The following is a 243585-nucleotide window of genomic DNA, read 5'->3' on the forward strand; positions in this document are numbered from 1 at the left end:
AATTACTATATAAAATACTATGAGTGGGAATGCTCAAGATTTTGGTAAAGAGTAGCGGTGAACATATGCAAGTTGTGAGTTGCCGCAACCCGCTTCCTCTCACGTGAAGTGCCGCAACTCGCTTACTCCAACCTTGAGCGAAGCGAAGCTCAAGGTTGGTCACGACGATTAACTTATGGGTAAAAGAATAAATTACCCTGTATAACAGGGGTAAAAGAAGTTTTTACCATGTCTAATTTACGTAATCGTGACTCCGCCCTCACCGCCCTACAAAGTAACGTCAGCCTTGACCTTGCTGTCACGACCTCGCCGTCGCCGAAAGCCCTCCCCTTCCGAGGCTCAAAGCCCTCCTTTGACGAGGCCACGAAAGCCCTCTTCGCTGAGGCCAGCCAAGAGAATGGCTGCCATCGACTTGTTGGCCGTGCCAACTGCCGGCACTGAGTACTCGTCGTTTGAGGACCTCGAGTTCGCCCTCCACGACTGGGCCGTGAAGGAGAAGTTCTCCTTTCGCATCGTGCGGAAAGAGGCCCGCTCTAGCACATACGTATGCGCAGCGAAGGGGACAACTGGCTGCACTTGGAGGTGCAACGGCACCTCTCCTGCTGAAGGTATGTGCCGTCTCTCAATTCAAGAGACGGAGCACATATGCATGGGTGCTCCATTGAGCACCCATCGCTCATCCTCGCGACGGGAATGGCTCGATGGAGCTATTGCCCGTCATATGAGGGTTGCTCAGGCCACGAAGCCTGAGCAGATCATAGATATGCTCCGCGTGCAATTCGCAGAGCATATCTCATATAAGGTCGCCCAGGAAGCATGAAGCCGTGCTTTAGGCGACGACATTCAACGTCATAGGGAGAGCTTTGAGCTTCTCCCTGCCTATGAGAGGAGGCTCCTAGACGCATGTCCAGGAGCGTACATAGATCTTGTTATAGATCTACGTACAGAGCAGTTCACAAGGATCTTCGTGGCCCCTCCGACTGCCTCTGAGACGTTCCGGCTTTGCCGCCGCTTTGTCGGTGTTGACGGAACTTTCCTAAAAGGAAAGTTCGTCCAGACATTACTACTTGCTGTTGGCATTGATGCCAACGGCCACAACGTCCTCCTAGCATGGGCGGTGGTGGAATCTGAGAACCGCTCCTCATGGGAGTGGTTCTTTCGCCATCTCCGTCGTGTTCTTGTTGAGATCACAATGGAGCCATCAACCTTTGTCTCTGATAGAGACAAGGGCCTTCTTGAGGCTGAGAGGGTTCTTGGTCCTCATGTGGCGGTTGCATGGTGCTGCCACCACTTAAAAGAGAGCTTTTGCAAGGCCCATGGAAAGGGCCTTGCACCACACTTTTGGAGCGTCGCCCGTGCGAAAACGGGCCACGCATATGAGCGAGCATTAAGTAAAATGGCAGAGGTGAAGCCCTCTGCCGCCCAATGGTGCCGTGACCACCACCCAGAGTGCTGGGTTGAAGCTTTGTTCGTAGGCCGCAGATATGGCCACGATACAAGCAACATTGTTGAGTCCTTAAATGGAGGACTAAAGCTGGAGCGAGAGCTCCCAACAATAGAGCTTCTAGACTCCCTCTGGCATCGAGCTATGGAGCAGCGCTCAGAGCGGCTCGCTGCCGCTCTAAGTGATATCGAACACAACCGGCTTTGGACCAGTTGGGCAACAGGCCTCTTGTTAACTGGAAAGCGATGGGCAATGGGCCATACGACCCAGTTGTCCACGCCTCTTGCTGGGAGGGTGATGGAGGCCGATGGGCGGATTATCCTTGTTGACTTAGTGGCGCGCTCTTGCGAATGCCACCGTTTTCAAAGCAATAGCGTGCCTTGTGGGCACGCCCTCTCTGTCATATATCGGCAACAGTTATCTGTTGCCGACTATATGCCCGAGGTGCTCTCCACAGCGACGTGGAGAGCAACCTATCATACACCGCTGCCGCCAGTGAGCATACTAGGCTTAGCAGCTGCACACGACGATGTCTGCAGCCCACCAATGACAAGGGTCCCCCGCGGGAGGCCTAAGAAAGAGAGGATTCGGCTGGAGAAATCCCGTGCCCGCCGTGGAGCGACGCAAGAGGGCATTGAGGCACCGCTGCCTCTGCACCTCCCTGGCGAAAATGAGCGCCGTAGGTGTGGAACCTGTGGCGAGGACGGCCATAACAGCCGGACGTGCATTCGTCCTCATGTTTGAGGACAAATGCGCATCATAGAGGGGCTATGGGGGCTACGGGGGCTACGGAGAAGGGCGTGGGCAGAGAGATGGGGTGGTTTTGGGGAGTGGTGGCGATGGTGGCTATGGCCACCGAGGTAGCGACAGCGAGGTTGGCGGTTGCGGCACTTTCCGGGCGGTGTGGGGCGGTAGTTTATTCTTTTTTACTAGCTACAGGGTAATTTATTCTTTTACGCTGTTATACAGGGTAATTTATTCTTTTACCCTTAACTTATAAAACGTCAAAAATAACAAAAATCATACAACAGTGGGTATTCGCTAGTGGTCGCCCAACCAACTACTAATCCGCCGTAGGTGAATTACTTACGCGTTTTGCAGCGAAGATTGAGTGGGACCACTGTGATCACTGGTATCATCAGGTGGTAACTGCTCTTTCCAAAATTGTAGTCCATTTATCTCTATCAGCTTATTGCCACTGTCACTCACGGGCATAGATGCAATGCGCGATTTGAGCCACAGTTGAATTCGCAACTTGGGAAGAATGTAATCTTAGTTTCTGAGTTACGACGATTTACACCACACCAACATCGTCAATGGCTTTCCTCACAACATCGTCTGCCACAATTGGCAACCGCAACCTCGAGCGCAATTTGAGCCACAGTTTAAATCGCAGTTTGAAAACGACAATACGGAGTATTGTTTATCTTATGACTGTGGTAGGTCCCGCATTTCCCCCCTCTGCCTTCTCATCCTCATTCTTTGCCTTTTTGCTCACATATTTTAAAGCCTCGCCCTTCGTGTCTTGCAAACTTTCCTCATCATCTTCGCTCTTCCGTTTCCTGCTCACACAGTTTGAACGTGGTTCTTCAATATAATGAGCATCCTGAAAATGGGCCCGGGAGTCTCTGAAGCGTTCATGAGTGGTACGTGACATAAGGGATGTAGACATTCCTTGTTTTCGGAAGTCTTAAGATGCTTGTCAGTGTGATTGAGTAGCGGACTTCGTCATCCATTGCTGCATCCTTTGTGATGGAGAAAGGGTCTCATCGCCTACGCAGAATGGATAGTAACCTGCGATAGCAAGCGTGTAGCTAAAAGTAAGGAGCCCGCATCTCATTTTTAGATTTCAAGATGCCATTTGAAATGGTTGCTTCACTACAACTCCATTTGCAATATGCATAGCAGTACTCAGCAAATGGGAGCTTTCGGTTCCGAAGCCGGCGGGAGTACGAGCTAGGTTGTTGGCCCAGCCTTAGGTGTGCCATTGAGAATATAGTAGCGGAGTTTTTATATAAAGATATATTCAGGTCATTACTTGCACTCAAGACTTGTAGGCTTAACGTGGCGAAGTTGATATTTTAAAAAAGCTGTATTGATTCTCGAATATCCCTCTCATTAACTTTGTGTGCACATAAGAAGATATTCTGCCATGAAGGCTCAATCATAATTCTTCACTCCGCTCTTTGTGTAGGTCATCAACTGCCTAGCCAGGCCCCATCAATCTCTTGAGTGGTGAACCGTCAGGACTTATTACCTCGCTATATGGAATAATGGCAAGTCGTGATTGTTCTTAACATTCCTCCCCTGGACTAACCATTGTATCCTTTTCGTATTTCAACTGCTGCTCCTTACCCATCTTGTAAAAAATCAACGCCCCCCAGAGTTGCGCCGCAGAGAAAAGCACATGCAGAATCGGTGTCGCGACTTTGAGTGATAGCGTCCATTTGTCCCAAAGGCTTCCAAACAACCACATGACAATCACTGTTTCAATTATGGTTCCGAGGAGCTCGAGGGCCATGGTCGTGTATAGGATTCGGGAGAGCAGCAGGTGGTTAGAGTTGTGGATGCGGTAGATGATCATAGCGATATGAGGCCAGAGTTCGGCGAATACGTCAAAGGCTCCTGTAATAACGATGAGACATCTACGTATTAGGATGTTTGAAGGATGACAGGGCAGGGATGTGACGTACCCCAGACGAAACAAAGAAGAAACTCGAACACAGCATCGCTTTCATGATCGAAATTGATACTCATCGCCACAGCTGCCTGCGCAATAATAATCGCGCCAACATGATGGGCACAGCTAATCGGAGAGACCTTGTCGCGGTAGAAGAGCTCGAAGATATACATGACGGTGAAGATCTGAGAAGAGACGATCATGACATCTCCGAGGGTCGTTGACGAGCCCTTAACGAAATGTGTGTGTGGTGTTGCATGGCCGGTGAAAATCGCGAGTAAGGGGTAGGCCGTTACAATGAGGAGGAGGATTTTGGTGCCTGCGGCGACGTGGTGGTTAACGAAGCTGCGACGTTGGCCGTTACTGAGAGACTGAAGGATTTGGGGTGAGTAGGCTTTAGGGACGATGACAAGGTCGAGGAGGTAGAGGCGGATGATGGCGAGGACGCAAGCGGTTATTGTTAGGATGAGGCCGGAGAACGGTGCAATGTCGGAGATGAGTTGATTGATGATCTCGCTGAAATGAAAGCTGCCGTGGTGGTGCATATTTAGAGAGCGGTACGGCCAGGAGGCCTGAGTTATAAGAAATAAAGAGAGGAGCGATCGGGATCATGAAATATGGCTGGTTTTGTGGTTTTATTGACGCCTAGAGTCCTCGTATTACCTATAATTAGGTACCAATGGCATGTGCAACGAAAAAGACAAAAAGAAAGAAACAAAAAAAGTCGAAAGGAATGTGTCCCTTAAGAAAGGTTGGAAGAGCTGAAAGCGAAAAGTCGGGGTAGAAGCACATTGTGGGGAAAACGACAGCCCCATTGCCACTAGCGTGCGCTCCGCCCCGCCAGGCGAAGTCGGGCGACAAACCAATCTAGACCGGGTACGAACATCGGACATCCCTGTAGTCGAGAATGGTCAGGCCATGTTTGGGGATATACTCTTGTCGCACACTTTTCTACTCGCTAGACTGTGATGGTGGAATAAGAAACCCAAGCGCGCGGAAGCCGCCTTCCTTTGCAACCGACCGACTGTGGCTGTAGTGCAAAGATTGGCGATGTTCAAGCTTTTGGTCAAGCTTTTGGTCATACTAGTACGTACTAGTTCGTACCCTGCCTGCAGTTTCATCAGAACTAGCTGTGCGGCCCTCAGGAACCACCAGGATCCAGCAGCCTCACCCTCCTCTGTCCAACAGTTTATTCCCTCACTACCCTCACTACCTAATCGGGAGGTCTTTTCGTCCATCCGAGATGCTACGTATCAAGGGTGATCTACCGATACGAGGATTCCTAGCAATACGAGGATTCCCGTCGCACCGCTTCTACACATACCCTCCATTTTTGAGAAGAAAGACATTGTTGCTGAGATTTTGGATAAATCAAAGACAAGGCAAATAGAATGAGGTTCAGAGAAGAGAATGGAGTTGATTCGGATTGTGAAGAGAAAATGATAGAATCATGAGAGGTAATTTATACTTTAACGTGGGTCAAACCCCGGAAGGCTTGGCGCCGGTTTTGGCTTTTCTCAACGCGTCGCTTGCCAAGAGGTGGTTGCCTATAAATAGTAACGAACCGAGGCGAATATTTTTTTTTAGATTAACTTAGTGGTCGACCCTGAATTTAAGGCTGAAACCAATTCCACATTGTGGTTCATGGTTAGACGCTGGCGGGATTGATGGTGAGGCTGTGTAATTGGGAGATTTATCCCTACAGTAGAGTCTCGATAAGACGATGTAATCCATCCCTTAGTTCAATATCGTCTTATTGAATACGAGTATTGTGCAGCGGCGCCGTAGGCGCCAGTTTGTGACTCTGCCTGCCGTAAGTGGTCATATGATTTGGCGTTACATCACGTGATCTACGACGCGTAACCCCTCCACTTTCTCTTTCCTATAACAACAACGGTGAAGATGTCCGCCCCCGCCCCCACCACTGAGGCTTCTGGCCTCAATGAGGATCCTCGTGGTAAGTAAACCCGTTTCCTTTTGTTATTTGATTACTGTATGCTAACTTGTGAATAGAAGAAGAAGCTCCTGCTCCCGCTCCCGCTACCACGACCACCACCACGATGACCCCGACCCTGACTCCGACAACTCTGAATCTGCCTAGGGCTGGCGCTGCACCAACAGCCAACGGTAAGTAACACCCCTCCCCCCTCCGATTGATAGATTGATACTAACGACTGGATAGATGAGCCTACGGGCGCCTCTCCGCCGGCCCTGACGTCCCCCGCAACCTCCAACACGGCCGCGTCTGCGCCTCCTGGCCCTGTGCGCCTCCTCAGCGACCGAATCTGCGGTGGGCCCGTCCCCCGCGACGCCCGCACGCCTGGCTACGGCCGTAAGTAAGTAACACCATTCCCCCGTCCGTAAACCGTCCGTAAACCGTGTAGATTGATACTAACAATAAGTATAGGTCACCCACAGGGCCTGGTGCTCAACTCCCCGACTCCCAGCCAGCAGATGGCGCTGCAGCTTGCAGCTGTCCTTGCCCTCCCTGACGCCCGCCACCTGGAATTTCACGCCCTCGACTCCTCCGACCCGCCGAACCTCGTTGTTACGGCTAAGTGCTAGTGCTATGGCTAGCACTTACGGCTGCAACCTCACGTGATGGATAACATTGGATATCATGGATATTATGTTCTCCATGTTATCCACGGCGATCCACGAAATGTCATGGAATGGATAACATTGGATATCTTGGGGATCCACAGAATATCAGGTGATGGATAACATTGAATATCATGGATATTATCTTACCCATGTTATCCACGGATATCCCTTTGCAACTCAATATAGTATTCTTTACAATACTGTAACGTGTTACTTGGAAAGCCTTTGTGTCTAATACCCTGCCTCCTCTGTCAAGTCAACCTTACGCAAGAAACCTCTGTGTCTTCTATCGTTTAGAAGTCAGCATTACACTTGTGAAAATGCAGAACCTTAAGGTGGCCATAGGGTTTACGGTTGGCGAGCTTGTCCAGCCGCCATGTACCGACTGTTACGATATCAAGTGCGCCTTGCAGCTCGACTGGGGGTTCAGGGGTGTGGGAGCTTTCCAGGGTTGGAGTGAAGTTTTCAGTTGTGGAGTGAATTCTCAGAACTGGTCTTGCTAAAGAGAATTCACTCCACAACAACATAGCTGTATATAGATCGAGCCACTGCTCGATTGCTCCTCTTCTCTTTCCTTTCTTCTCTAGATTGAATTTAATTCATAATACCCAACTGGCGCCCTATGCCTTGGTGAACCGTGACACTGACTGCATGGCCGGATACGGCCAGTTTGCAGGGTGTGTCCGGGTGGAGGGACTCCTTCATGTACTACGAAGGATACAAAAAAGATGATGAGGAACCCCGTTGGGTCAATCCCCTTAAGTACCCGAAACGGGTCTGACTTGGCTAACCTGCCCTAACTCTCCCCACGTGACCGTAACCTGCCCGACTCCGATCCCTTCCATCACTGAGGGTGGAAGCATCCTTACACTACCCCCCCTCTTAAGAGAGTGTTTTGTCCGTGAAACACGCTGTGAGAATTATTTCCGCAACATCTCCTAGTATCCATGAGAAGAGCATCATATGTTGGCTGGAATTCTGTTTGTAATTGCATATGTAACAACCCTGATTATGTGCCGTGTCGGCAAGGTGCATTGTATGTCCTGCTAGAGCTGTGCCGTATTGACTCCGTTCAGTGTGTGCAAAACCAGAGTTTGCTTTGTTCGCTCTGGGGTACATTCGTGGTGGTCCGAGTGGACTCTGAATCACATCCGCGAAACGTTCGGGTTCAGCTGTGCTTTGTTCACTCTGGGGTACCTTCCTGGTGGTCCGAGTGGACTCCGAATCGCATCCGCGAAGCGTTCGGGTTGGACTGTCCTTCGTATGAAAGGAGAAGTGGCCACGCTAACCCGATTCGGAGTTCATTGTTGTAAGCCAGACTATGAGTACTGTAATGGTGGGTGCACCAGATGTGAGAATCTAGCCACCCAAGGAAGGGATGAATTTACTAAGACAACACACTGTCTTAGGAAAAAGATCCAAAGGGTCGTAGCTTAGACTATTCCACAATGCAGCAATCAGGTGTGTGATGTAGTGAAGTGGTTCAGACAAGTTGCAACAAATGTTGAGTCTGGGAACTCAGGGGTAAGTCAGAGGTTAACACCTCACTGACTTTTCAGAAACAAGGAGTAACAAGATGAATGCTTGGAAGCTTGGAAAAGACGTGGAAGTATGTGATAGTCGATTTACTGTATTGTCTGCTTGCCCTTTCTTAAGGAAAGGGCAATCCTATTTATGCTAAAGGAGTGTAGTTCTCTCATTTTCCAAGACTTTCCATAACTAACCAGGCTTGGTAACTGTAGTCGACGTAAGAGAATCCCATAGAACCATCTCTTAGGTTCGTAGCCTATAGGAAGTAAAAGGAGGTCCAAGGTCAGAGTACCCCTATAGACAAATTATGTCATAGACAAATTATGTCATAACTTAACCAATCTTGTGGGTAACTAAAGAGCGATGACGTGTAATGAATCATAGAGGTTCGTAGGAGCTTTTAGAGCTATCGTTCATGCTCCTAGGCCTCTAGTTGGTAGACATATGTCATGTGGTAGTATGAGTGATGTCATGTAATGAATCATAGAGGGTTGTAGAGATATGCTATGTGGTAATATCGGCCCAGTAACTAAGGAGCGATGACGTGTAATGAATCATAGATGGTTGTAGCAATCGTTGAGTAGTATTGCTCTTGTTGTTGGTGTGATAAGCCAAAATATGTATAGTGACTTGTAGGTTTGAGGAGGAGATTTCCAAATTTGCTCTTGAGTTTGATAGCAAACTGAGTGCAACGAATGTCAGTATGACAAGTACGCAGCCGCATCCACTTCTTCTTGTTGTCTCCAACAACAACGCCAGTGACCACCTCCGTTTACAGTAAGTGACCCCTTCTCGTGGATTGTTTGACGGTGTACTAATGAATTGGATAGTATATTTTCAATCCACACGTACGAGTAGGTGATGTGAACGCATTGGTGCATGGGTGACAATGTGTGCTGGGCTGACGGGATTCGTAGAATTCCAACTTTCACCAATGCCAGTTCCCACGCCCTCCGGGGCCCTTTCGGCTGCCTTCCGGGTGCTCTGTCTGCGCTGCCTTCGGGCAAAAGCTCATGGGATCCAATCTCACAAGTGCGTCTGGTCCGCTGCCAGCTCCAAGTGCGGGTACTGCACCGCACAGCACTCGGCTTGCGTCCTGGTGGGTTTTCTTATGGGATTCGGTGTTGGGGTGGGTTGGCTGGTGCTCATCTTCGTGGAAATAGCTGCCCTAGTTCCTTGGGGAAGAGTTTGCGGCCCTCCGCACCGCTGAAAAGGCCACCCCCCTCGTTCCTGCCGACGTCGCCGCCGCCACCACTGAGGCAAATCGGGTGACCCTCCTGGCTGCCCAGAGTGTCCCCAAGTTTCGCTCTGAGGCGGAGCGTGACCTCTATGAGAAGGCACGCGCCACTCGGGCTGCCCTCGAGTCGGGGCTTGCCGTGAGTAGACCCCCTTCTCATTGTGTTGTTTCGGTGCTGACTCTGGGCAGCAAATTCGGTTGTCGCTGCGCCGTCTGTGGACGGAACAGGAGAGCGTCCCGGCTCTCTTGGGGGAGTTGGTGGCTGCTGTGGGCAAACTGCCCACCGCCGCCAATCCCGCGGTCGCTCCGACTCGGGGTGATGGGAGGAGGAAGGAGGGGCAGGATGGGGAAGTTGGGGCAGCCTACAGGCGGGAAGACCCTGTGTCGGAGGGGACTCAGGCCTGGCCCTTCGTGTGGGGTCACTTCCACCATTCGTCTCTCATGGTGGTAGCCGCTTGTTGCGACGCCGGTGAGACGTTTGGGAAGGGTGACTCCCGCAAGGGTTACGGTGGTGAGTGCGCCCTGGCTCGGAGGGTATTTAGTTTAGAGTCGTAGATAGCAACGACTCTGTTTCTTCCACTTTGTCTTCCCTCCCGTGATCGTAGTTTTGTTTCTCACCTGCCTCCCATGCCGTAACCCATCCAAATAGTTCTCGAGGTGGACCTGGTAAATCTGGGTATTCCGTGTGAAACTCTCTGAGTTTATTGTCATACTGACATTCATTGCACTCAGTTTGCTATCAAACTCAAGAGCAAACTTAGAAATCTCCTCCTCAAACCTACAAGTCACTATACATATTTTGGCTTGTCACACCAACAACAAGAGCAATACTACTCAACGATTGCTACAACCCTCTATGATTCATTACACCTCATCACTCCTTAGTTACTGGGCTGATATTACCACATAGCATATCTCTACAACCCTATATGATTCATTACATGACATCACTGCTTAGTTACTGGGCTAATACTACACATGACATATCTCTATTAACTAGAGGCCTAGGAACATGAACAATAGCTCCAAAAGCTTCTACAACCATCTATGATTCATTACACGTCATCGCTCCTTAGTTACCCACAAGATTGGTTAAGTTATGACATAATTTGTCTATAGGGGTACTCTAACCTTGGACCTCCTTTCACTTCCTATAGGCTAGGAACCTAGGAGATGGTTCTATGGGATTCTCTTACATCGACTACAGTTAGCAAGCCTGGTTAGTCATGGAAAGTCTTGGAAAATGAGAGAACTACACTCTTTTAGCATAAATAGGATTGCCCTTTCCTTAAGAAAGGGCAAGCAGACAATACAGTAAATCGACTATCACATACTTCCACGTCTTTGCCAATCTTCCAAGCATTGATGTTGTTACTCCTTGTTTCTGAAAAGTCAGTGAGGTGCTAACCTCTGACTTATCCCTGAGTTCTCAGACTCAACATTTGTTACAACTTGTCTAAACCACTCCACTACATCATACACCTGATTGCTGCATTGTGGAATAGTCTAAGCTACGACCCTTTGGCTTTTTTTCCTAAGACAGTGTGTTGTCTTAGTAAAATCATCCCTTCCTTGGGTGGCGAGAGTCTCACATCTGGTGCACCCATCATTACAGATGGCCCTTCGACATTGATTCGTGTGCTTAGACATTTCCTCTTGTTCCTTTGACATGTTTTCCATTGTGTGGACCCATGCGGTATGCATTCGGTCTGAAACCGCCTTGGCTTCATTTCGGTTTAGGGTCTCCTGGGGGTTGGTGCTTTTCGGGGTGTTCCAATCCCAACTTGTACGTGGATCGGTTCCGTACTTGAGTCAGTAGGGGGTCATGCCAAGGGATGCGTGGAGGAGTGTCATTTGGACGCGGTCCATTATGTGGATGAGGTCGCTCCAGTTATCTTGGTAATGAGATACGAAAGTCCTCAGTCTCTGATCGATGTATTGGTTCATGATTTCCATCTGTCCGTCGGTCTGCTTATGATAGGCAGTCGAGAGCTGAACCTTAATGCCGATAATTGGACAGAACTCCTGCCAAAAGGATGATACGAATTGGAGTCCGCGGTTGCTTACAATCGACTCCGGAGTGTGTCCGAATCAGTATATCCATTCGATGAACAATTGTGCTATTTGCCGGGCAGTTGTGGTTTTGTAGCAAGGTATGGTCACCGAACTCTTTCCAAGTCGGTCCATAAACACTAAGATGCTGTCGTATCCATGCTTGTCCCTTGGGAACTCCTTGAAGTCCATGGTCAGGTGTTGCATAGGGTATTCGGGTATGGGCAGCGGGTGTAGGAATCCTTGTTGCTTGGTGACATTGGTATGAGAAAGCCGACATGTCACACAATTCCTCACATATGCAAACAATCCGCTTCCATCTCGACCCAGTGGTCTTCGGAGCAATCAATTTCATAGATGCTAGTCTGAAAGAACTCGGAGTAGCTTCGCATCATCTCGTGATGGAAGGCATTGGCACTGATTTCGCATATCTGTATGGGTGTGAAACTAGGTACCAGTTTCACTAGTAGAGGGGGAGAAACCTCTTGGTTTCGGGTAGGACTCGGTGGCATATCAGTGATCTCTTCATAGCCTTATGTTATCACTTTCATGTTCATCGAGTGTCCGCCTGCATGGCATCTGTCTTTGTGGTGGATTGCAGCATCCCTGCGATTCGCATCCGGCTGGTATCCGGGATGTCGAATGGACATTTCTCGCGTGTAGTAGGGCAAGGTGATCTCCTTGCTCCAGCTAGGAGTCGGCAGGTACTCCTTTGGCCATACTAACTTGCTCTTTGCAGAGTCGAGTAGTATTCGGAAGCGGCTAAAAAGCTTCTTCCCAATTATCACATCTTGTGCTCCGAGGTCCAGGAGTACAAATGGGCAGTTATATATCTGACGTCATTCGACTGTTAAGTGTAACCGACTATACTCTGATACGTGGCCTTGGATTTTGCGCTGAAATCCACGTATGGGCAGAGTAGGGTAGATTCTGTATGGGGCTCTGAAGCGCTTTCGACAGTCGTATTGCGAAAGGCTTGTTAATGACAAGGTAGCCATTTGCTCCTGTGTCTGCTAGGGACTTTGTTTGCACCCCGAGTCCATTCATACTCAGGGTCGTGTCAACTAAGAACTGGGTACCTCCCAGGAGTTCTCGTAAGTCTAGTCCTCGCAGGTCACATTTGCGTAGACCTAGGAAGGAGCCTTCTCCTAGGCCTCATCGTTTTCCTCGAGGGACGCATCCGATTGAAGTTCCACGGCTTCCTCTCATTGTTCTTCTGCCTCGGGGGCGTTACGGTCGATTTCCTTGATAGTAGCATTAAGGGGCATTTGTCCTGGAAATGGCTGGGCTTGCCACACTTGAAACAGTTCCCTGGGGATGCTGGGACTGCGGTCTTCACATGCTCCAGCATCGTTGTCTTGGGGAGGAATGTGGTTCGGGTGTACAGAGTGGGTGTGGCTCGAGTCGGCTTCAACGCCGACGCCTTTGCCGTATCCGTGGTATGTGTGGACGTCCTTGTGAGAGCGGGTAGCGGATTCAATTCGTTGTTCTGGCGCCGTTGCTGATCGAAGGCGGTAAGTTCTCGTACCATGGTCTGGTAGTCTCCATTCCATTGGTTTTTGATGATCGCGACACGGCTGCGGAATTGGGGAGTCAACTTGTTCCACATGTACCGTAACCATTCCGACTCAGAGACTTGTCCTGTGATAGCTGCACTTTGGAAACGAGCCTTGAACTCTGGGAAGATTTCGCTAGAATGCCCCTTCTCTCCCATTTGCAGGTAGTCAAAGAGGTTCCTGGCCTGTTCTGTCTCGTTGCCTGTAGTATGAACCTAGTAGATCCATCATCTCCTCAGCACTGCGGAACCCATGCGTAGCGACAGGTATTGGGGCTCTAGGTAGGTCTTAGCCAGGCCAGTCATAGTTCCCCATATCAACGCTCTTCTCGAGACGTCGGTAAGGTAGTGGTCCTCATTGACTCGAGTCGGCCCTGAATCAAAGCGCTCCATTGTAGGAAGGTATGTTCTATCCCATCGCTGAGCGGAGTGATTCTCTCCGAGATGGTAGATTACTTATAGCGAGTCGGTGGGTCCTCGGTGTGCATTCGTGACGTGCTTGGGATCGATGGAGAATGAAAGTCCTGAAGAGGCAGCAATTGATCTGTCTCAGGGGTGTTTCATGTGCGAGGCGTTCGTTGCTCCGTAGCTTTGACTGTGGGTATGGGGGCGTCCACCGGCGGTGTGGACAGGATTCTGGTCTGGGCTGCCGTCAGGGTAACTAGTAGATCCTTGACCTCCCGTATCTGTGCTTCGAGGTGGGCCATTCGACTCGGGTGTCTTTGGATGGCACAGCGGTCGTAGCTGCAGTGGTGATTTGTCTGGTAGTCATTCTGGGCAGTTGACCGTCATTGTCTTGGGGTATGTTTGATGTCGGCTTTTTCGACATATTTGTAACGCTGACTTCTAAACAATAGAAGACACAGATGTTTCTTGCATAAGGTTGACTTGACAGAGGAGGCAGGAGATTAAACACAAAGGCTTTGCAAGTAACACGTTACAGTATTGTAAAGAATAATATATTGAGTTGAGCACGAAGCTCCTATCTAAGGAAATACTATCTACTTATATAGTGGCGTCGTGCCTCATGGGTAATCTGGATAGTTGTGTTACGACGGAACAAGAAGGCTGGCCAACTACAGGACAGGAAGGAGGGAGGTCGCATGAGACCGGCCCTGGTACCTGGAGAGGCAGCGGGGAATAGTAGTTCCGAAAGTATCACGTGACGGACTCGCAGGATGATGAGAAGAGTCTAAGAGTCCAGGACTCCGAGGACTCGAGTGAGTTCCCAGGAGTCCATTAGGCACGTGACGGACTCGCAGGATGATGAAAAGAATCCTAAGAGTCCAGGACTCTGAGGACTCGAGTGAGTTCCCAGGAGTCCACTAGGCACGACGCCACTATATAAGTAGATAGTATTTCCTTAGATAGGAGCTTCGTGCTCAACTCAATACAGTATTTGTTATATACTAGTAACGTGTTACTTGAAGCCTTTGTGTCTGATCCCCTGCCTCCTCTGATAAGTAAACCTTTACGCAAGAGAACCTCTGTGTCTTCTATCGTTTAGAAGTCAGCGTTACACTTTGAGCACCACTTCTACAAGGCACTGGCTCATACACAAAGCAACATGTCTGTCATCAGTTCGAAGGGGAAAACCCCCACCACGCCAACTTCGTCTCAGAGGTCTAAGCCTGAGAATGAAGAGATGCCCGACGCACCCACCGTCAACGAACTCAAGGAAACTCTACGCGTCAAGTTGCCCGACACTTACTCCGGCAACCGAAAGGAACTTGAGGTGTTTTTGCTACAGGTCGAACTGTACCAGCACTTCAATGACGAGAAGTTTCCCACCCAGGAGAGCTATGCCCTGTGGACTATGTCCTACCTTAGGGGGGAAGCCCTGCGATGGATCGAACCATTCCTCAAGGATTATTTCAAATATGAGAGTACCAATGGAAGCATGGCAACTATGCAGACTATGTTTGGCAGCTGGAAAGGATTCTGTAAGGAAATCCGACGCATGTTCGGAGACATCGATGAGATTAAGACCGCGGAAGACCATCTGTTTGCACTTAAGCAGACTGGCAGCGCCCTCACGTACTCCACAGAATTCCAGAGATACGGCAATCAGACAGGATGGGACGCCAGCGCACTCATCAGCCACTACCGACGTGGGCTGAAGAGCCATATACGTATGGAACTTGCCCGTTTGGAACAACAACCAATGGACATGGTAGCGCTAATCGAACATACGGTCCGAATTGACAATCGACTATACGAATTCCAGAAGGAACGTCGGACCTATGACAAGCCCAAGAAAAGTTACCCCTACCGGGGAAACGAGGGCAGACGACGGGATCAACACCCGCGAGACAACTGTTGGTCGGACCCAATGGAACTCGATGCCACGTTCAAACCTGGACGACCCCGTGACCCTAAGAAAGACAGAGAATTCAAGGAACGACTCTGTTTTAACTGCGACAAGCCAGGCCACATGGCCCGAGACTGCAGACAGCCAAAGAAAGGGAACGGCGGACGCAAAGTCGGCAAACAACTCAATGCTACCTGGCAAGGCCGGGGAGGTTACAACGCCTCGGGGATGCAGTTGAACGCCACATTTGTGAACAAACAGGACTGGGGAAGAAACGGCGAAAGCACCCCAGAAGACGAGAGCTCAGACGAAGGGTCGGAGGCGGAATCGTTCACCGTCTCGGAACAGGAAACCTTCGACGAACTGGCACCTATGGAACCAATGAGTCCACGGTGCAAGAGCGTAGTAAGACGCATGGCAAAACACGCCCACGCGAAGATTAGGGCCGAACGAGACAAGCCCAGCGGCCAGAGGAGGATCCCTACGCTTAAAGGAATCTACACAAACCTACTGCAGGGATTACCACAAGAATGTCTAGTGGACGACTGCAAGGACGACCTCTGGAGATACTACGACCAACTAACGAATACCCGCAGGCTGCTTGGCACGTCCCCAGACGTAGCTAAGTTGGAAGCCCAAGAAGCGGAAGAACTGGAGAAGGATGTCGAGCATATGGCTAAACTGAAGAATATGAAAAGCGTCGAACTTTACTACCAGTACCGCAGGAGAGCCCTGGAGAAGTACGACAAGAAAGCCAGAGATATGCTCCGACGGGAAAATGCGAGATCCACTCCACGCATCGAAAGGAGAGCCATGGAGCAACTAGACACGTTCTCCACGCCTCCGAGGGAAGATAGTGCATGGGTGAGAGGACAGCGGGAACTATCAACGACAGACGCAACAGAGACTGATCATCCCTGGCACACGTATGTCTACTGGGAGTATTGCAGCGAAGATGACTGCAAGCTCCACTGGAAAAAGAAACACCAGAATCAGTTGTTTCCCCGATCCTCGCCCAGGATACACTTCAGAGACGCAGAGCAAGTTCACGCCCTCAGGCGAAGCCAGTCTGAAGGGGACTTGCCTATCAAAAGTGAACAGGTATACGAGAAATACCCACATCTGCTAGACGAAGCAGAAGAGCGAGGGAAACGATCTCCCCAAGGACCACCATTGGAAGCGGATGAATGCTATCCTTCCTCGGACGAGTCAAAAAACTAGGAGTCCTCGACGGTAGGCCACCGGCGAGCGACACGAAGAGGCCTAGTACAGACCAGCTATGCACCAGGACGGGCAGCATGCAACTATATGTGGTCGCTAAGATACAACAGCGACACCTCCGAGCAATGATTGACTCAGGAGCGACGGGCAACTTTATGACAAAGAAAGTAGCAGACACGCAAGGTTTCAAGACGCAATTGAAAACCGAACCATACCCGTTAATGGTCGTAGATGGAGAGCCCATCTCGACTAATGAAGGAATGGTGACCCACGAAACGGTCCCATTGGAAATGGTCATGCTACACGGGCACAAGGAAAGGATTCAGTTTGACATCGTGCACATGGACAACCATGCGTGCATCCTTGGTGTGCCATGGCTCAAGAAACACAACCCCCAGATCGACTGGTGGAACGAGAAAGTTGTGATGAGCCAGTGCGCGTGTGAACAACGGACGGACACGCGACAACGGGAGAAACCCTCCCAGGGCCGGAAGGAGTTATGTGCAACCTCCGAGCTCGATGACCTAGCCCAGGCATCCTCACCGACGAGTATACCGGTGGAGTACAAGGAATACGAGCAATTATTCCAGGAAGGCCCTAAGAACGAGGCGCTTCCTAAGCACCAACCATGGGATCACGAGATACCTTTGGAGAAAGACAAGAGTCCACCGTTCGGACCAATATATCAGCTATCAGAAAAGGAGCTGAAGGTACTTAAGGAGTACATCGATGATAACCTAGCGAAAGGATTCATCAGACCATCCACATCACCAGCAGGAAGTCCGGTGCTTTTCGTACCAAAGAAAGACGGCTCCCTACGGTTATGTGTGGACTATTGAGCATTGAACAACATCACAATCAAGGACAGGTATGCCCTGCCGTTAATCAACGAACTACATGATAGATTTCAAGGAGCAAAGATCTTCAGTAAGCTAGATCTGCGAGGAGCATACAACCTGATCTGAATCAAGGCTGGGGAAGAGTGGAAAACAGCATTCCGCACCCGCTATGGCCTATTCGAGTATCAAGTCATGCCCTTTGGGCTAACAAACGCACCCGCATCTATGCAACGACTGATGAATGATGCTTTGCACGAATACTTAGACATCTTTACCATTGTCTACCTAGACGATGTCCTGGTGTATTCAGCAACCAAGGAGGAGCATGTCAAGCATGTCAAACTCGTCCTGAAGAAACTAAAGGAGTACAGCTTACTCCTCAAACCAGAGAAGTGCGAGTTCCATAAAAACCAAGTCGAATTCTTGGGTTACATTATTGGAACGCACGGCATCAAGATGGACCAAGCAAAAGTAACGGCAGTGTTGGAATGGCCAACACCGACCACGGTCAAGGAAGTGCAAGCCTTCCTAGGCTTCGCCAACTTCTATCGAAGATTCATCTCAGGATATTCCAAGGTAGCTCAACCACTCACGGAGCTTACCAGAAAGGATCTCGAATTCAAATGGACGGACAAGGCAGAGGCTGCTTTCCAGGAACTTAAGACGAAGTTCACGGAAGCACCTATCCTTGCTACATTTGACCCTACAAAGAAGATCATCCTCGAAACGGACTCTTCTGACTTCGCAATTGGAGCATGTCTGAATCAACCAGACGAGAACGGTAAGTTCAAACCAATCGCGTACTACTCTAGGAAACTGTCACCCGCGGAACTCAATTACGACATCCACGACAAGGAGCTACTGGCTATTGTCGTTGCCTTTGAGCAGTGGCGAGTATATCTTGAGGGACCCACCTACCCTGTGCAGGTATGGACGGATCACAAGAACCTCATATACTTCACCACGACCAAGGTTTTAAACCGCAGACAAGTCCGCTGGGCAGAAACCCTCGCAGCCTACAACTTCACGATAACCTATCGCAAGGGCTCCGAGAATGCAAGAGCAGACGCTCTCAGCAGACGGACCGACTACGCCGGCCCAAAGGAAGAAAGACCTAGAGCAATTCTGAAGAAAACAGATGCAGGAATACAGTACAACGAGTTACTAGTGACGATCTCAGTCATCGAAGATACAGAACTCGAGGAAAGACTCAAGAAAGCTTACGCAACAGACGAATGCGCCAAGCGAGTCTTGTCCAAAGTCGAAGGCGACTTCGCCATCGACGAACAAGGATTAATTCGATACAAAGGGTTAGTGTATGTCCCAAGTCAAATGAGACGCCCGCTGGTGCAAGAACAACACTCGTTACCAGCACACGGTCATCAGGGAGTAACACGAACCTTCGAACGAATCACCCGACACTACTACTTCCCAGGTATGAGGAAGCAGGTAGAGACAGTGGTAAGAGAGTGCGACATTTGCAGCAAGTCAAAATCCAATAGGCACCTGCCATACGGACAACTCAAGTCGACACCAGTACCAAAAGGAGTGTGGAAATCAATAGCTTTGGACTTCGTCGTCAAGCTTCCACCCTCCAAGGACCCGTTAACAGGAATAGAATACGACTCTATCCTCGTCATCACGGAAAGACTCACGAAATATGGGAAGTTTATACCATATCTAGAAGCTAGCGACGCCGAGGCGCTCGCATATACCTTCATTCGAGTCATATTAGCCGATCATGGGATGCCAGAAGAAATCATCTCATATAGAGACAAGCTCTTTACTTCGAAATTCTGGAAATCATTGATGGCGCTACTGGGAACAAATCATAAGCTGTCAACAGCTTTTCATCCCCAGACAGACGGCCAAACAGAAAGATTAAATCAGACCCTTGAACAGTACCTGCGAAGCTATGTCAATCATCAACAGGATAACTGGGTTCAGATCTTACCCATCGCACAGTTTGCATATAACAGCGCGATGACAGAAGCAACGAAAGTCTCACCGTTCTTTGCCAATTATGGCTACCAGCCAGAAGCATATAGGCAACCAAGACCGGATGAATCACGAGCTGAACAAGCCCTGATCGTGGTGGAACAACTGAAATCGTTCCACGAACAACTTGCGACGGACATCCAATTCTTAAATGAACGATCCGCCGCATACGCAAACAAGAAGCGCAGTATGGAACCTGCCTTCAAGGAGGGGGATAAAGTATACCTACTCCGGAAACATATCAAAACGAAACGACCAAGTACAAAGTTGGACTTCAAGAAATTGGGACCATTCAAAATATTGAACAAAGTCAGCTCAGTTAATTACAGACTGCAGCTACCCAGGAAGTCTAGACTACACCCGGTATTTCATGTCTCACTACTGGAACCAGCAAGAGGAAATACCCCAATTGCGACCGACACCGAACTCCAACCCGAGAATGAGATAATCGAATATGAGGTCGAAGCGATCCTAGACAGAAGGTTAGTAGGACGTCGAGAAGAGTTTTTGATAAAATGGGAAAATTACGAACCTACGGATAATTCGTGGGAACCAACAAGGAACATCAGCAAGGAACTGCTGGAGGAATATCGACGCCGCCATCCGCCAGCCATTGATCCCAAGATGCAGGGGAGTAGGCCAGTGGATCGGAGGAAGCGGGGGTCCCGGTTACAGACGAGGAGGCAGCGCTAACTGCCTGTTCCTCGACCTCAACAGCGTCACGCTTCTCAGCAGCCACACGTTCGGCCTCCTCTGCCGCATCAAGCTCGTCGAGGGTTTTCAAACCTCGCCGGAGCATATCTTTACCACGGGTTCAGATGAGGCGTTTCTGCTTCCGCAGACGAAGTAACTTCGAAAGGGTTTCTTCCTCTTCGCGATCCAGGCGATCCTCCTCCCGTTCGAGCTTCACCCAGTCGGGATGCTCAGGACCCATACAGTCACATTTTTCTTTCAAGTTGCGACGAACGCACTCGGCGCACCGCCGTGAATCATTTGGAGATGACACGCAAGTAACATTTCGCCTCACGCAGTTCGAGCAAGAATCCATTTCGGGTAGTTCGTATCCGTGGTTCTTTATTCGACGGACAAGATCGTTGCATTCCTGGAGTTTGCGGGCAGTGTCAGTAGGCATGTTGCATGTTGAAGGACTCGCTGAGGAGCAGCAGAGTCCCGGGGACATGGACGTACTTATAGGATTCGAGACGAATGCCCAGGGGAAGGGAGCGAGTGTTACGACGGAACAAGAAGGCTGGCCAACTACAGGACAGGAAGGAGGGAGGTCGCATGAGACCGGCCCTGGTACCTGGAGGGGCAGCGGGGAATAGTAGTTCCGAAAGTATCACGTGACGGACTCGCAGGATGATGAGAAGAGTCCTAAGAGTCCAGGACTCCGAGGACTCGAGTGAGTTCCCAGGAGTCCACTAGGCACGTGACGGACTCGCAGGATGATGAAAAGAATCCTAAGAGTCCAGGACTCCGAAGACTCGAGTGAGTTCCCAGGAGTCCACTAGGCACGACGCCACTATATAAGTAGATAGTATTTCCTTAGATAGGAGCTTCGTGCTCAACTCAATACAGTATTTGTTATATACTAGTAACGTGTTACTTGAAGCCTTTGTGTCTGATCCCCTGCCTCCTCTGATAAGTAAACCTTTACGCAAGAGAACCTCTGTGTCTTCTATCGTTTAGAAGTCAGCGTTACAAGTTGGCGGATAGCTAAATATTCAGGATAGTTCGTGGATAGCTCAACTATCCAATATCCACTAGTTTCTGCAACTATCCATTAGCCCCGTCACATGGCAGCCTACCCTGCTTGCCCCCTGTGACTCACACGTCACATTACTAGGCCCTGGTCCTGTAACCATGACGTCACGTTACCGTAGCTGTAACAATATTTCCTCGGGTGTGTATCGGTACCGATACGAAAGAGCTTGACTTCCGGTAGCTCGTAGCTATCAACGCTCTTGTCCACAATTTCCTCTGTGCTAGTAGGGGGTTCTTAAGGATCTCATATCCTATTTGGCGCCAAACGTGTTGGCGACTTTACCAGCTTGTTCTGAAGAATCAAACCCTGATCTACTGGCTGTCTGTGAGATCTCTGGAATCACGGCTATTTGAAGTCATCAGGTCTCTCGTCCAAAACGTCACCGAGTCGCGGTCGATGTCATAATGGTAGTTCTCCTGAGTCGTTCGAGTGTGGGATATTATTGAAGTATGGCCGTCCCCAGCAGGCGTGATCTTTTTTGTATAATGTAAGGACACAGGGCACCCAGCTCACAGTAATAGCATATGAGAGTGCGAGTCGGAGGCTAAACGGATGCTATCCTATAGGTCTACTACGAAGGATACAAAAAAGATGATGGGGGAACCCCGTGAGTCGATTGTCTCAAGTACCTGAAACCCATCCGACTTGGTTCCAACTCAGTTAGCCCACACAAATGATCACACGTGACCCCGCAGCTACCCAGAGTCTACTCCCTAGAATGAGAGACGAGAAGGCATCCTTACACATACATGTCGAAGGAGTAGCTGTGCTGTTGCTTCTGCAGTTGTGCCTTCTTGGCCTGCAAAGCATGGGATAAAATGGCGTTCTTTGTAAGTCAGCATGCTACGACAAGGATAGCATTGTTTCCTTCACACAATGGCAATCCTGTAATAAAGTTGAGTGATATGTCCTGCCACGGCTGGCTGCCAACAGGGATTGGTTGAAGAAGTCCATTATAAGCATCTCTTGTAGGTTTTGATCTTTTGCAGATATGGCAGTTCTTGGTGTATTGTATAATTGTCTTATCCATCCGGGCCAGTAATACTGTCTTTTGATGACCCGAATCATCTTCCCAATGCCAGGGTGTCCCATTGCTGGTTGGTCATGAATTTCTTGTAAGAGTTCGACGTGAGCACTTTCTGGAACCCAGACTCTATTATGATAATATAAGAGCCCTTCCTTCACCTCGCAATATGCTAGAGCTATGTCTGGACTGTTTCGTTCTCCATTCTGAAGCTTCTGAATAGTGTCTTTGCATAAGCTGTCTTGATGTTGCGCAGTTTGGATTTTGTCTAGAATACTTGCTTCCTGTAGGTGGACTGGCGCGAGTTGGATGTCTTGATTCACCTTAGCATCTTCGAATTTCCTTATCTCTTGGAGGTCTGGATGGAGTCTCTTGAGTGGTAGCAGGGTTTGAAGTTGTTGTTTTTGGCGGTCATCTTCTTCGTTCCCTTCTGGTCTATCTCCTGGTCTTTGAGTTAATGCATCTGCTTTTCCGTTCTGTTTCCCAGGTCGATATATAATTTAAAAGTTAAACCTTGACAGAAACTCAGCCCATCGAGCTTGCCTTCGAGTAAGCTTCTTTGTTGTCATGAAGTATTCAAGACTCTTGTGATCTGACAAAACTTGGACTGGCATTGCTGTGCCCTCGACTTCTGGTCTCCATGCTTCGAAGCATCTGATGATGGCGAGTAACTCCTTGTCATAGATTTCATAATTGCATTCTGCAGGTGCCATCTTTTTCGAGAAGAATGCAACTGGATGTAGGATTCCCTTGGCATCTTTCTGTGACAGTACCCCTGAGGAAATAAAATCTGAGGCATCAGCTTCAACATAGGCTGTCTTCTCTCTATTGAAATGTCGTAAGACTGGGGCTTCTGTGACAGTCTTTTTCAGAAGTGTGAATGCTTCCTGACATGCTTCTGTCCATTCGAAGACATGGTCTTTTTTTGTTAAGTTGACAAGTGGTTTCATGATGTTTGAATAGTTCTTGATAAACCTTCGATAGAACACACAGAATCCGATAAAAGCTTGCGTGTCCCGTAATGATTTTGGTTCTTTCCAATCGAGTATAGTGTTCACCTTTCCAGGATCCATGCAAATTCCATTAACTCCAATGATGAGTCCTAAGAATTTTGTCTCTTGAACGAAGAATTTGCATTTTGCTATATCTGCTTGTAGTCCTGCTTCTCGAAGCTTTTGTAGAACCATTTTGACATGCTTAACATGTTCCTCCTTACTTGTGCTATAGACAAGAAGATCGTCCATGTATGCAGTGACGAATTTGATTATGTATTCCATTAATGTTTCATTCATATATTGTTGGAATGTTGCTGGGCCATTTGTAAGTCCAAATGGGAGAACTTTGTATTTGTATGATCCAAATCGAGTTTTGAATGTTGTCAGATCTTTGTCCTTCTCTGTCTGCATGCGAATTCGATTAAAGGCATGTCTAATATCAATCTTTGTAAGATATTTGGCACCCGTGATTTGAGCCAATGTTTCATCAATGAGGGGAAGTGGGTATGAGTCTTTCCTTATGATCGCATTTAGTTTGCGATAGTCTACGCAAAATTGAAGTCCACCTCATGGTTTGCGTACAAATAACACAGGTGAGGCAAATGGTGCTTTGCTAGCTTCGATGAATCCTTTGGTAAGATTGTCCTCCACGTATTTCTTCACAAGATCAAGCTCTTCTCAAGACATGTTATAGAGTGGTGCAAGCCCTAGTTTCGAGTTCCCTTCCAACACAATGTGATGGTCTGCATATCTGTGAGGCAGGAGCTTGTCTGCAGCCTGTTTTGAGAACACATCGAGATATTTATGGAACTCCTTTGGGAGGATCAGTTTTGGGTTGATTTCTTTCGTTTCCTCCTTTGCTTGTTCAGCGAGTATATCTTTAAATGATACTGCAAAAACCTTAGCTCCTTTCTGCTTCCGAAGCATATTGAATGGTGCAGCTCCAATCATTGTAACAGTGCATTTGTTCTTGTTCTTATAATGAGGTTGGAGGGCTGGCTTCAGAGCTTCTTTATCTTGTATTTGCTTCTCAGCTTGGGGACTTGTAGTTTTCACTTTTAAAGTGTCTGTTGGTGTAGTGTGCTGGCAGTGACCCTTTGTAAAGATGACTTGGTCGTTTACCATATTGAGTGTGACTCCATGCTGCTTCATCCAAGCTTTCCCAAGAATGATAGAATGTTTCCCAAGAGTAGTAATGAATAGAGGGCATAAACTTTCAACGTGATCTCCAATTTGTAGTCGAGGGTATATAGCATGCGTAACTGTAGGTGCTGCAACTCCATTAAATCCTTCGATGTTCTTTGGTTTTATAAGTTGGATAGGAGTGTTGTTCTCAATGTCACAATTCGTTTTGCGCCAACAGCATTCACAAAGCTTCCACTGTTACGGCTACAGTAACATGATGTCATGGTTACAGGGCCAGGGCCTAGTAACGTGACGTGTGAGTCACAGGGGGCAAGCGGGGTAGGCTGCCATGTGATGGGGCTAATGGATAGTTGCAGAAACTATAGTTGAGCTATCCACGAACTATCCTGAATATCTAGCTATCCGCCAACTATCCAGATTACCCATGTTCTGTGGTGTTCTGGAATCGACTTTAGGATATGGTTGTAGGGTTTCCAAAGAAGGGAATTCAAATTTCAGTATCAAGGTTCAGGCTCAGAGAGCAAAAGAAAGGTGAGATTCAATCTTATGTTACAATGGTCACGGAGGTCAAGAAGCCAGTCTGGAGAATAATAAGCTAGATTGAATCTAAAGAGAGAAAAAGAAGAAGAAGGAAGGAAGGTGAGGCTATTCCTCGTAATATACAGTTGTCCGCTTAGCGGTTGTAGCCTTGGTGGCTAAGGCTGCACCCATAACAACCGTAACAACCATAACAACTGTAACAACCGTAACAACTGTAACAACCATAACAACTGTAACAACTGTAACAACTGTAACAACCGTAACAACCGTAACAAGCTGTAAGCTATAATCGTAACAGTTACAAGCCTTTTATACACATGTAGGATCAACAAGGGATATACTACTAACGATGGATAACTTTTCAGCACATGCTCTAGCCTTAGAATTGGCTCCTCCTCCTTCAAACATTCTAATATGCTGGCTACCGCTTAATGCTACTAGCAATATCAGCCTCTTGATCAAGGAATTATTGCCTCATTTAAAATTCATTACCGTTGTCAGTGGCTTGCATACATGCTACAGGCATTCGACTCAGACCAAGATCCTCTCGTAACGATGAACATTCATCTTGCAATTCGATGGGCATTACGGAGTTGGTTTTATCACGTTACAGGGACGACTATCTACAACTGTTTTCAGAAGTCGACTCTTCTTGTCAATTCAATCAACCTTCCAGTACAGCTTGAGCCTTCTGGCCTTCAACAATTATATGAACAAGTTATACAATCTGGCCGAATACACGATGTCATGAGCATAAACAGCTTCCTCAATCCGATTGTGGAGCAAGAGGAGGAAGACATAACGGGAGGAGGGACTGAGACACAGGAGGAGCTTAAAGATAGACTTCTTCAAGAGGTGATACAGGATGAGCTCGGCTCTCATGAGGCCCAAGATGATGATGAAGACGAAGTCCAAGCTGAGCAGCCTACATACTCACTGCAGGCTGCCAGCAACGCTCTACAAGTTCTGATTGGGTTCACAGAGAGCAGAGAAGATATCCAGACCTCTTATTTGAGGTTATTTGAGCGGGGGTCAACTGGAGGAATTAAAGCGGAACGGGTATTCACAAGGCACATTAGATAGTTGGATTACATAAGCTTCATATATACGATATCCTCATCATTGCGATATATTTTGGCTGCACGGAATCAATCGTCTTAACGAGGCTGTACTGTATATAGATTATCGCTATACAGAGGATCGTTATAACCAGGGTATGACTGTAGGTATATAACTTAAGTGGCGGCCTCTAAGCGGGTGGTGAGACAAAATTGCTGTCTCAGGTCCACTCGGTAGCGACGTTGAGAGTTTGACAACCATCAAGGTGCAACGGGCGACCACCCAGACCGCCACCTGTTTCTGTTCACCGCTGCTGTACTCCTCAATGCCACGTTCCGGGCTTCCATGCGTTGCGGAAGCCCAGAACGGATGGGATAAATGGGCGCAAATGGGCGCAAATGGGCGCGAAGCCAGGGTCCACGCTTTGGGAAACTTGGACGAAAATTGTCAGAAGCCAAAGGCTAGCTCCCACGCCGAAGCCGCCGGGCAGCTATCCTTCCGGACTCTCCTCATCTTGTTGCCTACTCAACCGCTCCAGTCCAGAGAGGATCGCAGGATACCCATTAAATTTCTGACTGAATGCATCGTCGGCGCGTGACGCCGGCTATTACCCTCTCAATCAGCCAGCAGCGGTTATGAAGCTGATGATATCAGGACTCCGGTGTTGCCAAGGACAAGCTCTGGAGCAAGAATGATGCATCACGAACAGGCGAAGCCGAATGTTTTGAGAGAGGCTACAGGGCGATCTTGAGTCTGGTCGGATTAGTTCGCGATTGGGGTGTAAACAAGCCGATTCAAGCTCGATCTGTACAGGAAGTTCACACCGTCCATTGATCAATCATAATAGCCGGTAAGTACAGAATTGACATCTGTAGGGCTCTTTTAACCTCAGGGGTCTTTTTCTCTTTTCCTTCGACCAGTGGGGCGGTTGGTCAATTCGAGCGCGTGCCCAGATGTTTCTTGTCTGGGGTGGCAGCCACCAATTTAATGCCAACTCGAACAAGCGAGTTTCAACATCACGCCTCGAAATGCTGGGTGGGGTCGAGCTCTAAAGAAAGACACCTCTTGTCATATCCTACGATTCTGATTATAGCATCAATCAAAAAGATCGGATCGTCTGTGGTAGAGTACTTGATCCGTGGAGCCGCAATGAGATCATCTCACATGTTGCGAATCTTCAGACAGGTCCCAAGCAAGGCGTTTATCCGATGCCGTTGTGTGGCTCGTGAAGGCCGGGGTGCGGATTCCGAACACACTTGTAACATCAACGATACTCGCCTTCAAACACCAAACACGCATATGACGAAAGCCGCGCTCGACAGCAAACGCCCGCACGGCCCCGGAAACACTGGAGATCGCCCGTTCTGGCCTGATAAATTCCACATGGACTATGCTTCAAGCCCATGCATGATTAGAAACTGATTTTTGTCTCCAAGTTTTACCATCCTAATCATCGCTATGCGGATGACTAGAGCAGATCCTGCAGCTGCACGCATCTATATAGCTTCGTCTTCTCCCCGATTCATGATCCTTTCTCTTGTTCTTGCCTCCACAACCTGTCGACTACTCTCCTTAGCAGCCTCATTTCGTACTCTCTTTATTGCCCAACTGGCTTGGCTGCTTACGTTCTTTACATTTAATATTTTATCGGTGTGCTTTATTTATTTACAACCCACCATCCTCAGATATAACTTCCTGCGAAGTCCCATCTTCAAAACCACAATTTACATTCTTCAACAGCTCGGCCTGCTCCATTTTATAACTTTCGATTCTTCATCTCCCCGTTTTCTGGGAAACCCCTCTATCTACTTATCTTCATATCACTGTCGTCTACACCACCGAGTATAACTATCAAACAACCCACATGATCAACGGCCATTATGTCTCCAACTCTGATGAACACCTCGGTGCACATGGCATCCAGCCTACGCACGACACCTCCCTCCTACTTTCTCGACCGTCGTGAATATGGCGTAACCAAGAACCGCACGAAACCCGCCTCCACCGGCGGCGGCCGCGCATGGAGCGAAGAAGAAGTTCGCCTTCACCACCCTAATTTTCACAATCACACCCACTAACCGTTCACTTGTAGGAAGTCTACCTCCTCCAAACACGCCTCCAAAAGATGCCTTATAAGCACATCGCCGCGCACCTCAAGAAGACCGAGCTCGCCTGCCGCCTGCACTACCACCAGCTCTCGCACGGCTCTAACCGCCGCAAGCGCACAACCTCCATGTCCTCCGCGGCCTCGACAGCCTGCCTCACCCCACCACCCCCAACAATCCCCTCCCCGATCCGCGAACTCCCCATCTCGCCCCCATCATACTCTACATCCCCGACTCCAACGACGCCCCTCATCACCCTTCCCCGCCTCCCGCCCGTCGTCATCCTCCCCAAACCCTCCCCAGTCACCACCACGTCACTCACCCAGCACGCACCCCCACCTCGGGCCGCACTCCGTCTGAACTGCTCCGTCGCCGCCTCCGCTCTGACTCCGAGTGACATCGACAAAGAACGCCTGCGCCGCATCTACGACATCCACCGCGCGGCCTTCTGGTACGCCATCGCGGCAGAGTACGGCGCCCAGGCGCCGCCCGCACTACTGGAGGAAGTGTGGCGCAGGGGCGGGTGGTGCGCGCCGCCTACACCATGTGGTAGCCCTGAGGGGGACGTCCGCGATACGACAGAGAAGAGGGGGTCTAGCATTAGTGATTTGTTGGGGATTGATGCGAGTCCCAGAAGTCCGAGGGAGAGGGAGCTGATTAAGCGGTTGGAGGAGGAGGGGAGGCTGAAGATGGTCTAGTGGATGGATTCTGGTCTTGTGGGGACGGGGAGGAAGGCGTTGGTGTTTGTGGTGTTTGTGCGGTGTTGTTTTCTTCTTCACGTTTTCTGGGTCTGGAATGGGGTTGGAGTTGGTGGTAGGGATGACGTTCAACGAAGGTAATGACTACGGGGGATTCAAGGATTTATTCTCTTCTATCTGATCACAAGGCTTTTGGTGGGTGGTTTGGTGCGCTGTTACCGGTATCGGCGTCGGAGTTGTTGGCGCTGATGATTGAGGTGGGCTGGGTAAGGGGGCGGGGGAGGGAAAGGAGGAAGGCGTGGAGGAGTAGATTTCTTGGTGGTTTCTTATTCATGCAACCTTTTTTGTCGTGGGGTTCGTTAGGGTTATATTGTGCTGTGTTTATGTCAATGATTGGAGTTATGGCGTATGCTTCCGTGCTATTGTTTCTATTCGATGTACTCTGTGGCTACCACCACCGTCGCCATCACCGTAAAATCTCTTGGTTTATACTCTACCTATTACGTAGACACGAGCTTGCATGTGGGTAAGTATATTAACTTACCTTCATACCTACGTATACCGGTCACCCCCACCCAGCTGCCCTTCTACAATCCACCATTTCCGCGTCTAATGGTACCTATAGTTGACTAGATGAGTAACCTTTACATATGACCCAAAACAAGTGGCTACCTATGGACATTTGTTTTAGAGGGAGGTGTAGCAATGGCAATGTTATATATTGTTTTTCTAGAAGTATCTCTGCCACTCTTCGAAGAAACCTTTCTTGCCTCTAGAGAATGGCGACTCAACCCAGTGGAGATTGAGATCTGCCGACCACGCGATGATGATGGAACGTTTAATCCCATTGGAACTTGCTCAGGTGCCGTTTAGGTTGCTGGTCATCCAAAAACTGCAAATTGGCTTCCCCAAGATACGAATCATACACTCTCTCGTCTCCTTCTCTGGCTGTGATTCGAGCCTCTTCGCCCGTAGGTTGCTGTGCTGATCTATTCGCCCAGGTATTAACTACTGGAGGCCTTTCGGGCGTTTCAAGGGTTGGCGACGTATAGTTACGGCCACCTTGCAAGCTTTCATTGTCGTGTATCACTGGTTGATAGTCGGCTTGAATCAGCTCCTGGTTATATTGTGCATTTTCGCTATGGATAAGGACTGCCTTCGTGGAGCTAACTGCTCTTCATTATGCCGAGCAAACAGAGGAGGAGGTGATCCCGGCCATGGATGATCTGTTTGCTGAGATCCGGGCGACTTAAACGAGTTACATGACCGGTTTCAAGGAGCTAAGATATTCACGAAACTAGACATCAAGTTATGCCCTTTGGACTAACGAACGCACTAGCATCTATGCAAAGGCTTATGAATGAAGCCCTTTATGAATACCTAGACGTATTCGTCATCGTCTACTTAGACGACATATTAGTCTACTCTAAAGACGTAACAGAACATGTAAACCACGTTAAGAAGGTGTTACAAAGGTTGAAGGAATACAACCTACTTCTTAAGCTAGAGAAATGCAAATTCTATAAGAATCAAGTTGAATTCTTAGGTTAAATCATCGGAACGCATGGCATAAAAATGGACCAAGCAAAGGTCATAGCAGTGTTAGAATGGCTAACACTAACCACAGTTAAAGAAGTACAAGCCTTCTTAGGTTTCGCTAACTTCTACTAGAGGGTTATTATAGGATATTCTAAGGTAGCTCAACTACCTACAGAGCTTACAAGGAAAGACCTTACGTTCAAATGGACAAACAAGGCAGAGGCTGCTTTCTAAGAACTCAAGATAAAGTTTATAGAAGCACCTATCTTAGTGTTACGACGGAACAAGAAGGCTGGCCAACTACAGGACAGGAAGGAGGGAGGTCGCATGAGACCAGCCCTGGTACCTGGAGGGGCAGCGGGGAATAGTAGTTCTGAAAGTATCACGTGACGGACTCGCAGGATGATAAGAAGAGTCCTAAGAGTCCAGGACTCCGAGGACTCGAGTGAGTTCCCAGGAGTCCACTAGGCACGTGACGGACTCGCAGGATGATGAGAAGAATCCTAAGAGTCCAGGACTCCGAGGACTCGAGTGAGTTCCCAAGAGTCCACTAGGCACGACGCCACTATATAAGTAGATAGTATTTCCTTAGATAGGAGCTTCGTGCTCAACTCAATACAGTATTTGTTATATACTAGTAACGTGTTACTTGAAGCCTTTGTGTCTGATCCCCTGCCTCCTCTGATAAGTAAACCTTTACGCAAGAGAACCTCTGTGCCTTCTATCGTTTAGAAGTCAGCGTTACACTTAGCCATATTCAACCCTGCAAAGAAGATAGTCCTAGAGACAGGCTCTTCTGATTTCGGGATTAGAGCATGTCTAAGTCAACTAGACAAAGATGGAAAGCTCAAGCTAGTTGCATATTACTCTAGGAAACTCTTACCTACAGAGCTTAACTATGACATCTACAACAAGGAGCTAATAGCTATTGTCGTTGCTTTTGAGCAGTAAGAAACTCCTGTAGTATACCCTCCTCATCTGTTGTAACTTCTGTATTGTTGATTTGCTCGTCGATAGCCATTATATCATGTATATTGCCAGCTTGAATAACTTGTTCGTATAGTTGTGAAAGGTCTGTCAGTGTAATTGAGGTTGGAAGAGTGATTAGAGTTGTAAGAAGTGTTGATTTTGGAAAGCAAATGTATATAGTTGATTGTAAAACTTGTTGATTCCAGCTTCGTAAGATCCAGCGAATTGAAAGTCGTAAGCTTGCTTGCTTAATTGGATCCAGATTCGAATTATAACATTCAAGCATAAAACAGGGCCATTGTCGACGGTAATAAGCTTTAAGAGATTGAATAATGCCTTGATCAAGAGGCTGGAATTGACTAGTACTATTAGCTGGAAGCCAACAGATCCGAATATTAGGAGGTGGGGGACAAAGCTCAACACCAGATATGTGTGCAGAAAAGTTGTCCATTATAAGAAGGACTTGTCGAGTAAAGCCAATATGTTGATAAAATGCTTGAAGCCACTCGATCATAATTGTTGAATTCATCCAAGCCTTTTTATTCCACCTCCACTCAGCTCCCATTGTAGATATATTAATATTGAGTAAAGATCGAGGTGTTTTTGCTTTGCCGATAATCCAGATTGGAAGCCGGTCAGATCCAGAAGCATTTGTACAAAGAGTAAGTGTAATTCGAGCTTTTTCCTTCTTTAATCCAGGTAATGATTGCGATGCTAGTCCTCGAGATGGCATCATCTTCCAGTAGAGCCCAGTTTCGTCCATATTATAGATATTTTCCTCCTCAAACTCGCTAGCAATTGTCCGGAGCCCTTTCATCTCTTCTTCAACTAATTCTGGGATAGATCTTGCTTCGCCGTGACATGTATGTATCTTAATATTACGTCGTGATTTAAATCATGTAAGCCAGCCAGAACTAAAGTCGGGAACTGGCTGATCTGCATACTGTGGAAGTCTTCTCCAGATCTCCCTCGCCTTTTCTTGAAGTATATCACCAGATGTAAAGACACGGCAGCTATCAATTCGTCGCTGAAAGTCGTAGAGAATTTGTTCAAATTGAAGCCATTGGGTTCGATTTTGTTGTCCAGTTGTTGTCGAGTTGTCGAGATGTTTAAAGCGGTCACTGAGGCTATCTGATATAGTCGATTGACTTAGCCTATGATTGAATTCGTGGAGGAACCAGTTGATGCAGGCTTTCTGGGAGGGTTTCGGGTGCTGTTTGTGTGCCCAATTTCGAAGGGCACGGTGCTGTTCGAGTGTAATTGTGTGTTTTCAAGGCATAATAGAGTTGGATAAGTCGATAATTAAAGGTCAGAAGGTCAATATCGCGAATATCGAGAATTGAGTGCGAAAATCAATTGGTGCTGAAAAAAATATTGACTTAGCAGTGTTATCAACTTATCCGACATCATCTTGGCGAGAGTGGACTGTAGTAGTTTTAGTACTAGCGTAGAACTAGTATAGAGTTAGTGTAGGGCTAATGCAGGGTTATGGGGGCATAGACTAATAGAGTAATATCATGCTGATCGATCGAATTCTCAGCTGACCATAACGGCGGTCTATAATCACTGTGGTCAAATGTGATAACTGGCTACCACAAGCACCACTACTGCCACTACCACTGTTCCTTCACCTTCATCTTCACCTTCATCTTCACCTTCGTCTTCACCTTCATCTTCACCTTCATCTTCACCTTCGTCTTCACCTTCGTCTTCACCTTCGTCTTCACCTTCGTCTTCACCTTTGCCTTTGCCTTTGCCTTTGCCTTTGCCTTTGCCTTTGCCTTTGCCTTTGCCTTTGCCTTTGCCTTTGCCTTTGCCTTTGCCTTTGCCTTTGCCTTTGCCTTTGCCTTTGCCTTTGCCTTTGCCTTTGCCTTTTGCCTTTGCCTTTGCCTTTGCCTTTGCCTTTGCCTTTGCCTTTGCCTTTGCCTTTGCCTTTGCCTTTGCCTTTGCCTTTGCCTTTGCCTTTGCCTTTGCCTTTGCCTTTGCCTTTGCCTTTGCCTTTGCCTTTGCCTTTGCCTTTGCCTTTGCCTTTGCCTTTGCCTTTGCCTTTGCCTTTGCCTTTGCCTTTGCCTTTGCCTTTGCCTTTGCCTTTGCCTTTGCCCCTTGATAGTATGGAGGAAGGCGATGATATCGTCGTTCTTGCTGCTATAGCAACAGCGATACATTACCGCCGCTATCGACAACAGCGCAAGAAATGACGCTGTCGAACTTTCTCTGAAGGTCCGCGTTCCTACTATATACTACGGCTTCACGTGTTCTTCGGCCGGACGTTCCTCCGTCCTGGCACCATAGCTCACGTGTTATGACCCCGCACGTGATGCATTCGTGACAGAGTGTGAGTACGAGGATTTATCGTACTGATGAGTATGAGTACGTGCTAATACTCACGAGTATACTCGAGTTTCTAACCCTGACCCCAAGAGCTGGCATTACTATGCCGCAAAAATGCCAATTTTTCAATCTAGCAGCTTTAAATAGAAGTTAATACTATGGGTATTCGTTTCCTCGTAGGCAGCTCAGTCAGTTGGTGATATGGACCATTCGGTGAGTTGTGGTCTGTGTGCTAAGAGAGGCGTCAGGGAAAGAACACCGATAGCTCTGGTCCCTTCCAAATTAAGAGCCGATAAGGATAACAAAACTCGAGGACAACCTCCAACCATCCATCCGCGTCGTTTCCACATCCAAAGGCTTGATTGAATTGACACCCGGTGGCGTACAAAGTCCTGCCTTTGCTCTAAATTGCACCCGAAATGGCAGACATAATGGCTAGTATAGCGCTCCCTCAACGACCAATAATCCCAGTCAAGAAAGCACATCGGAAACGCAAAAGTGACCAGGATAATGCACAGACTGGCCAGCACGACCAGAAGGGACCGATGAGCATTTCTTTTGCTGGATCTTGATGCGGTGGTCGATACAGCTTTTGTGTCTTGTTTTGCATGTTGGAATCCATTGTAAGTTGAGGGACTGAAGTTTGAAGTGCCTGGCCCTGATTTTCAGTTTGGCCCATGTTGTTTGAAAATGACTTTGGCTTCCTTTTGTCTTCTTGTTCCTTGATCCGCTGGATGTTCTGGTCGATGAGCATGCATTTCTTTGCAAACTCGTGAAGTGTAGTAGCTCCAACTTCAGCCACTAAGGCTTACTGCATATGGTTGGTTGACTTTGAAGCGCAAGTCATCTAGCAAAGTTTCTTCAGAGTAATCAAGCTCTGTCGTGAGCCTTTGGAACTCAGCCCAGAACACTGGAAAGGTGTTGTTTCTCTGATACAGCTTCCGATACTCAGTTTGAGCTGTGTGCCTTCGATTGGGATCACTGAAGACTTTTTCCAAAAGTTCAAGAATTTCTTCCGCTGTCTGCAGTTTTTTTGTAGAGTTTGGTCGAAGCCTTGGATTGACATGTCGAACTGCCAGTCCTCCCAGTCGACTCTGAATGTAGCTCATTTGTAAAGTCTGTGTTGGAAAATGATCAATGTTGGCTTTGAGATTGAGGCGAATTTTCACAACCCAGTCTTCAAATGATGGCTCTATCCCATCTGTGAGGATTGGAGGGTCTGGAATCCGAGCTGACAGTCGACTGTGAGAGTGGTGTCCTGGTTCATTCTTCAGAGCTTGTTGGGTTTGCTTTTCAAGATATTTCTGAATTGTTTGTTGCTCTGTGATTTGTTGCTCGTTGCTCTGGATCAGTTCCTGTAACTGGAGAATAGCATCATCCTTTTTAGCCAGTATCGAATTCGAGTCCTCTGCTAGGGCCAAATAGTCCCAAAGAATGTTCTTGTGCAAAGTCCATGCCATTTTCTGGTTGCTGACAGATAGTTTCTGGAATTCGTCAAAGGTTTCAACATTCCATTCAACCTTTTCATGTCGATTTGCAAGTATAGATTCACGTCTCTCTTGAGCTGTTCTGCCCAGAGTGTGAAGGAAGGTTTCAGATTTGAAATTAGGATCATGAAGTTCATCGGTTTGGTTTGCAGAACTTGGAATTGATGCTCCTTCTGCCAGGAATTCCTGGTCTTGTTCTGGATTATTTTGAGCTGCCATTGCAGCTTTTTCTTCAGCTGTATCAGCCATAGCGAGTTACTATTTCAATTTCAGTTCATATCGTCAAGTCAGACACATATTGCCAAAGGCCCTATTGTGCAGTTGTCGGCTGTAGGAGCCACTCGAGATGTAAGGATGCCTCCTTACACGGGGTACCCTCGGACCCGTAAGACAACGCGGAATAGGCGACATAGTAGTATAGCAGCATAGATGTTCTAGGGTCGGGGTCGATTCGGGCGGCAGACGGGAGTGGATCTACCGGTACGCTAAGGCCTAGCCGAGTCGGACCCCATTTAGGTACATAAGGGGTAGGAAGCTATAAGCTCCCCTTTCATCTTTTTTGTATCCTTCGTAGTAGACCTATAGGATAGAATACAGCATCACCTCCGACTCGCACTCCCATATGCACCTACGGAGAGCCGTATTCCCTGTGTCCTTACATTATACAAAAAAGATCACGCTTGCCGGGGACGGCCGTACCTAAATAATATCCCACAACCGGAACGACTCAGGAGAACTGTCGAAACACCACCGACCGCGACTCGGTGACATTTCGAAGTAGAGACCTGATGACTCCAAATAGCCGTGACCCCAGAGAACTCATGGACAGCCAGTGGATCCGGGTTTGATCCTGCAGAGCAAGCTGGTAAAGTCGCCGACGCGTTGGCGCCGAATAGGATACGAGATCCTAAAGAACCCCCTCAAGCACAGAGGCAATTGTGAACAAGAGTGTTGATAGCTACGAGCTACCGGAAGTCAAACTCTTCCGTATCGACTGCGACTCGATACACCCCCGAATCAAGATGTCGCGCAAGACGACACAAAACCCACCACCCGACAATGACGGTCAACCGCTACGAATGACAACTAGGCAAACCGCCACAGCGGGCACGACCGCAGGGCCATCCGAAAGCCCCCCGGATCGCATAGCGAACCTCGAGAACGAGATGCGGGAGCTCAAGGCGATGGTAGCCAGCCTCGTAGCTAGCCAGACCCGAATACCGTCTACGCCACCACCGGCTGCCGACGCCCCAGTGCGCACCATTGAGGCCGACGAAGACGAACAGCCTGCACCGACAATGCGAAACACGCCCGGCACCGTTCGACTGCCACCTGTCGACAATGCGCGCTCTCCTTCAATCCCGGGTCTACCCCGACAGTACACCGTGGACCCTCCGAACCGTTACAAGAAATCCACCATCTCTGAGAAGATTACGCCGCTCAGCGATGGGATAGAACATACCTTTATGCAATGGAGCGCGTCCATTCGGGACCGACTTGTAGTCAATGAGGACCACTACCCTACCGACGTCTCGAGAAGAGCGTTGATATGGGGAACTACGACCGGCCTGGCAAAGAAATATCTGGAACCCCAATACCTATCGGATACGCATGGCTTCCAGAGCGCAGACGAAATGATGGACCTATTAGGATCATATTACCTTACGGGTAATGAGACCGAACAGGCCCGGAACGAATTCGACGATATGCAGATGGGCGAAAAGGGTCACTTACACGAAACCTTCCCCGAGTTCAAAGCCCGCTTCCAAAGTGCGGCGATTACGGGACAAGTATCACAATCGGAGTGGTTTCGGTATATGTGGAACAAGCTCACACCGCAATTCCGCAGCTGCGTGGCGGTCGTGAAGGACCAATGGAAAGGCGATTACCTCACCATGGTCCGAGCCTTAACCGCCTTCGACCAAGAGCGACGCAGGAACGGCGAGTTGAGCTCCCAGTCCAAGAGCGGCGAGTCGAGCTTCCCAGGACGGGCCCGCCTCGGCTCATCCAGGTTCCCGCCTGTGGAGGCCGCCAAGACCCAACCACCGAAGACGACAAGAAGTCCGTTGGGTTCCTTCCAGAGGACTCCTTTCATACCCACCGCCCCCAAGCCGGACATAACAGGTCGCGTGCGGACCGCCGTGCCGGCTGCGTCTGGAAACTGTTTCAAATGCGGGAAGCCCGGTCATTTCCAGGACAGGTGCCCGCTCAACCCCACAGTCAAAGAGATTGACCGCGAAGCCCCTGAACCCGAAGAGCAGTGGGAGGAGGCAGTCGAACTCCAATCGGATGCGTCCCTGTAGAAAACGACGAGGCCTAGGGAAAGGCTCCTTCCTAGGTCTACGCAAATGTGATCTGCGAGATCTCGACCTACAAGAACTCTTGGGCGGAACCCAGTTCTTAGTCGACACGACGCTGAGTCTGAACGGACTCGGTGTGCAAACGAAGGCTCTCGCAGACACAGGAGCAAACGGATACCTCGTCATCAACAAGCCCTTCGCGCTACGACTGTCGAAGGCGCTTCAGAGCCCCATACGGAAACTGCCCTACTCTGTACCCATACGTGGTTTTCAGCGAAAAATCCAAAGTCACGTATCGGAGTATATTCGGTTGCACTTAACAGTCGAAGGACGCCGAATATATAACTGCCCCTTTGTGCTCCTGGACCTCGGAGCGCAAGATGTGATAATTGGGAGGAAGCTTTTCAGCCGCTTCCGAATACTACTCGACTCTGCAAAGAGCCGGCTAGTATGGCCAAAGGAGTACCCGCCTACTCCTAGCTGGAGCAAGGAGATCACCTTGCCCTACCACTCGCGCGAAACGTCCATTCGACATCCTTCTCACCAGTCGGATGCGAATCGTAGGGATGCCGCAATCCACCACGAAGACAGACGCCGCGCAGGCGGACGCTCGATGGAAATGAAAGTGATAATTTCGGACTCCGGAATGACCACCGACACTGCCCCGAGTACACCTCAGATCCCAGGGGTACCTTTCTTGCCACCGGCGAAGCCTGTACCAAGCTTCACGCCGGTGCACATCTGCGAGATCGGTGCAAACGCCTTCCACCACGAGATGATGCGAAGCGATGCCGAGTTCTTCCAGACCAGCCTTTACGAGATCGATCAGATCATTCGGGAAAAAGAATCTGAAGAGGATGACGAGACGATATCACTCATCCAGGAGAAACTCCCGCCTGTGCACCGAAAGTACACCGACGTCTTCTCAAAATCGGAATCTGATAAATTACCACCACACCGGGTATACGATCATAAGATACAGCTAGAGGCGCCATTACCAAACGCTTTCTCCCCGCTCTACCGGCAAGGCACCAAAGAGCTTAAGGCTACCAAGCAATACCTGCTGGAGAACCTGGAGAAAGGCTTCATCGTCAATAGCAATAGCCCCTTTGCGTCCCCTATACTCTTCGTTAAGAAAGCGGACGGCAAACTGAGGTTCTGCATTGATTACCGCAAGCTGAACGGACTCACCCGCAACGATCCGTACCCTATACCGCGCATCGACGAACTACTTGGACGGGTGTCGAAAGCCAAGATTTTCACGAAACTAGATATCCGACAAGCCTTCCATCGCATACGAATGCACCCTGACTCCGAAGAGTATACTACCTTTCGGACTCGATATGGATCTTATAAGTGCAAGGTGCTGCCGTTCGGACTGACCAACGGCCCCGCAACGTACCAGCGCTACATGAACGACGTCCTCATGCAATACTTGGACGACTTCTGTACGGCTTACCTCGACGACATTCTCATATACTCCGAGGACCCTACGGAACATATAGAGCACGTACACAAAGTCCTACAGCGCCTTCGTGAGGCAGGGCTACAAGCCGACCTCAAGAAGTGCGAGTTCAATGTTACCCGAACTAAGTACCTGGGTTACATACTGACCACTTCCGGTGTCGAGGCGGACCCCGACAAGATCGAACCCCTTCGAAACTGGATTCGACCGACCACCGTTACCGGTGTGAAATCCTATCTAGGCTTCTGTGGGTTCTACCGCCAGTTCATACGCAATTTCGGGAAGATCGCGAAGCCCCTGACTACTATCACGAGCCCCTCGGAGCCGTTCCTATGGACTGAGGAATGTGAGAACGCCTTTGAAGAATTACGGCGGCAGCTACTAGCGGTGCAGGCACTACACCACTTCAACCCCGAATTGCCTACGAAGCTAGAGACCGACTCTTCAGACGGAGTCGTCGCCGGCGTGCTATCACAAGAGCACCCGGACCAGCTCTGGTACCCAGTGAGCTTCTACAGCCACGTCCTTACCGGCCATGAGATCAACTGGGAAATCCATGACAAGGAACTCTTCGCCATCGTGAAAGCGTTCGCGAAATGGAGACCTGAGTTGGCCTCTGTTACGCAGCGAGTCGAGGTGTATACGGACCACCGCTCGCTCGAATACTTCATGACGACGAAGGTTCTCACCGCGAAGCAGGTGCGATGGATGGAACTACTATCCGACTTCAACTTCCACATTACGTATACGGCAGGTAAGAATAACCTGAAGGCTGATATTCTGAGCCGAAGAGACCAAGACCTCGTAATGCAACAGAAAGTCAAGTTGGATAGTCGTGCGAGGGTGTTGCTTGGCCCTGCCCGCCTACACCCCCGTATCAGTGCCGAGTTGGCCGACAGTTATGTAGCATCGATCAATGCCATTGACCCCCCAAAGGCGCAGATGCCCTTCGATCTGATCGAGGCACTATGCGTAGACAACCGGAAGTCGTTCGCCGAGACACGCGCGAAACAACCCTTACCGGATGGGTACGCCCTAGCCGACCAACTCCTCCTGTACAAAGACCGCCTATGTGTGAACCGCCACACCGAGCTGTGTACGAAACTCATCCGAGAGGCGCATGACCAGGTGTCGACGGCGCACCCCAGCGGCCGGAAGACCTACCAGTTGCTTGCCCAGAAGTATCGCTGGGTCGGTATGGAAGCGGACTGCATACGGTATGTGCGTAACTGCGCGACATGCCGCCTTTCGCACACCAATGTCACAAAGCAACAGGGCTTTCTACACCCCCTACCGGTACCCGACTACCCTATGCAACACCTTACGATGGACTTCAAGGAGTTCCCAAGGGACAAGCACGGGTACGACAGCATCCTAGTGTTTATGGACCGCCTCGGGAAGAGTTCGGTGACCATACCGTGTTATAAGACTACAGATGCACGACAAATGGCGCAGCTGTTCATCGAATGGATATATCGATTCGGGCACACCCCGGTATCGATCGTCAGTGACCGCGGACCCCAATTCGTGTCATCCTTCTGGCACGAGTTCTGCCGGATCATCGGCGTCAAGATCAAGCTGTCGACAGCCTATCACAAGCAGACCGACGGGCAGACAGAAATCATGAATCGGTATATCGATCAGAGACTGAGGCCCTTCGTATCACATTACCAGGATAACTGGAGCGAGCTCATTCCCATCATGGATCGGGTGCAAATGACCCTTCCCCATGCCTCGATCAGAATGACCCCCTACCGACTCAAGTACGGAACTGATCCGCGCACCAGTTGGGACTGGGAAACCCCGAAAGCCACGACCCCTAGGGAAGTCATGAACCAGAAGGAAGCCAAAGCAGTAGCAAACCGCATGCACTCCGCATGGATTTACGCAAAGGAGAACATGGCCAAAGCACAAGAGGATATGTCTAAATACGCGAATCGACGCCGACGAGCCATTGACTGGGACGTAGGAGACAAGGTTTACCTATCGACCAAGAATCTGAAAAATCACCGCCCTAGCCGTAAGCTGGGGCAACAATGGGTCGGACCCTATACGGTACTGGAACAAATCGGACACGCCTTCCGACTAGACCTACCGAAGGGTTCCCAAATACACGATGTCTTCTCTCCAGACGTACTCATCAAGGCTCCGAATAACCCGCTGCCCGGTCAAGCAGCGCCTGAGCCAAGCAGCGAAGTCGTAGACGGCCTAGAGGAGTGGGAGGTCGAAAAGATCCTCGCCGTAAGGATCCGGCGAAAACAACTTCAATACCAGGTATCCTGGGTCGGATACGATCCGGACCCGGAATGGTACCCCACCTCAAACTTTAAGAACTCCCCCTACAAAATCCGGGAGTTCCACGCGGAGTACCCAAACCTGCCAGGACCACCGCAGGACCTACCCGGCTGGATCACGGAATGGGAGACAGGCAAACCAAGCTACGATCACGAGAGGCACGGCAAAGCAGAGGAAAACAGCGTCGTTGCTACCTACGACACTAAACTAAACACCCTCTAAGCCAGGGCACCCTCAGAGCCGTAGCCCTTGCGGAAGCCACCCTTCCCAAACGTCTCACCGGCGTCGCAACAAGCGGCTACCACCATGAGAGACGAAGGGTCGAAGTGACCCCACGCGAAAGACCACGCCCGAGTTCCCTCCGGCACAGGGCCCGTTCACCCAATCGGGTTCTCCCCATTCCCCTCCTCCTCCTCCCCCCTCTTCCTCTTCCCGCCATTGCGGGGAGCCACCGCAACAGCCCCGGCCAACTTCCCCACCGCCTTCTCCACCTTCGCAACCGCAGTCGCCACGAAGCTCACCTCCTTCCCCACCTTGTCGGTGGTTTTATCCACCGTCCCCAGCAAGGAGACGGCGCGGGCCTGCCCCGCGAGGAGCTTCCCCGTATCCTCCTTCAACCCCTCCACCGCGGCGGCGAGGTCCTACCTAGGAGTCAGACCCAGAACAAGAACAACAGAAAGGGGAAAACTTACCTTGATGGCAGCGAGGGTGGCCAGCCCCTGAATGTACTGCGCCCCCTCAAAGGGGGAGCGCAGGGCCGGCATGGCGGCGCTGGAGAGGTCGGCCACGCGCGCGACCTCCTTGTAGGTCTTGAGGGTGGTGGCCGGGACGGGAGGGGTGGCCGCTTCGGCGGCGACGATGGCGGCATATTCCTCCTCGAGGAACCAGAGAATCTATCCCCCAGAAAGTCAGCACAGGAAACCAACCACCAGACCGAACAGCACCCGAGAACTCACCGGCACACATGGTGCCTTCTGCTTCACGCAGTAGGCGCACTTGGAGCTTTTCTCGCTCCAAACGCACTCGTGCTCCATGGGAGCATCGTCGGGTGTCCCAATACGGCGCACGCATCTCATACAGAGGACGCGGTACGCAGCCGGGAGGGCCCCGGGGGGCAGCAGGACGGGCATCTTCGCGAAAAGGTTTCCTACAAAACCGTCAGCCCCAAGCCCAGAAGTTATCACCTACGCGTCGGCGCGCAATCATCACCTACTCGGTCGTCTGGTTTGTTTTGTTTCCTATGAAACAATCAGATTAGTATACAGTATACGAACAAGAGGGGCTACTTACTGGATTCGGGAGGTGGGTTCGTAGGCGGTGTTGTTGTAAAAAGAAGCCTTCGAATCCTGGTGGAATCGGTTGCTCCATAACAACCGCTTAGAACAATGAATTTCTGAGGAGTAGTAGCGCGCGCACAGTAACTAAGAAACTCGCGACGCGCAACACCACAACTGGATACTATACGGTGCCAACTCGGACCTCAACAATCCGCTTTTATTAGGAACAAAGCACGCTCCGCGATCCATCCCACGGACGCATTCAGCACCACGATCTTCGAACAAAGACTACCTAGACCATACCGACACTCGGCTACCATTCGGTCGGCACACGGAGCCACGCGCTTTGAGGACAAAGCACTCTCTCAAGGGGGGGGTAATGTAAGGATGCCTCCTTACACGGGGTACCCTCGGACCCGTAAGACAACGCGGAATAGGCGACATAGTAGTATAGCAGCATAGATGTTCTAGGGTCGGGGTCGATTCGGGCGGCAGACGGGAGTGGATCTACCGGTACGCTAAGGCCTAGCCGAGTCGGACCCCATTTAGGTACATAAGGGGTAGGAAGCTATAAGCTCCCCTTTCATCTTTTTTGTATCCTTCGTAGTAGACCTATAGGATAGAATACAGCATCACCTCCGACTCGCACTCCCATATGCACCTACGGAGAGCCGTATTCCCTGTGTCCTTACACGAGAGGGAGCGCACTTCCCTCACAGTTATATCCTTGTTGAGGGAGCATTGTAAAAGGTCTGACTTGCGAAGGTGGTGTGTGTGTGTCGAGCTGACTGTCGAGAGCCAACTTTGAGGGGTTGCCTCAAGATCGTCCTGGAATTGACTTCAGGATAAGGTTTCTGTTCTGGGTTTCCAAAGAATGCATTTCGATTTCGATTTCGATTTCAGAAGAGGTTCAGCTCGAAGAGCAGGAAAAGAGTATAAGAGAGGTTGAGTTTTATGTCACTGTTCACCAACGTGTAATGGTGGGTGCACCAGATGTGAGAATCTAGCCACCCAAGGAAGGGAGGATTTTACTAAGACAACACACTGTCTTAGAAAACAGAGCCAAAGGGTTGTAGCTTAGACTATTCCACAACGCAGCAATCAGGTGTATGATATAGTGGAGTGGTTTAGACAAGTTATAACAAATGTTGAGTCTGAGAACTCAGGGATAAGTCAGAGGTTAGCACCTCACTGACTTTTCAGAAACAAGGAGTAACAAGATCAATGCTTGGAAGCTTGGAAAAGACGTGGAAGTATGTGATCGTCCATTTACTGTATTGTCTGCTTTGCCCTTTCTTAAGGAAAGGGCAATCCTATTTATGCTAAAGGAGTGTAGTTCTCTCATTTTTCAATACTTTCCATGACTAACCAGGCTTGGTAACTGTAGTCGACGTAAGAGAATCCCATAGAACCATCTCCTAGGTTCCTAGCCTATAGGAAGTGAAAGGAGGTCCAAGGTCAGAGTACCCCTATAGACAAATTATGTCATAACTTAACCAATCTTGTGGGTAACTAAGGAGCGATGACGTGTAATGAATCATAGAGGGTTGTAGAAGCTTTTGGAGCTATCGTTCATGTTCCTAGGCCTCTAGTTGATAGAGATATGTCATGTGTAGTATTAGCCCAGTAACTAAGGAGTGATGTCATGTAATGAATCATAGAGGGTTGTAGAGATATGCTATGTGGTCATATCGGCCCAGTAACTAAGGAGCAATGACGTGTAATGAATCATAGAGGGTTGTAGCAATCGTTGAGTAGTATTGCTCTTGTTGTTGGTGTGACAAGCCAAAATATGTATAGTGACTTGTAGGTTTGAGGAGGAGATTTCTAAGTTTGCTCTTGAGTTTGATAGCAAACTGAGTGCAACGAATGTCAGTATGACANTGTAAGGATGCCTCCTTACACGGGGTACCCTCGGACCCGTAAGACAACGCGGAATAGGCGACATAGTAGTATAGCAGCATAGATGTTCTAGGGTCGGGGTCGATTCGGGCGGCAGACGGGAGTGGATCTACCGGTACGCTAAGGCCTAGCCGAGTCGGACCCCATTTAGGTACATAAGGGGTAGGAAGCTATAAGCTCCCTTTCATCTTTTTTGTATCCTTCGTAGTAGACCTATAGGATAGAATACAGCATCACCTCCGACTCGCACTCCCATATGCACCTACGGAGAGCCGTATTCCCTGTGTCCTTACACGAGAGGAGCGCACTTCCCTCACAGTTATATCCTTGTTGAGGGAGCATTGTAAAAGGTCTGACTTGCGAAGGTGGTGTGTGTGTGTCGAGCTGACTGTCGAGAGCCAACTTTGAGGGGTTGCCTCAAGATCGTCCTGGAATTGACTTCAGGATAAGGTTTCTGTTCTGGGGTTTCCAAAGAATGCATTTCGATTTCGATTTCGATTTTCAGAAGAGGGTTCAGCTCGAAGAGCAGGAAAAGAGGTATAAGAGAGGTTGAGTTTTATGTCACTGTTCACCAACGTGTAATGGTGGGTGCACCAGATGTGAGAATCTAGCCACCCAAGGAAGGGAGGATTTTACTAAGACAACAACACTGTCTTAGGAAACAGAGCCAAAGGGTTGTAGCTTAGACTATTCCACAACGCAGCAATCAGGTGTATGATATAGTGGAGTGGTTTAGACAAGTTATAACAAATGTTGAGTCTGAGAACTCAGGGATAAGTCAGAGGTTAGCACCTCACTGACTTTTCAGAAACAAGGAGTAACAAGATCAATGCTTGGAAGCTTGGAAAAGACGTGGAAGTATGTGATAGTCCATTTACTGTATTGTCTGCTTGCCCTTTCTTAAGGAAAGGGCAATCCTATTTATGCTAAAGGAGTGTAGTTCTCTCATTTTCCAAGACTTTCCATGACTAACCAGGCTTGGTAACTGTAGTCGACATAAGAGAATCCCATAGAACCATCTCCTAGGTTCCTAGCCTATAGGAAGTGAAAGGAGGTCCAAGGTCAGAGTACCCCTATAGACAAATTATGTCATAACTTAACCAATCTTGTGGGTAACTAAGGAGCGATGACGTGTAATGAATCATAGAGGGTTGTAGAAGCTTTTGGAGCTATATTTCATGTTCCTAGGCCTCTAGTTGATAGAGATATGTCATGTGTAGTATTAGCCCAGTAACTAAGGAGTGATGTCATGTAATGAATCATAGAGGGTTGTAGAGATATGCTATGTGGTCATATTGGCCCAGTAACTAAGGAACAATGACGTGTAATGAATCATAGAGGGTTGTAGCAATCCGTTGAGTAGTATTGCTCTTGTTGTTGGTGTGACAAGCCAAAATATGTATAGTGACTTGTAGGTTTGAGGAGGAGATTTCTAAGTTTGCTCTTGAGTTTGATAGCAAACTGAGTGCAACGAATGTCAGTATGACAAAGAAGTGTATGCTGACCTCCATAACAGTGCGGAGTTGTCTCTCTATTCCAGAGACCTTCCACATCCTCCAGTCGTTTACGGGTCCAATCCATGGACCCATAAGAGACCAGACAATGCCGTCTGGTCCCACAATAGCTTGCCACTTCTGGCATGCTGTCGAGCATGGCCAGAGTATACAGCACGCTGCCGTACGTAGTCTTGCGGATGGCAAAACCATGAAAGGTGCCATCACGAACCCCAGATCCTTTTCCCTCCTCTGTGCCTCAATAGCAGTGGCAAACCCCTGAAGCCGACTATAAGTCAGCAAGGGGTGCCATGCAAGGCAGTCTTCAAACAGGCGGTACAGAGGTCATTGAAGACTGTAGACAGCCAGCTTTCGGAGCGTCCGAAAAGCTCAACGCAGTAATCCACCAGCCACGATATGCAAGCCTTGCAAGTACAATGCAGAGGGCTGTCTCAGGGGAGGGGCGAACTCCATGCCGCCATTCGACTTCCTCGAAGCAGAAGAGAGGAAGGAGTCAGCGAATCTCGTCGCAGATAAACCTTGTAGATAGTTAGTAAGATATTATAAAATGGGGGGGGGCTTAACGTATTATTTGTCGGGTCTTATGTGGACCCCAGGAATCAAGGTTGAAGTCGAACTGCTTATACTCAATGTTCAGTCTCTGTAATCTACAGGATCTATAAACGCTAGGGCTCAGCACGGATGCAAATCCGTGAGGTTGTGGAGTGAATTCTCAGAACTTCTCGCCTAAAGAGAATTCACTCCACAACAACATAGCTGTATATAGATCGAGCCACTGCTCGAGTGCTCCTCTTCTCTTTCCTTTCTTCTCTAGATTGAGTTTAATTCATAATACCCAACTGGCGCCCTATTCCTTGGTAAACCGTGACACCTAATTGCTAGGCTATACCTTCGTTGCTTTTGCCGCCTGTCTAGGCTTGTTACAACTATAGTAGTTAAGATAACACCTATCATAAACCCAGTCTTATCAAAGTTGTAGATATCTCCATCATAGATGCCATATTTTGCAATTGTGTTACGTACAAGCTTAAAGTAACCACAGATGACCACTAGGTACTCACACTTAGCCCTCTAGTAGTCGCATTTGTGCTAGAAGCGTGTCTAGAGCTTTATATGATGCTTAACAAAGTTTGAAGCCTAATGTGACCTAACATGTAGTGTGTCACGTGTTATAAGTAGTCGATTTGCCTTATCTTTAACAACAGACATCTGTATTTAGTAGCTAGGTGTAATGATGTACGGTTACGCTCGCGCTACATCCCACTGAGCCAAAAAGACTACAGTATTCCGGCTCACCCGGAATACGCGTAATACGCTTTATATACCACATGTACTGTACGTGCGGCACCCATTACACTAGGTCGAGTGTGTGTTTAACAATGACTAATTCCTCTAGATTAGTCAATTTCCTTGAATTGGCTATAATATCACGTTGCGGCTGCATACCGCGTAGCTAGCGAGCTAGTTTGTGGTGGTCTACAGAATAGGTCTTAGCTATAGTGTAAAGACGTAATGTAGGGTCTCTTTGGATAGCTTGGATAGCTAAGGTCAACTCTCTCTCGTCATTTTTATGTGTTGTGGTAGTATTGTTGTGTTTAGTTGGGGGGTAGGGCGGTCGCGATATTTTTGCACATTCTCTTGTTTTGCACATTCGCTATACATGTATGTTACCCTATTTATTCACAGTTCAGTAATTATTGAGTAAATGTTCCCTAGACATTGATCCGGAGCTCCATCACAAATCCAGTACCCCAACAACCCATTATCAGGATCAAGCTCCTTCCAAAAGCGAATGTTATACGGGTTATAAATATCCTGCTTGAGGTCCTGGCCGTATAACTCCAGCTTCTTCATAAACAAGGTGTGAAAAACCATCTGCTGGATAGCGATACACACTTCCCGTCCAGGTCCTAGAGCTGGTACCATGTCTTCAATAGGGCCCAGAAAGACAGTTTCTATCCCGCCTAAGGCGATAACTGTGCTGTGGGTATCCGGCCTTAGTCTTAATTCGCCGAGGATGTTTATGTCGAGTTGCCGAACGTGAGGAAATAATTCTGGGACCATCCGGCACAGTGTCATACTGACATTCGTTGCACTCAGTTTGCTATCAAACTCAAGAGCAAACTTAGAAATCTCCTCCTCAAACCTACAAGTCACCATACATATCTTGGCTTATCACACCAACAACAGAAGCAATACTACTCAACGATTGCTGCAAACTCTTCTACTACATCTGTTTATGCTACATACATCACAGCATATCATTTGGACACTCATTGAACAAGTTATTAAGAAAATCTCCTCCTTAAGGGGGTGGGCCAATACTACCACATGGCATATCTCTACCAACTAGAGGCCTAGGAACATGAACGATAGCTCTAGAAGCTTCTACAACCCTCTATGATTCATTACACGTCATCGCTCCTTAGTTACCCACAAGATTGGTTAAGTTATGACATAATTTATCTATAGGTACTCTGACCTTGGACCTCCTTTTCACTTCCTATAGGCTAGGAACCCAAGAGATGGTTCTATGGGATTCTCTTACGTTCACTACATGATTAGCAAGCTAGTTGTGGGTCGCACTTGATTTCTAATACATTTACCAAGCCTGGTTAGTCATGGAAAGTCATGGAAAATGAGAGAACTACACTCCTTTGGCATAAATAGGATTGCCCTTTCCTTAAGAAAGGGCAAGCAGGCAATACAGTAAATCGACTATCACATACTTCCACGTCTTTTCCAAGCTTCCAAGCATTCATCTTGTTACTCCTTGTTTCTGAAAAGTCAGTGAGGTGTTAACCTCTGACTTACCCCTGAGTTCCCAGACTCAACATTTGTTGCAACTTGTCTGAACCACTTCACTACATCACACACCTGATTGCTGCGTTGTGGAATAGTCTAAGCTACAACCCTTTGGCTCTGTTTCATAAGACAGTGTGTTGTCTTAGTAAAATCATCCCTTCCTTGGGTGGCTAGATTCTCACATCTGGTGCACCCACCATTACACACAGCTCATGTAGTACCGAGTCTTTCATCGTAGGGTCATTCCAAAGAATGTCAAATGGTTTGTCCCTTGTTGCTGTAGGTCTAAAGCTCCAGGAAACTTCTAGAGATTCGATTCTTTGTAATCGCTGGGGCAGAATTAAGCGTGGAAGGTATAATAGCAGCTCGAAATTATCCATGTGGAAATTGTTTGTTGAGAACAGGATATCAACGCCATCAGCATATCTACTTAAACCATTATTATATTTCTTTGGCATAGAAAATACGGCAGGGTTTAACAATGAAATGCCTGTTGACATGCCAAAAGCCATCCCATAGCGTTAATGCGGCGCCTCAGAGGTCATTTGTCATCCACCTCAGGCCCACACTCCCTGTGATTTCGCCCATCTTTGCATTCGCCAGCGCATGGAAGTTTCCTCTGGTTCGTGATCCATCGTTCCTCACCAAAGTTTCTCCGAGCGATACCATCCGGCCACAAACTATCAGTCTGATGAGACACGCAAGAGTACCACCCCCAGGTTTTGCTTTTCGCATAGGTATAACTCCCATCTTTCCCAATAATATATTTCCCTTTCTTACGGATAGGCCGATTGAGATATGTCAGGTCCACGTGCAAAGTACGGCCGCCAAGCGCCTCGGTAAGGATCTGACGGCGTATTTCATATGGGAGATGCTGGAAGTAGCCATAGCTATCCATAGATGACACGAGGGTCTCCTTCGAAGGTGACGGTGTTAAAATACTCGGCCTTTCGGTGGGAAGGAAGGGCAGAGGATCTGGGGTTGGCTCTGACTAAGTAGAACCCCATGGAATGTTGTTTCGTAGCCATTTTTTGAGACTTGGTATGTGTGCAAGGGTTCGAGGAACAAATCGTAAATGTTGATATTCCGATATGTCTATCGTATGAACAACAAATCATTTATGACTCCTCGTAGACCTAAAATACAGCCGTTGTTGGTTGGTAAGTGGGAAATAAATGAGGGGTTGGTGGTGATCGCTTGGTCGTGGTGGTGACAGCGGCAAGTGGGGCCCGTTAAGGATGCTACAGGATATCTGCCATCTTCTTCTTCATATCCTCAGTGATTTCTCTTGGTGGTGAGACTTCCCAATCAGGGTCGTATATGTAGACCTATTCTATATTAGTATTATAAAGAAGTTAAGATAAATTTATGTAATCCAACTATCTAACATACTCTGCACCCGTGACTCTTGATCTAATGCCTCAAGAGCGAATTCTAAATGCTCGAGGCCTCGTAAATAGTCTGATTGAAGAGCCTCTTGTTCTTCAGTAAACTCAATCAGAACCTGGAGTGCTTGACAAGCGCTCTTCACAGAATGTAAAGAGCGCTCTAATTGCAACTCTTCTTCATCATCATCTTGAGTTTGCTAAAGACCTAGATGCTCATCAATAACCTCTTGTAGAGCCTCGTCCTCACTTAGTGTCCCATCTTGTATATCCTCTTCTTCGTCGCTTGGGTTTAGAAAGTTAGAAATTGCCATAACGTCATGAATATTGCCAGCTTGTATAACTTGTTCATAGAGTTCATTGATACCTGGAGGAGTAATTGGAATCGGAAGAGCAATCAGAATGCTAACAAGTGTAGATTTCTGAAAACAGTTATAGATTGTTGTATTTGTGACATAATGATTCCAGCTCTGTAGAATCCATTGGACCGCAAAGTGTAGATTCATCAATTCGAGTGGCTTTCGATCTGAAGTAAAAGCATCAAGCATAAAAGAGAGCCACTGCTGTCGATAATGACATTTGAATGATTGAATGATGCCTTGATCAAGGGGCTGGAATCGACTAGTACTGTTAGCAGGAAGCCAACAAATACGTATGTTCGTTGGAGGAGGACAAAGCTCAAGAGCGGTGTTATGAGCTGAGAAGTTATCCATCGTAAGAAGAACTTGCCGAGTCATTCCAATATGTCGATAGAAAGCGTGAAGCCATTCGCTCATAATTGTTGTATTCATCCAAGCCTTCTGGCTCACACGCCATTGCCCTTCCATTGATGGTATATCAATATTTCGAAGTGCGCGCGGCTGTTTATATCGTCCAATCATCCACACAGGTAGGCGATCAGTTCCAGAAGCATTAACACAAAAGACAAGGCTAATTCGAGTTTTCTCCTTCTTTAATCCTGGAAGCGTTTGTGTTGCAAGCCCTCGAGATGGCATCATCTTCCAGTATAGGCCTTCTTGTCCATATTATAAATGTCCTCCTCTTGAAATTCACCAGCGATAGTTCATAGAGCCTTCATTTCCTCCTCTGCTGTTTCTGGACAAGAGCCTCCTTCGCTGTGTTTTGTATGAACCTTGATATGATATCGTGCTTTAAATCGATGGAGCCAGCCAGTTGAGAAGTCTGGGCATTGTAGATTATCATCGTTCAGTAGTTGTTGCCAAATCTCTCGAGCCTTTTCTTGTAGTATATCACCGCTTGTAAAACCTCCACGCAATTGAATTCGTTGCTGCCATATAATAAGGAGTCGCTCCACTTCTGGCCACTGTCCAACTTGTAGTTGTGATCCTGTAGGTTGTATAGCTTTGTCTAGGTCTTCGAAATGTGAGCTTAAAGACTCGGAAACTGTCAACTGACTGAGTTTATGGCCGTAGTTCTGAGAGAACCATTCGATACATTGCTTTTGAGAAGGCTTCGGGTGTTGTTGATGTGCCCACTTGCGTAGAGCCCGGCGTTGCTCAATAGTTATTGCAAATCGTTTCGTCATTTCAAGGTCTGGATGGGAACACCATAGCATGAAGTTATCGCTTAATCGAGAATCGTTATAACGGTGCTTTACTGTATACTCATCAGTTCTGGTGTTTGGACCATGTTTGGACCATCGAATTTGAAAGAAGGACAAAGCATTCAGTACGTACCGAGTCTGTTTGAAGTGGGGTGCAGGGGTGTCATTCATGGATAGCCCACCAGCGTAAGAGCCCCAAGTGAAATATCCCACCTTTCGCATCTTTGGATGTTTGGACCATTATACTTGCAAAGCTGTGTTCAATGTGGACTATTTCATGATCTACAACACTGTTGCTGGCCAGAGAAACACACTAACTCATAATTACTGTAACGAGATGCTACCTGCTAATCAAGGCGCGGATTCACCAAATGTTTCGAGCACCGTACATCCGGACAAGGTCTAGGCTATTTCTTCCACTTGTCTGCTTCTTTTTTAACACTTCTAATGTTCACTTTAGGTGCGCCCTCCGTTTATTCTCAGACTTCCTCTTGTACTTCACTGGCTACATCGGTACTTGGAGAACCATCCAATGATCTTGATATGGTTTTGATAGTGATTAGAAGCCCAAAGCCCCTTCCAACTCCCGCCTCAAACGCCCTCCAGTATTGACTCACCTAGCGAGCTGGCTCGTACCTTAATACCCTCTCAGTCTGTCGACAAAAAATTCGAAAATAAAACTGGTGGAGACGCTGATCTGCACGATCAAAGTTCACGAGCCGTTCACAATCAGGACGGGGGCCTTTTTGTCAATCCTCACGGTCAAGGCTTATCAGCCACACAGCAAGGAATCGGTCATGTAGTCCCACCATACCAAGCATATGTCGAGAGCGCAGATGACTCAAGTGGCGATTCTCAGCCTTCTGGGGACCTCGATGGCTGGCTTTCAACAAGTGAAGGTGATGGTGGTCTAAACGAGCTGTCAAGGCAGACCGCGAAGCCATCCAGGTCACAGCAGTCAAATAAATCCCCCAAACGCAAGCAAAACTATGAAGGGAGCAGAGACCCAAAACGTTTGCACGTCGAGGCTTTGGACGGAACGGAGGTATACCTTGGGAGCAGAAGCCCTCAACTTTCAGGGACTTCCGAACTCCAGTCTGCACCTGACCAGAGTGATCAGACGCATGGCCAGCAATCTGACATAGAAGAAATCGGCCAAGACTTTCATTTTGTAGCGTCTTCCGGCACCTCGCCAACAGCATCTTGCAGCTCGCAGCAAACATCTTCCATGGCATCACCCATCGAAGACAATCCATCAGCCGAGAGTAACGATGGCTTCACGGATTTTCCAGCGGATTTGCAAGCAAAGGCACAGATGATTGGGGGTTTAGCAACACGAGAAATTGAGTGGCATTTCTTCAACTACATGGGGTCTCTGCTAATAACGTGTAAGCATAGGCAGCAGAGCAGAGAGAAGGTCGAACGGCTGTCAAAGAAGGAGGATGGTCCGCGGAAGAAGGCCAAAGAGAAACTCGAGTACTGGTTATCATTAGGGGAACTGCTTGCGATGCCAGTTACTACTACTATCCTCCAGACGATAAAATCATGTCTCAATCTCTAGATCCAGCGCTTACGACTCGTAGCTTGATAAGTTTCCATTCGATTGAGCATTCTACGTAGCAGGTCCAAAGTAGATGTTAGTTGAAATTTGACAAGGCAGAAGTGGACCGCCGACTAACCATTTTTCCCGCTTGTGACCACACTTGGGGCAGTTATCACCCCTCTTTATATTGTTTTGTCGCAGTATACTGGGTTCGAGCACTGGCCATAGAGACTGAGCTCATCCACAGCCGTGTCATATGGGTTGAGAGGATCGGATGATTGCGGTGGACCATAAATACAGTAAAAATACGATAAGTCGATGCCTCGGATCCACAAAAATATATCGACTTAATGCATATATCGAGTAAATGTATTACACGTGATTAAATTAAAAATTGAAGCTATTTACATAAACCATGAGTCTAATGTCCCCTGCCTTTGTGAATTGGCTTCAAGGAGCCTCAACTGTCTCTCAAAACATTTAAAAGAACATAAGAACGTTGGTGCTTCTGAGGTGTCACTATTCCCAGATTCCGTAAACTCAATCAGAACTTGAATGGCGTTAATCGCAGCTTGTGTAGTTGGCACCTGTGAAGAAGGCTCATCCTCTTCCTCATCATCTTGAGTGGTATCTGGGACGTATTGTGACATGATATCCTCAAGAATAGCATCCCCCCCCTGAAACTCCTCCCACCCCTTTAACTCTTGTATATCCTCATCGACTGGATTTAAAAAGCTCGAAAGATCCATAGTGTCATGTACATTCCCAGCTTGTTTTACTTGTTGATAGAGATTGGTAATATCAGGAAGAGGTTGTGAGGGTAGTTGAACTGGCTTTTGAACAATCATACTCTTTCGAAAACAGTTATAGATTGTCGAGTTTATAAGGTCATGATTCCAGGATCGAAGAAGCCATCGAATAGCAAGTCGTATATACATCGTTTGGACAGGATCTTCATTCCTTTCAAAAGCATCAAGGATATAAAGGAGCCATTGTCGACGGTAATGGGCTTTGACAGAGGCAATGATACCTTGATCTAGGGCTTGATATCGACTTGTTGCATTTGGAGGAAGCCAGATAACTCGGATATTCGCAGGGGGTGGTATCAATTCGAGGGCCTTTATATGTGCTGAAAAGTTGTCCATGGTGAGAAGAACCTCCCGTGTTGTACCAATATGAGCATAAAAAGCCCTTAACCATTCTGCCATAATAAACTGATTCATCCAAGCCTTCTTATTCCACCTCCAAACCCCTTGCTATGATGTCGATGTTTCGTAAAGCTCAAGGCGTTTTTGCCTTGTCCATCTTCCTTCCTACTCGAGCCTCCATTGTAGAAAGCCCACGAGATGGCATCATCTTCCAGTATAAACCCATCTCATCCATGTTATAAATGTTGTCCTCTAAATACTCCCCAGCCACTGTCTGAATAGCCCTCATCTCGTCCTCTGCTGTCTCACTGACTGATGCCCCTTCTCCTTGCCTCTTTCTATTCCGGATGTTGTGACGTAGTCGAAATTTCTGTATCCAAGCAATGCTAAACTCTGGCGAAGGCTTCCCTTGATATTGTGGTAGTTGTGACCAAATTCGCTTTGCCTTCTCTTGTAAGATCTCCGCAGTTGTAAAACCTCCTTTTGAATCGATTCGTTCTTGCCACTCCTATCAACGTATATTCATATCGTTCTGTAGATTGACTAATTTAAATGTTGTACTTCTCAAAAAACCAGGCGATACAATCTTTTTGGGAAGGTCGAGGTGTTTTGTTGACGGTCCATTGTCGAAGAGCACGACACTGTTCAATTGTCATCGAATTGAGCTTTCTTGAAGGCATTCTATAAGATTCAAAAGATTAGCATAAGTCGATATTCAAGGAGGATCTCACGATATCGGATGTATTGTGTTTTGTATGTAAAAAGCTTCCGTACAGAAAAAGATATCAAGATAACGTAAATATCGGCTAAAAGCATATCGACTTATCGTATTTTTACTGTAGTCTCGTACGGTTCCTTGAGAGATGTCTGAGGCAGATCCATGGTGATATATATTGCTAGTGTGGAGAGTTGGTCAAGGGTTGTGGAGAAGGTTGAAATGAGGATATTCGTGGCAGCAGTAGGTAGCGCTTGTTGTGAACTTCTGTGGAAAGTGGAGAAGAGCTTCTTCAGCTGGCTCGCTGATCAACGATATTTGTGTGGAAGCGAACATAGATGCCTAAGGCACAACAAGTTTATCCCTTTGGGCGCCTTTCGCATAATCGTTGGTTTCCAAACCACCGCCTGGAGGCGGTTGGCGAAAGCGATCCTTGCTCTCTCGGCAAACATGAACGCGTCCAATGCGACATCAGGACAACGCGACTATCTGGACAACAAACAGCAATGAACGTAGATATAATTGATTAATTAAATAGGTTAGGATCTATATTGTCAGGCAGTGATTCATTATCACTTACACTGTCACTTGCACTGTGGATCATGTCATAGTCAAGGTCTGCAAAGTCAACAAAACCACTTTCTTCAGCGGCCAATTGCTGGTGCAACTGCTCCTCCTTCTTCCCCTCTTCCTTCTGTCTCCTACGCTCAATATCAGGGTCTATGATTACTTCGAGTAACTCCCTTGGTAGCTCGGTGTCTGGGTTACTCCTTTGGAATTCAAGTAATTCCCTTTTCCGTACCCGTTCCGCTCTCCGTGCATCAATGCCAGCATGGAGCTGCAGCTTATACTCAAGGTTAACCATGCGCTTTCTCTCTCTTCTCTCTCTTGCTTCTTCTCTCTCTTGCTCCTTTACTATCTTCATATGAATCTTCTTCCGTGCTTCTTCAACTGTAACAGCTCCACCCTTTTGAATAGATTTTCTGCTTCTAACTTTCCGTTGTCTTTGCTCAGACATAATAGTAGTAATTTGCATAAGCTCTGAGGTAACCAAAGTACTTTCTGTTAATTGTACTTGAATCTCTGTATAAGAAGATGTCCACTTTTGCCGTGATGGTGAACTAATAATCTCTTCAAATCTTTGACTCCAATTTGAAAGATCTTGACTTGCTTGGATTGCTTGCCTTGGTGTTTCTAAAAGTGCTGGTTTTGCGTATATTGCCACTTTATTTTCTATCTTCTCGTAGTTTGGTGGCCAAATACCAGAGTCTCTAAACGCTTTCATACAGTTTCCCTTTGTAAACGTTTGTGTTCGGATTGTAGGTAAGTCTCAGAAGAATGAAATAACATTGTAGTCAACATCAAAATTCCGAATTGCTTGTTGAATAGCACGGCGGTGCCAATGCTTATACAGTGCAAATACTGTAACGTCAAGAGGTTGTAGTATATGTGTAAGGTGAGAAGGGAATACATGTAAATGTATGTTGTTTTGATGTGCAAGTATTATAAATTCTGGAACTTCATGAGAAATGTGAGAGTCCATTATAAGCAACTTCGTCTTTGTAGAGGGTGCAGAATGTTGAATAAAATGCTGTAGATATTCCATTGCGAGCTCAGAGTTTGTATATCCTGAATCTGATACTGCAACTCTCTCATCACCGTGTAGATTATCATGGTACCAACTTTCCATATTAAGCTTTCCTTGAATTATTAGGAACGGTGGAAGTACAATGCCAGCAGCTGAAATTGTCTCTATTACTGTGAGACTTTGACGATTCTCTGGAGCTTGTATATAAAGCTATACAAATTAGAATAATATAATGTAAGATGAGTACATATAACGTACCTCCTTTACTGCTGTTAGCACTAACACATGTTCACCGGTGCTCATTCCCACTTGGAACCCAACTTCATCAAAGTTGTAGATGTTAGCTGCAGTAACATCTAATTGATTACACACATCTCTGAATCCATGAAACCATTCTTTGATAGCTGATACATCATGAGAAGCAACACGTGCTGCTTCAATTGGCCGGGTTTTAATGGTGTGGAAAGTCTCATGTTGAGTCTTAATCCAAGTCTGGAACCACCGTTGAGACGGTGGTGGATGCATCAGGATTTCAGCTGCTAGTAGTTGGCAGATAGCATTAAACACCATTGGCTTCGTTGCACCATACCCATTTTCATATGACTGTTGAATGTATCTTTGTATAGCTATAACTTGTATATCTGAAAGTATTCTGTTGTTACCTCCGTGAGGCTTTGGTGGTTGGCGTTGCGCCATGCGTCGCATACGGAGTGTGGTTGGGAGTACATGGTAGATTCTAGCTGCTGCGGCGATAGTCTCCATTGGGTTCTGATTTAGGAAATCAATTGCTTTTTGAATAGCTTCGTTTCTAGCTATATCAATTGACATGATTGTAACTTTACGTGTCAATTGTTGTCCAGATAGTTGCGTTGTCCTGATGTCGCATTGGACGCGCTCGCGTTTGCTGAGAGAGCAAGCATCGCTTTCGCCAACCGCCTCCAGGCGGTGGTTTGGAAACCAACGATTATACCACAAAGAGCAGAATGTCCAACCACTTTTCGTATGACTCAACCATCAATCTTCCGTTGGCAAGGCCAACATAACGACAAGCGATCCGCGCTGACCTTTCAGCATACAGATTGGACAGCTTTACTCACAGAAGCATGGATTCTTAATGGTGGTCGGTCATGCATCTACGATGGACATTATCATGCTGGAGGACGCCATATTGTTCGTCGTCTCGGATTCATCGATGAAGCCGAATTGTGGCTTGTACGCATTCCTATTATTCCAGCCTCTCCGGCCTTTGACGAGAACGAAATATTGAAATGGTGGATGACCGAACGGCGATTTACCATGGAGAGCGAGATTGCTACGATGAAATACATCGCGAAATTCACCAATATACCAGTACCCACGATATTTGGGCACAGGACATCTATAGATGGAAACCCTGTGAGGCTGCCTTATATGCTGATGCAATGCATAAGAGGCAATATGTTGTTCGACCTTGGGGGTCCTGGAATACTCAATTGTGAGCAAAAGTGTAGGATTCAGAAGTCGATAGCTTCAATACAGGTTTGTGGAACTCCTACCTTTCATTTCCCTCATGCTTAGTTGTTGTGCCTAGTGTCAAATGGCAACAGCCTCGATCAGCAAGCTTGGATCCCTTGTCTTGAGGCCGAATGGGACAATTGATATTGGTCCACTTCCAGCGACATTTGGGTTTGAAGGACCATTTATGTCAGAGGCGGACTACTTTCTCTCATGGGCCGCTCATGCAAAATTTGGGAATTTGGACTTTCTCCGTGGTCGGCGGCGATTTCGTTTCCTTCACGCCTCAAGTCGGCAATGGAGAAGACATCGTTGAGAAACCTTGCGAAAATCGATATCCTATCGTACATAGGGACTTCCTGCTGCACAATATACTTTTCGATGATACGTACAATGTTGTGAGTGTGATCGACTGGGAGTTTGCACATTCCGCTCCACTCGAAGTGTTCGCTGCTCTGACAAATATGTATTCTCGTTTTGATTCCAAGACGCTTCATGCAGTTACCGATAGCGATGAGGAAGGAAGGCAGTATATTGAGGACGTCATGGATGAGGACATTCGACAGGCGTGCAGGTTATCCAAGACCTTTGGAAGCATCTTGGGAGATATCGGTCTGTGCATGACGAATTTTGAGGAAGGAAGAGCTGTTTCATTTGGGGAATTACTGGATTGCTATGAGAAAATAGACCGACAATCATTATGTGGTAAGAATAGCTCATTGCTTTATACACCAGCACTGGGCCATGCCTACTCAAGTATTGTCGTTCGATAGTCGTTCAATATTTAAGAAAGAAATAGTGCGGCGACGAGTCACAGGCACTATTTCAAAGACACCATACAATAAAATCCGTCCCATTCATTAACGTGCATGTATAACGAAAGTGCCAAACAAGCGAAAGTGCCAAAATATCGTGACTACCCCATAAGAATTGCGATAAATTCACCACAACAATATAAATTAATTAAAACTACTCGGAGTCCTCTTCCTCAGACCTGTCTATTACAATCTGACAAGTGCGCGCATTGTGTCCAGTCTCACCACACTTGTCTTAAACCTAAGGTCAAGTGTAGATATTACACTCTCAGGGCTAAATGAAAGAAGCCCAGCACCTCGGAACCCTCCCTGAATATTGCTTTCTGTCATTGCAATGTTAAATGCAGCGTGGAAGGCAGGAAAGAAGTCATCCTTAGTAATGTGAATAATATGAGCCTGCATCATATCTTCAATTTGCCGACCGTAAGCTCTCTTTAATGGGCCAAAACAGCCAACATCAAGTGGTTGGAGTATATGGGAAGAGTGAGCAGGCATACAAAGCGTAATAATGTTGTGTTCTTTGCAGTACTCCTCAAACTTGTCTGAGTGGTGGCTCTCATGACCATCAAGGACTAACAAGCGATAACCACCAACACTCCGGGGCTTTGTGTGCTTCTCAAAATGCTGAATCCAATCCATACCTCTCTCGTTTGTAGTCCAGCCATTTGCAGTAACAGCGATTACCCAATCTGCTGGAAATCCGCTATTCTCATACCAAGATGCAAGGTGGTTTTTACCTGCCACAATGACAAATGGCGGCACTGCCCAACCTTGAGAACTAAGGCCTTGGATTACTGTAACCCATTCCCGATTGCCAGGCTGCACCTTTTTTGCCTTTGCCTGCCCATCTGAGCTCGTTACTACCGTTGCGCTTGAGATGACGCCCATCATAAACCCAGTCTCATCAAAGTTGTAGATATCTGCATTGTTGATGCCATACTTTAGAATTGTGTTCCATACAAGCTCAAACCAGCCACGAATGACTTCTGGATCTTCGCACTTAGCCCTCTGGTAGTCGTATTTTCGCTGGAAGCGTGTCCGGAGCTCTACATGGCGCTTAACAAAGTTTGAAGCCCAACGTGACCCGACGCGTGGTGCGTCACATGTTGCAAGTAGTCGATTTGCCATATCTTCAACAATAGACAACTGAGGAGGGAACCCTTTAGCAGCTAAGTCAAGTATATACTGAACAAGAACTGATTCCTCTAGGTTACTTAATTTCCATAAGTTGGCTTGGATATCGCGTCGTGAAGGTACGCCTTGTAAACGGTGATGTAGCTTGCAGTGGTCTACGGAATAGATCCTAGCTGCAACTCAAAGGTGCAAATTTGGGTCGCTTTGCATAGCTTGGATAGCTAGCACTAATTTGCTTTCATCATTTTTATGGCGCATGTTTTGTTGTGGAGGAATTTAACATTTAGTTGGGGGGGTTGGTCACCACATGATTTTGGCACTTTCGCTTGTTTGGCACTTTCGTTATACATGCAGGTTACTTGGTGTTCCACCGACTCGCTTCGCTCGTAGGTGGCGACAGCAATCTGTGCACGCGACAGCGATATGTGCATGTACACCGCCACTTTGATACATAGATGAAATAATAATATTTGTCGTAACAACAACCCTCTACGATGCCTTTGAATAGCGATCCAAGTCGAGCTGACCGTCTTATTGAGGCCCGGCAGTTCTACTTGAAACAACCAGATACTTATACAATTACTTGGGTTGCCCGCAAGTTTAATGTCAACCGTGAGACACTCCGATGACACATTACTACCCCTCTCCTTCCCCGCGGGGGTCAAAACCGAGTTTTATCTCAAGAACAAGATACTGCAGTTTGTCAATTTATATATGACCAACTTAAGCGTGGGGTCCCTGCAAACCGATCAATGGTTTTACAGGCTGTTGCAGACTTGCGACCCGATCATACGATCCCATCGCAACGGTGGTTACAACGCTTCCTTAAGGCACACCCTGAATTCCACTCGATTCATACGAAGACTTTAAATACGCATAGAAAGCAGGCACAAAAGAAAGAGGTGTTTGAGGAATTTTTCCTTACATATAACGCACTTATTACAAAACACAACATTAAGCCATATAACTTATGGAATGTTGACGAGACTGGCTACATGATTGGATGTTATAAATCTACAGCTGTTATTGTGCCGATTGGCGTAAGCAATGGACTGTTGATAATCCTGAGAATCGGCTCTCTGTTACTGTGATTGAGGGAGTAAATGCAAGTGGCATGTCATACTGACATTCGTTGCACTCAGTTTGCTATCAAACTCAAGAGCAAACTTGGAAATCTCCTCCTCAAACCTACAAGTCACTATACATATTTTGGCTTATCACACCAACAACAAGAGCAATACTACTAAACGATTGCTACAACCATCTATGATTCATTACACGTCATCGCTCCTTAGTTACTGGGCCGATATTACCACATAGCATATCTCTACAACCCTCTATGATTCATTACATGACATCACTCATACTACCACATGACATATCTCTACCAACTAGAGGCCTAGGAGCATGAACGATAGCTCTAAAAGCTCCTACGAACCTCTATGATTCATTACATGTCATCGCTCTTTAGTTACCCACAAGATTGGTTAAGTTATGACATAATTTGTCTGTGACATAATTTGTCTATAGGGGTACTCTGACCTTGGACCTCCTTTTACTTCCTATAGGCTACAAACCTAAGAGATGGTTCTATGGGATTCTCTTACATCGACTACAGTTACCAAGCCTGGTAAGTCATGGAAAGTCTTGGAAAATGAGAGAACTACATTCCTTTAGCATAAATAGGATTGCCCTTTCCTTAAGAAAGGGCAAGCAGACAATACAGTAAATCGACTATCACATACTTCCACGTCTTTTCCAAGCTTCCAAGCATTCATCTTGTTACTCCTTGTTTCTGAAAAGTCAGTGAGGTGTTAACCTCTGACTTACCCCTGAGTTCCCAGACTCAACATTTGTTGCAACTTGTCTGAACCACTTCACTACATCACAAACCTTATTGCTGCGTTGTGGAATAGTCTAAGCTACGACCCTTTGGCTCTGTTTTCTAAGACAGTGTGTTGTCTTAGTAAATTCATCCCTTCCTTGGGTGGCTAGATTCTCACATCTGGTGCACCCACCATTACACCGTGGCTGGGCGTTTCCCAGCCACCTTACACATGTTTTACAGCCATTAGACGTGGGAATATTCCAGCCTTATAAGCACTGGCATAGGTAATCCGTGCTCCGTGCCATATGAGAGGTGGATATTACCTACAATTATGAGGGATCTCCCACATATGCGGGAGCAGACTTTTAAGGAGGCCACCATACAATCAGTGTTCCGGAAAGCTGGAATTTGGCCCATAAGCTGTAATACAGCCCATGAGAAGCTGCGTACGTACTCGCAGCCTACGCCTATGCCTATAGAGCCTACAACACCTACCCTACTACGCCCTATTACCCCTATACCCACTACGTTCCAGGGCGTAGAACAGGGCCTACAACGCTGGAAAGACCGGCTTCCGGAGGCCTTCAGTAGCCCCTCGCGGCAGAGCTACAGTAACTGGGTTACTGGGGCCTCCCAGGTTCTAGCTGCCGGCCAGCTCCAGGAGCTCGACCTACAGGCTATTCGCCAGCAGGTTAAGAGCTCGAAGACGAAGCAGGCTCGGGGCCGACTCCAGTGTGGAGGTGAGCTCCGGGCTTCTGAAGCCCACGAGCTTCAGAAGCAGAAAGCTGAGCTTCAGGCCCAGAAGCTCGCTGCGGCTGAAGCCCGGAAGCTAAGCCAGGCCGCAAACCGAGCCCAGAAGATCGCTACGGCCGAAGCCCGGAAGCTGAGCCAGGCTGCAAAGCGAGCCCAGAAGCAGCTCCGCCGGGCAGGAATTGAAGCCCGGAAACAGGAGCGCCTCCAGAAGAAAAGCGTGGCTCAGCTCACCCAATCGGGCTTCCCAATTCCTCCGGAGTTGCAGGACCCAATTACTGACCCAGAAGCTGATTCTGGGAGCGAATATGAGAGTGCGAGTGAGGGTGGGCGTGGGAGTGGGCGTTGGAGTGGGAGTGAGAGTGGGAATGAAGAAGTGATAATTTCGTAGAATTGAATTTTTAAGTACCTTTACATACAAATTACTATGGCTAGGTACTTGCGGTCGCAATTTTGAGGTGGCGCAAACCGCTTCCTCTCGCTTCGAGGTGGCGCAAACCGCTTCCCCCCCCGATTAATCGTCGTAACGAACCTTGAGCTTCGCTCAAGGGTTGGAGTAAGCGAGTTGCGGCACTTCAGGTACTCACAACTTGCATATGTTCACCGCTACTCTTTACCAAAACCTTGAGCATTCCTACACATAGTATTTTATATAGTAATTAAATGTAATTCATTCAATGGAAGAGACTCCTCTATCAAATGCCTATGAATGGCTAGCAGCAAACCCCTCTGAATCCACAGGTGTTGCTAGTCAGATTTTTAAGGTCCCTAGGTCAACTATACAGTTAAGAATCGCCTAAGCAGCCTAGTAGAAGAAGCGGCCCTATAGGGGTTAGAATAAGGTGCTTTCTACTACTTAGATAGAGGCCCGTAAGAAGTGGATTTTAGAGTAGTATTACCTAGGGCTTAGAGCGAATAGGAGTATGGTGTTTACTGCAGTATGCCAGCTCTAGAGCCTACAGCCTCTACTGTCATAGAGCTGGCTTACTAAATATATAAGGAATGAGCTTTAGGGTTTCCACTTCATTACTACAAAGCCAATTGCTCTCTAGCATACAGGGTTAGAAAATCAATTATAATCATGATTAAGTAATCATAATCCTGATTAACGTATTTCCCAATCGAACCATGCACCCGGTCGAACCATGCAAAATAACCACCAAAACGCGTCTTCCTTCCATACAACTAATATGTCTCCAACACAAGCTTATTCTTCTAATCAAGAAGGTAGTATTCTTTTAGCAATACAAGCAATTAAATTATATCAATTTCGAAGCGTATGAGCTGCTGCAATAGCATACGATATACCTCCTCAAACCCTTCGTGATAGGATAAAAGGAACAGCTCCCTGATGCAACACAGCCTCAAATACTCAAAGGCTTACTTCTCAAGAAGAGGGAAGCTATCGTACGATACATTCTTGACCTTGATTCGCGTGGATTCCCACCTCGGCCAGCTGCTGTACAAGAAATGGCGGACCTACTCCTCGCTGAACGCGACGTGTCACCTGTAGGTAAGAATTGGACCTCGAACTTTATCACGCGTCGTACGGAGATTAAAACGAAGTTTGGACGAAAATACGACTATAAAAGAGCTCTTTGTGAAGATCCAGTGATTATCAGAGACTGGTTTAAGCTCGTACGAAACACGGTCGCAAAGTACGGAATTCAAGAGGAGGATATATACAACTTTGATGAAGCTGGGTTCTTAATGGGAATGATTGCTACTGCTAAAGTAGTCACTAGCTCAGAGTCAAGGAATCGTCCGAAAGCTACATAGCCAGGAAATCGAGAATGGGTGTCAATTATACAAGGAATCAACTCGTACGGGTGGTCAATTCCTCCATTCATTATTTTCAAAGGAGCAACCCACCTCTCGTCATGGTATAACGATGACGAGGTACAACTCCCACGCGATTGGGTGATTACATTAAGTGAAAACGGGTGGACTACAAATACAATTGGTTTTGAGTGGATTCAGCATTTTGAGAAACATACTCAGAGTCGTACTAAAGGAGTATATCATCTCCTAATTCTTGATGGCCACGAGTCACATATTTCAGTCGAATTCCAACAGTATTGTCAAGAGCACCTAATTATTACCCTCTGTATGCCACCACATTCATCACACCTCCTCCAGCCTCTTGATGTTGGGTGTTTTAGCCCACTAAAGTCCTCGTACGGAAAGCAGGTCGAGGGTCTCGTACGACTCCATATTCACCATATCACAAAGCTTGAGTTCCTCTCTGCCTTTAAAGAAGCGTATAAAGCTGCATTTACAGAGCAGAATATTAAGAGTGGCTTTCGAGCAACAGGTAATTATAATAATCTTTATAGTAAATACTACTAACTTAGTTATAGGGTTAGTTCCGTACGATCCAAATACTGTCCTTTCGCACCTTGATCTCCGACTAAAAACACCAACCCCACCACCTGTTGAAAAGGAGACTTGGACCTCAAAGACACCCCAGAATGCGACTGAAGTTGAATTCCAAACAACACACCTTAAGAATAGAATCGTACAACATCAGAATAGCTCTCCAAGTTCAATAAATGAGGCATTTGACCAGCTTGCTAAAGGAGCTCAAATAATGGCCCATTCATTTACACTCCTTAAAGCTGAAGTCAAGGCGCTACAGCAGGCGAATGCGCTCAAAAAGCGAAGGGCAAACAAGCGAAGGAAGCGTATCCAATTAGGTGGAAGCTTGACAATTGAGGAAGGTGATGAGCTTGTACGGAGTACTAAAACTCAGGAGGAGGAGGGTGGTGATGCCACACAGGGTCAGCGCAGGAAAGGGAAAACCACGACGATGTGGCACATGTAATCAAGTTGGACATAATGTGCGTACGTGCAAAGATGTAGATAGCTAGAGTGTTTTAAAGGGTTGTTGTTATAATATACCTACGAAGTTGTATTTTGGTGGTTATTTTGCACGGTTCGACCAGGTGCATGGTTCGATTGGGAAATACGTTATTGATAAAGCGTATAATCATAATCATAATTTATAATCATGACTATAATTTATACCTTATTAGGCTTAGTTATTACCAATTAGGTATAGTTTATATAAGTGATAAGATAAGATAAGATAAGAAAAATGAAATGTGGCAAAACCTATAGGGTTCCCCGACGGTGGAGTGGCCCGAGCTTTGGTGGAATGGCCGTTCTCGAGCTCAAGCCAACCAGCTCCACGGTGGACTGGAAATACATTGTTTTTGCAGACTTGAACTTGAGCGCAAAATTAGGGATGCTGCGGAAAATTTGACGGAAAGACGGTGCTTCAATGGCAGTAAAAGGTTGTTGAGTCTGTACAATCCAATGTGCAAGATTGTATTCAAATTGTTCTTGGCTATTCCATTGCGTAGATGTTGGAGGGGGCATCGTCATTGCTGATGATAGGAATGATGTGATACTTGCTTGCTCACTTGATGATGCTGTAAGGCCTTGTCCGTCCTTGTAGATATGATGCGATTTAAGGTGTGTAATCATATTAGATGTTGTTCCTTGTCGCTTTGAGTCGCTGTAAACCCCAGAGCAATGAAGGGTCTTGCAGGTCCAAACACGCTCAATTGGTATCATCTTCTTACTTGACTTATGTAGCCATGGCTCTGCAAGTTCTACCATATAAAATGAGCGTACACCCAGCTACTTTGCCCTATTGGCTCCTTATTCACTCGTTGAATTAAGGGGGTATACTCAAGAGCACTTGAGTAGGGAGTATTTGTAGTAATGGTATTTTTCTCTTCTGTATGTAGAGGGTGTGAGGCTTGAACTTGCGAAGCTGAATCATGTGGTGAGATATTATCATCTTCTTCTCTTAAAAGTGATAAATCTTGAGAGATTTGGGCTTGTTTTTGGGCGTTTCGTGGTCGTTTAACTCGTGATACGACATCAGAGTCATATTCTTCGTCACTTCCATCATTTAATATATGAAAATCAATTTCTCGATGACTTGTGTGCCATGCTAGGGGAGAATTAGACGGATTCATATTTAGATAATATGAATATATCCTAAATAGAGCGAAGAATAAAAAAGAGAAGTTATGGGAATTTTGTCATGATTATAACACAAAACAAATATAACTTACCCCTCCTTTACATGATTTTACGGCCTCAATTATGGCACGTGCATACCGCTAACGCATTGCCAAGCATTCATGAATATATTCACGAATATTCATGAATACGACGAATATGAATATGAATAGTTTTAATCTTCTATGAATATTATCACGGATTGAATATAAGGGCCTTCAAAACCCATGAATACGGATACTTCGCTTCAACCCCAGAAAGCTCCCCACACCCCTGAACCCCCACTCGAGCTGCAAGGCGCACTTGATATCGTAACACTACCCCGCCCCCTACTCCAGAGTTGATCTCCTGATCAAGAAATCCCATTTTCAAAACAATTGTCTCCAGCTCTCATTTTGGTTTCTGAGGGTATTTTCTGTGATATGCTTGGGTAACTTCTGGAGAATTTTCGAAGCTCTCTGCAGTGTACCATGTCTTGTCCGGTGGATAGTTCTTTCAAGCTGCCTTGTAGAAAAGCTTTTTTCGTACAACTTTTGAGTCGAGGATTTCATCCACTTCCCACTCCTCTTCGCCATTGACAATGACTGGAGGCTCTGGCTCCTGTTGCTGCCCTTCGATTGCATCATTTGAGTTGAGTCTTAATAGATTGGCATGAAAGACTGGATGAATCTTTATGCTGTTTGGAAGTTTGAGCCGATATGCAACTTGCCCAATCTGCTCTAGAATTTCAAAAGGTCCCACTTGCTTGTGGTCTAGCTTTTTTGATGGCCTCTGTGTCTTTATATTTCGAGTTGAAAGCCATACTCTGTCTCCCACTTGATAGCGTGGTGCAGGTTTCCTTTTCTTGTTTGCGAAATGTTCCATTTTTGCTTGTGAGAGCATGATTTCATCCTGCAGAAACTCCCAAACCTATGCCATGGTCTGAGCTATGTTTTTGTGCTCTTGTTTGGCTTTGTGATATGCTTGATGCTCTGTATTGAAGCTCATTCTTGGTTCATAGCCCTTGTTCGCAAAAAACGCACTTGTCTTGGTTGCATCTGATGGCAAACTGTTGGCAGCAAACTACGCCATGCACAAGTATAAAACCCAATTGTCTTGAAGATAGTTCACATGAGCTCGCAAGTAGTGTTCAAGCTCTGAATTGGATCGCTCAGTCTGTCCATCTGTTTTGTAATGGTGGGTGCACCAGATGTGAGAATCTAGCCACCCAAGGAAGGGATGGTTTTACTAAGACAACACACTGTCTTATGAAACAGAGCCAAAGGGTTGTAGCTTAGACTATTCCACAATGCAGCAATCAAGTGTATGATGTAGTGGAGTGGTTTAGACAAGTTGTAACAAATGTTGAGTCTGAGAACTCAGGGATAAGTCAGAGGTTAGCACCTTACTGACTTTTCAGAAACAAGGAGTAACAAGATCAATGCTTGGAAGCTTGGAAAAGACATGGAAGTATGTGATAGTCGATTTACTGTATTGTCTGCTTGCCCTTTCTTAGGGAAAGGGCAATCCTATTTATGCTAAAGGAGTGTAGTTCTCTCATTTTCCAAGACTTTCCATGACTAACCAGGCTTGGTAACTGTAGTCGACATAAGAGATTGCGGAAGATCCGCGGCCAACCTGCTGCGTCTCTGATACAGAGACGTAGCACCAAAATCCTCGTCTCAGTATTGAGATGAGTCCGGAGAGACTCTGGCGCCAGCAAGGTGGTGCCAGCTAGCATGGGTATTACAGGGGGGCTACGGGGGTGGTGCAGATCTTACTGCCAACAGTTTGTAAACATGTTATATTCTCCGGGATGAAACCCTCTAATGACCTTAAAGCGCCGGCGACACCGACGCCTCCCAACACCGCGCACAGACCCCAAACAACCCAATCTATACTTCCTCCTTCACGAGCCTTCTCGGCACCCATCTCCAAACCACAATGCCTAAAACGCCTCAAATCAACAGGTAAATTTTAGCTTGTGATAACAGCAGCGGGGTGGAGCGCCCCCTTTCGCCAAGTTTAGAGTAGGCCGTCACGCGGGTGTGGCTGATGAATCGTCCCCACATGCGAACCAGGGCAGTGGAGCACGCGGAGAAGGCGCAAAGGGGCGTCAATGAGCGCGCTGTGAGGGCGGGTGAGGCGACGCCCCGTATGTGTTGGTGGAGCTTATTGGGAAGGGGAGTTATGGGCGGGCTTATAAGGGGTGGTGTTTGAGGTTGCTAGTGGGCTTCCTCCGAATACTTCGAGTCGGATGCCTTATGGACAGCTAGGCGTTGGGGTTGGGACGCCCGTCCGAGATACTGCCTGGAAGAGGACCCGGGTAAAATGCCGATGATCGAGCAGGTTCAGGTACACCCCTAATCCACTCCACAACCCCCAGTCATTCAACCAGCACACTCATAGACCTCATCACGGGATGAGGAGTGGGATTTAAACCCTCAAAGGACCGGCTATCCAAGATGCGAGTTCCCCCCTTGAGAATCCCCAGTCAACTCCCCGCGCCAAAAAGTCGCGTCGTCGTCCACCCCCCTCAGCACTAGCACCCCTCCGTGCACCGATTGAGAAACTCTTTGATCCCAACACCCTCTCCACCTACGACGTAAACAGCCGTGTGCATTATTTACCCTCGATGATTGGGGTGACGAGTGATTTACCTCTTCGTGGGCGGGACGGGGCGGGGGATGAAACATCGAAACCACCTACGCGAGAGGCAGGCGGTGGGGGAGATGATGGGAAGCGCCAAACAAAGGATTGGACGTTTGCTTCCTCCCTCCCTGCACCTCTTGATGTATCGGGGACGGAGGGGGATACAAACCGCCAGACAAAGGATTGGACGTTTGCTTCGTCCATCCCTTTGACGGTTGGTCCTGAGGAGGTGGGGAAGAAGGCGATGAGTTCTGGAGGAGTTGGAGAGGGGCAGAGGGAGTCGATTGCGGAGGGGTTGATTGATTTGGATATGAGTTTATCAACCTCCCCGCAAGTATCATCCCAGTATCCCCAAAGCCGCGCATCGACAGCAGAGTCGTTGATCGATTTGGATATGAGTCTCTCCCCCTCCCCTCCCTCCCGCCGTTGCAGAAATATCACACCCCAAGTCGTGTTTCCATAGCAGACTCCCTCATCGACCTCGACATGGGCCTCCCCTCCCCACCACCTCCCACTACCCCCCTCCAACTCCCAACCTCCGCGATTCCATCGTCGACCCCCCCGCACAGAAACAGGTATTCTCACTGGGGGCGACAAGGGCGCTGCCGGCGCCGCCGTCGGTGGAGGCTTTGAGTGATGTGGCGGGGGTGGATGTTGTAGCAGGGGAGATGGGGAGGTTGTTGGGGGGTTTGGTTGTCGAGTTGGGTGTTGTTAGGGATGTTTTGTCTGGGCCAGGCGTGATATAACAAAGAGATGGAAATAGGAGGGGATGGAAAGTTGGTAAGGTGGATGGGGAATTGGAGGTTGCATTTGAAAACACGTAGGTAAAAGAAGGGTCATTCTTTATTTTCCTGGCATCCAGCGCGGGAGGGGTACTTCTACGTTCTATATACAACCGCACACACCACCACTATCCTCGCCATCTTTCCATCCATCCATTCCAAAAGTTTCCTCGTCAAACGCTAAACCCATTAAAACACACAGAATCTGTCGGCTCAGTATAAAGGCTCGACAAGAATGACGCAGAACATGCACAGAGAAGTCAGATCGGGGACAGGCAAACAAGAAAAGCAGTCGTCCGTCTACGCCCACTTCCCCAACACAGCCATCAGCCCGGCACCAATGACCATGCATCCAAACGCCGCTAGGACGACTTTGAGGCTACTACCCCGCATCTCCTGGTTAAACATGAATTCATTCGCCATCAACTCCACCAGGCCCGTGTAGATGAGGATACCCGCGGAGATGGAGTCGAAAATCCCGTTGACAAGGAGCATCGCGCGGCCATTTGTGCTCAGACTCTTTCTCACGCCCAACCCCACCGCGATGGAAAGGGGTGTGGAGATACCGTATAAGGCACCTAAGAGCCAGGGAAGCCATTCTTTGTCCGCCGACCACGGCGTCGTTGCTAGACGGGAACCGAGACCAAGACCTTCGAAGGTTTGATGGAACACGAGCACGATATACAACACCACGAACTCCTGTCCTGCCACGGCGAGCGTGAGACCGATGAAGATGGAGTGAAATACGACACCGAACTCAAGGATGAAGATGGACGTTAGCTGCGCGGCGATGTGCTCCTCGGATGAGTGGTGCTGCCCATGCGAGAGGTTGTCGGTGCCGCCGGTGGGGTATGAGAATTCCTGAGAGCGGGTTGGGAAGGGTTGGGAGGCGGCGTTGGGGTCCGCGTCGTGTTTCTGCGTTTGAGAAGACGACGAGGAGTTGAGAGCGGGCATGACAGCGGCGGCGGGGTCGGGGGTGGGGGGTTTCAGATCACTACTGTGGTTGGTAGGCACGGCGGTGATGGGAATGGCAGGAGGGCGCGCACCCTCGGGGTCCTGGGCGCGGGACTTTGCGCCGGGCTTGTTGCTGCCAAAGAAGTCGAAGCGCATGGTCATTAGCTCGACGAAGAACATGACGAAGATAGTCATGAGGACGATGCCTTCGACCCAACTGTACTTGGTAATGGGGCCGGTAAGGCATTCGTTGGTTAGGGCGTCGTGGGCGGGGGCGAGGAGCTGGGGGTGTTAGTAGGAGGGAGCTAGGTGGGTGAGGGGAGAAGGGAAGACTGACGTGAATGAAGGCTGTAGCGATGATGACACCCGAGCCGAAGTATTTGGCGACGAAGAATGCGGATTTAGGGATTTTCAAGCACTTTGAGCGGGCGGCGAGGACGGGGAAGAGCGCACCTAGGGGTGGTGTTAGTTGGATGTTTGTTGTGGTGTGACGAGGGCACGTGAGTGAGTGAAGAAGGGAACATACCCATCATGGATCCAAAAAGGATGACGAAGATGGAGGAGATGCGCAGGCCCATGCGTCCGTCATAGTCGTTTCCGCTAGAGCATTGCGGGACGGGTGCGGCGTCAGACATGATGTGTAGTGGACTGGGGTGATGAAGCAGGTATTGCGTGATGGAAGTGAGTTGTCGAATCGTAGCGACAGATCTGTATGTAGATCTCTTCTCCTGTCTTTTCTCCCCGAATCAAGCTGGATCAAGCTTGCAAGACGATGATAAGACTGATGAGCAGAACCAAGAACGGAGTGCAGCGGGCTGGGCAAGCTTAAGTCTTATACACGGGCGACAGACTGCCGGGTGGCACTGGTAGTGGTGGGTGCACTGGGTCTCCGCTGTGCACTGGGCACGTTGTGGGTGGGTGGTGGGTGGATGGGTGGATGGGTGAATGGGTGAAGGGGATGTTGTCTCGGCGTGGATGGGTGGATGCGTGGATGCGTGGATGCGTGAAGCAGGGGATGTTGTGTCGGCGTGGATGAGTGGATTCGTGGATGCGTGAAGCAGGGGATGTTGTCTCGGCATTGATGGGTGGATGCGTGGATGCGTGAAGCAGGGGATGTGCTCTCGACGTGGGAGGGATTGGAGATGGGAGATGAGGGATTGGAGATGAGGAGGGATTGGAGATGGGATGGGGAGATGGGATAAGGTGAATTTGCTAGGGAGATGATACTGATGTGCGTGTGGCGTGTGCTTAGTGCGAGACTGACCGTCACCTTGCGGGATACCCTGGTGGGTCCTCGGCAGCTTCGTCAGCGCAACAACTCCCTCTCTTCCCCATAAAACCCCCCAATGATACCGCGCGGGGCATCTAAACGCCTTAGCGGTATCCGCCCGGGTTACGCAATACAACCCACTCTTCGCACATCCCCAACCCGCTTTCTCACGGCGCCACGGCGGCCGCTACGTGTGTGATGTTTTGCTTCCGTCATTTCGTGCTGTGTGGTTAAGTCATAAGAGCGTAGGGTCCCTCTGTGCCCGACCTTTTGCTCTTATTAGTACGGGTCTTATTTTCAATCTATAAAACTGCCGACTAGATTTCTTACGTACTCATTACAATAACTTTTTAACGCTACTCTCTTGCCCCGCTTTTTAGTTCTACGTCTGGATGTGTGTTTCGTGTTCTTTTAGAGTTTTAGCAGTGCGTCTAAGCCGTAAGATATATTTGCGTGTTAGAGAGTCTAGCACATTTTCGGACTATAACATCAAATTAAGAGCTGCATTTAAGCTACGCAACTCTATATCACTTAGTGGGGAGCTAACAAGTAAAGAGCGATAGTTTGGTGTTTGTAGCATTTGTTGTAGAGGTGGTGTAGTTGCATTTGTTAAAGTAATAGAAGATCGAGTGTGTAATGATAGTAAATGATTATATGCCTTTTGAGGGTCAAATGCGCTTTAAATGTTGTGTTGCGATATTGCTCGTAGCCTCTGCTTTGTAGTACATCTCAATCCATTTTGAATGCGCCTTACTCCAACTTGTGTAAGTTGATCAATAATAGGGCGTCCTATCGAAGAGAATTGGCAAATCCACTTAACCAAGATACTCTCTTTAACTGTACATAAAAGTTGCTGGTTTTGTCGCGCTTGCACTTAGGAATGGCCCCCTGACACGCGACGCGTCAAAGTCATCCGATTAACTTAAAAGTGATCTGCAATAGCCTTTAAGCTTGTAAATTATCGATTCTAGTAAGCTATTATAGTTTCAGCCATACGAGCTTCATTCTCTTGAACCCGAAGGCTCTTGCGTCTCGCTATTGTGGTTTACGAGTTTGAAGTTGCAAGGTGGGAGTTTTAGTGCTCATTACGCTATAGTGCTCATTACGCCATTGCGAACGTTACTGCCGAGTCGCGGTACCGAGGTGTTTGGAGTGTTAGGGTTAAGGGTGTTAGGGGTGTTAGGGGTGTTAGGATGGTTAGGGTTGGAAGTGCAGTAGTACACCTCCCAAGGTGCACCGAATCCCAGACCCATCCCAGCCCAGTTCACACCCCTTCACACATCCCGTCCCCCATCGCCAGCAACGCTTCGTTGTGCTCGTAGTGCTCGTAGTGCGACAAGACGTAACAGCCGTAGCTGTAGTGCGAAAACACGCAAGCATCGCAGCTCATAGTGCGAAAAGACCCTTCGTAGTCCACAAAAGGATGTCTTCCCACTTTCCACACTACTCACCCTTCCTAACTCGGATACCACGGCGAACACACCGACGAGCGGGGCGGAACCCGGCATGCTGCATCTAGAAACCCGTGGGGCTGGTGTGGGGTCGGACGAGCTGATGAGAGGATCGCGTCGTGCAAGTACACCCCTGCTCTCACTCCAATAGCGCCCGTGCTAGAGCGGATATACCGTCCCCCTATCCTCTACTCCCAAGCCTCTCACTCGCTCCCTCCCACGCACCTACTCGCTCCACTCAGGACGAATACTGCAACTCCACCCCCAAGCTCCTAAACGGCTGATCCCTCCTCCTCAAATCAAGCGTCGACCCAACACAAACAAGCAAATCCTTCACCCTCCCCTCCCACACCACCCCAACACGCAACTTCTCATCCACACGCCCCTTAAACACCCCCGTCACCTCCCCTCTTTCGTCCTTCCCATTTAGTCGTACCCCCATTGGCAGTCCATCCGTCGGTGCAGGGGCAGGGACGGGGGCAGGGACAGGGGGGAACATCTCTTCCTCACTGCGCCATGCGAGTTTAGCTGCCATGCTCCTCCCGCTAAGCCTAACAGGCAACTTCACGCTCCGTCGCCAAAGCTCGCATCCGAGGACGAGTTCGCTTTCGTAGCTGTAGGCGTTGAACTCGAATCTACTACACAGCGCGACGTCCTCGCCGGCTTTAACAGCGTAGGTAGCGCTGAAATTGCCCATCAAAGGATTCAAAGTGAGAGTCGCGGTGAGGGGTATGCCGTGGTAGGTGGGGAGAGTGGCGAAGCGCCCGCCGAGACTGACGCCGCCGGATTTGTTGAGCGTGCCGTAGTAGGCTTCTGCGCCGGCGGAGAAGCGGCCGTGGATGCGGTCTTCGGTTGGGGGTGTTGCTGAGGGTGCTACTGCGCCGTTGGGGGAGGTGGAGGAGGTGGAGGGGGTAGCACGGACGCGGGGATCAGCACCGAAATTGTACAGCCCCTTGAACCCGAGCAGGCCGCCGTCGGTGGAATAGAGGGCTTCGGTGGAGTATTTGCCGACGTCGTGTTGGTGGAGGGCGAGGAGGGTGCCGCCGTTTCGTAAACGCGAGGAGGAGACGGCGCTGATTTTGATCTGGCATGTCGGGGAGAGGCGGCGCACGTAGAGCGCTTCAAGGGTGCTTTGGGGGAGGTAGAGGCGGCCGTAGAGGAGGGTGGGTGGTTTGACGGTATCTGTGGATGATGGGTCTGAGGAGGGCGGTGGCCGTATCGAGGAGGGCGAGGGGAGTTCCTGGATTTGTCGGTAGCCGCGGATTACATCGTGGAGGTTGAGTCGGCCGGCTTGTTGGAAGGCGGAGGTGAGGGGGAGGGAGGTGTAGAGATAGGAGAGCGAGCCGTTGACGAGGCCGACGCTTCTGAGGGCGTAGGAGGTCGCGAAGTTTGGTGATGAGAGGGAGGAGATGTCGACGTGGAAGCCGCGGGGGGTATCGAAGTCCAGGAGAGCTGGAGAGGGTCAGTATGATCCGCTGGGCGCATAGGTCATGTCATGGAGCTCACCTCTCGACGTGGCCGTCAGGTTCGTGTAGTTATTCTCGTAGCTCCAACGCGACGAATTGTAGAAGGACTGCTGCACGAAATCCATAAACTCCAACATCTCCGCAATCAATCAATCCGCACATACAGCTTCTCGCCAGCAACGCGTCGCCAAGAGACAATTGACTCTGGATTCCTCGTCTCGCTCCCCCAGAAACCCAACACCCACAACCCGCACCAAGCCCAACACGGCTAGCGCACCACACCGCCGCGGCAGAAAAGTCTCGATAGTGAAATCGATAGAAATCTCACAATCATATTTACGAAAAAACCACCTCCCAAAACCCCACCACCAAACACACCCATCTCAACCACCGCCAGAATGCCTAAATCCAAGCGCGCCAAGGTGGTCCACCTGACCCAGGTCGACAAGAAGGGCAAGGAGCTCACGCTCAAGCTCTTCGCCAACGTGCAGGAGAGCATCGACAAGTACCAGTATATCTTCGTCTTCAGCGTCGACAACATGCGCAACACCTACCTGAAGAAAGTGCGCGCCGACCTTAGCGATTCTCGGTTAGTCCTCCCAATTCCCCTCGCCCACTCCAACACCACTAACACCCTCTCACAGCCTCTTCTTCGGCAAGACGAAGGTCATGGCCAAAGCCCTGGGCTCCACCCCCGAAACCGCCTACCAGACCAACACGCACCTCCTCGCGCCCTACCTCGCCGGCAACGTCGGGCTCCTCTTCACCGACCGCAGCCCCGAGGACGTCAGCGCGCACTTCGCCGCCAACACGCCTACTGATTTCGCGCGCGCGGGCACCCCCGCGACCCGCCGCTTCGCCATCCCAGAGGGCATCGTGTACTCGCTCGGCGGGGAGGTGGCGGCTGAGGATGATGTGCCGATGGCGCATGGACTGGAGCCGGAGCTGAGGCGGTTGAACGTGCCGACGAGTTTGAGTAAGGGGAATATCACGCTGCAGAATGAGTATGAGGTGTGTCGCGAAGGGCAGGTGCTGGATAGTAGGCAGACGAGGTTGTTGAAGCTGTTTGGGGTTGCGACGGCGGAGTTTAGGGTGCGTGTTGTGGCGTATTGGAGTGCGGAGAGTGGGACGGTGGAGGAGGTGGATGGGGAGGCGCCGGAGGAGATGGAGGAGTAGAGGGGGGGATGCGTTGAGGTGTGAATGGTTGGGCTGGCATGGGGTGGGATTGCTGTAGCTATAGAGACCTACAGACTCGGCGTTACGGGAGTTGTGATAAGGAAAAGTAATGAAATGACTTCAATGCTGGCTTTGAGGTGTATGTTTTAGTGAGTAGATTATGAATTGATGAGTAGCACACACAGAGCAATATTAAATAAATACGGAAGGCACGATTTGACGCTGTTGTTCGCAGAAAAATAGTGCATATGTATCGTACAGCCTCTTGAAAAGGGGAAACTGGCCAAAAATACAATTTCAGACCCTGAAATCTCAAAAAATACGTTGTGGAAAAGTGCGATACATCAATAGAGGGGTCGTAGTTGCCAAGTCAGAAAAAGATGTCCAGTATATTAAGTATAGTGAGTCGTACTTGCCCAATAACAAGGCGTGTTGCCAGAGTGGTTAATGGGTATGACTAGAAATCATATGGTTTCGGCCGCGTAGGTTCAAATCCTGCACACGTCGTTTATTATTTTATTATTTTTTGCCGACAGTGACTTGTTAAAGTAGAAATGAATTGCGAACCTCGGAGTTGAAATGCATAACAGACACAGAAAGAAAACAGAGGCATTGTGCTGCAGTGCGAAAATGCCACTTTAGCACTAAGTTGAGAAGGAGCGGCTTACACTGCCTGTTGTAAATCTTAGTTTTAGGAAGGAGCGATTTATAGCTCCTATTTTTTTAGGAAAGAGCGAATTACAGTGCGTTCCTACCAGCCGAAACTCTGAAGAGGGACTATTCACAGTTCTTATACCTAATCGAAATTCTCCCTATGGCTTAATTTTGAAGTGATTAGTATATTAAAAAGCTCTAATAATTTCCAGGTTGTTTAGAGCCTTTATTATATTTCTAGTTACTATAAGTAATTATAATCAGCTCGAGTAACAGTACCTTACTGGCGCACAACCTATTTTGGTAAGGGTGGTACGACGGTGGTGGGAAAGTGGGCAATGCCCTTAAAGTTCTGATTGAGTATACGGAGTGTCAGGATGCTCTCCAAGCCAATCACCTCAGGGCATTAGAGCGTTTGGAGGGCGAAATTGAGGCAATTCAGCTTAATTCCTTGGTTCAGGAGACATTGGATAGGTGGATTACATAATACTTGGCATTTCAATATAACGATATTTTCACTTTTACGATATTTACACGTGTCACCAATTGTATCGACTTAACGGGAGTTGACTGTACTTGCAATCATGCCATGCAATTACGGCTCAAAACCTCTAATGCGCAAGTGGAAGTGGCATATGCACCAATTACATTCTCAGCGGATTCTTGCTAGTCAGCGAGTTTCGGCCAGATCAGTACAAGGCAATAATGGGAGCGGATTTCAAGGAAGGCGGCACTATAGGCAAGGTCGATTTATTTTCCCGGTTTTTGTGGGCGAAACATAGGAGAGCTACCGCAAAGCATTAAACACTGGCATTCGAGATGATTTAGATTTAGATGCCACAAGATTTGATAATAATACCTACACTCAACCCACACATAACAAGTAATGCAAAACGTGCGTCTCCTCTAGTAATCTAGGTCTAAGTGGGCTAAAACCTTCATTGCCAGACGAGTCAATTCTAATTAAACGAAGGACAAAACTTGCACAGCGAGTATTTGCAAGAGGGTTAAGGAAGGATCCAACTCAGTTATCGGCTTAGCCGTGATGCTTCTCGGAGTGATCGCCGTTGCCCGAGGGCCGGGACATGTTCCCTTGGGTGGGTTCGCAGAGGTCGGGATTTCCAGTTGTCCACAATACGTCGTCTTCTTCTGCTGGGAAACCCACTGCTTCCTGATTTTTGGCAGAACGCTTCTTCCGTTCACTTTGATCAAGGTGTTGGGCACTGGCTGAGGCGCCCACGTCGTTGAGTGGAAGATACCAGGATAGCTGGCGTTGAAGGTGGTGTCTGCGAGTGCTGGCGTGCCTGTCCAGCTACGCAGCTTGTCATTCGTGTGCTTGGCGACATTGCTGAAGATTGGCGCCTACGTCATAGCGGCCGAGAGTGTGGGTATCCCAGTTCGCCTCAATGGTAGCAATCTCAGAGTAATGGTTGTAGAAGTTGGAGTCGGTGGTGCCGACAAGGTTCTTGGGGATGGCGTCGCCGAGAAGGACAGAGAAGGCCCGGTTCTGCTTGGGGTGCGTGCTGTCTTCGTCGAAGGTGATCAGAACCATGGTGTTCTGCATGAAGTTCTTGTCGTTGAGAAGAGGCTCGAGGAAAGTTCGGAGCCAGGTACCAGCTGTGCCGATGGGGGCGTCATGTGCATCGCTGGTCATGTTTGGTGTGATGAACATCCATTGTGGCAACTTGTTAGCTTTCAAGTCCTGCTGGAACATGGTAAGATTCTTGATCTTGGAGAGACGGTCTGCGTCGTTGGCAACGGAGTTAAACAAGACTGCTGGGCTTTTGGAATGTAAACCTTTTGCTCGATATGCATGTGGTCGAGGACTTACTTGTGTTTGCGAACATAGTCTTTCTTGCCAGTTTTTTTATTGACCCATGAGAAGCCTTGGTATCCACTGTATGGCATATCTTCCTGATAAACACCCCAGCTGATCTTCTTGTCCTCGAGAAGATTCACGACGGTGGAAACATTCTCTGGCACGGCGATGAATGGGTCGCCGTTCAATCCGAAGTAGTCACCGCCAACAGCGGCCATGTAGTTGGGCTCACTGGGATGCGTAACAGCGAAGTAGTTCTCCAGAGTGATGCCCTTCTTTGCGAAGAAGTCGAAGTTTGCTTCAATTTGATAGATTAGCTTGGATTATCACCAAGAAGCAAGAATTATATGGAATATGGCTGAAGCTTACCTTCGGCGGCAGCGGATTGAAAGTCTGTATTCTCGAACCAGATTGTTACGAAGCGGTCGAAGACTTTGCCCTTGACATGGCTCGTTGGACTCTCGGTCTTGGCTGTAGCTTGAGCAGCATAGACGGCGGCCGGGTCAGTGGCCGTAGGGTTCACGACCAAGGTTGAGGATGAGGTTGGCGCAGCGGCAGCCGATGCAAGCAGAGCCGCGGTGTAGATTCCGGTAGAGAAACGCATGGTGCTGGATGTCAAAGAAGGAGGAGTCACTGAAGCTTGAGCTGGGATGGAGGACTGCTATGGACATCTTCGCGGCCTTGGCCATGCTTCTATTTGTATTCTTCTTCTCCTGTGTCTTCGAAGTCTGGGCAACGGTGGCTTGGCAATACTTGGTATGGTATCTCTCGAAATGCGATCCTCCCCTCCCTCCCACCAAGCTTCTAATATCCTAACCTAATCATTGGCCAATGAACCAAGTGATATTGCAAGGATGTTACCACGGACAGGGACAGGCAGAGCGATCCCAACTGATTTGATAGTCATTAGAGGCCTGATGCTAGAGGTTAGAGGTTAGAAATTAGAAATTGAAGTTCCGAGATATTTACTTCTTAAAAACTACCTCATCGGATAATCAATCGGCTCTTTTAAGAACGTGCAAAAAACAAGCAATCAGGCACATTCCGAATGCATGACGATCTATTGGTAGACATAGATCGTGGCTTAATGCCACCATACATAGGCATGTATGGTAGCATTAAGCCACGAGTTCTTCTGGGCCCCTGACGTTTACAAGACCTAGGCCTTGCGCTAGCTGATTCTTAGTGACGCTTAACACAAACAAGCATTAATTTAGCTCTTCCTGCTTACATAATACAAACAAGCACGTGTAACGTTTTCACATACGATTGGCCACCCTAAGCGAGTGGCCAAAAAAACAACCAAAATATGACTCCGTATTCCTAATCGGGGGGGAAGCGGTTTGCGCCACCTCAACTTGCATACGTTCACCGCTACTCCTTACCAAAACCTTCGGCATTCCCCCCCATAGTAATTTATATAGCCATTAAATGTAATTCATTTAATGGAAGGGACTTCTCTATCAGATGCCTGTGAATGGCTTGCAGCAAATCCCTCTGAATCTGTAGCTGTTGCAAGTCAGATTTTTAAGATCCCAAGGTCGACTATACGGTCAAAAATCAGCCGCACAAGAACCACTAGAACCACCAGAACTACCCAAAATGGGGGTCAGAATAGGGTGCTTTCTACAGCTCAAACAGAAGCCCTAAAGGCCTGGATTCTAGAGCAGTATCACCTAGGATTAGGGGCTAATAGGCATATGGTTTACGGGGCAGTATGCCACCTACAGAGCCCACTGCCTCCACCGTCACAGAGCTGGCTCACTAAATATATACGGAATGAGCTTATAGAGTTTCACTTTGTTACTACAAAGCCTATTGCACAACAGTGTACGAAAGCTCAACAGGAGCCTACTGTTATTAAATGGTTTCAAGAGTACACAGCATTAGTACTACAGCGTGGTATAAAACCAGAGTCAATCTGGAATATGGACGAAACTGGTTTTAGGATCGGAATTCCAGGAGGTGAGAGAGTTATGGTCCCCCGAGCTGTAAAGCAGCTCTACACTCCAAGCCCTGAGAATCGTATATCTATTACGATTATAGAGGCAGTATCTGCAGTTGGACAGAAGATTGCACCTGTACTTGTTGTACCGGGTAAAATTCATATGGAGGCGTGGTACCCTCAAAACCTTGATGGGAATGAGCTGATACTACTCTCGGAGACTGGCTATTCTAATAGCCAGCTTGCTATACGGTGGCTACAGCACTTCGTAGAGCTTACAGCTCCACACGACCCGGGAAATCCTAAGGTTCTACTACTCGATTCTCATGTGAGCCATACGAGCCCTGATGTTATCATTATGGCTACTAAATATCACATCATCGTATGGGCGTTTCCCAGCCACCTTACACATGTTTTACAGCCATTAGACGTGGGAATATTCCAGCCTTATAAGCACTGGCATAGGCAATCCGTGCTCCGTGCCATACGAGAGGTGGATATTACCTACAACCTACCCCTATTTATGAGGGATCTCCCACATATGCGGGAGCAGACTTTTAAGGAGGCCACCATACAATCAGCGTTCCGGAAAGCTGGAATCTGGCCCATAAGCTGTAATACAGCCCTTGAGAAGCTGCGTACGTACTCGCAGCCTACGCCTACGCCTATAGTGTCATACTGACATTCGTTGCACTCAGTTTGCTATTAAACTCAAGAGCAAACTTGGAAATCTCCTCCTCAAACCTACAAGTCACTATACATATTTTGGCTTATCACACCAACAACAAGAGCAATACTACTAAACGATTGCTACAACCATCTATGATTCATTACACGTCATCGCTCCTTAGTTACTGGGCCGATATTACCACATAGCATATCTCTACAACCCTCTATGATTCATTACATGACATCACTCATACTACCACATGACATATGTCTACCAACTAGAGGCCTAGGAGCATGAACGATAGCTCTAAAAGCTCCTACGAACCTCTATGATTCATTACATGTCATCGCTCTTTAGTTACCCACCATTACATGGTACAGCAATTGCAGAAGCCATTATCATTCCGGGGAAACTTCATATGGACTCATGGTATAATGATAACCTTGAGCCAAATGCTCTTGTTATCGTTAATGAGAGTGGGTATTCAAACGACGACATTGCAATTCAATACCTCATGCATTTTATTCAACTATCTGCAGAGCATATGGCACCAGACGACACCCGCCTCCTATTACTCGACGGCCATGACTCTCATAAAACGGAGCGCTTTCTCACATTAGAAGAAGAGCATAACATTGTTATTTGCTGCCTTCCTGCTCATACTACGCATCTACTACAACCTCTTGATGTAGCAGTTTTTAAGCAGTGCAAACACTTCCATCAAAAGGCACTTGATCAAGCAGTACGTAGCTATGACTATGAGTATAAGCTACGTACGTTCTTTTCCGACCTTTCACAAATCCGACGGCAATCCTTAACTGTCCGGACAATTCAATCAGGTTGGAGAAATGCAGGACTATATCCATATAATCCTCCACTAGTAATTGATAAAATACAAGAGACCCGGAATCAAACACCAGACTATGAGCCATTTGCTTCGTACGACCTTATCTCAACTCCAAAAACTAGTGTGCAAACTATACAGGCAGTTAAACATTGGCAGAAGAGAGTAGAGGCAGCTTTCTCATCACCGTCAAGAGAAGGGTTTCAATCATTTGCACGTGGAACTACAGTTGTTTTACATCGGGCTGAGCTCTATAAGACCGAGCTTGACATTGTTACCTTACGGTTAGCAGAGCAGAAAACAGCAAAGGCAAGGGCACGGAAATCGCTACAGAAGGGGGGGCAGTTATATGCATCAGACGCCCGACTGTTACGTGAGGAGAAGGAAGCAAAATTACAAGCAAAGGCAGAGGCAAGAGTAGCAAAGGAATCAAAGCAAGTAGTAAAGCAGCTACAGGTGCAACAACGGAAAATTGAAATCGAAGAGCGAAGGGTTGAGAGGAAGAGGGTAGCAGAGCGGAAGACGGTTGGGTTAAAATCCAAAGTGATAATTTTACGGTATGGTAAGGATCATAGTGATAGTAACATTGAGATTAGTAGCGACAGTAGTAGTGGAGATAGTGATAGTAGCTCTATTGATTTTATTATTTAATTATATAGTTGCATAGTTGCTATATGAGGCTTATTTCTTTCATTTTGTGTGTTGCACATATCGCTGTCGCGTGCACAGATCGCTGTCGCCACCTACGAGCAAAGCGAGTGGGTGGAACACCGAGTATTGGCGCCAGAGATATATTATCTAGATAACACTGTATCACCCGCACTAGTAACTCCCTCTCCATCTCTTCAATATGCATACAGTGCCCAATCCCAAAAAATAATGCACGTATTCCTCTTACCAGGCCGCAGCATCCTTATCAAACCGCGCCAACTCCTTCCCCGCATCCTCCACATCCTTCTTCGCCTTCATGCGCATGTAAAAGATGGGACAATCCTTACTACTGCAAATAACCTCGCAGTGCATGCTCTCTTGGCACCGCTGGCATTGCGTCCACAGCCTGCCGAACCGCACTTCAAGATCGCTCACCTTCGTCAGCGTCTTCGTGTACAGCTCGCCCATGCGCGGCGCGCAGTTCTTGCACACCGCGTTGCCGCTCTCCTCCTTCCCGACCAGCGGCTTCTTGCACCCCATGCACGTACTCGTCTTCTTTGCGAACTTCATGAGTCCGCCCACACTAGGCGCCGCAATGGCCACGCTGCGCGTATGCGCCCCCGTCAACAAGCTGCGCGCCCGCGTTTCTCCGAGCATGGGCTCGAAGATTCGGCCGAGGGGTTTGGCTAGCTGGTTGTCTAGGTAGTACTTCGTGTCAATGGGGACATTGTGCTCGAGCACGTAAAGCGGGTCCTCGGAGCGCTCAAAGTTCTTGGCGCCTGCTGCGCCCTTGATGATGACATATGCCACTCGATCGCCTAGAGTTGGGGCTGACCCGGCGTCGCGCTTCCTCATGCGCTCGGCCAGCTCGACGTGCGCTTGCTTGTTGGCGTAGTCGGCCTTGGCAAGGGCCTTGGTGATGACAAGCTTGGCCATGTCGACTTTATTCTGAAGCAGGTCTGAAATAGTGTCTTTGACATAGCTGGATGGCTGTTAGTGAGTTCTGATTACATGGGAATGTTGAACATACTCTTGGGCGCCCTGGACATCTTGGTCGATGAGAATCATGCGAAGTACGGTCTCGATAGTGGTTTGCACTAACCGACAGTTGTCTCTCCTGACGGTTTCGATACCTTTCGTGTCCATCTTATCATATTTGTCCGGGTTCGTCCAGTACAGTCCAGCATACCTCTTCTTGTTGATGAGAAGGTACGGAAAGTAGACCTTTTCGAACTCCAACTTGATAGGCTTGATAAACTTCGATGATACGTATTGTGCAGCTTCTTCACCAAGCTTCATCGACTCGGCCAAGTCTTTTGTCCCAAACTTCACCATGACTGAGTCAGTATCACCATAGATGACTTGTGCGTCGTGTGCATAGCCATTCGCGATTGTGTATTTTGCCTCCACCTCGGCCTTTGTCTTCTCAATCATTTGACGTCCGTAACTGGTCGTGCTACCTGCAATCTCTAAGCAGGGCAACTTTCCAACAGTGGCACCAGTCAGCCCATAGACGGAGTTGGCGCTAATCTTCAGCGCCAACTGTCTACCGTTTAGCACAGCCTTTTTAAAAGGGTCCGTCTCAACAGCCAGCTCCCTCTTGGCTTGCTTTCTTGCCGTAAGCAATTCGTCAAGAATTTGAGTCAGAAGACCTTTCCGTTGCTTTGCTGTGCAGAACATATCGCCATTCGGGGTAACAATATAGTCTTCGTCTTTCTTCAAGCCGAGTTTGTCAACGCTGGCCTTGTTCAATAAGGTGGTGTAACACAGGTTATGAGCCTGGATAATACTAGGATACAGAGATGCAAAATCAAGGGTCGCAATTGGTACGTCATAATACCCTCTCGTAGGCTCGATAACTGTCGCTCCTTCGTACTGCTCGCCAGAGGCTTCCGTCCGCTGATTCGGTATAACTAACTTCTGTTCGAGCGCTTTCCTGAAGAGTTGACTGACGAATTTCACCTGTTGTCCGCGAGAAAGTAGGAAATTGAACGGGACACCAGTAACCCTAGCCATCTCGGTATAATTTTCAAGGCAGGAGAGCTTCTCCAAAAGTCGTTGTGGTAGGTACGCATCCTTCAGACAGTACACTGCCAATCTTCTTCGTGATTCAGGGGTTCCATTGAACAGTTCCGTGATCATGGTGTGGTGAACATCTTCCTTTTGTTCACCGAGAAACTGAGCAGATACAGAATTCAACGTATAACTTCGCAGCTGGTGATCTCTTTGGACAAGTTGTAGTAAATCCAGTTGGAGTCGTCCGTTTGTATTTGTTGCCTTCGTATCTCGGTTCCCCATCTGTTTGCTCGAAAAGTTCGACTCCTTCGCCACCGACTTTATACTATGAAGACGAGACCAGTAGTCGAAACCACCAATCTTAAGATGCTTTGCACGGTCTAGTAGGTACGGGAAGTCAAAATTGGATATGTTGTATCCGATGATGATATCAGGATCAACCATTTCGAGGAAGTCTCTCCATGCCATCAGCATCTTCTCTTCCCTCTGAAATTCAAAGATCTGGGTATTAACGATGAGACTGGTGGTATCAAGGCAGAAAACATTCCGGACGAATGGCTTCTTCTCACCATACCTGGTGACAACGTTCGCAATCTGGATGACGGGATCGTGGTTTGCCTCTGGGAAGACACCTTTGCGGCCAGCACACTCGATATCAAAGGACAGGATGCGCAGCGGGGCCATCTTGGACCATTCTCCTTCCGGTTTGTGGGCGATGAGGTCCCGGTACCCAATCTCTGCCTCGATTTGACAATTTGACTGCCGTTCATTGGCACTGATCATCTTGTAACTTGAAGCAGGAGCCTCCACCCATGACATTCCGGCCATTTTCGTGTCGACCATGAACCTCAACACATATTGGATGCTGTCGAACGTCAAAATCCCACCGTCCGCTCCCTTCCACATTCCCTTCCAGTTCGCATTCCCGCCTTCAATGGTTGTCCTGATCCTGTTGATGAACTTCGGATCCGTAACCGTAATCTTCAGGTAGGGGCTCTGCTGATTGCCTTGGAACCCATATAAGTTCTCTCTCATCACAATCTGCACCGAGTGGATTGCGGGTTGGTGTTGTGCTACTTGGCTTTCGAGGAAGACTTTGAAGTTCTCACAGTCGGTCCTCACGAACGATACCGGCGCTGCAACATAGAGGTAATGTAGAAAATCTGTAACGTGCAACATCACTGAATGCCCCGTCTGCAATAAGCCATCATTAGCATACACACTCTACGTGGAGGTACTCGGAACACGAACCTCGGTGACGCCAAACAGCTTCACTGTCGCCTTCCCGCCATGTAGTGTGCCCTCCTCAGCCTCTATTTGCTGAAAGATCAGGTTGTCCGTCTCGGCGTTGAAATCGACCAGGGCCGGCCTGTCCCACTGTTGGTCCTTCTCTGAATTCTTATTCTTCAATCCTGTCATATCCTGAGTCAACTTCTCCAACACCTCCGACTCGAAATGACTCGGTTGGCTGGAGCCGGGCTTGCCCTTCGGTCCATTCTGTGAAGACTTAAGTCGCGAAATGGGGGTCTCTGCGCCTTCGAGCCTGCGTTTCTTCATCGAGGCGGGGGAGGAGTCGATATTTCGGCGGGCGCTCGACGCCTCACCAAATACCCGCTTCTGGGGTAGAAGTGCGCCGACCATGATTAAGTGCAGTAAGGGGTATATTGGTGATAATTATGAGCAGCAGACGGAAGGGTAATTCATAGTTTGGCAGCAACGAAGGTGTTGAGTTGGTGTTGAATTGACACTTCACGTTTGGGCCATGCCAGGGATGTTGAGAGGTAACGCGTCTAACGCGAGAGTGACGCGATTCAATTAAGCAGGAGCGCTACGCTTTTTTGAGAAGGTGTGGCACGTGACCATTAGATGAAGTAAGGACATCACGTGAATGGGTTATAAATATAGAACCGGGGGCATTCCGCAATTCTGTAGTCCTGTTCCTGGATGGACTATCGATTTATTTACTTTTTTCTCTGTGCACCTTTGCAGTGGTATGTTTTATGTTACAGTATGGCCAATAAAAACTTGTCGTACGAGAAATGAGGCAAAAGCGGAAGGCGCAACCGGCTACTAAGCTACTAATTGTAGTAAGTACTCCCCAAAAATAAATACATTGAATTGTACATAATTTACCCACAAAAATTGTTCCCTCCATTTACTGCAATACATCGCTCTAACTTATCCCTAAATGATGCACATAGTTGAGCAGTTTTCCCATTCATTTTCCCCCATTCTTCCTTAAGAAATACTCTTGCATGAGCTTTCTCAAGCTTACCTTCCATTTAAAGGTATATATCAACTTGATCTTTTAGATAATCAAAAGCATTCTCAATAGGATGTAAATCAGGAGAGTTTGGAGGCCAGAATCCTACTCTGTGAATTCCTTCTCTTTTTATATAACCTTCAAGTAAACGGTGTGCTTTTAAATGAGGGTAAAAGAATAAATTACCCTGTATAACAGGGGTAAAAGAAGTTTTTACCATGTCTAATTTACGTAATCGTGACTCCGCCCTCACCGCCCTACAAAGTAAGGTCAGCCTTGACCTTGCTGTCATGACCTCGCCGTCGCCGAAAGCCCTCCCCTTCCGAGGCTCAAAGCCCTCCTTTGACGAGGCCACGAAAGCCCTCTTCGCTGAGGCCAGCCAAGAGAATGGCTGCCATCGACTTGTTGGCCGTGCCAACTGCCGGCACTGAGTACTCGTCGTTTGAGGACCTCGAGTTCGCCCTCCACGACTGGGCCGTGAAGGAGAAGTTCTCCTTTCGCATCGTGCGGAAAGAGGCCCACTCTAGCACATACGTATGCGCAGCGAAGGGGACAACTGGTTGCACTTGGAGGTGCAACGGCACCTCTCCTGCTGAAGGTATGTGCCGTCTCTCAATTCAAGAGACGGAGCACATATGCATGGGTGCTCCATTGAGCACCCATCGCTCATCCTCGCGACGGGAATGGCTCGATGGAGCTATTGCCTGTCATATGAGGGTTGCTCGGGCCACGAAGCCTAAGCAGATCATAGATATGCTCCGCGTGCAATTCGCAGAGCATATCTCATATAAGGTCGCCCAGGAAGCACGGCTTCGTGCTTTAGGCGACGACATTCAACGTCATAGGGAGAGCTTTGAGCTTCTCCCTGCCTATGAGAGGAGGCTCCTAGACGCATGTCCAGGAGCGTACATAGATCTTGTTATAGATCTACGTACAGAGCGGTTCACAAGGATCTTCGTGGCCCCTCCGATTGCCTCTGAGACGTTCCGGCTTTGCCACCGCTTTGTCAGTGTTGACGGAACTTTCCTAAAAGGAAAGTTCGTCCAGACATTACTCCCTTGCTGTTGGCATTGATGCCAATGGCCACAACGTCCTCCTAGCATGGGCGGTGGTGGAATCTGAGAACCGCTCCTCATGGGAGTGGTTCTTTCGCCATCTCCGTCGTGTTCTTGTTGAGATCACAACGGAGCCATCAACCTTTGTCTCTGATAGAGACAAGGGCCTTCTTGAGGCTGAGAGGGTTCTCGGTCCTCATGTGGCGGTTGCATGGTGCTGCCACCACTTAAAAGAGAACTTTTGCACGGCCCATGGAAAGGGCCTTGCACCACATTTTTGGAGCGTCGCCCGTGCGAAAACGTGCGATGCATATGAGTGAGCATTAAGTAAGATGGCAGAGGTGAAGCCCTCTGCCGCCCAATGGTGCCGTGACCACCACCCAGAGTGCTGGGTTGAAGCTTTGTTCGTAGGCCGCAGATATGGCCATGATGCAAGCAACATTGTTGAGTCCTTAAATGGAGGACTAAAGCTGGAGCGAGAGCTCCCAACAATAGAGCTTCTAGACTCCCTCTGGCATCGAGCTATGGAGCAGCACTTAGAGCGGCTCGCTGCCGCTCTAAGTGATATCTAACACTACCGGCTTTGGACCAGTTGGCAACAGGCCTCTTGTTAACTGGAAAGCGATGGGCAATGGGCCATACGACCCAGTTGTCCACGCCTCTTGCTGGGAGGGTGATGGAGGCCGATGGGCGGATTATCCTTGTTGACGTAGTGGCGCGCTCTTGCGAATGCCACCGTTTTCAAAGCAATAGCGTGCCTTGTGGGCACGCCCTCTCTGTCATATATCGGCAACAGTTATCTGTTGCCGACTATATGCCTGAGGTGCTCTCCACAGCGACGTGGAGAGCAACCTATCATACACCGCTGCCGCCAGTGAGCATACTAGGCTTAGCAGCACGATGTCTGCAGCCCAGCAATGACAAGGGTCCCCCGCGGGAGGCCTAAGAAAGAGAGGATTCGGCTGGAAAAATCCCGTGCCCGCCGTGGAGCGACGCAAGAGGGCATTGAGGCACTGCTGCCTCTGCACCTCCCTGGCGAAAATGAGCGCCGTAGGTGTGGAACCTGTGGCGAGGACGGCCATAACAGCCGGACGTGCATTCTGTCACGGTTCACCAAGGCATAGGGCGCCAGTTGGGTATTATGAATTAAACTCAATCTAGAGAAGAAAGGAAAGAGAAGAGGAGCACTCGAGCAGTGGCTCGATCTATATACAGCTATTGTGGAGTGAATTCTCTTTAGCGAGACCAGTTCTGAGAATTCACTCCACAACTGAAAACTTCGCTCCAACCCCGGAAAGCTCCCCACACCCCTGAACCCCCACTCGAGCTGCAAGGCGCACTTGATATTGTAACACTACCCCCCCCCTACTCCAGAGTTGATCTCCTGATCAAGAAATCCCATTTTCAAAAAAAAAAACAATTGTCTCCAGCTCTCATTTTGGTTTCTGAGGGTATTTTCTGTGATATGCTTGGGTAACTTCTGGAGAATTTTCAAAGCTCTCTGCAGTATACCATGTCTCATCCGGTGGATAGTTCTTCCAAGCTGCCTTGTAGAAAAGCTTCTTTCGAATAACTTTTGAGTCGAGGATTTCGTCCACTTCCCACTCCTCTTCGCCATTGACAATGACTGGAGGCTCTGGCTCCTGTTGCTGCCCTTCGATTGCATCATTCGAGTCAAGTCTTAATAGATTGGCATGAAATACTGGATGAATCTTCATGCTGTTTGGAAGTTTGAGCCGATATGCAACTTGCCCAATTCGCTCTAGAATTTCAAAAGGTCCCACTTGCTTGTGGTCTAGCTTCTTTGATGGCCTCTGTGTCTTTATATTTCGAGTTGAAAGCCATACTCTGTCTCCCACTTGATAGCGTGGTGCAGGTTTCCTTTTCTTGTTTGCGAAATGTTCCATTTTTGCTTGCGAGAGCGTGATTTCATCCTGCAGAAACTCCCAAACCTTTGCCATGGTCTGAGCTATGTTCTTGTGCTCTTGTTTGGCTTCGTGATATGCTTGCTGCTCTGTATCAAAGCTCATTCTTGGTTCATAGCCCTTGTTCGCAAAAAATGCACTTGTCTTGGTTGCATCTGATGGCAAACTGTTGGCAGCAAACTCCGCCATGCACAAGTATGAAACCCAATTGTCTTGAAGATAGTTCACATGAGCTCGCAAGTAGCGTTCGAGCTCTGCATTGAATCGCTCAGTCTGTCCATCTGTTTCTGAGTGGAAGGCAGTTGAAAGTTTGGCCGAAATTTTCCAAATTTTGCAGAGCAAACTCCAGACTTCTGCAATGAACTGAGGACCTCTGTCTGATATTATCGAGTTTGGTAGACCATGGTGCTTCCATACATGTCGAAGTAAGAGCTGTGCTGTAGCTTCTGCAGTAGTCCCTTCTTGCCCAGCGAAACACGGAATGAAATGTCTTTCTTTCATCAACCTGCATGCAACAACCAAGATAGCATTGTTCCCTTCACAGAGTGGTAATCCTGTCACGAAATCCATTGATATATCCATCCATGGTCGACTGTCAATAGGGATTGGTTGTAGAAGTCCATTGTAGGAATCTCGAGATGGTTTCGATCTTCGACAACTATGGCAGTTTTTGATATATCGAATTATTGTTTTGTCCATGTTTGGCCAGTAATAGTGCTGTTTCATGACTCGCAGCATCTTTCCAGCTCCTGGATGTCCCATAGAAGGTTGTTCATGAACTTCTCTCAACAAGTCCACCTGAATGGTTTCTGGCACCCAAACTCGATTTTGATATTCTAGCATGCCGTTTTTGAGTTCGCAATAAGCCAATGCAACCTCTTTGCTTGTTCAATCACCATTCTCAAGCTTCTGCAGTGTAGCCTTGCAGAATTTGTCTTCCAGTTGAGACTTTTGGATTTTCTCAAGAATTGTCATTTCTCTGATATGAGTTTCCACTGGAGCTAGCTGAGCTGTTTGGCCTTGTTCTTTGAGTTTCTGAATGTCTGGATGTAGCCTCGAAGGTGGTAGCAACACCTGAAGCTGTTGCTTTTGTCGATCATCCTCATCATTGCCTTCTGGTCTGTCACCAGGCCTTCGAGTCAAAGCATCTGCTTTTCCATTTTGCTTCCCAGGCCTATAGATGATCTGGAAGTTGTATCGAGAGAGGAATTCAGCCCATCGAGCTTGTCTTCTTGTCAGCTTCTTGGTGGATATGAAGTATTCCAAGCTTTTGTGATCAGACAAGACTTGGACTGGAAAATCTGTCCCTTCAAGTTCTGGTCTCCATGCTTCGAAACATCTGATGATTGCAAGCAATTCCTTGTCATATATCTCGTAATTGCATTCTGCAGGTGCTAGCTTTTTTGAGAGTATGCCACTGGATGTAGAACCCCTTGATCATCTTTTTGTGACAAGACTCCTGATGAGATGAAGTCTGAGGAATCTGCTTAAACATAGGCTGTCTTGTGTCTATCGAAATGCCTCAAGACAGGAGCTTCTGTGACTGTTTGTTTCAACAGCTCGAATGCAGTTTGGCATGCATGAGTCCATTCAAATATCTGATCCTTTCTGGTAAGGTTCACCAATGGCCTCATGATGCTGGAGTAATTTCGGATGAACCTTCGATAGAAATTGCAGAATCCAATGAAAGCTTGCATATCTCTGAGCGATTTTGGAGTTCGCCATTCCAATATAGTAGAAACCTTTGCAGGGTCCATGCGAATGCCATTGACTCCCACGATGAGTCCTAGGAATTTGGTTTCTTGGACGAAAAACTCACATTTTAAGATATCTGCTTGCAGTCCAGCTTCTCGAAGCTTCTGTAGGACTTTCCTTATGTGCTCTGTATGCTCCGCTCGAGTAGCACTGTAGATAAGAATGTCATCCATGTATGCGGTGACGAATTGGTTGAGGTAATCCATGAGGGTTTCATTCATGTACCTCTGGAATGTTGCTGGACCATTTGTGAGTCCGAAGGGCATGACCTTGTATTTGTAGGATCCAAATCGAGTTCTGAATGTAGTGAGGTCTTCATCTTCTTCTGTCTGCATTCGAATTCGATTGAAGGCATGTCGAATGTCCAGTTTGGTGAGATATTTTGCTCCTATGACTTGGGCCAGCGTTTCATCAATGAGTGGTATGGGATATCGATCCTTTTTCGTTATGGCATTTAGCTTCCTGTAGTCAACACAGAATCGAAGACCACCACCTGGCTTTCTCACAAACATAATGGGTGAAGAGTATGGGGCTTTGCTTGCTTCAATGAACCCTTTTGGCAAGTGCTCGAAGACATATTCTTCGACCAAATCAAGTTCTTCCTTTGACATATTCCAGAGTGGTGCATATCCCAGCTTTGCATCACCTTCGAGTTCAATATGATGGTCTGAAGGTCGATGGGGAGGTAGCTTGTCTGCTGCCCTTTTTGAAAAAACATCCAAAAATTCATGAAATTCCTTCGGAAGGATCAGTCGAGAGTCAATTTCTTCAGTTTTGGTCTTGTTCTTGTGCTCGATTATGTCCTTCATTGATATAGCAAAGACTTGAGCTCCTCTTTGCTTCATGAGCATTCGAAATGGTGCTGCGCCAATCATTGCTATGGTGCAAGGTTTTGGTTTTTCCACTTTCGGAGCAGGTTCCGGAGGAGGCATTTTGCTTTGGCTTTCTTCTTTGGCCTTTGTCTTTCGCTTTTAGATATAGGCTCTGTTTCGAGGGCTCGATCTGGTATAGAATGGTTGCAATAATCTCCAGTGAAGAGGACTTGATCATTGATCATATCGAGAACAACTCCATGTTGCTTCATCCAAGCTTTCCCGAGAATGATGGAATGTTTTCCCAGCGAAGTGATGAATAATGGACATAGGCTTTCCACATGCTCTCCCACTTGTAGTCGAGGATATATAGCATGTGTGATAGCAGGGGCAGCCTCTCCATTGAATCCTTCAACTTGTTTTGGCTTCACAAGTTCGACTGGGGCTATCCCTTCGATTTCACATATTCTTTCTGCATCAGCAGCATTAATGAAGTTTCCACCTGTGGCACCAGTATCGATCAATGCATGGACAATAGCTTTGTATTTTCCTATTCTACAAGTAGCTAAGAAAGGGGTGTCCGGATCAAAACTGGATCTCGAGGAAGAAGCTGCAATTCTGGCTGCACTGCCTCTAGTGATGACTTGTCTAGAGGCTATTCGTTTTCCGAATCGATGATAGACTCAGCTGTAGATACCTCATTCACTTGAGCTTTGAGCTTCTGGGGACAGTCTCGAGCTCGATGTCCATTTTGTCGGCATATGAAGCATTTCCCAAGTTTCATGAGCATTTCTTTTGCTGGATCTTGATGCGGTGGTCGATACAGCTTCTGCGTCTTGTTTTGCATGTTCGAATCCATTGTAGGTTGAGGGATTGAAGTTCGAAGTGCCTGGCCCTGATTTTGAGTTTGGCCCATGTTGTTCGAAAATGACTTTGGCTTCCTTTTGTCTTCTTGTTCCTTGATCCGCTGAATGTTCTGGTCGATGAGCATGCATTTCTTTGCAAACTCGTGAAGTGTAGTAGCTCCAACTTCAGCCACTAAGGCTTTCTGCATCTATTGGTTGACTTTGAAGCGCAAGTCATCCAGCAAAGTTTCTTCAGAGTAATCAAGCTCTGTCGTGAGCCTTTGGAACTCAGCCCAAAACACTGCAAAGGTGTTGTTTCTCTGATACAGCTTTCGATACTCAGTTTGAGCTGTGTGCCTTCGATCGGGATCACTGAAGACTTTTTCCAAAAGTTCGAGAATTTCTTCTGCTGTCTGCAATTTGTTTGTAGAGTTTGGTCGAAGCCTTGGATTGACATGTCGAACTGCCAGTCCTCCCAGTCGACTCTGAATGTAGCTCATTTGTAAAGTCTGTGTTGGAAAATGATCAATGTTGGCTTCGAGCTTGAGGTGAATTTTCACAACCCAGTCTTCAAATGCTGGCTCTATCCCATCTGTGAGGATTGGAGGGTCTGGAATCCGAGCTGACAGTCGACTGTGAGAGTGGTGTCCTGGTTCATTCTTCAGAGCTTGTTGGGTTTGCTTTTCAAGATATTTCTGAATTGTTTGTTGCTCTGTGATTTGTTGCTCGTTGCTCTGGATCAGTTCCTGTAACTGGAGAATGGCATCATCCTTTTCAGCCAGTATCGAATTTGAGTCCTCTGCTAGGGCCAAATAGTCCCGAAGAATGTTCTTGTGCAAAGTCCATGCCATTTTCTGGTTGGCGACAGATAGTTTCTGGAATTCGTCAAAGGTTTCAACATTCCATTCAGCCTTTTCATGTCGATTTGCAAGTATAGATTCATGTCTCTCTTGAGCTGTTTTGCCCAGAGTATGAAGGAAGGTTTCGGATTTGAAATTAGGATCATGAAGTTCATTGGTTTGGTTTGCAGAGCTTGGAATTGATGCTCCTTCTGCCAGGGATTCCTGGTCTTGTTCTGGATCATTTCGAGCTGCCATTGCAGCTTTTTCTTCAGCAGTATAAGCCATAGCGAGTTGCTATTTCAATTTCGGTTTATATCGTCAAGTCAGACACATATTGCCAAAGGCCCTATTGTGCAGTTGTTGGCCGTAGGAGCCACTCGAGAGGAGCGCACTTCCCTCACAGTTATATCCTTGTCGAGGGAGCGTTGTAAAAGGTCTGACTTGCGAAGGTGGTGTGTGTGTGTCGAGCTGACTGTCGAAAGCCAACTTTGAGGGGTTGCCTCGAGATCGTCCTGGAATCGACTTCCGGATAAGGTTTCTGGTTCTGGGGTTTTCAAAGAGTGGATTTCGATTTCGATTCTAGAAGAGGGTTCAGCTCAAAGAGCAGGAAAAGAGGTATAAGAGAGATTGAGTTTTATGTCACGGTTCACCAAGGCATAGGGCGCCAGTTGGGTATTATGAATTAAACTCAATCTAGAGAAGAAAGGAAAGAGAAGAGGAGCACTCGAGCAGTGGCTCGATCTATATACAGCTATTGTGGAGTGAATTCTCTTTAGCGAGACCAGTTCTGAGAATTCACTCCACAACTGAAAACTTCGCTCCAACCCCGGAAAGCTCCCCACACCCCTGAACCCCCACTCGAGCTGCAAGGCGCACTTGATATCGTAACACATTCGTCCTCATGTTTGAGGACAAATGCGCATCATAGAGGGGCTATGGGGGCTACGGGGGCTACGGAGAAGGGCGTGGGCAGAGAGATGGGGTGGTTTTGGGGAGTGGTGGCGATGGTGGCTATGGCCACCGAGGTAGCGACAGCAAGGTTGGCGGTTGCAGCACTTTCCAGGCGGTGTGGGGCGGTAGTTTATTCTTTTTTACTAGCTACAGGGTACTTTATTCTTTTACGCTGTTATAACGTACATGTATAGAGAAAGCGCCAAACAAGTGAAAGCGCCAAAATGATGCGGTGACCAAACCCCCCAACTAAATGTTAAATTCCTCAACAACAAAACATGCCCCATAAAAACGATGAAAGCCAATTAGTGCTAGCTATCCAGGCTATGCAAAGCGACCCAAAGTTACGCCTTCGAGTTGCTGCTAGGATCTATTCTGTGGACCACCGCAAGCTAGGTCATCGTCTAGAAGGTGTACCTTCACGACGCGATATCCAAGCCAACTCACAGAAATTAACTAACCTAGAGGAGTCCGTCCTTGTTCAGTATATACTCGACCTAGCTGCCAAAGGGTTTCCTCCTCGGCTGTCTGTTGTTGAAGATATGGCAAGTCGACTACTTGCAACACGCGACGCGTCACGCGTTGGGTCGCGTTGGGCTTCAAACTTTGTTAAGCGGCGTGTAGAGCTCCAGACACGCTTTCAGCGCAAATACGACTACCAGAGGGCTAAGTGCGAAGATCCAGAAGTTATTAATGGCTGGTTTGAGCTTGTGCATAACACAATTGCGAAATATGGTATCGATGAAGCAGATATCTACAACTTTGATGAGACTGGGTTTATGATGGGCGTTATCTCAACTGCTATGGTTGTAACAAGCTCAGACGGGCGGGCAAAAGCAAAGAAGGTACAGCCTGGTAATCGGGAATGGGTTACAGTAATCCAAGGCGTTAGTTCTCAAGGTTGGGCAGTACCACCATTTATCATTGTTGCAGGCAAAAACCACCTTACATCTTGGTATGAGAATAGTGGATTTTCAAGCGATTGGGTGATTTCTGTTACTGAAAATGGCTGGACTACAAACGAGAGAGGCATGGATTGGATTCAGCACTTTGAGAAGCATACAAAGGCCCGGAGTGTTGGTGGTTATCGCTTGTTAGTCCTTGATGGTCATGAGAGCCACCACTCAGATGAGTTTGAGGAGTACTGCAAGGAACACAACATTATTACGCTTTGTATGCCTGCTCACTCTTCTCATCTACTCCAGCCACTTGATGTTGGCTGTTTCGGCCCGTTAAAGCAGGCCTATGGTCGGCAAATTGAAGATATGATGCAGGCTCATATTTCTCATATTACAAAGGATGACTTCTTTCCTGCCTTCCACGCTGCATTTAACACTACAATGACGGAAAGTAACATTTGAGGCGGGTTCCGAGGGGCAGGGCTTCTTCCATTTGACCCTGAGAGAGTGATATCTACACTTGATCTTAAGTTAAGGACACCAACGCCTCCAAGCTCCCGCCCAGGTACTGCTCAACCTTGGGTTTCTCAGACACCAAACAACCCAATTGAAGCTATGTCACAGTCTACATTTATTAAAACTCGGATTTCACGCCATCAAAATAGCTCTCCAACCTCAATCTATGCAGCTGTTGACCAGTTTACAAAGGGTGCATCGCAAATAATGCATCAATTAGCACTGCTAAAGGGAGAGAACCAAAACCTACGACAGGCAAATGAAGTACTAAGCAAGCGCCGGAGAGCTAGGAAAACACGACTACAGCAAGGAGGATCACTTAGTCAACAAGGGGCGCAAGAGCTACAGGATGAGAGGGATGTTGTGCAGCAGGTAGAGCAGGAAATAAGGGCAAGCCGTGGTCGGAAGCCAAGGGAAGAAACCCGTGCCCGTCGCTGTGGCAAGTGTGGTGAGACTGGGCACAATGCGCGCACGTGTCAGATTGTAATAGACACCTCTGAGGAAGAGGACTCCGAGTAGTTTCAATTGATTTCTAATGTTGTGGTAGATTTATCACAATGTTTGTCGTGAGGGTAGATAATTTTGGCGCTTTCGCTTGTTTGGCGCTTTCGCTATACATGTACGTTACAGGGTAATTTATTCTTTTACCCTTTAAATGAAGACTAACATTGTCATCTACAAACCAGATTCGTTTTTCTAGATGTAATGATTTGATTTTATGAAAATAAGGAAATAGATGTGGGAGTAAAACCATTTCACAGTATAAAAACCAATTAATCCCACCCTTTGAAACTTCTTGGCTTTCTAAAACTCTTCCTCTACTCCAACTCTCTATATCCCTAAATTCTTGTGATGGTTGTCACGGTTCACCAAGGCATAGGGCGCCAGTTGGGTATTATGAATTAAACTCAATCTAGAGAAGAAAGGAAAGAGAAGAGGAGCACTTGAGCAGTGGCTCGATCTATATACAGTAAAAATACGATAAGTCGATTGTAATGGTGGGTGCACCAGATGTGAGAATCTAGCCACCCAAGGAAGGGATGATTTTACTAAGACAACACACGTCTTAGGAAAAAGAGCCAAAGGGTCGTAGCTTAGACTATTCCACAACGCAGCAATCAGGTGTATGATGTAGTGGAGTGGTTTTAGACAAGTTGTAACAAATGTTGAGTCTGAGAACTCAGGGATAAGTCAGAGGTTAGCACCTCACTGACTTTTCAGAAACAAGGAGTAACAAGATCAATGCTTGGAAGCTTGGAAAATACGTGGAAGTATGTGATAGTCGATTTACTGTATTGTCTGCTTGCCCTTTCTTAAGGAAAGGGCAATCCTATTTATGCTAAAGGAGTGTAGTTCTCTCATTTTCCAAGACTTTCCATGACTAACCAGGCTTGGTAACTGTAGTCGACGTAAGAGAATCCCATAGAACCATCTCCTAGGTTCCTAGCCTATAGGAAGTGAAAGGAGGTCCAAGGTCAGAGTACCCCTATAAACAGATTATGTCATAACTTAACCAATCTTGTGGATAACTAAGGAGTGATGACATGTAATAAATTATAGAGGGTTGTAGAAGCTTTTGGAGCTATCGTTTATGTTTCTAGGCCTCTAGTTGATAGAGATATGTCATGTGTAGTATTAGCCCAGTAACTAAGGAGTGATGTCATGTAATGAATCATAGTGTAACGCTGACTTCTAAATGATAGAAGACACAGAGGTTTCTTGCGTAAGTTTGACTTGACAGAGGAGGCAGGGGATTAGACACAAAGGCTTTCCAAGTAACACGTTACAGTATTGTAAAGAATACTATATTGAGTTGAGCACAAAGCTCCTATCTAAGGAAATACTATCTACTTATATAGTGTATAAACCCATCTCATCCATGTTATAAATGTTGTCCTCTAAATACTCCCCAGCCACTGTCTGAATAGCCCTCATCTCGTCCTCTGCTGTCTCACTGACTGATGCCCCTTCTCCTTGCCTCTTTCTATTCCGGATGTTGTGACGTAGTCGAAATTTCTGTATCCAAGCAATGCTAAACTCTGGCGAAGGCTTCCCTTGATATTGTGGTAGTTGTGACCAAATTCGCTTTGCCTTCTCTTGTAAGATCTCTGCAGTTGTAAAACCTCCTTTTGAATCGATTCGTTCTTGCCACTCCTGTCAACGTATATTCATATCGTTCCTCTTCCCTATTGTTGGTGTATTAATCAGATCATCAAGGTTGATAAATCAGCTGCTAAGGGATTCCGAGACTGTAGATTGACTAATTTGAATGTTGTACTTCTCAAAAAACCAGGCGATACAATCTTTTTGGGAAGGTCGAGGTGTTTTGTTGACGGTCCATTGTCGAAGAGCACGACACTGTTCAATTGTCATCGAATTGAGCTTTCTTGAAGGCATTCTATAAGATTCAAAAGATTAGCATAAGTCGATATTCAAGGAGGATCTCACGATATCGGATGTATTGTGTTTTGTATGTAAAAAGCTTCCGTACAGAAAAAGATATCAAGATAACGTAAATATCGGCTAAAAGCATATTGACTTATCATTGTTGTGGAGTGAATTCTCTTTAGCGAGAGAAGTTCTGAGAATTCACTCCACAACTGAAAACTTCGCTCCAACCCCGGAAAGCTCCCCACACCCCTGAACCCCCACTCGAGCTGCAAGGTGCACTTGATATCGTAACAATGGTCTTCATGGCCGTGTCCATTTGCTTTTCTCTTCTTGAATATCTCTGTTCAAAGTCTCTATATAGTCATATTTAAGAGTTCTAACTATTCTTGCCTATAAAATCTCATCATCTGCCTTTTTTTGCTAGTATGTATTTATCTCCCAAAGTTTCAACACATTTTGCCGCTTTTCTTCAATGCTCTTAGCCCATGATAGTGACGGGCGTGAGACAGAGATTTCGGAACTTATTACACCCTAGAACATAACTTGATAGAGAGATTTCTTCTGTTGAACTGCCATACTTTCTGCTGTTTGACCTTGTCAAACTGTAATTTGGCGTTTCTTGTGTAGATTTCCTCCAAAGTTGATATATGACTTCCTAATTATTCTAGTATTCTAATTGGCTGGATTGCACAGACCCCTGTACAGACTTTTGGGCGGCACGAGTACTACAGCACGTAAGCACTTGATATCAAATAGCGGCAGCCACGGCTGGCCTTGCGGCGAGGGTGAAGAGACTCCACTGCGCCGAGGATCTGTAAAGTAAGACTGAGGGAAGGGGAGAGAAGCATCTTACTGCATCTCTATGCGCCTTCTTTCCTGTTCCCAATGAAGAATCCTGGCGGGTTTCCAGCCTGTTTCAGCTTTGCAGTGGCGACTGTGAGATCGACGCGCCAACCAAGCCCCGACTCCACCCCAGACTTGCAACACTTACCGTCGTCCTGCTCCGTACCTTTGACCCATCTACAACTCCACTTCCAAGCCTCATTCTTCTCAGCTTGTTCTGTTATTTTTGTCCCATTATCAACACTCTCTCTTATACCCCGTTTTGTTCTTGTTTGTGAACGACTTCATGACCTGCAATCTATCTCATTTACCCTCTTATTATCAACAGCCGCCTGTCGCTTATCCAACGCACGTATCCGAACCATCCACCCCCCTTACGAAACGATTCACATCGAGAGACACAAGAGGGTCCAATACGCCATCAAGGCGACACCTTCTCTATATCATTGCCGCTGTCGCCCTAGAGGCTGAGGCAGGGCCATAATGGCGTACAACAACTCACAGCCATACCACAGCGGCGGCGCACAAAACCAGCCCTATTACAACAGCTACGACGACGACCGCGAACTCCCAAGACTACCCTCATATTCACCGCAGCCGGGCCAACCCATAGTACCACAACCCTCGAGTTCACCCTTCGTCGGCCCCTTCGACGACCACGTATACCCTGCGAGCAACAAGGGAAGCAGCCCGAGCCTGGCGGGAAACTCGCCATACTACGGACAAGGAGAGGCGACGCCGGGAACCTCCAACGACTTCATACCCCTACAAGACCAACCGAGGCAAAAGACCCTACCAATGCGCCACCAGTATCCCTCGCAAGACCATATATACGATGCGGGACCCCCAGAGGACCCGCCGAAGCCGAGACGCAGAGGGTTGGGCATGTTCAAGGGCGAGCCGGGCGTAAGGACGGCGTGGGTGGTTTGGTTCTTTACCACCATCCAGGTTGCCGTCTTCATTGCTGAGCTTGTCAAGTCTGGCCAGTTCTCCCCATTCGAATAGATATATAGCTATTAAACAGTATGCTAATTTCCCACGCAGGCCAGCTCACCGGTCTTCCCATCCAGGTCAAGCCATCGTTCAACCCCATGATCGGCCCCTCCCCATACGTCCTCATCAGCATGGGCACCCGCTACACACCGTGCATGCGCCGCATGGACGCGATCCAGAACACCACCGAGATTACCTGGCCCTGCCCCTACTCCACGTCGACCAACCCCGACGCTGCCGAGAACGCCTGCACGCTCTCCCAGGCATGCGGCTTCGGCGGTGTTCCCGAGCCAGCCTACGAAAAGGGCCAGGCCGCGCCCAACCAGTGGTTCCGCTTCATTACCCCAATGTTCCTGCACGCGGGACTCATCCATATCGGTTTCAACTTGCTCCTCCAGGTCACCATTGGCCGAGAGATGGAGCAGTCCATCGGCCATATCCGCTTCGCCCTCATGTATCTCTCCTCGGGGATCTTCGGCTTCGTCCTCGGTGGTAATTTTGCCGCCTCAGGAATCTCCTCCACCGGCGCCTCTGGGTCCCTCTTTGGCATCATAGCCCTCATGCTCCTTGAGCTCCTCTACACGTGGTCCGAGCGCCCCAACCCCTGGAGAGATCTTGCTTTCGTCTGTCTCGACATCGTCATCTCCTTCGTTCTCGGACTCCTCCCCGGACTGGACAACTTCTCCCACATTGGCGGGTTCCTGATGGGCCTCGCCATTGGCATCTGCATTCTTCACTCCCCCACCTCCCTGACCCGCAAGGTTGGCGCCGAGCCGCCGTACGAGACTGTTGGCAAGCGCGGGACTGGACCTAGTGAGGTGTCGCGCTTTGTGAAGGCACCGCTTGGGTTCTTTAAGGCGCGCAAGCCGTTGTGGTGGGTGTGGTGGCTCATTCGCGCTGCGGCGCTGATCCTCATTCTGGTGCTGTTCATTGTGCTCCTTAACAACTTCTATAAGTACCAGAAGGAGTGCTCATGGTGCAAGTACCTGAGTTGTCTAGTTTGTCCCCCTTTATCCTCCCATTGGTATTGCCTGGATATATTGTAGCCTCGCTAACTCTCCTATGCAGCCCGTGAAGGACTGGTGCGAACAGGGCGAGCTCAACTTCCAGAGTAAGGCCCAGCCTATGACGACACTGTTATCGAGATCAATGCCAACGGCGGCGCCTTGATGAAGTGGTGATTGACAAGATGTCCACGGTGCATCGTCATGTAGGCGACGGGCGATTTGACGATTACCAGGGGGAGTTCGAACAGGGGTGTCACCTTCCCACCATATTACATAGCTGCGGAGAGGAGGGAAAGCATAGGGACGGCGTTGCGTTACCAGGCTTTCCGTGCCCATGGCTAAATTAATTCCATACCCTGGTGGCATTTTGCTTCTCATGTAGTGTACAGCTAAGCAAACACGGGTCGCTGGATTTCAAGTAGAGACAGACAGGCCGGTGGGGAATAGACTCGGCCCCACCTCACGAAACAACGTAATTTTTGTACTGTATCTCCATGATCTTGTCCCGTCTAGTTTTGTGGGCCTCGATATGTGACATCCTGTTCATCATATCCGCTGCATCGATATATCCCACCCCATGATATCTACGAGTAATCAAACCCCCTACCGCATCCATCCAAGCCGTCAAAACTCCCCCTTACCCCCAACCAGCCCCGCTCAAAAACACACAGACAGCACAGTAGTCAAACACCCCTCCCAACGCCTCGAGAAACCCCCTAGCCCTTCAACCCTTCACTCCCCCTATCGCTCTTCCACCACCCGCCTCCTCCCCCACCACCACCACTACTCCCCCCCCCCTCGCAAGCTTCAAACTAAAGCTCGGCGTCGGCAACAGCCCACCCGGCGCCGGCTCCGCCTTCCTCCCTGGCGCTAAACTCGCCCCCCGCCTCTCCCTCCTCACCACCCCGGGACTAACACTCCTCTCACTCCTCACACTCGGCGTATCGGCCCCAACCGTCGTCCCCGTCCCCATCGTCGCAGTCCGCACACTCCTAATACTCCCCAGCCCATCCGCCTCCGACGACGCAGGCGTCTGAATCCCACTCGCCCACTGCATAATCTCCTCCGACTGCCCCCTCTCCTCCGCCAACCCCGTCCCCGTCCTAACCCTCAAGCCGGTGCCACTCTCCGTTGATTTCCTGCCTACATGCCCTCTACCGCGACGCCGAGAGGAGAGCATACTCCCCGTCTCCCACACCTCCGCGCGACGCTTACCCCCGGCGCAGTCCTGGCGGAACACCTTGATCCCCCCGCCCAAGTCGGCAGTAATAACAATATTCCCCTCCGCGTGCGCGCTGTGCCGCACCCCAGGCCCAGTAGGTCTCCTCATCCCCTCCGCCCGACTCCTCAGCGTCACAGGCGGCGGGTCACAGATATCATACACCGGATCCCCACTCATCGCCAACAACGCCCTCGTCCCCGCCGGCGCCAGCACGCTCGTCGTCACCGCGCCCGCATGGCTAGCGAAGAACTCGACTGGTGCGCGCGCACCTTCCTCCCCGGCGCCGGTACTCCAGATGTACGTCCGCCGGTCTTCGGAGGCGCAGATGACGTAGCGGCCATCGTCGGAGAAGGAGGCGCGGATCTGGGAGACGGCGTTGACGTGCCCGCGGAACTTGGCGGCGACGGATTTGTCGCGCAGCGCGTAGAGGCGCACGCGGCTGTCGTTGGAGGAGACGAGGATTTGGACGTCGCCGTCTGGGGTGGTTGCTGTGCGGATCCCCGTGATCTTTGAGCCCTTGGCGTTGCGGCCGCGGGAGGAGCGCACGTGGATCTGGGTGTGGTATTTCAGCCCCTCGGTCTCGTAGAAGAGGCAAAGCCCGGAGAGGACGCCGGCCATGGCGGTGCGGCCGTCGGGGGTGAAAGCGACGGCGGTGATGAGGTCGGGGAGCTGGTTCCAGAACGCGACGGCTTTGTCGGGGATGCTCCACAGGCGGAGGACGGAGTCGAGGGAGCCGGCGAGGAAGAAGCGGTCGTCGCGGGGGTGGAAGGCGATGCTGGTCACGAAGTCGCGGTGCCTGAAGGTGCAGAGGCATTCGGCGCGGCTGACGTGCCAGAGGCGCACGGTCTTGTCCATGGACGAGGAGAGGAGGAAGTTATTCTTGCTCCAGCTTAGGTCGAGGACGGTGGCGTTGTGGCCTTCGAATTCGCGGACGGGCTTGCTGCGGAAGACGGGCGCGCTGAGGGGGGCGCCGGTGCCTTCGCTTTGCTCCTCTTCCGCTTCGTGCGCGGCGCGCTCCTCAGCTGTCGCGATCACAGACCACACACGCACGACGGTGTCCTGGCCCGCGGCAGCGAGGTACTTGCCATCAAGACTAAACTCCGTAGTCCACACCGCGCCGCCATGCTGCTCGCGTGACGTCGGGCGCGACCCAGGCGGCACATCAGGAACCGCTTTCTCCTTCTCCTCCCCCGCCGCCACCGGCGTCTTGGTCCCACACAGCTCCTGTGCCAAAAACATGCGATTGAACTCCCTCTCCCTCTTATACCTCGCCCTCACCTTAATGTACCTCGGCGGCTCCTTATGCTGGGGCATGAACCCGCTCGCCGTCCGCGCAGCACCCGCATACGCCTGGGCGTTCATACCCTCGGTGCGGAGGTCCCCCTGCTCGCTCTCGTCGTCGTCGTCGTCGTCCGCGTCCGCGTCCGCGTCCATGCCTTTCTTCTTGCCGATGCTGAAGCGGCTGAGGAACGAGACTTTTCTATGTTTTAGACAGTTAGCTAGGGCTCGGGCACGGGGACGGGGATTCGCAACGTCGACGGGGACAAGGTGCGTGCACCACCATCGCCGCGCGGCGCAGTGGGTGGGACGTCAATGGAGGAGGTGACAGGTGCCAGGCTGCCAATTGGGGGTTGAATTGGGAAGGTGGGAGTGGGGGGATGCCAAATAAGAATCCACATACTTCTTCTCCCTCTGCGGCGCGCCCTCCTCCCTCGTCCCCTCCGCCGCAGCGCTCCTCGCCGCGCCGCCCCCACCACCCGTCTCGCTCCCCGGCTTCACAATCTCGCTCTTCGGGCTATCCGCCACGTTCGCGGTGCGCATACGCTGCGGGATCGTGTTCTCGGTGTTCGTGCGCTTGAGGATATGCTGTATACCGCGGCGATCTGGTCAGCGCTGTTGCCTTGGGGGAGAAGGGGGTTTCAATGAGTGCAGGAAGGAAGGGAAGAAGGGGTACGTACGTGTGACAGCGGATCAATAGCCGCAGACGACGTCTTCCCCGCAGCCGCGCTCTTCGTATTCCCAGCTCGCACCGTTGGGCTTCTCATGGCCTTGCTGCCGATGCTTGGCGATTTTCGGGATACCACGTTGCCTATACACGTCAGCTTCTAAAATAAAAAAATATATCGGTGCATATCCCTTCCCTCCCCACTCCAACTCCCGCAGGTATACACACCTTCACTCCCACTGCTTGCCCCGCCCCTCCCGCCCTCCCCCTTCACGCTCCCCTCCTCCCGCCCATCCAGAACCCGAATCACAGGCACCGCATCAGCCATGTCACCGTGGCCGAAGCGCACACACCCTCCCTTCGTATCTCGTCCCTTCCGCGTATACACAGAGATCAGCAGGCAGCCGCAGTCCAGTCCAATCCAGCCCGCGGCCCCAGTCCCCGTCGCCCACGTATGTATGTCTGCCCCCCCTTCGCCCTCACGAAAGCTCAGCTTTCGGAAATTCGGATTCGTTTCCCTGGCGGGTTATCTCGAATGCGCGATTCGGCACTCTGTCAGGCAGGCGGCGTGTATCGTAGCCTCAGCTCGTCCCCAGCTTCGGATTCGCAGTTGCTTTTCCCCCCCAAATCCGAGTCGTGTCGTGCGCCCCGTCCGTAGCTATCCCTACCCTATCCGTGCATGCGTCGCGGTGCTCACACACAAACCCTCTGTACCCTCCCGCCAGTCTCGCGACCAACCGCCGGGAGCGTCTGGTGACGTACGTGCGACCAGAAGACTAAGCCACACACACCCGGAGAAGGGGGTGAGGCACGTGTTTGGTTGTCTGTTTGTTTTGGTGGAGGGGGAAAGCTGAGGTGGGAGGATATTCTGGGGAGTATGAAGGGGACAAGTGAAGGGTGAGTGAGAAGTGCATAAAGTTGACTAAAGCACTACCGTCTTGGAAGGCTGGGTAGCTCAGTAAGAGCCATGCGGATACAACATACACTATAGATCTATAGGCGTATCCCGATTCACATTTGTTCGTGTGCTCATGCCGCCTGTGGTTTATATACGCGTACCACCAGGAAATCGAGTGAAGCATTGTGAAGTCGCGCTTGGTATACTCGGTGTTCCACCCACTCGCTTCGCTCGTAGGTGGCGACAGCAAGTTGTGCGTGCGACAGCAAGATGTGCGACACATAAAACGAAGAAAAAGACGCCTTATATATCAACTATATAACTATATAATTAAAACATAAAATCAATAGAACTACTATCACTATCGCTACTGCCACTATTGCTACTATCACTTTGATCCTTACTATACCGTAAAATGATCACTTTTGATTTCAACCCTTCCTTCTTCCGCTCTGCTACCCGCTTCCTCTCAACCTTACGCTCTTCAATTTCGATTTTACGTGCTTGCGCTTGTAGCTGCTTTACTACTTGGTCCGATTCCCTTGCTGCTCTTGCGTCTGCTTTTGCTTGCAACTTTGCTTTCTTCTCTTCCCGCATTTTCCGTGCATCTGATGCATATAACTGCCCTCCTTTCTGTAGTGATTTCCGTGCCCTTGCCTTTGCTGCCTTCTGCTCTACTGCACGTAGAGTCATAATATCTAGCTCGGTCTTATAGAGCTCTGCCCGGTGTAGAACAACTGTAGTTCCACGTGCAAATGATTGAAACCCTTCTCTTGAAGGCGATGAGAAAGCTTCCTCTGCTCTCTTCTGCCAATGTTCAACCGCTTGCACACTTTGCATAGTTGTTTTCGGTGTTGAGATAATATTATATGAAGCAAATGGCTCATAATCAGGTGTTTGATTCCGAGTCTCTTGTATCTTGTCAATTACAAGTGGAGGATTATATGGATATAGTCCTGTATTTCTCCAACCAGATTGAATTGTACGGACAGTTAGAGATTGCCGTCGGATTTGCGGGAGGTCTGAAAGGAACGTACGTAGCTTATACTCATAGTCGTAGCTACGTACTGCTTGATCAAGTGCCTTTTGATGAAAGTGTTTGCACTGCTTAAAAACCGCTACATCAAGAGGTTGTAATAGATGTGTTGTATGAGCAGGAAGGCAGCAAATAACAATGTTATGCTCTTCTGCTAATGTAAGAAAGCGCTCTGTTTTATGAGAGTCATGGCCGTCAAGTAATAAGAGGCGAGTATCATCTGGTGCCATATGCTCTGCAGATAGTTGGATAAAATGCATAAGGTATTGGATTGCAATGTCGTCGTTTGAATACCCGCTCTCATTTACAATAATGAGAGCATTTGGCTCAAGGTCATCATTGTACCATGAATCCATATGAAGTTTGCCAGGGATAATGATAGCTTCTGCAAGTGCAGCACCACTTGCATTTACTGCCTCAAACACCTCTTTCTTTTGTGCTTGCTTCCGATGTGTATTTAACGTCTTCGTGTGAATTGTATGAAATTCGGGGTGTGCTTTTAGAAAGCGTTGTAGCCACCGTTGTGATGGTATCGTACGATTAGGTCGTAAGTCTGCAACTGCCCGTAGTATCATAGATCGGTTGGCAGGGACCCCGCGCTCAAGTTGGTCGTATATGAATTGACAGACCGCGGTCTCTTGCGATTGAGATAAGACTCGATTGCTACCTCCGTAGGGTAATTGAGGAGACGTAGTACTCGTAATACGACATCGGAGTGTCTCACGGTTGACATTGAATTTATTTGCAACCCAAGCAATTGTATATGTACTTGGTTGTTTTAAGAAGAACTGTTGGGCCTCATTAAGGCGAGCAATCATAGTAGGATCGTTATTTTGAGGCATTGTAGATACTACGTTATGAAGAATACTATTATTTTTTCTATATATCAAAATAGCGGTGTACGCACATCTTGCTGTCGCACGCACAACTTGCTGTCGCCACCTACGAGCGAAGCGAGTGGGTGGAACACCGAGTACCCTCTTCCGGAGCATCCGACGCCCAAAAAAAAAAGAGGGCTCCCCTAACGTCTAACTATCGATCCCTTAGTTAACGTCTATCGCTGGGTCCAGGGACGCACCCTGTCACGCGACAAATTTATGCTTTAGGAGTCTCGAAAACTAAAAATCGCAAGTCTATGAAAAAGATAGCGGCTGATCATGGTGTCGATGTTTCAATCACGCCACTGATCGCCGCTTCGACTATTTCCCCCTGCTTAATCGAGGCCATTAGAGTCTCTTCAAATTTCGGAGCACTTGGGGAAAGGTTCCATGAAGAAAGAATATGTCTCCAAGTTTTGAAGACACTCGAGAGGAGAACATAATGAGTACGCCGTCCCAAAAGGGCGGGGGTTGCAACGTCACATGCTCTCGCAAGAATTGTCACGTGCGTGGCGTAGAATCCCAAGGCAGGCGCGCGGCAGCATCGTGGTGCCTGTGCACTGCCGCTTGTCCCCTCACAACACCATCACAACACCATCACAACACCATCACAACACCATCACAACACCATCACAACACCATCACAACACCATCACAACACCATCACAACACCATCACAACACCATCACAACACCATCACAACACCATCACCACGGTAAATCATCACGGTAAATCACCACGGTAGGCTAATATGGACAGAACCAGTCAAGTACTTGCACAAGGCGTTCCTCCCGGCGTGCCCAATTCATACCGTGCCCTTGCAGATCATGGTAATGTCCCTCGTTTCTACCCTCCATTATCCCAGAGCTAGAACTAGATCCGGGGCCAGAAGTGGCGCGTTCAGCGAAAGAGGTCATAAAGGGCAAGGGAAAACATGGTCGGAACCGTAAGAGTGCTGCGCTAGAGCCAGAGCCAGAGTCTGAACTGGTGCGGATGACAGCACCAGGGCCGCGGATGCTATAAGCGTCCAGGTTGCGGAAAAGTAGATTGCTGCATCAGGAATAGAAATCATTGCTTTGTTCTTCGGTTTGAATTCATCTCTCGAGGTAGACCTCGCGACTAGTTACTGTGCATTGAAGTTAGTCTTTGTCATGTTCTCAGCGTAATCGAAGTAGCAATGAGTTATCTCCTGCGAGTTATCAACGACCTTCTCAATCTAGACTCTGTAGAAGCCTCGAAGCCGGTCCCTTCGTTGCCCACCCCAGGCATCAGGAGGAGAGGATAGATGTAGGTCAAAACATATCCAAATATTAAGTCCTAACTAACCTAAGCGTATCCATTCCAGTAGCCTGCATGTCTTCGGTATCAATGAATGGACGTTTGGCGTTCAAAGTGCTTGGGGATCTCCAATTAAACGTGTAGTATAAAACATTGCTCTCTGAAGAGATTGGCTGGGCAGAATACTCTAGATACGCGGTATTTAATGCTTCTGGAGTATCAAGCAGTCTTTTCTTAGGAGCCTCTGCTTTCAATTCTCCAGTCCTTGGATCTATCTTTGTAGATCGCCATTGAAAAATCAGGATGTTTATCGCAACTACTATTTATCAGCTTTCAGCTATTCTTAGGTGTTATAATATAACCCTTACCCTTTTGAAAACGTCGATATAGATTTGTAGCGATAAACATAAGCAAGCTATTGAGCGACGGTGGTACCCACCAATTGCCTTGTACATTGGGAGCCGTTGAATAATTTGAAGCGCTCGGAGGGCCCGAGCCTGGATCGCTCGGAAGACGAGTGAGAGGAGCTTGGGGCTTTCTTTGAAACAGTGGGAAGGTAAAATCGAATAAACCATCAGATTCAAAGGAGTCTTTCCGAACCCCTTCCAAAGAAACTGTCCGACGTTCGATACCAGATCCACTGTACGCCACATAGTTGTCATACTTAAGCCTGTAGCGGTCAAGTATATCCATGCTCGTAGAAGCTGACAGAGTCGGAGATTTAGCTAAAACTGGAGATTGATTGCGGCTGTCATCAGCAACCTTTCCTTCCGACATAGCGTAAATTATACGTTTGACACTGACGGAAATGTTCGCGAAGATTTACCGCTGACCTTCTCCAAGTTCATGTTCTATGCGCGGGTACGGAAGAAAAAACCTCCGTCCTGGCGCCTCTCTGGCCGATGATTCCCACGTGATACACTAACTTATCCATCTTTATTACCAGGGTGGTTTCCATGTAGCAAGGCTGAAAATGACTCTTCAGCATCGTAATGTGAACGTTACTTCGGCTTCATACGCCCTCTTGGGGAGCATCCGTCGCCGCTGCCGCAAAAAAAAACAAGGCTCCTCTTCTTTGGCTTTCCACGTGTGAAAAGTGAAGAAATTTCACCTCCAAGTGTTGGCTCGGAACAGGCGGGGACGAGGGGACTGGAATATTCACACGATCAGGCCAGCTGCACATACACATACACAAACACATAAAAACCTAAGGGCCGATTTGACCGGGCAACACTCACAACACCACCAGAACACTCCCACAAAGACAGTCATTAATCAAGAAAAGCTCATGCCATTAAAGTAACAAGCTCTCCTCCTCCTCTCCCTTCATCCCCATCCCTCTAATCATCATCCCCCATCCACATTAAACACCCCGTCATCTAATTATATTCCTCCCAAAAATATCCCTCCCAAGTCCCACCCAGCCAGCCACCTATCTGTCACACTACTCAACACAACACAGCACATCATAAACAACCACTCCACACACCCAACACCCCATCCCTTTCTCTTGCCCCCCTTTCCCTCATCCGCCCAAAACACCATCTTCCCCCACACACCTAAAACTAAAAGAAAAAAAAAAGGGAGCCACGCAGAACAAGACAAATCCGCAGCGAATGTAGGGCCCAAAGTCTAATAGTATCATTTCGAAGAGGTAAAAAGGGTGTCCCTGTCCAGAAGGGGCACACGAGGGTGCCCCGGGGTTCCATGTAGCGTACCCAGCCCCACGTCTGCACGCCCCCGCTCAGAAGAGAGCAAAAGGGCAGCGACAGGAGGGCGGGATGCTGGAACCAGGCAGCGCTCGCGCAAGAAGCGAAGATAGATTCCGAACGATTGTGGTATTTGTACAAAAAATTAATAGAAGCGCAAGCCTATGCAGAGAAACAAAACAAAGCTAGCTTTGCGCAAGCTCGACGTTTATCTCAGAGGGTGTTTGACATCATTGACGCCGTTCGCGACGACCTCGCGCAGGCCCCAGCGCGGCGGCTTGACGACAGCCTTTGCGCCGTTGGCCTTGAGCCACTCGCGCTCCATCTCGGGAGTCACGCCGTCAGCGAGGTTCTCAGCGCCACCAGCGACACCGCTCGAGAACTTGAGCTGGAGGACGTTTCCGACTTCATCGCAGGAGGCGAGGATGCGGTCCATGTCGTCCTTGTTGTGGGCGGCGGAGACGCAGAAGCGGGCGCGCGAGGAGATGAGCGGGGTGGCGGGGTAGGCGACGATGACGACGGAGATCTTGCGACGAAGCATTTCGTGCGAGAAGGCGGGCATCTTGGCGGGGTTGTAGAGGAGCACGGGGATGATGGGGGAGTCATCGTGGCCGTAGACGATGAAGCCGAGGCGCTTCAATCCCAAGCGGAGGTAGCGAGAGTTGAACGCAATACGCTGGAGACGCTCCTCACCCTGGCCAGGTACGAGCTCGCCAGTGATGATACGGAGTGCGCTGAGAATCTGCGTCAAGACAGGTGGAGATGGGGATTCGCCGTAGATTGTGGCCGAGTTGGTCGCGCGGAGCTTGGCAATGATGTTCTTCTCTCCAGCAATGTATCCACCGTTGGCGCCAAAGGACTTGGTCAGTGTACCCATGAGAATATCGATCTCAGCTGGATCGATGCCAAAGAAGTCGCAGACACCGCGTCCCTTTGGTCCGAGAGCACCGATAGAGTGAGCCTCATCGACGAACAGGTTGTACTTGTACCGCTTCTTCAGCTTCAGGAGACCAGGGAGGTTGCACATGGTTCCCTCCATCGAATAAAGACCCTCGACAACGACGAGAATCTTCTTCCACGGGCGGTGAGTCCTTGGCTGTCCTTGGGAGATGACTTCGCGGAGCAGGCGTTCCAGATCCTTCATATCATTGTGCTTGAAGCTGCTGATCATAGCACCCGAAAGGCGGGCACCGATACGGATAGATGCGTGGTTGAGCTCGTCAGAGATGATCAGGCAGCCCTTGCCAACCAAAGCTGGGAAAGTCGTGGCATTCGTGCTGAATCCCATAGAGAATACCATGGCGTCTGGCTTGCCAACAAACTTCGCAATCTCGCGTTCGACTTCAAGGACCAAGTCAGACGTTCCAGCATCTGCTCTTGGACTGGCGACGCTGATTCCGTACTTCTTGACGGTCTCCTCGACGGCATCTGCACAGGGGCCATCAGATTGGGCAAAACCAAGATAATTGTAGGAGCTCATGTTCAACGTCTCGGTGAATGTTCCGGTGAATTGGAACGTCTGGTTGAAGTCGTCCGACTTGCGGTCGATAAGAGTGATGTAGCGGCCCGGGACTCCCGTGGTCGGGCGGGAGAAACAGTCGTTGATACGCATCTTCAGACGGCGCACATAGAAATTGTCGAAATCGCTGTTGAGGGCGGCGTAGCCGTTGGCAGACTTGAGATGCTTGTAATGGAGCGGGCGGAAGCGCTTTCCGAAGAAATCCCGGACGTGTCCGAAGACGATGAGAATTAAGTAACTGAGATATGTGGTAAGGAGGTAGTAGTACGGCGGCTCGTCCATCACGGGCTCTTCCAGCTCTTCGCCCATATGTTGGCTGACATATCTATGCGATTGGTGGACCAACGGGCCGAACTGGGCCTCGACACGAGCCTGTCGCTTGGCTTCCGCGGCCGACGGCGGCTGGAATAATGTGGTTGCTGGTTCCTCCATTGTGGCTTCTTCGTCCTCTACTGCGGACAGAGAGATTGTCGGTAGAGAGACGTTCGAGGCGTTGATCGAAGGGGACGGGTTGTTCAGGAGGTACTGCTGTTGCGCAGCTGCTGCGGCCAACAGGGCAGACTGAGCGGATTGTTGCTCCTTGCTCTTGGGGGTGCCCGAGAAGAAATGTGTTAATCTCGACGCCTTCGCGAAGGAGTTTCTTCGTGCGGCCGGCTTCTCAGCTGCTGCTGGGACCGTAACCGTCGAAGTGACAGTGCTCACAAATGGATTTTTAATACCCTGACGAGGCATTGTGGTCATGGGTGAGGTGATTCTGCGGTGTTGAGGGCAGCCTTAATTGAACAGGGTCTGACGGGGCAGCGTGTAGTTGTGAGGGTGTATTAGAACCTCAATCGTAATTCGATTTTGGGAAACGACGTCAACGGAGTGGCGCAGGTCGTGTTGGGCAAGAGAGACGCGTAGAGGATCAATCTGTGGGATGAGCGGGTAATGTCAGCCAAGGGGCCTGGAGAGAAGGCTCGTGCGCGAAAGTCACCTGCAGGATAGAGAGGTGCTTTAGGAAGGAATGGATGCTTGGTAGTAGGCAGAGACAGGGTACTGTCATCAGCCACAGGTGCAGTGGTGAGGTATTCGCAGGATGAGGTAGGGTAATAGGAGTTTGGCGATAGGATAGCGGATAGCGAGGGAGAGAGAGGGAATTTGACATACCGAATCGAATCTGCGATGGGGTAAAAGGAGTGAGGGATCGAAGTCGTAGATACGCCGGTGGGCTTCTGCGTCGTCCAGGGTTTCGAGGAAGGAGCAGAGGGGCGGACAAGAGTTAAAAGAGCTAAAATGGCCGCGGATTGAGACAGGTCATTGACACTCGTTCAGTCTCCTTCCTTTTTCCTTTCCCTGTCGGCCGCGAGCTACGACGTGACAACCCTTCACAGCGGCATAAACCACGAGAGAAAGGGAGGATTAGCGGGTAGACGGGAGGTCGACGACGAGGGTTTGACAGGTGAAGTCGAGGATGAAGAGAGGGGGGGGGAAAGGTAAGAGGAGTAGAAGTTGTGGGAGGTGGGAGAAGAGCGGTAGAGATAGGACGGGGATCGAGATGAAAGGGATAGCGAGGTGCGAAGGGGGGGGGGGGGTGCAGGTCGATAATTGTGGAGTAGAAGAGAAGAAGTAAGGCAGCCAGATTATAGACAGGATAGACTGTAATATCTATTGAAGGGAAGTGACGAACAGGCAGGCAGGTTATGAAAGGGTAGGGGTGTGGGAAGGGTTGTGGGTGGGAAGGGGTGCGGTGGTTGGGATGGACAAGTAGAGTTTTGGTGTGTTGACAGGATAAAAGGTACTTGGGGTTGGGGACGGATTGGCGGGAGTGATGGAGATGAGATGTGAGATGATGGAGGGTTGGAGCGCAGATTCTCGCTTAGACTGCCCGATTAGGCAATTCTGTAGGATTTGTATGGTTCGTACTTATCAACATATGTCATGATGTCATATACTCGGGCAGTTAAAAGTTCGAATCCCTCTTGTCTCGAACTCGGACAAAACGATCCCGCTATGGATCAACAACTACAGTATAAAATACACCACTCTCTGCTCACTCGGCGCTTCCAAAGTACAGTCAGGTCACGTGACCCCTTCAAAATCCAACAAAACGCAGCCCGGAGATTACAGGACGGAAAAGCCTAAAAGTCGGAAAATCCGGAAAATCCTTCACCAACGCCCCATGCACCCGTCCCCCTCCTTATTGGCCCAACCGCACTCCTAGCGCACTCCTAGCGCACCACCCACACCTCCTTCCCATATCGGGGCTTAGCGCGTGCAATCCGAGGCCGATGGTTGTCCACGTGACTTTTTCTAGGGTTTCTGTTTATCTTCTTATCGCTTTTTTTTAGTCCAGGTCACGTTTCTCACGCCGTCGCCGCTCGTAGCTGCCGCGTCGACTGTTGGGGAGGTCTGAGTCCCGTGTGTAGCCGAGTAAACCCGCTCTGCCCAATCACCCCGCTTGTACCCCGTGGTGATGGATAAGTCACAGTAACCCTTCACCTTCTCTTTCTCCTTTCTCCTTTCTCCTTTCGCTCGTCAATTTCTATGCTGCTCGCCCCCTTTGCGTCCTTCTTACTCCGGTATTCGCTCCGTCTCCCATCGTCGACCTCGGTACCTATCGGCACTGCTCCGTTCTTTGCATTCCGTTATACTGTATAGAGCGCACTCTCTCCTCTATATCCCCCGCACTCTCTTCCTCTCCTCGCATACTACTGTATCAGTCCTATAATAAAACTACCCCGAGTCCCCTACAACCAGCCCCACCAATGGCCCCCGATATCTCCAACGGCCTCAACGGCCACCCCGCCACCGACGACTCCAACGCCGAGTTATGGAGACATCCCGACCCCACGTCGACGCAGATGCATGCGTTTAAGGAGGGCGTTAATGCCAAGTATGGGCTCAAGCTCGACCATTATGAGGATCTGCATAAGTGGTCTGTTGAGAATATTGGCGACTTCTGGGGTGAGGTGTGGGATTTCACTGGTATCAAGGGGAATAGGGTCGATGAACCGGTAAGTGATAATGTTTTATATCACGTGGTTTCGTCTTTATGGTCTCTTTTTCAAGTTATCAAGGGAAATGATGGGTTGGATGGGCATCAATATGCTTGAAGACTTATCTCTTCTATCCAATTGTCACTCCCATTTCTCGCAACTCACCTAACTACCCCCTTTTCAACCATCACACCCCCCACCTCTCACCCCTCTCCAACCAACCCCCACCAACTAACACCCACCCAGGTCCTCCCCCCCAACGCCCCCATGTACCCCCGCCCCTCCTTCTTCCCCACCTCCACCATCAAATTCGCCGAGAACCTCCTTTACCCTTCTTCTTCCCCCGACCCCTCCAGTCCAGCCATCATTGAGGCCAACGAGACTTCTTCCCATGCAATCAGTTGGACAGAACTGCGCGATCGCGTCCGCCGCTGCACTCTCGCTCTCCAATCCCTCTCCCTCGGCCCCGGTGACCGCGTCGCCGGCTTCCTCGGAAACACAGCTAACGCCGTCGTCGCGGCGTTGGCGGCAGCGAGTATTGGTGTCGTCTGGACGGGCGTGAGTCCTGATACGGGGGTCCATGCGGTGCTGGAGAGACTGGTGCAGATTGAGCCCAAGGTGCTGTTTGTGGATAATGGGGTGGGGTATAATGGGCGGACGCATCCGAGTGGGGTGAAGGCGAGGGGGATTGTGGAGGGGTTGAGGGGTAGGGGGTTGATCGCCGTGGTTGTTTTTGAGACGGTGGTGGGGTTGGAGTGTGGGGTTGAGAAGTTGGCGGAGGTGGTGGATGAGGGGGCGAAGGCGTGGGAGTATAAGGATTTTGTGGACAGGTGTGTTACGTTTTTATGTTTACCCCTTCCTTACTACTCCCCAAGCTCCATCCTTTTTCAAAACTAACACACCTACCCAGCGTCCCCAACCCCTCCGCCCCCCAAACATTCACCCCCCTCCCGTCCTCCCACCCCCTCTACATCCTCTACTCCTCCGGCACCACCGGCCCCCCAAAATGCATCGTGCACTCCGCCCTCGGCACCCTCATCCAGCACAAGAAAGAACACATCATCCACGGCGACCTGCGCCCCTCCTCGCGCCTCCTCTACTACACAACCACCACCTGGATGATGTGGCACTGGCTCGTCTCCGCCCTCTCCGTCGGCACCACAATCGTCGTCTACGACGGCTCGCCCTTCCATCCCGCGGGGGAGATGTCAATGCCCTACCTCATCGATTCGCTGGGGATTACGCATTTCGGGACGTCGGCGAAATACCTGAGTCTCCTAGAGCAAAAGCACACGCAGCCCCTGCTCACACAACCGGACGGGTTGCCAGCAGCTTCCCTCAAGACGCTGCAAGCTATCTACTCCACTGGCTCCCCGCTCGCGCCGTCAACGTATAAATATATCTACGCCAACTTCCCCAAGACTATCCAACTAGCATCCATCACAGGCGGCACAGACATAATCTCCCTCTTTGGCGCACCCAACCCTCTCCTCCCAGTCTACGTGGGCGAAATCCAAGGCCCCGCCCTCGGCCTGTCGCTGCTCGCCGTCTCGCCCGCTGGCGTCCCCGTCGCGCCCGAGGAGGCGGGGGATTTAGTCGCCACTGTCCCTTTCCCTGCTCAACCTACCACTTTCTTCGGCGCAAAGGGGGATGCGAAGTATTTTGATGCGTATTTTGCGGTGTTTCCGAAGATGTGGCATCATGGTGATTTCATCTCCTTCGTCCCCCATACCTCAGCTGGGCGCGCAGGGACGAATAACGCCGCGTCAGGCTTACTAATGCTTGGACGCAGCGACGGGACGTTAAAACCCGCCGGAGTAAGATTTGGGTCAGCAGAGATCTACAACATCCTCCTCGCCCACTTCCCCGAGGTCGCAGACGCCGTATGCGTTGGCCGTCGTCGCGCAGGTGACGCAGACGAGACGGTACTGCTGTTCTGTATGATGGCTCCCGGGGAAAGTTGGAGTGAAGAGCTGGGAGGGAGGATTAAGAGGGAGATTGGGACGAGGCTGAGCGCGAGGCATGTGCCGGGGGTGGTGTGTGAAGGGGGGGGGGTGCCGGTGACGGGGAATGGGAAGAAGGTGGAGGTGGCGGTGAAGAAGGTTGTTAGTGGGGCTGGAGGGGGGGTGGGGGAGAGTGTGGTTAATAGGGAGGTTTTGGAGTGGTATCGGGAGTGGGCGGGGAGGAATTAGGGGGGGTGTTTCTGGAGAGGGTGGTAGATTTTTGGGGTTTTGGTAATTAGATGAAATAGAAGAGTGGAAAAGTGAAGATGGAAGATGTCAAACGGTTCCGAGGCCAAAATTGGTCAGCGTATCGCGAATTATCATAACCCCCCATGATAACCCCTCTGTTCAACAAGGGCTACCGCCCTTGTTGGATATTACAGTACTTAGTCCGGTTATGAGGTGGGATGGGGACCGTTGCCGCCGTAGGATAAGCTTGAAGGTCAGTGGGTATGGTGGTTTCATAGCGAAATTCAAGGTGAAGGATGGTGGCGCCGTTGGATATACGAAGTATAATCAATGTTGCCGCTGTTGGATGATTTGGGCGGTGTCCATGACGGTTTCATAGAGAAATCAAATCCAACATGACGAGAAGACTACAAAGCCAGTCGGAAATCCCGTCTTTCGAGTCTCAAAATCAGAAATCGGAACCACATCACAGATCAAACTATCCCCAGCACCACACCACACACCACAGCCTCAATTTTCCAGCGACTATCATCAGGTTTTGCCCATACCTCGCGCCTGCCACTATCGCCATGCCTACACTTACCAGTACGTCTCTCTCCCCTTCCCCTTCCCCCTCCACCACCACACCCCCAAACTAACCAAACCCAGCCCCCTTAACCCCCACACTCCCACGCGCGCAGTGTAGAAGGGGGCAGTGTTCCCCAAATAGTATTCGAATAGTATTCGGGGTTTTCCCGAATACTCGCCATCTGGGAGTATTCGGCGAATACTCATACAAATCCTCGCCGAATAGTATTTGAGTATTTTGAGGCTCAACTGTAGTATATAGTAATGAAATATGATAACTGTCTACTCGCTCTTATCCTCCTCCTCGTCGCCTATAACCCCCCAATCCCGTAGGCAGAGTAGATATCGAAGAGTTGAAGGTAATAACCTGTTCCTTTTCTTTGTGACTATATCACCGCCGACACTAAATATACGCTCTGACGCTGCCGATGAGGCTGGAATTGCCAAATAGTCACGTGCGATCCGTGATATAACTGGATACTGATACTGCTTTGCCTGCCAATATTTGAGGATATTAGTATTACAGTCGACACCATTCTCTTTGAACCATCGTCGCCACTCAACTTCCTCAATAGACACGATGCTGATACATCTCGTCGTCGGAATCAAGTTCTCTTAGAGTCGTCGGCTGCTCAGTTTCAGCAGCAATAGTAGCTTCAATAGCAGCAACCTGTATATCGTTCTCACGGTCTTTATACCGGTTATAGCAAGCTGCGAACTGTGCTCTTGCCCTATCTCGTTTTACAGCGTCTACACTATTTGGCATATAAAATTCGTATATACTTAAGTTGAATCTTGGGTCGCAGATAGTAGCAATTGACAAGTGGCTTGAGCCTTGATTTGTCACAAGGTTATAATAAGTATCAAGCTTATTATACGATGCTTTACAAGCTGCTGATTGCTGCTGTTGTCGATGGAGCGTTTTCCATTGCCTTAAGCTTATTTAAAAGCCGTAGATAGTGTGGAATACAGACGTTCAACGTTGGATAATTATCTGCTTGAACTTGCTCTGCTGGTTTGACGAATATCTTAAAGAATGCCTTTAGTCCATGTAACACTTGCCATTCTATTGATGTAATGATAATATCATGCATACTTAAATCCATCGTTTGTGAAGCACATAAAGCATTGATCGGCTGCTCAAGTTTCAAAGCGTTCTCAAGCATATAATATGTTGAGTTCCATCGTACAGGCATATCGAGGGACATTGAAACCACCTGAATACCCATAGCAGATGCTTGTACTTTCAATGCATCTTTCCATGCTCGACGGTTCCGGAAGACATAGATATGCCGGCGTAGTTTTATAAGAACCGTTGCCATTCTTCTTTATTAAGAACGAAGCCTTGAGTATGAGCTAAGCCTTGCTTAAGCCTATACAATTCCGTTTGTTCTGATGGTACAGCTTTTAACATAGTTAAAGCTGCTTGAACCGCAAGGTTTATAATGTGTGCCATGCATCGGATGTCGCCTTCCTTTACTGTAAAGCTCCATGGTTGCTGTATAGAAACGACGCTCGTGCATGCCCCTATTTCAAACTCTGCGAGCATTGCTGTATTGTTCGATGCGTTGTCTCTAGTAATTGTAAAGACTCTGTTCGTAATACCAAAGTCGTCTGTAACAGCTTGAAGCTGCTCTGCAAGATATTCACCGGAATGAATGGGCTCCTTTAGATGTATGATATCAAGAACACAGTGCCGGTGAACCCATTCGTTATTTATCCAATGAACAGTTATCGCAGCGTGCTCTGCACCATTCATTGCAGACCATGAATCAGTCGTAAGTGATAACCGTCCGCCCTTTATTATATGAGCCTGGAGTTCTATCTGTAGCTTCATACGGTGGTTGCAGAATGTCTTGTGTAAATTGCGCATTAAGGAGCTCGTTGATATAGCTAACGTTGAAGGGCTAAGCTGGTGAATAAGCTGACGAAACGAAGGCCGATCAACCAGACTCATTGGTAAGTTATTAGATACAATAAATGCAAGTAATAACTCTCTATATCGAGCGGCAAGAACGGATCCTCCTACTCAAGTAAAGAATTGTTGGGCATTTCGGGCTGTTCTCATATTCGGAGCGCCCTGCGAATCCTGCGAACTCTGACTCTGCGAACTCTGAGCATGCTGTAGCAATGGAGTTCCTGGTTTTATAGCTTCGTATAATGCAGGATGCATGCTTTCAACATGCCTCCACAAATTACTCGTGATATTCCATGATAAAAGCTTCAGTTTTGGCTTATAATTACAGCCATCTTGCATACAGACAATCTTCATCGTTGCAGGGCTGGTGCTTAACAATGTTCTACTGAATATATTCTTTAAGAACAACGGTGACTGAGTATTTGGGAGTTGTGGCCGTATTTGTAGTAATGGTAGAGCTATCGACGGCGAAGACTCGAATGGAAAAGGGGGTGGTAGACGCTGAATTTCCTCAGGATGTGCGCACTGCTTTTCAAACCTATATTCATAGCTTTAGCTATAGTAATAGAGAGCGGATAGACTACTTAAAATACCGTCAATTACTCCTCTATCTTCAGAACCCATCGATGAAACCTGCAAATCCTATTGAATCACGACTTAAGCATCGTGCGCAAACAGAGTTTATGCTTCTACATAATAAGCTCTACTATAAGCCTACTACTAGGTTTCAAAACCCACGATGTGTAATTCTTGAGAGCGATGCATTTGATACTATTATCAACGAACACCTACAACTCCTACACGCAGGCCGTACAAAAACATGGAATATCATACAACAAAAGTTCTATGGACTAAAGAGAGAAGAAGTAGAGTTCATTATAAAGCGGTGTAAGAACTGTACTCTAAATCGACCATCTACTACAAAAGCTCCGTTAGTCCCTATTATAAGTGGGCGAGTGTGGGAGCGGGTTCAAATTGATCTAATTGATATGCGCCATGAGCCCTCAGGGCAATATAAATGGATTCTGCATATAAAGGATCATTTCTCAAAGTATACACAGCTATACCCATTAAAGAGCAAGCACGCAGGGCCAATTGCAGACTGCTTTGCTTAATTTATCGCAGCTTTCTTACCTCCAAAGATTATGCAAGCTGATAACGGAAAGGAATTCAAGGGAGCCCTACTTATCCTACTACGCAAGTATGGAATTCAAGTGATAAATGGAGCGCCACGGTCACCACAGACACAAGGCCTAGTTGAGCAAGCCAATGGGGTTGTTGAAGCAAAGCTACGAGCATGGAAAATGGATCATGGATCTATGGAGTGGAAGGATGGGCTACTCGAGGTTATGCTTGCAATGAATACTCAAATCCACTCGACAATTGGATGTGCACCAGCTGAGCTACTATTCCGAGATAGGAGCTCTCATATTAACTGGCTTAATAGCCAGGCGCGGAAGGATCTCTCAATTGGAGTTGAGCAGGAAGACCCAACGATGGCACCGATTCTTGAGAGTGAGCTCCAGCAAGAGCGAGAGCTCTCGATCAATTCTGAGCTAGCGCTATCGATCAATTCTGAGCTGGCACCCTCGATCAATTCTGAGCTACTTCTCTCGCTCAATTCTGAGCTGGCGCTCCTACCCAATTCCGAGCGAGCATTCTCACTCAATTCTAAGCTAGCGCTCTCACCCAATCCCGAGCGAGCACTCTCACTCTCACTCAATTCTGAGCTGGCAGAATCGATCAATTCCGAGCAAGCGCAAGAGCAGCTTCATTCTGAGCTCCGGCGTGGGAGCCGGAGTCGAGTAGCAGCCCAGCCTAGAACTGAGCTTAGAGCCCCCATTGATTCTATAATTGAGCGGGCTACAGTAGCAACTCAAAAGGCAAGGGTTCTTATGATACAAAAGTATAGTAAGAGGCATAATATCCAACACTTCGATATTGGAGCTATAGTCTCTATCAAGGTTCCTCGAGAGGATAGAACCTCAACTGATAATAAGAGGCTCTTTGCACGCATTTTAGAAGAGCCCTATCCACACCGGTATCAGGTTATAACACTCTCTGGTATTATACAACGCCTTATACCTACAAAATCACTTCAAGCTGTAGAGCAAGCTCTTTGGTCTGATATTACTATTCCTACTTCTACAAAGCAAGTAACACTTGCACTTGCAGCTAGAGAGGCTTCTACAAGTGCACGGGTTGGAATATCATGTCAATGTAAGGGTCAATGCAATTCAAAGAGGTGTCGGTATTATAAGGAAGTAAAGGGGTGTAGCGTACACTGTCATAATGATGACCACGACTGTGGTAATTTATCAGGTCTAGCTACTCGTACGGAAATAGCTTTAGTTGAGAGGCCACGAGTTGAGAGGCCACGAAGGAAGCGAGCAAGAGCAGACACTGTTGGTAATAGTATATAGATTCTTAATTACTACTTTACTATTACTATTATTCGTGGTTGGGCCGGCCCATTCGCGAATATGAATTATTCGCGACTGGGCCGGAACATATATTATCTATGGATCTATTTCTACGGATCTATCTATGAGGGCGGGGTAAAATCTTCGTAGCTTGGCATCCTGGGCCGTGCTTGCCAAGGACTCGAATAGTATTCGAGTCTTTGGCAAATACTCGCCGAATACCCCAATTTTAGCCCGAATACTGCTCATCGCCGAATACTATTCGAAAACCACAAATACTAATACTATTTTGAGGAACACTGGAAGAGGGGTGTTGATGGGGGTTGGGTGGTGTTTCTTTGATTGTGAGGGTATGTGCATGGTGTATATTAGGATGGTTGATGGGTTTTATAAATGCAGGACATTTTATTTGAACTGTACGCATTTGCATGATAAACCTCAGTTTATTTATTTAAGTGCTTTCATTTTAATCATAATTGCGCTAAATTCTACCTGCTATGCATAGCCCTTTTCGAATTCTGGGTGGAATAAGTACTATGTGCGGCATTTCAAGACTACGATATCTCCTTTGTCCCTCCTACCTCGACGCTTTCGGATATCACTTCATTCTCCTCCTTTACCACCGTGCTCCTCTGCAGCTCGCGGCAAATTACTAAACGACAACTCCGCGCTGTCGTTAAATCGCAATTAGCTGGCCATTCTCACTATTAGCTAGACTTGGGAACCATAACACTCTCCATGCCACGTGTGATTATAAACGCATTTACTTTCTCACTCCATCCCGCCCTCAGGAAATCCACCCCTCCATCTTCAAACGCCGCAGTGTCAACGAACGGCTTCCTCCTCACAAACTCACCAGTTCAAGGCTTCTCCCACATCGTCTTCTGCCCATCCTCAATGTTAAGCCGCGCATACCCAATCGCCGCGTTCCTGGTATACGGCTCCATCAGTGTGCTATTCCCGCTCCCGTCCACAGCCTGGTCACAGCGCGGGTAATACAGTCCTCCATTCTCCCTGCTAGGGTTTAAGGGATGTATCATCAACTGTGATCAGTATATACTCGGTGGTTGCCACGAATTGGGATTTAATTCCAGTATAACACGAAGAACTGTAAAGAAATTTAGAGTAAATTTCTTACAATATTGGTACGTTTCATAGCTTTGACGTAATACCACAATTCGGCCATAAGATTTATCTTGTCTCTACTATCAGCCATAATAATGGCCAGTCGATTTCCAGCTGCCACGGCGGTGGGCATTGCTGCAAAATAACTTATCTCCGTGCTTTCTGGAATAAATGACAGCCAAAGGTTGACTACATATGACAATTTTCGGGGAACTAATAACTGGCCATTTGGATTTAATAGCCATAGGGCAAATGAATCATATAGTTGGGCGCAGGGTTTTGGGTTTCTGGAAACGTCGTGCCTAGACGGCGGTCTCCGGTTATCGATTTCTATTAAGCCTTCACTCAAAAGGGCTCCCAGGCACGGGGCTCTGAACCCCTCTTTTCTTTAACCAGTCATGAATGCCATACTCCCACCTTGCAAAAAGACTCTTCTCCTCCTTTGGCACCACACCTTCCCGAACCCATACAGCATACGCCCCCATACGATTGGCAAGCACAACATCGGTCGCGAGGCGGTCCCCAACCACGGCCACCTCTTCAGGTTTCAGGTCACATAACTCGGCGTGGGAGTGGAAATAAGCCATTATCTCGGCGCTGCAGCCGGGCTTCTTGGTGCGGTGTGCGAGGACTGGAACGGACGTCGCGGCGGCGAGGAGGGCGGAGGAGGTGAGATCGGGGTCCATGGACGGGGTGCCGGCTGTGTTGGAAACGATTAACATGGATGGGGGCGGGTAGGCTGCGCGGAGGCGAGAGAATTGTGCCTGATTTGTGGTTAGTTTAACGTTCATATGTCACGGGGAGTTGTCAGGGGCAAAAGGGATGGATATATAATCACGTGAAAATAGCGACAATAAAAACAACGGAGCTATACCCCAATGGATATTAACAAGAAGATAAAGTCACATACCTTGAACCCAGGCGCAATCTCGTTCTCGCCGGGCCTGGCGAAGCAGTCATCTTTGTCCAGAACCACGGCCCGAATATTCACCTTCCCAAAGCGCATATCGTTGTTGAAAGCACCAGATAAGGGAAGCGGCAGATCATTAAAGTTCCGGACAACCGCTTGAGGAATGCACTGGGAAGGGCGGAAGAGGAGGCTCAGTGACGAGAACGTGCCCGAGAGGTTGAAGGTGCGAAGATCAACCATCGATGCGGTTGAGAGAGAAAAAGGTACTTCAAAGTGTAGTAATACAAAAACAAGGAAAGTCTATTATATTTTTAACGCATAGTGAACTCCAAAAGATTCGAGGCGCAGACTGATATTAGAGCAGGCTTCTTTATATCAGAAGCCAAAGCGTGGTGAGATAATCGCGGCTAAGGTCACATGACATCGCGCGGGTCTCAGCCTTGCGCACAGAAATCTCGCAAGGCGCATTAGCGCCAATGCTTCAAGCTCTATCTGGGCCAACCTCAACCGCGCGGACCTCGTCTGTAACGCGACCCCACGATTCCGCACAGCCATATCCTCACCCTCACGCACAACCCAGGTCTTCATCATTGTCATTAAGCGCCGCGACACGACGCCAAGATGACGAGCACTATCGGTATTCCTATTAAGCTGCTGAACGAAGCTCAGGTACGCCGTCCATTTTCTTCAACCCCACCTCGCCCTTGGACATATCGAGCAATTGCGCGCACGACAAGACGGACCGGGGGGGTCTAGCCATAAGACTAATCATTCTAATATGTGTCTGTCACAGGGCCACGTTGTCACACTAGAAATTACCTCCGGACAAGTCTACCGCGGGAAGCTGCTCGAGGCTGAGGACAACATGAATGTGCAGCTCAAGGACATTACGGTGACGGCCCGCGATGGACGCGTGTCGCATCTGGACCAGGTGTACATCCGAGGGTCGCATGTGAGGTTCTTTATTGTGCCTGATATGTTGAGGTAGGATAACCAGGAGTTTGGACTGTGCAGGGTACAAGGACTATGCTGATGAGATAACAGGAATGCTCCGATGTTCCGCTCCAGGGGCGTAAAGGGACGTGGTGTGGGATTGGCAAGAGGAAGGGCGACAGTCAGTCGGGCGAGGGCAAGCGGGAGAGGTGCTCCGAGGGGTTAGGCTGGGATAGGTGGAGATGGATTTGGACATGGTGATGGCGTTCACGGAAAAGCTGCGGGATATGTTAGGGTCTGAAAGAATTACAATGATCTTTCCCACTTTTAGGTTTTGTGGGCCATATTTGTATTCTGTGATGTTTCCTCGAAGATGTGAATTTATCGCACCATCTATGGGCTGTGGAACATCGAAGGATAGTTTGTTAATGTTAGGCCTCTTCCTCGTATCCCATGGTTTTAGCAACTACTAGCAGCGAGGATAACTGGGACCATGAAAGGGAACAACAGTTGCGTGTCAAATATATATGTAATTTACTACTTTCTAACCGTGGTATCCTGTGCAGCCGCATCTATCGCCCTCTTATGTAACAGTTGCCTCACCTCCTCCTCCAACATCCTCTTCTCCCGCTCCTCGTCTTCCTTCTCTTGCTCCTCTAATATTTCAGCCTCAGTCGCACCCTTCGTCCCGCTCAGTACATCCCTACACGCCATCTCAAATTTCCTCTTCATCGCCTTATCCTTCTCCAGTTCTTGGAAAACGTCCGTATCAACCGGCCAGAACGTCTTGCGTACGCTGGCGACCCCAAACTCGAAAATTAGGAACGCAGTAAAAGTCACGATACCAGTGATCCACCACGGGAGCAACCGTGCAAAGCTCTTGATGAAGCCGTCGCGTACATTATACGCCAGCGATTCTTTGGTGGCGTATATATAGTTAAGAACAATATTCCAAAGGGTCCAGAGAGAGATGGAAATAGTAAAGGCGAGTAGTGATAGGAGAGTTTTATTCTGTTTCTCAATGAACCTGTAAAGACACGTTAGTTTTGTGTGAAACTTAGGCATGTGTTGACATGAACTTACAGGAGTTTCGTGTTGATAATAACGACGCAAATACCGAACGAGAGATCACCCATCGCAAAAATCCCATGGTCGCCGGTAATGGCGGGCCACGCAAACAGGCTGACCACCATGAAGTACACAAAGCAAGCTTCAAGAGTAGCCATGAACATCCATCCGAAATATTTCCTGATGTTGAACGCCTCGCCACGCTGGCCCTGAGAATACAATTCGGGTACAGCGAGTAAAGTCGCAGCAGACAGATCCTGCTCGAGAATACCCAAGAAGATGACAGGGAGCGACGTGAACAGCGTGTTGAACATACTCAGACTCCAGGATTCGTAGAAGGAAGAACCGGAATACCCATTCCAACGTTGGTACAGAGCTTGAGTGAGGTAAAACAGCATCTCCTTCCAGAAAGTCCCTAGCACATACTTTCCAGTACGGACGTAATTCCAACGGCCGTGGACTAATAACAACTTCTGGAGGAAGCGAAACTGAGCTATCGAGTAATCGGAAATGCGCGCTGCTTGCAAGCCCTCCTTCCCTGTGATACCAATACCGACGTGAGATTCTTGAATCATAGCGATATCGTTGGCGCCATCACCGATGGCAAGGGTGACAGATCCATTGACACGAAGGCGGATCTTCTTGACGAGAAGCGCCTTTTGCGACGGTGAGGCGCGGCAGCAAATGACGGAATCGGCGTGGACTGCAAGACTGAAGAATAGCTGGGATAATGTCTCGTTGGCTTCGATATCACTGAGCGTTTGGCCATCAACGACAACAACGGAATGCGCAACGGAACCCTTGCTAATGTCCAAAAGTGACGTGGCCATGAGCTGTTCAACAGTACTCAAAATTGTGTCGAGAATTATCACCTTTGAGTAATCTTTGATAAGACGGCAAGAGTGTCCAATGTTGATGGCCGTCTCGCGCTTATCACCAGTAAGCATCCACAGCTTGATATTCGCTCGTCGAAGCTTATCAATAGTTTCGGGCACTCCCTTCTGCAATTTGTCTTCAATAGCAGTAGCGCCAGCCAGGTCGAAATCCTGCTCTATCAAGTCTCCAGCTTCTTCGATCAGTTCCTGCCGATCGCAGAGACTCGTAGCCGCATCGTGGTATACTTTCTTCCATACGTTATACTCCTGTTCATCGATAAATTTGTATCCGTAGAGCAACGTGCGAAGACCTTCGGTTGCGAAGTCTTCGATGTGCTGAAAGCAGCGCTCAAAAACCGCCGCCTCATTGACAGCTAGCGATTCATCGACCATGTGATCAAAGTATTCGTCTTCATCGATGATCACGGACGCGAACGACTTCCTAGGCATCTGAAGCGATGTTTTTGGACTCGCATATTCAATAGAATTAGCGGCAGAGTGAGGTTCGGTATTAGTTTCGCAGTCCTCAAGCCACGATTTCATTTCTTCTCGGAATGGCTTGAACCTGTTCCCAACTCCACTCGTCCTTGGAGCAGCACCTAGACTGGTCCGCGCGAGGTCTAAACTCCTTTTCAAGTCAATGCTCATGCTGTTCCTTGGGCTGCCATTGTATGCATCACTTCTCCGCCTCAGAGCCTGCTCCGCATCCATGCTCTTGCGCATGCTGGATCTTCGCTCAACCTCCACCCTTTTCTGTGTGGCGAGGTGGCTGAGCTTCAATCGCTTCACAACCGCCGAGTCAGCTCCCTTGCAGAATACGCATCGACGGCCGTCAGGAAAGCGGACGATTATGGACATACGCTTCCTCTTACTAGTGAACTCGATCACATCAAGAACGGTATAAACCTCGACAGTTTCAAGGCCAGTAGATCCATTAGGGCGGGTCTTTAATGTAATCGTCTGGGCAGCTCTGTCAATGACCATGTAACCGAGATCTTGAGCCGTTCGAACAAGAGCAAGTTCATCCGGTGAGGCAGCTTGAAAATCGACTGTTCCATCTTCCTGTGTCTCAGGGAGACAGGTGTGGCAGAGTGCCAATGAGAGCAAAAAGAATCTAGCCTTTCGAGCAAACACACTATGCGGCTTGTGGCGCAGGTATTCTAGCAGCTGTTGTGTCTTCAGCTGCTGCGATTGCCCCATTACCGATCGTGCTGCAGTATTCAAAATTTGGGTGCCTGCAAGGGCTCCCTTTCCATACTCAGCTTCCGAGCTTCTATCGCCCGCGTTCGTCGAATCGATGGTATAGCGGGTTGAACTTGACCCTCGTGACTTCCTTGCATTTTGTTTGCCTTTTCCTGCCGCTTTTCCTGCCGGCGCCGCTAAGGCAGCTTCCTTCTGAATATCAAAATCGTGGAGCCAAGACACTCCGGCAACGCTCATCTTACGGAAGCGCATGACGTTATCTGTAAGAGTTCCTGTCTTGTCGGAAAAGATGTAGCTGATCTGGCCTAGTTCCTCGTTGATAGTTGTAGTATTGGCTTGCATAGGTGTGTCAGAAATCGGGTCGTACATGTCGATGTCGTTCATGAGTAACAGTTGCCACAACTTAATAATCTCCAAGCTCACGTACAACGAGAGTGGAATCATAGTGTTGAACATAATGATGAAGCTGGATAGAATTTGCCCAGCTGGTACTCTCGCGTTGGACAGGTACCACGATTTCGACTCGACATTCTTTGACCAGATCTGGTAAGCAATGGTGCATATACTTGCCAAGCCGAGGACGAAAAAAACGATAATGATAACGACTCTGTTGACAACGAATTGCATGGTAGGCGCCTTAATTCTCGGGTTTTTGTTGGCATTCATTCGAATTTTGCACTCCTCTCCAGTGTTAACCACCATTCCAATGGCAGTATTTGTGTTGCGAAGAACACTGCCACGGTAAACAATCTCGACGGTAGTAAGTGGTAGGGTGACGCCATCTACTGTGACTCTGCCCTCGAAGTTGTACAAATCGATATTGGGATCCTCAGCCACAAATAGCGCATCACACTTTGCTATGGCATTCGCATTTTGACACTTGCCCGCCATATTGGGAGACGGTTGCTTGGCTTTGAGGTTGGTTTCGCCGTCTAGTGCCATGGTCTCGATATAGGCAATATTGTTCACGCCATCGGAATGGAGCAGTACAATATCCGCCGGAACCGCATCGTTTCTGGCGAGGTTTATAACGTTCCCAACCTTGACATCTTGCCACTTGGTGGCAACCCAAACATCCGAATCGTCAGTTTCGGACTCGGAAACCTCGCGCATAACTTTGGTTTCTCTCCTGTTTTCCGCCTTATCCAACTTATAACGGCGGACATCGTCATAACCTTCTTTCGCCATACTCAAAGTAATGAAGACTAGCAGCGGAACGATCGTCGTATATGTACCAGTGGTACTCAGCCCTGGGATCATCTGAAGAATTGAAATAATTAGGAAGTAAAAATTAGCGATCTTTCCGAACTGGAACAAAAGCTGTCTCGGCAAGAAATTCCATAGCGTGTATCTGGAAGAACGTATAGAGTTCCCAATGTAGTCCTTGTTTGTTCTTTCGTCCATGCAAGGCCGTCTCCTCGACGGGTCTAGGTATATATGCCGTCCATCTTTACTTGGTGGGATATCCTGAATTCTAAGAATGCGTTTTCTCAATTCCTTGTATGTCTTCTTGCAGTTCGTCTCAACTCTTGAAATCAGACCATTTTTCCTCTGCTGTATAACCCATTGTGAGTAATTCGGTAGAGAATCAGTTATGAAATTGCTCTTTGACTCTTGTATGGGAGGAAGTTCTGCTGCAGGTGTCGCAGCAAGTTCGGGTCTTGCGTCTTCTTTCTTGTCCTCGATTGGTGCCGCGGTTGGTGGGACAAGGTAGCCATCCTGCGGTGGTTGTGGCGGTCCGCTTTCCGCAAGCTCGATGCCTTTCGTGGCAAGTGTCCCGACACCTCTGGTGAACAGAGCTCGTCTCAGTGAGTAACCTCGATCGCGGCCGGTTGGAGATGTCGGTGATAACGCTGGCGATATGGCAGGCTGCCATGGTGGTATAGGTGCGGTGTTGGCCCTGGGTAATGGGGTTGTGGACAAAGGGCTAAGAGGCGACGGGGTCCTCTGCGCAGAACTGCCCCGGCCAGCGGCTGCCCTTGTGTCTATTGTCAAGTTTCGACGTTGCGCATTGTTTTCTACGGCGGCAGATGGAGCATCTGGCTTTGGCTCATCTGACATGCTTCGTATGAGCCGATCCCTAACGCCTTCATACGGAGTAGCTTCAACCAGAGGATTTATCCAGCAAAGAAGGGTTCCGCTGAGGGTCGCGCGGGGGCCTCGTCGGTTGTCGGAGAAAAAGGTTGGCACTCTAGTGAAGATAATTATATTTAGTTGGCTGCATTGAATCCCCCGCGGAATTTAACAGGAGCGCGCGTCGTGTTGAATTGGTTGGCTATCGCTCTGGCTAGATCGTCCGACTCGATGTAGGTCCAACACGAAAATCGTTGTTTGCGAGATGTGAGATGTGGCATTTAAAGCCGCGACAACGAATGACTTTCGACTCGAGAATTTTGAAGTAATAGCGATGAATAATAGATTAACCAGCGACAGGTAAAACGGCGGGCTCGTCTTCCGACAGTCGGCTGAATAGAGTTGTGGCAGTTCTAAGCCACGTGGTGGCTGACTAGTAAAGAAAAAAGTGGCTGTTCTAGAAATAGTTACTTTATTGGCCCCACTGTCAATTTCCCCGCAACCGCAACCGGTCGATTCAGCGCCTTCTTTCTTTCTTATATATCAGAGCGATTCTCTCTCTTGAAAATAGTCGATTCTTCTCTGATTGATCATCATTGATCCTAACGGATATTTCCATTGATCTTCAGTTATCCCCATTGTTCGTTACCATGGTATGGTAGGTGACATACGCTCCACACAACACGAGTCGTCGTCCAGGTCGTTGTTCCCGCCGCAAGTTTACACAGCCCCACGCCCCACGAACGCCCACGACAGCTCGTTCTGTCCTCTTTTTTGGCCCACAAAAGTCATCCCCGCGTCCCCGTATTGCGCGAGTATTGCGCGAGTATTGCGCCGTTGTTTTCGTCCGAGTAACGTTTTTCTCTCGTCATGCCTATTATGGGTGTATATGTCTCACAACACTCCAAGACCAAACTAGAAGGGTTCGGTCAGTCAACACTGCTTGCATAGCACCAGTTGACAGTAGGGGTCCATGTAGCAACGTTTGAACACAACTCTTGCATTCGCGTATTGTGACTGCCGGTTCATCTACTGCCGACAGGCCCTCATGCAATCCCCAACCGGCCATCCGTGATAGACCCAGCTTGAAAGCCATCGATCGATGCAAGTGGGACGCATCCCAGGCAAAAGGACACAAAAAGGCTGAAAACACATTCCCCGTTAACGCTGAAGACATTAGTGATAGCAGGGCGGGAAGGACCTGGATCGGATTTCGATAGTTCCATATAGCTCCGCTGCCAGTCAATGAATGGATTGGGCGTTGTGCTCTTGGGCATGAGGTCCAGGCTGGCCCATTAGAAAGTCGGTTAGTAAGGTAGGTCGTGTAACATCTGTGAATCACTGTGGATCACCAGGATTAGCCATGACTATTCGAATAGTCAAATATTACGTAAGCATGACTAGTCATAATCATGAATATTCAAGTCGATCACTTTTCTCCACCCCACTAACTTCAAAAATATAATTAAATAACCAGAATATGTATTAAAACTAAAACTACAATCAAACCCTTGTTAAGACGATGGCATCCATAGCAAGGATTTCCATCGTCTTATCATATATATCATTATATAGAGTAATATTATGTAATCCACCTATCTAATGTAACCTGCTGCTGTGACTGGGCTTGAATAGCCTCAAAGGCTGTTTGCAGCTGCTCTAGTGCTCGTATATGCCCTGTAGTAAGGGCATCCTGGCCTTCAGAATACTCAATCAGTATCTGGAGGGCATCCTGGGCCTCTTTGTCATACTGACATTCGTTGCACTCAGTTTGCTATCAAACTCAAGAGCAAACTTGGAAATCGTAATGGTGGGTGCACCAGATGTGAGAATCTAGCCACCCAAGGAAGGGATGAATTTACTAAGACAACACACTGTCTTAGGAAACAGAGCCAAAGGGTCGTAGCTTAGACTATTCCACAACGCAGCAATCAGGTGTGTGATGTAGTGAAGTGTGTAATGTTGGGTGCACCAGATATGAGAATCTAGCCACCCAAGGAAGGGATGAATTTACTAAGACAACACACTGTCTTAGGAAACAGAGCCAAAGGGTTGTAGCTTAGACTATTCCACAACGCAGCAATCAGGTGTATGATGTGGTGAAGTGGTTTAGACAAGTTGCAACAAATGTTGAGTCTGAGAACTCAGGGGTAAGTCAGAGGTTAGCACCTCACTGACTTTTCAAAAACAGAGAATAACAAGATCAATGCTTGGAAGCTTGGAAAAGACGTAGAAGTATGTGCTAGTCGATTTACTGTATTGCCTGCTTGCCCTTTCTTAAGGAAAGGGCCAATCCTATTTATGCCAAAGGAGTGTAGTTCTCTCATTTTCCATGACTTTCCATGACTAACCAGGCTTGGTAAATGTATTAGAAATCAAGTGCGACCCACAACTAGCTTGCTAATCATGTAGTGAACGTAAGAGAATCCCATAGAACCATCTCTTGGGTTCCTAGCCTATAGGAAGTGAAAAGGAGGTCCAAGGTCAGAGTACCTATAGACAAATTATGTCATAACTTAACCAATCTTGTGGGTAACTAAGGAGCGATGACGTGTAATGAATCATAGAGGGTTGTAGAAGCTTCTAGAGCTATCGTTCATGTTCCTAGGCCTCTAGTTGGTAGAGATATGCCATGTGGTAGTATTGGCCCACCCCCTTAAGGAGGAGATTTTCTTAATAACTTGTTCAATGAGTGTCCAAATGATATGCCGTGATGTATGTAGCATAAACAGATGTAGTAGAAGAGTTTGCAGCAATCGTTGAGTAGTATTGCTTCTGTTGTTGGTGTGATAAGCCAAGATATGTATGGTGACTTGTAGGTTTGAGGAGGAGATTTCTAAGTTTGCTCTTGAGTTTGATAGCAAACTGAGTGCAACGAATGTCAGTATGACAAAGTGGTTCAGACAAGTTGCAACAAATGTTGAGTCTGGGAACTCAGGGGTAAGTCAGAGGTTAACACCTCACTGACTTTTCAGAAACAAGGAGTAACAAGATCAATGCTTGGAAGCTTGGAAAAGACGTGGAAGTATGTGATAGTCGATTTACTGTATTGTCTGCTTGCCCTTTCTTAAGGAAAGGGCAATCCTATTTATGCTAAAGGAGTGTAGTTCTCTCATTTTCCAAGACTTTCCATGACTTACCAGGCTTGGTAACTGTAGTCGACGTAAGAGAATCCCATAGAACCATCTCTTAGGTTCGTAGCCTATAGGAAGTAAAAGGAGGTCCAAGGTCAGAGTACCCCTATAGACAAATTATGTCATAGACAAATTATGTCATAGACAAATTATGTCATAGACAAATTATGTCATAACTTAACCAATCTTGTGGGTAACTAAAGAGCGATGACATATAATGAATCATAGGGTTCGTAGGAGCTTTTAGAGCTATCGTTCATACTCCTAGGCCTCTAGTTGGTAGACATATGTCATGTGGTAGTATGAGTGATGTCATGTAATGAATCATAGAGGGTTGTAGAGATATGCTATGTGGTAATATCGGCCCAGTAACTAAGGAGCGATGATGTGTAATGAATCATAGATGGTTGTAGCAATCGTTGAGTAGTATTGCTCTTGTTGTTGGTGTGATAAGCCAAAATATGTATAGTGACTTGTAGGTTTGAGGAGGAGATTTCCAAGTTTGCTCTTGAGTTTGATAGCAAACTGAGTACAACGAATGTCAGTATGACAATCATGTGATGTTAGAATTTAAGATAGAGTTAACTTACCTACAACTAGGTTGTTATACTTAATAGTAAGTGTTCATTCCTTATTTTCAATAATAGGATTTAACTCTCTAGTAAAGAGTTTTTCCTAAAAATATAAGGAAGGTTATTTAAAGGAAGAGTATAGCTAGTGCTATTATATTGATCCTTAGAAGAAGACATAATTGTCGTAAAGATAGTATAAAGTGTTGTTATAGTTATTTATGTTTTAATTAAAAGTTAGTTAAGGAGGGAGTTAAGGCTCTATATATACCTAGATTATAAATTCTAGACTATTCTATATAGATATATTTATAAGCATTTATAAGTGTAAGGAGACAGGGCACCCAGCTCACACTAATAGCATATGAGAGTGCGAGTCGGAGGCTAAACGGATGCTATCCTATAGGTCTACTACGAAGGATACAAAAAAGATGAAGGGGGAACCCTGTGAGTCAATTCCGTTAAATACCCGAAACCCATCCGACTCGGTTAGCCCACCCAAATGATTACACGTGACCAAGGGGAACCCCGTGAGTCAATTCCCTCATGTACCCGAAACCCATCCGACTCGGTTAGCCCACCCAAATGATCACTCGTGACCCGCAGAAACATTTCATTTTTCTTATCTTATACCTTATTAGGCTTACTATACCGAAATAGGTAATAGTAAGCCTAATAAGGTATAGATTATAATCATGATTATAAATCATGATTATGATTATGCGCTTTGTAAATAATCATGATTATGATTACGACCTAATTAATCATGATTATAATTGTTTTCTAACCCTATGAATCACTGCCTGTTGACAACAGCCCAACAGTTGTTAGAAGAGGAGTGTTCTAATTAAAGTGTTTACAGTCTATATAATTCTACCTAAGAAGCCAAAAGATGTGCCGTGCAAGCCAATGAACGCAAGATTATTACTGTAGCTCGTAAATTACAAGTTTAACATGCCTGTCTGCAATACCGTAGGAAAATGAAAATACAAAATAGAGATGCGATTGGACCGAAGGGGGTATTCCGTTCTATAACCTGTCGTCATATCGCCCATTCCTCAAAATAACCTCCCTCATAAACCGCGTAGCGAATGATATGTAGGCAAAGGAAAGATGTCGAGGTCCTGCCCGAGCGTATTATGTAGTGTGCGGCGAGATTTGAAAATAGTATGCGTAGCTGTCGTCGTCGCTGTCTTCGTTTCCGCCTGTGGATGCCGATGTATGTTTTTTTTTTGTCCTCCGGCATTTGCCATCTATCCCATCCAATTCGTATCCACTCTGTCATCTATCCCATCCAATTCGTATCCACTCTGTCATCAACCAACCGCCAAACTCCGTATCCGTGCCATCATATCCTAACATCCCCTAAATATCTCTCAAGTGAAAGATCCCTAAGGTCCTCCTCGTTTCTAGAATCGTCATTCTCACTTTCGTTGTCACTGTCGTTGTCACTGTCGATGTCGCTGTCAGCCAGATCTGAATACTCTTGGTTGTCCCCGAACGCAGAAGCTTGCGGTCCTGCTGGAGACGCTGACTGCTATAACTCATCTGCCTTCTCCCGGCACGCTGCCGGTGTAAAACCTGTCCCCACCTTGCCCGCAACGATGCGCCACTTCTCCTGCTCATATTCTTGAAGTGCAACGCGAAGCTTCTGAACCTAAAGTAGATCCACGTTAGCTAGTGAATTTGCGAAGGCGGGGTTATTTTTACGGTTTCATCGGTCCACTGCATAGTCTTGGCTTTGAGCTTCGTACAGTAGCGTACTTGCAGTGTTCCAAATGATCGTCCGGGGAAAAACTCAGCGATTTGCTTCCAGGTCAAAGATTTGTTCTCTTTGAGGTCGACGAGCAGTTGGTCATCTTCGGGCGTGAACTTCAGCTTCGGTCCGCGCGGCTTCTGAGCTGGAGATGGCATCCCGGGTTGGCCGACTACGCTTGAGGCGCCTTGAGACATCATTGAATCATCAGCACCATGTCTTGACATTTTCGACGGCCGTCCCGAGTCCGGAATGTGATGGTGATGATGGTGCTGCGGGGGTGGAGGCTGGCCATACCCCACCATACTTTGCTGTCCCAGAGATTCCAGGCCATCGTCCTCCAGCCCTAGATTCATATCCAGCTCCTCGTGTGGCCGCACTCTCTTCAGACTTGACGGGCTTTGCTGGCTTGGAGTACCGTATGTTAGATGCTGACCGCTTCTGAAGTGCGGCTGACAAGCGAGCTGGGCCATGGGATCTCCAAGCAGCATGGGTTGGTGGTGATGCTGCGACTGCTGCCCACCAAGGTCTTGCAGCGAGTCATGGCTTTGAGCGCCAGCGTGTTGGAGCTGTTGATGATGCTGCTGTGGCTCGTACAAATGCTGTTGTTGGGAGCCTTCGTCCGCATTTGATACTTGTGCAGAGTAATTGTAGCCCGGCACTACTCGATATGGTGCCGCCAGCGTGCATGGATTCTTCCAGAGCGGATCGCTCTGGCAGCTTGCCGAAAATGAAAAATGTGGAATATGTATGGTGCTTGTTTGGTGATGTTTCTGAATCTCGCGAAACCTATCGCGTGTTTGGTGTTTTCCACGGTGGGCGATTTTGTTGTGGTCTATATCAGACTTTATTATAGGGGGGTCCAACCGAGTATGTTTCCTTCTACGTAAACAAATAGGCTGAAGGATGTGCGGTAGGCGGGAGTAATAGAGATATAGCTAGTATCAAGAGCGGAGGAAGATCGAGGATATGGCAACTTATTATATGGGGTGGCCCTTGATCCAATATTCCACATGCCAAGCACCAGACTGAGAGGTCTTTCCCCGTTGAGCACAACGATCTATGCGCCCGGCGGATAACCTAATTACTGGTATTAAAGCGAGCCCTCGAACTCGCTGGGGAGCTGGGATGAGACAGAGCCTGATGGTGGGTTGCGGCGTGTGTGGCTATCTTTGGAGTACCAGTCATGGATGTGGTGGTTCTTGGGCATTGCCGTATGCATAATCCGTGGATCCCCTCCTCTAGAGTCCTGGCCCAAAGTGGACTCTCTGACTATGCTGGTACCCATTGCAATGTCAGGGCTTCCAGGCATCCGCTCGCCGCATTATTGTAGGGCAGGCAGGGGGGGGGGAGGGGCGATGATCAGGTTGGCTTTTCCCGATATGGGGGGTCAAATTGCCAACTGTGTGAAAGAATAGGAAGGGGTTCGCATCGAGCATGAAGTCCGGAAACAAAAGGGAAGCTGATGCGACGCGGCGGGGCGACGGCATCGAAGAATCTGAGGGAAACGTGTGTGGCGTGGGAGTATGAAACCAGTGCCACACTGTGACTCGGATGAGCAGAAAGGGGACAGAAGACATGAGAATGCAAATACTACCACGGCCTCCAGGCGGCTATTGGATAGAAGACCATTCCTTCTTCCGTCACTTCTTGCTTATTCCTCCGCAGACACACTCCCACTCTGGTCCCGTGTAAGGAAGGTACTATTGAATCCCAAGCCCGGCATACTTTTCGCCCTGATTCAAGGAGCACCGTTGAACACATCCCTGTCCCCCTAAAGTATAATTAGTTAGCAACAACTCTGTAAGGTAGTGGTGCTAGTGAACGCCAACGCAGCCCACACTGAAATGGGCACTGTACTGAAATCCAGGTACAGTACAAATTCCCATAGATGACATGGATGACAGGCAAGGTCTTCTCCTTTTCCACAGGGACGCGGCGAATATCATGGAGATGACGTGATGAAACGGTCCAATGGATACTTAGGGCGGAGAATTCGTCCCATGGGGCCTAGGGTTAGCCGTGGAGATTGTCAAGGCTTTTTTTGCTGGTGGCCACGTTGGATTTCCCTATGAAGACGAGAATAATAGCCACGAGATAGAGTATCTTACTTTGGTAGGCGTAGTGAGGCACGAGGGACCCAGCATCAATCCCACTCAATCCCACTCAATCCCGCCTCACTAACGCTACCGAGCCGTGGTGAGACATTACCACAAGGTCCCATGAATTATCTGGGGACGATGATGGTGATCGCTACCTACCTGCGCAACATTAGGGCGAAGTACCGAGTTAACCCTGGCAACACTGGCAACATACGGCGTAGAGCCCAGTCAGTAGTTTCTCCGTAGTTCAAGTAGTCCCTCGCATGCTCCTAGTACATGTAGTATTGTGGTTCTGCACCGCGTATACAAGACGCCCTGCCCGTAAGATAAAACTATTGTCGAATGAGCGTCTTTGCGTCCGAAGCGACTACGTTGCTGTGGTTCGTGTGGGCAATCGATATCCTTGGCCTTAACCCCTGTCTAGCTATTTCTGTTCGCGCCCAGAAATTTCACTAACTTATGCACTCGCTGGTAAATATCGTCGCGTTCCCAAAACTGTGCCCCTCCAACACGGCGTCAAGCCACGGCCTGCTCAATAATGACTTATCAATCAGCTTCATAATCGATAGTGCGCTAGAGTGTGTATAGTTTTGGGAATCTAAACCGAATTCAATCAATACATATGCTAAAGTACAGTACACAATATTACACTACAGCCCTGTCCAGGCGCCCGCAAACGCCCGCAAACGCCCGCAAACGCCCCCAAGCCACAATCCATGCCTTGAGGCGTAGAACGATCCAAATTGCTTCTAGAAGCTCGCAATCTTACAACCATTAAGCAAAATTATCCGACCGGTCCACCCAGATATCTTCCAGTTCGGCAAAATTCTGGAAGTGTAGGGATCGATGTTGGTCGCTATAAAAGGGTAGGGGTGTATCAATTTTCACGTGAACTGGCTTCTTCTCGATTCCACCAAATGCGCTTCCCATGAAGCTGTAATTCCAGGTGTTATTCTCTGGTACGAGGAAATATCCTCGGATCTTGTCGGATAATAGCAGTTGGCATTTCTCCCCCATGCTCGTACTGAATCCCTGAGGTTGTTCGCTACCGAGGTCCTTGTTCTCAGCCCCCCATTTGTATCCTTGCGGAGTGAGTGCCCATGACGCGAGAGAAACACTTCCTGGTGTAAACGAAACCGTCATAGTGATGGTTTTCTTGTCCCATGAGTTGTGGGAATTCATGAGGCGCGCGTGCTGTGTAACATCGGCCGCGGTCATGTATGGGGGTTCATTCCCAGAAATAGTGTGGATAATACCGAGCGGCTCCAGCTTCTCCAGGTACTCATGCTGAGGTAACTGATGTGGCAGTTGGACATCGCGAGTATTACCAATCTGTGGAACAATGACGATACAGCGAATCTCCTTAACTTGGTCATTATCAGGCGGAGATGAGCCATACAGGTATCCAGCAACTTGAACGCGCAGATCCGCAATGGTGATGAAGCGCTTTAGTACGTTTTTCGGCATGATATAGGTGAAATGATCATCCTCCTTGATGTCATCCGAAGAGATGTAAATATTGTTCGCACGGGTTCGTAGATTAGACGTGGCAATAGCCCTCGTACGCCACTCAGTCTTCGATGCGAAGGTTTGCTGCTCGAACTGGGATGTGGTTGTGACAATGATATCCTCTCCGTGGACATTTTGAGTCTTGGTGGTAACGGCAGTAAGCTGTTGCTGCTCCTGTTGCTGCTTCTCGATTTCCGCTGCTTGTTGACGTTGCATGGAAGGAGCACTAATCTCCATACCCAAGATAATATCACGGACTTCGCTGCTGGTCAAACTGGAGGTGTTGACGTTGTTCTTCTTGCCGTAATCGTTCAAAATGAGATCTCTGAGTTGCGTCTCAACCTTGATCCAATCCTCATCTGACAAGCTTGGCCAGATATGATGTTCTTGGGTGATGACAGTCTTGTCTGGTCTCAGAAGAAGCTTTGTCTTGTCTGCATTGACGTGGAGAGCGCGCAGGATTAAAACAAGACGAGAGAACGCCGTGTAAGACGATATCGTCTTCAGCCAGTCATCGTACAGGTTGAAAAGTACCATCTGAGGCTCCGTAGCTCGAAGAATCATGTCGTTGAGCTTTTCTAACTTGATCGCAGATTGGAACGGCAGCTGCAACTCGGAGGCACGAATGGAGATATTCGGGAAGTCGAGTAAATGGACCTCTAGAGGATCCAATAGACCCTTTCTGGTGACAATAAGCTGCTTCGGCTGTTCTTCAACTGGGAGCGAGCGGATGAGAGCAGCCACTTCTTCGGCAGTTTTCCACTTCGCTAGCTGACCTAAACGTTTCTGTCCTGCCCAAACACTGGTATGGATGATCTTCAAGAAGAGCTGGCCTGTCCGAGGATTGAAGATGAAGATAGCGCCGTTGATAGGTTTCGTCGTCAAGTTACCCTCGAAAGTCTTGTGAATAGTGACACGGTAAACGTTAGTGTCGTCAATGAAAAGCTGGATTTGGTTGCTAAACAGCTCAGAGTAATTCTGAGAGTTCAGGAACTCTTGGTTGCTCTCCGAAGCGTAGAGCTGAAGACCCTTGCGGATACGTTCCCGGAGAACATACAGGGCCGGGTTAGCCTTCATGATCTTGGCCATAGCTTGCTGAACAAGCGTTTTCAAACCTGGGAAGTATTGCCCATAAGCCGAGTAGAGATTGTATGCCAAGTCAATACCAATCATGAGACCCGTCGCCGAAGGGTAAATACTCATGCTATCAGTCGTATAGTCTAGGTACTTCGCACGGGTGTATCGCTCAATGTCATGAGAATCGTAGTCACCATAACGTAGCTGTACATCGACCCAGAATTTGTTGGTTGTCGTCGGCTCAATAACATCCTTGGTATCAAATAGAATCGATGGTCTGGTTACGTTCCACTTGTGACTCGCGAACAGGAGGATGTCAGCGCAAGAGCTGTTCATTTTGTAAGACTTTCTCGGATGGATCGTCTCCTTCTGAACCGTCTCGATTCCTAAAGACTCCAGCTCTTGATCAAATACTTGACAAAGATCCATGACGACGTTCTCGTGGATCTTTTGCCACAAATGAGCTCTGAAGATTTGGATAAGAGAGATCTTCAAGGTGGGAATCTTTCCGTGCAAGAAAATACCAGTAAGATCCAGCTGTACTTGGAAACCGACGTAGACGTTGGCGCGGTTGATTGTTGGCGACCACCACAACGTAAATCGACGGTTGGGAATTTGGTTCAAACCAGACCGTTGAGCATTGGTCAGCTTCTTGAATTTCATAGACTCTTCGAAACCTGCGGTCTGTTAGCAAAAGCACAGAAGTAATATATCGAGGGATGAGATGGTACGTACCTGAGGCCTTCTCCCAGAAGAGACCCTCCCAAGAAGGAAACGCTGTAGCCTTGAAGAGAGTATGTTCCAAAATGGTTTCCACACCACCAAGCGCCTGGATAACATCTGTTCTGTATGCATTCAGGTTCCACAGCTTACCATCGTGTCTCTGGCTGGTCCACCAGAATGGATTACTCTTCATAAGCTGATATGTTTTGAATTCTGTGCGAGCACGGAAACCTTTGTCAAAGCTTAAGGTACTCCTATCCTTCTGGAACAGAGTATTAATACGGGGTAATCCTCGATCCCAGCTGTCCTCGAGATCTTCTAGTGTTAAGCGTCGGTTTTGCTGATTAGCTTCGAGGCGCTTCTGGGAGTATTCGGTCCACACTCGCTGAGAATCTATGAACTCTGCCTCCCAAGGGATAATATATCGGAAAATATTTGGAATCAAAGTATCCTCATCGTGGGTCATACCAGCACGGTAATGGGTTACACCAGTGTCCGTCTGCTTCGACCAGCGCTTATCACTGGTTGGGATCAGGATATGCGAGCCGGATATCATCCCCAAACCACCTAACTCCTTTGGCGTGTAGAATACAGCAGGCGGGAACCTAGAAGGCATCTTAGAATTCAATCCGATCTTGACTCTTGTCTGAATCTTAGTTTCGCATTTGACAATAGTGTCGAGAAGATTGACCGTAGAGACGGCAGCTTCTCGATAGTATGTAAAGAGCGCAATGAGACTGGTGTTCCATTTGTTGGCAATTTTCGTGAACGTCGTCGAACCAGAAGACATCAAAATCTGCCGAATGCGATTATTGAACTTGGCAATATCTTCCTCGGTGACCTGTAAGAAAGCATGTGCAGTCCTCTCTTTGCTTGTATTGTCGACCAGCGACCACACACTGTCCTTGACTGGGAACTCATCGTTCATGTTTCTGGACTTCGGTAGGATTCGGACCTCAAATCCACACATGGAGAATAGCAAGTTCGGGTTATCCCTGCTGTAAACACTTGCGAAAGTGTCGTCCCACTCGATAGTGGTAACTGAGCGCGGTAATCTATTTTTCAAGTCCCAGAACACTGCCCGGCCTAGGTTCACATCGTGCCTCATTAAACGCATGCGAGAATCCCTTGGCCAGCATTTTTTATTGCGATAGCCAATAACATTCTCAAAGTTGGGATCAGGCTGCTCCGTTAAGAAGCGCTGAATAAGGTCTCTCGACTCGTCCGCTGAGAATCGGAAAAACACCCAAATTCGGTCGATATATCTCGTATAAAGTCTGATAGGATGCCTGGTCTCGGTCTCTCGGTCTCTGAATTGCAAGAAATCGTTGGGGCTTTGGGGGGGACCAGCAATCTCGCTGGCACGCTGCAGACCCAGCAGGAGCAGATCCAATACAAGGCCATAATATTGGAAAACAAATGCTGAAAATTGCAGGCCGCGGACCATGCCATAACTGTTAACATGGTTCATGTCCTTGTAAGTCAGTTGGACGTTGTTCTTCGACGTGATGTAATCTGCTAGATTGTGGTCCATAATGAGGCGAAGAAGTCGGTTGAGAAGCGTCAAGTCAATTTTCTCATACACTTTAGACAACTGAGTTTCCATCATTACATCGCATTCTCCATTCTCGGTCTCCCAGACTTTATCAAGGTTGTTGATACCTTGCGCCCATTTGTAGGTCAAAAGGGGTGGGACTTCGGAGTCAGAAGGCTTGATCCAAGCCGGGAACAAATGACGCTGGTCAGCTTGATACCACAGATATTGGTCAAGGTATGCATCGCTGATTTTCTCGACCGGCTCAATATCGTAGACTGGATTGATAGTGCTGTAATTGTCGTTCATATCAATTCCAACTTCCTTAAATGCTCTTTGAGTGAGTAAGAAACGTTTAATTCTCTCAAGTGTGGTTCCAGGGCTGTCATATGCTTGCTCGATTAAGGCAAGCTCTTCGCGCTGGCTCTGGTTCAGCCGGCCCTTGACGGAATAAGCTTCCCGTAGGCGTTCGAGGGCAAGGATGAGGATTTTGGTATCATGCTTGTATGAGACACTGGGGAATGGGATAGGTGAGAACTTTCGGGACTCCAGCCAGTGCACAGTTGTCGTGTAAATGGCGACAGCTTCCTCTGAGGAAACATAAGGCCCATCCTTCATATAGTTGTGTTGCCTCTCTTGTTCTGCCTTAAGCCAAAGGCGAGTCAATCTACCCAAGTTCTTCTTCGCGACTGTTTTGTCAACCGTTGCGCCTCTGCGAATACGTTCGCGATTGTAATGTGCCACAGAAATCCACCAATCTGCTTTGCTTTTAACATAGCGCAGAATAATGTTCTCAATTGGTGCAGGTAGGCCTGGCACCTTCCAGGGAATGTTACTCTTCCAACATCTCCAAGCCTCGGACAAATGCTGCAAAACCGTGTTAACCTTGTTTTGCTTAATTCCCTCGGGCATCATGTCCATTAGATCCGCCATAACTGATGCACGAAGTTCGAGATCAAAGTGAGACTCTACACGTTGCTTTGTGACGGTCTTGGCAACTCCCTTGCTGTGCCTCCCTTCGAATTGACGAGAAAGCAAATTCCCAAGCCACCTTTCTAGGAGTGGGATAATTCCACGCATGAAAAAGAGCCATACTCTCCAAGCAGGCGCCCAGAAACCACAGCCAGGGCCTTTGCCAACTGGGCCAGAGTTAAATCGGTAGTAAATGAGATGTTTTAAATCCTTGCAAGAACGGATTTGATGCATAAGCTTGTACTTATATCGGTACATGCCGGTCAACTGGCCCACGTGGTTGAAAGCATACAGAATTCCATCCGCAAGTTGGAAGGCGTCTATGTTTCCCAGTCGATATTGGACTTGGGCATCAACAATAAGCTTGGTGAGTCTCAAAATTTCTCTCATCAAGTGGAAAGCATTTCCGAAGCGCGACTTCTTTCGCTCCTTGGTGGTCAGCGTCTTGACGGGCTTCAAATTAAAATTGTAATCGAGATGAAGGTACGTGAGGTTCTTTCTGTGTATCAGGAGATTCAGCATGTTGAAGCCTTGGCGACAAACTTGAAGGCCTGCTTCGACCCAGTCGATCGTGGTCTGTTGAAAGAATTTGGTCTGCTTCAGCGATTTCATAAGATTTTGCTTGTTTTGGGCTTTGGGCTTCTTCTTGTGTAGTTCGTTCAAGACGTAGGTCTTCAGTAGCTTCTGGTATGACACGCGGACCTTAACCGGCTGGCCTTGGGGGCAATGCTCAAGATACCACTGTTTGACAAGGGGCACATCTTGTGCCCGAACCATTCGGCCTGACCTTCTATCAAAGGGATAGGGGGCCCACCAGAGCGCAATCGCCGATGCTGTCTCACTAGTATACAGCTCCTCATCCGCAAAAAACGGCTCAGCTTCTTGCGAAAGTACGAATACGTCCTCCTCCGGCTCCTCATTATTGCCATATCCAAATAGCTCGTCTTCGTGGCTAACGGTGATGTTCTTTGGCGCTACTGATCTAGACGAGATTGGATTGATGACGGGGTCGAAATAAAATGCTGGCAAACTCGGATCTTCCGCCCGCACATATACAATTTGTGGGTAAGAGTAGTTGCTTATATGAACGCTTCGTGGTAATGAATTGTACAGGAAGGGAAACTCGACGCGGTATTCCGTGCGGATAGGTGCTCGGAATATGATTCGGTCAATGGCATTAAACTCGCCGAAATCTTCGTCATTTGGATCGACATCCTTGTACAGAGGTTCAAATCTTGGGCCACCCGGAATGGCGACATTGAGAGCCTTTGCGGTGAGGAAAGACTTGAGTTCGAACATGTTGAAGTAGTTCTTATCAACCAAATCACTCAAGAGTTGGTGGCTCAGTCGGTACAATGTTGCCATCTGGGGTAACGTCAAATTCCACTCCTTGTAGCTTGGGCCGTTGACATGAGGTGTGTCAAGTAACGGACGATTCTCGTAAAACCATTCGTAAACAGCCGCATCTTCGTTTTCGTCCAACTCCATCTGGATAGGCTCCAACGGCTCAACGTCCTCGATATTCTCAGACCAGGAGAGAGGCGGCTCCTCATCATCGAAGGGCGGAAATCGCATTCTCTTAAAGTGGCGTCGATCGCTCTTCTCCCTTCTCATGCAAACCCACATCGAGGCCCACTGTGCATGAAATACGGGTTCGATAACTCGTGGTATCTCGTTCACAAGAGTCAAACAGCCGTTGACGTGGTATAGAACCTTGACTTCTCGTGCGGACTCCCAAGGCATCGGCATGTTCTCCAACAACTTCATAACTGCATGCGGCATATATTTCAATGCTCCCAGGTAACTACGCTTGTCGCTGCTGAATTTCTTTTGCGAAACATCTCCAATGTCCTTGACGATCTTTCGTAAGTGTTCAGGTGGCATATCGGCCTTTTGTGTCTCTACGAAGCCACCTTTGCGCTTCTCCCCAAATCGATTCTTTTGTGACCGTACCCAATCTTTCTTCTTTTGAGCAAATTTGGCGACATGGGGATCTTGAGGTGGTCGGTATCCTGGGGGGGGGGGTGCGCCAGGTGGTGCGCCCAAAGGCTGAGCTGGCTGGGCAGAGGAGCTCCATCCGGGCGGTGGGGGGGGGGGAAGGACGACATCGTGAAATCGGATCTATAATAACTGTATGTGGTGGAGTCGTTGAAGTTGTGGATGCCGTGGATCAGTCGAATACTTCCAGGTTGCAGTATTCATGCGTTTCCTGCACCCCTCGAGACGCGCCGAACGCGACGGCAAATGAAAGAAAAGCGCGATCACAGAATGCGCAAAGGAAAACAATTATGCGACAGATTTCGAGTATCTTTTGGTTCTCGCTCCGATGCAAATTGGAGGAGTTGAACAGGAGCTGTCGATAGCTTTGCCTCGTCGACTCTTGTCAGGTCAACATCATTATTTTTCCGAGCCAGGTATAATTGACGCTAGTATAATTTAGGAACGACATCATGTGACCATGCGCGGGCTCCATTCATCGCACTAATAAAATTAAGCGAACTCTTAGCCCGCACAACCCCAAATTTACCAGAGTGAGAGAAATCTTGCGATCTCTAATCGTCGACAAAACCATACCCACGACTTCCCGACAATCGAGACATCACGAAGTCACAATGCCGTCCAACAGATTGACATACGTACGTTGCCCGTCATTTCGCCATATTTCGAGTTCAAAATACTAACAATTGCTTGCTACAGAGACGGAGGAACCCGTAAGCCCACCCGAATCCATATCATCGTCGCGCTGTCGCCATACGATACGACAACGATCGGCGCGAAGAATGCGGCATATGGGCATTTGCTGATACTTCAATAACAGGTACAACACGACCTCCAACAAGGTCCGCGTTATCAGGACTCCAGGTGGCAAGCTCCGTTACCTCCACCTCAAGAAGAAGGGCACCGCACCCAAGTGCGGTGACTGCGGCATCAAGCTCCCAGGTGTAAGTAAACCATCTCAATATTTGTCTTCCAGGAACCGGTTCAGAGTCGGAATGGGTGGATAGGAAAACTTGGAGGGGCTTTGAGAGGGAAGGGTGGTGGGGTGCAAAATACTCCGAATCAGAAAACAACTCGACGGACAGACACTCGTGTCATCGCAGCGCACAATCAGACAGACTACCACAACGTTGGAAATGCGCAATAGGCCTGTTGAAGGGTGGAATATGAACAGGAAGGGAATTAGCTACACCAGTTTCGACTTGCATTGTGGCATAACATTCGGACCTGGAAAACAAATACAAGGCTTGCACTGAACAATAACTGACATTTTGTCTCACAGGTCCCAGCTCTCCGCCCTCGCGAGTATGCTCAAATCTCCCGCCCAAAGAAGACCGTCCAGCGTGCATATGGTGGATCGCGCTGCGCCAACTGCGTCCGTGACCGCATCGTCCGTGCTTTCCTGATCGAGGAGCAGAAGATTGTCAAGAAGGTCCTTAAGGAGTCCCAGAAGGCTCGTTAAGTGTGTGGATTGGGCTGTCTTTGTTATGGGGTGCAATATCTGGGCAGGGCGGCATGAATCAGCATGGGGTTGCTGTATTTAGCACAAAGCTTTCTTCGTTCCTAATTCAGAACAATTCACGACCATGACACTTACGCCAAAGATTATGTTCCATTTGTGAATTAGACCTTGTCATGTGCGGAGCCTCTGGGCTGTATTCCTTGGGGTATCTTGGCGCGTGATGTGTAGTAGTAACGTAACTTACAGAGCCAGTCAGACATGTAAGATTAGAGCGTGGCGCCCAATTGTAAATTACCAGTCACATTAGATCCCGTAAGTGATACCAATAAGATGGACCTGGACTGTAAAATCACGACCATCTTCCCCATTCGACTATTACAAGCTCCGTCGAGCAAATTGTTCGGCTACGACCGCACTATTTCATTCATTTCTGTGTTCTCCGGGCGCAATGTCGTCCCCGAGTAAACCATTACTTGCACCAGATCGACCACCCTCGGAGCATTCGTTTGAGATGTCGGCATCCGAAGAGGATACACTGCTGACCGGCACTCGTGCTCGAGAAGCTCAACCTCAACGCCGTCCTATTTTCTGGAGAGAAGTTGGCTTATTCATATGGGCAGTTACAGCTACAGCTGCCGTCATAATCCTTGGAGTCCTTACCCAGCACCGACGAGAGACAACTCCTGGCGATGTCGGGAACAAACCGAGTGGGAAGCGCAACCTCGTCTTCATGGTTTCCGACGGCATGGGACCTGCAAGTCTTTCCCTGACACGAAGCTTTAGGCAATACGAAGGAAAACTGGCTATCGATGATATATTACAACTGGACCAGCATCTCATAGGGCAGTCACGCACCAGGTCCAGCAGCAGCTTGGTTACAGACTCGGCAGCCGGCGCGACAGCATTCTCCTGCGGACTCAAGAACTACAATGGAGCCATTTCAGTTTTACCAGACCACACGGCGTGTGGAACCGTGTTAGAAGCAGCAAAGAAGGCGGGATACCTGACGGGACTGGTGGTTACGACGGACCTCACGGATGCGACACCTGCTTGCTTCGCTTCCCATGTGAACTTGCGTTCGGAGGGGGACAGCATCGCCGCACAAGAAGTTGGAGAACACCCGCTTGGCAGAGTTGTGGACTTGATGCTCGGCGGTGGCCGCTGCCACTTCCTGCCCAACACGACAGACGGGAGCTGCAGAAAAGACACCAGAGACATCACCAAGCTAGCTCAAGAGAAATACGGATGGAACTACATCAATGATAGGGCAGGATTTGATAAGCTGAAGTTTGGAAAGGACGTGAAGCTGCCGCTGCTAGGGTTGTTCGCTGGGTCTGACATTCCATATGAGATCGATCGTCGAAATCAGAATGATGTTTACCCGTCATTGGATGAAATGGCTAGAACCGCTCTCACTGCCCTGGAGGCAGCCACCAAGGACAGCGACAAGGGATTCTTTCTCTTGATCGAAGGAAGCCGGATTGATCATGCTGGTCACGGTAATGACCCAGCAGCGCAGGTCCACGAGGTTCTTGCCTATGACAAGGCCTTCGGTAGCGTCCTGAAATTCCTCGCCAAGAGCAAGGATGAAGGAGTTGTTGTCGGCACTAGCGATCACGAAACCGGCGGCTTGTCCATCGCCAGGCGTAAGTCAACTCTGCAATGTCCATCAAGCATACCTAACGCCTCACAGAAAATAACCCAACCTATCCACAATACCTCTGGTACCCAGAGGTGCTCTCCAAGGCCACCCACTCTGCTGAGTATCTCGGTTTTGAACTCTTCGATCGCGCTGAGGCAGCTCAATCTACATCGGAGGATATCGAGAAATATGTTCGCAACACCCTTGTGAAAGACGGACTTGGTATTACCGATGCTGAAGACGATGAAATCCGCGCCATTCTGGATAAACCACTGGTGGCCTCTCCTCTATTTGCCAATATGATCAGCAAGAGGGCGCAGATTGGCTGGAGCACCCACGGCCACTCGGGTGTGGATGTGAATATTTATGGGTCGAAGGGCTCTGAGAAGCTAATCGGCAACCATGAAAACACAGGTGTCGGGAAGTTCCTGAGGGAGTATTTGGACGTCGATGTTGAGGCTATTACAAAGGAGCTGAACAAGAAGTCCAGCGCGTTCGAGGTGGCGAGCTTAGGAGAGGGGTGGACTGGGCCTATTCCCACCGAGGAAGAGGTGTTAAAGGCAGCTGATCATTACGATGCTTCTCTAAACCACCGCAGACATTGAGGCTTAGTCCACAATACGAGGCGAGTCCATTATTGTCATTTCAACGCTCTTGTTTGGCCGTGTGCTTGTCATGGATATCTACGGAGTTTCGTCGTTCCAGAGTTCAATGGTCGTTTATGTAACAACATACCCATGGATTTTATCTCTCTGTATTCTGCTCACTGACCTGTACCTTCCTTACGCAGCGCAATCTAAATTCAGCTGTTGATAATGTTGGAACTACGTTCCTAGAAGTACGCTACACAGTGTAGTCTGTATACGGCGGTATATATATGGCTTCGCACCCGTAGTTTACTTAATTAAGTCGTTAAACTCCAAATTTGTGCTCAACAATTTGGACTCTGATCTAGCCTACACACTGCCTTTCCTTTGCTTGCTAAGGGGATTAGAGATCATGGTTTATTTGGCCGTGGCGGCATTAGGTAACCCCTAATGCATCTTCTCAAAACTGCGAGCGGAGCGGCTTTGTCAAAACGTCCGCAAGCATTTCCTACGTCGGTATGTACGATACCGTCGCTTTTCTTGCAGCAATGAGCTGTCGAATGTAATGGTACCGCACTTCTATGTGCTTGGTACGACGGTGAGCAATCGGATCACGGTGATCCCAATAGTGCATGTTGTATTACAATTATAACGCTAATAAAGCTTGGCAATATAATATATTGCAGTCATATAACGTACATGTATAGCGAAAGCGCCAAACAAGCGAAAGCGCCAAAATGATGCGGTGACCAAACCCCCCAACTAAATGTTAAATTCCTCAACAACAAAACATGCCCCATAAAAACGATGAAAGCCAATTAGTGCTAGCTATCCAGGCTATGCAAAGCGACCCAAAGTTACGCCTTCGAGTTGCTGCTAGGATCTATTCTGTGGACCACCGCAAGCTAGGTCGTCGTCTAGAAGGTGTACCTTCACGACGCGATATCCAAGCCAACTCACGGAAATTAACTAACCTAGAGGGGTCCGTCCTTGTTCAGTATATACTCGACCTAGCTGCCAAAGGGTTTCCTCCTCGGCTGTCTGTTGTTGAAGATATGGCAAGTCGACTACTTGCAACACGCGACGCGTCACGCGTTGGGTCGCGTTGGGCTTCAAACTTTGTTAAGCGGCGTGTAGAGCTCTGGACACGCTTTCAGCGCAAATACGACTACCAGAGGGCTAAGTGCGAAGATCCAGAAGTTATTAATGGCTGGTTTGAGCTTGTGCGTAACACAATTGCGAAATATGGTATCGATGAAGCAGATATCTACAACTTTGATGAGACTGGGTTTATGATGGGCGTTATCTCAACTGCTATGGTTGTAACAAGCTCAGACGGGCGGGCAAAAGCAAAGAAGGTACAGCCTGGTAATCGGGAATGGGTTACAGTAATCCAAGGCGTTAGTTCTCAAGGTTGGGCAGTACCACCATTTATCATTGTTGCAGGCAAAAACCACCTTACATCTTGGTATGAGAATAGTGGATTTTCAAGCGATTGGGTGATTTCTGTTACTGAAAATGGCTGGACTACAAACGAGAGAGGCATGGATTGGATTCAGCACTTTGAGAAGCATACAAAGGCCCGGAGTGTTGGTGGTTATCGCTTGTTAGTCCTTGATGGTCATGAGAGCCACCACTCAGATGAGTTTGAGGAGTACTGCAAGGAACACAACATTATTACGCTTTGTATGCCTGCTCACTCTTCTCATCTACTCCAGCCACTTGATGTTGGCTGTTTCGGCCCGTTAAAGCAGGCCTATGGTCGGCAAATTGAAGATATGATGCAGGCTCATATTTCTCATATTACAAAGGATGACTTCTTTCCTGCCTTCCACGCTGCATTTAACACTACAATGACGGAAAGTAACATTCGAGGCGGGTTCCCAGGGGCAGGGCTTCTTCCATTTGACCCTGAGAGAGTGATATCTACACTTGATCTTAAGTTAAGGACACCAACGCCTCCAAGCTCCCGCCCAGGTACTGCTCAACCTTGGGTTTCTCAGACACCAAACAACCCAATTGAAGCTATGTCACAGTCTACATTTATTAAAACTCGGATTTCACGCCATCAAAATAGCTCTCCAACCTCAATCTATGCAGCTGTTGACCAGTTTACAAAGGGTGCATCGCAAATAATGCATCAATTAGCACTGCTAAAGGCAGAGAACCAAAACCTACGACAGGCAAATGAAGTACTAAGCAAGCGCCGGAGAGCTAGGAAAACACGACTACAGCAAGGAGGATCACTTAGTCAACAAGGGGCGCAAGAGCTACAGGATGAGAGGGATGTTGTGCAGCAGGTAGAGCAGGAAATAAGGGCAAGCCGTGGTCGGAAGCCAAGGGAAGAAACCCGTGCCCGTCGCTGTGGCAAGTGTGGTGAGACTGGGCACAATGCGCGCACGTGTCAGATTGTAATAGACACCTCTGAGGAAGAGGACTCCGAGTAGTTTCAATTGATTTCTAATGTTGTGGTAGATTTATCGCAATGTTTGTCGTGAGGGTAGATAATTTTGGCGCTTTCGCTTGTTTGGCGCTTTCGCTATACATGTACGTTATTGAAGAAAAACAATATAAATCATGTGATTATTTCCATATATAATATCGCATGTTATTGTACTATATTAAAATGACAGTACAACTCGTCGCTCCATGGAATGTTCGTAATATGAAGCCACGACTTCAAACACTCTAAATACTCAATAGTATCAACTCCTAATCGATTCCTTCGATCTGTGATTGTAATCTTTGCCCCTGAGAATAGACGTTTAGGCTCAGCACTCATTGCAGGTATTGATGACATGTTGAGTGCCATCTTTTGAAGATTTGGATATGCTGTCCGCAAAGCTCCTTCCATCTACCAATACCAATCCTAAGCGTTAAACTCTAGGGTAATTGCTACTTAGCAATACTTCATATACTCATCTTGAATTGGAGGTTGGTGGGGTTTTTGCGTGACCCACTCCCTAAAAATATTCTTCTTACTTTGTGGTTGGATAGCTGATATAATTAATGGCTCGATTGTTGGCTTATAATGCTCATCCCATAGCAATTGAACGGCTGCTTTTGCCTTTAATACCCAATCTGTAGGCTAGTTATCTTCACAATACTTCCATTTTTGGCTTGCAATAAAGACTCTAGCTGCAATATATGCAGAAGCCCTATAGATGTTAGTACTATAGTACTATATTAAAATGGAAGGCACTATTATTTACCGCTTAGTAAGTGCATAATACTTATTCATAACCTCCTATGTAGAGTTAAAACATAGGCTAAGCATTAAATCATCCTTGAACATCTATTTCGCCTTTTCTAATTGCTTAAGAAGGAACTCCATAGATAACAATACCTGTTCTAATGTTGCTTCCTAGCCTTCTGTGAACAATGTCGCTTCATAAAAGAATAAAGGAAGCTGTGGATATGCTGTAGTACTATCTAGTCACTCTCAAGCAATTCATCTTAAGAAAGCTCAAAATACTCTTTATGACAGTACATATCAATAGTGCTCTTGATCTTATTGTCAAGAGCACAATGAAGCATTGAATACCATGAGTTCCACCAAGTCTTGTTATCCTGAACAAGCCTTCTGCCATCACTATACTTCTTAAAAGTAGCTTGCCGTTAAGGTGACTGTTGTATAAATACTACAATATTATATAGCTTCCCTAATGGGCCGTGGTTCCTCTATGCTTTTATTTCTTTTTATGATACTTCTTGCAAGTTGTTGTCACTAGTAAGAGCATCATTATGTGGAAATAAGAATGCTTGTGCTAATGCCATTATATTGTAGTCAGTAGTGTTTAGCATTGTATTCGATGTCTTGAACAAAGAGTACTATATAATAAATGTTAGTATATAATGTACATGTATAACGAACCGGCCAAACAAGTGAACCGGCCAAAATATCGCGACCACAATACAGGAATTGCGATAAATCCACCATGACACTAGAAATCAATTGAAACTACTTGGAGTCCTCTTCCTCAGATGTGTCTATTACAATCTGACAAGTGCGCGCATTATGTCCAGTCCCACCACACTTTCCACAGCGACGTGCATGGGTTTCTTCCCTTGGCTTCCGACCACTACTCGCCCTTATTTCTTGCTCCACTTGCTGTACAACATCCCTCTCGTCCTGTAGCTCCTGTGCTACCTGTTCACTAAGTGATCCTCCTTGCTGTAATAATGTTTTTTTAGTTCTCCGGCGCTTGCTTAGCACTTCATTTGCCTGTCGCAGGTTTTGGTTCTCTGCCTTCAACAATGCTAATTGATGCATTATTTGCGATGTACCCTTTGTAAACTGGTCAACAGCTGTATAGATTGAGGTTGGAGAGCTATTTTGATGATGCGCAATTCGGTTTTTAATGAAGGTAGACTGTGATGAGGCTTCAATTGGGTTGTTTGGTGTTTGGGAAACCCAAGGTTGAGCAGTACCCGGGTGGGAGCTTGGAGGCGTTGGTGTCTTTAACTTAAGATTGTAAGGATGCCTCCTTACTCGGGGTAGTTACGGCCGTCACGTGGCGTCATCGAGACTCGGGGCCGTTACGGGTCAGTCGCGACTGACAGCCTTAGGCACATAACGTAAGGAAGCCTTAGGCAAACAGGGAGCTAGCTGAGTCGGAGCGGTTTCGGGTATTTTAAGGGAACAGTCATACAGGGTTACACCTTCATCTTTTTTGTATCCTTCGTAGTAGACCTATAGGATTGCACCGACTCATATCCGACTCGCACTCCCATATGCCACTTCTCGTGATACGGTGCCCTGCGTCCTTACATTATACAAAAAAGATCACGCCTGCCGGGGACGGCCGTACTCAAAGAATATCCCACACTGGAACGACTCAGGAGAACTACCGTTACACCACCGACCGCGACTCGGAAACTGCGACGGAGCTGAGACCTGACGACTTCAAATAGCCGTGACCCCAGAGAACTCACGGACGACCAGTGGATCAGGGTTTGATCCTGCAGAGCAAGCTGGTAAAGTCGTCGACGCGTTGGCGCCGAATAGGATACGAGATCCTTAAGAACCCCCTCAAGCACAGAGGTAATTGTGAACAAGAGTGTTGATAGCTACGAGCTACCGGAAGTCAAACTCTTTCGTATCGACACCGATACACCCCCGAACCAACATGAGGAAAATGACCTCAAACATTCCCCAAGACAATGATTGTCAACCGTCACGAATGTCAACGAGACAAACCACTGCTGCAGCTGGGACTGCTGCACCCACCGAAGACATACCGGATCGAATGGCAAACCTCGAGATCCAGATGCAGGAGATCAAGGAAATGATAGCCAACCTAGCGGCAACCCAGACCAGGATCCCGTCCACGCCACCGGTGGACACCGTCGAAGTTGAGAAGCGACGAACTTCCCCTATGCGAAACACCCCCGAGACAGTTCAGTTGCCGCCTCTTCGAAACACTCGTTCTCCATCGATTCCGAGGATGTATTCCGAAGACCCTCCGAATCGCTACAAGAAATCCACCATCTCTGAGAAGATTACGCCGCTCAGCGATGGGATAGAACATACCTTTATGCAATGGAGCGCGTCCATTCGGGACCGCCTCGTAGTCAATGAGGATCACTACCCTACCGACGTCTCGAGAAGAGCGTTGATATGGGGAACTACGACTGGCCTGGCAAAGAAATACCTCGAACCCCAATACCTATCCGCGACACACGGGTTTCGGAGTGCCGACGAGATGATGGACCTGTTGGGTTCATATTACCTCACTGGCAACGAAACGGAACAGGCCCGGAACCTCTTCGACGACCTCCAAATGGGAGAGAAAGGACATACAAACGAGACTTTCTCAGAGTTCAAAGCTCGCTTCCAAAGTGCAGCTATTACAGGACAGGTCACCGAGTCAGAATGGTTTCGGTACATGTGGAACAAGTTGACCCCTCAATTCCGTAGCCGCGTGGCGGTTATCAAAAGTCAATGGAAGGGAGACTACCACACCATGGTCCGAGAACTCACCGCCTTCGATCAGGAGCGGCGCCGGAACAACGAGTTGAGCTTCCCGTCCAAGAGCGGCGAGTCGAGCTCCCGAGGACCCGCCCGCCTGAGCTCATCCAGGTTCACGCCCGTGGACCCCGGAAAGGCCCAGCCACCGAGGCAGACAAGAAGCCCTCTGGTTTTCTTCCAGAGGACTCCTTTCACAGCCACCGCCCCCAAGCCGGACATTACAGGCCGCGTGCGGACCGCCGTGCCGGCTACGTCCGGAAACTGTTTCAAGTGCGGCAAGCCGGGCCATTTCCAAGACAAATGCCCGCTCAACCCCACCGTCAAGGAGATTGACCGCGAAGCCCCTGAGGACGAAGATAATTGGGAGGAAGCAGTCGCCCACCAGTCGGATGCGTCCCTGGAGGAAAACGACGAGGCCTAGGGAAAGGCTCCTTCCTAGGTCTACGCAAATGTGATCTGCAAGGACTGGATTTACGAGAGCTCTTGGGAGGCTCCCAATTTCTCGTTGATACAACCCTGAGTATGAACGGACTCGGGGTGCAAACGAAGTCACTCGCAGACACAGGAGCAAATGGCTACCTCGTCATTAATAAGCCTTTCGCGCAACGGTTGTCGAAAGCGCTTCAGAGCCCTATACGGAAACTGCCCTACTCTGTACCCATACGTGGATTTCAGCGAAATATCCAAAGCTACGTATCGGAGTATATTCGGTTACACTTGACAGTCGAAGGACGCCGAATATATAACTGCCCCTTTGTGCTCCTAAATCTCGGAGCGCAAGATGTGATAATTGGGAAGAAGCTTTTTAGCCGCTTCCGAATCCTACTCGACTCTGCAAAGAGCCGGCTAGTATGGCCAAAGGAGTACCCGCCTACTCCTAGCTGGAGCAAAGAGATCACCTTGCCCTACCACTCGCGTGAACTGTCTATACGTCACCCCGCCCATCAATCGGATGCGAACCGGCGGGACGATGCCATCGACCATGACGACAGACGACGTGAGGGCGGACGCTCGATACCAATGAAAGTGATAACGGCCCATCGTGACGCTATTATGATCACCCCACCGAGCTCGGTGCGAGACACTGGAACGACCCACCCGCACCCCAAAACCCCAAGGACACGAGCCTCGCCCGTGGAAACCTATAAAGACAGACCCTTAGGGCAAGTGGAGGCGAAACCTCCAAGAAACGGACCATCCGCATATGAGAGAAAGAATCATGGGAGGAGCGGAGTCTTCTCTCTTTCCCGACGCCAGACCCTGGTACGCAGCTTCACGCCGGTCCAAATTTGCGAGATTGGCGCAAACGCTTTCCACTATGAGATGATGCGAAGCGACTCCGAGTTCTTTACGACAAGCATCTACGAGATCGACCAGATCATCCGAGAGAGGGAAGCGGCCGAGGACGAGGAAACGCTCCGCCTCATTCGGGACAAGCTTCCGCATATGCACCGCAACTATTCCGATGTCTTCTCGAAGTCGGAATCTGATCAGCTTCCCCCGCATCGCATATACGATCACAAGATACAACTAGAAGCCCCTTTACCAAATGCCTTTTCGCCACTATACCGACAAAGCACCGAAGAGCTTAAGGCGACTAAGCAATACCTATTAGAGAACCTCGAGAAGGGCTTTATAGTCAATAGCAATAGCCCGTTTGCCTCCCCTATACTGTTCGTGAAGAAGGCAGATGGCAAACTGAGATTTTGTATCGACTACCGGAAGTTGAACGGACTTACCCGTAACGACCCCTACCGTATCCCGCGTATCGACGAACTACTAGGACGGGTGTCGAAAGCAAAAATCTTCACGAAGCTAGACATTAGGCAAGCCTTCCATCGTATACGAATGGACCCCGACTCCGAGGAGTACACGACCTTCCGGACTCGGTATGGATCCTACAAATGCAAAGTGCTGCCGTTTGGCCTAATGAACGGCCCCGCAACCTATCAGAGGTATATGAACGACGTTCTTATGCAATACTTGGACGACTTCTGTACTGCCTACCTAGACGACATCCTAATCTACTCCGAGGACCCCGCGGAACACATGGACCACGTACATAAGGTCCTCCAACGGCTTCGAGAAGCAGGACTACAAGCCGACATTAAGAAATGCGAGTTCAACGTAACCCGGACAAAGTATTTAGGCTATATCCTGACTACTACCGGTGTCGAAGCGGATCCCGAGAAGATCGAACCCCTCCGGAATTGGATCCGGCCAACAACTGTCACAGGCGTGAAGTCTTACCTTGGATTCTGCGGCTTCTACCGCCAATTTATCAGAAATTTCGGGAAAATAGCCAAGCCTCTCACCACTATCACCAGCCCCTCAGAACCGTTCCTGTGGACTGACGAATGTGAGAACGCTTTTGAAGAAATGCGCCGACAGCTTTTAGCCGTGCAGGCGCTCCACCACTTCAACCCCGAATTGCCTACGAAGCTGGAAACAGACTCTTCTGATGGAGTCGTAGCCGGTGTCCTTTCTCAGGAACACCCCGACAAGCGATGGTATCCTGTAAGCTTCTACAGTCACATCCTATCTGGGCATGAGATCAATTGGGAGATCCACGACAAGGAACTGTTCGCCATCGTCAAAGCGTTCGCAAAATGGAGGCCAGAATTAGCATCGGTACGCCACCGAATCGACGTCTATACAGATCACCGATCGCTGGAATACTTCATGTCAACGAAGGTTCTCACGGCGAAGCAGGTTCGGTGGATGAGCTACTCTCCGACTTCAATTTTTCTATTGCGTATACTGCTGGCAAGAACAATCAGAAGGCAGATATACTGAGCCGAAGAGAGCAAGACCTGATTACGCAACAGAAGGTCAAACTCGACAGCCGTGCGAGGGTGCTGTTAGGCCCAGCCCGACTACACTCCCGAATCAGTGCCGAATTAGCACAAACGTACGTGGCCTCGATCAATGCGATGGACGCCCCGAACACCCAGGTCCCCTTTGACCTGATAGAAGCGCTCTGCGCGGATAATAGGAGGTCGTTCACCGACACTCGCGCGAAAGACCCCCTACCTAACGGGTTTACAATGAAGGACCAACTCTTGCTATACAAAGGTCGACTGTGCGTAAACCGGCACACCGAGTTATGTACGAAACTCATACGGGAAGCACACGATCAAGTATCAGTAGCCCACCCTAGTGGCAGGAAAACTTATCAGTTACTCGCCCCGAAGTATCATTGGGTCGGAATGGAAGCGGATTGCCTCCCATATGTGCGCAACTGCGTGACGTGCCGACTTTCTCACACTAGCGTGACGAAGCAGCAAGGCTTCTTACACCCCCTACCGGTACCCGAATACCCCATGCAACACCTAACGATGGACTTTAAGGAATTCCCAAAGGATAAACACGGATTCGACAGCATCCTTGTGTTCATGGACCGACTCGGTAAGGGTTCGGTGTCCATACCGTGTCATAAGACCACCGATGCCCGCCAAATGGCGCAGCTATTCATCGAATGGATATATCGATTCGGACACACCCCGGAGTCGATCATTAGTGATCGCGGACCCCAATTCATATCAGCTTTCTGGCGAGAGTTCTGCCGAATCATAGGGGTCAAGATTAAGCTGTCGACAGCCTATCACAAGCAGACCGACGGGCAGACGGAAATCATGAATCGGTATATCGATCAGAGACTGAGGCCCTTCGTATCACATTACCAGGATAACTGGAGCGAGCTCATTCCCATCATGGATCGGGTGCAAATGACCCTTCCCCATGCCTCGATCGGAATGACCCCCTACCGACTCAAGTACGGAACTGATCCGCGCACCAGTTGGGACTGGGAAACCCCGAAAGCCACGACCCCTAGGGAAGTCATGAACCAGAAGGAAGCCAAAGCAGTAGCAAACCGCATGCACTCCGCATGGATTTACGCAAAGGAGAACATGGCCAAAGCACAAGAGGATATGTCTAAATACGCGAATCGACGCCGACGAGCCATTGACTGGGACGTAGGAGACAAGGTTTACCTATCGACCAAGAATCTGAAAAATCACCGCCCTAGCCGTAAGCTGGGGCAACAATGGGTCGGACCCTATACGGTACTGGAACAAATCGGACACGCCTTCCGACTAGACCTACCGAAGGGTTCCCAAATACACGATGTCTTCTCTCCAGACGTACTCATCAAGGCTCCGAATAACCCGCTGCCCGGTCAAGCAGCGCCTGAGCCAAGCAGCAAAGTCGTAGACGGCCTAGAGGAGTGGGAGGTCGAAAAGATCCTCGCCGTAAGGATCCGGCGAAAACAACTTCAATACCAGGTATCCTGGGTCGGATACGATCCGGACCCGGAATGGTACCCCGCCTCAAACTTTAAGAACTCCCCCTACAAAATCTGGGAGTTCCACGCGGAGTACCCAAACCTGCCAGGACCGCCGCAGGACCTACCCGGCTGGATCACAGAATGGGAGACAGGCAAACCAAGCTACGATCACGAGAGGCACGGCAAAGCAGAGGAAAACAGCGTCGTTGCTACCTACGACACTAAACTAAACACCCTCTAAGCCAGGGCACCCTCAGAGCCGTAGCCCTTGCGGAAGCCACCCTTCCCAAACGTCTCACCGGCGTCGCAACAAGCGGCTACCACCATGAGAGACGAAGGGTCGAAGTGACCCCACGCGAAAGACCACGCCCGAGTTCCCTCCGACACAGGGCCTATCACCCAAGGTCGACGGTCACCCCCTCCTCCGCCACCTCCTCCGCCCCCCTCTTCCTCTTCTTCCCCCCACCACTGCCCACCTTCGCCGCCGCGGCGAGGACGTCGGGGATCCTCTCCACCAACTCCCCCACTGCATCCACCGCAGAAGCCACCCCATCAAGGGCAGCGATCTCCTTCTCCTGGTTCACCAGGATCAGGGCCGATTTCTGGCCCACGACGGCCACGGCCTGGCGGACCCGCTACGGTCGTCAGCGCGAGAACCAAAAACACACAACGGAAACGGAAAACTTACCTCCAGGCCGTCCTCGACGGCGGCGCGGAGGGCGCAACTCTCCATATAGGCCGAAAGCTCGGCCGGGGAGCGGAACTTCGGCATATTGGCGGTGGCCAATGTGACCACACGCCCAATCTCCGCCGCAGCGGCCTTGATGGCGGCGGGGACGGGAGGGGTTGCTGCCTCGGCAGCCAGGAGCTTCTGGTACTCCGGGCCAGCAAACCAGGAGATCTATCTCCAGAGGTCAGCGACGGGCAGACAGACAAACCACAAAACCGAAAACCAAACGAGAACCCACCGGAACACACGTTGCGTGTTGGGCCACGCAGCGCTCACACTTGGAGCTTTCCAAGCTCCACACACACGAGACGGCGGGATCTCCGTCCTTCTTGCGCCCTTTGGCACGCACGCAGCGCATACACTGCTGGCGGAAAGCCACAGTGAGGGCGCCGGGAGGAGGGGGAACCGGCATCTTCAAATTGGAAATCTGCGATTTCCCGTCAGCCCAACCCAAGTTATCACCACCGCGCCAGCGCGGTTCCGTCACCTACCAAATCGTTCGTTGTGTTTTTGTATCTAAAAACAACCTGTTAGCATCCAGCTGTACCATCGGAAGGGCCACTTACCTGTCTCGGGAGGGGGTCAGCGTCGTTGTTGTGAAGAAAACAACAAGTTGTGGGCGAAGCTCGAATTCATATTCTGGCTTATAACAAAGCCGTCCGAATCGGGTTAGCGCGAAATTTCCCCCTTACATCGAAATTCTATGTCGACACATACCGCGCGGACCCTATTCGATACCAATACGGACCCTCGCAACACTAATCGCCGCGTACACAACAAGGACGCGACTTTGCGCAAACGGATTCAGACCACTTCTAGTGCCTATACGGCCGCCTACCATCAGCCTTCTGGACAAACAAAGGGCATTCTAGTCTTGGCGCCCGCACCTCACCCACCAACCCAAACAAGGGCTCGTCGCGGCAGCTACTCGGCTTGCGTGCTTTGAGGACAAAGCACCTTCTCAAGGCGGGGGATAGTGTAAGGATGCCTCCTTACTCGGGGTAGTTACGGCCGTCACGTGGCGTCATCGAGACTCGGGGCCGTTACGGGTCAGTCGCGACTGACAGCCTTAGGCACATAACGTAAGGAAGCCTTAGGCAAACAGGGAGCTAGCTGAGTCGGAGCGGTTTCGGGTATTTTAAGGGAACAGTCATACAGGGTTACACCTTCATCTTTTTTGTATCCTTCGTAGTAGACCTATAGGATTGCACCGACTCATATCCGACTCGCACTCCCATATGCCACTTCTCGTGATACGGTGCCCTGCGTCCTTACAAAGATCAAGTGTAGAGATCACACTCTCAGGGTCGAATGGGAGAAGTCCAGCACCCCGGAAGCCTCCTTGAATGTTGCTTTCTGTCATTGCAATGTTAAATGCAGCATAGAAGGCAGGAAAGAAGTCATCCTTAGTAATATGAGAAATATGAGCCCGCATCATATCTTCAATTTGCCGACCATAAGCCCTTTTTAATGGGCTAAAACAGCCAACATCAAGTGGCTGGAGTAGATGAGAGGAATGAGCGGGCATACAGAGAGTTATAATGTTGTGTTCTTTGCAGTACTCCTCAAACTTGTCCGAGTGGTGGCTCTCATGACCATCAAGGACTAACAAGCGATAACCACCAACACTCCGCAGCTTTGTGTGCTTCTCAAAATGCTGAATCCAATCCATGCCTCTCTCGTTTGTAGTCCAGCCATTTTCAGTAACAGCAATTACCCAATCGCTTGGAAATCCACTATTCTCAGACCAAGATGCAAGGTGGTTTTTGCCAGCAACAATGACGAATGGCGGCACTGCCCAACCCTGAGAACTAACGCCTTGGATTACTGTAACCCATTCCCGATTGCCAGGCTGTACCTTCTTTGCTTTTGCCTGCCCGTCTGAGCTTGTTACAACAGTAGCAGTTGAGATAACACCCATCATAAACCCAGTCTCATCAAAGTTGTAGATATCTGCTTCATGGATACCATATTTCGCAATTGTGTTACGCACAAGCTCAAACCAGCCACGTATAAGTTCTGGATCTTCACACTTAGCCCTCTGGTAGTCGTATTTGCGCTGGAAGCGTGTCCAGAGCTCTACACGCCGCTTAACAAAGTTTGAAGCCCAACGCGACCCAACGCGTGGCGCGTCGCGTGTTTCAAGTAGTCGATTTGCCATATCTGCAACAATAGACAACTGAGGAGGAAACCCTTTGGTAGCTAGGTCGAGTATATATTGAACAAGGACTGATTCCTCTAAGTTAGTTAATTTCCGTAAGTTGGCTTGAATATCGCGTCGTAAAGGTATGCCTAATAAACGACGGCCTAGCTTGCGGTGGTCAACAGAATAGATCTTAGCAGCAACTCGAGGATGTAACTTTGGGTCGCTTTGTATAGCTTGGATAGCTAGCATTAACTGGCTTTCATCATTTTTCTGGGGCATGTTTTGTTGTTGAGTAATTTAGCATTTAGTTGGGGGGTATTGTGGTCGCGATATTTTGGCCGGTTCGCTTGTTTGGCCGGTTAATTATACATGTACGTTATAGTACTATTGAATTATAGTACTAACATTTTGAAAGGCTTGCTATCATAGTATCGTTGTTTGTTGCATTGTCCATCATAAAATACCCAATCTTTGACAATATGCCATATTCTTCAAGCACTGTATAACGTAGTTCACAAGCGAGTTGCCTACACAAGCTCACTGCCGATTTTTTCTTGGCATCATACTTTTGACTTTAAACTTATATAACTTTTTTTTTAAACACGACAACTTCGTACGAAGAAAGAAGTATGATTCTTGCACTTCAAGTGCTTAAATCAAACCCAAAACTAAGTGTAACTCACGTTGCACGAATCTACAATCTTCCTCGTACGACATTAAGAGATCGACACTCTGGAAAACCTGCACGATATACAACTTCAGTTAAGTCTCGAAAATTGACAATATTAGAAGAAGAAGTTGTCGTACGACATATTCTTGACCTAGATTCGCGAGCATTTCCTCCTCGACGCAGTGCTGTTGAAGATATGGCGAATCGATTGCTTGCTGAACGCGACAGCAGACGCGTCGGAAAGAACTGGACTTCAAACTTCATACGACGACAACCACAACTCTGTACGCGTTTTAATCGAAAGATCGACTATCAGCGAGTTCAATGCGAAGATCCTGACGCGTATAATGCGTGGTTTCGACTTGTACGAAACATGATTACTAAATATGGGATTCACGAGGAGGACATATACAAACTTTGACGAGACGGGATTTTTAATGGGCCAAATATCATCTGAGATGGTTGTAACGAATGCTGAACGAAAGAGCAGACCTCGTACGACACAGCAAGGTAATAGGGAATGGATTACAGTAATTCAAGGCATTGGATCGTACGGATATGCGCTACCGCCATTTATTATTGTTGCAGGGAAAAATCACCTTTCGTCTTGGTATGAAAACGCTTCTTTGCCGTCAAATTGGGTTGTTGCTGTTACGTCAAATGGCTGGACAACAAATGAGCGAGGGCTTGATTGGATTAAGCATTTTAATCGACATACACAGAGTCGTACGAAGGGTAGATATCGACTTTTGATTCTTGACGGGCACGAAAGTCATCACTCAATCGAATTTGAGATGTATTGCAAGGACTGAAATATTATTATTCTTTGCATGCCAGCACATTCGTCTCATAACATTCAGCCACTTGACGTTGGTTGTTTTCGACCATTAAAGTGTTCGTACGGAACTGAGATTGAGAAGTTGATGCGTGCGCATATTACACACATCTCGAAAGAAGATTTCTTCCCTGCCTTTCACATAGCGTTTCATACAGCAATGATTGAATCAAACATTCGAGCAGGGTTTCGCGCTACAGGGCTTGTTCCGTACGATCCAGACTATGTAATCTTAAAGCTTGATGTTCGACTTCGTATGCCAACACCAACGCCTACGCCAACTCTACCTGTGATTTGGGAACCTAAAACTCCGCACAATGTACTTGAGACACAATCTCAATCAACATACCTTAAAGACCGGATTATACGACATCAGAATAGTTCACCAACTTTGCTTTTACGAAGCATTGATCAGGTTGCGAAAGGTGCAGCGAGTGCAATACACGAATTGACGTTATTACGAGAAGAAAACGCTGCACTTCGCAAAGCAAATGACTTAATTAGTCGACGTCGTCGTACGAAGCAAGGTCGATTGCAAGAAGGAGGAGTACTTACTGTCGAAGCTGTCCAATACTCAGAGGCTCAAAGAGAGGCTAATATACAATTACAAGCTGATTTGTGAGAAAGTAGGGGTCGTATGAAGCAAACTGAGCCGCAAAAATGTTGTTGTAGATGTTGCGGACAAATTGGTCACAATGTACAATATATCTGATGATTCAAATGCCGAAGAGTTAGAATAGTTTAATTAATTAATTGTTGAGATATTTTATGATTTCGTACGATGCCAAGGAATAATCGGCGGTGAGCTTGTGTAGGCGACTCGCTTGTGAACTACGTTAAATCAAACCAGCTTGATTATCACTAGTATGTTTCCCTTTTAGCTCTCGTAATGATAGTACTAACTGTTAAAGCCCTCTATTCTCTGTGATATAGTGTGCAATTAAGCCCATTAACGATTTTGTATTTAGAGATGTCCATAAGTCGACTATGAAATGAATCTTTGATTGTGATGATTGTATTTGTAAGGATGCCAAAGCCCTCAGTGATGGAAAGCATCGGAGTCAGGCAGGTTACGGTCACGTGGGGAGCATTAGGGTAGTTAGCCGAGTCGGACCCGTTTTGGGTACTTAAGGGGATTGACCAAACGGGGTTCCTCATCATCTTTTTTGTATCCTTCGTAGTAGACCTATAGGATAGCATCCGTTTAGCCTCCGACTCGCACTCTCATATGCTATTACTGTGAGCTGGGTGCCCTGTGTCCTTACATTATACAAAAAAGATCACGCCTGCCGGGGACGGCCGTACTTAAATAATATCCCACACCGGAACGACTCAGGAGAACTACCGTTACACCATCGACTGCGACTCGGTGACGTTTCGGAGGAGAGACCTGACGACTTCAAATAGCCGTGATTCCAGAGATCTCATGGACAGCCAGTGGATCAGGGTTTGATTCTTCAGAAGAAGCTGGTAAAGTTGCCGACGCGTTGGCACCAAATAGGATACGAGATCCTTAAGAACCCCCTCATAGCACAGAGGAAATTGTGGATAAGAGCGTTGATAGCTACAAGCTACCGGAAGTCAAGCTCTTTCGTATCGGTACCGATACACACCCAAGGCAATATGTCGAAAAAGCCGACATCAAACATACCCCAAGATAACAATGGTCAACTGCCCAGAATGACTACCAGACACACCGCTGCAGCTACGACCGCTGTGCCATCCGAAGACATCCCGAGTCGAATGGACCACCTCGAGGCACAGATACAGGAAGTCAAGAATCTACTAGTTATCCTGTCGGCATCCCAGACCAGAATCCCGTCCACACCACCGGTGGACGCCCCCATACCCACAGTCGAAGCTACGGAGCAACGAACGCCTCGCACACGAAACACCTCCGAGACAGTTCAATTGCCGCCTCTTCGGAACACTCGTTCTCCATCGATTCCAGGGTCGTCACAAATGCTCACCGAGGGCCCTCCGAATTGCTATAAGAAATCAACCATCTCTGAGAAAATCCTTCCCCTCAGCGATGGGGTAGAACATACCTTCTTACAATGGAGCGCTTCGATTCGGGACCGACTCGTAGTCAATGAGGACCACTACCTTACCGACGTCTCGAGAAGAGCGTTGATATGGGAAACTACGACCGGCCTGGCGAAGACCTACCTAGCCCAATACCTGTCCGCTACACATGGGTTCCGCAGTGCTGAGGAGATGATGGATATACTAGGTTCATACTACCTCACAGGCAACGAGATGGAACAGGCCAGGAACCTCTTCGACGACCTGCAAATGGGAGAGAAGGGGCATGCTAGCGAAACCTTCCCAGAGTTCAAGGCTCGTTTCCAAAGTGCAGCTATCACAGGACAAGTCTCCGAGTCGGAATGGTTTCGGTACATGTGGAACAAGTTGACTCCCCAATTCCGCAGCCGCATCGCGATCATCAAAAACCAATGGAATGGAGAATACCAGACCATGGTACGAGAACTTACTGCCTTCGATCAGGAACGGCGCCAGAACAACGAATTGAATCCGCTACCCGCTCTCGCAAGGACGTCCACACGTACCACGGATACTGCAAGGGCGTCGGCGTCGAAGCCGACTCGAGCCACATCCGCTCTGTTCACCCGAACCGCGTTCCTCCCCAAGCCAGCCATACCGGAATGTCTGAGAACCGCAGTCCCTGCGCCCTCAGGAAACTGTTTCAAGTGTGGCAAGCCCAGCCATTTCCAGGACAAATGCCCCCTTAACGCTACTATCAAGGAAATGGACCGTAACGACCCCGAGGCTGAAGAACAATGGGAAGAAGCTGTGGAACTTCAATCAGATGCGTCCCTCGAGGAAAACGACAAGGCCTAGGAGAAGGCTCCTTCCTAGGTCTACACAAATGTGACCTGCGAGGACTAGACTTACGAGAACTCCTGGGAGGCACCCAGTTCTTAGTCGACACAACCCTGAGTATGAATGGACTCGGGGTGCAAACGAAGTCCCTGGCAGACACAGGAGCAAATGGCTACCTCTTCATTAACAAGCCTTTTGCAATACGACTGTCAAAAGCGCTTCAGAGCCCATATGGAAACTACCCTACTCTGTACCCATATGTGGATTTCAGCACAAAATCCAAGTGTAACGCTGACTTCTAAATGATAGAAGACACAGAGGTTTCTTGCGTAAGGTTGACTTGACAGAGGAGGCAGGGGATTAGACACAAAGGCTTTCCAAGTAACACGTTACAGTATTGTAAAGAATACTATATTGAGTTGAGCACGAAGCTCCTATCTAAGAAAATACTATCTACTTATATAGTGGCGTCGTGCCTCATGGGTAATCTGGATAGTTGGCGGATAGCTAGATATTCAGGATAGTTCGTGGATAGCTCAACTATCCAATATCCACTAGTTTCTGCAACTATCCATTAGCCCCGTCACATGGCAGCCTACCCCGCTTCCCACTGTGACTCACACGTCACGTTACTAGGCCCTGGCCCTGTAACCATGACATCATGTTACTATAGCCGTAACACCAAGGCCACGTATCGGAGTATATTTGGTTACACTTAACAGTCGAAGGACGCCGGATATATAACTGCCCCTTTGTACTCCTGGACCTCGGAGCACAAGATGTGATAATTGGGAAGAAGCTTTTCAGCCGCTTCCGAATACTACTCGACTCTGCAAAGAGCCAGTTAGTATGGCCAAAGGAGTACCCGCCGACTCCTAGCTGGAGCAAGGAGATCACCTTGCCCTACCACTCACGCGAAACGTCCATTAAACATCCTGCATACCAGTCGGATGCGAATCGCCGGGATTTTGCAATCCACCGCGAAGACAGACACTGCGCAGGCGGATGCTCGATCGAAATGAAAGTGATAACTTCCAACTACGAAGAGATCACCGATATGCCATCGAACCCACTACGAAACCAGGAGGTTTCTCCCCCACCACAGAAAACCCTAGTACATAGGTTTACACCCATGCATATATGCGAAATCAGTGCAAATGCTTTCCACCACAAGATGATGCGAAACGACTCTGAGTTTTTTCAGACTAGCATCTACGAAATCGATCAGATCATTCATGAAAAGGAGTTGGTAGAGGACGAAGAAATGCTCCGCCTCATCCAGCAGAAGCTTCCGCATATGCACCGGAAGTACACCGATGTCTTTTCAAAGTTGGAATCGGATCAAATTCCCCCCCACTGCATATACGACCACAAGATACAGCTCAAAGCCCCTTTACCAAACGCTTTCTCCCCGTTATATTGACAGGGAACCGAAGAGCTTAAGGCTACCAAGCAATACCTGCTGGAAAACCTGGAAAAGGGATTCATCGTCAACAGCAAGAGCCCCTTTGCGTCCCCTATCCTATTCGTAAAGAAAGTGGATGGCAAATTAAGATTTTGCATCGATTACCGGAAGTTAAATGGTCTCACCTGGAACGATCCCTACCCCATCCTGCGTATCGACGAACTACTAGGACGGGTGTCAAAAGCAAAAATCTTCACGAAGCTAGATATCAGACAAGCCTTCCATCGTATACGGATGCACCCCGACTCGGAAGAGTACACGACCTTTCGGACTCGCTATGGATCCTATAAGTGCAAAGTGCTGCCATTTGGACTGACGAATGGTCCCGCAACCTATCAGCGGTATATGAATGACGTCCTGATGCAATACTTAGACGACTTCTGTACCGCATACTTAGACGACATCCTAATCTATTCAGAGGACCCTACGGAACACATAGAGCATGTGCATAAGGTCCTACAGCGTCTCCGAGAAGCTGGACTCCAAGCCGATTTGAACAAATGCGAGTTCAACGTCACCAGGACAAAATACTTGGCTTATGTTCTCACTAGCTCCGGTGTCGAAGTGGACCCTGACAAAATCGAACCCCTTCGTAACTGGATCCGACCGACCCCTGTTACGGGTGTGAAGTCCTACCTGGGATTCTGTGGCTTCTATAGACAATTCATTCGTAATTTTGGCAAAATAGCAAAGCCCCTCACCACCATCACTAGTCCCTCGGAGCCGTTCTGGTGGACAGACGAATGTGAGGATGCGTTCGAGGAATTGCGACGACAACTTTTAGCGGTACAGGCACTTCACCACTTCAACCCCGAATTGCCTACGAAGCTGGAGACCGACTCCTCTGATGGAGTGGTAGCTGGTGTCCTGTCTCAAGAACACCCTGACAAGCGATGGTATCCTGTAAGCTTCTACAGTCACATCCTATCTGGGCATGAGATCAATTGGGAGATCCACGACAAGGAACTGTTCGCCATCGTCAAAGCGTTCGCAAAATGGAGGCCAGAATTAGCATCGGTACGCCACCGAATCGACGTCTACACTGATCACCGTTCGTTGGAATATTTCATGTCTACCAAGATTCTCACAGCGAAACAGGTTCAGTGGATGGAGCTACTCTCCGACTTCAATTTCTGCATCACGTACACCGCAGGCAAGAATAATCAGAAGGCTGATATTTGAGCCGAAGAGACCAAGACCTGGTAACGCAACAGAAAGTCAAACTCGACAGTAGAGTGAGGGTATTACTAGGTCCAAGCAGCCTGCACCCCCGAATCAGCACCGAACTCGCCGAGAGCTACATAGCATCCATTAATTCGATGGACACCCCCGAGCCCCAGGTGCCCTTCAATTTAATAGAGGCGCTATGTGCGGACAATCGGAAGTCATTCACCGAGACTCGCGCGAAACAACCCCTACTGGACGGATTCGCGATGAACGACCAGCTCCTCCTGTACAAAGGCCGCCTATGTATGAATCGCCACACCGACCTATGTACGAAACTGATCTGAGAAGCGCACGATCAAGTGTCGTCAGCACATCCAAGTGGCAGGAAAACCTACCAATTGCTCGCTCCAAGGTATCATTGGGTCGGGATGGAAGCGGACTGTTTGCGGTATGTACGAAACTGCGTGACATGCCGGCTTTCTCACACCAATGTCACTTAGCAACAAGGATTCCTACACCCACTACCCGTACCCGAATATCCTATGCAACACCTCACCATGGACTTCAAGGAGTTCCCAAGGGACAAGCATGGATACGATAGCATCTTAGTGTTTATGGACCGACTCGGTAAGAGTTCAGTAACCATACCTTGCTACAAAACCACAACTGCCCAGCAGATGGCGCAATTGTTCATCGAATGGATATACCGGTTCGGACACACTCCGGAGTCGATTGTAAGCGACCGTGGACCCCAATTTGTATCATCCTTTTGGCAGGAGTTCTGTCGAATTATCGGCGTTAAGGTTAAGCTGTCGACTGCCTATCATAAGCAGACCGACGGGCAGACGGAAATCATGAACAGATACATCGATCAGAGACTGAGGCCTTTCGTATCCCATTATCAGGATAACTGGAGTGAACTCATCCCCATAATGGACCGCGTTCAAATGACACTCCCCCACGGATCCATTGGCATGACCCCCTACCGACTCAAGTACGGAACCGATCCGCGTACGAGTTGGGATTGGAACACTCCGAAAAGCACCAACCCCCGGGAGACCCTAAACCGAGAGGAAGCCAAGGCGGTTGCAGACCGAATGCATACCGCATGGGTCCATGCAAAGGAAAGCATGGCAAAGGCACAAGAAGCGGGTCTGGCCATAAGTATGCCCCTGTCCTGTGTGGTTTCAGTGCTGATTCGGTTTAGCAAATCCGGTCGTCACTGCGCCCGTCTTCAGACGGAGCAGGGGAGCATGCCGGCTCTTTGGGGGAAGTGGTGGCTACCGTGGGCAGGCTTCCTGCTGTTGCTGTCGCCGCGACGGTTCCGGACCGCGCTGGGGGGAGGAAGAAGGGTGGTGGTGAGGGTGGTGAGGGTGAGGGGGATGGGTTTGGGGCCCAGTATGGGGTGGAGGAGGATGGGGCGTAGGAGGGAGGAGGCCCTGTGTCAGAGGGGACTCGGACCTGACTCTTTGCATGGGGTCGCTTCGACCCTTCGTCTCTCTCGGTGGTAGCTGCTTGTTGTGACGACGGTGAGACGTTTGGGAAGGGTGACTCCCGCAAGAGTTACGGTGGTGAGTGCACCCTGGCTTAGAGGGTATTTTAGTTTAGAGTCGTAGATAGCAACGACTCTGTTTCTTCCGCTTTGTCTTCCTTCCTGTGATCGTAGTTTTGTTCCTCGCCCGCCTCCCCCGCCGTAACCCATCCGAGTAGTTCTCGAGGTGGACCTAGTAAATCTCGGTATTCTGTGTGAAACTCTCGGAGTTTCTGGGGAGAGTTCATGAAGTTCGACACTGGGTACCACTCTGGGTCCGGATTGTATCCGACCCAACTAACCCGGTATTGTAGTTGCTTCCGGCGGAGCCTCACTGCAAGGATCTTTTCCACTTCCCATTCCTCTACGCCATCACTTCGCTGCTAGGCTCAGGCGGATCCTGACCAGGTAGGGGGTTGTTTGGATCCTTCATGAGGACGTCTGGTGAGAACACATCGTGTATTTGAGAACTGGTAGGTAGTTCCAATCGGAACGCGTGCCCAATCCGTTCCAACACCGTATATGGTCCGACCCATTGTTGGCCCAACTTGCGGCTAGGACGAGAGTTTTTCAAATTTTTGGTCGATAGGTACACTCTATTTCCTACGTCCCAGTTGATGGCCCTTTGGCGTCGATTCGCGTGCTTAGACATTTCGAGGGCGGCGCGCATTGCGCGGAGCTCCTCGTAGGAGTCGCGCTCGGCGGCCGAGCGGAATTTTGGAATGCTTTGGGCGGCCATAAGGGCCACCCGGTGTGCCTCTGCAGCAGCGGCTTCGATGGCGGCGGGATCCCAGGGATCTGATGCTTCGGCGGCAGCAAGGGTATTCCTCGTCGAGGAACCAGGGAAGCTTTGCAAATTGTTAGCAAAAGCCAACAGAGACAGAACAGCACAAGGGAACTCACCGGAACGCAAGTGGAGTGCTGCGCCGTGCAGTACTCGCACTTGGACGAGGCGGGGGACCAGACACAATCGTGGTCCTTGATGCCACGAGCTTTGGCCCGGCATAAAAAAAACAAAGAGGTTGGAATTCTGCGCAGAATCCCGTCAGCCCAGCACACGTTATCACCCCCATGCTAATGTGCTCCCATCACCTACTCGTTGTTGTGGATGGAAGTATCCTATCCAATTCATTAGTGTACTGTCGGACAATCCACAAGAAGGGGTCACTTACAGTTCTCGGAGTAGTGGCCGCTGGCGTTGTTGTTGGAGACAAAAGAAGAAGCAGATGCGGCTGCGCACTCATAGTCTGGCTTACAACAATGAACTCTGAATCGGGTTAGCACAAACACTTCTCCTTTCATACATAGGACAGTCTAACCCGAATGCTTCGCAGATGCAATTCGGAGTCCACTCGGACCGCCAGGAATGCACCCCCGAGCGAACAAAGCAAAGTCTAACCCGAACGCTTTGCGGATGCGATTTGGAGTGCACTCAGACCACCACGAATGTACCCCAGAGCGAACAGAGTAAACTCTGGTTCTGCACAATAAACGGAGTCGATACGGCACAGCTCTAGCATGACATACAACGCACCTTCCTGACACGGCACATAAACAGGGTTGTTACAGATGCCATTACGAACAGAATAGAACGCTCTTCTCACGGATACCATTCGGAGATGTTGCGGAAATAATTCTCACGTGTTTCGTGGACAAAACACTCTCTTAAGAGGGGGGGTAGTGTAAGGATGCCAAAGCCCTCAGTGATGGAAAGCATTGGAGTCGGGCAGGTTACGGTCACGTGGGGAGCATTAGGGTAGGTTAGCCGAGTCGGACCCGTTTCGGTTACTTAAGGGGATTGACCAAACGGGGTGTTACGACGGAACAAGAAGGCTGGCCAACTACAGGACAGGAAGGAGGGAGGTCGCATGAGACCGGCCCTGGTACCTGGAGGGGCAGCGGGGAATAGTAGTTCCGAAAGTATCACGTGACGGACTCGCAGGATGATGAGAAGAGTCCTAAGAGTCCAGGACTCCGAGGACTCGAGTGAGTTCCCAGGAGTCCACTAGGCACGTGATGGACTCGCAGGATGATGAGAAGAGTCCTAAGAGTCCAGGACTCCGAGGACTCGAGTGAGTTCCCAAGAGTCCACTAGGCACGACGCCACTATATAAGTAGATAGTATTTCCTTAGATAGGAGCTTCGTGCTCAACTCAATACAGTATTTGTTATATACTAGTAACGTGTTACTTGAAGCCTTTGTGTCTGATCCCCTGCCTCCTCTGATAAGTAAACCTTTACGCAAGAGAACCTCTGTGTCTTCTATCGTTTAGAAGTCAGCGTTACACGGGGTTCCTCATCATCTTTTTTGTATCCTTCGTAGTAGACCTATAGGATAGCATCCGTTTAGCCTCCGACTCGCACTCTCATATGCTATTACTGTGAGCTGGGTGCCCTGTGTCCTTACAGTATTGCTTGTTGAATCTTAATCTTCTCTTGATCGTATCTTCATATTGTGCAGTCCTATATAGTACTATGGCTTGGAGGCAAACTCCCTTTAGCATCAACATTTAAGAAATGTATTAACTCTTAGAATTTAGGGCGTTAGATAATCGAAAATGGTAATGAGCACCTAGCAATGACCCGGTGTTTAAATGTAGGAGTATCAAAGTCAGCATCTCATCATTTATAAGGATTACGAAGTCCATTTTGTAGAGCACTAGAGATACTCATTTGCATGTTCTTTGTCATACTGATATTCGTTGCACTCAGTTTGCTATCAAACTCAAGAGCAAACTTAGAAATCTCCTACTCAAATCTACAAGTCACTATACATATTTTGGCTTATCACACCAACAACAAGAGCAATACTACTAAACGATTGCTACAACCCTCTATGATTCATTACACGTCATCGCTCCTTAGTTACTGGGCCAATACTAGCACATAGCATATCTCTACAACCCTCTATGATTCATTACACGTCATCACTCCTTAGTTACTGGGCTAATACTACCACATGACATCTCTCTACCAACTAGAGGCCTAGAAACATAAACGATAGCTCCAAAAGCTTCTACAACCCTCTATAATTTATTACATGTCATCACTCCTTAGTTACCCACAAGATTGGTTAAGTTATGACATAATTTGTCTATAGGGGGACTCTGACCTTGGACCTCCTTTCACTTCCTATAGGCTAGGAACTAAGAGATGGTTCTATGGAATTCTCTTACGTTCACTACATGATGAGCAAGCTAGTTGTGGGTCACACTTGGTTTCTAATACAGTTACCAAGCCTGGTTAGTCATGGAAAGTCTTGGAAAATGAGAGAACTACACTCCTTTGGCATAAATAGTATTGCCCTTTCCTTAAGAAAGGGCAAGCACACAATACAGTAAATCGACTTTCACATACTTCCACGTCTTTTCCAAGCTTCCAAGCATTCATCTTGTTACTCCTTGTTTCTGAAAAGTCAGTGAGGTGTTAACCTCTGACTTACCCCTGAGTTCCCAGACTCAACATTTGTTGCAACTTGTCTGAACCACTTCACTACATCACACACCTGATTGCTGCGTTGTGGAATAGTCTAAGCTACGACCCTTTGGCTCTTTTTCCTAAGACAGTGTGTTGTCTTAGTAAAATCATCCCTTCCTTGGGTGGCTAGATTCTCACATCTCGTGCACCCACCATTACAATATAAAAGGGATAACGTACATGTATAGCTAAAGCGCCAAACAAGCGAAAGCGCCAAAATGATGCGGTGATCAAACCCCCCAACTAAATGTTAAATTCCTCAACAACAAAACATGCCCCATAAAAACGATGAAAGCCAATTAGTGCTAGCTATCCAGGCTATGCAAAGCGACCCAAAGTTACGCCTTCGAGTTGCTGCTAGGATCTATTATGCGGACCACCGCAAGCTAGGTCGTCGTCTAGAAGGTGTACCTTCACGACGCGATATCCAAGCCAACTCACGGAAATTAACTAACCTAGAGGAGTCCGTCCTTGTTCAGTATATACTCGACCTAGCTGCCAAAGGGTTTCCTCCTCGGCTGTCTGTTGTTGAAGATATGGCAAGTCGACTACTTGCAACACGCGACGCGTCACGCGTTGGGTCGCGTTGGGCTTCAAACTTTGTTAAGCGGCGTGTAGAGCTCCAGACACGCTTTCAGCGCAAATACGACTACCAGAGGGCTAAGTGCGAAGATCCAGAAGTTATTAATGGCTGGTTTGAGCTTGTGCGTAACACAATTGCGAAATATGGTATCGATGAAGCAGATATCTACAACTTTGATGAGACTGGGTTTATGATGGGCGTTATCTCAACTGCTATGGTTGTAACAAGCTCAGACGGGCGGGCAAAAGCAAAGAAGGTACAGCCTGGTAATCGGGAATGGGTTACAGTAATCCAAGGCGTTAGTTCTCAAGGTTGGGCAGTACCACCATTTATCATTGTTGCAGGCAAAAACCACCTTACATCTTGGTATGAGAATAGTGGATTTTCAAGCGATTGGGTGATTTCTGTTACTGAAAATGGCTGGACTACAAACGAGAGAGGCATGGATTGGATTCAGCACTTTGAGAAGCATACAAAGGCCCGGAGTGTTGGTGGTTATCGCTTGTTAGTCCTTGATGGTCATGAGAGCCACCACTCAGATGAGTTTGAGGAGTACTGCAAGGAACACAACATTATTACGCTTTGTATGCCTGCTCACTCTTCTCATCTACTCCAGCCACTTGATGTTGGCTGTTTCGGCCCGTTAAAGCAGGCCTATGGTCGGCAAATTGAAGATATGATGCAGGCTCATATTTCTCATATTACAAAGGATTGACTTCTTTCCTGCCTTCCACGCTGCATTTAACACTACAATGACGGAAAGTAAAATTCGAGGCGGGTTCCGAGGGGCAGGGCTTCTTCCATTTGACCCTGAGAGAGTGATATCTACACTTGATCTTAAGTTAAGGACACCAACGCCTCCAAGCTCCCGCCCAGGTACTGCTCAACCTTGGGTTTCTCAGACACCAAACAACCCAATTGAAGCTATGTCACAGTCTACATTTATTAAAACTCGGATTTCACGCCATCAAAATAGCTCTCCAACCTCAATCTATGCAGCTGTTGACCAGTTTACAAAGGGTGCATCGCAAATAATGCATCAATTAGCACTGCTAAAGGCAGAGAACCAAAACCTACGACAGGCAAATGAAGTACTAAGCAAGCGCCGGAGAGCTAGGAAAACACGACTACAGCAAGGAGGATCACTTAGTCAACAAGGGGCGCAAGAGCTACAGGATGAGAGGGATGTTGTGCAGCAGGTAGAGCAGGAAATAAGGGCAAGCCGTGGTCGGAAGCCAAGGGAAGAAACCCGTGCCCGTCGCTGTGGCAAGTGTGGTGAGACTGGGCACAATGCGCGCACGTGTCAGATTGTAATAGACACCTCTGAGGAAGAGGACTCCGAGTAGTTTCAATTGATTTCTAATGTTGTGGTAGATTTATCGCAATGTTTGTCGTGAGGGTAGATAATTTTGGCGCTTTCGCTTGTTTGGCGCTTTCGCTATACATGTACGTTATCCCCTTAATATTTATATAACGTCCTCCACAAGCGAGTGTCGCATACAAGTGAGTGTCGCACGCAATTGACAGATTGTAACAAACTTTCTAACAACAACAACTATAGACTAGAAAATCAATTAAATTAATTATACACCTATTCTATAGTATCTTCTTAATCCCTTTGACATGTGCGAGCATTATGCCCAGTCTTACCACACATTCTGCAACGTCATTGCTGTCTTTCAACCCCACCACCCTGTCATAGTTCTTGAGATATCTGCTCTTCCACAGCTAGGTGAGCAAGTACATCCTGACCTTCTTGAATTGTAAGGCACCCTCCTTGTTGTATACGCTTTTTTTTCGCTTTTTGCGCTGACTTGCAACTTCATTTGCTTGTTGTAAGGCCTGAACTTCCGCCTTCATTAGAACAGCAGAATGCACCATTGTTTGAGCACCTCTTAACAACTGGTCTAGCGCATTGTTAATAGGAGTTGGTGAGCTATTTTGATGGCATATAATGCGATCTTTAAGATGCGTAGTTTGACTTGCTAGCTCTATTAGATTGTGTGGTGTTTTAGGTTCCCATGAAGCATCCTCAAAGGTTGGTGGTGTTAAAGGCCGTAGTTGAATGTCAAGCTGTGACAACACAACATCAGGACAGAATGGAACTAGCCCTGTAGCTCGAAAACTACTGCATATGTTCTGCTTTGTGATTGCGTCTGTGAAAGCCTGCTTAAAGGCAGGAAGAAACTCAACTTTCGTAACATGGTTTATATGAGTGCGGATTAAGCTCTCAACTTGCCGTCCATATGCCTTCTTAAGTGGTCCAAAGCAACTAACATCAAGCAGTTGAAGTAGATGAGATAAGTGCGGAGGCATATAAAGCAATATTATACCATTCTCCTTACAGTATTGCTCAAACGGTAGAGAATAGTGACTCTCATGGCCATCTAGAATTAACAGGCGATGTGCACCAACTGTACGATGCTTTGTATGCTTATGGAAATGTTGGATCCATTGAAATCCAAGTTCATTTGTCGTCCATCCATTCTCACTTACTGCGAGAATCCAATCTTGTGGTATATCTTCATCATACCATGTTGAGAGATGGTTCTTCCCACTCATAATAATGAATGGTGGGATTGACCATCCTTGCGCATTAATCCCTTGAATTACTGTTGCCCACTCTCTGTTTCCAGGTTGAATTGCTTTAGGTCGATTCTGCCGTTCAGAGTTTGTAACAACCATTGCTGTTGTAATAATGCCCATTTGAAAACCTGTCTCATCAAAGTTGTAGATGTCTGCATCGGTAATTCCATACTTTGCAGTAGTGTTTTGTACAAGTGTAAACCATCCTTTTATGAGCTCTGCATCCTCACATAGAGCTCTCTTATAGTCGTATTTGCGATTAAACTTTGTTTTAAGCTCAACATGGCGTTTAACAAAGTTGGAAGCCCAATTAACTCCAACCTTGCCCACACCTCGAGATGCGAGTAATTGATTGGCCATATCTTCAACAGCACGAAGCCTAGGCGAAAACCCCCGTGAATCTAGGTCGAGGATATGTTGAATAACAACTGATTCTTCCAAGCAAGTGAGTTTTTGAGTTTTTGGTGTAATGTCGCGTCGTGGGCGTATTCCCTTTAGGCACCTCTGAAGTAGCTTAGGACAGACATTTGAGGCCTTTGCAGCTGCCCTAATGCTATTAAATTGGTGTAATCTAATAGCTTCGATAGCAATATATATTCTACCTTCAAGATTAGTTGATGGAATGTCAACTTGTTGAGGCATCTTGCAGTACACGTAAGGAGCGCGTTGTGTTCGTCGCGTGCGACACTCACTTGTATGCAACGCTCGCTTGTGGAGGACATTATACTAACTTTAATAGATTTATCTAATTTATCACCATGGCTTAAAATGAGGAAACTTATTAATAGCCTTAAATATAACCAAGAGAATATAAGGCTATTAGCAAGGCATACTAAAGATATACAAGGGCCTAAAAAAATACAACTAGGTAAGCTAATATCTATATCCTTATTTAGTTATATAACAATACTAACATTTATAGATAATGCTACTAGGTGGTCTTCTACTTATTATATGCTTAATAACTTTTTAAATCTTAAAGAACCTATAGAGATTGTTATTGCAACATCTAAAGCTAAGGTATTTAAAGATAAAGAAAGCATTAGGTTAAAGGAAGAAGACTGCTTAGTTTTAGAGACTTATAAAAAAACATTCAAAGTCTTTATTAAAGCAACTAAAAAATTACAAGGGAAAGAATACCCTACTTTATATCACTCCTTACCTTTAATAAGGCAAATATTTCAAAATTTATCTTCTATAGAAGATAAAATAGCAACAGTAAGTCTTATAACGTACATGTATAGCGAAAGCGCCAAACAAGCGAAAGCGCCAAAATTATCTACCCTCACGACAAACATTGCGATAAATCTACCACAACATTAGAAATCAATTGAAACTACTCGGAGTCCTCTTCCTCAGAGGTGTCTATTACAATCTGACACGTGCGCGCATTGTGCCCAGTCTCACCACACTTGCCACAGCGACGGGCACGGGTTTCTTCCCTTGGCTTCCGACCACGGCTTGCCCTTATTTCCTGCTCTACCTGCTGCACAACATCCCTCTCATCCTGTAGCTCTTGCGCCCCTTGTTGACTAAGTGATCCTCCTTGCTGTAGTCGTGTTTTCCTAGCTCTCCGGCGCTTGCTTAGTACTTCATTTGCCTGTCGTAGGTTTTGGTTCTCTGCCTTTAGCAGTGCTAATTGATGCATTATTTGCGATGCACCCTTTGTAAACTGGTCAACAGCTGCATAGATTGAGGTTGGAGAGCTATTTTGATGGCGTGAAATCCGAGTTTTAATAAATGTAGACTGTGACATAGCTTCAATTGGGTTGTTTGGTGTCTGAGAAACCCAAGGTTGAGCAGTACCTGGGCGGGAGCTTGGAGGCGTTGGTGTCCTTAACTTAAGATCAAGTGTAGATATCACTCTCTCAGGGTCAAATGGAAGAAGCCCTGCCCCTCGGAACCCGCCTCGAATTTTACTTTCCGTCATTGTAGTGTTAAATGCAGCGTGGAAGGCAGGAAAGAAGTCATCCTTTGTAATATGAGAAATATGAGCCTGCATCATATCTTCAATTTGCCGACCATAGGCCTGCTTTAACGGGCCGAAACAGCCAACATCAAGTGGCTGGAGTAGATGAGAAGAGTGAGCAGGCATACAAAGCGTAATAATGTTGTGTTCCTTGCAGTACTCCTCAAACTCATCTGAGTGGTGGCTCTCATGACCATCAAGGACTAACAAGCGATAACCACCAACACTCCGGGCCTTTGTATGCTTCTCAAAGTGCTGAATCCAATCCATGCCTCTCTCGTTTGTAGTCCAGCCATTTTCAGTAACAGAAATCACCCAATCGCTTGAAAATCCACTATTCTCATACCAAGATGTAAGGTGGTTTTTGCCTGCAACAATGATAAATGGTGGTACTGCCCAACCTTGAGAACTAACGCCTTGGATTACTGTAACCCATTCCCGATTACCAGGCTGTACCTTCTTTGCTTTTGCCCGCCCGTCTGAGCTTGTTACAACCATAGCAGTTGAGATAACGCCCATCATAAACCCAGTCTCATCAAAGTTGTAGATATCTGCTTCATCGATACCATATTTCGCAATTGTGTTACGCACAAGCTCAAACCAGCCATTAATAACTTCTGGATCTTCGCACTTAGCCCTCTGGTAGTCGTATTTGCGCTGAAAGCGTGTCTGGAGCTCTACACGCCGCTTAACAAAGTTTGAAGCCCAACGCGACCCAACGCGTGACGCGTCGCGTGTTGCAAGTAGTCGACTTGCCATATCTTCAACAACAGACAGCCGAGGAGGAAACCCTTTGGCAGCTAGGTCGAGTATATACTGAACAAGGACGGACTCCTCTAGGTTAGTTAATTTCCGTGAGTTGGCTTGGATATCGCGTCGTGAAGGTACACCTTCTAGACGACGACCTAGCTTGCGGTGGTCCACAGAATAGATCCTAGCAGCAACTCGAAGGCGTAACTTTGGGTCGCTTTGCATAGCCTGGATAGCTAGCACTAATTGGCTTTCATCGTTTTTATGGGGCATGTTTTGTTGTTGAGGAATTTAACATTTAGTTGGGGGGTTTGGTCACCGCATCATTTTGGCGCTTTCGCTTGTTTGGCGCTTTCGCTATACATGTACGTTATATAAACTTACTAATATCACTGTCCTGCTCTATTAATATTTGCTCTTCTATTTCTGTTGAAATAGATATATTTTCATCCTTTAATAAGTTTAATAATATATCTTGTATTGCTATGTTAATAACATGAGCAATACAAGGTATATTACCATTAAATGTTTCTAATCCTAAATTAAGGTATTCTTCCTTTAATTTAGAAATTAGAATATTATTATTAGAGGCATTGTCTCTAGTAATACTATAATTAATTAGTAAATTATTAAATCTTAATGATTGGTAGGGGTGGTTCATGGTGCTGGCCTTGTAAAGCATCATCTGAGTCAAGTCGTAAGAGGTTGCTGTGAAAGACAGGATGTATCTTCATGCTTGGTGGTAGCTCTAATCGATATGCCACTTGCCCAATTCGTTCCAGAATCTTATACGGACCAACTTGCTTGTGATCGAGTCTCTTCAATGGCCTCTGAGTCCTGATATTTTCTGTAGACCGCCATACTTGATCTCCAACCTGATATCTTGGTGCAGATTTCCTGCGTTGATTTGGGAATGTCTCCATGCGGATTTGCGAGAGTGCGATTTGGTTGTCATACTGACATTCCTTGCACTCAGTTTGCTATCAAACTCAAGAGCAAACTTAGAAATCTCCTCCTCAAACCTACAAGTCACCATACATATTTTGGCTTGTCACACCAACAACAAGAGCAATACTACTCAACGATTGCTACAACCCTCTATGATTCATTACACGTCATCACTCCTTAGTTACTGGGCTAATACTACCACATGACATATCTCTATCAACTAGAGGCCTAGGAACATGAACGATAGCTCCAAAAGCTACTACAACCGTCTATGATTCATTACACGTCGTTGCTCCTTAGTTACCCACAAGATTGGTTAAGTTATGACTAATTTGTCTATAGGGGTACTCTGACCTTGGACCTCCTTTCACTTCCTAAAGGCTAGGAGCCTAGGAGATGGTTCTATGGGATTCTCTTCCATCGACTACAGTTACCAAGCCTGCTTAGTCATGGAAAGTCTTGGAAAATGAGAGAACTACACTCCTTTAACATAAATAGGATTGCCCTTTCTGTAAGGATGCCTGTCCCTCAGTGACGGAAAGGATCTGAGTCGGGCAGGTTACGGTCACATGATGAGGGTGAAGGCAGGTTAGCCGAGTCAGACCCGTTTCGGGTACTTAAGGAGATTGACCCAACGGGGGTTCCTCTCTTCATCTTTTTTGTATCCTTCGTAGTAGACCTATAAGATAGCATCCGTTTAACCTCCGACTCGCACTCTCATATGCTAATACTGTGAGCTAGGTGCCCTATGTCCTTACACTTTCCTTAAGAAAGGGCAAGCAGACAATACAGTAAATCGACTATCACATACTTCCACGTCTTTTCCAAGCTTCCAAGCATTGATCTTGTTACTCCTTTTTTCTGAAAAGTCAGTGAGGTGCTAACCTCTGACTTATCCCTGAGTTCTCAGACTCAATATTTGTTACAACTTGTCTAAACCACTCCATTACATCATACACCTGATTGCTGCGTTGTGGAATAGTCTAAGCTATGACCCTTTGGCTTTTTTTCCTAAGACAGTGTGTTGTCTTAGTAAAATCATCCCTTCCTTGGGTGGCTAGATTCTCACATCTGGTGCACCCACCATTACAGGTAAGTCAGAGGTTAACACCTCACTGACTTTTCAAGGAGTAACAAGATCAATGCTTGGAAGCTTGGAAAAGACGTGGAAGTATGTGATAGTCGATTTACTGTATTGTCTGCTTGCCCTTTCTTAAGGAAAGGGCAATCCTATTTATGCTAAAGGAATGTAGTTCTCTCATTTTCCAAGACTTTCCATGACTTACCAGGCTTGGTAACTGTAGTCAATGTAAGAGAATCTCATAGAACCATCTCTTAGGTTCCTAGCCTATAGGAAGTGAAAGGAGGTCCAAGGTCAGAGTACCCCTATAGACAAATTATGTCATAACTTAACCAATCTTGTGGGTAACTAAGGAGCGATGACATGTAATGAATCATAGACGGTTGTAGCAATCATTGAGTAGTATTGCTCTTGTTGTTGGCGTGATAAGCCAAAATATGTATAGTGACTTGTAGTTTTGAGGAGGAGATTTCTAAGTTTGCTCTTGAGTTGATAGCAAACTGAGTGCAACGAATGTCAGTATGACACAAGAGGCCCAAAGAAGCACTTGTTGAAGTATCGCTCTATTACGGATCCATAGGAAGAGACTAAGTTGCTTGCACAAACCATGTCAATTGCAGAAGCTTTTAAATGAGGTCAAGAGGTCTTGCTTTATATAAAGCGTCTTAAGTTCACAAGTCTTTTGATATTGCAACTTTTCAACAGCTCTTTATACGATGGATTGCATGCTGTTCTCTTCCTCTATGAATGTCAGAAAGGCCAGAATTCCAAGAGCTTCTTATGTTTCTAAACCTAGAAGCTGAGAGTGCACTTATAGCTAATCATGAAACTGTGCATAACTGGACTATAGAGTCCTTTCATGTAGAGAAACGGCAAGTACAACAAGCCGTTTATGGGGCTATTTCAAAGGTTCATTTCACAGTTGATTTATGGACGTCAACAAACTCCCTCGCTCTACTCGGAATAATAGCACATTACTTTGCTGAAGATGGTCAGCTTCAACAGTCAGTTCTAGCACTACGAGAATTATAAGGTCAGCATATAGGGGCAAACCAATCACAGCTCATTCTAAAAGTAATTGATGAGTCTGGTATTGCAAACAAAGTTGGGTATTTTATGATGGATAATGCAGAAAACAACAAGACAATGATGCAGAGTCTTTCAGCTTGTTAGTACTCTCTCCTATATTTATACTATTAATACTAACATCAGTATAGCTTTAGAGGAGTGCCATATTCCATATAATGGAAAGCAATACTGTCTTCGCTGCAATGGCCACATTATCAATCTTGCAGCTCAAGCTTTTCTTTTCTCAACTGAAGATAAGTTCTTTTAGAGACAAACAACCTAAGTTCTTTGCATATTCCTACACAGCTGGAAATGGAGACTTGGCATCGAAAAGGCCCTCTTGGAAAGTTACATAATATTGTAGTTTATATTTAAAAGTCTCTACAACGACGCTTAGCTTTTCAGAAACTCAGTCAAGGACGTCGACTACTTCGAGACAATAAGACACGGTGGAACTCTTAGTTTGAAATGATAACTTCAGCTCTTCATGAAGACGTTAAGCCTGCTATCGACCTATATTGCTTTCAAGCAGGAGGTGATTTAGTAGACGATGTATTGTCTAGTTCTGATTAGGCTAATTTAAGTAACATTCATGGGTTTCTTGGAGACTTTTATGAAGCTAAGAGCTACAGAAGGCCATAGTGCCACTTTGGAAAGAGTCCTGCCATCTATGGATTATCTATTAGAGAAGCTTGAAGATGGCAAGACAACTTATTCTTTAGATTCTTTTATGATTCCTTGTATTAACTCTAGCTAGGCAAAGTTAGATAAGTACTATAGCCTTACAGATCGAAGCCCTGTCTACATTGCAGTAATAATTCTCATTACAAGTCAGAAATGGAGCTATTTTGAAGACAACTAGGACTCTAACTAGGTGGCGGATGCAAAGAAGACACTACAGGACTTTTGGCAATCTTAATATAAGAGTACAGAAGTGATCCTTCTAATACTTCAGCTAACGCCAAAGACTAGGTTTGCAAAGTAGAGGCTGAGAAAGCAAGACAAGCACCTATAGTTGATGAATATTCATGATATTGCCAAAGGGTTTGTTGTCCCGTTAAGGTGGATTCTATCACTTGGTGGATGGAGCCTACACAGTGTGCAATGTATCCAAATCTATCAGTTATGGCATTTGATATATTGTCAATACCAGCTATGTCAGCAGAGCCAGAACGTCTGTTTTCAGGTGCAGGAATTACAGTTACAGAGAGAAGAAATAGGCTAGGCGTAGAGACCATTAAGGCATTAGAATGTCTAAGAGCTGGCTTAGAAGCCATTGCACTACTTGGCTTGAAGATTCCTAGATGACAGCAAAGTAGTTTTAAATGAACTGGCGTTCGTTCAGTCCAGTTCAGTTCAGTTCAGTTCAATAGCATAAAGTGGGGCATTAAGTTCAGTTCATGAATTCTCATATTGCGGGGCATTCAGTTCAGCCTTAAATTTGAACTGAACTGAACTGTTTGAACTACTAGCAACACTGCCTACTAGACCCCCCTTTAGAGACGCTAACCCTTAGGTTTCTTAAATGCCTCACAACCTAACTGATGCTCTTTGCAAACTACTCTAGTTAAAAATCACATTGTATGCTAATAAGGAAGCTTTGCAAGTTGTCACAATCATTTCAACTAGGCTCTCTTATATATGGCAGGCGTGTACTTGGTGCTCTCATGAATAATGTTATGTCGCAAGATGATTTGGTGTGTGCATTACTAAGTGTTATTGAAGCACTAAAGGACGACGGAATTTTGTTAAAGTGTATCCTTTGGCCTATTTTCATTGCCGGCCTAGGGTGTCGGTTGGAAGCCCAAAGGGATTTTCTAACTAGCTGCTTAGCGCAATTTTGGGCCGATACAAATTGCTTGAATTCGGTCAATGCCTCTAAAATCTTGCAAGAATACTGGACACGGGAGGATAATGGAGAGCTACCCTCACCACAGTGGATATTTAGTGTCGGCCACTTAGGCTATGACTGGCTCTTTATATAGATAGAGCTGGTCTGTAAGGCTAACAAGATAATATATCTAATACACTCTTTTATCACCATTAAGAAGTGCTATGTTCTAAGTGCTGTTTGTTATTTACTATTGTCCCATAGTACATTTTACCACAAACGACTATAAACCACGGGACTTGACTAATAGGAGCAAGCTCATTTTTTTAGGATTAGTAGTTAGGTGGGTGACCACTAGCGAATACCCACTGATATATAAATCCGGTTGGGCCAGCCCTGAAGTTGACGTTCTACGTACGTTCTAAGTGGGGGCGGAGGGGTCCGGAGAATCGTCTGTGTGGGTGTGTGTGAGTTTTCCGGGCTCCGAAAAGGGAGAGGGGGATAGAGAAACCAGAGCACAGGCACAAACACATGACGAACCAGATATGCGAGTATGCTCGCGTGTGCTGTGTGTGGCAGCAAAGGGGGGGGTGGGGGGGGGTGGGTGTTGAGGGAGGAGGCAAATCCGGACGGGTTGGGCTGGAGGTGGTTGGGGAGGAGTTGGGATAGAGTTTGTGGTGATGGCAGCGGGCGGGATGGATGGATTGTGATTAAGTGTGATTGTGGGTGAGAACTGGGATATGGGATATGGATACACACACGATTGCACGGAGTAAGTTATAGTATATACTGTAGTAATAGTGCAGCACCAGGGAGAGAGAGAGTACGGCGACGACCACCACTACACTACCCACACTACCCCGCAATCAGCCAAAAGTGATGGTCGCGATTGCGAGACAGACCGTTTACAGTGCAGTGCTCACTCAGCAGGTACTCGGGGGATACAGCCTGCCTTGGTGGGAGGGGGATGTAGCGATCGTGTACAGCGCTGTACAATCCTGTACTCTCCGTATACCATCGTGGTGTGCCAGTGCCAGCCATATCAGTTTAATCAACCCCACCCCTCAATTCTATCGGTCCATCAACGGTCGATTTGACGGGATGGGATGGGCCAACAGGCAGGTAGGAAGGAATGTATGTACGTACGCGTTTCGTATGAGCCGTTTAGCACCAGCCGCTCCTCGGTATCTGCACCACCCAACACCACACACAACCACACGCCGCATCCCTCCTCCCGCGCCGACACGCCGCCGACCAACACCCTCCACACACGCAAAAGAGAGAGGACGTACACGCCGAGGTGGCTGGGGGAGATTAGATTGGCGCACGCGGCTGCATGGGGAAGGGGAGGAGTCAATATTGACGTAGCTATGGCTGGGAGGAGGGACGCCGGACATGGGTTGGATGGGTTGGAAGGGAAGGGAAGGTCGAGTGCTCGGGAAGGTCGGCCTCCCGGTGGAGGTGTTGTGGCGGGTTTGTGGCGGGTTTGTGGTGGGTGGTCTGCCGTGTTTTCGGCCTTCGCCTTCGCGTTTCTTGATGTGGCGGCGTTGAGTTTGTCTGTTGAGTTTTGTGAGGGAAGGCTGCTGTTGACGCGCGAGGTACGATTGATATCGCGTCTGGGCACGCGCGTGCTGACGACGACGAGGTATACTTAGTCCAACGATTGCGATTTTGCGATGGCGATCCTCACCGTCTACCCCAGCATGTACCGCTTCTGTCGTTGGACGGGGGGCCGGGAAGGGAAGTAGTCCCCGTGTATCTCTCTGCTGGCAGATACACGAGCCAAGCAGGAGCGAGCGCGCTGCGTGGGTGGTAGAGTGTGGATGGATGGTACGGTGGGTGGTACGGCCAAGGGGGGAGGGTCGGTTGGGGCTTGGTGTGGTACGGTGAGGTACTTTGTGTGTGTGGTGGTACTTTGTGTGTGTGGTGAGTAGAGTAGACCAGTGTGGCAGCAGAGTAGAGTATGCGTGTAGAATATGGTGTATGGTGTAAGTTATGGTGTGCAAGGACGGAAGGATAGAGAGGGAAGAGGGAAGAAGAGAGGGAAGAAGAGAGGGAAGAGGGAAGAAGGGAAGACACCCACTGCACTAGCGCCCGCCCCGCCTGGTTTGGGGATTTTTTTTGCCTTTCTTTCGCTTTGCCGAGACCGAGTCGCCGAGCCGTCCATCAACAGACTGAGTTCCGCCATCCCATCCGCCGGTCCATCGGGGGAGAGCCACCACTACCACCACACACCCCTTGCCGTGTGTACCTCTACTTCCGACAACCCTCCTCTAACCCTGCCCTCTTCGTGCTACCCGGTCCCAACAACATGTACCCCCCGTACACCTCCGTACTTCCGTACCATGGACTCTTTTCTTCCTTTTCCACACATCCCTTTCCCCCCGCCCCAATCCATTTCTCCCACTAGTCCCAATTCCTACTACCTTCCTTTGGCTCTAGTGCACCTTCTACTCTGCTCTACCTTTCTTGACCTTGCTCATACTTCCATCCATACAATCCAATACTTGCAACTCTTCGCATCAATCAATCATCTACAATCCACCAGCCACGGATTAATTCATCTTCGTTCCATCATCCCTTCTATCCTTCTACCCTTCTAAGCTTGCCTCAAAGCTCCAGAAGTCGTCATCCATCCGTTCTATACAGGCATCTCCATTTCACCACCTACCAACCCCCGAATACAGATACAACTACTACACCACCTCAGCCACCACTACACCAACATAACATACAGGCCCTGAACTTGCTGTACTCCCCTCCGACACAGTACCACCTGATCCACCCAAATATACCACCACTATACCTCGCTCCTGCAACTCTACAAACTCTACATCTCTACATCCTCTACTTCTTTACTTCCTACTATTCTACTACTACTACTACCTACTATACCTCTCTACTCACTCTTACTCACTCTACTCACTCTACTCACTCTACTCGCTCTACTCACTCTCCTCACTCTCCTCACTCGACGCGCTCTACCAACGACAACCTCTTGCACTTAACAACTCACTCCTTGTCACTCAACCACCACCACGCGCCAAAGTGACCTTTGGCCTCTTTTCCATCTTTATAACCGGTCAAGTACCTCCATTTCACCTTTAACAACCGTACGTGCCTTTCCTCATATTCATTCTGCACTTCACCTTCCAGCCCCTCCCCCACACGCTGTGCCTCCTCGTTGCTGCAGTCGCGTCGCTCTTTTGCCATACAAGAGAGTGAAAGTCGACGCAAAGCGACGCAACTCACTCCAGCTTCAGTCACAAAGACCCGCTCACAATTGACTCGGCCGACTGTCGCGTTTGACAAAACATCAAACTCTTCCTTCTTTCAAACTCGGATGGTAACAGAAACAATAGAGAGAAATGAGCAACATCGGCTTGGCTCTGCCGAATAACGCATCCTCCAAACATCGCCAACACGAAATCGTAAGTACCCGTCGTACCTTCCCTCCTCATCCTCACCCTCCCCCATTGACCTCACCTTATGGCCTGGTACCTTTGTACCTCGCCATATGGCAGATGGTATGTGGCATCTGGTATTTGGTATTCAATGTACTTACACGATGTGTTTGTATAGACTCAACCAAACCTCGCGCGCCAGACACCGACGCGGCCTCACCGCACGTCCGGTGTACCTCAACACACCTACCCGATACTTCCCCAATACACCATACCGGACGCCTACAGCCACTCCATGTCGAAGCGTATGGACTTCGACCCGACGGGTCAGATGGGCTACCCGCAGCCCCAGGGCATGGGCAACCCATATCAGCAACAGCAGCAGCAGCAGCAACAACAGCAGCAGCAACAGCAACAACAGGCCCAGCAGCACCAGCAGCTCCTCCCCCCGCCTGAGCACCTGTCCGCCTCGGCCGCCCGCAAGCGCCGCCTCCAGGCCCCGCTCATCCCGCCGCAGCAGAGCCCCAACATGCCCCTCCAGCCCCCGCCCACCGCGGTCATGGAGGAACAGTCGCCCATGAACGCCGTCCCGGCGCCCATGCAGCCCCCGGCCAAGAAGAGCCGCACCAACACCCCCTGGACCGCCGCCGAGGAGCAGCGCCTCAAGAACATGCGTGAGGCGGGCAACAGCTGGGCTGAGATTGCAAAGGTACGGATTTCCTGCGCCGTGGCGAGCAATTGGCGGTTTTTCTGATATATGTGGCTGACTCCGTTTCACAGACCTTCCCCAGCCGGACAGAGGGCAGTGTCAAGAAGCATTGGTACAAGGTTTGTCCTCCACCCGTTTGCCCTGCACGCTCCCGGGAGCGTGTGTTTTTGAGAACCCCCAGAACTGACGTCGTTACAGGACATGCATTATGCGGAGTTTGCCGAGGACGAGGTAGATGCCCATATCCCCCCACTCGCACGTAACCCTGGCGCTGACTTAATAGCAGAGCGCCGCGCTCTTGAACGCAATCAAGGAATACGAGACCAACAAGTGGAAGGTCATCGGACAGAAGGTCGGGAAGCCTGCAAAGGTATGTTTGTCTCTGTGGATGTCACTTCACTCTTCACACCCCTCAATACCCCGCATCACGAGCGGGAGAGCGAGAACCAGAAACTAACATACCCATCCAGGCATGCGAGCAATACGCCAAGGAGCATTTCGGGAACAAGACTTAATTTCCCCTCCGTCGGACGCTATATATACACACACCATCTCGCCCACGCCCTCCAAAGCCACGCCCCCTTTTTCATCCCCCGCGTATCAAAAGGACCATCCCGTTGTAATCGAATCATTTTTCTTCTTTCGACTTGGACCCCTCGATTCACAAACACACACGTCACACCTTTTTACTCGGAAATTGTTATTCTCGGCGCCGGAAATTTGGTTTTTTCTATTATTCCATTGTTCAATTTTTTTTTCTCACCCCTTTTCATTTTTTTGGGGAACGACGACAACAACAACTTTGCAAAAATGGGGGAGGATGGGATGGAAGGGAGGGAGGGAGATCTTTTTTATTTGACTTGTTTTCGTTATTTGCGTCTTCGTGTTGGCAGTTAGTTCGTTAGGTGGATGGAGGAATTGAGGAAGGCAGGCAGAATTGATGGGGGGAAAGGAAGGGAAGGGGGATTCTTTTATACTTCTTGTTGGAACGATTTGAGTTTGTTGGGTGGTTAGGGATAGGTTGGGTGGCTGAATGGTGGTGGGGGAATGAGGGATATTTTGATAAGGGAAATGCGGAATGCAAATGGGAGGATTTTGAGAAAACGAAACTTTCTTCTTTTGAGAGAAGCTCTTTTTACTAACCCTCCTGTGTGCCTAATTTTTTGATGAACCTTTATTTTCTGATGATGGCGGTGGTGGGCTTTTTAATGATGTGATTTATTTATTTTCCCTTCGTTTTAATCTGGGTGAAATTTAATAATTTTGGTAGTTGGAAAGCCGCTATGGACAAGTCCTGCCTGCCATTCACGCCTTCCATACGAAGTGTCGTGAAGTCCTCCTACCTGGGGATCTCGGCGTCAACACGCATTTTCGTCAAGTTGGAGATTGATGTTGAACCAAGCCGTCGTGGTCGATGGCGGGGTACACCCCATCGCCATGGAGGGTCCCTCAATCACATCTCTCCCCCTCTATACATCCCCAAGCTCCTCTCGAGCTATCAGAGAAGCTTGGACGGCGTCGATCAACCGCCGCAAGTACGTACAGCAGCGTTAGTACGGAGTACAGCTATTGTAAACTTCCCCCCGGCCCTCCTCCTCCGAGTAACTCCCCAGTACCTCACGCGCACTAGCTTTGTACCAGCGCTGTAACGCAGTGTACACGGACTACTACTACTACTACCACCCATACCACAGCACTAGCCGCGGGTGGAGGTACAGTACAGTACAGTACTGGTGTGTTTACTAACTAACTACGTTTACTACGACGCCCTTTTACTTTTACAGAGCACAACAACCCACTACCCACTACCCACTACCCACGACAACTACTCACTACCCACTACAACTACCAACTACCAACTACCCACTACCCACGACAACTACCCACTACCCACGACAACTACCCATACCAACTACAACTACCAACTACCAACTACCAACCCGACGATCGTGTGTCTTGGGGAGTTGGGATGACCTGCATGTATGCAAGGCTGTTGTGCAGGTGGGCGGGCATGGTGTCTTTGTCTGTCGTCGTCGGTGGGTGTTGTCTTATGGCATCTTGTCTGCAAAACACCAGTAAGTTAACGGTAAAAAATTGTCGGAATTACAGCGGGCGGCCGGTCGATTGCCATTTTTTACATTTTTAGGGCGGAACAAGAAACGGGGCGACCGCTGAGCGCTGGTTGGACGATTCGGCTGTCGAATGTCAAGATGTGGGGGGGGTTGGGGGTAGAGACGAAGGGTCCTTTTAGTACGGAGGCGCTACAGGGGGCGTGTTATGTTTAATTTAGCGAGGAAGGATTGTAAAATGGGTGCATGACGGCGGTGAGGGCAAGGGGAAAGTGAAGAGTTACACACGCGATGGGGGAGGAATGGGATTCTTTCTTTGGTAAGGCAGACTTCAGACTTGGGGAGGGAGCTGAGATGAGATGAGAAGAGGTAGAAGGTACGCCCCAAGCCCCCCAAGCCTTCTCATCACATGCACCTCCCTTGGTATCACGTCTCTGCGCAAATTAACTATTCTCGTGCTACTAACTAACGCGACCCAGCGTGCACGTGCACGGTTTACCGGATTACGGATTACCCACTAAGTTACCTCTCCTCTCCTCTTCCTTTTCTCCATCCCACAATACCCGACGACGACGAGAAATCTCACCGGCTTCGTCGCCAGCGTCTCTCGTTTTTATATATACTAATCTGCCAGTACGCTCGTTTGTGGCTCGACACTCGTTAGTGCCTTGTCCGTTTTATACGGCCGTAATTTTTGGATTTCCGTGAGAAGAGAGAGGTGTAAAAAGTGAGGGATACGGGATAGGAAGAAGACTGAAAGGGAACTGAAGACCGACGACCAGGACACGAAAACGCGAACACTACATTTCGCGTTCGAAGCTGGTTGGGGGTTCACATATATCTCAAGGGTCAAGGGACTCCGTTTGCTGCTCGACGTCTCTGAGGACCGGTTTTTGACGACGGATAAATTGGACTGCTTCCGAATTCGATTTTGCGAGGGACGAAGCGACACTTTTCTCATACATACATATATATACAACTAATCGCCGCGGAACTCTACGACATAATACATCATGGTCCGCTCCTCACTCCTCCTCGCCGCCTTCGCGGCCATCGCTACCGTGCACGCCGCGACGAAGTGCGATCTGGATAACCACTGCCCCGAATCCCAGCCCTGCTGCTCCCGCAAGTCTTCTTACTTACTTCCCGGAATAACCCAACCATGACTGACTGGCCACCCACAGAATACGGCGAGTGCGGCAAGGGCGCCTACTGCCTCGGCGGCTGCGACCCCCTCTCCTCCTTCGTCCTCGACTCGTGCGTGCCGGCGCCGGTGTGCCAGGACAAGACATACGCATTCAAGGACATGACGGGGATCACCTCGAAAACCAAGTACCTGGGCGACCCGTCCAAGACGGACTGGGTGATGGATGGGCACGCGGTGCCGTACAAGAATTCGCTGCTGCTGACGATGGCGCCGAGTACGGTGGGCACGGTGCTCGCGACGTCGAGGTATATGTGGTATGGGAATGTGAAGGCGAGGTTTAAGACGGGGAGGGGGAAGGGGGTGGTGACGGCGTTTATTCTGCTGTCGGATGTTAAGGATGAGATTGATTATGAGTATGTTGGTGTTGATCTCAAGACGGCGCAGACGAATTATTATTACCAGGGTATCACGAACTGTAAGTCTCCGACATAACCCACCACACTCGACCTAATCCTAACCCCCACCAGACAAAGAAGGAGGCAACATCTCCCTCTCTGACACCTTCAACAACTACCACGAGTACGAGATCCGTTGGACGCCCGACTCCATCACCTGGCTCGTCGACGGCCAAGTCGGCCGCACCAAGCTCCGCAAGGACACCTGGAACTCAACCTCCAACCAATGGGCCTTCCCCCAGACCCCCGCGCGCGTGCAAATCTCCATCTGGCCCGGCGGCCTCGCCTCCAACGCCAAAGGCACCATCGACTGGGCCGGCGGCGTGATCGACTGGGCCGGCCCCGACATCCAGTCCAACGGGTACTACTACGCCCAATTCGAGAGCGTGAGCATCGAGTGCTTCAATGCCAACACCGCCCCCGGCACTAACAAGCGGACCTCGTACACCTACAATAACAAGCTAGGCACTAACGACACCGTCGTCGACGGCGACAAGCCCACCGTCCTCAAGTCCCTCCTCGGCACCGGCACGGACATGAACGCCAACTACCCCAAAGCGGGGAGCAGCGCCGACCCGTCCGCGAGCTCGGGCGTGGCGGTTATGCCGGGCATGGATGGGGCGGGGCCGGGGACCGATGGGCATCCAGATGAGAATGGATCGACGACGTCGCATGGGGATGGGCAGGATGGGTCGGGGACGGCGGTGGATGGCGCGGATAGCACGACGACGGGCTTTTCGCAGGGGCTGCAGGCTAATCTGAGTAGTGCCGTTGGGGGGCCGACGTATAGCGTGCTGTCGGCGCTGGTGGCGGGGTGTGTGGTTTTGGGGATGGGGTTGCTGTGAGGCGAGAGAGAGAGAGTGTGTGAGGGGGATGGTACATAGTCTATTTTTTTTTGTTGGAAATGGGGGGTTCGAAAATGGAAGAGGGGTAATGACAGGAGCTTTAGTTGTGGGGTTTTTTTTTGGGAGTATGCTATATGCATTTTTGTTTAACTGTGTGCGTTGTTTGAATGGGGATAGGGATAGGATAGGGTAATATTAGTATCTTTTTTTCTTCTGTGTTTATGTTCATGGTTCTTGCACGTTATCCGAAAAGATTTGGGGGGGGGCCCTGTCCTCGGCGCAAAGCTCCCAGTATCCACCACCCTCCGCGTCAAAAATCCCACGCAGCAGACTGACTCGCACTCCCCATGGCCTCCCACGCAGCCCCATCCTCACGGAACATCGACGCCGCACCAGCAGCCTCCGACGCCCTCAGCGGCGAATTTGACACAACACGCGCCCTACTCGGTGTCCCAAGTCCACTGCGCTTCTGCTGGCGACGACGAGCGCGACACGCCGATGGCAGGACTAGCGGCGCGTGCGTGATGTGCTTTCCCGGGGCGTGCGGCGCTGGGCAGGCAGGCGGGCCGGAGGAGCGATGCGAGTCGGTTTCCGCGGCGGCGTGGGTGGAGTAGGAGGCGGAGGAGATTCGGCGTCGAGTTTGCTGGCTTGGCGGCGGGGGTGGAGGGGGGGTCGTTGGAGCGGGGGATGGCGCGGCGGTAGGTGGATGCGAGGAGGTGGGAGTGGCTAAAACAGAGGGGGTCGAGGCCGGTTTGCTGCTTTGCGCAGCCTTTCCACTCCATAGCTTACGCTAATGTCGTCTTCATGAAGCGCGGACGGAAATGGATGACATACGTTGCTATAATTAATTTGCATCTCCCTGTGATAGCGATTAGCTGTGCCTACTTTCTGGCTATGATTCTAGCTATGGTTCTGGATAATTGGAGGAAGAATATTTCCTGCGCACGGCAGACGCCCGATCTAGCTTGCTAGCATGAACAACGTTGCGTTTCCAAACCTATTTAGCTAATAGGGTAATGTTTATAGTTACAACTTCGGGTATTAAGTATTAATTATCTAAATGCTAACTCTTCGTTCGTTGCATTAAGTTGGTAGAAGATAGAGAATGTTGGTGCTTTAGCGGTGGGAAAAGAGGGGTAGTTGGAATAATGTTTCACTGGGTTATGTCTACTGAACATGTTAGCTGCTGGTATATCTTCGGACGACATGATTTATTCAAGGTTTGACTGCTTTATCAGTACTTTCTAATGCTCTGGGCATTTATCTTATCAACGGGACGTGAGGTTGTAGGGATCCTCCGAAAGCGCTGGTGTTTAACAGAGCAGACTTTCTTCATGTAGTCGAGTTACAGACTACAATCCGTATTATATCCTACTTTTGAGATTAGCTTAAATTCACATTTTCGCATCAGGCTCCGGCTCACCTACAACTATTTTCTCAAATTGACAAATTGCTCACAACTTTTCCCCCTAGACCCTAAGGGCTCTACTTCTAGTCAATTACGCATTATAACTCCCATCTACATCCATTTCTGCTCCTTTCGAGCACCCCTAGGTGGTGATGGAGGCCTCAACTCCCTAACGGCCAGATCTAGGCCCCTAAGACAGCACTTTTACTCGCCCCTAGGAACCACAATCACCATCTAACCTCAACTGCACTTCTAAGAGACAGCAGAAGACACTTAGTACCAATACTATGCCTCCTCCACACCTTAGCTTAGGTGAAAGCACGCCTAACAGTCACAAAGCAACAGCAGCCATTAGTGGCCAACTTAATGCCATTAAAAGGGACTCTAGGATATAGCGTATAGTTATGTATGATTTCGCTAGCACAGTAGACAAGTTTGTGTCCTCTTACAAGCTCTTAGAGCATTGCACTTTCACTCACGACCTCTACAACAAGGTAGTTAGCTTTCTCACTGTCTCTCTATAGCAGAAACTTCTAACTACACCCCTACCTGCCTTAGAAGCCAGCCCTTACTAGCAGCTACCTCTATAGGGCCGAAATCTGTCAGCTAGGCAGATGTAGCTAAGACCCTAAAAAACTCAGGGGCTTCTCTTTAGGGATCTAGGTCCCTAGCTCATTGTCATACTGACATTCGTTGCAGTCAGTTTGCTATCAAACTCAAGAGCAAACTTAGAAATCTCCTCCTCAAACCTACAAGTCAGGGTTAGAAAATCAATTATAATCATGATTATGTAGTCGTAATCATAATCATGATTATTTATAAAGCATATAACGTACTTGACAAGCGAGCTGCGCATGCATGCGAGCTGCGCACTCCCCACCAATTCTACGACCTATATTCCTTAAAATCAATATGCCTCCACTAATTGACCTCCAACCGATCCGCAAAGAGGGTCAGATGACTCTAGCACTCCAGGCCTACAAAAATGGCCATTTTACAAGTATTAGGGGTGCTGCAAACACGTACGATATCCCTGAATTGACATTACGATCACGCGTTAAAGGATGGCCCTCGCGACGCGATTTACGGCCTACAAACACAAAGCTCACGGATCTAGAAGAGTTAACACTCGTTCAATGGATATTATCTATGGAGAAACGAGGCCTACCACTTTGAGCTACTTCTATATGACAAATGGCAAATCTACTACTTCAAAAACGGTCAGATGCGGTTCAAGACAATGTGCTTACAGTTGGCCAGCGCTGGGTTTATAACTTTGTACGACGACATGACTCCCTACAATCCAAATATACCCGTAAATACGACTTCAGCGGGCAAAATGCGAAGATCCTACGATTATTCGGAACTGGTTTTGGCTTGTACAAAATACAATTGCTAAATATGGGATCCAAGAGGAGGATATATATAACTTTGACGAGATTGGATTTCAAATGGGGGTTATTACAATGCAAAGGTTGTTACGGGTTCTGAAAGAGCTGGCAGGCCACTTTGCGTACAGCCAGGGAATCGCGAATGGGTTACAGTTATCGAGTCAATATCGTCGTACGGATGGAGCCTACCGCCAATGGTTATTTTTCAGGGTAAGGTTCACATATCAACTTGGTATACAGATACCTTACCTTTGGATTGGACAATTGGAGTAGTAATAAAGGGTGGACGGACGACTCTCTAGGCCTTACCTGGCTTACGGACGTCTTTCAGAAGCATACAAAGGACCGTACGAAAAGGGTATACTGACTTATTATCATTGACGGACACGGAAGCAATTCTACTCCAGAGTTCGACTTATTCTGCTCAGAGCACTTGATTATTACGCTCTGTATGCCACCGCATTCGTCACATCTTTTACAGCCACTAGATGTTAGCTGTTTTGCAGTTTTAAAGCGATCGTACAGACAACAAATTGAGGAATATATGCGGGCTGGGGTCAACCATATCGACAAACCAGATTTCCTTATGGCTTACATTTCAGCCCGTGAGGAGTCTATGACTGTTAATACAGTCCGTAATGGGTTCGCAGCTACAGGTTTAGTTCCATACAACCCTACACAGGTACTCGAGAAGCTAAATACTCAGTTACGGACACCAACTCCGCCCGTGGCTATTTCTTCTGAGCAGGACCGTTGGGTACCTGAAACACCTCATAACGCTGCTCAATTAGAGCTCCAGACTAAGACAGTTAAAGGGCTTTTCCAGGGTCGTACGACTGGTTCTTCTAGTCCTGACTTAGATTTTTTGGTGTTCGGATAGCCTCGATATCTAGAATGATTTTTGCTTCTTGGGTAATCACTGACATAATAAAAGGTGGAAAAAAACGCGTTGTTAAGTTAGAGGGTAGGAAATTCGGGAAAAGTGTCCGAGGTACTGATATGTCCGACGTACTGATAAACCACGTTATATATATGTAGTATAATATAATATAACTCCTGATGGCATCCGGGCTCATAACCTATTGCAAATGCGGCCGTACGCCCGTTGAGGAACTCGTGATCTTGGCTGGTAATCGGGTAATATCTCACAGCCAAACTGAGTTCTCACTTTTGGGTGCGTACAGTAACGCTTCACTGGAATAGGAATAATTATAGTATACTACAGTAGGCAGTAATAGGCAGTAGGAATAGACTGGATTAAAGAGCTATCTACGGGGCCTACGCTACCTATTTGTAGGCCAAGATGGGCACTCCGTTTGACGCTGGAATTGCTCAAGCCCACGCCCGTCCTGCCGCTGAGCTTGGTTCTACGAGCCCGTGGGGGTATGGCGGGGGCCGCTTCTACAACAGATAACACCAAACTTTATGTTGGAACTGCGTTCCTAGTAGTACGCTGTACAGCGTAGATTGTATACTGCTACCGGTATATATCACCCATAGTTAATCAAGTCGTCAAACTCCAAATATGTGCTCAACACTTTATCACCACAGTGCCCGGGCACGTGATCGCAATAGGTGCAAGACCCATCAAACTTCTCACAAACCATCCCAGAGTTTCACGAACCCGTAGTAACTCATTGTGGACCACGTAGTAGTTTGATCCCACGTCTTTATAACTCATTTTCTAGGACACAAGCCTGTCTTTTCTCTGCTTTTTTCCGCCATACAATCCCAATGTTCCCGTAAGCTTATTCTGTCCCCCTGGTTTGCCTCCGCAGGTCAGCCTCAGTACCAAACAACCTCTGAGCACCATACAATTGTATGACTATGCCATGGCAATCGCCCCAGAAGGTTGCCTGGTTGGTACCAGCAAGAGGTTTGGGCGGGGAGGCGAAACAATTTTAGAGGGATATGGAACGCAAAAGTGATTTCAAACAGGAAATGATTGTGTAAGGAGTCATATCGTACTTTTTTTGCTATGAAGCAGATGGGAGTATTTCAGGCTTGGAGTCCAGATGACACGCGGCCCTTGGTGAAATGCCATATGAATCGAGGCTTTGCTGCTGGTCTGACTTGGGTTTTGGAAGTGCGCCCTCCCTCCAAGACTAAAGCACGATTAATGCTTGAAAATAGATTTTCAATATAGCTCTGGATGCTTGCAAGATCTGCTCTAGAAGTGTAATTCCATACAGAGTTCGTCTATACTCTCTGTTAGGAGCGGGGTCAGGTTGATATCAAGGGCGCCAATACAGCTTTAGCACACTGAAAGCTCAAACACGGCTTACAATGTGCAACTATCACCTACTGCACTACCTTTGCGGCCACACCTCTCTCTGGGCCGGCAGCAACTGCTACGACCTCTACACACAGCTCCAGCGCATCAACGACCCTCTCTATTACACCTCACCGTACGCCCATCAGGTCCCATTCGAGATGCCGAGGCAGTGCTTGCCGAGTAGGAATAATATCAGGCAGCAGAGGGTTGGGGAGTGCTGTGGGCTGGTAGAGTGTTCGAATGATATGGGGTCCCTATATGCGAGGAGATATGGATGTGGAACAGAGGATGCGGCTTGGGGGAAGAGGATTGGCGTTGGGTGGAGATAGGGGGGGTGTTGTTGTTCGAGATGGGATGCCATAGCTGGTAGAAAATTTGGGGATCTCTTGTGGGCTCGAAAGGTGTGAAAATGGTTAGGCGTGGCATCTGCATTCGTTAGTAAAGGTTTTCAAGCAGCTCATATTTATGGAGGTTGAAGCAGGAGCAGTATTTTCTTTCGGGCCTTTTCCCTTGGCCCATGACAATACAATGACTTGAAAAGTGATATATTAGAGGTTCAATAAATTTTACACGGTATCCCATATATTCCACAGCGGAGATGTTCACGTATCTTACGGTCGGACTTCCTATTCAACGCTTCGCAGCGGTCGCCTTCCCGGACACAGCACCAACACCATCTCTCCACCCTAGCGGCACTAAAGCGGCTGCCACACTGCCCAGGCCTCTTTCGGTGGCCAGTAGGTTATACTGTGCAGCCGCATTCCTCGTATCTTGTATCTCAACCTGGATTCCCAGTGAATTAATCGCCTTCCTCGTCGCCGGACTCAGCGGCATCATATTCGGTCCCAATCCTAGGATCAACAGGTCTATGGCATGTCAGTCACCCATCATAACTCCAAGCACCAGGCTCATTCAGACAACACAAGCCTCGAGGTAACTCACCAGGTTTCGGCCACACCATTCCCAGAACTCCCCAACTCTCGTCCCCAACCTCCCACAGTCCTTTATCATTTGCCAGTCTCTTGTTCTCCTCTCCCTCTGCCCTATTAGCATTCCACGGCTTCCATGAAAACACCTCCCCATTCACCAGAAGTACGCCAGCCCCATTCGTAATCTTCACTCCGTTATTAAGGTGGAACCCGTCCCAGAGACACGCGTCGATTGCGGTGCTGGGCACGGGTGTGCCGCCGAGGACGTCGAGGTTGGAGAAGTCGGTCTGTGTGCTCTCTTCGCTAACTGGTCCGCGGTCGCGGGATGGCGGTTTATGCATTGAGACTGGTGTGGTGGATAGAGAGCGCGAAGGTGACGATAATGCTCGTGGGGTAGGGAGGGAGGTCGCGGGGCGGCGGGTAGAGTAACAGCGGGAGCTGGGGGAGAGGATCGAGCGGGCGATTTCATGGATGCTAGGACGCACAGAGGCGCGTTGGAGATGGCGGAGAGGCTGCATCATGTTGGTTGAGCCCGTACGAAGGAATTGATGGGCGAAAGGTCGTAGGTGCTTAGGTTTGCGCTGGAGCTTTGGGGAAGGGCCTGTCAAAACCATATATTTTTAGCGGCGCCCGATAAGATTACAAGCGCCGACGTCACTACTTCCAAGAGTAGGATTCCAGGGACGGAAGGAACGATAAATACATTTTGATATGATGGCTTTGGAATACAAAACTGTTAATCATGAGAAGGTAATCTACGTAGCCGTTGTTAAATTATTGTTCTTCATGAAATATTGTGGTTACATTGTTCACATAACTTAGTCTAATTTAAATGCCAGCTATTTATTTATTCATTTTTAAAACATTTGTGCACTGCAGTGTGCGGCGAATCACCTCCCGAATACGATTCGGCAATTTGGTGATTCATTCATATTTTTGAGGTATTCGCCGAATCATGACTCGAATCTAATTCGAGTCATGATTCGAATCTTTGAGGCTTAAATAGAGTGTACTCGGTGTTCCACCCACTCGCTTCGCTCGTAGGTGGCGACAGCGATCTGTGCACGCGACAGCGATATGTGCATGTACACCGCCACTTTGATACATAGATGTAATAATAATATTTGTCGTAACAACAACCCTCTACGATGCCTTTGAATAGCGATCCAAGTCGAGCTAAATTCCTCAAACACCTCTTTCTTTTGTGCCTGCTTTCTATGCGTATTTAAAGTCTTCGTATGAATCGAGTGGAATTCAGGGTGTGCCTTAAGGAAGTGTTGTAACCACCGTTGCGATGGGATCGTACGATCGGGTCGCAAGTCTGCAACAGCCCGTAAAACCATTGATCGGTTTGCAGGGACCCCACGCTTAAGTTGGTCATATATATTGAAACAACCAGATACTTATACAATTACTTGGGTTGCCCGCAAGTTTAATGTCAACCGTGAGACACTCCGACGACACATTACTACCCCTCTCCTTCCCCGCGGGGGTCAAAACCGAGTTTTATCTCAAGAACAAGATACTGCAGTTTGTCAATTTATATATGACCAACTTAAGCGTGGGGTCCCTGCAAACCGATCAATGGTTTTATGGGCTGTTGCAGACTTGCGACCCGATCGTACGATCCCATCGCAACGGTGGTTACAACACTTCCTTAAGGCACACCCTGAATTCCACTCGATTCATACGAAGACTTTAAATACGCATAGAAAGCAGGCACAAAAGAAAGAGGTGTTTGAGGAATTTAGCTCGACTTGGATCGCTATTCAAAGGCATCGTAGAGGGTTGTTGTTACGACAAATATTATTATTTCATCTAATCGTTGGTTCTCAAACCACCGCCTGGAGGCGGTTGGCGAAAGCGAACTGGGACGCGAAAGCGATTGTGGGACACTTCGGGAGCGGACTCGCGACGCGACACGACCGACCATGAACACGACTGACAACGTAACAATGCTGTAAATATATATAAGTTATAGAATTAAATAATTAAAAAAGATTTGGATCAATATTGTCAGGCAGTGATTGATCATCACAGCCACCGTCACTTGCATCGTGAATCATGTCGTAGTCCAAGCCTGCAAAGTTCACGTACCCACTCTCCTCGATGGCTAACAGTCGGTCCGCCTCCTCCTCCTCCTCACGTTTCTTCTGTGTAACGTCCGGGTCAATGATTTCTGTACGTAAGCCAATTGGTGGCTCCGTGTCTGGGTTACTTTTTTGAAATTCATGTAGGTCCTTTTTCCGTGTACGTTCTGCCTTCCGTGCATCGATGCCAGCACGGAGCTGCATCTTACGCTCAACGTTCACCATGCGTGTTCTCTCTCTTTTCTCCCGTGCTTCTTCTAAAAGTTGCTTCTTTACCTTCTTCTCATAAATCCTTTGCCGTGCATGTTCAACTGTAATAGCACCGCCTTTTTGAATAGATTTCCGACTTCTAACCTTCCCGCTGTCGTTGCTCAGTCATAATAGTAGTAATTTGTACAAGCTCTGACTGGAACAGCTCAGCCTCTGTTAACTGAGTTTGGATTTCAGTATAAGAAGATGCCCACTTTTGCCGTGACGGTGAACTAAGGATCTTATCAAATGTTTGACTCCATGTTGAAAGATCATAACTTGCTTGAAATGCGCGTTGTGGTGTTTCTAAAACTTCTGGTTTTGCATATATAGCAACCTTCTCTTGAATCTTTTCATAGTTAGGTGGCCAAATACCTGCATCTCTAAAAGACTTGATACAGTTACCCTTTGTAAATGTCTGCTTACGGATAGTAGACAAGTCTCTAAAGAAAGATATAACATTATAATCTGTATCAAAATTCCGGATTGCTTGTTGAATTGCACGTCGGTGCCAATGTTTATATTGTGCAAACACAGTAACATCTAGCGGTTGTAGAATATGCGTAAGATGAGACGGAAACACATGTAAGTGTATATTGTGTTGATGTGCAAGTATTATAAACTCTGGAACTTCATGTGAGACATGAGAGTCCATTATTAACAATTTCGTTCTTATAGACGGTGTATGTTGAATAAAATGCTGTAGATATTCCATTGCAAGCTCAGAGTTTGTATATCCGGAATCGGATACTGCAACTTTCTCATCACCGTGTAGATTGTCATGGTACCAACTTTCCATGTGTAATTTTCCTTGTATAATAAGGAACGGTGGAAGTGCAATGCCAGCAGCTGAAATTGTCTCTATAACTGTAAGACTTTGTCTGTTCTCTGGAGCTTGTATATAAAGCTATAAATATTAGAATAATATAAAGTAAGATAAGTAGAAACAACTTACCTCCTTTACTGCAGATGGTACCAACACATGTTCACCTCCAACTTCATCAAAGTTGTAGATATCACCTGCAGTAATATCTAGTTGATTACACACATCTTTAAATTCATAAAACCATTCTTTAATAGCTGATACTTCATGAGATGCAACCCGTGCTGCTTCAATTGGCCGGGTTTTTATTGTATGGAAGTTGTGTTGTTGTGTCTTAATCCATGTCTGGAACCACCGTTGTGATGGTGGTGCACGTGTTGGAGTTTCTGCTGCACGTAGTTGGCAGATGGCACTGAACACCATAGGCTTAGTTGCACCGTACCCATTTCCGTACGAGCGTTGGATGTATCTTTGTATAGCTGTAACTTGTACATCAGACAGTACTCTGTTCTGGCCTCCGCGTGGCACAGCGGTGCGTTGTGGTGATGCGCGTCGTTGTCGTAGTCGTATAGTCCGGAGCGTACTTGGGTTTACTCTGTACATCTGTGCTACTGTAGCACTCTTCTCTGTTGGGTTTTCATTTAAAAATTCAATGGCATTTAAAAGAGCTTCATTTTTATTTACTTCAACTACCGGCATAGTTGTGGTTGTAGTTGTGCTCGTTGTCGGTCATGTTCATGGTCGGTCGTGTCGCGTCGTGAGTCCGCTCCCGAAGTGTCCCACAATCGCTTTCGCGTCCCAGTTCGCTTTCGCCAACTGCCTCCAGGCGGTGGTTTGAGAACCAACGATTATGTATCAAAGTGGCGGTGTACATGCACATATCGCTGTCGCGTGCACAGATCGCTGTCGCCACCTATGAGCAAAGCGAGTGGGTGGAACACCGAGTATAGAATATTGAAAACTATGGAAAATATTTAACTATGCCTAACCTATATGTTCACTTGCATCTTCGACATCCTCATCTTCGACATCCTCATCTTCGACATCCTCATCTTCGACATCCTCATCGTCGACAATTATCCCCCAACCCCGTAGACATAGTAAATATCTAATTGTTGAAGGCAATAGTCTATTCCTTTTCTTTGTGACAATGTCAGCTCCTTGGCTAAAGACCCGTTCTGATGCTGCTGATGTTGCTGGAATTGCTAAATAGTCTCGAGCTATTTGTGCAATTATTGGATACTGATACTGCTTTGCTTGCCAATATTTAAGGATATTAGTCTCAGGCTTATCAACTCCTGGCTCATTAAGCCACCGTCTCCATTCAACCTCTTGAAGTATAGGCTTTCGATGCTTAAACATCTCATCCTCGGAGTCCACTTCTTGAGGTATATCCTCATCCTCATTATCAAGCATAGCATCCATTTCCTCTGCTCGAATATCATTGTCCCGTGTTTTATACTTGTTATAACAAGCTGCAAACTGTGCTCTTGCTCGTTCTTTGCTTGTGTTATAAAAGCTTTCAGGCAAATAGAAGTCAAATATACTAAAATTAAACCGAGGATCACATATTGTTGCAACTGTTGAATGGCTTGACCGTTGGCTTGTTGCAAGTGGGAAAAGTCGTCCAATTTGTTGAATGCAGCAGTACAAGCTTCGTTGATACATGTATGCTTAACAGTCTGGTATGTATCTGGTCCTTCTTTCCCTTCAATCAGTCATGCCTTCCTCAGAAAGGCTGGTAGTTAAGCCACTGAGTCATGTTGCCCCAGGGAGCGGCCTATTTATTCCGCGAATCTATCGACAACGGTTAGCTACACTCTTCTTTGTAAATTGATATGTTATTATAGAGGTTGCTAGAGGATATTTTTGTAGTTTAGTTATAGGGCATAAACATCCTTGGAATTGTCCAGCAGTTAGGAGTAGAATAATATAAATATCCCAGTGCACCAGTGTGCAGCGAATCGTGATTCGGCATGATTCACCCCAAATCAGATTCGATTCATGATCTGATTCGGGCTATTTCTTGATGATTCGAATCATGATTCGGCAAGTATTTGAATGATCCGATGTTTAAGATGTCCAAGCGTCTAGCAGTGAGGACTTACTGTCGTCCTCAATATATAGCTTTTTAGATTGACATTTAATACATTCAATCATTACAATTATCATCATTATGAGTGATTCCGAGTTGTCTGACGCCCCTGAGGATCTTGACGATCATGTTATTTATGAAGATAACAGTAATGATGGAGTATTCTCATCGTCTTCGCTATCATTACCACAAAGCAGTACCGCAACACTACAGCTACCAGTCACTCATTCTGCTCTTTTTACAAAGAATCTATATTCTCGTACTATCTTAAGAGGCTCTCCTAATAAGATGCAATATGCTTGTACGCAAGAAGGCTGTTCATATATGCCTGAAGCTAAACCGGTATCGCAAAATACAACAAGCAATTTATGGAGACATATTGAACTAAAGCATCCAACTATCTTTGAAGCGTCTTCAAAATCTACTCGAAAACTTCAGAATAAAGACAATATCCGCCCTCAGAACCATGCATCTTTGTCTAGATTCTTCAAGCCAAATCCTCATGGTACAACTCCAGTGTCAGGCACCAAATTCCGAGAATTGTTACTTGCATTCATCATTATGAATAATCTACCAATGAGATTGGTAGATAAATTCTCATTCCGGCAGCTAGTGCATTACCTCAATCCTTCAGTCTTGAGTATTTCTTCAACGTCTTTGAAAAGGGACCTACACAGGCAATTTTGCTATCATCGAGGGCAGCTACAACTGGAACTGCATAATCATATTAAAGCAGGTGGGCGATTATCACTTACGACTGATGCTTGGACTGCTATAAATGGAACAGATCATGCTGCTGTTACCGTACACTGGATATCAAAAGATTGGGTCCAACATTCAAGAATCCTAGATGTGATAAATCTACTTGAACCTATTCATTCTGGCGAATACCTAGCTCAGCAATTACTCTCAGTTACAGATGATTTCAAAATTACACATGGAGTCTTTACTATCACAAGAGACAATGCGTCAAATAATACAGCAATGCTCAACCAATACGAATCAAGAGCAGCAGATGTTCCAACAACAACAAATCAGCCATGGAGCTTTACTGTTAAAGATGGCGATGTACGATGTATGGCACATATTATAAATCTAGCTGTTCAAGCAGCTCTTATGACGATGAAAGCTGTACCATCAGAAGAGCTTTGAGAGCTATCGAGTTCAAGAGGGTTTAGCTTATACTTGGATTAATGCTATCTATTCCGAAAAAGAAGAAGTTGTTAACACTTTAACAAAGCTCTGCAAGCACATCTATGTGTTTAGGAATCGTCGATGGTGGAAGGATAGTCTTCGTTCTCATGCTATAGCCACTGGAATCAAGCCTGTTACTCTTACAATTGATATGCCAGTACGATGGAACTCAACATATCATATGCTTCAAAATGCATTGTCAATGGAGGCACCAATCACAGCCCTTTGTGCATCACAGACTCTTGATATAAGCATGCGTGATATCCAGATTTCTTCGAAAGAATGGGAATTACTTCATGCTCTTGCAGAGTTCTTTGAGATTTTTAAGCGTATCTCAGAAAAGGTGCAAGCAGATGGGTATCCAACACTTAACTACTGTTCCATATTATCTACGACTAATGGATAAAATTAAGAAGATCAAAAGAAGGAATGACTGGCTGCTAAGGGAAAGAGCAAAGGGCAACCGCCGGGTGCGGAAGGAAAGAACGGCCAGCCAACGGGGAAAGAATGACCCCCCAAGGAGGGAATTTCGGTCCAGCTTCATATTCAAATCTCGCAGATTGGGCTTCTGCCTACTCGCAGCTGTACGCGTACCAGTAACGTCTCTACCAATTTCGTGGACGGGCTATCAAGAGTCCGCAAATACGGACATTCAACTCGAAGGCGCAAATTTGGGTCGCTTTGCATAGCTTGGATAGCTAGCACTAATTTGCTTTCATCCTTTTTATGGCGCATGTTTTGTTGTGGAGGAATTTAACATTTAGTTGGGGGGGTTGGTCACCGCATGATTTTGGCACTTTCGCTTGTTTGGCACTTTCGTTATACATGCACGTTATACTTAATGCATTAGTAATGCATTACCAATGCATTAATATCGAAACAACCACAGTTATTTCAAGCATGTTAGCGACAAAGCAACCTGGGTAATGAAGGTAAACTATACAACAGATTTACCAGAATACCCCGAAACATCCGAAAATGGGGTCACCTATATCATCAGTACTTCCTCAATGACACCAGAAGCAGTTGATGCTATGTGTAATAATGTGTGTTCTTCGGTAATGTGTTCTTAATGCATTATTAATGCATTATAAATGCATTATAGGTCCAATATTGCCATAAACGACTTCAGCCACCAAAGCCAATGCACTGCAGTGTTCTTAACAATGCTTATTGTAAAAGGATGACTTATATTTGCATAGGTATAATGCTTCCAACAATAAGGAGGTCATCGTCCTAATGCATTAATAATGTATTAGTAATGTATTAATCTCAGTGTGAAGTTGAAAGTGAAGTTGAACTGGAATTGAACTTACATCTTGGGGAAAAGGCTTCATTCCGAGTGGGCGTTCAGTAAGGAGTTTGTAGGCCTTATAGGCTGCCTGTTGTGGTTGTTAGTAGAATTATCAATCCATTAGTAATGTATTCATACATTATCGTGATGGACGCCATCATGGTGGCGGAGGTGGTGGAGTTGGTGCTGTTGTTGACGGAAGGTCGAAGGTCGGAAGTTGAAGATTTATTTATGGGGGTCAGCCAAGGTTTTGCCGGAAGTGGAGTGGGTCAGCCTAGGTTGGGGGGATGCTCGGGTCACCTACGTTCTGTGAGAGCTGGTGTGGTGCCAGCTGACCCAGCCAGTCAGAAGAGCTGGTCAAGACCTACATGTAGGATATTCGGCCACCCTCCAGGAATATCCTATATACAGTAACTACGTAGCCTATTTAGATAGTCAAATAATTCAATTGATTTTTATATTTCTATATAACGTGGTTGTACACCGAGTCGTGAATGTCACCGAGTCGTGAACTTTTCCCTACTTAGCTACCTACGAACTTCAACACGCGTTTCCTCCACAACTACCAATGGAAATCCAAACCCAAGAAGCGCGAATCATTCTAGCTATTGAGGCTCTTCAAACATGTAAATAGCTTAATCGCAGGTCTGCAGCAATACTATATAAAGTGCCTTATTCTACGCTTACTGATAGAATGGCCGGCCGACCTTCTTGACGCGAAACCAAAGCCAATAGTCATAAATTGACTGAGCTAGAAGAGGAAGTGATTATTCGAAATATATTGGATATGGATGCAAAAGGATTTGCACCTCGGCCTGCTAGTGTGGAGGATATGGCAAATTATATCCTTGAATCGCATGGGGGAAAGCACGTTGGGACGCGGTGGGCATATCGATTTATACAACGCCGCCCCGAGTTAAAGACGCGTTTTAATCGCGTTTCTGACTTTCAAAGAGCCTTGTGCGAAGATCCTGAGCTTATTGGAGCGTGGTTTCAACTTGTGCAGAACATGAGAGCAAAGTACGGCATCCAAGACTGCGATTTCTACAACTTTGACGAGACGGGCTTCATGATGGGCGTTATTAGCTCAGCTTTAGTTGTTACGCGCACCGATCGACGTGGCAGAGGCAAGGCAGTTCAGCCTGGCAATCGGGAATGGGCTACAGCAATTGTTTGTGTGAATGCTGAAGCGGGAGTATCCCTCCGTTTTTAGTAGTTCAAGGGAAATGTCACCTTTCAAGTTGGTATACTGAAGGCGGCCTTCCTCACAATTGGGTAATTAAACCAACAAGCAATGGATGGACCAACAACGAGACAGGTCTAGAATGGCTTCATCATTTCGATAAACATACTTGCAGTCGTGCAAAAGGACCATATCGGATGTTGGTTTTAGACGGGCATGAAAGTCACGAATCAGCTGCGTTTCAGGAATATTGCAAAGCAAACAACATCATAACTCTCTGTCTACCTCCTCACTCGTCTCACCTAACTCAGCCACTTGATGTTGGGTGCTTTAGTGTTCTTAAACGCATGTATGGGCGTCAAATTGAGACCTTTATTAAGGCTCATATAAACCATATTACAAAGGTTGAGTTTTTTATAGCTTTCCACGCAGCTTATAACCAGTCAATAACAACTCAAAACGCCAAAGCTGGATTTCGCGGAGCTGGTTTAGTGCCCTTTGATCCGCAAGTAATCATTTCAAAGCTAGACGTCAAGTTGCGGACTCCTACACCTACAGGACCCCCCTCTATAGACGCTGATCCTTGGGTTTCTCAAACGCCTCGCAACCCAATAGATGCTCTCTCACAGACTACTCTAGTTAAAAATCACATTGCACGGCACCAAGGAAGCTCGCCAACCCCCATTTTTGCTACTGTTACTGCATTAGCTAAAGGGACAGAGATTTTGGCACATGAAATAACTTTATTGTCAGCTGAAGTCCGCACCCTTCGAGCAGCAAACGAAGCTCTTAGCAAACGCCGGAGGGCTAAAAAGTCTCGTGTCCGTCAAGGGTGTGCACTTTCTGTAGGGGATGCACATGATGATTTGTCCCAAAGGGCAGTTACGGAGCAAATAAATCGCGAGAAGCGCTCTGGAGGGGTTGGTAGGAATGAGGGGCAACCAGGTGTACGACATTGTGGCACTTGCGGGGGGGCTGGCCATAATGCACAAACTTGTCAGGAGGTCATAGAAGTACTTAGCTCATCAGATTCTGAATAGTTTTAGTTTTAATACATGTTGTGGTTGTTTAATTATACCTTACAGTGGTGGGTATAAAAAAGTTTCACGACTCGGTGACATTCACGACTCGGTGTACAACCACGTTACTGTACATACTGTACTGTACGTACATCCTGCTTGTGATAGAGAAAACCACATGATTTTGGGTGCGGATCCCCATATTCTCTACCCATCCCAACATACCAGTAATTGTTCCCAACTTCTCTCCTCTTCTAAATTTTTTAATCCATAAGGCCTCATAAGTACCAGCTAAGCCAGGTATTCTGAACGGCCAGACCACACTGTCTGTGTGTTTCAGACGAGACAGGCCACTTTTCTATTTGGGTCATCTAGACCGTGGCTCGTGACAGGGCACTTTACAACCTCATCGAGCTTATATAGACACACCAAGAATACCACAAATTATCATCATGGACCAAGACCCCACATTAATGAAAGCCCTTCCACACACCCACACACACACGGTCAGTAGCACATTAATACGCCGCAAAATGCGAAGCGTATCGATAAACCTATGAAGGTTGGCGCGCATATCACACTAATACAATTGTTGGATAGCTACGAATAATAACACCTGTCCCCCTCTATTACTCAAGAGAGCTGGCTGTCAGGCCCTACATGCACAGAGAATACTCCCCAGTCTCCAAGCTCTTCATATCCCCTTAAGTGAACTCAGCCTGCACTTATCTGGTATGCCACTCAAGCTCAAGGTCGCCAACTTAGCCAAGGCCAAATATCCTCAATTCTTTCCACGAAGTACCAATATCTCGGCTCAGATACAGACTGCAGACAGCCAAAGAAAGGGAACAGCGGATGCAAAGTCGGCAAACAACTCAATGCCACCTGGACAGGACAGTTGAATGCAACGTTTGTGAGCAAACAGGACTGGGGAATAAACGGCGAAAGCACCCCAGAAGACGAGAGCTCAGACGAAGGGTCGGAGGCGGAATCGTTCACCGTCTCGGAACAGGGAACCTTCGATGAGCTCGCACCTACGGAACCAATGAGTCCACGGTGCAAGAGCGTAGTAAGACGCATGGCAAAACACGCCCACGCGAAGATTAGGTCCGAACGAGACAAGCCCAGCGGCCAGAGGAGAATCCCCACGCTTAAGGGCATCTACGGGAACCTGTTACAGGGACTTCCGTTAGAGTGCAAGGTGGACGACTGCAAGGGTGACCTCTGGAGATACTACGACCAACTAACGAATACCCGCAGGCTGCTTGGCACGTCCCCAGACGTAGCTAAGTTGGAAGCCCAAGAAGCGGAAGAACTGGAGAAGGATGTCGAGCATATGGCTAAACTGAAGAATATGAAAAGCGTCGAACTTTACTACCAGGACCGCAGGAGAGCCCTGGAGAAGTACGACAAGAAAGCCAGAGATATGCTCCAACGGGAAAATGCGAGACCCACTCCATGCATCGAAAGGAGAGCCATGGAGCAACTAGACACGTTCTCCACGCCTCCGAGGGAAGATAGTGCATGGGTGAGAGGACAGCGGGAACTATCAACGACAGACGCAACAGAGACTGATCATCCCTGGCATGCGTATGTCTACTGGGAGTATTGCAGCGAAGATGACTGCAAGCTCCACTGGAAAAAAAAACACCAGAATCAGTTGTTTCCCCGATCCTCGCCCCGGATACACTTCAGAGACGCAGAGCAAGTTCACGCCCTCAGGCGAAGCCAGTCTGAAGGGGACTTGCCTATCAAAAGCGAACAGGTATACGAAAGATATCCACACCTGCTGAACGACACAGCAGAGACAGGGAGACGATCTCCCCCAGGACCTCCATTGGAAGCGGATGAATACTATCCCTCCTCGGACGAGTCAAAAAACTAGGAGTCCTCGATGGTAGGCCACCGGCGAGTGACACCTCCGAGCAATGATTGACTCAGGAGCGACGGGCAACTTTATGACAAAGAAAGTAGCAGACACGCAAGGTTTCAAGACGCAATTGAAAACTGAACCATACCCGTTAATGGTCGTAGATGGAGAGCCCATCTCGACTAATGAAGGAATGGTGACCCACGAAATGGTCCCATTGGAAATGGTCATGCTACACGGGCACAAGGAAACGATTCAGTTTAACATCGTGCACATGGACAACCATGCGTGCATCCTTGGTGTGCCATGGCTCAAGAAACACAACCCCCAGATCGACTGGTGGAATGAGAAAGTTGTGATGAGCCAGTGCGCGTGTGAACAACGGACGGACACGCGACAACGGGAGAAACCCTCCCAGGGCCGGAAGGAGTTATGTGCAACCTCCGAGCTCGATGACCTAGCCCAGGCATCCTCACCGACGAGTATACCGGTGGAGTACAAAGAATACGAGCAATTATTCCAGGAAGGCCCTAAGAACGAGGCGCTTCCTAAGCACCAACCATGGGATCACGAGATACCCCTAGAGAAAGACAAGAGTCCACCGTTTGGACCAATATATCAGCTATCAGAAAAAGAGCTAAAGGTACTCAAGGAGTACATTGATGATAACCTAGCAAAAGGATTCATCAAACCATCCACATCACCCGCAGGAAGTCCGGTGCTTTTCGTACCAAAGAAAGACGGCTCCCTACGGTTATGTGTGGACTATCGAGCGTTGAACAACATCACAATCAAGGACAGGTATGCCCTGCCGTTAATCAACGAACTACACGATAGATTTCAAGGAGCAAAGATCTTCAGTAAGCTAGATCTGCGAGGAGCATACAACCTGATCCGAATCAAGGCTGGGGAAGAGTGGAAAACAGCATTCCGCACCCGCTATGGCCTATTCGAGTATCAAGTCATGCCCTTTGGGCTAACAAACGCACCCGCATCCATGCAATGACTGATGAATGATGCTTTGCACGAATACTTAGACATCTTTACCATTGTCTACCTAGACGACGTCCTGGTGTATTCAGCAACCAAGGAGGAGCATGTCAAGCATGTCAAACTCGTCCTGAAGAAACTAAAGGAGTACAGCTTACTCCTCAAACCAGAGAAGTGCGAGTTCCATAAAAACCAAGTCGAATTCTTGGGTTACATTATTGGAACGCATGGCATCAAGATGGACCAAGCAAAAGTAACGGCAGTGTTGGAATGGCCAACACCGACCACGGTCAAGGAAGTGCAAGCCTTCCTAGGCTTCGCCAACTTCTACCGAAGATTCATCTCGGGATATTCCAAGGTAGCTCAACCACTCACGGAGCTTACCAGAAAGGATCTCGAATTCAAATGGACGGACAAGGCAGAGGCTGCTTTCCAGGAACTTAAGACGAAGTTCACGGAAGCACCTATCCTTGCTACATTTGACCCTGCAAAGAAGATCATCCTCGAAACGGACTCTTCTGACTTCGCAATTGGAGCATGTCTGAATCAACCAGACGAGAACGGTAAGTTCAAACCAATCGCATACTACTCTAGGAAACTGTCACCCGCGGAACTCAATTACGACATCCACGACAAGGAGCTACTGGCTATTGTCGTTGCCTTTGAGCAGTGGCGAGTATATCTTGAGGGACCCACCTACCCTGTGCAGGTATGGACGGATCACAAGAACCTCATATACTTCACCACGACCAAGGTTTTAAACCGCAGACAAGTCCGCTGGGCAGAAACCCTCGCAGCCTACAACTTCATGATAACCTATCGCAAGGGCTCCGAGAATGCAAGAGCAGACGCTCTCAGCAGACGGACCGACTACGCCGGCCCAAAGGAAGAAAGACCTAGAGCAATTCTGAAGAAAACAGATGCAGGAATACAGTACAACGAGTTACTAGCGACGATCTCAGTCATCGAAGATACAGAACTCGAGGAAAGACTCAAGAAAGCTTACGCAACAGACGAATGCGCCAAGCGAGTCTTGTGCAAAGTCGAAGGTGACTTCGCCATCGATGAACAGGGATTGATTTGATACAAAGGGTTAGTGTATGTCCCAAGTCAAATGAGACGCCCGCTGGTGCAAGAACAACACTCGTTACCAGCACACGGTCATCAGGGAGTAACACGAACCTTCGAACGAATCACCCGACACTACTACTTCCCAGGTATGAGGAAGCAGGTAGAGACAGTGGTAAGAGAGTGCGACATTTGCAGCAAGTCAAAATCCAATAGGCATCTGCCATACGGACAACTCAAGTCGACACCAGTACCAAAAGGAGCGTGGAAATCAATAGCTTTGGAGTTCGTCGTCAAGCTTCCACCCTCCAAGGACCCGTTAACAGGAATAGAATACGACTCTATCCTCGTCATCACGGAAAGACTCACGAAATATGGGAAGTTTATACCATATCTAGAAGCTAGCGACGCCGAGGCGCTCGCATATACCTTCATTCGAGTCATATTAGCCAATCATGGGATGCCAGAAGAAATCATCTCAGATAGAGACAAGCTCTTTACTTCGAAATTCTGGAAATCATTGATGGCGCTACTGGGAACAAATCATAAGCTGTCAACAGCTTTTCATCCCCAGACAGACGGCCAAACAGAAAGATTAAATCAGACCCTTGAACAGTACCTACGAAGCTATGTCAATCATCAACAGGATAACTGGGTTCAGATCTTACCCATCGCACAGTTTGCATATAACAGCGCGATGACAGAAGCAACGAAAGTCTCACCATTCTTTGCCAATTACGGCTACCAGCCAGAAGCATATAGGCAACCAAGACCGGATGAATCACGAGCTGAACAAGCCCTGATCGTGGTGGAACAACTGAAATCGTTCCACAAACAACTTGCGACGGACATCCAATTCTTAAATGAACGGTCCGCCGCATACGCAAACAAGAAGCGCAGTATGGAACCTGCCTTCAGGGATGGGGATAAAGTATACCTACTCCGGAAACATATCAAAACTGTAAGGATGCCTCCTTACACGGGGTGCATTCGGACCCCTAAGGGGACGCGCAGTAGATAACATAGTAGTACAGCAACAAAGGGGTTGGAGTCGGGGTCGATTCGGATTACCGACTAAGTAGTACCGAGGGTACGCTAAGCTTGATTAGAGTCGGACCCGAGACGGATATTTAAGGGGTAGGAAGCTGTAAGCTCCCCCTTTATCTTTTTTGTATCCTTCGTAGTAGACCTATAGGATAGAATACAGCATCACCTCCGACTCGCACTCCCATATGCACCTACGGAGAGCTGTATTCCCTGTGTCCTTACATTATACAAAAAAGATCACGCTTGCCGGGGACGGCCGTACCTAAATAATATCCCACAACCGGAACGACTCAGGAGAACTGTCGAAACACCACCGACCGCGACTCGGTGACATTTCGAAGTAGAGACCTGATGACTCCAAATAGCCGTGACCCCAGAGAACTCACGGACAGCCAGTGGATCAGGGTTTGATCCTGCAGAGCAAGCTGGTAAAGTCGCCGACGCGTTGGCGCCGAATAGGATACGAGATCCTAAAGAACCCCCTCAAGCACAGAGGCAATTGTGAACAAGAGTGTTGATAGCTACGAGCTACCGGAAGTCAAACTCTTCCGTATCGACTGCGACTCGATACACCCCCGAATCAAGATGTCGCGCAAGACGACACAAAACCCACCACCCGACAATGACGGTCAACCGCTACGAATGACAACTAGGCAAACCGCCACAGCGGGCACGACCGCAGGGCCATCCGAAAGCCTGAACCCGAAGAGCAGTGGGAGGAGGCAGTCGAACTCCAATCGGATGCGTCCCTGGAGGAAAACGACGAGGCCTAGGGAAAGGCTCCTTCCTAGGTCTACGCAAATGTGATCTGCGAGATCTCGACCTACAAGAACTCTTGGGCGGAACCCAGTTCTTAGTCGACACGACGCTGAGTCTGAATGGACTCGGTGTGCAAACGAAGGCTCTCGCAGACACAGGAGCAAACGGATACCTCGTCATCAACAAGCCCTTCGCACTACGACTGTCGAAGGCGCTTCAGAGCCCCATACGGAAACTGCCCTACTCTGTACCCATACGTGGTTTTCAGCGAAAAATCCAAAGTCACGTATCGGAGTATATTCGGTTGCACTTAACAGTCGAAGGACGCCGAATATATAACTGCCCCTTTGTGCTCCTGGACCTCGGAGCGCAAGATGTGATAATTGGGAGGAAGCTTTTCAGCCGCTTCCGAATACTACTCGACTCTGCAAAGAGCCGGCTAGTATGGCCAAAGGAGTACCCGCCAACTCCTAGCTGGAGCAAGGAGATCACCTTGCCCTACCACTCGCGCGAAACGTCCATTCGACATCCGGCACACCAGTCGGATGCGAATCGTAGGGATGCCGCCATCCAACACGAAGACAGAGGCCGCGCAGGCGGACGCCCGATGGAAATGAAAGTGATAATTTCGGACTACGAAGAAATCACCGACTCCCCACCCAGCACACCTCGGAAGGAGGAGGATCCTCCGTCACGACCACCGAAGAGGACGCCAACGCATGGGTTTGCACCGGTGCAGATCTGCGAGATTAGTGCGAATGCCTTCTATCATGAGATGATGCGGAGCGACGCCGAGTTCTTCCAGGCTAGTATATATGAAATTGATCAGATCCTTCGGCAGAGAGAATCGGAAGAGGACGACGAGACGACATCACTCATCCAGGAGAAGCTCCCGTTTGTGCATCGAAACTATGCCGACGTCTTCTCGAAGTCGGAATCAGATCGCCTTCCACCACACCGCATATACGATCACAGGATACAGCTCGAGGCCCCCTTACCAAACGCCTTTTCACCGCTCTACCGACAAAGCACCGAGGAGCTAAAGGCTACTAAGCAATACCTGTTGGAGCACCTCGACAAGGGCTTCATCGCCAATAGCGATAGCCCCTTTGCATCGCCTATACTATTCGTTAAGAAAGCGGATGGGAAACTGAGATTTTGTATCGACTACCGGAAGCTGAATGGCCTCACTCGTAACGACCCATATCCCATTCCGCGCATCGATGAATTGCTCGGCCGGGTGTCAAAAGCGAAGATCTTCACGAAGCTCGACATCCGACAAGCTTTCCATCGTATACGGATGCATCCCGATTCTGAAGAGTACACGACCTTTCGGACTCGTTACGGATCCTACAAATGTAAAGTGCTACCGTTTGGCCTAACCAACGGTCCCGCAACCTATCAGAGGTACATGAACGACGTTCTCATGTCGTACTTGGATGATTTCTGTACTGCCTACCTAGACGACATCCTAATATACTCCGAAGACCCTTCGGAACACGTAGATCATGTACATAAAGTCTTACAGCGACTACGAGAAGCCGGACTCCAAGCCGACATTAAGAAATGCGAGTTTGACGTTACCCGTACGAAGTACCTGGGTTACATACTGACCACTTCCGGGGTGGAAGCGGACCCTGATAAGATCGAACCACTCCGTAACTGGATCAGACCAACCACCGTCACCGGTGTAAAGTCTTACCTAGGCTTCTGTGGCTTCTACCGCCAGTTCATACGGAACTTCGGGAAAATAGCCAAGCCCCTAACCACTATCACAAGCCCCTCGGAGCCGTTCCTATGGACTGAGGAGTGTGAGAACGCTTTTGAGGAATTGCGACGACAACTCTTAACAGTCCAGGCACTTCACCACTTCGACCCCGAATTGCCTACGAAGCTGGAGACCGATTCCTCAGACGGAGTCGTCGCCGGCGTGCTATCACAGGAGCACCCGGACAAGCTCTGGTACCCAGTAAGCTTCTATAGCCACGTACTAACCGGCCACGAGATCAACTGGGAGATCCACGACAAAGAACTGTTCGCAATCGTGAAAGCGTTCGCGAAATGGAGACCCGAGTTGGCTTCGGTGACACACCGGGTGGACGTCTATACGGACCACCGATCGCTGGAATACTTCATGACCACGAAGGTTCTCACCGTGAAGCAGGTACGGTGGATGGAGCTACTCTCCGACTTCAACTTCCACATTACGTATACGGCAGGTAAGAATAACCAGAAGGCGGATATTCTAAGCCGAAGAGGCCAAGACCTTGTAATGCAGCAAAAAGTCAAGTTAGACAGTCGTGCGAGGGTGTTACTTGGCCCAGCCCGCCTACACCCCCGTATCAGTGCCGAGTTGGCCGACAGTTATGTAGCATCGATTAATGCCATCGACCCCCTGAAAACGCAGATGCCCTTCGATCTGATTGAGGCACTATGCGTAGGCAACCGGAAGTCGTTCGCCGAGACACGCGCGAAACAACCCCTACCGGATGGGTACGCCCTAGCCGACCAACTCCTCCTGTACAAAGACCGCCTATGTGTGAACCGTCACACAGAGCTTTGTACGAAACTCATCCGGGAGGCACACGACCAAGTGTCGACCGCACACCCAAGTGGCAGGAAGACCTACCAGTTGCTCGCCCCAAAGTATCATTGGGTCGGTATGGAAGCGGACTGCTCACGGTACGTACGCAATTGCATGACATGCCGCCTATCGCACACCAATGTCACGAAGCAACAGGGTTTCCTTCACCCCCTACCGGTCCCCGACTACCCTATGCAACACCTTACGAAGGACTTACCCGGATGGATCACGGCATGGGAGACGGGCGGGCCAAGCTACGGTCACGGAAGGCACGGCAAAGCAGAAAAAACAGACTCGTTGCTACCCACGAATCTAAACTAAATACCCTCTGAGCCAGGGCACACTCGTCCCGGGCTCTTGCGGGAGCCACCCTTCCCAAACGTCCCACCGGCGTCGCAACAAGCGGCTACCACCATGTGAGACGAAGGGTCGAAGCGACCCCACGCGAAGAGCCCAGCCCGAGTTCCCTCCGACACAGAGTCTCATCCAATGGGCGCGGAGAACGTCCCCTCCGCCGCCTCATCCCCATCTTCCTCCCCCCTCTTTCTCTTCTGGCCGCGGGGCCCCGCCGCCACGGCCACGGACACCTTGTCCACCGCCGCCACCACCGATTTCCCCACCCCCTTCAGGGAGGACTCCAGGCCCTCCAGCAAGGAGCCCTGCCCCTCGAGGAGCGCGGCCGTATCCCTCCCCACCGCTGTCACCGCCTGGCGGACACGCTTCACAGCGTCAGTTCCAAAACAAGACATAACACAAGGGGTAGACTTACGCGCAGGCCGTCCTCGACGGCGTTGCGGAGAGCCATGCTCTCCATGTAGGCCGAAGCCTCGGCCGGAGAGCGAAACTTCGGCATATTGGCGGCCGTGAGGTTGGCCACCCGAACTGCCTCCGCGGCAGCAGCCTTCGCGGCGGCGGGATCGGGGTTGGTTGACGTTTCGGCGTCGACAATCGCCTGGTATTCGTCGGCTAGGAACCAGGCCATCTATCCCCACAAGGTCAGCCACAGAAACCAAAACACGAGCCCGTAGGCCACCCGACAACTCACCGGAACACAATTGGCCTTTTGGCCCACACAGTGGTTGCATTTGGAGCTCGAGGCGCTCCAAACACAGTCGTGGGCGGGCTCGCCCGCTCCCACCTTCGCCTTGCGGCGGACGCAGCGCATGCACAAAGTGCGGAAGGCTGCAGTAAGGGCCCCGGGAGGAGGGGGCACCGGCATCGTCGCGGAATGGGTTCCTACGGAACCGTCAGCCAAGCCACAGGAGTTATCACCCGCGCGTCGACGCGCAACCATCACCTACGCGATCGTCTGGGTATTGGTTTTGTTTCTATGAAACAATCAGTTAGTATACAATATTCGAACAGACGGGGCCACTTACTGTTCTCGGGAGGGGGTTCGTGAGCGTTGTTGTGGTAAAAGAAGCTTCGAAATGTGGGCGGAACCGGTTGCTTCATAACATCCGCTTACAACAATGAATCTCTGAGACGGATTAGCGCGCGCACAGTAACTGAGAAATTCGCGACGCTTACTGCTACCCTCGGACACCTTACACGGGGTGCATTCGGACCTGCCTAAATACCCTTTATTACGATTAAAGCACCACTCCCAATTTACGCATTCAGCCATACGTTTCCCATAACAAAGACTACGGTTAGGGCCTACACTCGGACACTCCTCGGTCGCGATACTATGCCACGTGCATTGAGGACAAAGCACTTCCTTAAGGCGGGGGGTAATGTAAGGATGCCTCCTTACACGGGGTGCATTCGGACCCCTAAGGGGACGCGCAGTAGATAACATAGTAGTACAGCAACAAAGGGGTTGGAGTCGGGGTCGATTCGGATTACCGACTAAGTAGTACCGAGGGTACGCTAAGCTTGATTAGAGTCGGACCCGAGACGGATATTTAAGGGGTAGGAAGCTGTAAGCTTCCCCTTTATCTTTTTTGTATCCTTCGTAGTAGACCTATAGGATAGAATACAGCATCACCTCCGACTCGCACTCCCATATGCACCTACGGAGAGCCGTATTCCCTGTGTCCTTACAAAAACGAAACGACCAAGTACAAAGTTGGACTTCAAGAAATTGGGACCATTCAAAATATTGAACAAAGTCAGCTCAGTTAATTACAGACTGCAGCTACCCAAGAAGTCTAGACTACACCCGGTATTTCATGTCTCACTACTGGAACCAGCAAGAGGAAATACCCCAATTGCGACAGATACAGAACTTCAACCAGAGAATGAGATTGTTGAATACGAAGTCGAAGCGATCCTAGACAGAAGGTTAGTAGGACGCAAAGAAGAGTTTTTGATAAAATGGAAGGGTTATGAACCTACGGACAATTCATGGGAAACGGTCAGAAACCTTAGCTGTCCAGAGCTACTGGAGGCGTTTCGCCGTCGACACCCAAGCGATCAAAGAAGCCAGGAGACAGGGCCACAAAAAGGTCCTGGTCAGGGGCAGCACCCTCGGAAACGGCAGTAGAAGGGCTGTGCAAGAGAGTCCCTTTGACCTCTGCCTCCCTACACTCCTTCTCCTCTGCTTCATCCAATTCGTCCAAAGATTTCAGACCACGACGCAGCATCTCAACACCGCGGGTTTTGAGAGCCTTCTGCTGTTTGCGAAGACGCATGCGACGGGCATATGCTTCTTGAGCGCAGAGGTGAGCCTCTCACTCCTGAGATGCCGCCGCTTCCTCTTCTACCTCAAGACGCTCTTCTTCTTTTCGAAGCTTCTCCCATCAGTTGGAGAAGGGGCGCAAGCGTTGCATTTGGAATTGCGACGAGTACATTCACTACAACGATGACTACCAGCAACAACGATACAGAATCGATTGTTGTGAAGACAGCTGGAACATGGCGACATTAGGTTGCCGTTCTTTTCAATACGGTCTGCAAGAAGATGACGTTCTTTGATTTTTATGTGTCTACTAGAAGACATGGTAAGCAGCGCAACCTGCTCGACAATTAAGTGGGCATCACCCTACTTAAGTAAGCGATTCCTTAATCAGCAAGACCTAAGGGACTAGGCCTTTTGGAGGAGGACCTAGTGTTATGGCTATAGTAACATGATGTCATGGTTACAGGGCCAGGGCCTAGTAACGTGACGTGTGAGTCACATAACGTGACGTGTGAGTCACAGTGGGAAGCGGGGTAGGCTGCCATGTGACGGGGCTAATGGATAGTTGCAGAAACTAGTGGATATTGGATAGTTGAGCTATCCACGAACTATCCTGAATATCTAGCTATCCGCCAACTATCCAGATTACTCATGAGGCACGACGCCACTATATAAGTAGATAGTATTTCCTTAGATAGGAGCTTCGTGCTCAACTCTATACAGTATTTGTTATATACTAGTAACGTGTTACTTGAAGCCTTTGTGTCTGATCCCCTGCCCCCTCTGATAAGTAAACCTTTACGCAAGAGAACCTCTGTGTCTTCTATTGTTTAGAAGTCAGCGTTACAGTTAGCTGCTTTGCTCTACTAAAGCCTTCATATAGGCGCTAGATTCAAACCTTCATACGGAACTGGCTAAACCATATCACAAAGCTTGAGTTTCTCTCTATATTTAAAGAAGCATTTAAAGCTGCATTTATAGAGCAGAAAATTAAGAGTGGGTTCTGAGCAACAGGATGAGTTCTATACAAGCTACAGAATGTCCTTTCTTACTTAAATCTACACTTAAGAACTCCAACTCCTCCTATAGTTGATAGTGACAATTGGACTTCAAAGATTCCACAAACAATAAGGGAGCTTAACTTTCAAACAGAGCACATTAAGAACTGCATTATATGACAGAAAGGAGATCCAAGGCCAGAGTATCCCTATAGACAGATTATGTCATAACTTAACCAATCTTGTGGGTAACTAAGGAGCGATGACGTGTAATGAATCATAGACAGTTGTAGAAGCTTTTGGAGCTATCGTTCATGTTCCTAGGCCTCTAGTTGATAGAGATATGTCATGTGTAGTATTAGCCCAGTAACTAAGGAGTGATGTCATGTAATGAATCATAGAGGGTTGTAGAGATATGCTATGTGGTCATATCGGCCCAGTAACTAAGGAGAAATGACGTGTAATGAATCATAGATGGTTGTAGCAATCATTGAGTAGTATTGCTCTTGTTGTTGGTGTGACAAGCCAAAATATGTAAAGTGACTTGTAGGTTTGAGGAGGAGATTTCTAAGTTTGCTCTTGAGTTTGATAGCAAACTGAGTGCAACGAATGTCAGTATGACACATAAGTGGGAATTTCATTTCTCACTGTATACAATATCGCATATCAATCCTTATATTACCGCCACATACTTCACATGTGTTACAGCCACTTGATGTTGCAATTTTTGGACCATTGAAAAAGAGGCTTACAACAGCTCTTTCACATTTAAATGAAGCACAACTCCTATGTGTGCAAAAAGCAGAGTGGCTATCTGCATATATAACAGCAAGAGAGTTAGAATTTTCAACTCAAAATATCACTTCAGCATGGAGAGGAGCAGGACTACAATCAGTGACACTTCAAGAAGTTATTGAAGTTGAACAATGGCCTCAAACACCACAACGACATGATATTTTTGATACTGTCTTTCAAAATAGTAGCCCACCTGACTTTACAACACTACAGAAAGCAAATACAGTACTCTCTACTATTCTTGAAGCCCATACAGTGTTAAACACACCTACAAAGTGATACATTCAAAAGTTAGCAGATGCAACAGAGCGACTAAATACACGCAATTTTCTACAACAACGTGATACTGACAATCTACGATCAATTGTTCAAGCTCGGAGAGTACAGCAAAAAGGCAAGCGAGCAATTTTAAAGGGTCATTTTCATATTTCTACAAGGGAATTGCAGCTACAGGTCGTTGAAGCAGAGGAGGCTATTCGACAGAAGTCAACAGCAACAGGTAGTAGAACTGCAAACAAGGCTATAATTGAGCAAGGAGATGAAGAATCTATTAAAGAGGACTTAGGAGAAGTATCTAATTGTATTTTAATTGAGGATTAGAGTATATATAATTTTATTTTTGTTGTTCACGATGTTCCAACCCCACTACCGCCAGTATGCCATTACCGCCAGTATGCCACGACTTACGTTATCTAGCTATCCATCAACTATCCGGATTACCCATGAGGCACGACACCACTATATAAGTAGATAGTATTCCCTTAGATAGGAGCTTCTCAACTTAATATAGTATTCTTTACAATACTGTAACATGTTACTTAGAAAGCCTTTGTGTCTAATCCCCTGCCTCCTCTGTCAAGTCAACCTTATGTAAGAAACCTCTGTGTCTTCTATCGTTTAGAAGTCAGCATTACACAAGTTGCCTGCACAAGTAAGTTGCCTACAAAACCACTAGAATTGACTATTACTACCTTACCATAATACCACCCTACATAATGACTCTTAATTAATTGTAATTAAATCCTCATGCCTCTCGCACATACAGGAATTATAGCCTATAATACCACATAAGCCATAGCGCTTCTGTCATCCCTTAGAGCCCACCTACTAACTACTCTTACTAGCCACCTCTATACAGACTTAAGCATCAACCTTAGCACTCTAAAGGATATCCTGTCCCTCTTGTATAGAGACACTACCTCATTGCATTATACGCCTCTTGTGCTTCCTTTCCCTCCTCTTTTTCTGTTCATTTACTACTTGTAGAGCCTTAATGTAATGGTGGGTGCACCAGATGTGAGAATCTAGCCACCCAAGGAAGGGATGATTTTACTAAGACAACACACTGTCTTAGAAAACAGTGCCAAAGGGTTGTAGCTTAGACTATTCCACAATGCAGCAATCAGGTCTATGATGTAGTGAAGTGGTTTAGGCAAGTTCTAACAAATGTTGAGTCTGAGAACTCAGGGGTAAGTCAGAGGTTAGCACCTCACTGACTTTTCAGAAACAAAGAATAACAAGATCAATGCTTGGAAGCTTTACTGTCTTATCTGCTTGCCCTTTCTTAGGAAAGGGCAATCCTATTTATGCTAAAGGAGTGTAGTTCTCTCATTTTCCAAGACTTTCCATGACTAACCAGGGGAACGCCGTAGGGGGTATGGCTGGAAGGGGAGAATTATCTAACGACCGATCATAATCCAACTTTTTTACACCGATCAATACAGTCAATATCACCAAACTTTTGATATTGCCTAATTAGGAGGTATGGTAAGTACTAAACAAGGATTCTATTGCTCTAATACTAATATAATCTAGTAGTACTCTAGTACTGCTTGGCATCACTGGATTAGGCAGTGTCAAGCCGACGACTGTTGAACTGCTGAATCGCTCTATTGGATCACACGCATCTACAGCCTTATCAATGTTATTTGCAAACAGTTCATGGGTGCAGGCATCCATGCCTCAGGTGACCTTAATATCATCGACTTAGGAAATAAGGCCATTCTTTTTGGGGCCTAATCTTTCAGCTTATTGCCTTTGCCTTCTTCGTCCTAATGGCTATCCATGTGCACAATGCCCAGCATGAAGTCTATCTGGCTGTTCCATCACACTGGCCCATGAGCAGGAAGTACTTCTGGGGCCTGTATGTCATGTGCGTGCTTTTCATCGTGCGTAACATGGTGCGTGCCATCAAATATGCACAACAGGTGAGCAGTGGAAGCATTTCGTATGCGACGCAGAATACAGATAGCACCATTACTATACCTAAGGAGGAGAGATCTGGCTCGATTGGCTCCAACAAGATCTTTCTATACAGTATAAGCTCTTTAAGATGATTGAATTGGTGCTACCAAATATTATTGGTCCATCGAATAAATCGTATTATTAGAGCTTATATAATCCATGTATCTAAAGTGCTTTGAGCATGCCTATTCAGGTACAGTGCCTCTAATTCATGCTCTAGACGCTCAATTGCTCTTAAATGAGCTGTATGGAGCTCAGCACTACCTTCAGTAAACTTAATAAGAACCTGCATAGCCTTTCGAGCTTCTTGTATATAGTAGCAGGCTCTTCAGGCTGCTCTTCTTCATCATCGTCTTGTGTTTGGCAGACACCTAAATGTTCTGCTATCAAGTCTTGTAAGACTTGTTCTTGACCTGCTTCGCCCTCTTTTTCTACTTCAACCTCCTCTTCTGGATTCAGGAAGTTTGAAATTGCCATCACATCATGTATATTCTCAGCCCTTGCTACCTGATCATAGAGAGCTGATATGTTTGGTGGATTGAGTGGTGTAGGAAGAGAGATTGGCGAAGTGACAAGAGTTGCGAAAGCAGGTTTATATAGTTGTATTTGTGAGGAAGTGGTTCCAGCTTCGTACAATCCAGTGAATTGCAAGGTGTATATTTATTGACTTAAGAGGGTCTTGATTTGCCTCAAAGCATTCTAGCATATAAGACAGCCATTGCTGACAGTAGTTGGCCTTAAATGACTGAATAATTCCTTGATCTAAAGGCTGGAATCGACTTGTTGAATTAGCAGGTACCCAGCAGATTCGTATAATGTAGGTGGAGGTGCTAATTCCAATACTGTATAATGTGCTAAAAAGTTGTCCATTGTTAAGAGGACTTGCCTTGTGCTTCCAATATGTAAATAGAAAGCTTGGAACCATTCGACCATCACTGTTGTATTCATCCATGCTTTTTGATTCCATCTCCATTGCTCTCCTATAGTTGCAACATTGATATTCTTTAGAGCTCCTGGGGTCTTTGCTTTGCTAATAATCTAGACATTTAGTTGGTCATTTCCAGTTGCATTCACACAGAGTACTAAAGAGACTCGTGCTTTTTCCTTCTTCAATCCTGGCTGTGTATAAGTTGCAAGCCCCCTCGATGGTGTCATCTTCCAAAATAATCCTGTTTCATCCATATTGTATATATCTTCCTCTTGAAACTCCCCTGCCAATGTTCGTAGGGCCTTCATCTCCTCTTCTGCTATTGCTGGAACAGATACTGCCTTGCCGTGTTGTGTGTGCTCTTTGATGTTATGTCTTTTTTTGAATTTCTGGATCCACCCATTACTGAATTCGGGACAAGTTTGATTGGCATATTGAGGTAGTTGCTGCCAGATCTGCTGGGCTTTCTGTCAAAGAAGTTCTCCACTAGTTACTCCTCCGTTCTCTTCAATGTGGTGCTGCCAAAGGATTAAGATCTTCTCAAGATCTGGCCACTGCCCAAGGTGAAGGCGTGGTCGATTGCTGTCTGTAGTATTATCAATGCTGTCAAAGTGTAATGAAAGAGACTCAGGAACACTTGATTCACTGATCTTATGGTTATACTGCTGTTGGAACCACTCAATACACGCCTTTTGCGAAGGTCGTGGGTGTTATTTATGTGCCCAAGCCCGTAAAGCACATCGCTGTTCAAGCCGTATCTGCTGTTTCTGTGGCATATTTGATAGCTGTAATAATGAAATAGTATACGATAAGAGAATAATGTACACATGCCTTCTCGTCTCTCATTGTAGGGAGTAGACTCTGGGTAGCTGAGGATCACGTGTCATAATTTGGGTGGGCTAACCGAGTCGGAACCGAGTCGGATGGGTTTCGCGTACTTGAGACAATCTACTCACGGGGTTCCGCCATCGTCTTTTTTGTATCCTTCGTAGTAGACCTATAGGATAGCATCCGTTTAGCCTCCGACTCGCACTCTCATATGCTATTACTGTGAGCTGGGTGCCCTGTGTCATTACACAAAACACAATACATCCGATATCGTGAGATCCTCCTTGAATATCGACTTATGCTAATCTTTTGAATCTTATAGAATGCCTTCAAGAAAGCTCAATTTGATGACTATTGAACAGCGTCGTGCTCTTCGACAATGGACCGTCAACAAAACACCTCGACCTTCCCAAAAAGATTGTATTGCCTGGTTTTTTGAGAAGTACAACATTCGAATTAGTCAATCTACATCTCGGAATCCCTTAGCAGCCGATTTATCAACCTTAATGATCCGATTAATACACCAACAATAGGGAAGAGGAACAATATGAATATACGTCAACAGGAAGTGGCTTGGCCAGATATTGAGGCTATTCTTTTTGAGTGGCAAGAACGAATCGATTCAAAAGGAGGTTTTACAACTGCGGAGATCTTACCAGAGAAGGCAAAGCGAATTTGATCACAACTACCACAATATCAAGGGAAGCCTTCGCCATAGTTTAGCATTGCTTGGATACAAAAATTTTGACTACGTCACAACATCCGGAATAGAAAGAGGCAAGGAGAAGGGGCATCAGTCAGTGAGACAGATGAGGACGAGATGAGGGCTATTCAGACAGTGGCTGGGGAGTATTTAGAGGACAACATTTATAACATGGACGAGACGGGTTTATACTGGAAGATGATGCCATCTCGTGGGCTTTCTACAATGGAGGCTCGAGTAGGAAGGAAGATGGACAAGGCAAGGATGTCTGTTGTATTCTGTTGTAATGCTGCTGGTACTGATCGATGTCCTCCTTGGTTTATTGGCAAGGCGAAAACGCCTTGAGCTTTACGAAACATCGACGTCATAGCAATGGGAGGGGTTTGGAGGTGGAATAAGAAGGCTTGGATGAATCAGTTTATTATGGCAGAATGGTTAAGGGCTTTTTATGCTCGTATTGGTACAACACGGGAGGTTCTTCTCACCATGGACAACTTTTCAGCACATATCAAGGCCCTCGAATCGACACCACCCCCTGCGAATATATCTGGCTTCCTCCCAATGCAACAAGTCGATTTCAAGCCCTAGATCAAGGTATCATTGCCTCTGTCAAAGCTCATTACCGTCGACAATGGCTCCTTTACATCCTTGACACTTTTGAAAGGAATGAAGATCCTGTCCAAACGATGAATATACCACTTGCTATTGAATGGCTTCTTTGATCCTGGAATCACGACCTTACAAACTCGACAATCTATAACAATTTTCGAAAGAGTACGATTGTTCAAAAGCCAGTTCAACTACCCTCACAACCTCTTCCTGATATTACCAATCTCTATCAACGAGTACAACAAGCTGGGAATGTACATAACACTATGGATCTTTTGAGCTTTTTAAATCAGTCGATGAGGATATACAAGAGTTAGAGGTGTGGGACGATTTTCAGGGGGGGATGCTATTCTTGAGGATATCATGTCACAATACGTCCCAGATACCACTCAAGATGATAAACGTGTTGAGTTTTGACATTTAAACAAGCTACACGTCGCATACTTTAAAACATAGACAGGTGAACAGGTTGGGTGCCCTCTAAATTGGGGAGGAGGCGGCTACGGATGTAAGTAGTTGTTCTCCGTTTCTTCGCTCCAATGCATTTATTATTAGACCACATTGTCTCTAACATGCACTACTGACACAAATTCTAGGCCCCAAAGGGCCTTCACTTCTCTGACACCGGTCCGGAAGTGGCCGTGGCCCACCCTCCACCATTTCCCAGTGCATGATATTCAAAGGTGGTGCTGGCCCCGGAAACTGCACCCCCCTCGAAATTTGAGATCTCCGGTATCAACGTCCATTCTGTCCGCGGTACCACCAAGCACACCAAGGTTAGCAGTTTCCAATACAGCGCCGTCAAGCCTAGGCACGATATTAAGATTCACGGATGAGCACCTTCTATTGAAGTCGAACGGGACTAAGACCGATTCATTTTTGAGTTCGAGTGTCTCTAATACGCGCAGCCATAAGTTCACAGGTCCCGCATGCGAGGGCGCGAGTGGTACGAGAGGGTGCTAGACATTTCGTGTGGCTTATCGAGATATCTCAATTGGTCTAGTAATTTCGTGCTCCCAAAATACACTGGTGTTTTAGATTGTCGCTTCGAGTCAGTTTGAGATACGGCATCTTAGAGGTCGCTTTAGAATGCCGTCTGTAGCTTGATTATGTCGTTGTCATAGTTAACTATAATGCTTAGTTTTCACGATAACGATACTTGAATATGGACCCCTGGGAGCATGTAGACAATATCAGATGATTTAAAAATCCATTAATAAAATTTATTTCCCTCTCACTGGTGTATCGACGGGCCAATCCTACTGAAAAACTCACACCTCGCCTGCATGTGCGTATTCACAACCTCCATCGCCGTAGTATTAGTCTCAAGCCGAATCCGATTCATCCCCTCCCCCCCGCCCCACTGTTCCCACCTTGGGCTCCCCTCCATCCGAAACACATTCGGGTCGTAGGTCCGGATAAAGCTTGTCCAGTATCCCTGCATCAAGGGAACAGCATTTCTGTTTATCGAGTAGTACGATGCCGGCGCCACGCCGCGCGAATATTCGGGCCCAAAAATCGCATTCACCTCAACCGTGTGCGAGACGCCAAGGCCGTTGGCTTTGCTGACAGGGTCTTCAACGTTGTAGCGGTAGTTCCAGCTAGGGATCGATTTCTTGGCGTACACGGCGCTGAGGTACATTGCGGGACACATGTATCGCATGTGGCCGTAGGCGTCGGAGGTAGACTGCCAGTAGCGACCAGCACCTGGGTATTTCATGCCCTGTAGATAGAACTCATCGATGCGCGCGAGATGCTCCTTTGTAAGTAGGGGGAATTGTGTGCGGAGAAAGTAGTTCATCGCGGCTACGGTGTCGGCCGACATAGGGCCGAAGATTGTACCTCCGTTCGTATCATCACTACTCTTTCGTCAGTGGGCGAGAATGAAACTATGAACGAGGGAACATACCCGAAAATTACGGGGACTTTGATGAATTTTCCTTGTCCAAAAAGATTATAGGTAAAATCGGTTGTGATATCTCCATCAACAACGTTTGAGTACATGAAGAGCGGAAGATCGTCCGTCCCCCCTGGTGTTGGAATATTGAAATTTACAGCCTGCAAATCTCTTTCCGAGACCTTTCGTAAACAAGCCAAAGTGTCAGACGCCGACTTGCAACCAGCACGTTCAACTAGAGCATCGTATTGGTATTGGCTCTCTTTAACCGTAAACTGGACTCCGAAAGACGGACTCTCCGCAGCCGTAGCATGGAACAGGTTATCATCACGACCGCCATATGCAGTCAAATGAAGGTTGATAGATGCTGCCCCGGCACTGCTTCCTCCGAGCGTGACATGTTTAGTTGCTCCACCAAACTGCTCATCCGTTAGCTGGGCTACCAGAGGCCAAAAGAATGGAAATATTCGTACGTTGCTAATATGTCTTTGCACCCACTCAAACACCTTCCTCTGGTCTTTCAATCCAACATTAAAATCGCCTTCTTTTCTAATTTCATCACTAGCCAAAAATCCGTAGGGGCCAACGCGATAATTAAAAGTGATGACGATAATATTCTTGTCGGAGGCTTTGACAAGACCCACGCCACTATAGTTAGGATTGGAATTCGAATTGAAACCACCACCTTGGATATAAATAAAAACCGGCAGTGGTTCCCCTTGTTTGGCGTTTGTAGGGGCGTACACGTCTAGAAAGAGGCAGTCTTCTGAGTACCCGGGGGTATTGGGAGGTGCAGTCGTCGAGATGCATACATCGCCAAACTGTAAAGACACACTTACGTCAGTTTCTCAAAAATCGAAGGACGGCGCAAGAGACTTACTGCGTCTGCCTTTTGTAAAGTTGTGGTCTTAAGGGGATCTCTGGGCGCTCTAAATCGCAAGTCTCCTACTGGAGGTGCTGCATATCGTATGCCGAGCCACCGCGATACACCATTCTCGAGAGAGGTCCCTTGATACGAAGAGTAACCCAGATCAACAATGTTGACATCTAGCTCAGCTGGAAGCGCAAGCACAGAGACAGTAAATAGCGACAGTATATACAAAATAGCCGCTAACATCACGAACGAGAGACGCTGGTAACAACTCCTGAAGAAACAAAATCACAAAACATCGAACAAGGCACGAGAGGCACGCACCTAATTAAATACCTACCTAGTAATCTATCACATTGATGTTAATGACCTACTAGCATAGTCTGTTCGTGACCTACCAGTTACTGTCAGCAGCTAACTGGTTCCGCATGTAATGTTCGGAGTTGGCGACGAAGGTCAGGTTGTACCAAGCTTAATTCTGACCTTGTATTAGTGGGGCCGGCGGGTCTAATCAATGTGGGGTAAAACTCGCACCGGACACAATAAATTGTGCCGATCAAGACGAAATATTGGCCGAAGGATCTCAATAGAGCGCGTGTATTATATGATTCATCCCCTTCAACGTCGTCACCTCGGCCTCTGAAGTAAGGTCCAGTAGGAACGCCATGCAAGGCATGCAGCCATATGCAGCCAGATATAGGTCCGATAGGAGCACAGTGTTGGTATGCTTCGTTCCATTCCATAGGCTTATGACGAAATGCCATCGTTTAAACATCGCCGTTTCCGTCAAACTACATGTCTTGGCATGCAACTCCAGACGTAAAGCGCCGCAACTCCGCGGGTTTGACAGGCCTAGATCTACTTAGCGCTGTCCGGACCTAAGGGTACGTTATCTGAGCTTCATAATATGCTTATCACATGAGTTATAATATCAGATCAACACTTATCCCAAGTAAATAGCTGGTACTGCAAGCTAGAATCGCCAAAATTCATGCGATGGCAGAGAAAGATACCAGAGAGCGAAGGTGGAATGCACAGAGCGAAAACGGAGAATTGGCTGAAATAAGATGGGTCGAGGCCCTTGCGATGGCTGAGCTCAAGTATGACAGCCATAAAGTGGTATCACGATATTTATTTCTCTAGGGCTGCACACCTTGCATTCCTTTTCTATATTCCAGCTCTCTCGCGAGCCCCAGAGAGACATGACCGTTGCCAGCCGTCTCCAGCCGATGTTTCATACGCCCTATGTTCATCTCGGTGGAAATAGGTTCACTACCATCATCACATTCTGTCGCACAGTCGGCCGACTAAAACAGGGCTCATGACTTTGCTAAGTGCTGAAATCAAAATTCAGCACTTAGCAAAGTCATGAGCCCTCGGAGCGTTATACTTATGGCTTATCGATGTTTGTAATTCACAACAAACATCGATAAGCCATAAGTATAACGCTCCGAGTGTAAAGCTCCGCGTCTAACGCTCTGTCTGTGACAAATATAGCAAACATAAAGCCATATAAGAAAGTAAATCATCTTTTTCGCCAATCCCGCTCTACAGCTTGAATCCACCGGGCACCCTCTTCTGGAACACCTGGAGAGGATCGTACTTATGACTAGCCGCCTTTAGCTTCGCCACATTCTCGGCTCCGTATCCTGTGATCGGGGTCTGGGTCTTGTGTGCGTAGTTTAGGTACTCGTACTTATTTAAGGTCCCCTTCTTCTCGGCGAAGGCGTTGGCCTTGGCAAGCGTGTCAATTATAGCCGCAGTGACTGCCTTCTCGTCGGCCGGGTTTGGCCAAGAGGCACTCATAAGTGCAACTATAATAATGCGATTAGTTACATGTCAGGTGATTCCAGCAAAGACACAAGAAAACGGTGCAACTTACGAACAAGATTGCCACTCGATTCATGGAGGCCGAGGGAGTTCCCGCCCTTAATATCACCCCACTTCGTGATCTGGGTCGGCAATGGCTGAAGCGAAAGATACCAAACCAGGTCCTCAACGTCGGCAACAGGTTGCAGCAAAGTGTTGGCTTGGTTGAATAGGTTGGTGATAGTTTCCAAGTCGTTTGTATATGTCTGAGTGTACATGATTTGGCCTCTCCCATAAGGAATGGAGTCCTCCATCTCTATGCCAAAGTCGGACATGTTGCTGATGCGCATGGTGCTGAATAGCTGGGGCTGGATGCTGGTGAACTCATTGAAAACTGGTGGGTACTGCTGCGCTTTCGTATATTCATAGTTGTTAGCAACAAACCACCCTCCTTGGATTTTACTGTAGCCATAGCTATTAATAATGGCACCATACTCGTCAAATCTGTTCTGGCCATTGAAGTTGGCAAAGGCAGCGAGATGTTGCGGAGCTGTGGAAATTGGATAAACGACGGTTCCACCCCAGAATTTACCTTGGTCGAAAACTTCGAGTTCAATGCGAGTGACAACGCCGAGGTTGTTGCTGCCTCCCTTGAGAGCGGACCAGAGGGTCGGGTTGGTCTTTGCGTTTGCAACGACAACTTTACCAGATGCAAGAACAACCTTGGCATGTGAGCACAACAATCTTCAAAACATATATTCGGGATTTATGTCTTACCTCGAATTCGGTGACGGTATCGCAGACGAAGCCATAACGTGGCGCAAAGAAGGACATGCCACCTCCGGTTGTGAGTCCACCGACGCCGACGGACGCAACACGGCCACCAGATACTCCTAGTCCAAGAGCATCAAGCTTCAAGTAGACATCAATCCACCTGTTTCCTGGTCCAATTGAAACTGTCTTCCTGTCCTCTGCGGGGATGACGTGGTTGAGAGCACTCAGGTCAATATCAACTCCATCCTGGATCGTCGCCGATCCGGCCCATGGAGTATGACCACCACTTCGGACTGCGAACTGGCACGTGAGACCCGAGAATTGTCCTACCAGCGAGAGCGTGCTCAAGATTCCAACAGCTTCTTGAACATCTTTACTTGTTGTCGGGGACACGACACAGGCTGGTGTAATGACATTGTTCTGTTCAGAGAAGAACGAGCCGATAGATGCGTTGTAAGGCGCACTGTTTGGGAAGGAGATTTTGGAGCCCAGTCCAAGCTTCAGGATTTGGCACTGGAAACGATTTGTTAACTTTACTCCCAGCACCGGCTACGAATATTGAGACATTGCATCGCACTTACGCAGTCGACCCCGGCGATGTGGCCGTCGCGGCAACCGCAGCTGCAGCCTCATTGCGAGCTTCTACATTGCCAGTGGGGTTGGCCGAAACTAGGCCAACCAGGCCCAGTACAGCTGCCGAGTTCCCAATTGAAAACTGCATGACCTTCATGCTGTCTCTTTCAGATATGCGACAAGAGGCTGCGCTTGGCTTTGTCTTTCGCACAAGCAGAGCGAGTCAGAAGTCTCAAGGTGAGATGAGGAAATTAAAAGTCGGTCAAGGGAAGCCTTGTCATAATAAGTACTGAAGGATGCGCGCTGCGCTTACTTATAATATCACACGTGTAGTACCGCCGTACCACGTCAGCAATCTGCGCCTGACGATGTGTTGCATTGTTCCTTTGAAACTTACCGGATGACCCATGTTTCTGGGATCTCAATCCTCTGAACAGAATAACAGAATGGTACTGCATGTCGCGTGGGTTGAATTAGAGGCTGACATTTTCGTGATGCTGGCGGAGCATTGCAAGTGGGGGAAAACAACTCTATTTGCAAAACAAAATGCCGTATCTGACCTGGCAGTTGGTTCTGAAACTCCGGATTTCGGCAAGGGGGGTGCTTGCTTCCTTCACGTTATTCCCACGCAGTCCAGTCGCCAGCAACGCCGTATTCGTATTCACTTACTCTGCACTGCATACTATACTGTACTTTGCAGTTTTCCGGCGAAGGTAAGTATTGATATCTGCAAGGCCCCGATCTGTCGGTGACGATGAAGCTGATTGTAGCACCAGCTGCCAAGTGCCGAGCACCTGACTTCGGAACTAGATCCTGCCAAGACTATGCCAATGTGACACCATCACGGGTAAGGCCAGACGGCGGGCTTCCCGTTGGTGGATCAGGGCGCGGGGTGAGGAAGGAGATCATCTTTCATTCACAAAGGATTTCTTGTGCATCTTGAGTTTGTCAAACCTGAAAACCAGGTAAAAGCCCCGAGCTTCATAATGGAGTCTAATCGTCGATGTTCGCGTCGACCACCTGTAAGATGATCGGTGGTCGGTGCGAACACCGACGATTAGTCCGTCTACGATCCTGCGATTACTCTGCTCACACGATCAATATGCTCCGGCTCAACCACGAATAGGTTGTATTCTAGGGCAAGATTTTAGACACACTTCCGCCAAAGTAACTTTTCGACTTCTCAACTTTTTATACTCCTTTAGTTATATATTCTGTAGCTATCGCCGAACTCTTACAGTTCGGCGTGCAATACATACCATTACGATTGAGACTTGTTGCATCCCGAACGCGACTCCTCAGTTCGGTCCGGTTGGTGACTGCACACTGCGCCAACCAACACCTACCCAGAGTAATGCAACGCAACGCTAAAAGTCGAAAAGTTACTTTGGCGGAAGTGTGTCTAAAATCTTGCCGTCTGTATTCACGGATACGCCGACTAAACCACGAATGTCATAATTCGCAGATAGGCCAACCTAACCGCGAATGGTAATAGTGTAACGCTACTTCCTAAACGATAGGATGCATAGACGTTTCTTACGTAAAGGTTTAACTCGATAGAGGAGGAGGGGATTAGACACAAAGGCTTCTAAGTAACACGTTATAGTATGTAAAGAATACTATATTAAGTTAAGTAGATAGGAGCTTTGCTCCTATCTAAGAACTAACTATCTACTTATATTATAGCGTCGTGCTAAATGGATCCTATACTAGATCATACTATTATTATAAGCCATTATGAGTCTGCTCAATCCCTCATGATCCTATACTAGATCATACTATTATTATAAGCCATTATGAGTCTCCTCAATCCCTCATGATCCTATATGACCTAGATCATCCTAGATCATAGAAACTCCCTAATCCTTCCCCTAACATTATACTAATGCTAGGGTGATCTGTAACAAATAATGTTTGTAACAAGTAATGTTTGTAATGGCATAATGAGCACTTTGGCGTAATGAGCACTATGGCATCTTTCGAAATCATCTAATAAATTATCTTCCTCATTCTCTTGTTGTTGTTGATGTAGTAGTTGTTGTTGTGTTAGAGGTAATTCGTTATTAAATTCCTCTCTTAATACTCTATTAACATATTAGTATAACGTGGTTTATCAGTACCCGGTTAATATCAGTACCCGGTTAACTTTTCGCGTTTTCTCTACCCCCTAGCTTCAATACGCGTTATTTCAATAATAAAGTATGTCTGTTCATACTCAAGAAGCTAGAATCATCTTAGCTATTGAGGCTATTCGTACGACTAAAAATCTTACTCGTCTTCGTGCAGCAAAGATCTATGACGTACCTTATTCTACACTTACCGGTAGAATGAACGGTCGTACGAATATTTGTGAGCGACGACCAGCTGTCCAAAAATTGACCGAACTTGAAGAGGAAGTAATTAGTCAACATATAATTGACTTAGATTCAAGAGGATTTGCACCCCGGTTGGCTGGTGTTGAAGATATGGCCAACTATCTCCTCGAAACGCGTCAGGGAAAGCGCGTTGGGAATCTGGGCGCATCGATTCGTACGACGACGCCCAGAACTAAAGACACGTTTTAATCGTGTTTATGACTTCCAAAGGGCCTTATGCGAAGATCCTGTGCTTATTGGAGGGTGGTTTGAGCTCGTACGAAACATGAGAGCTAAATATGGGGTGTTGGATTGTGATTTCTACAACTTCGACGAGACAGGGTTTATGATGGGCGTGATCTGTCCTGGAATGGTAGTTATGCGCTCCGATCGACATGGCCGAGGCAAGGCAGTTCAGCCTGGCAATCGTGAATGGGCTACAGCAATCGTGTGCATTAATGGTGAGGGCAGAAGTGTGCCTCCATTTCTTGTCGTACAAGGGGTTAATCACCTTGCACATTGGTATACTGAAGGTGGCTTACCACACGGCTGGGCTATCAAACCAACAAGCAATGGATGGACCGACAATGAGACGGGTCTTGAGTGGTTAAAGCACTTCGACAAGCACACTGCTCGTACGGCAAAGGGCCCTTATCGAATGTTGGTTCTTGATGGACACGAAAGTCATGATTCAGCTGCATTTCAAGCATATTGCAAGACCAACAACATTATACCCCTTTGTTTACCTGATCCTCTCCCCTTTGTTTACCTGATCCTCTCACTTAACCCAGCCACTTGATGTCGGGTGCTTTATATAACGTGGTTTATCAGTACCCGGTTAATATCAGTACCCAGTTAACTTTTTCCTACCTTCGTACGAAGAATTAATATTAAATAACAACAACGAAGTAAATTTAACTAAACTAATTGCGGATCTACTAAAGGTTATATAGTAATAGTACCTTGACACATTTTTGAATTATGACCAGTCTCTCCACAAGTGCCACAGCGTCGTACGGTCAGATTCCCTTTGCCTTGAACACCCCCTCCTAAACACCTATCACGTCGAATCTGCTCGTCTACCTCAGTTTGACTTAGAATATCGTGCGCATCCTCGACAGTAAGTACACCCCCTTGATGAATACGTGTCTTTTTAGCTCTACGGCATTTGCTAAGTGCTTCATTTGCCTTGCGAAGAGTACGGACTTCAGCGTGTACTAAAGTCAATTCATGGGCTAACAGCTCTATACCCTTCGCCAACGCCGCAACTGTTTCAAAAATAGGGGCTGGCGAGCTTCCCTGATGACGTGCAATACGATTCTTTACCAAAGTTGTTTGCAAAAGAGCATCGGTTGGGTTATGAGGCGCCTGAGAAATCCAAGGGTCGGTGTCGGCAGAGGGGGGTCTAGTAGGCGTTGGAGTCCGTAACTTGACATCAAGCTTTGATAATACCACTTGAGGATTAAACGGTATTAATCCAGCTCCGCGGAATCCAGCCTGACCATTTCGGACTGAAAGTGACTGCTCGTACGCTGTGGAAGAAGACTGAACTTGGCACAAAGAAAAAAAGTAATGAAGAATATTGTGAACTTGAGATAGCTCTCTTCGACTGGCAACAATGCATGCAAAAGAAAAATGCAATCATTACTGGTGACATCCTAAAAACTAAGGCGCACGAACTTTGGGACCATCTGCCACAATATACTATTCATAGGAATGAACTGAAATGGTCGAATGGCTAGCCAGGTGCTGAATACCCTTCAATTATTTGCTTCCCTCGCTGAAGATGGAGGTCGGATTTCAGTAATAAAGGCATTAGAACAGATTGGCAAGGGTATCTCGCAAGAGAAAGTCGCGAAGAGTACCCAATGTTTACTAGATGGCTGCGTGTCAAAGTAGCATACAATTTTTTTTTTTTTTACATATATTCCTCAGATTTCTGTGAACCTCCACATAAGGATATCCTCGCTATAAGGGTGCCATGCCCAGTCCCGAGGGCATCCTTATATCCAGGTTCAACTGTATATCTATTTCAACAGAAATAGAAGAGCAAATATTAATAGAGCAAGATAATGATATTAGTAAGTTTACATATCCCCTTAATATTTATATATACTAACTTTAATACATTTATCTAATTTATCACCATGGCTTAAAATGAGGAAGATTATTAATAGCCTTAAATATAATCAAGAGAATATAAGGCTATTAGCAAAGCATACTAAAGATATACAAGGGCCTAAAAAAATACAACTAGGTAAGCTAATATCTATAACGTACATGTATAGCGAAAGCGCCAAACAAGCGAAAGCGCCAAAATGATGCGGTGACCAAACCCCCCAACTAAATGTTAAATTCCTCAACAACAAAACATGCCCCATAAAAACGATGAAAGCCAATTAGTGCTAGCTATCCAGGCTATGCAAAGCGACCCAAAGTTACGCCTTCGAGTTGCTGCTAGGATCTATTCTGTGGACCACCGCAAGCTAGGTCGTCGTCTAGAAGGTGTACCTTCACGACGCGATATCCAAGCCAACTCACGGAAATTAACTAACCTAGAGGAGTCCGTCCTTGTTCAGTATATACTCGACCTAGCTGCCAAAGGGTTTCCTCCTCGGCTGTCTGTTGTTGAAGATATGGCAAGTCGACTACTTGCAACACGCGACGCGTCACGCGTTGGGTCGCGTTGGGCTTCAAACTTTGTTAAGCGGCGTGTAGAGCTCCAGACACGCTTTCAGCGCAAATACGACTACCAGAGGGCTAAGTGCGAAGATCCAGAAGTTATTAATGGCTGGTTTGAGCTTGTGCGTAACACAATTGCGAAATATGGTATCGATGAAGCAGATATCTACAACTTTGATGAGACTGGGTTTATGATGGGCGTTATCTCAACTGCTATGGTTGTAACAAGCTCAGAAGGGCGGGCAAAAGCAAAGAAGGTACAGCCTGGTAATCGGGAATGGGTTACAGTAATCCAAGGCGTTAGTTCTCAAGGTTGGGCAGTACCACCATTTATCATTGTTGCTGGCAAAAACCACCTTACATCTTGGTATGAGAATAGTGGATTTTCAAGCGATTGGGTGATTTCTGTTACTGAAAATGGCTGGACTACAAACGAGAGAGGCATGGATTGGATTCAGCACTTTGAGAAGCATACAAAGGCCCGGAGTGTTGGTGGTTATCGCTTGTTAGTCCTTGATGGTCATGAGAGCCACCACTCAGATGAGTTTGAGGAGTACTGCAAGGAACACAACATTATTACGCTTTGTATGCCTGCTCACTCTTCTCATCTACTCCAGCCACTTGATGTTGGCTGTTTCGGCCCGTTAAAGCAGGCCTATGGTCGGCAAATTGAAGATATGATGCAGGCTCATATTTCTCATATTACAAAGGATGACTTCTTTCCTGCCTTCCACGCTGCATTTAACACTACAATGACGGAAAGTAACATTCGAGGCGGGTTCCGAGGGGCAGGGCTTCTTCCATTTGACCCTGAGAGAGTGATATCTACACTTGATCTTAAGTTAAGGACACCAACGCCTCCAAGCTCCCGCCCAGGTACTGCTCAACCTTGGGTTTCTCAGACACCAAACAACCCAATTGAAGCTATGTCACAGTCTACATTTATTAAAACTCGGATTTCACGCCATCAAAATAGCTCTCCAACCTCAATCTATGCAGCTGTTGACCAGTTTACAAAGGGTGCATCGCAAATAATGCATCAATTAGCACTGCTAAAGGGAGAGAACCAAAACCTACGACAGGCAAATGAAGTACTAAGCAAGCGCCGGAGAGCTAGGAAAACATGACTACAGCAAGGAGGATCACTTAGTCAACAAGGGGCGCAAGAGCTACAGGATGAGAGGGATGTTGTGCAGCAGGTAGAGCAGGAAATAAGGGCAAGCCGTGGTCGGAAGCCAAGGGAAGAAACCCGTGCCCGTCGCTGTGGCAAGTGTGGTGAGACTGGGCACAATGCGCGCACGTGTCAGATTGTAATAGACACCTCTGAGGAAGAGGACTCTGAGTAGTTTCAATTGATTTCTAATGTTGTGGTAGATTTATCGCAATGTTTGTCGTGAGGGTAGATAATTTTGGCGCTTTCGCTTGTTTGGCGCTTTCGCTATACATGTACATTATCCTTATTTAGTTATATAATAATACTAACATTTATAGATAACGTAACGTATGGGGTAGTCGGACATATGGGGTAGTCGGACAAAAAGTTTATTCTACTCTAGTTGACCGAGTCCTACATGCCACACACTCCTCCAATTCCAATTCTGGGTCGCTTGAATCGTTCTCTACCTCTTCCTCTTCAACTTCCTCGTCTACTTCTTCAATTGGCCGCTTGCATGGCCTTCCACGTGGTCTTTTCTCAGTTGACTTCAACTCTGCCTCCCGGACAATTTTCAACACTTCCTCGGTACTGAATACAAATTCGCCTTGCAACTTAATTCTCCTGCCCGTAGTTCTTTTCTTTCGTGTCTCAAGTATCTCTTTGTACTCTTTCACCTCCTTCTGAAGGATGCTGAGTTCAGCATTCTGACTTTCAACCAGCCTAGTCATTCTCTTGGCATAGCATCAAGTTGGTGAAGCAGGAGAGTCACAAGTTGCCATACTTGAATTAAATACTAAATTTGCATGCCTTAGTTCAGTTCCATCTGGAGAACTTTGGAGTATTGAGAGATCCAGAGTAGTGATATTGGTTGAGTTTTGAGGAATGCGAGGTGGTTCAGTTGTGGAAGTGGAAGGTTAGCCAGAACTCTTTCTGGGAGAAAGGGTATTAAACCCGCTGCCCTCCACCCACTTTGAGGTATAAGACCCTTCTCTCGAATACACCAGAAGATTTCAACACAGTGGGAGTGCTGGATTCGCTTTATTCCTGCTCGAGTATACCGATCTACTTCCTGAGCATGAAATCGCTTAAGAGGTCCATACACCCCAACATCAAGTGGTTGGAGTAGATGAGAGCAATGAGGTGGTAGAATAAGAAGGTCGATGTCATTCTCAATGCACAGTGCAATCATATCGCCAGTAATGTGACTAGAATGGCCATCCATAATCAACATTCGCGGGTGATTTCCAGACTTTTTGCGTGACTCAGGCTCAAATACCTTCCGCAACCACTGAAATCCATGACTGTTTGAAGTCCAGCCACTATTACTTGTTGAGAAGTGCCAGTTTGTAGGGGTGTCCTTTGGAATCCAACTTGAATTGGTATTCTTAGCCTTGAATATAATCATAGGTGGTAAAGCACCACCGTCTGCATCAATGCATTCAAGTACAGTTATCCACTCCTGCTTCCCAGCTGTGACCTTCCAATTGGATTTCAAGGTAGAATCAACGCAAAACCTGTCTCATCCATATTATAGATGTTGCATGGCTTGTACTTTCACTCTTCAATTCGTGCTTTAAACGCGTCAAACCAAGCTGAAATCTTTATAGGAGTGGCTTCTTTATGTCGTGCAGACTCTAGTTGTCTTGAGTAGACCCCTTTAAAGTTTTGAAGTCGTTTTAAGAATCTATAGATCCATTCATGGCCTATGGGGGTAGGATTGGTCTGAAGAGTTGTTTGAGAAGACGCGATTTGGACGTGTCGTACGCGAATTTCTTCAGCCATTTCCTTGATCAACATAGGAGTTGCAGGAAAACCCGTGGCAGTGAGACGTGTAATTCATCATGCTAGTGTATTTTCTTCTGCATTTGAGAGAGCTTGTTCAATTTTGTGATCTACAGCACACGTTTTCTTCCTGGACATCCTATCAGCAAGAGTTGACTTAGGAACTCTAAAGTAGTCTGCAGCAAGTCTAATTGATTTGAATTCCTTCAATCGGAGCGCAATGACAGCCTTTTGGATGTTGTCTTCAATCTGAGCACGACTGTATGGTTGTGGGATGTTCATGGTGGAAGGTATGAAGGTTCTGAGTTGGTAGTCGGGCATTTTTGTCCGACTACCCCGTATGTCCGACTACCCCGTATGTCCGACTACCCCGTATGTCCGACTACCCCGTATGTCCGACTACCCCATACATTACGTTAGAAGATAAAATAGTAACATAAGTCTTATATCCCTTTTATATCTAACTTTATACTAATATTAATATAGGGCTTTAAAATAGATATTGCTATTAAGAAAGGTACTGCTAAATTAAGGAAATACTACTCTCCTAATCATTATGAAGAGAAGAATAAACCTTTATTTATAGCTTTACTACTAGACCCTCGTTTAAAGAAAATAGGGCTAAGTAAGCTACATTATACACAACAAGATAAATATAAAGCTGTAGAAGCTATAGAAGAAGTATATCAACTTGAACGCGATAAAGAACTCAACCTTGCTGATATGATTAATATGAGCCTTAATAAAGTGCTCAATTTGAAGACCGTACGGGCTTGTCGCAGTTAAAACAGAGTCGTTCCTTGAATTGTCTGTCTTTCTTAGGGTCACGGGGTCGTCCAGGTTTGAACGTGGCATCGAGTTCCATTGGGTCCAACCAACGGTTGTCTCGCGGGTGTTGATCCCGTCATCTGCCCTCGTTTCCCCGGTAGGGGTAACTTTTCTTGGGCTTGTCATAGGTCCGACGTTCCTTCTGGAATTCGTATAGTCGATTGTCGATTCGGACCGTATGTTCGATTAGCGCTACCATGTCCGTTGGTTGTTGTTCCAAACGGGCAAGTTCCATACGTATATGGCTCTTCAGCCCACGTCGGTAGTGGCTGATGAGTGCGCTGGCGTCCCATCCTGTCTGATTGCCGTATCTCTGGAATTCTGTGGAGTACGTGAGGGCGCTGCCAGTCTGCTTAAGTGCAAACAG

General features: G+C 47.9%; 33 protein-coding genes and 1 non-coding gene across 34 annotated transcripts; 15 read left to right on the plus strand and 19 right to left on the minus strand.

Moving 5' to 3' along the window:
* Window positions 1–3478: 3478 nt before the first annotated feature.
* On the minus strand, window positions 3479–4879 carry VC83_05684 (uncharacterized protein). The gene is made up of 2 exons (XM_024469300.1): window positions 4138–4879; window positions 3479–4069 (listed from the first exon to the last, which is right to left on the minus strand). Exons 1-2 carry the CDS (start codon window positions 4667–4669, stop codon window positions 3738–3740), a joined length of 864 nt encoding a protein of 287 aa, XP_024323096.1. The 5' UTR covers window positions 4670–4879; the 3' UTR covers window positions 3479–3737.
* A 1145-nt stretch (window positions 4880–6024) lies between these two features.
* Window positions 6025–6909, plus strand: VC83_05685 (uncharacterized protein). Its single transcript, XM_024469301.1, has 4 exons — window positions 6025–6081; window positions 6138–6251; window positions 6307–6460; window positions 6532–6909. The coding sequence occupies exons 1-4, from the start codon at window positions 6027–6029 to the stop codon at window positions 6614–6616; spliced, it is 408 nt and encodes a 135-aa protein (XP_024323097.1). The 5' UTR covers window positions 6025–6026; the 3' UTR covers window positions 6617–6909.
* Window positions 6910–25688: 18779 nt separating this feature from the next.
* Window positions 25689–26024, plus strand: VC83_05686 (uncharacterized protein; the record flags this gene model as incomplete). Its single annotated transcript, XM_024469302.1, has 1 exon — window positions 25689–26024. The coding sequence occupies one exon, from the start codon at window positions 25689–25691 to the stop codon at window positions 26022–26024; it is 336 nt and encodes a 111-aa protein (XP_024323098.1).
* Window positions 26025–26325: 301 nt separating this feature from the next.
* Window positions 26326–26834, plus strand: VC83_05687 (uncharacterized protein; the record flags this gene model as incomplete). Its single annotated transcript, XM_024469303.1, has 2 exons — window positions 26326–26586; window positions 26655–26834. 2 exons carry the CDS (start codon window positions 26326–26328, stop codon window positions 26832–26834), a joined length of 441 nt encoding a protein of 146 aa, XP_024323099.1.
* Window positions 26835–26969: 135 nt separating this feature from the next.
* VC83_05688 (uncharacterized protein) lies at window positions 26970–29025 on the plus strand. Its single transcript, XM_024469304.1, has 2 exons — window positions 26970–28036; window positions 28093–29025. The coding sequence occupies exons 1-2, from the start codon at window positions 27881–27883 to the stop codon at window positions 28801–28803; spliced, it is 867 nt and encodes a 288-aa protein (XP_024323090.1). The 5' UTR covers window positions 26970–27880; the 3' UTR covers window positions 28804–29025.
* A 12541-nt stretch (window positions 29026–41566) lies between these two features.
* On the minus strand, window positions 41567–42557 carry VC83_05689 (uncharacterized protein; the record flags this gene model as incomplete). Its single annotated transcript, XM_024469305.1, has 5 exons — window positions 41567–41830; window positions 41882–42082; window positions 42146–42336; window positions 42403–42427; window positions 42480–42557. The coding sequence occupies 5 exons, from the start codon at window positions 42555–42557 to the stop codon at window positions 41567–41569; spliced, it is 759 nt and encodes a 252-aa protein (XP_024323091.1).
* Window positions 42558–47562: 5005 nt separating this feature from the next.
* On the minus strand, window positions 47563–47961 carry VC83_05690 (uncharacterized protein; the record flags this gene model as incomplete). The annotated part of the gene is made up of 1 exon (XM_024469306.1): window positions 47563–47961. The coding sequence occupies one exon, from the start codon at window positions 47959–47961 to the stop codon at window positions 47563–47565; it is 399 nt and encodes a 132-aa protein (XP_024322974.1).
* Window positions 47962–51720: 3759 nt separating this feature from the next.
* On the plus strand, window positions 51721–53197 carry VC83_05691 (uncharacterized protein; the record flags this gene model as incomplete). Its single annotated transcript, XM_024469307.1, has 3 exons — window positions 51721–51761; window positions 52097–52149; window positions 52200–53197. The coding sequence occupies 3 exons, from the start codon at window positions 51721–51723 to the stop codon at window positions 53195–53197; spliced, it is 1092 nt and encodes a 363-aa protein (XP_024322973.1).
* A 16103-nt stretch (window positions 53198–69300) lies between these two features.
* VC83_05692 (uncharacterized protein) lies at window positions 69301–69780 on the plus strand (the record flags this gene model as incomplete). Its single annotated transcript, XM_024469308.1, has 1 exon — window positions 69301–69780. One exon carries the CDS (start codon window positions 69301–69303, stop codon window positions 69778–69780), a length of 480 nt encoding a protein of 159 aa, XP_024322972.1.
* A 367-nt stretch (window positions 69781–70147) lies between these two features.
* Window positions 70148–72064, minus strand: VC83_05693 (uncharacterized protein). The gene is made up of 3 exons (XM_024469309.1): window positions 71580–72064; window positions 71391–71506; window positions 70148–71335 (listed from the first exon to the last, which is right to left on the minus strand). The coding sequence occupies exons 1-3, from the start codon at window positions 71686–71688 to the stop codon at window positions 70400–70402; spliced, it is 1161 nt and encodes a 386-aa protein (XP_024322971.1). The 5' UTR covers window positions 71689–72064; the 3' UTR covers window positions 70148–70399.
* Window positions 72065–74012: 1948 nt separating this feature from the next.
* MDM10 (protein of unknown function DUF3722) lies at window positions 74013–75377 on the minus strand (the record flags this gene model as incomplete). Its single annotated transcript, XM_024469310.1, has 2 exons — window positions 74013–75226; window positions 75281–75377. 2 exons carry the CDS (start codon window positions 75375–75377, stop codon window positions 74013–74015), a joined length of 1311 nt encoding a protein of 436 aa, XP_024322970.1.
* A 261-nt stretch (window positions 75378–75638) lies between these two features.
* MRT4 (mRNA turnover and ribosome assembly protein) lies at window positions 75639–76416 on the plus strand (the record flags this gene model as incomplete). Its single annotated transcript, XM_024469311.1, has 2 exons — window positions 75639–75829; window positions 75885–76416. 2 exons carry the CDS (start codon window positions 75639–75641, stop codon window positions 76414–76416), a joined length of 723 nt encoding a protein of 240 aa, XP_024322969.1.
* Window positions 76417–76841: 425 nt separating this feature from the next.
* Window positions 76842–76923, plus strand: VC83_05696 (the record flags this gene model as incomplete). The annotated part of the gene is made up of 1 exon: window positions 76842–76923. It is a non-coding gene; the product is annotated as a tRNA-Ser (tRNA).
* Window positions 76924–77610: 687 nt separating this feature from the next.
* VC83_05697 (uncharacterized protein) lies at window positions 77611–79854 on the minus strand. Its single transcript, XM_024469312.1, has 3 exons — window positions 79259–79854; window positions 78902–79187; window positions 77611–78851 (listed from the first exon to the last, which is right to left on the minus strand). The coding sequence occupies exons 1-3, from the start codon at window positions 79491–79493 to the stop codon at window positions 78395–78397; spliced, it is 978 nt and encodes a 325-aa protein (XP_024322968.1). The 5' UTR covers window positions 79494–79854; the 3' UTR covers window positions 77611–78394.
* A 3118-nt stretch (window positions 79855–82972) lies between these two features.
* Window positions 82973–86788, minus strand: POL3 (DNA-directed DNA polymerase delta). Its single transcript, XM_024469313.1, has 3 exons — window positions 86267–86788; window positions 84030–86209; window positions 82973–83981 (listed from the first exon to the last, which is right to left on the minus strand). The coding sequence occupies exons 1-3, from the start codon at window positions 86654–86656 to the stop codon at window positions 83243–83245; spliced, it is 3309 nt and encodes a 1102-aa protein (XP_024322967.1). The 5' UTR covers window positions 86657–86788; the 3' UTR covers window positions 82973–83242.
* Window positions 86789–99644: 12856 nt separating this feature from the next.
* VC83_05699 (uncharacterized protein) lies at window positions 99645–102778 on the plus strand. Its single transcript, XM_024469314.1, has 3 exons — window positions 99645–101094; window positions 101157–102103; window positions 102174–102778. The coding sequence occupies exons 1-3, from the start codon at window positions 100596–100598 to the stop codon at window positions 102273–102275; spliced, it is 1548 nt and encodes a 515-aa protein (XP_024322966.1). The 5' UTR covers window positions 99645–100595; the 3' UTR covers window positions 102276–102778.
* A 58-nt stretch (window positions 102779–102836) lies between these two features.
* Window positions 102837–106459, minus strand: VC83_05700 (uncharacterized protein; the record flags this gene model as incomplete). Its single annotated transcript, XM_024469315.1, has 4 exons — window positions 105508–106459; window positions 105293–105423; window positions 105016–105200; window positions 102837–104814 (listed from the first exon to the last, which is right to left on the minus strand). The coding sequence occupies exons 1-4, from the start codon at window positions 105605–105607 to the stop codon at window positions 102837–102839; spliced, it is 2394 nt and encodes a 797-aa protein (XP_024323029.1). The 5' UTR covers window positions 105608–106459.
* Window positions 106460–108778: 2319 nt separating this feature from the next.
* VC83_05701 (uncharacterized protein) lies at window positions 108779–110313 on the minus strand. Its single transcript, XM_024469316.1, has 3 exons — window positions 109738–110313; window positions 109418–109685; window positions 108779–109217 (listed from the first exon to the last, which is right to left on the minus strand). Exons 1-3 carry the CDS (start codon window positions 110144–110146, stop codon window positions 109211–109213), a joined length of 684 nt encoding a protein of 227 aa, XP_024323028.1. The 5' UTR covers window positions 110147–110313; the 3' UTR covers window positions 108779–109210.
* A 15-nt stretch (window positions 110314–110328) lies between these two features.
* Window positions 110329–114236, minus strand: LCB2 (serine palmitoyltransferase component). The gene is made up of 2 exons (XM_024469317.1): window positions 113747–114236; window positions 110329–113509 (listed from the first exon to the last, which is right to left on the minus strand). Exon 2 carries the CDS (start codon window positions 113336–113338, stop codon window positions 111287–111289), a length of 2052 nt encoding a protein of 683 aa, XP_024322918.1. The 5' UTR covers window positions 113339–113509; window positions 113747–114236; the 3' UTR covers window positions 110329–111286.
* Window positions 114237–115033: 797 nt separating this feature from the next.
* VC83_05703 (uncharacterized protein) lies at window positions 115034–118543 on the plus strand. The gene is made up of 4 exons (XM_024469318.1): window positions 115034–115593; window positions 115822–116405; window positions 116486–118352; window positions 118416–118543. Exons 1-3 carry the CDS (start codon window positions 115345–115347, stop codon window positions 117765–117767), a joined length of 2115 nt encoding a protein of 704 aa, XP_024323030.1. The 5' UTR covers window positions 115034–115344; the 3' UTR covers window positions 117768–118352; window positions 118416–118543.
* Window positions 118544–123691: 5148 nt separating this feature from the next.
* Window positions 123692–125067, minus strand: VC83_05704 (uncharacterized protein). The gene is made up of 2 exons (XM_024469319.1): window positions 124711–125067; window positions 123692–124564 (listed from the first exon to the last, which is right to left on the minus strand). Exons 1-2 carry the CDS (start codon window positions 124948–124950, stop codon window positions 124142–124144), a joined length of 663 nt encoding a protein of 220 aa, XP_024323032.1. The 5' UTR covers window positions 124951–125067; the 3' UTR covers window positions 123692–124141.
* A 19-nt stretch (window positions 125068–125086) lies between these two features.
* On the plus strand, window positions 125087–126123 carry SMD3 (small nuclear ribonucleoprotein Sm D3). Its single transcript, XM_024469320.1, has 3 exons — window positions 125087–125379; window positions 125504–125694; window positions 125755–126123. Exons 1-3 carry the CDS (start codon window positions 125332–125334, stop codon window positions 125867–125869), a joined length of 354 nt encoding a protein of 117 aa, XP_024323031.1. The 5' UTR covers window positions 125087–125331; the 3' UTR covers window positions 125870–126123.
* Window positions 126124–126155: 32 nt separating this feature from the next.
* Window positions 126156–132172, minus strand: VC83_05706 (uncharacterized protein). Its single transcript, XM_024469321.1, has 2 exons — window positions 126727–132172; window positions 126156–126670 (listed from the first exon to the last, which is right to left on the minus strand). The coding sequence occupies exons 1-2, from the start codon at window positions 130848–130850 to the stop codon at window positions 126181–126183; spliced, it is 4614 nt and encodes a 1537-aa protein (XP_024323034.1). The 5' UTR covers window positions 130851–132172; the 3' UTR covers window positions 126156–126180.
* A 3930-nt stretch (window positions 132173–136102) lies between these two features.
* VC83_05707 (uncharacterized protein) lies at window positions 136103–136812 on the minus strand (the record flags this gene model as incomplete). Its single annotated transcript, XM_024469322.1, has 2 exons — window positions 136103–136222; window positions 136276–136812. The coding sequence occupies 2 exons, from the start codon at window positions 136810–136812 to the stop codon at window positions 136103–136105; spliced, it is 657 nt and encodes a 218-aa protein (XP_024323033.1).
* A 2278-nt stretch (window positions 136813–139090) lies between these two features.
* PRP8 (pre-mRNA-splicing factor 8) lies at window positions 139091–146587 on the minus strand. Its single transcript, XM_024469323.1, has 2 exons — window positions 141745–146587; window positions 139091–141686 (listed from the first exon to the last, which is right to left on the minus strand). Exons 1-2 carry the CDS (start codon window positions 146120–146122, stop codon window positions 139198–139200), a joined length of 6867 nt encoding a protein of 2288 aa, XP_024323027.1. The 5' UTR covers window positions 146123–146587; the 3' UTR covers window positions 139091–139197.
* Window positions 146588–146769: 182 nt separating this feature from the next.
* Window positions 146770–147915, plus strand: RPL34 (60S ribosomal protein L34). Its single transcript, XM_024469324.1, has 4 exons — window positions 146770–146874; window positions 146936–146949; window positions 147057–147180; window positions 147519–147915. The coding sequence occupies exons 1-4, from the start codon at window positions 146851–146853 to the stop codon at window positions 147696–147698; spliced, it is 342 nt and encodes a 113-aa protein (XP_024323026.1). The 5' UTR covers window positions 146770–146850; the 3' UTR covers window positions 147699–147915.
* Window positions 147916–148014: 99 nt separating this feature from the next.
* Window positions 148015–150372, plus strand: VC83_05710 (uncharacterized protein). The gene is made up of 2 exons (XM_024469325.1): window positions 148015–149344; window positions 149392–150372. Exons 1-2 carry the CDS (start codon window positions 148147–148149, stop codon window positions 149943–149945), a joined length of 1752 nt encoding a protein of 583 aa, XP_024322881.1. The 5' UTR covers window positions 148015–148146; the 3' UTR covers window positions 149946–150372.
* Window positions 150373–188344: 37972 nt separating this feature from the next.
* Window positions 188345–191466, plus strand: VC83_05711 (uncharacterized protein). The gene is made up of 7 exons (XM_024469326.1): window positions 188345–188980; window positions 189230–189298; window positions 189450–189980; window positions 190052–190099; window positions 190179–190211; window positions 190267–190350; window positions 190451–191466. The coding sequence occupies exons 2-7, from the start codon at window positions 189236–189238 to the stop codon at window positions 190493–190495; spliced, it is 804 nt and encodes a 267-aa protein (XP_024322882.1). The 5' UTR covers window positions 188345–188980; window positions 189230–189235; the 3' UTR covers window positions 190496–191466.
* Window positions 191467–192282: 816 nt separating this feature from the next.
* On the plus strand, window positions 192283–194496 carry VC83_05712 (uncharacterized protein; the record flags this gene model as incomplete). Its single annotated transcript, XM_024469327.1, has 3 exons — window positions 192283–192425; window positions 192529–193671; window positions 193724–194496. The coding sequence occupies exons 2-3, from the start codon at window positions 193212–193214 to the stop codon at window positions 194494–194496; spliced, it is 1233 nt and encodes a 410-aa protein (XP_024322879.1). The 5' UTR covers window positions 192283–192425; window positions 192529–193211.
* Window positions 194497–194936: 440 nt separating this feature from the next.
* Window positions 194937–195278, minus strand: VC83_05713 (uncharacterized protein; the record flags this gene model as incomplete). Its single annotated transcript, XM_024469328.1, has 1 exon — window positions 194937–195278. One exon carries the CDS (start codon window positions 195276–195278, stop codon window positions 194937–194939), a length of 342 nt encoding a protein of 113 aa, XP_024322880.1.
* Window positions 195279–199531: 4253 nt separating this feature from the next.
* Window positions 199532–201258, minus strand: VC83_05714 (uncharacterized protein). The gene is made up of 2 exons (XM_024469329.1): window positions 200513–201258; window positions 199532–200436 (listed from the first exon to the last, which is right to left on the minus strand). Exons 1-2 carry the CDS (start codon window positions 201111–201113, stop codon window positions 200201–200203), a joined length of 837 nt encoding a protein of 278 aa, XP_024322885.1. The 5' UTR covers window positions 201114–201258; the 3' UTR covers window positions 199532–200200.
* A 17988-nt stretch (window positions 201259–219246) lies between these two features.
* On the minus strand, window positions 219247–221400 carry VC83_05715 (uncharacterized protein; the record flags this gene model as incomplete). The annotated part of the gene is made up of 5 exons (XM_024469330.1): window positions 219247–219483; window positions 219534–219746; window positions 219810–220000; window positions 220062–220092; window positions 221152–221400. 5 exons carry the CDS (start codon window positions 221398–221400, stop codon window positions 219247–219249), a joined length of 921 nt encoding a protein of 306 aa, XP_024322886.1.
* An 8326-nt stretch (window positions 221401–229726) lies between these two features.
* Window positions 229727–231555, minus strand: VC83_05716 (uncharacterized protein; the record flags this gene model as incomplete). The annotated part of the gene is made up of 4 exons (XM_024469331.1): window positions 231270–231555; window positions 230863–231210; window positions 230402–230808; window positions 229727–230351 (listed from the first exon to the last, which is right to left on the minus strand). Exons 1-4 carry the CDS (start codon window positions 231504–231506, stop codon window positions 229727–229729), a joined length of 1617 nt encoding a protein of 538 aa, XP_024322883.1. The 5' UTR covers window positions 231507–231555.
* Window positions 231556–232808: 1253 nt separating this feature from the next.
* VC83_05717 (uncharacterized protein) lies at window positions 232809–234573 on the minus strand (the record flags this gene model as incomplete). The annotated part of the gene is made up of 4 exons (XM_024469332.1): window positions 232809–233074; window positions 233143–233791; window positions 233847–234306; window positions 234425–234573. 4 exons carry the CDS (start codon window positions 234571–234573, stop codon window positions 232809–232811), a joined length of 1524 nt encoding a protein of 507 aa, XP_024322884.1.
* Between the last annotated feature and the right edge of the window lie 9012 nt (window positions 234574–243585).

Source organism: Pseudogymnoascus destructans, assembly GCF_001641265.1.
Source record: "Pseudogymnoascus destructans isolate 20631-21 unplaced genomic scaffold scaffold_14, whole genome shotgun sequence".
Lineage (NCBI taxonomy): Eukaryota > Fungi > Ascomycota > Leotiomycetes > Thelebolales > Thelebolaceae > Pseudogymnoascus > Pseudogymnoascus destructans.

What these genes read in the sequence shown, in the direction of transcription:
- VC83_05684 (XM_024469300.1), bottom strand. Translation starts at nt 4,669, where the DNA reads ATGCACCACCACGGCAGCTTTCATTTCAGCGAGATCATCAATCAACTC. An exon ending in TCTTCTTTGTTTCGTCTGGG is followed by an intron (nt 4,070 to 4,137) that starts GTACGTCACATC and finishes TCGTTATTACAG; the next exon opens with GAGCCTTTGACGTATTCGCC.
- VC83_05685 (XM_024469301.1), top strand. Translation starts at nt 6,027, where the DNA reads ATGTCCGCCCCCGCCCCCACCACTGAGGCTTCTGGCCTCAATGAGGAT. An exon ending in CCTCAATGAGGATCCTCGTG is followed by an intron (nt 6,082 to 6,137) that starts GTAAGTAAACCC and finishes ACTTGTGAATAG; the next exon opens with AAGAAGAAGCTCCTGCTCCC. An exon ending in ACGCCTGGCTACGGCCGTAA is followed by an intron (nt 6,461 to 6,531) that starts GTAAGTAACACC and finishes CAATAAGTATAG; the next exon opens with GTCACCCACAGGGCCTGGTG.
- VC83_05688 (XM_024469304.1), top strand. Translation starts at nt 27,881, where the DNA reads ATGTCTCCAACTCTGATGAACACCTCGGTGCACATGGCATCCAGCCTA. An exon ending in GCGCATGGAGCGAAGAAGAA is followed by an intron (nt 28,037 to 28,092) that starts GTTCGCCTTCAC and finishes GTTCACTTGTAG; the next exon opens with GAAGTCTACCTCCTCCAAAC.
- VC83_05693 (XM_024469309.1), bottom strand. Translation starts at nt 71,688, where the DNA reads ATGTCTGACGCCGCACCCGTCCCGCAATGCTCTAGCGGAAACGACTAT. An exon ending in CCTTTTTGGATCCATGATGG is followed by an intron (nt 71,507 to 71,579) that starts GTATGTTCCCTT and finishes CACCACCCCTAG; the next exon opens with GTGCGCTCTTCCCCGTCCTC. An exon ending in TCGCTACAGCCTTCATTCAC is followed by an intron (nt 71,336 to 71,390) that starts GTCAGTCTTCCC and finishes TAACACCCCCAG; the next exon opens with CTCCTCGCCCCCGCCCACGA.
- VC83_05697 (XM_024469312.1), bottom strand. Translation starts at nt 79,493, where the DNA reads ATGCGTTTCTCTACCGGAATCTACACCGCGGCTCTGCTTGCATCGGCT. An exon ending in TCAATCCGCTGCCGCCGAAG is followed by an intron (nt 79,188 to 79,258) that starts GTAAGCTTCAGC and finishes ATCAAATTGAAG; the next exon opens with CAAACTTCGACTTCTTCGCA. An exon ending in GACTATGTTCGCAAACACAA is followed by an intron (nt 78,852 to 78,901) that starts GTAAGTCCTCGA and finishes ACATTCCAAAAG; the next exon opens with CCCAGCAGTCTTGTTTAACT.
- POL3 (XM_024469313.1), bottom strand. Translation starts at nt 86,656, where the DNA reads ATGGTCGGCGCACTTCTACCCCAGAAGCGGGTATTTGGTGAGGCGTCG. An exon ending in AGCTGTTTGGCGTCACCGAG is followed by an intron (nt 86,210 to 86,266) that starts GTTCGTGTTCCG and finishes GGCTTATTGCAG; the next exon opens with ACGGGGCATTCAGTGATGTT. An exon ending in GATGTCCAGGGCGCCCAAGA is followed by an intron (nt 83,982 to 84,029) that starts GTATGTTCAACA and finishes ACAGCCATCCAG; the next exon opens with CTATGTCAAAGACACTATTT.
- VC83_05699 (XM_024469314.1), top strand. Translation starts at nt 100,596, where the DNA reads ATGGCGTACAACAACTCACAGCCATACCACAGCGGCGGCGCACAAAAC. An exon ending in TGCTGAGCTTGTCAAGTCTG is followed by an intron (nt 101,095 to 101,156) that starts GCCAGTTCTCCC and finishes TTTCCCACGCAG; the next exon opens with GCCAGCTCACCGGTCTTCCC. An exon ending in GCAAGTACCTGAGTTGTCTA is followed by an intron (nt 102,104 to 102,173) that starts GTTTGTCCCCCT and finishes TCTCCTATGCAG; the next exon opens with CCCGTGAAGGACTGGTGCGA.
- VC83_05701 (XM_024469316.1), bottom strand. Translation starts at nt 110,146, where the DNA reads ATGTCGGAAGGAAAGGTTGCTGATGACAGCCGCAATCAATCTCCAGTT. An exon ending in ATATCGACGTTTTCAAAAGG is followed by an intron (nt 109,686 to 109,737) that starts GTAAGGGTTATA and finishes GATAAATAGTAG; the next exon opens with TTGCGATAAACATCCTGATT.
- LCB2 (XM_024469317.1), bottom strand. Translation starts at nt 113,338, where the DNA reads ATGACCACAATGCCTCGTCAGGGTATTAAAAATCCATTTGTGAGCACT.
- VC83_05703 (XM_024469318.1), top strand. Translation starts at nt 115,345, where the DNA reads ATGGCCCCCGATATCTCCAACGGCCTCAACGGCCACCCCGCCACCGAC. An exon ending in GGAATAGGGTCGATGAACCG is followed by an intron (nt 115,594 to 115,821) that starts GTAAGTGATAAT and finishes ACACCCACCCAG; the next exon opens with GTCCTCCCCCCCAACGCCCC. An exon ending in TATAAGGATTTTGTGGACAG is followed by an intron (nt 116,406 to 116,485) that starts GTGTGTTACGTT and finishes ACACCTACCCAG; the next exon opens with CGTCCCCAACCCCTCCGCCC.
- VC83_05704 (XM_024469319.1), bottom strand. Translation starts at nt 124,950, where the DNA reads ATGGTTGATCTTCGCACCTTCAACCTCTCGGGCACGTTCTCGTCACTG. An exon ending in AGATTGCGCCTGGGTTCAAG is followed by an intron (nt 124,565 to 124,710) that starts GTATGTGACTTT and finishes ACCACAAATCAG; the next exon opens with GCACAATTCTCTCGCCTCCG.
- SMD3 (XM_024469320.1), top strand. Translation starts at nt 125,332, where the DNA reads ATGACGAGCACTATCGGTATTCCTATTAAGCTGCTGAACGAAGCTCAG. An exon ending in AGCTGCTGAACGAAGCTCAG is followed by an intron (nt 125,380 to 125,503) that starts GTACGCCGTCCA and finishes TGTCTGTCACAG; the next exon opens with GGCCACGTTGTCACACTAGA. An exon ending in ATTGTGCCTGATATGTTGAG is followed by an intron (nt 125,695 to 125,754) that starts GTAGGATAACCA and finishes ATGAGATAACAG; the next exon opens with GAATGCTCCGATGTTCCGCT.
- VC83_05706 (XM_024469321.1), bottom strand. Translation starts at nt 130,850, where the DNA reads ATGTCAGATGAGCCAAAGCCAGATGCTCCATCTGCCGCCGTAGAAAAC. An exon ending in ATTATCAACACGAAACTCCT is followed by an intron (nt 126,671 to 126,726) that starts GTAAGTTCATGT and finishes GTGTCTTTACAG; the next exon opens with GTTCATTGAGAAACAGAATA.
- PRP8 (XM_024469323.1), bottom strand. Translation starts at nt 146,122, where the DNA reads ATGCCACCTGAACACTTACGAAAGATCGTCAAGGACATTGGAGATGTT. An exon ending in CTTCTGGGAGAAGGCCTCAG is followed by an intron (nt 141,687 to 141,744) that starts GTACGTACCATC and finishes AACAGACCGCAG; the next exon opens with GTTTCGAAGAGTCTATGAAA.
- RPL34 (XM_024469324.1), top strand. Translation starts at nt 146,851, where the DNA reads ATGCCGTCCAACAGATTGACATAC. An exon ending in GCGGCATCAAGCTCCCAGGT is followed by an intron (nt 147,181 to 147,518) that starts GTAAGTAAACCA and finishes TTTGTCTCACAG; the next exon opens with GTCCCAGCTCTCCGCCCTCG.
- VC83_05710 (XM_024469325.1), top strand. Translation starts at nt 148,147, where the DNA reads ATGTCGTCCCCGAGTAAACCATTACTTGCACCAGATCGACCACCCTCG. An exon ending in CGGCTTGTCCATCGCCAGGC is followed by an intron (nt 149,345 to 149,391) that starts GTAAGTCAACTC and finishes AACGCCTCACAG; the next exon opens with AAAATAACCCAACCTATCCA.
- VC83_05711 (XM_024469326.1), top strand. Translation starts at nt 189,236, where the DNA reads ATGAGCAACATCGGCTTGGCTCTGCCGAATAACGCATCCTCCAAACAT. An exon ending in GCTGGGCTGAGATTGCAAAG is followed by an intron (nt 189,981 to 190,051) that starts GTACGGATTTCC and finishes TCCGTTTCACAG; the next exon opens with ACCTTCCCCAGCCGGACAGA. An exon ending in TCAAGAAGCATTGGTACAAG is followed by an intron (nt 190,100 to 190,178) that starts GTTTGTCCTCCA and finishes ACGTCGTTACAG; the next exon opens with GACATGCATTATGCGGAGTT.
- VC83_05714 (XM_024469329.1), bottom strand. Translation starts at nt 201,113, where the DNA reads ATGGTTTTGACAGGCCCTTCCCCAAAGCTCCAGCGCAAACCTAAGCAC. An exon ending in AATGGTGTGGCCGAAACCTG is followed by an intron (nt 200,437 to 200,512) that starts GTGAGTTACCTC and finishes GACATGCCATAG; the next exon opens with ACCTGTTGATCCTAGGATTG.